Genomic DNA, 211,024 nt, shown 5'->3' on the forward strand with positions numbered 1-211,024 from the left:
AACTATTTTAACAAAGTATCATATGTAATTGCTTACTGAAGTGTTATGATTTATATAAAGTTGTCACAGGTTCTTAATAGCTTTCAGATGTGTAATATCCATCAAGTGTTCAAACTGATCCAACACAGTACATTTAACAACAATACGATAAGCATGGAGTATGGAGTGTTCAGTTTGGGGAGTGAAGAAGGTGAATCCTGTAAGGTGGCAGCGGATAGAAGATGCTGGAGGATCTTCCTCACAGGTTTCAGGCTGAGGCAGCTCTCCTCCAAGGTTTCTGCTAAATTGTGTAAATCAGCTTTCATCTTGTCCCTGAGTAAATGTAGGGTAGTAAAATGAGTCGAGGTGAAAATATTTTTATTCCCAACTTGTTTTGTCTTAAAAATCTTAAAAGGTTTTTGTCAGCTGTCCCGGAGAAGATGAAATCATCAAAAATTACAAATGTAATAACAGTGGAAGTGAGCCGATGCTCAAAAGTGAACTGTTTTTTTTTGTTTTTTGTTTTTTTTTAATAGAAAAAGGTTGAGCAAAGTTCTTTTAAGTATTTAAACTATTGTTTCATGGTGTCATTGCTCCCCACATGCAATATGATACATTTTATTACTGGACATGCAGCCACATAATGCAGAATTGGTGTGATAAATCTGAGACCATGTTCTTGGGAAAGCAGACTACTTTGTGCTCCAAATCGCCCATAATTAAAGTCTGAGGCCAAGTCTGCAGCTTTCCCTGTAGCCCTTACTGTCTGATTTCCTCTCACATCTCACTCTGGTTTGACGTTGAATGGCCACTAAGGTCATCAGACAAGATAAGAAGTCCCAGTGATTTATAAGTATGCAGAGGTCAATACTAACAGATCCATATAAAAGTAAAAGAAAAGAGCAACATAAAGTTGGAATCTAGGTCTGAGAGCAACTCAACATCAGCTGTGCAGTCAATAATGAATCACAAAGCTTAAAAGCTCCAAACACTTTTGCTTTATGATGACAGATAACCTCCAAACCACCATGCTGATCCATAATGTTCCCAGTTTAAGTTACTTGTTCTTCACATTTTACCTGGTATTCTTAGCTTTGTCATAAATGCTCTCACCCTAAGATTATCTTAACAAGTCATATCTTTGATTAATTTAACAGGCCCCATCCTGAAGAATATAACAATTAGAAGCTTTTTTTTTTTTTAATCCACAGCATTCGATTAAATAAAAGAAACAAAAGTCACTGTGATAGTGATTAAAGTTGAGTAACTTAGAGCTGTGGTTGTTGTTGCTTTGACCAGATTAGTGAAAGGGCATTGATCCTATTTAAAAGCATCTGGGGCCACCCAGATCATAATGAAAGGGTGAGCTGAGGCTCCTCTGCTTGGATCACAGAGACTCAGCATCAAGCTATCTCAACTCTGCTCCCTTCTTGTCTCATTCAGCCCTGAGTGTGAGGACAGTCCAAACAATAAATCGGCCTTGATGAGCCTAAGAGAACCATACCAGGTGTGCAAAGATCCACAGGAGCATGCTGGACCTTTGATTAGCTTGGTCATTATACAAACAACTGCCAAAGACCACGAGGAAACTGATCCTCAGTTTGACCAAGGCCAGTCTCTGCCATGTGGAGCAAGAGGCCCGGTGGATAGTTGGGCAGGGCCAGACTTTAGGTGTTTGGCTGGGGCAATAATGCCATGTCCAAGGTCATTGTAAAATATCTTGTAGAGCAGAGGTCTCAAACTCAATTTACCCAGGGGGCACTGGAGGTAGAGTCTGGGTGAGGCTGGGCCGCATCAAGTATAACCTAACCTACTCCTTCCTGCCAGAGACCTGGCAGTGCTTCTTCTCACACAGCTGAGGCACATTTGGCTTGAGGGAGGAAGCAATTGAGACCTTCAGTGCGGCAACTTTCTCTGTGCATGTAAGACACGTCGGGATGCCCCTGTGCTCAACAAAAACATATTCCATCTCCCACTTTTCCTGAAATAGTCTGTGCTCATTGCCAACCTTTCTCTTCATGGCAGGTTTAAAGAAAGACATGATTTGGGTTCAGTGACAAAAAAACCCTGCATTTAATAATAATAGAAAAAAGATCTGTAAAATAACTACATACATGCTTTGGCTTTTGCCTACCATACACTTTTACAGCGCTTTGGTCAGCCTTAAGGAGGGCTTTCTATTGTGATATATTTACATGTTTTTATCTCCTGAGTAATTGTGATTTTATTTTTATTTATTTTAGTATGCCCTTTCTATATATTCTATGAGGGATTTGACATTTTTATCATTGTTCACAGCTTTTTTGAGTATTTTTTTTATCATATGATTTATCAAAAAAGCTGTCTTTATTAGGTTAATTATTACTCTTGTTGAGTCCGTCCACTTCCTAAGTACTCTGTACCTTGCACTGGGTGACAGGATGTATTTTCCTTCCACTTGGTGTCACTCAGGTGTAGTGTCGAAAAAAGACTGCTTACTAAAAAACGACTGCCCCGACGGGAACGCGCATCACTTCAGAGGAAGGGAGGGTCTACTTGTAGATATAATCATAGACATATATACGTATATGTCTATGGATATAATACTGTGCAATTTAAATGTTCTGTAGCTCAAGCGAAGAGGCTACGGAAAAAGAACAGCGCAGATTAAAAAAAAATAAATAAATAAAAAAAGTAACCTGATGTTTCCATGTCACTACACCGGCATCGCGTTTCAATCGTTGCTAACGTTGCTGATTTGCGTTGGCTAACTTGTCAACAAACACCACTGGAAGCTGTCATGAGCCTGATCTATGGCAGTGATAAAAAATATATATAAAACGCCCTGAGCGACGACTCGCGCAAACAAGTCTGTGTGTGGGCCTCACTAACATTAAACTTCGATGTAAAGTAGGGGGCCACAAGATATCGTCCCGTGGGCCGCGATTTTGAGACCCCATGTTGCAGAGGATGCCCTTCTTGTTTGTAGAAGCATTCACTACAATAAGCTTATCCTTATAATTCAGGAACTTTATTATCATGGTTCTTGGCGGAGCTTCAATATCACTTCTCAGTCCAATGCAGTGTGCTCTTTCCATCGCAATCTGCCTTCCATTCTACTTTTAGAAACTCTAGGAACTTGTAAGTTGACCTGCAGTCTGAGAGTGTTCTGTTTGGAAAATATTGAGATCTTTAAGGTATGATGCTCAGCAGTGGGAGCAGATCACAGGGCCACACAGACACAACCCTCACACTTACAGGGGAAATGAATTAATAAATAGATATAATGGATGGAACAAGCTGTACAACAAATATTAAGTCCTGTTAATTTGCAAAATGTGCAAAATTATCACAAAGTTCTGTGAAGTAGGTGAAAAAAAGTTTCTAATGTCGACTCATGTCTTCTGGATAATTGACTAGAATTATTTTTTTATTGGTTGCAGTATAGACCTGTTTCTGTGCAACATCAACATACACTATATTGCCAAAAGTATTCACTCATCTGCCTTTACACGCATATGAACTTAATCCATAGGATTTAATATGACGTCGGCCCACACTTTGCAGCTATAATAACTTCAACTCTTCTGGGCAAGCTTTCCACAAGGTTTAGGAGTGTGTTTGTTGGATTTTTTTACGATTCTTCCAGAAGTGTATTTGTGAGGTCAGACACTGATGTTGGACCTGAAGGCCTGGCTCGCAGTCTCCGTTCTAATTCATCCCGAAGGTGTTCTATCGGGTTGAGATCAGGATTGTGTGCAGGCCAGTCAAGTTCTTCCACACCAAACTCACTCATCCATGTCTTTATGGACCTTGCTTTGTGTACTGGTGTGCAGACATGTTGGAACTGGAAGGGGCCATCCCCAAACTATTTCCACAAAGTTGGGAGCATGAAATTGTCCAAAATCTCTTGGTATGCTGAAACATTTAGAGTTCCTTTCACTGGAACTAAGGTGCCAGCCCAGCTCCTGAAAAACAACCCCACACCATAATCCCCCCTCCACCAAACTTTAGACTTGGCACAATTCAGACAAGTACCGTTCTCCTGGTAACCGCCAAACTCAGACTCCTCCATCAGATGGCCAGATGGAGAAGCGTGATTCGTCACTCCAGAGAACGCATCTCCACTGCTCTAGAGTCCAGTGGCGGCGTGATTTACACCGCTGCATCCGACGCTTTGCATTGCAGTTGGTGATGCATGGCTTAGATGCAGTTACTCGGCCATGGAAACCCATTCCATGAAGCTTTCTACACACTGTTATTTACCTAATCTGAAGGCCACATGAAGTTTGGAGGTCTGTAGCGATTGACTCTGCAGAAAGTTGGCAACCTCTGCACACAATGCGCATCAGCAGCCGCTGACCCCTGGAATTGCTGGAATTCACTGAGCTCCTGAGAGCGACCCATTCTTCCACAAATGTTTGTAGAATCAGTCTGCATGCCGAGGTGCTTAAATTTATACACCTGTGGCCACGGAAGTGTTTGGAACACCTTAATTTAATTATTTGGATGTCTGAGTGAATACTTTTGGCAATATAGTGTAGATGTGCAAGGGCAACCAGGGGCAGGAAAGCAGTGATAAACGTGGTTTGTTCTTCAGAGTTAAGCTTCTGCTGTAAACAAAGATGACAAGGTATTTATTTTTACTAATCTCCAAAAAGGAACGATGGAAATAGTTGAAAACTCCACTTTGTTAACAACCCTTTGCAGAGAGCAGAATAAGGAACACAGGCACAGGGAGAAGAGATAAATGCCACCCAGCACCTAGTTTTAACCGGCTAGCTATGAGGCTGCATTTTTAACCACTATATGCCAATATGCTAAACCATAGCACGGAATTATCTCTTTAACTGTTCTTCAGTTAATTTTTATGACGTTTGTTTTTTATTTGCTCAGAAAGGTCATTTTCCCTGGTGCAGTTGTGAATTATCTTTTTTTTGGGGGGGGGACTTAAGACTGCATTTTCTGTTGGATTTGCAATCTGTTCATAAAATAGACTTCTGATCAGTTTTCAGTTGCATACTGACTTTTCTGACTGTGTTTATCTTTGGAAACAACTCCCTCTGGTGATCAAAGAGAATTTTTTATTTTTTTTAAAGAAACCCCAAATCAAATATCTAAACTAATTTTTTTCTCCTTCTCATGTTGCTGACATGAGTACTGTCTAGCACGTCAGCAGTGCTCTTTCTGCTGCTCTGTAAACTGAGACAGCAAGAACCAGCTCCCGGCACCCCAGTCAGTGTTAATGTCCATGCTCTCTGTCTGCTGACTCAATATGGCTCAGCATGTCTGCCCACGTTCATTGAAAGCGTTGAGCATGACTGCATTTGTGTGTCTGTGTGAGACAGTTTGTGCTACACTCCTCAGCTACATTCCCCCAGAGATCAAGCCCAAGTATTACTTTTACTTGCCAGAAAATAAAGCCTGTGTGCCCATTGTTTATTGTCTCTGACACCTGAGTTAGCTGAGGTATTATGCTGAGGTATTATAATTTTTTTGTTTTTCTGTTTCCCAAGGGAAGATTTCCTCTATTCATGATAGATTTCTTGAGAATATGACATATTAGCCTTTCTTTCCTCTTACCAAAAATTTATGTTTGATAACATATTTCAGATTTATTCAGTTTTAGCAATTCAACATTAAGAACCCACAATAAACACAAAGTAACATGTTTTGCAGACTTACAGAATTGATGGAGAACAGGCAATTTCACAATGGACCACAATGTTAAGGCTTTACCAGAAGAACATAAATAAATGTAGGAACGTGATAAAGGAATAGGAGAACACTTGTAATACACCTGTATTCATTAAGTTTCCTGTTTTCAAATATTACAGGGACAAACCAAAAGTTAAAATGGGCTTTTACAGTCATAACTTTCAAGCCGGTACTGATGCACCTTTTGTTAGTGTACAAAGTACAAAGGTGGCATCTGAGATCAAAATGGATTAGCTGCTGGAACACATCTGAGCCAACAAGGAGGGTAGTAAGGCCAGTTCATTGTGTGAAAGTACACACATATGCAGAGCAGAGCCATCTCTGTTTGGCAAATGTCAAGGCTGTACTGCCATACAAGAGCTAGTGTTGCCTGGGTAGTTTACCTTTGTTAGATCACAGCTGCTCCAGTGGACAAAGGTCATAGAAAGTCGGGCCATACTGGCAAGCAGGCTACAAGCTTGAGTGTAAACTTTTGGAATTACCTTGTTTACATTCTATGGGTTTCCAGAGACGACAGTTATCAGAGCGAAATCGCAGTGGATGGTTAGGTGTACAAATCTTTTGATTATCTAATACAGGAGATTGGAGTTTGCATTTTAGTCTATTAAATAGAATGCATAGTGTAGGTAAACAATACATCACCTGAGGGAATTGAGCCCAATGATTAAACAGTGTAGTCCATAACAATGAATAGTTTTCTCACTCTAATCATATATTTTTGAGCATCTAAACCAAACCTTGTTAATTAATTCAAACCTAACCACATGCTTCTAACCGTCACCATTGTTAGGTGGGAGTGAAGTAGAAAAGTAGGTAATAGAAATAGAACAGAAAAATACGTTATTCAACCCCCAGTGGGGGAAATTCAAATTAGTCAAGTAATTCAATTTTTTGCTAAATATTTTCAATGATTGTATAGTAGAACAACAACAATAATAATAATAAATGACTAAATAAATAAATTTGAGAAAAACATGTCAGCAGTCACTGTTAAAAAGCCTTATGGCTGTGGGGACAAAGGACCTCACGAACCTCTCAGTCCTGCAGCGCAGTGAGATGAGCCTCTCGCTGCAGCTGCTCCTCGGTCCTGCCAGGGTGCTGTGGAGAGGACGTTTATTATTCTCCAAAACAGAATATAATTTCATCCTCATCCGTTGCTCCACCACAGCACTGAGAGGGTCCAGCCTTCTGTCTACAACAGAACTGGCCTTTTTCACCAGTTTGTCGAGGCGCCTACAGTTTTTGTCTGTAGTGCAACTCCCCCAGCAGACAACAGTATAGAACAGAGCACTCTCAATGATAGTGTGATAAAACATGCACATCATGTAACTGCAGACATTGAAGGATCTGAGCTGTCTCAGGAAGAAGAGACAGCCCGTCCTCTACACTGCTTCTATGTTGGCAGACCACTCCAGTTTATTATCCAGCACCACCCCCAGGTATTTGTAGGTCTGAACAGTCTCTAGCTTCCCTCCATCAATGCAGACTGACTGGCATGGAGTTTTTAGATCTTCTGAAGTCCACCACCAGCTCTTTGGTTTTGGTAGTGTTCAGGAGCAAACTGTACTCCTTCTCCTGTCCACCGCACACACATGTCAAAACAGCTTCTTTATGTGGCAGGACTCTGAGTTGTACCTCAAAAGAAAAAGGAGCCAAAACAGTACCCTGCGGAACCCCAATACTGCATCCCAGTGTTCAAAAAACAAATCTCCCCATCCTAACATACTGTGGTCTGGCAGTCAGATAGTCTATAATCGACGATGTCAGGGAGGGGCCCACACCCACACAGAGAAGCTTGTCTTTCAGTATGGGAGGCCGTATGGTGTTGAAGTCACTGGAGAAGTCAAAGAACATGATTCTCACATATGAACCAGGCACATCCAGATAAGATAATAACTGAAATACAGTGTTAACATACAATTGAAAGAACTGTAAGAAAGACTGTGTTGACAAGATTCATAATAGCAATCCCACGCTTGAAGGGTAAGGGGTTTTACACGACCCACCAACCCTTTCATGGAATTTTTGAACCACTCAAGCTAACATAAACAGTTGGCAGTCTTGACTATGTATAATCATGTCGTGAGCATCAACATTGTCCGATGGTGACAGGAATGGAAATATCATCACTTGCTCAACAGGACAACAATTTCCTACAAACACTCTTACATTATTCATAAATTGTTGGTTCAGACAAGAATTGAGCCTCGTCCCCCAAGGGCACATTTGTTTTTTCCATTTCCACTACTCACTTCAGATATTTGCAAAGCTAAAAGTGGATACATATTATGACAATAGATTTTCAAAATGTGATACTTTTACCATGAGGTGACATCTCAAACATTAAAAAAAAAAAAAGATACTTATTACAACTGACCCAAATAAATGAAAACACCCAATAAACATTTTTGTATTTTCTTTTTCCCCAATGTAGACAGTAAAGGGTTACGTGTAAATTGAAGCAGTTTGAACTGCTTATAAGACCCCAGACATCAGTTCACTGGCAACATTCTTATAGCTGTGTCATGACACCTGTCTCCTTTTATACCACTGCTGAAATTTAAGGAATAAGTATGAACTTAAGCGTCTGTGTTGTGATTTGGACTGAAGCCAACGTAGTACCGAGAAAAAACATATCACACTGAAACTTCAGTCTGATGATCGCTCCAACTTTGAGTTCTATGAACGTTTCTTTCTCCTCCACCAGTTCAGCAATCAAATCTGATTCTTTTTACTTGTTATCCAGCTCTTGAGACTTCTCTTGCATCATGTTCCTCAGTGCAGTGCCGAAATAGTAATTAACCAATTAAAAGAGCTGCTTGACACGGAACCTGTCATGCTGTTGGGTAAACATCCAACCCCTTCCTCTCAGCAACAAGACGACAGCTGCAGTTGGAGACAAATCAATAAGTGTAGGTCAATTTCTGTGGGAAAATTCCCCTTGCAAGACAAAAGCTGTCAAGCAGAGCAGACAAATAGAGGTACAGAGACCTCCTGAAACTCTCAATCGCCTCAATTGTAATAGAACTTATTCTGCCTTTTTGCCAAAGCCTTCAGTACATTATCCCCTTTCCTGTTCTCAATTGGCAAGAACCTTTCTATGACCTCTCATGAAAATGAGGTGTTTCTCAGAGAAATTACATGTGTGAGGGCATTTGTAGGTCAGAGAAAGAGAGTGAGTGCAGGGGTGGGCACACCAAGAGACAAATATCTAGAATTGTTTGTGTATCATAGAGGGGGAGGCTTGGAAGGGGGTGAGGCAGATGGAGGGCCTGGCAGTGTAATCAGTGGAGTAGCAGTGGTGGTTAACAGTTGATTATTCACCCCAGTGCACTTTCTACACAGCTGATGGACTGGGCTGTAAATATGATGGCATACGCACACATTGTAGTCTTTAAAAATTCTGTTTGATTTATGTTTTATGAACATCATATACTTTACTTGTTTATGAAATCGGTCATTGGCAAGGAAAGAGAGATCAGACCTGCAGGAACTCCCGATATCAAAGTCTTTTGACAACAGTAATACACACTGAATACAGAGGGCTTTTACATAATATTTTCTGACCATATACAGTTGGAACCATTCACAGAGTGATGCTAAATTAGGCTGATCCTAACCTGTGCAGGGCTGATAATGGTAGAAGTTTGTGCGGGAGTGAACTGAGCAGAAATCACCACAGCTAAATTATATAAGAGTATAACAACATGAGTGTTGTGGGTGCTTACTAACTCAGTTGCTCATGGATAAATAAAGCAAACGCACAAGGAAGTCATACTGACAAATGACCAAACCTGCAAATGTATTAGTTGGCCAACAAACATAAAAAAATGGGCAGTTTGAAACGAGAAATGTAATTTCTAACACCTACTTAAACACAAATAAGTTTGCATTTGGAGTCTTGTCCATATCTGGATCAACATGCAGCATGCAGGTTTTCTAAAGCATGAACTACATGAAAATTCAACTATCGCTCCTGCCTAGCAGATGACAGCCTGCAGTCCTATGTATTGAAGTCACGTCTTATAGCCCCAATAAATAGAGGCTCTCCAGTTAAGTTCAGTGACAAAAATCACATTAAACAGATGAGAATACGTTTATTCAGTCAGCTATTGTTTTTTAAAAACACATTTTAGACCCTAAGCTGAAATGATTGTATTTTAAATTCAGACAGACAGTAAGGTCAAATCACAGCAATGGCAACTAGTAATAACACTTCCAGTGGCAGCCTGAGCTTTGCAGAGGTAGCAGCCACAGTGTGCCACAGGCTTCCACAGTGTCTCACAGGCTTCCACAGTGTGCCACAGGCTTCCACAGTGTGCCACAGGCTTCCACAGGCTTCCACAGGGTGCCACAGGCTTCCACAGTGTGCCACAGGCTTCCACAGGCTTCCACAGGGTGCCACAGGGTGCCACAGGCTGCCACAGGGTGCCACAGGCTGCCACAGGCTTCCACAGTGTGCCACAGGCTTCCACAGGGTGCCACAGGCTGCCACAGGGTGCCACAGGCTGCCACAGGGTGCCACAGGCTGCCACAGGGTGCCACGGCTGCTACCGCCGTTTGTGGAAGCCATTAGTATTATAATTATTAGCTATAACCTGTTACTTATTCAATACAGTCATTACTTTCAGATGATGATATAGTTATACCTTTTCTTTGTTTTTAGTAAACATTTTTAGGGCCATGATACAAACTCATAGCATTTCCTTAAGATGGAAATCATGTATTAAATGTCATTGTGCCCCCGCCCAAACTTTTTTTCTTTTTTTTTTTTCAGCCACTGTTGTATGCCTATTGTCTTTGTATGTGTATTTTGTGTCTGTATTGGTGCTTCAGGAGTTCACCTGCTGTGGATTAATAAATCACATTCTCTCTTTCGTTTACTCTCACTCTGATGGGAAAATGCTTTAGTTATGGCTCACGATTTCTTTTATTTCCTTAATCAAATAATTTATACACATTTATCAGCCCAGGCAGCAACTTATATGCAAAGGCTGTTACTGCTGTATGTGGCCCCTTCCACAGCTTAACTCAGGCACCCTGTGGAAGCCAGGGGCTGCCACAATCTGCCACATGGTGCCAGACGCTGCCACATGGTGCCAGGGGCTGCTACAGGGTGCCAGAGGCTACCAGAGTGTGCCACAGGATACCAGAGGCTCAAGGAGGCTGCCATGGGCAGCCAAAGTCTGCCACAAGGTGCCAGGGGCTGCCACAAGGTGCCAGAGCCCTGTAAGGGTATGGCAGACAGTGGTAAGCCATGGAAGCAGCCAAATACAGCAGCAACAGCATTGGCATATAAATTGCTGCATGGGCTGACAAATATAAGAGATTGAAAATACTGGAGATTAGAAATTTTCATCCGATTAAAAGAACTACAAGTAGACATAGTCTTATCACAAGACTACAAGACACTCCTCATGTTTACTCAGTCTGTTACAACTCCAGACAAAGAGGTGCCATTCTAATTAATAGGAAAACACTTTACTGAAAACACAACAACTATATCCCCTGCAGGTAGATTTATAATAGTTCATTTAGCTATTCGAGATATGAAGTTTTGCTTTGCTAATATACATATGGTTCAAATGTTAACAACCCCTCTTTTTTTTTCACTCCTTTTTCACTTCACTCTCTGATAACTCAGATAACTTTCTTAGATGCATCAGCCTTCTAAATTTACACCACGACTAGGCTATGGCTATTCACCTTTCTCAATAGGAAAACTCCATGAAGCCCTCCAACATATACCTTGTAATAAAGCTCCAGGTCCAGATGATTTTCCAATAGAATTGTACAAAGAACTACATTGGCTCCAACATGTCGTACAATTATATTGCAAATTAAGGAGAATGTCTTACCTCCAAACATGAACTCTGTGAACATCAGCCTACTTTTGAAGTCAGACAAAGACCCCACACTCCCATTCAGCTTCCACCCAATATCCTAACTAAACATAGGCCTAAAATGATCAGTACAGCCCTTGCTAGAAGAATAGAAAAGATAACCATTATTCAATTCAATTCAGTTTTATTTCTATAGCGCCAAATTACAACAATTGTCATCTCAAGGCACTTAAATAATATAGTCAAATTCAAGCCAATTGGAATTCAATTAATTGTAATCATAATACAATGAAATCCAATTAATTCATTTCAAAATTATCCAATTCATTTATATAGAGCCAATTCAAAATATCCTAGCTAAAGAAACCAACTGATTGCACCGAAACTTGTCTTGAGTCCAATCTCCTGTCCTGAGCGTGCCTGTGGCGACTGTGGAAAGGAACGACTCCCTTTTAACAGGAAGAAACCTCTGGCAGAACCAGACTCAGGAAGGGTGGCCATCCGCCTCGACCAGCTGGGGTTTGAGAAGACAGAAAAGAGGGGGGAAAAACACCACATAACACCATTCAATGGAACAGGGAAACACAAGTTAATAACCACAATAATGTCACATGTACATAATATCATTTGAGAAATTAAATGGGGAAAAAGAGAGCAAAGTGAGGAAAGGTGTGACAGATGAGGTCCCCCAGCAGTCTAAGCCTATAGCAGTTTAACAATGGGATGTTTCAGGATTACCTGACCCATCCCTAACTATAAGCTTTATCAAAAAGGAAAGTTTTAAGCCTAATCTTAAAAATGGAAAGGGTGTCTGCTTCCCGGACATTTACTGGCAGCTTATTCCACAAGAGAGGGGCCTGATAACTGAAGGTTCTACCTACTATTCTACTTTGAGAAACTCTGGGAACAACAAGTAAACCTGTAGTTTGGGAGCGAAGTGCTCTGTTAGGAAAATACCTTACAATGAGACCTTTAAGATATGATGGAGCTCAGTCATTAAGAGCTTTATATGTGAGGAGAAGGATCTTAAATTCTATTCTGAATTTAATAGGAAGCCAATGAAGAGAAGCTAAAACTAGAGAAACACAATCTCTCCTGTTAGTTCTCATCAGAACTCTGGCTGCAGCATTTTGGATCAGCTGGAGGCTTTTCAGAGAATATGTGGGACAGCCCAATAATAAGGAATTACAGTAGTCCAGTCTTGAAGTAACAAATGCATGGACTAGTTTCCCTGCATCACCCTGAGACAGGATGTTCCTGATTTTAGCAATATTACGAAGGTGAAAGAAGGCAGTCTTAGAAACCAGTTTTATATGTGCGTCAAATGATCAATTCTGGTCAAAAATAACTCCAAGGTTCCTCACTGTAGAACTAGAAGCCAAGGAAATACCATATAACAAGACAATGTCTCCCTGAAGCGCTCAGGTCCAAAGAGAACAACTTCAGTTTTGTCTGAATTTAGAAGCAGACAGTTCTGAGTCATCCAGGTCTTTATGTCTTTAAGACATGCTTGTAGTCTGACCAACCTATTGGTTTCATCTGGTTTCATAAATAAGTACAGCTGAGTATCATCAGCATAACATTGGAAATTTATGCAGTCTAATAATGTTACCTAATGGAAGCATTATAAAGTAAAAAGAATTGGTCCAAGCACAGAACCCTGAGGAACTCCATGACTTACTCCGATGTGTGAGGAATATTCTTCATTTAAAAGAACAAACTGGAATCTATCAGATATGACTTAAACCAGCCTAATGCAGTTCCTTTAATCCCAATAACATGTTCAAGTCTCTGTAACAGAATGCTGTGATCGATCGTATCAAATGCAGCACTGAGATCCAACAGGACAAGCACAGAAACAAGTCTGCTATCAGAGGCTAAGAGGAGATCATTAGTAACTTTCACCAGTGCTGTTACTGTGCTATGATGCACTCTGAATGACTATTTTTTCAAGAACTTTAGACAAAAAAGGGAGATTGGATATAGGTTGATAATTAGCCAACACTTCTGAATCAAGAATAGGTTTTTTTAAGTAAAGGTTTAATTACAGCAACCTTAGAAGTCTGAGGTACATATCCTGTCATCGAAGACAGATTGATCAAATCCAGTATGGAAGTGTCAATTAAGGGGAAAACCTCCTTGAACAGTCTGGTTGGGATTGGCTCCACAATACAAGTTGATGGTTTAGAAGAGACTATTGCTGTTGTTAGCTCAGAGAGATCAACAGGGCAGAAGCCATCTAAATACAAATCAGGTTCTAAAGATACTTCTAAAGCTGCTCTACTTGATGATACATCAGTGATAATAGTGGGAAGGATTCCATTAATCTTCTCTCTGATAGAAACAATTTTATTGATAAAGAATCTCATGAAATCATCACTGCTGAGAGTTAAAGGAATACATGGCTCAACAGAGCTCGGACTCTTTGTCAGCCTGGCAACAGTGCTGAAAAGAAACCTGGGATCATTCTTATTCTCTTCTATCAATGATGAATAATAAGCAGTTCTAGCTTTACGAAGGGCTTTCTTATATGTTATTAAACTATCTTTCCAGACTAATTGAGACTCTTCTAAATTAGAGGAACACCACTGTCTCTCCAGCTTTCTTGCAGTCTGCTTTAACGCACACAGCTGTGAATTATACCAAGGAGGCAACCTCTTCTGACTGATTACCTTCCTTTTCAGAGGGGCAACATTGTCCAGTGTTGTACACATTGTGCTGTCAACAAGAGAGTCAAGTTCTACTGGAGTAAAATTTAGGTAGCCGTCCTCTGTCATATCTGCACATGGCAGTGAAGAAAAGGATGATGAAATCAACTCTTTAAATCTGGTTACAGCATTCTCTGATAGACACCTTCTATATGTAAAATTCTTCTCAGAAGCCGTATAGTCAAGTAATGTAAATTCAAAAGTTATTAAAAAATGGTCAGACAAGACAGGGTTATGAGGGAATACTGTTAACTGTTCACTCTCAATGCCATAAGACAGCACAAGGTCAAGGGTATGATTAAAGCAGTGAGTAGGTCTGTGAACACTTTGAGAAAATCCAATAGAGTCTAATATAGAATTAAAGTTAATATTTAGGCTGTCATTTTCAACATCTACATGAATATTAAAGTCAACCACTACAATGACTTTATCTGTACTCAGCACTAACTATGATAAAAACTCTGAGAATTCAGACAGAATCTCTCGCCAGGTGGACAATACACAACAACAAACACAAGAGGTTTTTGTGATTTCCACTTTGAGTGGGAAAAACGAATCAGAGATTTTTTTTCAGGCAACTATGCACAAATTTGGATTCGGATCATCTTTCATTAACTGGATAAAGATGCTATACACCTCTCCCAAGGCTTGTGTCAGGATAAATTATCAAACTTCTCAAAGCTTCCACTTGCCCAGATAGCAAAAAGACAAATTCTCTCAAAATTAGGCTCAGTCGCTGGACACAATTAACACAAAACATTTATTCTTGCAAGAAGGAGACTGGCCCAGAGTTAAAAAAATGATACTTATTATTATTATTTGCTAGCCATACAATGTTATGGGAAAACGAGTTCAGACAGTAATGTTTTGAGACATTGAGTTCAGACAGTCAAAAAACAATCTCACAAGCTACACAATGTTATGAGAACCAAATGAGAATCAATGGGAAGCCTCCCCCATCACATAGTACAGCTTTTCTCATAGAATAACTTCATGATTTTTCTAACAACTGCATTCACAACAGATCCGGAAAAAGGGTCCGCCTCGGAGTCCACTTACACGTCACATCGGATCCTATCCAGACCCGCACACAAGCATCTCCCAATGGAAAGTTGAAAAAGATTTGAAGACTGAAGTTTTCCAGACTGGTCTACAGTCCACAGTTCTGTCAATTAACTGTGATTTCCAGAGTATACCCACTACCACATTAACAAAATAGTCAAAGAAAAAGTTTTTTTAGCCATTAAGATTTAAAGGAAACTCATCTACGAAATTTTCCATTATTACCTACAAAAGAAAATATCAACAATGTCTATGGGTAGAATATAAATAGAACATAACAAGGGTTTTATATAAAAATAAAAAAACATTTATTTGTTCATATCAAAATTATGCATGTTATTGTTGCAGCAATTACAGCTTTTAGTCTTTTTTTAACATCTCTCTAAGCTTTGGTAACAAGGATTTGTCCTTGAGTTTCCTTCGTTATTTACAGTTCTAACTGTCCAAAGATTATTGATAATTTATTAATGAAAAAAACAAACAAAAAAAACAGGCCATCATCGGAACTTAAGAGATTAATGACTATGATGATGATAATACATTTTTCAAGTAACTTTTAAATGTATTTTTTGTAGAGGGGAGCAATGGGTTCCCCAGGGAACAGGCAGGCGAGTGGCTCAAGGTAAGGGGGTTATTTATGGTAACATACGCAAACAGGTTCCCCAATTAATATAGTTTATTTCCACCAGTTGTGGGTGCAACAATACAGAAATATAGAATTCAAAATATGACAAATTAAAATTCAACTGAGCATTAATATGAAATTAGTACTGTACTGGTACTGTAACAAAGGAGCTCTTTGTTACTGAATGTTTGTAGTGGTTTTGGCACTTTAATTGAGAATTTTAAATACTTTGCTCTTTAAATGATGCATAGATTTACATAGACAAAGGAAATCATTTGCACACTTTTAGGATCAAGTATTTATTGCAATGTAGGGTGGTGGTTTGCATGTGGTTTTGCAGCTGATGGCTGACAGCTACCTGGAAAGACAAGCAGTGACGAGAGAAGCTTTATACCTTCATGTGGTGACCCTTCAGGCAATCAAATGGCAGCATAATTAACCTTGTTGCCATGCAGGATTATACTGAACGTTGCGACAAGACGGCACATTGGAAAAATAGTTCTTTACAAATGCTTAATACTACGAATGAGTTTGTGAAAAATATTATATTTAATGCATTATGTATGTTATATTAGAATATTATCAAAAATATTGGAAGAGACAACTCTGTCTTTGTCAGGGATGATGGTGAAGGTAGGACCCAGATGCAGCTCTTTCAATTCAAAAAGGTTTATTTAAAAAAACAACAACACAAAAACAGGGAGCAAGGCAAAACAGAGGGCGCGGCAGAGCCAGATTCAAAAATGCTTAAACTATGAATTAATAAGAAAAACAAGACTATGAAAACAAAACAAGACTATGGAATAAATAACTAAGACCGGCTGGAAGAAGGCCGGCTTGAACGAGGTGAAGCCTGGCGGAAAGGCCAACTCGGACTAGGCGAAGACCAGCTGGAAGAAGGCCGGCGGAGTCTTGGCGGAGTTTCTTTCTCAAACTTTGGTTGTGACTTGTCCCTATGGTCCCTGTGCAAACCTACACCCTTGGCCAAAAGTATATAGAAGTAAGTACAGAATTGAAAGGAAACATATGAGGAACAGTCAGGGAACCCTACTGCTTGAAAATAATCAGAAAGTTTGGGTCAGGTATTAAGAAACCAATGGTTATGGTTAAAAAAGCATTTTTGGCCCACATTAAACCAGACACTGTAACCTAATGATTTGTTGCATCCAAATAATGTTTTACTAGATTACTATCTTCAGTCCTAGTCTTGTAGCTAAGCACATGAAATATGCTTTACACACATACTACGGTACACATCCTGCAGAAAAATTATGGAAAGTCATGCTGAGTGATACAAAAAAAAAACACAGATTTTGTCAACTTCAGTACGAATACATATTTGTTAAGCGTGCAGTACCTACGTCTGCAAGCTCTGACATATCTGATCTGACTAATAATATTTTATGAGGTGTTTGGTTGAAAAATCTCTACAAGAAGTCTTTCACAAACAGCCCCTTCAAAACATTACGGTACAATTTCAGGGTTTTTAGCTCATGCATGAAAATTAAAGACACTTTCTGACTTTAAATTATGTAAAGATTCGTACAGACACAAACTGCAGCAAAACAACATCAAAGACGCATGGGTATGAATACAGCAGATCACAGGCTTCAACACAAAAAATTACCAGCAGCAGGGGGCAGCTGGAACAAAGCCAACAAGTTGAATCTGTTTTTCAACAGGTTCAGCACTGGACCCCCTGCTGGACCATCACTGATTGCCCCAGGGTGCTAAAGTCAGTCCAGTTGTCTGGCATCCTAAAACATATCTTCAACCTGAGCCTGTTGTAAGAAAGAGTACCGCTGGTTTCCCATACGATAAAATATCTATCTATCTATCTATCTATCTATCTATCTATCTATCTATCTATCTATCTATCTATCTATCTATCTATCTATCTATCTATCTATCTATCTATCTATCTATCTATCTATCTATCTATCTATCTATCTATCTATCTATCTATCTATCTATCTGAATCTATCTATCCTGTAGATTCATGGAATTCATCTGCAACTTTAATTTTTCTAATTCCAATTCAAGTGTGGAAAAGGGGTCTGATTCATTTCTTGAGTGACTATAGATTCAGATAGTAGGTCGGTAATCCTACTTAACTTACAGTTCATATAAGACTAAAAAATATCATAAATTGATACAAACATACACAACCAAGGTACTGCAGGTGGAACTGTGACATCTGTCCTCTGTGGAGTGAACTATTATATACGACCAGACTTAATAAGAACACCAGATGAACAAACCACCTGTTTGTGAGTGTGTTACCACATGTGTGTCACTGTGTGTGCATCGTGCATCTCCTGTGTCTGTATATGTGACAGTGTGATTTGTTATTGAAATGAATGCAGCACTATTTCCATATTAAGTGATTTGTCAGAGAAGCATGGCTGGGTGATAGAGTAGGTATTAGACTCGAGTTGGCTCTCGTATTCATTGAAATTGTGTTTTCTCTTCTTCACTTTGTTGTCATTCCTCTCTCTCTGCTGCAACATGTTCATTTCTAAAGCTCCACTTATAATTATTCTCTCTCTATTCCCTAATAGTTTTTTTTATCACAAGCTTTTTTTCCCCAGCTGTCTCTACCCTTCTGTCATTTCTCAGCTCCACTCTTTAACCACTTTTCTCTTTTTCTTTTGAATAAGTCATCACTAAATCACCATTGTTAATGTATAAAAATGCCTAATTTTATAAGCACATTATAATGAAACTTGCAGAGCAGATGAATAAGCACTGGATGTTTGTAAGAAAAATAAACCAACCAATAAATGAATGGCTCAATATACAGACTAAAGCTTAGTTAAATTATTTTAATTCAGTTTATTTATATAGCACCAAATCACAACAAATATCATCTCGAGGTACTTTAATTATACAGTCCAATTCAAGCCAATTAGAATCCAATTAATTGTAATCATAATCCAATCAATCCAATTAATTAAATTCAAAATTAGTCCAATTCATCCATACAAAGCAAATTCAAAAACAATTTCCTAGGTAAGGAAACCAACAGATGGCACCAAAACCAAGATGGCTCCAATCCTGTGCATGCATGTGGCGACTGTGGAGAGAAACGATTCCCTTTTAACAGGAAGAAACCTCTGGCAGAACCAGACTCAAGAAGGATGGCCATCCGCCCTGACCAGCTGGGGTTTGAGAAGACAGAAAAGAGGGGACAACAAACACCATAACACCATTTAAAGGATTCCAGTTGAGTTAATGTTAATGACAACTATTCTGTCAAATGTACATAATGTCATATGAGGAAATAAAAGGGGCAAAAAAGAGAACAAAATGGGGACTGGCATGCCATAGGAGAGGGGCCTGATAACTGAAGGCTCTGCCTCCCATTCCAGAAACTCTTGGAACCATGAGTAATCCTGCAGTTTGTGTGAAGTGCTCTGTGTCATGATCTGTCAAATCAGTCTGGTTAGCGCCTACTCTCACACCTGTTCCTCGTCTGCCCTCATCAAAGCTTTTTCTTAAGGACCTGCAGGAGCAACCAATCTTCGCCAGATTGTCATACTGTGGTAATTTGGCCGAGTCATGTGCTTCCTTTGTGTTACTTGTATTACTCTGTCTCCTGCCATTTTCTCCATTGTTTTTCTTGTTCTGGTTTCTGAGACTTTGTTTCAGCATTCCTTGTGGACGCCACCAGCTATCCACCAGCCACACCTAGTTGCCGTATCTACGTGCCTGCTCACCCCATTGCGGACTCAGGACCTCTGTACCACAGAGAGCCATACCCCCATCTGCAGGGAGACCCATCTGGAATCTGTAAGAACAAACTCGATCATTATCTGGATAAAGTCTCACACTAGAACTCTCACTAATCTAACTCTCCTGTTCACCTGGACCATCCCTCTGGCTCCCCACATCGCCTCTTATTTAATAAACATTGTCTTAACTCAACCTCTGTTCTGCTTTTGGGTAATTTTTGTGAGTCGGCTAGGCACTAGCCATAAGAAATGTCTAACAATGAGATCTTTAAGATATGATGGACCTGTTTCAACTACTGGGGGGTCACACTTCTGTCCAAATGTAATGTGTTGATTCAGTTAAATATATGTTTAGGTAAATCTTAACAAGTGTTTTGTTTGGAAATCTGAATCTGCTTCTCATGATTACATTGAAGCAACTATCCTACAAGGACCAATGAAACAAGGACAATAACAAAAGAGGGTAAAAAGAGATTGTTTTCTTTTCTGTCTACTTAAAACAAAACTCTCTCAGACCTTTTCTAAATGAAAAAGCAATAAAAGACACTTGACGTTAAAAGCTATGAATTCTTTGAATTACTCTTATCATTTTTTTTTTTCATGACTACAATGGGATTCCTAGTCCCTTTCTGAGACAGTCTGACACATGGCACATTCATCCTGCAAATGTTCTCCCAGAACAATTTGCATTCTCTGCATTTACAGACATGTCCCAGTCATTGAATATCTCAGCCAGGGGTGGAATATATAACCACTGAAGTGTTACTTCCAGTACCGGTCAAATGTTTGAACACTGCTTTTCAGTAAATGTTTTTTACTCATGCACTGAAGTCCTTAAATCTTTTACAGATGTCTGGAGAGGTGGCATACCAGAGTGCAACTATCCGCGACATTGATTCTGAGCTTCTGAACAAATATCACACCTCCAAGCTTTCTAATACCTTTTTTCCAGTAATGATAATAATAAAAATGATAATCCTATTAGACATGTAACACAGGCTACAAGCAACACATTTGCTGCAGCCAAGAGAGGGAGGGATCTTTATTCATCCTACAAGGATAAATTCTAAAATGCTAAAGCACCAAAAGAGTGAATGCATGTTTTGATAGGATACGTCTATCAGATTCACAGAGCATCAGTAAATCTACAGGTGTGTACTAAATTATGTATAAGTAACATCATAGAATAATATATTCTCATACAACATATTATTTATACATATCAAAAACTATAATATTACTAAATAATGTGTTGCATTTAAATTCTTATGTTATCTAAGACAGAGTTACTGTGATGACTCGGGAGGTGTTAAGATGGTGCTGTGTGAGAAGGTCCTGAACCTGTTAAAAACATATTCTGCTCCTTGGCTCTGTTTATGGTGCCCCCCCTTTTGCTGGCTGACTTTGTTGTTGCAGCCTGTTGCTTAGGTCATGCCTGTCTGCACAACTTTGTTGTTATGCTGGATTTTGTTCTCCAGCTTTTGACTGTACCTCTCAGCCCACATTCAGTTCACTCTGTAGCCTTTTCAACTCAATCTTATTATCACATGTATAGATAATTTCACCTAGCTTATTTGGCAAAGGTTTCATAGGCAAAGGTCTCATAGCTGGGGCAGTGTTTAAGTGCTGCTAGCTAAATTATGTAAGACAACACAAAAAAATTACCAATAGTTTAAATGGTCAAATTTGTGTACACTGAGTCAGAAACCCTGATAACTGCCTTTTCTGTTTGAGTCTTTTGAAAGTACTGTATAATGTTACAATCTGAAAGTGGATTAGTTAATTAAGTTCAACATTCCATCAATACCTGCCGAGCGCTACTAGAGCAGGGGCGTCCCTGTCTATCTTCAAGAAACTCTTGAAGACCCAGCTCTTCATCTCCTATCCTAGCACTTACCCTGTATTTCCCTACCCCCTCTACTGCACTTTACAGAGTCTGACTAGTGGTTTCCTTCTATGTAGCTTATTTTTAGCTTTGATATTAGCTGTAATGTTATATCCTCATTTGTAAGTTGCTTTGGATAAAAGCGTCTGCTAAATGCATAAACATAACAATACAATATGGTATCCTTGCATTTTTGGGAGTACATCAACATGAGTTGTTAGTATAGTGTTAATTTATATACCACTCCACTCATTCAAAATGAACTAAATGATGAGAATAACCATAGCATGACCATATAATAGGGCATTAAGAATAATTTGCAAATTTGGCATCTCCCTGAGGGTCTGGGAATAGCTTGAAGTATTGATATCTTTAAATATTGACATAAAACAAAAATTTTTTTAGCTCATCTTCCTTTTCTTTTGGCTGCTTCTGCATTTGAACTTCCAATTTTTCCTCTTGCCATTATTTTTATTTTCTATTTATTTAACCTTTACTTAACCAGGTAAAAGTCCCGTTGAGATTGAGATCTCATTTTCAAGGGCGACCTGGCCAAGACATCGTCAACAAACAACCATAAGACACAAACACACCACATGAATGGAACCACTAACCACAATTTAAGTTAAAACAAAGTACAAAGAGCAAGGGGGTCGTGGTGACAAAAATGATCAAAAGCAGAGGCACCGTTCAATTGATTTTTGTTGTCGGTCCATTTGGAAATGACAGAAAACATTAAAAGATACGAGTTCAGGCAATTTCAGTTCAGCCTGGAGATTGTTCCATGTTAATGGGGTGGCAAAACTGAACACTTTTTTCCCCAATTCAGTCTGCACTTGTGGAATATACAAGCAGTAAATATCACTGGACCTTAAAGCATAACTGTTTTCTTGTCCACGGAGGAGTGAACATAGATAAGACAGATGAAGGAGAGCCTTATAGATCATGAAGAACCAGTGAGTTTCTCTGAGTGCTCAGAGATGGCCTCTCAGACTTCATATAGAGCTGACAGTGATGTGTGACGCGACCACAGTCATTGAAAAACCTCAGTGCACTGTGATATACATTGTCCAAAGCTGCCAGGCTTTTGGACGAAGCACACGTGAAAAGCACACGTGAGTTCTTCTGCTCAAACTCTGCCCCCCTCTTTTCATCAGTGCTACACTCTCCAACCTGTAATGACATAGCAGGTCTCACTGTCTTGCAAATGTTTCACTCGCTCGTGTAGCCTTTAAGTAAATATATAAAGTCATAAAGAACTTCTTCCCCAGCTTTTCCACCTCTTTAATAGCCTTTTTAACTTGTGGCGGAAACCTTTTCTCAGGATCACATCTTTGTATTTCTATTGTAATCTACAATTTTTTTTTGGAGTATCTTTGTGGTTGGTTTGTGGTCAGTTTAGAGTAATTAATTGTGCTTAATTTGAGAACTTCCTGCTAGTCATTTTTGACTTGCTGCAAGATTTTATAAAAAATGTCGGAGTGCTCTAAGTGTCAAAATTCGATACCAGGGTTAAAAATGACTAATCCATGGGCCCAGCAGTGTATAATTAATTTAGCACAAATGTTTTAGTACCAACTAAATGTTATGCATTATCAGTAAAATGAGACACAAGCGCTAAAGCTTTACATAAGGGAAACAGAGTGTAAGGCAGAACACAGTCTATGGCTAACGGTGAAAGATAGCAGGAAGGACTAATAAAAGGAAGAAGTTCCCAAAGATGGATAGCAGCACACGCATGTACTATAAAAGAAAAACAACTTCACAAAAACAAAAATCTAAGTTTTACTGATTAGGTGCAACAATTTAAGTCAGTCTTGCAACCCAAGGTAGTTATATGCTTCAACACCATTTAGTGAGTAGTCAGTACTTAAATCTCTAAGTTGTAGGTCATTACAACCTACCAAGTACTGCTAACGTCTGTGCTTTCGTTGTGAAACGTGGGAAAGCTAACTTTTGGAGTTAGCTTTGGAGTCTGAGTCTAGTTGTGTCAAGGAGCCTGTGCAGGTAAGTTTTACCTTTTATCTAATTAGATTAAAATTATATTGGAATCTATGATGAATATGTCTCCTTGTATATCAGGGTAAACATACTATGAACAACATTTAAACATTGATAGGTTAACTTCATTGAACAAAAGCTGCTGACGGTTGAGATGCATGTTTGTGCAAGTAGCCTGTACTCCAAAAATGTGGACATTTTTTCCCCTAATACAGTTTTAATTACGGTTTGAAATGATGTCATAACAGTTATATGAGTACCTGGAGTAATATTTCATATTCCTAAAATTTAACAATGGCATTGGAGTGGCAACACCCATTCCGAAATCCCGCTATTCTGACATCCCACCATTCCGACATCCCGCTATTCCGAAATCCCACCATTCCGACATCCCGCTATTCTGACATCCCAACAGGTTTCTTTCTGTTCATGCAATTTATATGTTTAACACATGTTTACAGATAAGCGTTATTAAACACACAAAGTCTCGGCAACTGGAGGAGGAGAAGCAGACCGTGGTGGTTTTCAATCACACTCTCCAATGCCACTTGTTTCAACTTCCAAAAATTTAATCCAGGAAAAAAAGGCTTACAAACATGGACCGAAACGGCTCCATAATACGCACAAGAATCCAAAAGAAACGAAAGTTAACAAAAAGAAAGCAAATAAATAAACAAATAAATTATGAAATAGTTTATTACACAAAAAGGAGCGACAAACTTAGACAAACACTGTTCACCAATTTAAAACTAATAAACAACTAAGTTGGGGGTAGCCTAATATATGAAACTGGTTTTATTTGCAGCAACGGGACATCCGACACAGGTGAGCTGTCGTTAATGTCTCATTATAACCGAACCGTTTTAGAGGAGGACAGGGGAGAAGTTCGCTCCGTGGTAATGATAGTAATGTTGTAATCAGACACTAGTTCACGGTTTAGTTGTTCTGACCTGTAGTCCCCAGATATTGGCCACGTTTCCCAGATTCGTTATAAGCTATAATGCGCGGACATCTAATTTATTCTCAGTCTCTGCATGTTAATGATGCTCACCTCTGTATCAGGTGACATGTTCTCACTGTAGGCAGTGATTTCAGGTATGTAACTGGAGCTTTGTTATTGATATCTGCAATTGCAATTATTACTTTTGCATATGATGCCAGCGTGCAAAAGACGCATGCTCTGTGGAGAGCTCCGCTCCAGCTGGCTGCTGTGACAGGTCACTGACACTGTATTTCTGCTTAATCTGTGTCAGTCTCGCCAGAGTTACATTAATATCTGTATTTTGATATTTGAAATTTCAGGGGATTTTAACAATAGATTATTTAAGTTTGTTTGTGAGGCTGTGGGCCTAAAGTTTGTGCGCCAAACGTTAGGGCGTATTTGCGCCCGCATATCATTAGTGCAAAATGTTTTGGGTAAAAAAAGGCTTTAAAAGTTACTGTCGGAATGGCGGTACGTAAAAAAAAAAAAAGTTAAAATATGCCTTAGAGTCGCAGTACCTGAACATAACTGGTTATACCCAGAGTTTTAGGTTCTGGGGAGTTGGCAATACATCATATGTTGCTGCTATCAAATATGTAATACTCCTTTCCTCTATACTCCACAGCTCTTTCCAACTAAGGTTTTTATTCTCTACACTTTCCCAGTTCAACCACTTTACCAGTCCCCCTCTTAGCCACTGCCTTTGTACCCCTTAACATTTTCTCCAGTCAACGAACCTGCTCAACAACTAGCTTTCTCTTCTGCTTGGGACCTGCTCTACTCCACACCGGTTTGCCTGGGCCAAGCCCTAAGCCTCTCCGGCCTATTTGAACATTACCCACAATCTCTGTATGTCTAAGAGTTGCTTCTGCCTCCTGAACTGCCATCCTTGGATTCCATTTCCTCCCCTTGGTTGGGTTTGAAACCACCTTACTAACTACTGCATCTTTACTCCAGAAGCTCTGTCCTAACTTTAGTACATTTAGACTCCTCTACTGGACCAGATACTGGGAGCTGGAGTGTGCCGTTCCCATACAGTGCCACTGTCACGTTTTATGTTTTGATTATCTTGTTTTCAGGTTCTTTGTTATGTTTTCAGGTTCCAGGTTACTTTCTTGTCATGTTTTAGTCACTTAGTTTCACTCAAGTCACCTGTTTCTGTTCCACAGATGCACCTCGTCACCAATCACCTCCCCACAGTATTTAGTTTCCAGGTTGTTTATTTATTCCATGCCATAGTCTTGTTTTGTTTCGTCTTTTCATAGTTAAGTATTTTTGATAACCAGCTCAGCCGCATCCTCTGTTTTTATCTTGTGCCTTTTTTAATAAACCTCAGTTACTTTTTGAAGTCTGCATCTGGGTCCTCCTTTCCCCTCGCACCAACGTTCTTAAAAGCCACAGTACTTATGTACTCTCGGAACCCCTAGCCACTTCCTAATGTAAAAGATAACTAATCTTTCCAGTTTTTACTTTTTTAATGTGATTTTAAATTGGAAGATTATGGTGATTTTGTAACATTAAAATGAAATGTGTTTAATTTTTGTCGACACCCGCACATAATTGTGAGAATGCTTTAAGGCATTCTCACTATTGTTTTCCTGTTTCCCTTTATTGTGAGAATGCTTTGAGGCATTCAAACTTTAAAATGTTCACAAGACATTCAGCTATTACCAAATGATTCAGCTTTTTAAAATATTAAGCCAATTTTGAAATATGACAGTTTAAAAAACATGAAAATTTTTGCTCCTTCTTGATTTTTATGAATGAGAAGATTAGAGAGGTACACTGATCATTTTAACTTTTTCTGATATTCAAACAAATTCCTCTAACTTTCATACTGTTTAACTCAGACAAACAAATTATACCTTAAAATGTAGGTACACTTGTCCTCTTTCAGCTGATGTAACTACTAAAGAGCTCACATTTACAGAATTTCAGCTATGAGCCTTGAAGCGAGAGAAACCTTTCAATTTCTCTCACTAACTCCAATGGAAATTTGGTGGAACGCCAGAGACAGGTTCAACTGTGTTCAACTCGCTGCCGTTTAAAATTTTTTCACTCCATTGAAATAAAAACTGCATTGCTGCGTTCCTCCAAGCGTTCTGCTTCTTACGGTCTTCAAATTATTTTCCTCGGTCTTCCAGTTTTTTCACAGGAGGTCATAGTATCCAAAAAAGCCATTTCTGCAGGTTATACAGGGAGAGAGCTCGTTAAGCTGCAGCTGTTGACAAACATTGCTATCACTGATGACATCACTCTTCCACTCCCTGCTGTATATTACACTGAAGCCATTTTAACTATTACTCACTTGATTTCTGATAAATTTCCACTAGATTCAGCTTTTTGAGCATGTTCAACTAATCCATTCAACTTAAAAAGCATTCTCACAGCTGTTTCGCAGGAACAGCTTTTTTTCTAGTTTATTTAGCTTTTCAACCCCTGGTAAGCCAAGCATTTTTCAGAGTTCAAAAAGTTTTTGTTGCAAAAAGAAATGAAGTTTTGTTTTCTCTGTAGCAGCTCATTGATTTCATAAATGCAACACACTATAGTTATTTTTCTATACATAGCATAAAAGTAAAAAACGATATATGCAGTACTGTCTTCATTTTAGATGTCAAATTGGTTTTGTGACTCCCAGTGTCTTCTTTTCTGTGGGAAATAGGTACAAATGGCTTTTTGAGTGTTTAAGGTTGCCGACCCCTGGTATAGGAGATTTATTCAATAATAAATTCAGAGAAAAAATAAGAACTTGTTTTTTTTAAAGTTAATTCTCTTTGTTGATGATTCCCATACAGACATTTATTTTTGTTTGTGAGCAGCAGAAACAACCCATTTTAGTGGATTTACTTTTATAGTAAACCGCTCTCCTCAAGATAGACATTGCAACCGAGTCTTTCTTTTTCTGACTGCAGTTCTTCAACTGTTATTTTCAGTCACTTCTACACAAAACATAATAAATCCCTGGGTAAAAGGTCATGAGGTGACCCTTATAAAGGAAATAATCTTAGATTAAAATTAACAGGCAATTTCTGGATACAGAAATTGAATAGCCTTCCTTTGTATCTTTGTTATAGTCATAAGAAGCTCTTCAGGAACTGCTTTGTGAGTGATTTTAAAAAACTAAATATTTGTCATGTATTGACTCTTTTATTTCCTTGCATTTTTATCTAAGATAGAGTATTATTTCACTTTACTGTTTTCTGTGTTCTCTTTATCTTTCCCAATTCCCAGAGCCTGAGGTTGTATTGTACTTGATGTAATTTATGTTATATATTGCATATAAAACCATCATCTTACAGAATTTCCCCAACCTGCCAACAGCTTTTGCCTACCTCCTTGAGCTGATCTACGCTTTAAACCTGCAGCTAACCCTAGGACCCCTGCCTTCCCCACATTTGATCATTACATCTAAGCCAAAGCCACAAGCTCCCCTGTTAAGCCTCATCGGACAGGTCTTTAGTGGACTTTTTGAGCTTGTGCCCCATCACACCTATGCTCCAAAGAGCTGAGTGGATGCTTCCACAAATCCTCTGCAGCTGACTTCCACTGACTAGCTGACAGCTGACCACCCTGCTTCTCTACACTCTGCTGCCAGATCCAGGTACTTCTCTCTCCCTCTTGAAAGCTGCCTCCACCATAGCACAAGATCTGGTTGCAAGCTGGTGGTGCTGATCTCAGTTTGGAACTTCAGCTGATGATCAAGATCTGCTCTGAGGTTCCACTCACACCCTGATGTTAGGGCAGATCTCACCATCTGGTTGGTGTTCTGTGCAACACCCCCTTCCCCAACAAAGTGAATCAGCCGCTTTGGTGTTGATGGGTGACTTCTCGCATCCACTAACCTGCGTGTTTCCAGGGTCTCCACCAGCTTCCTTAGAACACAATCATGGCGCTACCTGTATTGACCTTGTGCTAGTTCTGTTTTGCAACCAAACAATATGTGCTGCAGGTTTGAATTAGGGGTGTTGCAGAGTAAGCAGCTTTCTTCTAAGCCGTAGCATAGACTCAGGTTGCTGAGACTTGGCACGGTGTCATAAACGAACCTTATGAGGAAGCTTGACCTGGCTTGGGACATTTTCCACATATCAGCTCACGTTATAGCCTTGTTGATCACTTCTTCCCAGGTTGTCCATTGTCCTTGCAGCCGGTGGCTGGGAACTTTGATTTTGTACTGTTCCTCCTTTGCCCTTTGCCACCAGTTCTTTCCTCTCATTTTTGTGGCTTTTGACCACATCTTTGGAGAGGTTACCCACCCTAACCCAGTTCTCCCAGACTGTGTCCTGCTGATGATTTCCTGGTATTTCAGGCCTCTGATAGCCTGGTCGACCGCCTGCTCTGCCCTCCTCTTGCAATCTGTTCAGACCAGGGCCTTGGTATTCCTTACTGCTGGATCTGTTGAGTCCCTCAGCTTCAGCACAAGCCTTGACTTCTCCTGCCTGTAGCCCAGATGGATTGACTTCAGTGGCAGCTGTAGTGCATTCCTCCCAAACAGGCCTTTGCTTGAGGGGCTCCGGAGTAAAACCAGCCATTTACAGATGTACCTGTTGACTTTTGAGACCATCTTCTGCACTGTGGATGTGGTGATCTCACACATCTTAAGCACTGAGAGCACCAGGTCTTGAATCTGCTGGGGAGATGGGTTTTGTCAATCCTTTCTGGGCGTTTGGAGAGTTGAGTCATGTGGGTGTTGGCCATATGTTTACCCAGGATCACGTCATTCCTGGCTTCTTTCCATATGGAGAGACTGTGGAAATTTTGATGATTTAATCTTCATCCTAGCCCATGCAAGGAGTTCCTCAAGCCTTTTGAGGAGCCAGGTGGTGCAGGCTGATGTTTGGAGGAGGGTTGTTACATCATCCATATAACTCCTTAGGACTGGCAGCTGCTGACCTGACTGTCATCTTACACCTTACACAATTTGTGTCCCCCCAATGAGCATTATTTCAAAAGCTGCTGTGAATGAGAGGGATTGAGCAGCCCATTGCGATGCCTTTTTCCAGTTGGTGCCAGTCTGTCGAAGCCTTCTGTGTTGCGTAGAAGACCTTGAAGCTGCTGAAGTAATTGGATACCAGGTTTTGGATAAAGGTTGGTTTATGGAAGAACTCCAGGGCAAAGGTGATAATCTGGTGTTGAACTGAGTCATAGGCATTTTCCAGATCCAGCCAGACTACTTGGAGGTCTCACTTTTCAGGCTTTGCAATACTTTAATGTAAACCATAGAAAGTATATCCTTCTTTAAACTTAAAATAATGACATCAAGTTCAGTACTGGGGCGGCTGTAGCTCAGGAGGAAGAGCAGTCGCCCACCAATCGGAAGGTCGGTGGTTCGACTCTGGCTTCCCTAGGATACATGTCGAAGCGTCCTTGGGCAAGACACTGAACCCCACATTGCTCCCCCAGTGTATCATTGGGGGTATGAATGTGTGTGAATGCTTAGAAAGCACGTAGTTATATCCTAAGACGTGCTGTATGAATGTGTGTGAGTGGGGTGAATGCGGCATGTAGTGAAGCGCTTTGAGTGGTCAGCTAGACTAGAAAAGCGCTATACAAGTACAAGTCCATTTACCATTTATTGTCACCTCTTTAAATGGCTTACACCAGGTAATGGTATAATCTTGATTTTGTGATTTTTGATAATCTTGAGGATGTCCAGTTGCTATCTGACTTCAACCAAGGACAACCACTGGCCCAGAACTTCCAAGTTCATCATGTTTTCTTGAAGCTACTGGAATCCCAGGATGTTCGAGGGGTGCCTCGTGATTTTATTTCGAAATCTTCTTGAATGGCTCGGTTGAAGCCAAAGCTAACTAAATGCGAGGCTAATTTAGCTTGTTGCTACTGTTACTGCTAGTTAGGAGCTAGGTTATTATTAGCTTTGTTGTTTATGCTAATAATTGCTGTCTTACTGTTAATCTTTATTAGTGTAAGACAGTTTTGTGGATTGTGATCATAGTTTGGGGGCTCCACGATGGTGTGGTGGTTAGCACCATTGCCTCACAGCAAGAGGGTTCCAGGTTCAACCCTCAGCCAGAGCCTTTCTGTGTGTAGTTTGCATGTTCTCCCCATGTATGTGTGGGTTCTCTCTCTGGATACTTGGGCTTCCTCCCACCATCCAAAAACATGCAAGAGATGTCTCTAAAATTGTCCTTAGGAGTGAGGTTGTGTGGCCCTGTGATGGACTGGCAACCTGTCCAGTGTGTACCCTGCCTCTTGCCCAATGACTGTTGGGATACGCTCCAGCCCCCTGTGACAGATTAAGGGGGTATAAGATGGATGGAGGGGATCATTTGGTCTTAATACAACAAATGTATTGTTGGTCTAAAAAGTACTAGTACACTTTTTTTTTTTTTCAAACACAACACTGTGGAAGTTCTTATTCTTAGACATGCATTGTTCTATTTTTTATGTAATCAGTGTAACTTACAGTATGTATTAAGACTCATAAAATGACAGATTTTAAGCTGCTGTGGAAAAGATTCAGGCTTGACAGGAGCAATTGTCCACCTGCTGACTTTGGAGCTAAAACTGTATAATATCTGTTGGCTTCTTACTGGATTCTCATTCACCCACTGTGGAATAACAATATCAGAGTTAAGATTATAGTGATGAAGAAATTATGTAGCCTGGTCTATAATAACGTGATTGAGATTACCAAGTTATTCACAGAACTGGATTCATGAATGTCAGAGCATGTTTTTAATCTCCTTGAATGAGTGACAGACTTTTAAGAATGTAGTGAAGTAATTAAACTAAAACCACATTGGTTTCATTTTCATGTATAATTAGGTTTACCTCATTTAAAAGGAAAAAAATGTATCCTTAAACCTAATGTGTCATTAACTTTGCTGACTTTGACAATATTCTTAACAAAGGAATAAAAAAAGAAAGTCTTCTTTATGGAGGTATTCAGCTGGTATTCAGTTAGCCAGACGGCAACAAAACTACTCTGGAGTCTACTATGGGGCGTCAGCAGGGGTCTTCAGGATACCATTGGCAGTTTGCAGGATGAGGGAAGTGTGTGAGGGAACAGATCTCACAAACTGAACTTTGTACAATTTAAAAAATACTGTACTCTGTGGTGCCATTACTGAGAGTATTGGCAGTCTGTTGCTATTGTGTGAAACTAATTAACATAGTTATTCAAATAAAATCCAGGATTAAATTTATAATGGCAGGCCAGTCCCTGTTAAAGGTCAGGCAGGATGGGGGCAAGAAAGATACATCACTGTCATTGTAGTGTGCACACTAAAGATGAAATTACATTGAACATTTTTAGGTGGTTTATTATCTTATAAACCCAACTCAAACCAGTTTTAGCCAATTAGAATCCAATTCATTGTAATACAATCATAATCCAATCAAATAAAAATCATTTAATTCCAAATTGGTACATTTCATACAAAATTGGCTAGCTCACAGATTGCACTGAAACTTCTCTTTGACCCAGTCTCCCATCCCGATCGTTGCCTTCTGCACGCAAAATGCTGCCATCTGATTCTCTTTGCGTCAATCTCCACTCTGTCTTTGTATATGGTACACACACACACACGCACACACACACACCTTTCACAATACAAGCCCTGCTGAGAACAAAACAGTTCCCATTGAACTCAGCAAGGATTTTAATTTAATAAATTGCAGGGAGAGCAACGTGCGCAGTAACAGCCTGTCAAAACAGTTGTGTGTTGACCTGTTGGCTACTTTTTTTTAATTCAACTTTTTGGTACACAGCCCAGTCTCTGCAATAGACTTTTTCAACAAACTTGAGGAAAATCTAAGAGGGGAAAAATGGCAGAATTTCAACTCAACCACCAGATTGCAGAGATTGCCATAGGAATAAATGGACTTCCAGCTGACCTGCAAAAATTTATGTACACAGTTCCAGATTGCTTTATGAGGCAATAAAATAAAGCATTGTAGAAAAATATGAAAAGTCATACCAATGACAACGATAATTAGAACAAAATCCTTATCCTATTACAGACCTGGGGCCTCATGTACATAAGTGGCATACGCTTTTTTTCATGTCAAAGATCAGATGTATCAAGGGCGAAATGACCGTGGAAATGTGCGGTGCCAACTTCAGGGCTGGCGTACGCACTTTTCTACAGCTATTGATTCTTTGGCGACACTTAGAGGTGATGTTGGGAAACTGTTACAATAAATAAATGTGAACACAATTTGTCCTCAGAATGAGTGATGTGCACATTTGAGACTCATGAACAATTAACACTGATAAACAATTAACACACCCATGTGTCTGCAATTACACGAGTGGATATCAAAGCATGCGCAAAGTGTTGCACTGCATACCTGCGGCCGGCGCTGGAGCGCAACACAGCGAGGAGTCATGCGCTGCTTGTGCCCACAGGTGATGGGCACACTGGGGTTTAAGCAACCGGAGCATTCCAGAGGGAGCTGGCCATCCCATTGGGACTGTGCCAGTTGACCCTGAGCCGAGCCATGCCAGCCGAGTGGGACGGAATTATCTGCATCTCAGCAGGTATATCAAATTCCCACAAGGCAGTTGTACAGGCCAACATTGAAGTGCAATTTGAAAGCGAGAGCTGATTTTCCTATTGTAATCGGAGCTATCGACTGCACACACAGTGCTATAAAAGCGCCATCACATGATGAATTTGTATATCAACAGGAAACATTTTAATTCCATCAATGTACAGATCGCATGCGATGCGCAAATGCTTTGTGGAGGTGGCCTGTCCAACGCACGATTCATACATTCAGTAACATAATTGTTGGGGACAGACTACAAGCTGGCACTGTGCGCGATGGATGGCTTCTTGGTGAGTAACTTTGTGTAGTTGTCCTAATATTACTCCCCGTAACGTGCATTGAGCATGTGCCCCCAATTTCTATCCCGTCTTCACAGCATCATAGTTGGTGGTTAAAGTTAGTAACTTTCTGTTTTTTGCTGGTTAAACTACAGCTTAAGATCTTTCTAACAAGCCCCTGATCGCCTCTGTGTGCAAATGTTAATAACCCTGTGCGTAAAGTGTGAAATGTCTTAATCAGCCTCACCTTTTCCCGGCACACTTCTGCACTAGGTTACTGTATGAACACGTTTGTTGTGAGTTACACAAATATAGGCATTTACTTTGAGGGTAATCAGAGTCTCCCACACCCACCACCCCTGAGAGAGCAGTGTCACCCATAGCTGTGCCGACTCTCTGTTCAAACAGTCGGGGGGGACTGTTTTAACCATACTTCGGCAGTGGGCAGCCAGTCTTCGCTTCACATCCACCTTAGTATCGGACCACTTCTTTTTCACCTCTTCTTGTGTGCACTTCTCAGACCCCACAGCATTAAAGGCCTTGCTCACACTCTCCCACCCACTCCTCTTACATTTGCTGCTTATATCGTAGGACAGCGTGCCAAAGAGCACATTTTTGCAGGCCTCCACTTCAGAAAGTAGCACCTCCATCTCGCTTTCTATTAAGTTATTCTTTTTCCAGTCTTACTCATTCTTTTTTTTAATTTTCTGATTGTGCAGAGAGAGGAATCTCAGGTGCAGGGCTCATTTAAATATGATGTGGACAGGGAGGAGTCGGATACTCTGACATGTGCGCTCAATTCCACGTTGACTGGGATGTACAAAAGAAATGTGCTTGGATTCATGCGTGCGCACACATTGATACATCCGGATATTTTCATACGTTTGAGGGCATTTTGGTTTGAGCATACGCCATGTTTCAGTAGGAAATCCATGCAAGTTTTTGTACATGAGGCCCCTGGGTCCTCTAAGCAGTTGATGTAAATAATGGTGGAAATAGAATATTCAAGAAATTCTCTCATTTTAACTGAAAAAGATCAGACAGATTGAACACACAGCACTATCTGTCATGATTTATTTAATGTGTTATATTCACAACAGTGAAACATGACATATAATTTAATGTTTAGATGAAGTGACCATGACATGTGGGCAAAGAATAAAAGAAAATCTGTGAGCTAAAGGTGAAATGATACATCATTTGAATTAGTAATTCAAACTAACTTTTAAACTGTATGGTATATCTTAACATCCATGACAAGGTTAGCTTAAAGGAATGCACCACTGAAAAACTCCTCCGGAGTGTCACACACTGACTCCCTCCCAACCCCTCTTGCTGTTAATCCAAACCACAGAGATACAAGGTACTTTTTCAGCCTACAGAGAGCAACTAACCTGACACTCAAAAGAGAAACTTTCACTGGGCTGTTGCCTTTAAGGTTGCCTGATTAAAGTAGCTGGTTATGGAGCCTGAGTGGTTCCTAAGCCCACAGCATTTGCATAAGCTGAAAGCAAACTGACAACCTGCCTGGTCTCCAGAGTGAGTCTGGCTTCAGTCAGCCAGCCTTCTGCCACTCTTCTGGCCTCTCCTCTCAACTGGTTGACCAGTTTAGCTGCCAACTCCAGATCCCCATGCTCTAAACAGTAGCTAGCATATGAGAGAAGTTTGAACGGGTCTAAATCCTCACTGCTCAGCTGGTTAGGCGGGGCTTCCTGTTGATTCTCAAACAGCAGTGCAGCTTGAAGGTAGGATAAGAAATATTGGTACAAAGAATTATGGGATTCATCTATGAGAGCAACCCTGCGGGCCAGCAATCGCAGGGAGTTGAAGCGTGCACGGAGAGAGGCCTCGCTGTACACACCACGCTGCAGGGATTCTTCAGGGAGAGCTGATGCCAGGGCCAATGCAAAGTCATTACTACTGCAGCTATCTCGGACAGCCTGAGCAGCACTCTCTAGAGGCAGGGTGGGCAAATCAGCGCTGGCAGTCTTTAAGGTGTAACTGAGAGCTTCCACAGAAAGCCACAGCTGATGAGCCTTACGAGCCTCCTCCTCTGCCACCAAATGGCCTGCAGTCAAAGAAAGGGAAACATTTGTATGACAAAATCGCTTGAGGTTCCAATCACACCTTTGCTCTGCTTCATTTCAGCTTTGCAACAGTGTCTCAACCAATTTTTGATTTTCTAAATTTCATTCCTTTATCTATCTAGAATTTTTTTCCTTATTTATCCAGCAATGATATAATTTCCCTTCAATGATAAATAAAATATCATTCAGTTCAGTTCAATTCAACTCAATGTAATTTTACATAAACCCTTTGCCACTTTAACACTACATGGCCCCAGTCCATCCTAATCTTTATATTGTCATTTCATTTATCATGTTTATGTGCTTCTTACTATCAATGGCCTCCTCCATCCCTTTAAGTCTTGCGTAAGCCGTGTTCATATCCAGAGTGAAGTTGTCCAGCTGCTCCTGAGTCAGCTGACGATAGCGCGTCTCCTGTTCCAGCAGCTTACTGCTCAAGACCTGAAAAATATTAATATTTACAAGCAGGAAAGGTGTAAATACAATGTGTACATATTCAATGGGAATACATAAAAAAAATGCTATCAACCACAAATACATGGTACCATGAAAAGTGCTCAAATTGCATTACTGTTTGTCTTGTACGAAACGATAAATGGACTGTACTCGTATAGAATTTTCTAGTCTAATTGACCACTCAAAGCACTTTCACGCACACATCTTACAGTGTTACAGGCTACACTGTGCTTTTTCTCCATCACAGACATTGACACAGCGATGCTCCCATCTGTGTATGATGAATGCATCAGTGTATGACTGCATCCACCATAGATGCATCGTGGGGTTTAGTGTCTTGCCCAAGGACACTTCGACATGTGGTCTAAGGAAGCTGGGAGTCAAACCACCGACCTACCAATTTGCAGATGATTTGCTCCTTCTGAGCAACAGCCACCTCCTATACTACAATGCATCCAATCAGTTATCGATCTATTCTACATTATGAATGTATTCGATAATGTGCTGCACCATAGTGGCAGCAGTTGAGATTGAGTTTTTTTTTTTTTTAGATTTTTCTCAACTCTCTTGAAAGTTGTGCTGCTTGTGTGGCGTCTCCCTGTACTTATAACATCTGTTATAATGAGTTACCATGCCAAGAGAAAAGTTGTTTCCAAGTGGGAGTGGCTTAGTAAACTTTCCAAAACCCAACCAATTCCTAGAATAAGAATCCCAGATGAGGGGGAAGTGAAAGTTGTCTCTTCTTTTAATCTTCACAGGATATATGAGACAGCTAAAAAAATTAAACCATCCCGACTTGTTCCAAGAGCTAAAATAAATCTCCTCCACCTGCCCTCAGTAACTACAGATAGGTTGCCTTAACATCCCACATCATGGAACTCCTGGACAGTGAGTTATTGGCTCATCTAAGTGGGAACAGGAACAGCTACGACTACAGTTTGTTTATCGTCTTGAGGTTGGTGTTGAAGATGTCATCATCTACCTGCTTCAACAAGCCCACTTTCATCTGGACAAAGCAGGCAGGATCATAGTGAGGATCATAGTCTCTGATTTATCTAGTGCTTTCAATACAATTCAGCCTGCATGGTTATGTAAGAAGCTGCAGAAGATATGGGTGGATGCCTGTAATCTCCAAATTTGATCACAATACAATGAAATCATTCCATCATTCAATCTATAAACTAGTTACAAAGCTGAGTTGCCAACGCTCCCTATGAAACCTGTTGAGTTTATGGCACTAAAGAAGCTTTGCTGTTATGGTAAAAGAAACATGAATCCAAATGGGCCGTTCACTCTGTAGATATGGTTCTTTTTTAAATTATTTTTCCCCATTTTCTGAAGTGTGGTTTATACAGCTGATATTGGACCTAACATAGATTTGAAAATGAGAAAAATCTAACAGCTGTTTCATCAATAAAATTAGTTTCACTTTGATTTGGTCTGAGTTGAACTTAGATGCTTCTCATGATTGGCTATTATGAGACTGTTTGCACTTCCTCAGCTTTAAGTTTAAAGTTTCAGAGCTTTGTCCAGCTCGATACAAACAGCAGGCAGATATTAACTAACTACTTTGTACAAGCGACAACTTCTGATCGCAGTCCTCTCTTGTCTGAAAAACCTTGATTAATTCTATCATTTTCCACATTTCTCAATTTAAACAACCTGCTGTTCCTATGAACAAAGTGTCAACTGATTGGTGAATTTTGTGCTGAAGAAGTGTGGAACGATGCATAATTTTTTTTCAAGTGAGCATGCACAACCTGAAGAGAAAAGTTTTACAAAGACAGATCAGAACCGCCGTCACAGTATCTGTCATCTCTCAAAGATGGTTCATACTGTGTGGTTAGCAGTGTTGCTTCTCAGTTCACCCCTCTGGACTGAGCCCTTCTCTGATGTAGGATGACAGACAACTGCTGTCATCCTAAACACTGCAGAGTTCACAGCACCACAAAGCTGCTGCAGCATAAAAGTAACGTAACATTGTAAGAGCCTCTACAATCTCCCAATTTTGTGATGCATCCTAAAACTGCATAGGTCAACATCCCCAGGCTGGACAATCACTTCCCATTCACTTCTGTTCAATAAACAGCTGACTGATGCTCTGATCTCACTCAACCCTTTGAACTATATATATATTTCCTGGATATTGATGAAGGCAACAAGTGGAATTAGCAGCAAAGATCTCTTTTTGACATGAAACATTCAGGCAGTTTAAAAGGTAGACATGACAAAGAAATGAAGGTTACATCCACCAAATTAGTTATAATGCAGATCAACACATTCATATTTATTTCATATCAGCATCATTACTGATAAATGTTTAGGGAATGAACAAGTAAGATTTATATAAAGAATTAATTTATCCATTTGGCCTCTATATTTAAACAGTTTGGTATGCTTTTCCTTGTTTTCTGTCTTATCTGCAGTGATTTAATGATGCATCACTTTAAATGTCGGCCAAAGCTATAAGAAAAAAAAAAAAAAAGGGTATACATGTTTTAATATTTAATGCTGAAGGACCACCTTTTATTCAGTAGTCTCAGACTCTCTGCGTGAAAGGCAGGATTTCCTCTTAGGCAGTTGTTCTCCCATGGGAGCGAGGGCGTACACATTATCCACCGTGAGCATTTAAGTGTAAGTTAAGCTACTACTTCTCAGAGTACGGTTCTTTGCTTCAGAGATGTCTTAAAGTAAAAAATATTTTTCGTTGTGAAGGCAAGTTGACCCTTTTCGGCTTCCCCAAAGACCCAGCAATATCAGATCAGAGGATGCAGTTTGTTTTTCCTGCCACATTCAGGAAAAGGTTTGGATTTATTCACTACAGTCACAGCTTTATGAACAGGAACCACTGGCTTTGCAGAGAAACTGAGGCTGAAAGTCGAGGTTGTTCCAACACTAGAAGGACACAAGTCTGAACCTCAAACGAAAACCGTTTCAAATCTCTGTGTTGTTTTGGCATTAGACGTACAAAAGCACATTAGTACAAATATCATGGTTACACTGAGTGAAAAGGCAGCTACGGTGGTGAACAGTACTTTGAGTTAATATTTTTATACACAAGGCAACTGAATGTATCCATTTGTTGCTTCTACAACCAATCGCGGCAGCTGTAGTCGCCTGCCAATCAAAATGTTGGTGGTTCAACTCCTGACCCCAGGCCACATGTCATGAAACATCCTTGGGCAAGACACTGAACCCCATGTTGCATTCCGACAAGTCCATGTGTGTGTATGATTTTGTATGAATGTGTTGAAGGAAGCCTGTATATGGACTAAGACGTGCTGTATAAGTGTGTGAGTGAATGGGTGATATGGCATGTAGTGTAAAAGTACTAGGATTCGACAGCTAGACTAGAAAAGTGCTATTTAAGTACAGTTCATTTACTCAGAAACACAGAGTTACCAAACTGATGTTCTGTTGAAATCTTTCTTGACACAGTTCGTTGTGCTGCTGACTTTGATGTTCGGATCAGATTTGAGCCGCAACATTTCGTGCTGTCATGCTTGAAAATGTAGCATGTTTCTCAAAGTGTTTTCTTTATGTGTTGTCATAGTTTCTGAGCTGGCAACTGAATTGTGCGCGTTTCTGAGTCACAGTCATCCCCTTCCCCGCCTCCTCAAACCTTGAGGAATTCGACCAATCAGAAAACACTTCAGCCAAACCCTCTCATTCACAGGAGGAAGATTCCTCCCGAGAGAAAGCTCTCCCTCTTTGTGATTACAAAAAGTGTGCAAAGTTTATCTAGAAGTAGGTACCCAAGATTAAGAATTGAATGACTGAACTTTAATGATTTATTTATTGTTATGCAATACATAGACACTGTCCCCTTAAAATGTACTTTTGTAAATTGCCTTTTTATAACCAAATCATTCATTTATCAGTAATACAGTCGAGCAAAGAAATATGAATCGTTGCTTGAAGTAGATTAAAGGGGTGATGTTTTTTAGTTTTATTTTCATGTTTACAGCTTTATAAAGTTAATCTGGAGCCCTGGTTAAAAATATGTATACCTCTTCATTGGCCTTTTATCCCTCCGTGGTAACAAGAATGGTAGTGAGCATTGAGTGTTTTTTCCTTGGAATTGTTATAGACTTTCAAATTCTAGCATTGTGACAATGCTACATTAGCATCCCCTGCAAATACAAGAGAAATCTGCATGCTTTCGGATTTGATTGGTTTGTGTGCGATTGTGAGGACCTGCTCAGATTCAGCTCTCAACTCCTGCTCCTGAACTTTAAGGACATCTTGGACATGGTCTGTGTGAGCAGCTGCTTGACGCCGGAGCTGAGTCCTCATCTCTGCCTCCATTACTTCCCTCAACTCAGCCATCTACAAACGCACAGAAACATTTATTACAGGCACAGCTTGGATAAGAACAGGCGCTAAAAAACCTGAACCCAGACCCCCACAGTGAGGTTAGTTTGGCGGGATGTCTTGAGGGTTCCAATTAATGGAAATCAGTTCACTTCAATATTTGTGCAAATATACTTTATGTTTTTCCTTAAATTTCTCACCTGTCATAGTTGACACGCATTCATCTAAATTGTTACTTAGCCTCTGCAGCTACTACACTGGATCTACACAACAATGCATTCTATATGAAGTTTAAAAACAGAAGTTTTGTACCTTTCTTTCCTGCTCCAGCCGGGCCTCCTCTTTGACATGCTGCAGTTCAGTGTTAACAGCATTTTCAAGGGCTTTCTGGTCCTCCAGTTTCTGCTGATCAAGAGCTGCATCTATGTGGATCTGCTCTCTAACTCTCTGCTCAGCCAGCTCTCTATTCAACTGGTCAATACGACGGTGTGCATGGGCAATCAAAGCATTCAGGTCATCCGTTGATAGTTTACCAGCTCACATACAAAGACACAAAAGTACTTTTAGTTTAGTTTGCAAGTATATTTCATGAGAGACATTATACACATCTAGTAGCTTAATTCCAAACACATCAATTTATAAAATCTCATTCTGACAGAATGACAGAAGGTGTAGAAGACAGCGTTTCAGTAAAAAGCAGGAACTCTGGAATGAAACGAGGCTAACAAAAGAATGAGTGATGCTGCACTTTATAATATCCCATTTTACCTCCAGGTCACCGGAGCACCCACTCAACAAGTTTCTTGTAGGTAAAAGTAATGACATTTCCCATGGAAACCCATTCATACCCAAGGCTTTGTTTAAAGAAGACTTTTTTTTTTATCTGTCAGGACAAAAGTTAAGTGGCTCAGTGAATTCTGGCAAACTAAAAACTTTACTCTAGAATCATCCTCTTCCTCAAACTGTGCTATTGCTTCTAACATTTGAATTTCAATACAGCCCAAATGTCAGCTGGTAAATCTAATTTCACTCTCACTGGAGAACATTTTTATTCTTAAGGTCCTTGATGGGGGGGTTGGGTAAGGTTAAGTTCAGGCATCAATTGGTTGTGGTTAAAATTGGGTACAAGTTAGGCTGGTCACAATGTCTAGAACTCAAGAAGATATTAGAATTAGGTGTGATAGTTAGGTTAGAGTGGAGACCAAGAAATTGAATTATGTCAGTGAGTGATCCCCATGGGAATAAAAAAAACGTGCGTTTTTTATACCTCATTAGGACCTTTCCTTGTATAATCACTGACCTTGTCAGGACCAATAGTCCTTAAGGGGCTCCTAATCAAGCAAAGCGTAATTTCTGTGGTTCTGGTTAGGGTTACGACATGAACTGAGGTTAGGTTAAGGGTTGACGGTTAGGCATTTACTGGTAATGAGTTTAGGGTTTAGTGTTCAGTTGTCCACAATAAATGGAAGTCAATGTTCTAATAAGGATGGCAACACAACTGTGTGCGCACGCAAGTGTGTGTGTGTGTGTGTGTGTGTATACTCACTGAGACCTTTCCAGTTGGCCTGGATCTCTGGAGTAAGACTGCTTACTTCCCTCTGAAACTGCTGCTTTGCTTCGTTAACCAGCTCACTGTACTGGGAGACGATCCTTGCTTCAGACTCTGCCGACTGAACCTACAAGGACACACAGTAACAGGTGCAAAGAGGTAAACAACACCTTAAAATAACCCGGAAAAATCCATCGTAGGTCATAAAAATCATATTTTTATTTTTCCATGAAACAAATGTGTCTAAACAACTTTTCTCCTACTTTCATCTAAGTGCACAGATTGACATCATATAGAAACAGTGCAAAAGCGAAATGAAAATCCAAAAAAGTGTAGAACAATATGGGCTCGTCAGGAGTGTCTGAACAGATGTGTAATAATATTCATAAGAATGATGTAAATAATATAAATTTACATCAACAAAAATCACATCAATGACAGTAATAACAGTGATGATAATAATAATAATAATAATAATAATAATAATAATAATAATAATAAGATGATGATAATGCTGAAAACAACCATTAGAATGATAAGAATATAAATAATAACAACAATCAGGGCCAAAAGAATTCCCAGAGCAAACTGAGCGACTGGGACAGAGAGATGGAAGCACGCTGCCATCCAGTGGTTCCAGCTGAGGAGCATTTGAGCACAAATCAGTGACAACGTTTCTGTTCAGCTTCCACCGGGGTGTTTATAGCTGAACACGGCCGTTCTTCGCTCTCTTGCTTTCCGTCTCTCTTCTGTGTCTCACCTGAGAGAGTAGGTTACTCTCTCTCATCTCACACCATTTCCGACACAATGTGTCGAACATCAAGCAGTGCTCGTTTCAGCCAAACTTCACAGGAAGGCGTTATTGCCTCCACAGACCTTCGATTTATAAAGTTAAATGTGTGACATCATACTTTGTTACCTCAAAAGTTAATCTTCTTAGTGACACCACGCCCATTCTCTTTCTCTTAATGTCATTGGTGCTTTTCTGTGTTTTGACACGTTCATCATCTTCTGTCTTCAATAATCTGAAGACTTTCATTAATAAAATTCTCCTTCTAAATTCATCAGTGTTTAATTAATTAACTTTTCATAACGGCTGCATGAACAATCATGCTTTCATCAGTCTGACAACGAATATCAAGAAGAACCAAAGAGCTCAAACTTTGACTCTTCTGTCAAAGACTGTTCCAGTCATCCGAAGTCTGATCTCGATAGTCCCACTTCAGTCTCTTCTTCTGGTTATGGCACATTAAAACTGTTTTTCATCTCTGCCTAACTGGGACTACTATGGTCCTCCAGTTCACTACAGCTGTTCCCGGAGGGCAAAAGTCTTCACTCTTTCCGACTTATCTGTGAGCATTAATTTAATTTCAGTTCAGTGGGAATCTCTACTGATGTTCATCTACTTTCCCTCTTCTGTTACACGTCAAAAACACATCACTGGCTCTCTCTTGGACCCTGGCAACAATTTTCTTCTAGGTGATTCAGCTTAACGACTTATAATCAGCTTCAATCTGTGAGAGAGATTATTCTCAATGGCTGTTCAGCATAGAGAAAGAACTCTACAGCAACAATGTGACGCTAACCAAATACAGTATGTACTTGTAAGTACAAATGTACTTACAAGTACATTTGTACTTAAATGTACAAAACAATCCACATTAAGCGTTAGTTTAAACTGAAATGCATGTTTCTGATACTCCTGAATATGTTACAATAGAGAGACAAACTGCTTAAATTAATATCCTATAATGTGAAAGGGATCCTTAACCCAGTAAAGATTCGGGGGAAGCTGAAAAATAATAGAGCAGGGATACATTTTTGCAGGAAACTCACCTAACATTATTAGAGGATGCTAAAGTGGGTAAGCAGGGGGTCAAGTTGGTTTCCTCAACATCATATAAATCAGGGAGAAGGATGGGGTAGCGACCTTGATTTCAAACAGTTGTTTCTGAAAAACTTATATAACGATAAGGAAGGGAGATTTCGTATGGTTACTGGTGGAGTGGAAGGAGTGGATATCACCCTGTTAAATGTAAATGCAGCTCTACGAGTCAAATGGAGCTTCTATAAAAACTGATAACCAAGGCTCGTGGTCTTGTGATATGTGGCGGTGACTTCGATCTCAGACGAAATCTTTACTGGGATGCATCAGGTGCTCAAACTCATCAAAACAATGCTTTTAAAAATTGAGGTTATTGTTGAGGGAAAAGTGAATCTGTGGCGTATGGCGGGAACTCAGTCCGAGAATAAAAGATAACTAATTTCCCTCAGCGCGAGAGATTACGTTTCATGTTTGATAAAGACATCGGAAGAATTAGAGCATGTAAAAAGGGGCTCACGTATCTCTCCGACCACCGTCCAATAGGTCTAGATATTCAAAGTGACCAAAACAATTATTTTTCATGGAGTTTGAATTTGAATGGACTGAAGGGCAATTAAAGACTGAACTAGAGGCAGATATTCAGAAATACTTGGATCAAAATGATAATGGGGAAGAATCCCCGTTAATGGTCTGGGATGCCTGTAAGGCAGCAGTGAGGGAAAGATTATTGCTAAGAGACCAGAAAAATTAAACACACTGGAATCAAAACGAAAGAAATGAGAAAGCGAGAACCAAAACAGAATTCACTGTAGAAATGTTCAGATGAATGACTTCGACCTCATGGAAACTCGGAAAAAAAACTAACATTCTTAAATCAAAGCTATGAAAATGACAACAAATCAGTAAGACTTTTAACGTATAAATTAAGCTTCAGATGCTCTTTTAAATACACTACCTCAAATGTCAGATCATCAAAATAAAACACTATTGGCAGACATACAACCAAAGGAACTAGAAATATCAATCATGAAACTCAAAGCTAATGAATCTCCAGGGACAGATGGATATACTGCTGAGTGGTTACGTTAAAGCGAAGCTCATCTCCTCTTCTCCTGAGAACAGGAGAAGACATGGCGAGAAAATGTACTGCTCCATATTATTCATTTGGACTGAACAGGTTTCATACAACAAAGACAGACAAGCGATAATATTAGACTCATTCTACATGTAATTCACCATATAAAAAAATAAATAAAAAAAAAAAAAAACGTCGAGAAGCGGTCATACTGGGATTAGATGCGGAAAAGGCTTTTTTTTACTCAGGAGACTGGTCCTTTTCTTTATCCAGTCTTAAATAGTTTTAACTTTCATTCGAACAGTTGGGGCGCTGTACGGAAGTCACTAAAATAAGGATCAATGGTAAATTAACATCTCCCTTTCAACTAGAGAGAGGACGCAGACAGGGATGCCCTTTATCCCCTTTGCTATTTGCAATATTTATAGAACCCTTAAGTCTTGAACTGGAGTGGAGAGAACACAAATGAGCACTTTTTGCGGACAACATCTTAATATATTTAGCATGCCCTGGGGTCTCTTTCTCAGAACTGGTCAGAGGATTTAATCATTTAATCATAACTCAAACCAATGTGTACTGTACACACTGAAGGTTAACTGGGACTCTGAGTTTATGATGTACCTGGGGGCTCAAATCCTAAACTCAACAAAATTGTATCTCTAAATTATGATCCCCTAATTGCAACAATAAAATCAGACCCATCAAGGGGGGATAAGCTACCCTTTCTAAGTATAGGTCAAAGAGTGGAAGCTGTTAAAATGAGTATTCTCCTACGTCTTGCTATATCTTTTCCAGACAATCCCAGCTGAGCCTCCCAAAGACTTATTTCAGGATCTGGACAGATGGATTTCACGATTCATCTGTCAGGGCAGGAGACCTATGATTAGATACAAGACTCTACAGCTGGCTAAAGACAAAGGTGTTTTTTCCCTGTTAGAGCTCAAAGATTTTTTAAGATTAAAATATAAGTAGATATTTGCACAATGGAGGGAAATATAATGCTAAGTATTAAGTGATATTCCTCTACAGGCTATTATGGGATGTAATACCATGAAGGAAGCTAATCCATGGATAGAGACCCCTGTAAAAATGCGCTTTAACTTGATTAGGGAAAACCAAACTGGGTGGAAGAATTTGGTGAGATTCTTCAGAACAAATTTCCACAGAAATGTGCAACAGATCCTGTGGCAAACAAATTGCAAATCATTATCATGTATTTTGGTTTTGCCTGTCAATTCCGCAGTATTGGGCTGGAGTATGGACAATAATGAGAAAAATGCTGAAGGTCGCCATTCCCAGCCTGACATTATACTTGGGCTTGGGGCCACAGACAGTGAAAGGGATTGCCGATACATAGTTGTTCAATGTTATGTCTGATAGCCAGTAAGAGAACACTTACAAGGTAATGGATGACAACGGATTCTCCTACAAATGAAGACTGGATTAATGTGATGCGTGATGTTCATGAGGTGGAAAAATTGACATTCGCTATGGGGTGGGATGTGGAAAAGCTGAAACATTACTGGGATCCTCAGATTACATGTGTGTGATTCGATTTCACATCAAGCAGTTAGTCGAACTGTGAGGAAGCTTTAGGAGCTGCCCACCACCATTTTCCTTTATGGCCCTTTACTGTGAATTCACAGATTATTTTAAGAGAAGAGATGCTACGTTTCCATTTGTGATTACAGAAATTAAATAAAATGAAAAGAAAGACATTTTAATCCCAAAGGGAAATTGATCTGAAGTGATAAGTTTTATCAGCATTTGATGAAAACCTATTGATTCCGGTCAGGAAGTGAATGCAGTCTGAACATCCATGCTGACTCAGCTGAACACTGACCCTGGCTCTCGTCGCTCTGTTTCTGGGTTCATCGTTGTACATGCAGTGACTGACTCAACAGCTCTGTTGCACCCAATCCTATCCCACCACCTATACCAACTCTGAAGAGTTTATTTCTCCCCTCTATAAGGTTATTTTAAAGCTACAAAAGAAAAAGATTAGTATTCTTTGTCCATCCTTTACGGCAGATAGACCTGTCAGCAAAGCTGAGGTTGTGATAAATGGTCCACACAGAGAACAGATTTTTGTCATCAGCTTACTGGAAAGCAGCGCAGGTCTGAGACTAAGATATGACTCTCTCTTGTGGTTTGTGCCTGTTCCATCTTGCTGTCGTCACTTCATCCTCTCTGAGCCTGGCTCTTTCTGAGACTTCCTTGTGAGTGTTCCATAGTAACGAAAGTGGAAGATGTGGATGCAGGCCCTCATCTGACAGCATTTACTGCGAGTGAAAGTTCTGCTGAGTTCTGTTGATATTGTGGAGCCATTCAGATTCGTGTGGTGATCACGATATCAACACAAAGCGAGGAGCCTCATCCTCCACTCCCCTTCAAACACCATCTAAAATCTTTTTATTCAGTTGAATGTACTGTCACGCCATTTTAGCTTTTTATCGATTCTTGTTTCTTCATTTTGAACATGTTCATTAAATGTATCTGTGTAATATGTTACCTACTGTTTATACTGCCAGTTTAACTTTGAATGCTATTTCATGTTACCTGCATTATACTCACAAGTCCTTACTTTCTACTTTTGCCTGTCACTTTAAATAACATTGGATTTGTTTGAAAGGTGATGAATAAAGAAAGTCGGACAGACTCAGTGCGGTTACATGCGGGCCATCGGATCACATTAATGGCTAAATTACAATAAGATTGAGTTATTCAGCTCATGTAGACAGCTTAATCTGACAAGAAATCGGATCGAGTTACTTGCGATCGTATTAAGACCCCGAGATAACTCGATCCTGAATGTGCATGTAGACGACAGTGGGTCGGATCGAGCGTTCTGCGCATACTTGAGATTTTTTCCCCACAATCGTCAACCGGAAGTCGAAGGAGACGTTATTACTGTTGTTGTCGCCGCAGTCAGAAAGAAATAAACAACGCGATGGAGAATGCGCCGTTGTGCACCGCGTTTGAGCCATAACCAGCTCATCACAAATGTAGAGGGACGCAGCTTCATCTTGCTCTTTGTTCACCATCTTTCTCAAATGCCTTAGTTTTGGTGTTGTTGGTGGTGAAGACGTGAACCAGAAGTGGCTCTATTAGTGATAGTTGAAATGGGTACAGCGCTACTTATCTACTGGGGTATGACATGCTTTGTATCAGTGATTCGATTCATTCACCGCCATTTAACAAAGGATAATTACCCTTCCTCAGATAAGGAGCATAACCTAACTATAGCTATAATCGAGTTAATCTCATCATGTAGACCCACTGAGTGATTCTCCACATACTGTAAAGAAAACTCCCCCAGTGCACTCTTTGCCTTAAGTCCTACCTCCGAGTGTCGTGGAAAAGTACTTTGAGTGGTCAACTTGACTAGAAAAGCTCTATACAGGTACGGTGCATTTACTATTTCAAATAAAATGATTTATTATAGTCTTTTTAATTCTTTTAATCACAGAGCTTTTTTTCTCTTTGATAAACCCCTTCTTAGACAAGCACAGCCGCAGTTTCTGACTGTTTCTTTAGGATAACCACCCAGCCACGGCACAGAGTGGCGTCAGTCCAAACATCCAGTTCTCATTCAGAACGCAATAAAGAAACAAATAAGCGAAAATCCAAACCCTTCATCTGTTTCTAGATCATATTCCAAAACAATGGCCTTACCTTAGTAACCACTTTGTCCAAGTCCACAACCATTTTATGGAGATTCTCCTCTGCTGCTAAAATCAGTGGGCGTGCTGCAGGAATCTTCAGCCCTTTGGAGTTGTCAATCAATGACTTGAGACTGTCCAAAGCTTCCCTGCATTGAGAAACAGATGGAAGAAGAAGAAGACGTTTTGAAAGGCGTAGTAATGTGGATGTATCAGTCGTTTTTCTGTATGCATGCTGTACATGATGTGACTGAGTACTACAGGATAATCTAATATAGAAGGTCAAGTTGTTTTATTTGCAGACAGATGCACTGAAAAGCCTGGGGTGAGGGCTGGGAGAGTACAGTACAAACATCACAGTCCAATACACATAACACAATAGCACCCACTGGTAACATATGTACTTAAATATATAGAAGAAGCATAAAAAATTATATTAAAATAAGAATAAAAACACAGGAACAGACAGAGGATATGTACAATGTAGTATGTAGAAGTACAATAGGATAAGGTATGTAAAGTAAGTATTTCTTAAAGTGCACATGCTGGAGCAGATAAGTGTTGCAGTAGACTGCAGCTTTAGTGTGTTTGTTCCACATCTGTATGGCCTGCAGGCAGGCGTTTGTTCTGGCCATGATGCTGCAGTAGCACCTGCCGGACAGCAGCCTGGTGAACACTTTGAGTGCCGGGTGCTCGCGGTCTTTAAGGATTGCGGTTGCTTTCGTCAGAGCATCAATCGCTGCGATATACAGTTTAGCTTAATATTTAGTTATTAGATGTACCAATGATGATCAGATTGCAGAAATCCTGGTGATTACAATGTGTTCACAAACTTTTCTTGGCAACTGTCTTAAGGGGAAAATGAACATTGGTACATCTAATAACTATATTAATAACATAAGCTGTGTAAAGATCCAGCTGATTGAACTCAATCAAATATAAAATCACAACTGTGTGTGTGTGTGTGTGTGTGTGTGTGTGTGTGTGTGTGTGCATTACTTGGCTTTTAACAGAGCAGCTGTGGCGTCATTCACAGCACAGGTTCTACCCGTGAGAGCAGCTTCTAGATCCTTCCACTGGGCTGACTTCTCCTCAGATGGAGCCTGGATTTGATAAATAATGGAATCATTCAACAACAAAACTATTTTTCTCTACATTAAAAATGTTGCCATGAAACAGTACTGGCCTAAATATTTAGTTGGTTCTACAAACACATGGCAAAAAGTTTCACGGGGCATCTGCTCAACCTGCTGAGCTACTCAGCACCCTGACATGCATTCTGAAACAAAGCTCAGTGATTCACTCATTTTTAAGGACTACAAGTGGAATGACGATTGTTTACTTTACAGTTTGATAGCGGGGCAGCGTTACAAAAAGATGTGCTCGACTAGAATCTCTCATGGCATCAACATAGAACAGGCCAGCGTCAATAAACAATGAATCAGTGCCGACAGTTTGATAAGGTAGGTCACCACAGCTTTTAATCGTTTAAATTAACTAGCATGTTTATTGTATAGACACCAGGTTTTTACCACCCTGCTTTCTAACAAGCAAAGAAGATTAATGACTTCACTGAAGTTTCAAATCAGGGGAAATCTTCTCTATCAAGCTGGAACAGTTTATGCTGCTCACACAGAACCAAATCTTTTACCTTTCATGGTGTAAATCAAAGAAGAAGCAAACCTAAAAATGTTGCTATGTTGTCATTTCAGGTAAGCATTTGTAACAAAATAAATGCATGGATAGATTCTGTGTCAGACCGCAGCTACAGCACCTTTACAAGAAAAAAGACGGCGTCTCATTTGTAGCAGAATGTCATTTTTAAGAAAAATAAAGTTTTTATAAACAGGTAGAGTCACCTGCTCAGTGACCCTAACTCCATGTATGACGCAGCACATCATACATGCACAAATGTTTTGCATGTAAATGACCTGTAATCATTTTCTTTCTTTTTTAAAATAATTTTTTGAAAGTTTGGAGATCAGTTAAAGACGAGCATGTGGCTCGATAAGCTTAATGTCCAGGCCTGCACATTTCAGATGGACTGAGAGAAGGAAGCTGAATTTTGGCTTTGCGGAACTCCTTAAACACATCTTTTATATTCACTTTAATGCTTGAATGATAATAAAAACTGAACTGAGCTTTCCAGCACTATAACACACCAATTCATGTAACATTTTTAATCATCAGTTAATCATCATCTCACCGTTTTATGCACACTACAAATTTGTTGTCACTGAATTGTGTACCTCTGCTTCCATAGCCTCCTTCAGTTTGTGTGTGTGCTGGATGATTGCCTGTAGGGCTGCCTCCTGAGCTCCAATAGCCTGTAATGTAGCCTTAGCTGAGCTCGCCAGTGAGTCCTCAATGCTAGTTGATACAGCTGCAAAACAAAAGGATGCACACACAGGAAGCATGAAAGAGCTGGACGGACACAGGAGAGAAGTTCACCTGCCAGCTCCCTGCTCTGGTCCACTGCATTCCGATGAGGTCGCAAAGGAGTACACACCAGACAATAGTGAATTAAGGATCCACTTAATCCACGACACACCACACATAGTTCCCGAGACACCAGAACTCGGTTCGGACCAGAACTCTGTTGGAGACCTTTTGCACGGAGATTAAGTGCACAGTGAGGTTAACAAATATTCCACTGTGCGAGTGAAAATTATGAAAAAAGGCAAAAGGTATTTAACGAAGGCTGAGGTCAGCTTCCACATTATGTTCTCTCTGACTCTAAGTACTTGTTGGGGTGCGTTCATGACTTGGAGATTTATGTGGTAGTGCAGTAATGCAAAGTTGTCCAAGGGCAGGGGTGGTGGACAAACCAGCCAGGCCTTCCACTGGTTCTTGGAAAACACCCTGCAGAAGACTTCCCCTCCCCGACTACACTGAGTAGGTGAAGAAAACTGATGGCGACGGGATACATCTGGACACAGCACATACATGTGTTTCATTAGAAGAGAGAGTCTGTATGACAGACTGTTCTGAAAACAGGTCACCCAATGGTTGGTGCGTAAAAGCCGTTTTTGGTTTGCCAGTCAGCTCACTTCAGCTCAGAGGCTGGTCACACGTGCTATGAAGAAACACTGTACCACAGGGATGTCAAACTCCAGTCCTCGAGGGCCGCTGTCCTGCAGGTTTTAGATGCTTCCCTGCTTCAACACACCTGATTCAGATGAAATTGATCTCTTCGAAAGATTGTTAAGTTCTGCAGCAGCCTGCTAATGATGCATTGATCTGATTCAGCTGTGTTGAAGCAGGGAAACATCAATAACCTGCAGGACAGCGGCCCTCGAGGACCGGAGTTTGACAACCCTGCTGTACCAGATCAAGGCCTGATTCAGTTGGCTGGCATCCTGGCGAAATGTTAGCTGGTCAATTCACCAGCTGTTCGAAAAGCCTCCGTGGCCCCTCCCATTACTAGAGGTGCTGTTTAAGTGCACTGGAATGGATTTACTTCACCCATTTCACTGGAGCACATGGTGAGATAGCTTGCATTAGTTCTAGTAGATTACGCACAATGATACCCCGAAAGAAGCACCTCTGCGCAGCATTTCCGCTCAGGCACTGTTTCAGGTTATCTTCTGAGTGCGAATCCTCAAGGGCACATTGTTTACGTCTCACACACTCAAACAAATTCAATTTTTAGGGATCAAATCTATTGAGACGAGCATCTACTATCTGCAGACAGGTGGAGTGGCTGAATAAGACTCTGAAGTCTAAGGTTCGTAAATTAACTCACAAAGAAGAACCAATTGGTATGAATGACTGGACCCTCCACCTCCCTGCTGCGACGCACAGTCCCACAGTGCTTGCTGTAGCCCCATTGTTCCAGAAATTGACACATCATTTCCCTTTAGGATAAATAAAAAAATATTTCCATTTAATTTCTTGTTAACAAGAAGGATGGAGAAACACGGTTCTGTTTGGACTATGGGAATCTAACACCCCGGGTCAATAAGCTGCAGGACTGGATAGGTACTGCTCACTTTTTCATGACACACACAGTAACCAGGGGTTACAAGCAGACTTTGTCTCCAGAATACAGGGAAAACAGTCTTCTCCATTCTGTATGGTCTGTACCAATTTGTGACCTTTCTGTTTGGAGTCCCAGTCATCTTCCTCATGATTACCAACACAGACACCTAGGCAGAGCATGAGCAGTGGGTGTCTGCAGTGATGGAGTCACTGAGGCACAAGGTCAGTGGTTTCATCCCCAGCTTCACCAGACCAAGATACTGAAACCTACTTTCCCTCCACATAAAGCTACATGAATACCAGTGTATGAAAGAGGAAAAAAGCCTGCAAGACTGTAGCAACTAAGAAGGACTGTGAGTGTGTGGGTTAATGAGGGAACTTTGCTTGTAGTGCAAAAGCATGTTGAGCTGTCAAAATTACTTAAACACGATATAAATGCGTCAAGTGGAGGGGAAAATCCAGGAGCTGAAAGAGACAGTTAATCATCTGTGTAGGTAGACAACAATAGTATGTGGAAGTTGAAGGCACTGAGCAGCAATAGTGTGACATATATTGGATTGATTTGGAAATGTCTTAATAATTCAACTTAAATTGAAATTGTTTGCTTTCAATGTGAAGTGCACTGAGATGATATCTGTTGTGAAGTGGGACTGTAGAAATGAAAAATGAGTTGAACTGAATGTAAAGTCAGCAACGCAGAACCGCAGCGGGAATAAATTGTGTTGCTGTTTTAACTTAAACAAGTGACAGCCTGTGAAGGTATCGTCTGCTTCTTCATTGTGTGTAAGTATGTGCGCGCTGCTGCAAACTTACATGTGAGAGTGTCCTGTTCGTTCTGGTCTTGCAGAGCAAGTCGAGCTGACACTTCTTCAACTGGACGCTCTTTCAGTGGTTCTGTTGTCGCAGGGGACTCTGTGTCATGAACCTTTGCCGTCTCTGGGTTTACATCATGGCACTCCTTGCATTCCTCTGAAGAAAACATGCATACACAGACACATGATGCACCCTTACTTTAAAAAAAAAAAAACTAAGCAAACTTTTGGTGCACATTGACACGTTGGAATCCTGAAATCCTGCCTGTGGCCATCAAACTGTACAACTCCTTCCTCTAAAACACATTCAGCAGACTGACACCTGGACATAAACTACAAGTACAATGCAAAGTTCAATAATCATTCAGTACATACTACAGAGCAGCTATTATATTGTAATTTACAGTTTCCATTGTCTATTTTCCATTTATTGCTGTATCTATAATATACATCCATCTGTTTTTTTCTCTTTTTATCATTAATATTCCTATAAGTACAATTGTATATCTAATGGAGCGCTGTAAAAAAGCAATTTCTCCCCTGGACTTAATAACATATCAGAAAGTGTATCCTGTCCTCTCCACAGAGGTGTCTGTATCAGTACCACAGTGTTACCAACACGAGGCTGCAGTGGCCAATACAGGATGAAAAGTTTCCCCCTGCAGGGAAGTTTTATCCAAAACTTCCAGAGAAGAGGTTCATAGTGAGCCCAGTCAATATGGAACGGTGACATGAAAAGAGAAACTCCTCAGATTCCAGATTCAGCCACATAGACTCATTTCCATCTGTGGTCCCTGGCAGGTGGAGATAATCTAGATATTCAAATCAAATAGCATGATGATAAAAACATACTACCAGAGCATGTGACATTTTCTGTTACAGCTACTGAAAACTAACCGTCCTGTCTGCACAAGTGTAATTCAAATATAATGACACGTTTATCCAATCATACCCATACAACCATGAAGTTATAGTCCAATAACTGAGACCCTTACATTGCTGTGTTACTATTTTACCAACAATATTTCTCAAAAATGTTTCCTGTTGCTTGACTTCAGAGGTCTGGTGTAGTCTCGGCACATCTCACCTGTCATTCCTCAGGCCATCAGGCCCTGTGAGAGGTACCCTGAGCGTTTAACAACTCGTACCCTCCTGATAATCGAATGCGGTTGGTATTTTTAACTATTTCAACTCTGAAATGGGTGAAATAAAACGGCTCTACGGCGCCACCCAAAACACAGCCCCTCTGACTACTTTTCCCGACATGCATGAAAACCGGCGGCATATATATATAGAACATTCCTGAATGGACAAAAAAACCTTGTGGAGGTATAACCTCAACCTAACGGGAACCTGACACCATGTCACAGCTTTAAAGGATTTTCTATGGGACAGGACAGACTCGGCTTTGAGCAGGATTCACCTTCAGAGAAAATGGTGATTAACCTGTTTGCCTCACAGAAAAGACACTGGTGTGAACCTCTCTGCTAATAAAACAGGCCCGAGCTTGTGCACTTATCAAAGACCATCACACACATTCTCTTGACCTTTACTATTTGACCTGTCCGTCTCTGTAAGCATCAGCTGTTCTCGTGGTTTTGATAAGGTCATACAGTGCGTTTCCCACAACAAAGCAGTCGTGATGACAAATCATTTGTGGCTTTTACAGTTGGAACAAGTTCTAAGGTGCAACCCTGTTGAATCTTATCTGAAATATTATAATTTCAGACCACTGCTCCATATTCCCACAGAGGGGTATAATTAATTAAATTAATTAATTAAAGAGCATAAATAGTTAGTTTAGTACTTTCATCTGGAATGGAAAAAAAACAGTTTGGCTTGTATGGCCCGACTTTGAAACCTCACGGGTGAATCAGTGCGTACGTGGTCGCTTAAAGCTTTCTCTGGTGATAGTATGATTATTAACACAACTATCACAGCCTGGCAGAATATAAGAAGACTGGAAGGACGAGAGGGACGTTGTCTCTCCTCACATCGATGTGGAGCAATATGGATTTTCTTCCTGGTACCATGGACAGAGGCTTTGGTCTGTGGGACAGTAAAGGGAGCGCTACTATCGATCATTGATACGAAAAGAAAATACTACTGACAGACAAAAGAAAATATAGCAGACAGACTACGTGTTATTCTTGACATTAAATTGAGAGAGAAGCCTGTGTATCTTCTGTTTGGATTGCCAGACAATCGACTTAAAAATGCACCTTCTAAAAGACTTCTACGTACCCTTACTACCCTTACTACTAGCAGAAATATACTGATGAAATGGATAGACTGTAAACTTCCAACATTAGCTGACATATGATTATTTTTTACATAATACAGATTGAATATTTGACATCCAGGTCTAAGTGTAAGATTAAGGTTTTCTATAAGATTTGGTCACCATTTTTTCATTATTCAGGTACTAGATTGGCAGCCATTGTGCTAAAGCCTGGTGGATCACAGCACACAATGTACGACAACGTGACTGATCTGCCAAACAGTTGCCTGAATTACAATGTAAAGATATAAGGTTAGTGATTCTGTACTGTACTGAATTGCAAGACGGTGCTGTTGTCTTTAAAGTGAGTAGTTTAATTTCCTGCAGAGTGTAAATACACACATCGCCACAACAACCCACTCTGTGTGTTGTCCTGAAAACTTGTCACTGTGCTTCCATCAAATAACTGTAGATAGAAAGTGCAGTCCCCATTCAAACCTCCTTTTACCATCACAGAGTCCAAGTATGACAAGGATTCAGCTCCTGTGCAAGTTCAAAGGACGACCATGGAGAGGGTTTACCTTTGGCTGCAGTTGCTTCTGTGTCACAGGGAGCAGGAACTGATGGGACTTCACTGATGGCAGAGATAATCTGAGTTGCCTCAGCTGAAGCCTCTGGTTAAGACAAAAACAGAGGCCAAAGGTGGTTTGTGTCACTGTATGTGCAGCATGGCAGAAAATGGGATAACACATACATACAAAGACTTCACATGAACAACATACTTAATGATAAAGCCCAGCTGCCAAGGGTGAGGAGATCTTCATAAAGTGTGAAACAGGAACGTTTAACAGTTTGATTGTTTAAAGACGATAAAGAAAAGAAAAACACCAATTCCAAAATGAAAGAAATAAAGACAAAAAAAGAGTTAATTGTTGTTGATTGAGATTGTAAGAAACTTTTGTCTTACATCTACATCGTCTTTGTCTGTAACCGCTTGTTAAATCAATAAAGAAATATCTAAATTCTAACATCATTTCATTCATTACTGAGTGTTAATAAGGGCTTTTGGAAACTATTTCTTGGTTTTTGATGTTGATTATGCGTTTCTGCTCCTCATATTTGACAATATCAGTCAATCAGTAAATATCGAGTAAACATTCACAAGACAAATGATACTTAACAATCTGCCACTTGTACCAGAACTTTCACATACTGTAAACCTACAGTAACAGACGAGTGTGACAGCAGCTCAGTCAGGGACAGAGGCTGGAACACATTACACGGTTAGGTTGGGCCATGCAGGTTATATCAATTAAAGAGAAATTACTAGATCCTCACGAAAATTTTGAAAACAGCTGGCTAGACAAATGAGTAAGTTAAGGCCTGATATACATGTGTCACGGAGAGGTAAGTAAAATGACAGAGGTGAAAATAGATAAAATGTTGGTGCATACTTGAAATTAAAGTGTTACTGCAACCAAAGCCATTTATACTATGTATAACTGGATGAGAATCGTTAAGAGAACCGAATCGATAAGCGATATCGATAATGGAACCGGAATTGCTAAATTCTTAACAATTCCCATCCCTACATGTGGATGATTTTACGGTCATGTGAGGTTAAGGAATAAATAAATAATCTGACGTCCATATTTTGGGATTTAATGGAGGTGCAACAAACTACACAGCATATTTCATGCTCACCCAATTTATGGCAGAGGGGGGTGCACCGATTGTAAAGGTTGCTCTTCAAGTCTATACTGATTAGATCTAGGATATGTTTTGGTAAACAGTCAAAAAGAACCTCCAAAGAAACGGGACACATGAAGTCAAAAACATTCAAGAGGCTGACTTTTAGAAACTGGATTCATAGTCATTTAAGCCCCAATGCAACAGATGCATGTTTTGTTTCTGTCAAGCTATTAGTTATTAGTGAAAATCTACTATTTTCTGAAAGAATAATGCAAAAATAAAAAATAAGAGTCCATGGCCACAAGAGCAATGTACAAATATGCATTAATTTCCCTTAAAAATCGATTCTTCTCACTCTCTGTTTTCTTCACCCTGTGTTCAGGAGAACACATCTGCACCACGAAATGTATTGGAATAAAAACACAAAAACTGTTTCTAGGGTAGCAGTCAGATTCATGCAGATGAGAGGTACTGATCAGGTTATCTCCTCTGAGGGTAGATGTTAGGGTTTTGACTCCCGGTGTGACTCCAGGACAGAGACATGCACTTACATCAAGAAAATAAATTACTGGAACAAGAAAATAATGATTTAATCAGCTATCTGAGATTCTATCACCATACTAGAAATTATGTTGATGGTATTAAAATGAAAATTGCTCTCTGATGTATCCAGTGGGACAATAAAGTGAATTCCCATCACGTCAGCAGTTGTTAATAAGTCAAAAAGGTGCCAGTTGTGATTGCAAACAGTTGAAAGACTTACCCTCTATGCTCTGTGCAGGCTGTGGTGGAACAGGTCTGGACTCTTCTTTGGCCTTTTTTTTCTTCTCTGACTCAACTTTCATTTGTTTTTCCATCATGGAAGGTGGCTGCACCAACTCCATCTGAACAGATAAGAGTGTTAAATATATCAAATGTAGCCTCACAAAAGTGTTTAAGATTAAGATCAAAACACACCAGGTGTTCACCCTTTTGCTGTTTTTTCATCCGTTTCCACACAATATGAAAATGGATGGAAGGGGATTTTTTTGTGGGTTTGCATGGCTTGATCCAAACAACATTGATGGTGTGACTAAGCTGTGTTTTCCAGCTGCTGCATAGGCTACAGCCATACTTCTGCAGTTGTTTGTTGGAGGTAATTTGGGAGAAACATAAGAAAGGTGCAGGGTCAGTTTGTGGTCTGTATGACAGATTGCCCCCAAATCTTTGTGCAGTAAGCTCCATGCTAGTTAGCCCGTACAACGGTAGTGGATTATGTTTTTGTCGAATGTACAAGTTCTACTCATGTAAACTGATCATTTCATGAAACTGTGTGTTGATCATGTGACAAACTGTGTGGATATTTCTCAAAACTCTGATGTCTGTACCCAGTGGACTAAGTCATGGTGTTGAATAGTAACATTTTAAATCGATCACCAACTTGATATTTTATTTGAAAGACTGGAAATTGTAGATTTGAATAATGAATTTATATTTAACATCCCGGAATATGCATTAAAACTGGTAAATTTCTTTAATGAAAGGTATATTGAGTTGAAGTTGAAATTCTCAGCAGTGATGATTTCATGAGATTCTTTATCAATACAATTGTTTCTATCAGAGAGAATATTAATGGAATCCTTCCCACTATTATTATTAATTTATCATGAAGTACAACAGCTTTATAAGTATCTTTAGAACCTGATTTGTATTTAGACAGCTTCTGCCCAGTTGATCTTTCTGAGCTAACAACAGCAATAGTCTCTTCTAAACCATCAACTTGTATTTTAGACCCAATCCCAACCAGACTGTTCAAGGAGGTTTTCCCCTTAATTGACACTTCCATACTGGATTTGATCAATCTGTCTTTGTTGACAGGATATGTACCTCAGACTTTTAAGGTTGCCGTAATTAAACCTTTACTTAAAAAACTACTCTTGATTCAGAAGTGTTGGCTAATTTTTTACCTATATCCAATCTCCCTTTTTTGTTCTTGAAAAAATAGTTGCTGCTCAACTTTGTGATCATTTACACAGAAATGGTACGTTTGAAGAGTTTCAGTCAGGATTCAGAGTGCATCATAGCAAAGAAACAGCACTGGTGAAAGTTACCAATGATCTCCTCTTAGCCTCTGATAGCAGACTTGTTTCTGTGCTTGTCCTGTTGGATCTCAGTGCTGCATTTGATACGATCGATCACAGCATTCTGTTACAGAGACTTGAACATGTTATTGGGATTAAAGAAACTGCATTAGGCTGGTTTGTATTTATCTGATAGATTCCAGTTCTTGTAAATGAAGAATCTTCCTCACACATCAGAGTAAGTCATGGAGTTCCTCAGGGTACTGTGCTTGGACCGATTCTTTATACATTTACATTTACTTCCATTAGGTAACATTATTAGACAGCATGGCATAAATTTCCATTGTTATGCTGATGATACTCAGCTGTACTCATCTATGAAACCAATAGGTTGGTCAGACTACAAGCATACCTTAAAGACATAAAGACCTGGATGACTGTCTGCTTCAAAATTCAGAGGGGCACCTGGGGGGACCTCCCATGATGCACCTCTTCTCACTCTGGTCTCTTTACTCTCCATGTACATATGACATTATAGTTGTCATTATCTTGTGTTTCTCTCTCTCGCTCAGCAGATATCCCTGGCCTGGTGTTATGGTGCTTGTTGTCCCCTCTTTTCTGTCTTCTCAACCCCTAGCTGGTCAAGGCAAATGGCCACCCTTCCTGGTTGTGATCTGTCTTTTCTCTCCACAGTCGCCTCATGCACGCTCAGGACGAAGGATTGGTACAATTTGTTGATTTCCTTAACTAGGGTACATTTTTATACATACTGTATTTTAATACGTAATAAAACGTAATACATACACTTCGTGTGCTGGCAGCAATAAACCAATCAGAGAACATTAGGTAATACATACGCTTTATAATCAGGTGAGCCTTATAGTGTGCAAAATACGGTATATATATTTTTTAACTAATTTAACTAATTTGATTGCATTATGATCATATTACAATGAATTGGATTGTAATTGGCTTGAATTGCACTGAATTAAAATTGTGGATATTCACTCTATGAGTCTTTGTAAAATGTCAAAAGGTCAAAGTAGCGCTCTGGTAACTAAAAGATAGTTACCTCCAGCAAATCTTTTAAAACAGCTCCTTGGGGCCTACATCTAGGCAACTTACGCTAATCCCTGGGAACCAACTAGTGCACAGATCAGTAAGAGGAGAGCTGCTGTTAACTGGTAATAACACCCAACTCAGTGGGGTCACTTGGTTGGGTGTGCTGCTTAAAGAAGTGGGGTAGAGATCTAGATGAAGGCAGTTTGAAGTCGGGCTTAAACTGGTCTTAGGTTGCACTTGACAGGGTAATACTCTAGAAGATTCAGACCCTTGTAAACAAAGAGCTGGTCCAGGTGATCTGTACAGTGGTATCTGGGATTTAGCAAAGGGCTATATTGCCCCATCACTTCGCCTTTCTCTCTATCCCAAAGAACTGGAGCAGTCAGCCCATGGAGCGAACATGCAAAATAGAGGAATACAGCTTGGTGGTATGGGACAAACGCTGAATTGAGACTGGGGCATGGGTCTCTGTCTCTCTCATATTTTTGATATGTAGCACCTGTCTGCATCGTTATATTCCATCAACCTCTGTTTTCAGCCAGTTAAACATGTAGAATCACTGTTGTGTCCATCTGTTGATGAAAGAACTCACTGCGTCGCCGTTCAGCACTCCTGAGTGCAGGAGAAGGGAGGCAGCAGTGCGACAGAAACCAAATGACCAACATCACGTGTCAAACAAGCTCCTTTCATCAGCTGCAAATCATGCAACGACATGTGGAGTAAAGCAACTGAATCAGTAGGACTCAAAGAGACTGTTTGACATTCCCAAAAACACAAAGCAAATACTGCTATGTTTTTAAAGAAATGTTTTACTTTTCTTCACTGACGTGGTCTCCCAGTTTGTTATTGTATAATGAATCTACTGCCACAACCTTCTGCACGGCACAAACACAGACAGGACGTCCTGCCGGCAGCTAAGGGGCGCCTTTGTGTTGCGTTCATGTGCCAATTGTTTTCTCAGATGCTGGTGATGTGAGAGGTTACATTTTTATTTATCAATTTCCTTAATTTAGTTTATTTTTGCCTTTTTAATTAAATTTCTGCACTTTGGGAAACTTCAGCTGGGTTGATTACATTAAACTGCTAAACATTTCCATTTAAATTACTGGTTGCACCAAAATATGAAAAACACAAAGGGGCAGAATACTTCTTGAAGCTGAAGGTGATATAAGCCATACAGTATCACATCAACTCTGTGCAAATCGTTTCCATTTAAGGTGCTGATGAGTCATTTCTTACTGAAAATTAAATGCAGGGATATCCCAAACAAGTTATGACATGCGGAAAGTGAGGGTTCCATCTGACCCTTTGACGTGCTGTTTGGGTACACCATCGAGCTTTGATCGGCCATCTTTGATTGAAATGAGAGTCTTCGAGGAAACAGCACTCAGTAAACAAAGCACTGGATTTAAACTACAACATTTTAGCTGATGCCAGTAAAAAAAATACTGCCACTTTCACAACCTCACATCCTAACCTGTTTCTTGAAGGGGGGGGCAGCATCCTGAGGAGCAGGTCCCAGAGCCAGATCCAACAGCAACTGTGAATATGGAATATTATTTTCCACTGCTCCTCTGAACTTGGGGTCCCATTTGGCATAGATTATAGTGCCTCCAATGCCACCGCTTACTGTCAACAAGCCAGCAGCCACAACTTTAGCAGCACCACCACTGTAACGGAAGAAGACAAGATAGACAGCAGTCTGCCTCGTGAAAATAATTTAAGACTGTAAAATGCCCTGCATTTATGAAAAGTCATCTCTGTACTGTGTGTCAGTGAGTGGGTTACCTGCTCTCTCCTGAGGTGTAGTGCCTGTAGTGTTGCAGGTTAGGTAGAGGAGTTCTTCCACAGCTCTTCTGAAGAAAAGGCAGCCAGAAAAAAAAAAAAGGGGTGGGGGGGGGGGGTAAAGTTAGTCATTCGGTTTAGTTACTGAACCACAACAGCAAGTCAGGACCTCCAAAACTTTAACTGAATGAGTTGGCAAAAATGTACACACTGATTCTGTGTCGTCACTCAGAGAAACGCTTTGGCTTAGACCCAAAATCAGCCTCCAAAGGGTGGCTTTTTGTTCTCCACCTGAACACCATGTGCCTTCCAAAATCCTTGAACTTTTTGGCAACTAAACCACAATCCAAAAGCTTATAGAACCACAGTTAGGGACAATAACTTGAAGTAATGGTTTCAGTCTCTCATGTCAGTGAGTTTAGTATATTCTGATACCTAAAAGCTTGGGATTTAAAGAGGATGTCATCTGTTTTTCTGCATGGCTGCATAGGGTGACGTGGTGGCTGGAGGCTCTGGGAACTGTGGCTGCTTCTGGGTCACATCGTATCATAACCCCTCAGAGCTCTTCTTTTTTTTTTTTAAATGAGCCAGCATTTTAAGTGAGTGCTGATTTCTAGGCTTGTCCTTGATACCTGGCCACAGTTAACAGACACAGAGGAAGTAAAGTGAGCGCACAACAGAGAAGAATCTGCGGCCAACATGATCTTACGGAGCTGGACGGAGAGGCAGCCCACCGGAAGCCATGAAGCAGCGGAGCCGCAGACATATCTGACGTGACCTCTCCGTTAAAACATGTCTCCACTAACCGGACACTCTGCGCTGCTGTCATTGGCGCTGACAAAACGCCTTTTCCATGAGTGCTTCGATTAGGTTCAAACTACAGCGATCTTTTTGAATGTTGCCACCTAATTCGCTCCAAACAGTCCTCTGTGGCACCTTGAGCCGAGCTGCGGGTCACTGAATGACAGCAAGCTAACAGCAACACAGTAGCTGTCGCTGAAAGAAGGGAGCTCTTACCCGGGCTGTGGCCTTGGCTCCTCTCAGACAAACCCGAAGCATGATCCTCACTTACGGCTTCTCAATCCAGAACCAGCTCAACATGCACTGTTGCAGTTAGATTTCTTCCCTCCTGCTTCTTGTAGCTCCGACCAAGCCGACCCAAAGCAACATCGGCCAGTTTCCTTCTTACTGTTTTTTTTGGCTGTAATTGCGGTTGGTAAACCAGCTCGGAGGGGCTTTACCGCCACCCACTGGACTGGCGACAAGAGCAGACCCGTAACGATATTTGGACTGAGGTAAAGCCAATTTAAGCAGTAAGACACATGAGATAATCCTTCAGTTACATCTGTGTATAGGAAGCAGCGACATTCAAGTGACAGATATTCAATAGGAAATCTGGATATGGATGATACATTTATGTATACATTTAAAATTTGTTTTAAACTCAAAACGCTAAACAAGTTTCAAATCAGAAGCTGTGTAATATCCATATTAAATGAGACTGCAGAGAACTGTATCTTCTACAACCTCATTAAGCCACAGGAACAGCCTCACAATCTTATTGACCGGGACATAATAATAGTTTGTTGTGAATCTCAGGTAAAATTGTCATGGCAGAGAACCTTGACTACATACTTTGCTCAAGTCTGTTGGGAATATGTTAATTTAAGATGATACACAAACACTCCCACAATCCAGAGAAAGAAACAAATAAGGCTGTTTATGTTGGAGGTGTAAAACTGGGATGGGAACCTCCTGGTATCTGTGAATGTGTGTTAGTGAAACCATTCTGTTTTAAAGTTGCTGCCGTGCTTCAGTAGGTCCACTGACTGCTGTTCTGTGTCCTTTAGGGGACAGATCCCAAAGAAGTGAAGGATCAAAAGGGTGACTTTCTGTTATCATGGCTGAGCTGATCACAGCTGTCGGGATTAGTCTCAGACAAAGCATCTCCTGATTTGAGACTTTGAGACTGCTTTGAAATCATGAATCTTATGAAAGTACATTTGATGTGCCTCACCAAAATGTCACCATACAGAGAACTTTTCCCATCTGCCCACAAGCCTTTATTCCTAACACCCCTGAAAAGTGGTATGAGATTGATGGTGTCCGTTTTTTTATGTTTTACTAAGGAATTGAAGTCATCACTTGATCTGAATGCACAACCATTTCTCTTAGGAGGGATTTAGACTGTTAATCAATGTGCATGAGCATAAAAATTAATATTGTAACAATGTGGATTTTGGTAACAGGCTAGCCATGTATTTTGTAATATGTAGGTATTACCCTAATATTACCCAAGCCATGTACTTACCCTCAGAATTCACAGGTGAGAGTGCAGTAGAAAATGAAGGACTTCTGAGTCAGAAGGAAGAAGAAAAGAACATTCTCAGCGATGTAAGAGTAACTGGAGAGCTGGGTATACTCTTCATTCCTGCCTGTTTTTTGTTTTTAAGGGCCCATCCTGCAAAGGATAAGCGTTCTGTTATAAACAATGACATGTAGTGAATACAGGCCAGTAGTATGAGCGTATTGCATATATCTTTTGTTGCTTGGCAACAGGGAGTCAGCTTAAGTGCAAAAGTAGTGCCCTCATGCACAAACCTGATCAACCCATTCAATGAAAGAAACTATCGCTAACCAGTGAAAGGCAGAGACAGGCAGGTGAGGTGTTGCCCTGCACTGCACCGCTGCATCTTTGTTGGTAACAGAGTAATGAAAAGGTAGCATTTGGACAATTTTTCAGCCTTTACTGTGAAACTGCCAGACTGTGCACAGTGGATCCATGTAGGTATCACATGCGCCATCATGCAATCGAGTTGATCATTTTATTAAGGTACGGTAAAACTTCATGTCCCCAAAGGGGCAATTTGGTCTACAAACCAACTCAAGAATAAATATGCATTAAGAAATACAAAATACAGTCCACTTAGCACAGTTTGTCAGTCTTGCTATTAGTATTACAGGAAAAAACGGGTTGAAACTTTCTTATAAAAACAGTTCTAATCTAGGAAAACCCAAGAAAGCAAAGGACACGACTATTGTAGAAGATTAAAAACAAATGATCAATATGGTCCTGTATGCTTATGGTATTTTTTTGTAGAGCTCTCCTTTCCAGGTCTCTGTTTGTGAAACCTGGCTGCAGCAGGAGGATCATATTAGCATCAATGAACTCCCTCTATTTAAATGTTCACATTCCTCGCACCACAGGCAGAGGAGGAGGCGTAGTAAAATTCTTCGATAACTTTTGAGTTCGTTACTTGACTACACAGCTTCTTAGAAGAAACTTTATTTACACAAGGTGTCAGAGAATGCTGTAACCAGATTTAAAGAATTAATTCCTTCATCCTTTTCTTCACTTCCATGCGCAAATATTACAGAGAACAGCCACCTAAGCTTTACCAAGAACATTTCCAGGCTTCTTTTCAGCACTGTAGCCAGACTGACGAAGAGTCCGGGCTCCCTTGAGTCATGTATTCCTTTTAAAAGAGTGCGAGGAGGTCAGAACAGAACGTGAAGCTGGTGGATGACCCAGTATTTGGACCCCAAAAGGGAAGAGCCATAAGATGAAGTTCACTGTACTGTTTGCCGCTGTGATGGAGCAATTTCCCCCATAGGATCAATTAAGTATCCAACTATAACCTCAGGTCAGCTAACATGCCCTGTGGAGGCATTTTCATCATTGGCACAAATATCAATAAAACAAAGTTCAATAAGTACGACAACGTTGGTATTTACAGGATTAATCATCATGACGCCAATGCAGCAGCACATATGGAACATTTCCACCGCAAAGCCCGGATTACTGACACTCACACAGGGAGGTCCAATCCAGTCATAAAACAAATTAAAACAAGACATTCAAGTTGTCTTTTTTTTTTTTACATTTTATTTCAAACTTTTCTACATCAAAGAAACATCAATATGAAACATTTAAAAGAAAAAAAAAATCCCAGTTTAATGCAACTGAAGTAAAACTCTTCGGTGGTTCAAACTTGTACATGAGAGCCTATAAAGGTTCATTGAAAGGAAACGTCCTCCCCTTCACAACAAAATTAACCTTTAACTTCAGCCACTTTCTTTTTAAAATATGAAAGATGTCACTTCACATTTAGAGGACATCAACAAATCAGAAGTTCTGTTCCTAAAGGCCACTGATCAGTGCAATAAAGGTTCTTCTGAGCACCAAATCCCAAAGCTTGATTAAAACTGTAAAATGTTGCCATAAACAAGACTCCCTGAGAAAATGATTTTATGGAAAGTCTCAACCTACAGACTAAGAACAAGTGAACAATGAAAAACAAATCCCTGTAATGGCAGACTGAGCAACAGTCACAGAGCACCGTCTCTGGTTGCCGCCATGTTTGACTGTGACATGCCGAGTCAGCATTGGGGCAAAAAGATGAACAATTCAACACAAGTTTTCTTCAACAACACCAGCTACGCCATGTCAGGCTCCACTGTGGTTTCTGTCTTTTGAACTTTTACTGGAGTACCCTCAAAGTCTTGATCCTGGGTAACAGAGCAGAGTAAACCAAGTTAAATGACAAAGACGGTCAAAACTATACAGGTTTGGGTTTGAGCTTCACAGCTCAGAATTCTGTTCAACTCACCTCTACTGAGAGGCCATGCATGGGGAGAGAAGGCGGCGCATTCAGCGAGTCCGTTAAGGTTGGGAAGTCCAACTCAATATCCATGACATCCCCCAGATCCAGCTCCTCACTGCAGGAACAAGACAAACATCTACTCAATGACGCTTCACACCTCTGCGCACATCTGGATCTTGCAGGAGGCCACATATTTTCTTACATGTTATCATTGAGGGACTTTTCATGGCAGTCACCAGCAGGGGGGTCCCAGGCGTGAAGCCTGACCCTCCACAGTTTGATCTGCTGGTCCCAGGAGCGCCGGCTGTACTTTCTGAACTTGTTCGGAGTCTTGGGGTGAACGCCCGGCTGACGCATGTGCCTGACCACAAAATGGAAGCAACACGTTTTACTTGTGTACCAAACAAAGATGCACACAGAGCTTCATTTTTTGTCTTCACGCCGCATTAAGTTTCCTGACTGTGTTATGCACGAAGCGTTGAATTTTTGAGTCCACCTACTTTGGAACTTCTTTGATGTAGCGGTCGTAGGCCAGCGTGTTCTTGCCGTAGTTGATCTGCTTCTGTCGGCGCAGCAGCACAGCTTCATCGGTCTCCATGTTTTCTCCTTCTCTGGAGTCACAGCTACAGCAGAGAAACAGGTTTACTACCCAGTTCACACGTTCAAACTGTCCATCCAAAGGTAGAGCGGTCTGCAGCTGCAGGACTCCAGCCGTCACACTCTCAGGACAGTTCCATGCACAGCTGAGCTGAGCTAGTTACTGTTCAATGTGGCCAGTTAATTAGACTACTCCCCTTGTCCGGGTGCACCTGCACAGCAGCAGAATCCAGTTACTGACTGAACTCAGGAGAGTCGCTATGCAACTACAGCTCTCTTCACCACTCTCTAACCCAAAGAACATCCACGTTGCACCGTTAACACACTGTATGACCGGGAGCTGAGCTCTACATGAGCAACGTGGATGTTTGGTTGAGAACAAGCTGTGTGAAGGGTCAGAGTGGACAGCGATGTTTACGAGCTTTGAGTTGTTATAGACTCTCAGTTGCCAGCTTAGATCCTCATCAGAGCTCCTCACTCATTCTCCAACTGCCATCTGCTGACAGTAAGTACTGTAACCCCACTAACAACACGTAACTTGAACTACCGTCTTTCTGATCAGGTTTATGCTATCGGCACATCGTGATAATACACGTACAACGTTTTGACTCTATAACAGTTTTAATGACTGACCTCACAGTGACCATATATATACACAGCACATCTATGGTGTATGCTCATCAAAAACTGAATCTTATTTTAGAAAAGGTTAAAAGAATGACAGGTACCTCCCAGAGGAGCCAGAAGAGGTCTTTCTCTCCCTCTGGGTGACATCCGCAGCCAGTATCCTCCTCCTGTAACTGAACACAGCGCTCACACAGTCAGTACTCACCATAATGATGAAAACGAATGCAGCAGAGGTAGAATAAGCGAAATACTGTGTTACCGTTGCATATCTCTGTGTACGTCCCTCCTCATATCATCTTCCTCCATCTGGCTGCCCCAGTCTGACCGGCCACAGCGGGACACTGGACCTGAGCTCTCCGGAGTTGTGAAACTATGGATCAAACACAAGAGCTGCATAAGTACCTGCATGAACACACGAGGGGAGCGTTGCTCTTTGTTGCCACTGCTGACTAGGGCTGCACAGTTATCGTGATCACGATTTTGTTGGCCACAATTAAATTAACCTGATCGTCAACGATATTTACATTCAAAATGCAGCTCTGCTGCCTGCATCTAACCACACGTTCTCAACCAGCAGTCCACCAACCACCAGGGGGCGAAAGCATGGTTAAGGCTTCATTAAGCTGCCTAAATAACAAGCTCACAGTGTAAGACAGTCTGCAGCAGCAGCTAGTTAGACAGTCTATGAGTTAGACTGATGAGAGCAAGTCATGTCGAAAGCCGAGAAGAATACAGCAGCATCTGGGGACGGCGAGGAGCTTGTGCCTCGAAACGGGGCGACATCCATTATCTGGACTCGTTTCCAATTCAGAGCCAGTGACGTTAAACAAGAACAAGTTATTTGCAAAGATTGTAACAAAGTAGTGTCTGTCCCACAGAGTAACACCACTAATATGTTCTACCACCTGAAAAAAACATCACAAATCTAAATATGAGGAATGCATGAAGGCCAAAGCTAATGTTAATTCACAAAATCCCCGTCGGTGTCCAGCGCCGACCGAGACAACCATTACAGCAGCCTGCACCGGGCAGAATCCGAGCAATCTACCTCCCAAAGACAGAAATAACAGCGATATCTTTTTATCTGGCTAAAGACATGCGTCTGATCAATACAGTTAGTACTTTAAATTTTTTAATTATCTGGTTTTTGTTTTTATTTTGCATTATTTATCATTTATTCCAATTTAAAGTTACATGTTTTTTTGCAGACATGATGAATGATCGTGAGTAATAATCGTGATTACGATATTGATCAAAGTAATCGTGATTTTGGTCATAATGGTGCAGCCCTGCTGTTGACAGATGCTGTGATAACTCATGACCAAATGTTGTCACTGGCCAAAAATTCAGTTTGAGATTTCCGGCTCCACTCCTGCTGACTGCTGGACGTTATAGTCTCAGGTTTGTTTAATGTGTAGCAGGTGGTTAGTGAAGATGGGCGGATGACAGAAACTAAATCTGGTTCAGCTCCTGTGAAGTGGATACCTCGCTTCACCAGTGAAGAGGCTTTTATTTTTAAACCTTCTTTCAGCTTCAAAAGTCACTGGAGCTCCACACGGCACTTAAGAGGTCAAGTTTCTCCAGGTTGGCTTTAAAAGTGTTTAACAACCAAGTTAGTGTAAAACCAAGAGCTTACAGCGACGTGTGTCACCCAAAGTGAGCTAAAAAAGCAAAGCTCACACACACACAGTCTTACAGCACCTCCAAGACTGCTATAGACTCTTTGCATTATCAGACCAACTGAACTATCATCAGTGCAATAATTCTCACATTCTTAACCATTCCAGTGCAATAAAAACAATCTGTACATACATTTCTGCATTTATACTTTTTTTAAGCCTTTTCATTTTTCTCACCGATAGCACCACTGCAATTTTGTTATGTTCCAGAAACATAATGACAGTTACAAATATTGAAACTCTTTTGTCAGTAGCGTCAGCCCCCACTGAGCTCTGGGCCTAACTGCAGGGGAAAAGCATTTCTCACATGTTAGTTCTAACTTATAGCTCAGAGGTTTTTTCCATGAAGACCTTGTGACCACAAGCAGCACAGAATGAACAGAAAGCCACATGCAGAGGCTTTAACTGCAGCACTACAACTTCCAGTCTTCAGTGTGATGACATGAAGCTTTTTTTTTTTTTCATACACAACCAAAATAAATGTATAAAGACTGACCTGTATGTATAAGCAGGATTTAAGGAATGATGCGCCACCTTCCTTACCTGGAATGTCTGCTGTCTGCTCCTCGCTCCTCTGCTTCGCCGTTAGTTCTCAGGCTGCCATCGTTCCCCCTCTTCCTGCAGTGGGACCACCGAGAAGGGCCACTGCTCCTGCAGTGGAAGTCACAATCAGATGAGGACTCAAACATTTGAGTGCAGGTTTTGTATTTGATAAATTGTGTGCGAGATGTGAGCGTGGCCCCAAAACAGCTGTGTCAAACCGGCTAATAAAGACCAAGCTGTAGCAACATATTGTACATGTATGTGACAGAGAACTAAGGCTGAATGCGTCCAGTCCGCAGCTCTGTGAGGAACAGGAGGACGGACATGTTCTCACCCACTAAGAGACGGTTGGAAGAGCCTTTGTGGACATGTTCTCACCCACTAAGAGACGGTTGGAAGAGCCTTTGTGGACCTTACAAATTGAAAAGCAGTTTTTAAAACTTCGCAGTTAATAAATTATGAAGCGTCGGTGGTTTGGTCCAAATGAACGATAGTAAATAAGCTACAGGGGAAGTGATATATAACGATAGGATCAGCCTAATGCAGCCCTGAGCTGTCAGCCGGCTCCATTTCGAACTTCTCCCGCCATCTGCCTCCTACTTCCGATCGTCCCAGTCTGTCCATCCAACCATTATTCCTTTGGAGGCCTCTCGCCCTTTAAGTTCACTCGGACTTCAACCATGATGTTACAACCCTTCACCTACCAGCACACACAAAGAGCAGGGCTGAAACATGGGCTAGCACACGCTAACAACCCAACAGGAAACGACACATTAACGCGTCCCGGCCACCGACAACCGTGGGTGAAGTTAACCGTACGAGCTGGCGCAGAAGCGAGATGTAGATATAGTTCCTTCTTCATTTATTTAGATTAAAAACAACTTGTTATGAAGCCTTAACAAAACTGCGCCTCAAAATTCAAGACAAAATTTCAGTTCATCCAACTCAGTGGATTCTACATGGTGAATAAAGATAGAAAACTCGTAGCAAAGCGCCGATAAAACAAACAAAAAAATCAACTAACGTCCAAACAAACCTGCTGTCCTGCCCACTGTGCTGGATATCACTCCGCCTGCCTTTGGTCCTGTCACACATTTTCTCCACTAAAGCCGACTTTATGCGCGCTGCTGGGACTCTGCTCGGTTACAGCCTTCACAAACACATAAAACCGCCAACACAGAAAGACGCGCGGCCACAAACAATCTAACCGATCACGTGAACGGAAAAGGCGGCTTACCCATTTTTTTTCTTTCAGCTTTGTTGGCGGTTGTCAAACCAGCTTAATGGTGCATTATCGCCACCAATTGGACTGGAGTTTAAAACAGGAAAAATGGCAGCAACATGAAAACAGAACATGATTAACAGAACAGAAACAGAACATGATTAACAGTTTCTCTTGAATTACAGTGAGAAGTTTCTCCAGTCGGATGTTTGTATATCTCACATCTTGTATGAATAATACTGATATGATCTATCCTTAGATGAGTTTTGATATTGCCTTCCATTCTTCTTCAGTCCACTTTCCTCACATCTCCAGTATGTTTTTCATACAATTGTCTTTAGACCTGTCCAGTGTGTACCCCACATATCACTGAATTGGATTAAGTAGGTACAGAAAATGGATGGAAGGATGGACAGTTATCTTGAAGGTCCCTTAAGGATTCCAGTGCTCCTGCCTACATATTTTCTAGAATAAATGTTCTAGAATTATCTGCACCATAATGGCAGCAAGTTGCAGTAGCTCTGCATTTTCCACTAAACTTTTGTAGTGTTTTGTCATCATCTGCACTGGTTTGTTTTGCTGTTTGAAACACTAACATTCTGATTTCATGTTCGGTTGGGCAGGAATTTCTCCACCTCCTGGGTGGAGTCCAGAATAGCCAATAACCAGTGTGGTAATCAGGCCAGCTCTTGCTAGACTTGCCAGTTCCTTGTGCTGACACTAGTGATGGCCAAATGAAGCTTTTGTGAAGCATTGAATCACTTGAGCCAATTGTTTCGAAAATGGGTTTGTTACTTGAAGCTTCAGTTACAGTGACCTCTCCTGGCGAAGTGCCAGGCTGCAGTCAAATCAGGCAGGCTAGTTGGTGGACAGACTTTTAATTAAATAGCCTACATACATACGCACCCGCACGCATGCACACACACACACTGATTATTATGTTCTATTGACAAAGAAATATCAATGAGAGGACTGTGTTATTGAGGAGATTGCTGGGAAAATATGTGTTTAGGTGGTAAACTTATGACATAGGTGTGCTTGTGTAACTTATGGCAGAGGGTGATTATGTAGGATGGGAGACACTCAAAGATTACTATTCAGATACATTTTTTTCAACAGTTTTTGGATTGAGTCGGTTTCTTTTTTCTCACAATTTCTCCACATTTTGAAAACACGAGTGGGTGTTTTCAAAATGGGAGCCGATGAGGCAGGTGAAATTGTTTTGCCAGTTTAAAGAGGTGAGGGCAGACATTTTGATGGTTCTGCCAGTATTATTGTTGTATATGTAACTTTACTTTTCCTACGGTACTTAATACATTATTATACAGCTACCAGGAGTGATCAGACTGAAGTGTTCCCACATGTCAGAACGACCTCTCTTCCTGGCTGGCTCCATAATTATCCAAAACGCAATCCCGACAAATCAACAGCAACAACAACACTCCTACTACAACAACACACAAATAGTGCATTGTTTAGAGCAGTTATAAAGTGTTGAAGGCGCTCAAATTCCCAACTGTCTCAACCTGTCCCCTGTCAGAATCGAGAGAGGCAGTGCCAGTGAATCACCTGATTGGACAGCGAACCAGTCAGGTGAGTCATTGCTGCTTCGGACGTCATATATCACATATGTTTTTCGCACCAAAGCAAGCTTTGAAGCAATGCTTCTATGGAATTGTAGTTCATGGTTTGAAGCTTCAGTGTCGCGCTGCCATCACGAGCCTGACACATGTTTTCTTGTCTCAGGTATCCCTCTCCTGTTGCTGAAGAATGGAATACTTACCTGTGTCACTGGTCCACTCCTGGAAAACCTCTCTAAAACACCCCTTTGCCAATTTACCTGCTTGCTCACTCTCCAACGATTTCTATATATACAAAGGAGCAAAACAGTGACTCCACCCTCAGGAAAGTACCTCCAGCTCCTCAACAAGTAAGCCAAGGATTCTTTATCGTTCCGCTCCTCATGGAAAAATCACTATTCACCGCTCATACAGGAAATATTCAGTCTAACTCCTCTCTCCCTCAGAAAATCTCCCTGTGGTCTGACCCGCTCCCTCGAATCACCCTTGTGCCTACAGAAATGCTTCAAGAATAAATGCTTTTAGACCAATATTGTCTGCCTGGCTCTGCATTTGAATCCACAATTCTGAATTTGGCCCCTGACATGTTTTTGGGAGACTGGTCTATGTTGGTTTAGAATAAGCTGACCAGATTTCTGAAATGTAAATCAGGGACATTTTCATTGCAGTGGTGAAAAATCATCAAATATCATCATTATGAAATAAAAAACAGGGACAAGTACTTTTTCATGTATCTTAACCAGCTTTTATTACACAAAAGGTGGCAAAAAAATTAGTGACATTACAGTTTTCTCCTCATTCATCCACCTCCACCTCAGGAGTCTGGGTAGAATAAGAGTAGAGGAGAACCTGAGAAAAACATGTCATCACCTGGTAATCTCATGCTAATGTTAAGGTTACAGCTTCACTAATGACAGATATGAAAACAGTGTCATAATGTTAACGTTCACTGACTTTTATAACGTTATGTTAGGTCTTCAATTCAGAAAAACAATCACACTTACTTTAATGTTACATCACTTCACACACAAACACACACTCACAGCCAAGTTTACTGCCAGTTCACACAAAATAAATAAGTTATTACACAACATACCATTTATCGCGACCGCTGGTCTCCTTTCCTTTCCTTTTTGCCGCCTCCAGATTGTTGTTGTTGACACTGCTGCGTCTGTACGTCATATGACGTCGTCTCTGGCGATGCCTTAAATGGCTCCCGTAATAACTGGTGTTACTTTGAGTCTGCGCGCATTTTCCCCTATTCAGTGTCAAAATCGGGGACATTTTCGGGGACAGCTTTGATCAGGGACAGGTCATCCAAAACGGGGACTGTCCCCGGAAATCGGGGACGTCTGGTCACCTTACTCTGGACATGTTGCCAGTCCATCATAGGGCCACGCAGAGACAAACAACCACACGCGCTTACACTCACTGCCAGGGTCAAATTTAGGCAGTGCAGATTTTTGAGGTTGCCAGCATACTTCTATGATACTAATACTTCCCGTTTAAGTTAGCGACAACGACAGGTAGGATAAGTTTATTTAGCTGGGCGCCCGGGATGGGGGATGCAATTCCCAGTAGGCATGCATTTCTCGGCATTTCACGTAGTTACGAAGGATCCAAAGTGAAATTAAAAATTCCAACGGATCCGAGGTCTGTTGGACAGACACGAGGAGGCGGTCACGCAAATATAAGGCCGAATAGCACAGAAGAAGAAGAGCAGTACGAAGAGGAGGAGCGGGGGGCTCTTATTGGCTGCCGCTCCATCCAGCGGAAGCTGTGTTAAACCCTGTTTTCCTCCTGAGCCCTGGATTAAAGAGCCGATAAGTTGATACGAAAATGGCGGCTACCTTCAGTGACTGTACGTGCTAACAAGAGCATATTTACAAAAAAGTAGTTTGACAACAGTTTGTCAAAGAGCACGGTTACTGTTTCTGATAAGAGCAGCTGTACTCAGCATGTGAAGGATAAAAAGATGATGGTTTAACTCCTGTTCCTCAGTCCGACATGCACCGGTGGTGGACGAAGGGACTCGGTCTCCCATGCTGAGCAGGACTCTCATGTCAGGTAACCCTTGGAATTAATTTCCGAAACGGTGAAACATATTTCTTCTGTGCGCCGCAGAGCGTTCAGCTCTGTTACAGATCAGCTGGGTTCCGCGCGCGGAAGCGTCGCGGTTGCTAATAGCAACGACACCTGTTGGAAAAGCAATAACAATAATGCAAGTAATAAGTTATGTCTATTTTCTCAAAAGGCGGTATTGTGTTTGCTTATTTAATTTGCAGTATTCATGAATGAAAGAGCACACACACGCGGACACACGCACGGTGACCTGATGCAATCTGTTGGTATTCTTAAAACTCAACGTTTATTGATTTTTTTCATGAACTGGCATTTCATAAGTAGTTAGCTGAACCGGACTGTCTACAACTGACTGTGCTTCCACTGATCCACTCATCTTCATTCTGGTTTCAGGGTAAAATGGGACATTTTCACATAAGAGAACTTCATTTTTGTACCATCCAGCACGACTCTCACAGTGCTGCGTTTCAGTAGGATGTCTGGTTCCTGTGTACAGCGCACTGAGCTGTGGGATGAAGATACTGTACTTTGATGTGATGGGTTACTACAGTTTTTGATGTTCTCCTCACCTTAATCACGTTGCTTTTTGTACCCCACTGCAACGAGGTGGTTTCTAATGCAAAAATGATATTTAATTGTAAAGTGATCGAAAACTCTAGTTGTTTGCAAGCTCTGCCCTTCCACATGGTGGTCGAGTGCATAACATTATCTTCCAAGTGTGGAACTTTTCATCTATTCAACACGAGGCCAAGATCAGTATGTGCTCCTCTGCAGAGTTATTTCTGTGTTCAGTAGCATGATAAGAAACAGAAGGTGACTACTTCACATTTGGCTCTGTGACTAGATTGTTCAGTTAATTTAATTAATTCAGTGTTATTTATAAAGTGCCAGATCTAGTCCAATTCAAGCCATTTACAAATCCAATTTATTGTAATCCAATCAAAGCAAATTCATCCAATTCATACACAGCCAATTAAAAGAAAGAAACCTCCATCAGACGGAAAGACAGAAAAGAGGAGACAACAAACAGTATAACACCAGGCCAGGGATACCTGCTGAGGAAGAGAAACACAAGTTAATGGCAACTGTAATGTCATATGTACATGGAGAGTAAAGAGAGCAGAATGAGGAGAGGTGCATCATGGGAGGTCCACCAGCAGTCTAAGCCTATAGCAGCTTAACTTTGGGATGTTTCTGGCAGCTGGTTCCACAGAGAGGGGTCTGATAACTGAAGGCTCTGTCTCCCATTCTACTTTTAGAAACTCTGGGAACAACAAGTAAACCTGCAGTTTGGGAGCGAAGTGCTCTGTTAGGAAAATACCTTACAATGAGATCTTTAAGATATGATGGAGCTTGGTTATGTTTATGCATTTGGCAGACGCTTACACTGGTAGGCGTGTAGTGTAACCGCTACACTATCCAGTCATTAAGAGCTTTATCTGTGAGGAGTAGACGTTTAAATTCTATTCTAAATTCAACGGCATGCCAATGAAGAGAAGCTAAAACGGGAGAAATATGGTCTCTCCTGCTTGTTCTCATCAGAACTCTGGCTGCAGCATTTTGGATCAGCTGGAGGCTTTTCAGAGAATATGTGGGACAGCCCAACACTAATATGTGTTACTTTCTCTGGAAAGTCCCTTGAGAAGAGTTATTGTTAATTGGCACTGAACTAAATTGAATGACATTAGAAACAACACCACCAGTTACAGAGGTTGTTAGACCTATACTATCAGAATATCAAATGTTTTTGCATGTGAAAGCCACTGGATAGACCCTGTAATTAAAGGGAAACAGGAGGTGGAGTTCTACCTCCGGGTCAGAGATGTGTCTCTGCCTCAGGTGGAGGAGTTTAAGTATCTCGGGATCTTGTTCTCAGTGATGGCAGGTTAGAGTAAGAGATGGACAGACGGAGTGGGGCTTCGTCACAGAAATGAGGGCTGCTGCGGTCCGTTGTGTCAAAGACGGGGGCTGAGCCGGAAGGTGAAACTTTACCGGTCCAGCTTTGTTCCAGCCCTCACCTCTGGTCACAGATCTGGGTAGAGACCAAAAGAACGAGATCACGAATACAAGCAGCTGAAATGGGTTCTCTTCAGAGGGCGGCTGGGCTCAGCCTTAGAGACAGGGGGAGGAGCTCCACCATCCAAAGGGAGCTCAGAGGAGTGTCGCTGCTCCTCCACATAGAAAGGAGTAGGCTGAGGTGGTTCATCTGGCTAGGATGCCTCCTTTTCAGGCACGTCCAAATTCAAGGACGCCCCGGGGCAGACCCAGAACTCACTAGGGGCCTAGCTGTGGCTCCCATCTGGCCTAAGAACGCCTCAGGATCCTCTGGGAGGAGCTGGAGAGTGTCGCTTGGGAGAGGGATGACCTGTTGGCTCTGTGATGGATGGGTGGACTTTGAACAAAGATTCTCTTGTTTCATGATACAGCGGTCGCAAGTTAATCTGCCTGCCTTCACAGCTGTTTTGTCCAATGTCATCCAGTAATGGAGTCAGAAAAGAAGCTGAATGAGTAGAATTTTAGGGCTGAGCAATGAAGTTCTCTGGAACCTTCTACAGTTTGCTCTTTAATCTGCAAAATATTTCATAAGAATCAGGATATGTTTCAAACTGAAATGAGCTTCTGTCAAGTAACTACAGATGTCAGATGGCTGTAGTGAAGAAAGAAGGATAAATTCTGGGAGCTATATTACACATAGTACCTCAAAACCACGATGCAGTACACCTGTGGATATTAGACACTGGAGCTGTCCTAAAGCTGAAGCAAGAAATATAAGAGCACATCCTGTCTGGATCAGGCTTTTGCAAAGCCATTTAATCAGCGCTGAAGCAGACATTAGAGGACGCCATCACACCATTTCTGATGGAGGGTGACCATCATCAGAGTTAGAGCCATGCTGATGTTGAGAAGCTGCCTTACACACCGAAGAGAAGCCTTGACATGGAAATCTGAGCTTGACGGCATGTTAATTCTTCTCCTGAAAACAGAGACGTTTTAATGTTCTCACCTCCACACAGCTGACAAAGTGACAGCCATGGACAGATGGTCAGGAGGTTGTTAGACTTTAGAAAGGCAGTGGGGATCTGTGAGCATACTGTGACTCTTCTTTGTGTGTGCTGCCTGTTCACAGTTCAGTTACTTTTTCTGGGATGGATCACAACAACCCAGTGACTCCCAAAGATCCTGGTGGAGAGCCTGATCTGATAGCAGGTGATGTACACGGACACACGCTCACACAGTAAGACAGTATGGAACACCCAGTTTCACTCTAACCGAACCACACTCTTAATGTGCCGCTGGGGGTTCTACTATATTCCACTTGTAAGCACATCTTTTACACATTCACTGCTCTACTGTGAAGCCTTTTGGGAAACTGTGGAAATCTCTGAATCCAGAGTTCAGTTTGAGGTCACAGGATCAAAGGAGCATATTTTCTGGGATTTTTACTGAACTTTGGCTCATGAGTATGGTTCTCATTACTACTGTTGTGGTGGGTGTGGTCTGTATTATGGAACTGGGACATTAAATTCAGTTCAGTTTTACTTCTAAAACATCAGTTGACAACAAAAAGCTGTTTCACTTTTCCAACTGTTTCAGCAAACCCTCTCTGACAGAGCCTGACTCTAATGGGTGGGACACGGGAGGACGGAAAGAGAGACGACGACAAACAAACACTGGATAGTGATTACTGATCCTGCAACCACAGATCAGAAACATTTAGGTCTGAAGCCACAGATATCTGCCTGGCTTACAAGCAGTACAGTGGTGACATCATTAAAGAAAAGATACCTTCAGTTAATTCATTTTTCCAGCCATCCACTGATTGGATTTCCATAACTCTGTGGTTGTTGAGGAACATGGAGAGTAACAAAGAAGTCTCTTTTGAAGGGTACTAGTTTGCAGTGTAAAATGAGCTTTGAGCAGACACAAGAGCACATAAAACATAATGCCGGAGGAAAAATACCCATAAACAAGCTCTCATCCTTTTGAGCTGTTCTTTAATTTTGTTGTGGATGTGTTGCTAATTCTGGGTTTTGTGTCTCTTTCAGATTTGGAGAATTGTGAGTCTTTCCATCTAGAAAAGGAGCAGGTTAGTAGCATGTGGCCTGACGAGCAGAGATGTGTGTCAGCTGCCAGGGAAAAGGCTGCTCTCCCTATGAGCTCCTGACGTTCATAACGTTTCTCCAGCATTTTCAAACACAGAGTCTTGGAAACAAATGAAAATCAGAAAGGACTACATTTCTACATCACTTTCCCAGTCTTTTGACCACTCAAAACACAAGCCATGTTCATTTATTCACACACATACACCACTCCTTCGTCCATACACCAACTCCACCTTCCAGTAAAGGCCACATTGTGCCCTAAACACCTCCCTTGAATTAAGGTAGGATGGAAATGGGACTGGGACACCCTGCTGTTGCTACTCATGTGAATCTAACATTAACTATGGAAAAGTTGTACTCACTACAGTGTGGTAGTGACTGGTGAACATACACACACACGCACGCACACACACGCACACACACGCACACACACACACACACACACGCACACGATTAACATTTGAACTGTTTTGAGCTGCTTACAGCTGTGGCTCACAGAGACAGAACTAAGTGTTATAGAGGAGCAGTGTTGCTATCTTTCATTTAATCATTTTTTCTTGTCTTACAGAGGAAATCCTCCTGCATGGTGACAGATGATCTGAGTACAAATGGTATGACTGTAGTCCTGAGCAGCACACTCAAAAATTCACAGCATTTATCTGCATGTAAACTGGTTTGACTTGGCCTTTCGTAGTTTCAGCACACTGTAAACACAATACTGCACTGCGCACGGAAGCAGAGGATTAAACCAGGCAGATTTAGGATTTCTTCCATCAAACTTATTCATTTTAATCGGCTATTAAGAGTGAGACGCTCTGACTTTAGAAGAAATCCATCAAAATGACTGAGGATATAACGACAGCAAAAGATTAAAAAAAGAAACACACAATCAGGGTATTTATCAGTTTGAAGAAAGCCGTCGATACAATGGATCATAACATTTTGGTTCCTAAATTACTTTTGTGGGGTTGTTTTCAGTTGTTTAAAGAGCTGCTTAGGTTATAGACGACAATATGCACAACGTGACAGTATTCACATGTTAGAGGATTGACTGTGATGTCCCACAAGACCATTCAGGCAAAAATCCTTTCATCCGTATGTTAAAAAGTGTCAAAGAAGTGGCATCGTGTGTCGTTTGCAGATCATGCACATTTCTTTAGTTCTGGCTGTGATCTTTCATTTGCAGAACCTGCAAATATAAGAATGATTCAACTTAAAGGATTATCACGAACAAGTTGTGGTTAAATATGAACAAAACTAAATTTATGTTTTAAATGTCTCTTTGTCCATGGATAGAGTTGATAATGAACATGTAACTGAATTTAGATTTTTTTGGAAAGATAGTATATGATAATTGACTTGGAAATCAGAGAACGCATGGAAAGACAAGATGTCGAAGAACATTTTGTATCGAACAAAATATATCTAATAATATATAAAATATATGTATAATTCTGTTGTTTTCCATATTTTCCATATTATGTGGAGTTGTAGGGTAACAAATACACAAGTAGTGTACAATCACTGTCAGAGTCATGCCGCCTCCTTATGGGGACTCCACAGAGAACACAGTCTCTGAGTGAAGACAGAAAGCAAACGTTGCTATGTTCAAACAACTTTAAAGCAGATGTTGGTGTTAAAGTTCTGCCAGATGATTTGGGAGGCAGTTTAAGAAAATGTACAGAAAAGAAAGCTTTAACGATATGGTGTTGATAGCTGGTGCTGTCCTGTGCTTATTTTTAAACAGGGAAATTCCACTGAGATTAAGAACCCCTTTTTCAAGGTAGTCCTGTCCAAGATAAGCAGTGTGATGGTACTACATCTGAAGCCTGATCGATATTTCGATAAGATGGCATTGGAATATAAAAACTCCTTTACTTGCTCACTCACAAAACCTTCAAGAATTTTGGCCAGCACTGATAGATTAGGTATTGGTCTATAATCAGTTAGAATCACTGGCTCACATCCTTTTAATAAAGAGAAAACAAAATCTGATTTCCATACAGAGGGAATTTAATTCAGGGCTTTAAGGGCTTGGTTCATAGGGAGGTCTAAGCGGGGTTTCCCAGAAACCGCTCAGAAGACATGAAAAACGAACACTATCATAGAAAGGAACAGAATCCTTTCAGACACAGTAGGTAAAGCTTGAGAGATTTTTTTCTCACGGAAAGAGAATTAATAACTTTCCAAAATATCTGTGGATTATTTAGGTTCCCAGTGCTGACATACAAATGATAATCTGATTTAGCTTTCTTAATGAGAGAGGAGCATTTGTTTCTTAATTGTCTGAAAATAGACCAATCAGTGGTGGAGCCTGTTTTGCAGTCTTTTTTCTTACAAACAATATTAGAAAAACCTCGATGATAGGCTTGTTCATTGAAGTGTTTAACATTCCTTTTATAAATAATACGAGGTTTAGATTTGGACACGTTCATGTTTCTAATAACAGCAACAACACAGTGGTCACTTAAGTAATTGCAAAAGACCCTCACAGATTAGTCAAATCAAATCAATCAAGGTGGGCTTCTTAGGGCTTTTAAGATTTGGCCAAGTGGGTAAATTGACCAACTGGGTAAGATGGAGGGAATCACAGAGCGATTTAAAATCATCTGAAGCTGTTTTAAGCCTGTCCCAATTTAAATCACCAGCTAAAACAAGTTTGCTACAATTCAGGACAGGGCAGGACAAAAGATGCTTTAAACACGATAATGTTTAATTTGAGGCAGATGGAGGCCTGTAGCACCCAACCACAGTTAAAGCAAGGCCCTTACATTCCATTTGTTTATAAATAGATTTAGACAGAACTATAGAGGCATCAAATCTTGATTTAACAGAAATAGCAACATCACCGTCCTGGGCCTGTTAGTACGATAAACATTGTATCCAGTTATGTTAATATCTTCATCAGTAATGGATTTGGTCAGCTATGTTTCAGAAATTACAACAATATCTGCATCAGTTGAATTAACCCAAATCCTGACCATGTCCATCTTGGATAACAAGCTAAACAATTTTAAGACCAGACAAGGATTTAAATGGCTTAGATGGGTCTGCATTGCCGACTTGCTGTGTATCTTGCTGCCGCGAGAAGCACTGCAGCTGATCCCTGGGGCTAAAAAAAATAAGAAAATAACAGGGTCACTGGTCCACAGTCCCAAAACCTTACAAAATACTTAAAGTAAATGAACAAACATTAATTAAAATTAATCAAGATTGAGCAAGGCACTACAATCCATTAAAATAGTTAAACAGACAGACACTGAGCTGACAAAAGGACAAGCTGCCATCTTGGAATGCCGTGTTACACTCACGGATGAAAACTCTAAAATCTGAATTTCTTTTTCTGTAACAGTAACTTGTTGTAGGCTAACTGCATGGACGGCACATCTGTTTTTATAATGGTGCCAGTTACATAAGATTTTTCTTCTTCCTGCTTCTATTTTCCTTGATGGAAGGGGTATTTACTGTCAGTTCCATGGACTGTATGCATGAATGAATAGATTAATAAAACTTCATATTGGTACAGGTGTGATAATTTAGGCCTTCTTTGGGTCTCTGCCCTTCAAGTAATGCCACACTGGCTCCATGATACTGCGATCAGGGTTCTGTTGGGGCCAGACCATCTGTTCTTTGTTGTTCTTGTGTCTGAAGGTGGTACTTTTGGCTTGTTGAGGCTTCTGTTGTGGCAGAATAACTTTGGGATGAACTGATGTCTCCCTGATGTTCTGTGTCAAATCTTTGCTCCATCACCAAGCATTTATCAATAACACCTGTGCACATTGCTCGTTTAAATAATGATCTAATAGACAATCATGTGATAGTTGTATAGTACATAAAATCCTGCAGGAACATGTCAGGAGTGCACATGAATGTTCTCATCAGTCACTGGAACTGGGAAGAAAATGTGTCATCAGTGACAGCGAGCATGACATGATTGAAGGCTGCAAACTGTCATTTCTAACGATGGTAAGTGTGTGACACAGCATCGTTGTGCGTTCCGTTTATGTTTGCACATCTCAGTAAAATGTTGGATGGTTTTTTTTACCCATTTTCCTGGCAATATATAAAGAAATGAGAGCTGTCTCAAGACTTTTGCACAGTACTGTACAGTTTTATTTTACACTTCATTCATTTGGATATTGACATATTGAGGGCCTTCACGACCTGATTTCCACCCCTGCAGGTAACTGGTCCCAGAGGTCCATCTCCCGTTCCTTGCTGAGAGCTGAGAGTTTATTCAGAAGCACCTTTAACCCCAGTCTGAAGTGGCTGTTCCATGATCACAGTCAAGATGAGGAAGAGAACAACTTTGTTGTTGCTCACAACCTGGTGTCCCGGTCCTCGGCACGTCTCCAGCGTCTGCAACAGTCTCTCCTGGATGTGGCCTGCCAGTGGCAGCTGGTGGGCGGGGCACAGATGGGTTCTCCCCAGGTGAGTTCCAGGAGGTACCTATGAGGTGTGTGACCACCTCGTTAGATTAACTTTAGCCTTTAGTTCAGTAATTCTGTTGCTTGTTCCAGCAGCTTCTCAGTTTTTTTTTTCTTCCTGTCTTGGGTGCATTTGATATTAAATCTCAGCAGCGCAGTTTTTTTTCTACATACAGCTGTAAAAAGTTTTTTGTTTTTGTCCACAGTGTAAAGGTGATATGCTGGAACAAAAATACAAAGTGAATTGGCTTTTTTCATCATTTATTCAACAAAAATGATCAACAAATGGATTTTCCTGCAGCACACACTCAGCCTCAGCCGTTTACATTAAACAACTTCATGTGTGAGTGTGTTTTGCATAATGTCCTCAAGTTTCTGACATCAGCTGTAGACTGACATCATCACCCACAGTGGTAAGCCTTTCCTTGGTGGATTTGCTATAGATAGATAGACAGATAGATGGACAGATAGATGGATGGTGGATCGTATCAGGATAATAAAAATCATTAGGTCCATTCCAGGTCTTGAAATTCAGTCTTTTTGTTCAATACATAATGACTCAGTGTAATGTCATGTGCTGTTGTTCATCTGAGAATGGATTTATTGGATTTAAAGCACCAGTAGAGAATTATTTAGCTTTTCTTTGCTCTGTGGCTCCCCCTACAGTTGGAATGTCATACTGCTGCTGTAAAAACAAAGCTCTGCAGCAGCAGTGAAGCTGACTGCACCTGTCTGTCATCCTGTTTTTTCTCTGAGCTCCCTGCCACAGTAAAATCCAGTCTGATGGCTATTCTTGTCCCATGTCTCCCTCGTACAGACCATGGTTATCTTTTCTGCTTCCTGCTTCTCTAAGAGTACAGACGTGTCTCTGCTTCCTCATGCTGCTTATTGCTTTATTCGCTTTTAAATCATTTTACTTCTTTCCACAAGTCTTGGATAAAAGTTTATTATTTTTTCTTTTAAGAGAATTTAAAAAAATCTTTTTTCATTCTTTTTGCAACTTATCTGACGAGCCAGCGACTACAATCCTTTCAACGCCCTGTGAAAGCTGTCGGATATGTCAACAAGAAGTTTATGCGCTACAAGAAAGGATTTTTGCCTCAGAAACTGAAATGGGACTTCATGAAACGCTCCTAATGGAATCCAGTGGTCAGAAGTCCACATTTACTTCCAAAGGAAAGGGTGAAAAAACTGCTACTTACAACCTAAAGCTAAATGATACTGTCGCCTTTCCAAGACTCTGCAAAGACACTTATAGTGGACTTGGTGCTAAGCTGAAGAAATGTCAAACTGTTGGTATCAATGGAGGATATGCAACATCTCTAGGAATAACGTTAACAAACAGATTTTTACCACTGTCAGAGCCAAATGTGACTGAGTGTTACGGACAGAGAGACAGTACAAAGCAGCAGATGGACAGAAAAACTGTCAAAGGTCAAAGATACGCTTGTACTTGGAGATGGAGCCATATCTAACATAAACATAATCAGAGTAGTTCCATGCAGCTATCTGACATCACAAAACTACTACCTGAGGTACTGGCAAAAAACCAAGGTGTGAAACAGCTGATTGTACTTGTTGGTGCAGTGGACATCAGAAAGAATCAGTCTGAAATCTTAAAAAAAGACTTTGAGAAACTATTTGAGAGTCTTGATAAAGTGGCGATACCAACGTTCATTAATGGACCTCAAACATCGACAGGAGGATAAACAAATTCAGCCGGCTGCTTCAGTTGAACACATGGCTGTCCAAAGTCTGTGAGTCCAGAGGACTGCATTTCATTGAGAACTGGAATCTTTTCTTGGAAAGAGATGATCTGTTTAAAGGAAAAGGCCACACCTGAACAGAGGTGGAGTGAGACAGCTGACAGATAATCTCCTCCACGCTCTGAGGCATCAGAATGGGTCAGGGCCAGGACCGGGTCCTGTGCTGCCGCCGAGAGAGAAGAGGAGCTAGAGAAGAGCTCCTGCCTCGCCACCTAAGGACCCAGCAAAGGATTCAACCACTGCAGCCACAGCAGCACCTCCAGCACCCCGAACACAGGATTCAGACTCAGCAGCTCCTCTATCGCCTTCACAGCGGCCCTCACCACAGACCTGGGACCCACGTGCTGCATCTACTGCCTCCAGAGATGTTTTATTATTGATGTTTGATCTATAATCATTGATTATAGATGTTTATTATTGTTGAATCTAAAAAACATTGCCAGAATCAAAGGAATAGTATCTAAACCAGACTTGGAAAGACTAATCCATGTGTGTGTTTCCAGCAGGTTAGACTACTGTAACGGCCTGCTCACTGGGCTCTAAACGGGCTGTAAGACAGCTGCAGGACATCCAGAACACTGCTGCTCGAGTCCTGACTAGAACCAGGAAATATGACCATATTAGTCCAGTGCTCAGGTCTCTGCTCTGGCTTCCTGTCGCTCAGAGAATAGACTTTAAAACAGCTCTGCTCGTGTACAAGTCTCTTCATGGTCTAGCGCCAAAGTAGATCTCATGTTAGAGCCATATGAACCAACACAGACTCTGAGAACCTCAGGGAGGGGTCTCCTGCTGGTGCCCAGAGTCAGGACTGAACAAGGTGAGGCTGCATTTCAGTTTTACGCTCCTAAAATCTGGAACAGTCCAGAAGATGTGAGACAAGGCCTCAACTCTGACAATGTTTAAATCCAAGCTGAAAACAGTTATTTTTGGCTGTGCTTATGACAACTGAACGTATTTTATCTGCACTCTTTGTTTTTAATTGAATTAATTAAGTTATTTTTATGTTTTAATGATTTTATTTGCCCTCTTGTGATTCTATGTAGCTGTAAAGCACTTTGAATTGCCTTGAGTACGAATTGTGCTCTAGAAATAAACTTGCCTTGCCTTCTTCCTCACTTCCTCTCATATTGTTGTTTCGGATCTCGTTCCTGCATCTGCTACAGAGTTGTTGTTTTATTTGAACTTTTCTTTTTAAACATAATTTATTAAAATCTGAAAAATGTCTGAAAATGTCTCAGATAGAAAAAATAGTCTGATTTAACGATAGAAACTTCTCATTGGTTGCTTTCAGACCTGGTAAGGACCAGATGATTTTTCATCAACTTCCTGATAGGCAAAACCTTTGAACTGAAAGAATCCACTTTCCTTTACACATGACTATAGATACCGGGACAGATGGATAGGATTAGGGGATTTTTTTTTTACCCTGCCAAGTAAATAAGTAATAAGTAATCCAAAAAATGGAAACTTTTAGTGCAATGATGCAGAAAAAGTATCATAGAATTAAAATGTTTTTTAAAAAACTAGAGATGATGAAGATGGTCATGTATTTCCATATTTAAAGTCTGGAGAGTATACAGAGCTGAGTTGTTATCGTGAATGATATTCATTTATTTGAAACTCCAAGGAAACAGGGAAAACTTTCTTTCCTTGGGAGCGTGCTGTTCTCCTAAAGAACTTTATCGCTGAACTTCTCATCTCACCATTAAGAGTCAGAATGACCAGATAAGAAGTAAATCAACCAAATACAAGTAAACCCAAGTGACTTAGAAATCAACTCACCAGCTTAGGCAAAGAATTACTTTGAGACTTTTTGGGACACGTTGCTCTGGACTGCGAAGAAAGACTTGTATTTCATCAAAGGAGTCCCAGAAGTTCTTCAAAGATTCTGAATACCATAGAATTTCCATTTATCCACATATGGGATTGGACCAGTAGTTTAATTGATTATGCATAATGATTCTATTGAGTTTACATTTCCTCAGAGCCATGCTAATGTTACCACTTTTTATTATCATTGGAATTGAATGATTGTTAAAATAATCAGGTCTTTTACTTCCCATTACCAAACTAGTAGGCATCCACCACCTTTTTCTGAATACCTTATAGAGCTCTTTAAATGTTGGCATGATGAGGTTACACACTTAAACAATGATAACAGTTAACCTTACATATAGAGGTTTCAAGGGGCTCCATCAGACACTCCAACATGAGGTTCTGGTAATATGGATCCCCTGATTCACATCCTGTTGCTTTGTAGTTGTGTTAAACATAGAAGTATATCTTCCATCTGACTGATCTGTCTGCAGTGCTTTGTTAACCACAGAAAATATTTCATGCATATTTCAAAAATGAGTATGAACAACAGTTAGGCCAGAATATTACACGGGTCAGTGTTGTGGTAGGCAGCTGCTCTGATAATGAGAGTTAAGAGAATTCAGACCTCTCATGAGTGGCAGTCAGAAAACCTGCGAAAACCTGTGTGTCAAGTTTTACAAAAACAAAGTAGAAATAAAAAAAATAAAAAAACACATCAACATCCCAGATATAAAACTGACTAAAAGTGTGTTTGCATTTTTCTGGCTACTCCATCAGGTCTGTGTTAAGGGCCTTCCAGTTGAAGGTGGTGTTGTCCTGCACTCCTCCTCCATCCAAGGAGAGTACAGAGTTCTGAGGAGGCTCCTGGAGCAGCGATCTTTGCTGCTGTTCTTACATGAGTACACCAGGAGGGTCCGCCTGACAGCAGCTCACACGAGCAGAGTGAACAACCTGCTGGAGCAGCAACTGAACAGATCAGCGTCTAAAGAGAACGAGGTTCGGATTAACTGGATGGGGGGGGTCAACTTCAACTTTTCTGTCAGCAGTCTTTGTGAAATGAACACAAACTGTAGTTAAGTCCCTCTGTGTTGTAGCCCACTCAGAATCAGTTTCCAGGTGTGCAGCTCGTTGGCAGCTTTCAGGTCTGTTCAGCTCAGTCCCTAACTGTGTGTACGGGGCAGGAGGCTTTCAGTGGGCTTTTATCAGAAAAATGATTGCTGCACCTGGATATTAATGAGAATGACACTTCATCATGAAAACTCATTTTAGTTGTCACCCTCTTAAAGTATGATAAGCAGAGGGTCAACTTTAATCCTCTGCCACAGGAGTAGATAAATGGTAGTGTATATAAATGGAATGCCTCATTTATCCTCGAAGAGAACTTGTAGTGTTGTTATTTTTATATAGGCTTGTGTGTATCCACATTCATTCCTACATATATTCAATTTTTTTCATTCTCATTGTGAGATACTGAAAAAAAGATGATAAGTGTCACTACTGAAACCTGTGCTTCTTTACAAACACAAGCATTCTCCTGTCCCTCGCAGACCCCTTCCAGCTGGTCTTCATTCAGAGTTGGCCTTGGTTCATTGAGTCAGGAGCTCCGAGTCCATCTCAGCCACTGGTGTTGTTTGTTCTCTAAAGTCCACTCCGATCACTATCTGAGACAAGCGCTTGCTCATCAGAGCAGGCTGTTGGAGAAAATGAAACGGATTCTGGACTTACTTGGTCTGCAGCTTCTGGTTCTGATGGAACAATATGTGTTTGCCATTCTGTCGGCTGTTGGCAAGACTCAATCAGACTCTGTGCCAAGAGATGTTCTGGAGGATATTTTGGAAGGTACAGACCTGTATAACCAGGCAGTGGAGGAGCACAGAGGGCAGCACAGTGCCTCCCAACTGAGGATAGCAGTATTACAGCAGGCACATTATTCCCCATTCTTTACTCGTCCTCCAAAGATCATAAGGTATTACCCCTCTGTTTTCTCAGTCAGTGAGCTAATGACCATTTTGGCTATGCGTCATGCAGAAAAGGCAGCCAGGCAGCTGCACCACTGGACTTGTGAGCAGAGCTGTAAACCATGTTGTTGGATATCCACACTGAGATCTGAGTGTACCTGGGAGCAGCTGCAACGTACCTACCTAATTTCACCTCCTCACCTCTTCAATAATCAAGCCACTCAGCAGTTATCCTCTCTCCACACCCCCCCTCCCGTTTACATCTCTGACCATCATTCAGACAGTATTAGCTTGGAGAATCATCAACCTGTTTTGGCCGTGCCCACCTTTGTCCAACAGAGAGAAGAGACCTCTAAAAACGACCAAATCAGCCAGTGCCAAACACGCATATCCCAGTCTCATTTATCTCAGATCAATGTGGAAACTTCAGACTTGATCCAACCAAATGTAGAAAGAAAAATAAGTTTTGAAAACAATGAACTACTGCAGTCCATTTCACCCCCTTCAGCCACCTCCCAACATCTCTCAGCCCTGCCTCTGTCACAGGTTTGCCAATTGAACCATTCCTCAGTAGAGCTACTTTTTCAGGTGCTTGTTTCCTCCAATGAGCTGCTGACTCCACTGATATCTCATGGATTTACAACAGGAGAACCAACTGAAAAACTGCTGCTGACTACAATACCTGACATGTTTGATTTGAAGGCTGACTCAGCAAGTTTATGTGCTTCAGGCATAAATACAGCTCATCCAGCAGTTTTGAACAAAGGGAGTACAAAACTAAGCAAGTGCCAAAATGTGGAAAGAACTTTGCAGGACTGGGCTGAACTGGATTCAAAAACACGGTCAGATATCCCTAACAGGTAAGGAGGCTTGCTGTTGTCATTGTTGATCCATTGCTGTTACAAATACACCGCAGCCTTAAAAAGCTCGGGACATGTTGTGTGTTGATCAGCTAATATCCATTTTCTGATGAGTACCTCAGACCAACAGATATGAAGATGTGTATTTAGTTTTGAAGTTTAGAAAGATGTAAATGACGCCTCATTTCAAGTAGTTTGTTCCGATATCATGGGAATTAGTTTTTTTTATGCTTTGGCAAGAGTTTAGATAGAAAGACTTTTTTTAAATCTTCTTTTGTAACTGTTTTTATTTAAAGTTTGGTATTTCATATGAAAGAAAGGTGTTATATCAGCCTTACTTTAAAACTTTATCTTTTAAGCTCTCCAGCTATGCTGAAAATCCAGTTTTAACCTTGTTAACATGTCCAAAAGTTTTTAAAATGTTACAAGACACATCATGAACAAAATCAGCCATAGATAACACATTTACATGACACCAGAAAAAAAATCTAATTATTGCTTCAGTCTGACCAAAACTAGACCTTTAAATGTAAACATGTTAGTCCGACTAAATTCATATGAAATCGAGCTTCTCCAGACCGACTTGCACACCGAGAAATGGCGATCAAATCATTCCTGCATGTTTAAACTCAAATAAACTCAGATGGTCCTCTATCTTCTGTTCATGCTCCAAAGGTCCATCTTTCCGCATCTTTTAGTAAAAACAGTGTGATCGGATATTAATCCAGCTGAATTCCCATTAAAGCTGCACTCATTCACATATTTTCTGTTTTTATTTTGTCAGAAAGCGGGGCTGAAAATCAGCTGACTTACTTTTCACCTTAAAATGAACTGCTGCTTACAAAAGTTCCCATACTTTGCCACTCAGGTGTGTAAAATTGGATCATTTTACAATGTGGGATCTTGTGGCCGATTTGTTCCCCCTTGCCATTCTGACATCTCACCAGCAGTTGTAGTATCACATTTGTACTAGGACAGGATAAGACATGAGGCTGTGGACTGTTTTTACTTTAATTATGTCATAGAGAGGTGTTTTTAGGCATATTTTACCCAGTTGCGGTAAATTTTTACAGAACTACAAAAAAACTTTAAAGAGTGTACAAAATTCTGACAGGTGTTGTGGTGAAAAAATGAGAAGAGTAAGCTATTTAAAATCTGTTACATGTTGATAGAATTTATTTTACATAAACTTTTGTTTTTTGACATACTGAAAAAGACAGATTTATACTTATATACCAACATGTATCTATGCACAGTGGAGAAAAGGAGAAATTTTTTTTTACATTAACACAATACACAGTGAATTAGGTAAATAAAATGATAAAAAAAAAACGGGGAGGGTTTTTTGGAGGGATGTATAGGATGTGTGTTGAGTGAGATGAAAGATCGGAGACTGAGCTCAACAGATATATTTATAAAATTCTGCACGTATAGCTTTAAATATGCATATCTGGAGCCAAGAGAATAGAGAGACATGGACCATTTTACACTGCCACAGAGTTCTGTCTCAATATTCTGGAAAAGTTGGGAATCTCATGAATAAAATGCATTATAGTTTTACACAACTGTAGTTCCTCATGATAAAGGTCAGATAGATGGGACACAGCCCCCTCCATGGAGATAACTTCTAAGAACATCTTCAGCCACTGTCCATTTTTCAGTTGATCTGCATCCTTCCAGTTCTTTGCTATCAGTCTTTTAGCTGCCATACATCCAGTTGTTAGAATCTGTTTGTGAACTTTGGACAAAGCTCCTTCAACATTACAGTTCAAAAGACTTAAAACCGGATCAAATTTAGAAAATTTGGATAAAATTCAAAGTTATTTAGGATCTTAAAGAGAAATGACCAATCCGTATGGTCTAATGCTTTTTATGCATCCAACAACACTGCAGTTGTTGGATCTGCTGCTAAATGTTACAAAAAACAATTTGATCAATATGAACATGTTTGGACAGAATTTCATCTAGTCTCTTTGCAATCATTTTAGCACATACTTTCCTTTCTGAATTCAGAAGTGAAATGGCATAGAATGTTCCACAATGCAAGGGAATCTTTGTTTGGTTCTGGGTTCAAATCCCCTACATGAAAGGTACCCCCTCCAGTAGGGGTCCTTAGGCAAGACCTCCTTACTCTATCTGCCTACCTGTAAGTCACTTTGGATAAAAGCGTCTGCCAAATGCATAAACATAAACATCTGAAGCGGTTATTCAATTGGAATTCCAACAAAGAGGCAACACAGAGTTGTGAATTATTTTACTATTGGGGAGGAAAGAGAATGCAAGAGGAGGTCTCCACCTCCACTCTGAGGATTAAGGTTTAGCTTGTTCTCTGTCCTTCTAAAATCCAAAATCATTACTTCTGTTTTGTTTGTGTTCAAGATGAGGTGATTGCTCCCACACCATGCCAGAAAGTGGCCGACTAGTTCCCTGTACTCAGCCTCTTGTCCATCACTAATGCACCCAACAACTACAGAGTCATCAGAGTTTTTCTGGAGATGACAGGACAGTTGTAGTGGAAGTCTGAGGTGTACAGAATGAAAAGAGACTGTGACAAAGGGAAACTGTAGTCGCTGAGGGCGGATGATATGTATGTATGTATGATATTTTCTAGGTAGCATCTCGTACAGAACACCACAAGGGACTTGGTCGTAGGCCATCTCTTTAAGATGAACATATCTAAACACATGAAGACTGGTTGGGCAGACTCCCATGCACTCTCTAATATCCTTGTGACTGTAAAGAGCTGGTCCAGTGTTCCACAACCAAAATGAAAATCACATTGCTCCATATGAGCAACCCATGATTTGTGAGTCCCCTCCAAGCCTCTTCTTCTGGTGTGGAAGGCATATCAGTTGGGTTGAGAATATACTCAAATGATTCTTTCCACAGTCAAAATATATCCAGTCGTTGTCAGCAGCACTCCGTGGACACCCCTACGCTCGAACATAGTGACAAACCAATACTAGCATAGAAGTCCAACAACAATACACTACTAAGGTAGTGCTGCAACAGTCTCCAATGAAAGAAGCTGTGTTTAAGTCTGTTAGTGCGGGCTCGCATGACTCTGAGTCTGCCAGAGGGAATGCTGGTAAAAATGGCATGTATTCAAAAGTGTTGTATTAAGTTATGGGTATCAGTTGGTTGTATTTCCATTTGTTGGAGCCAGGATGTAAAGAGACAGGTGTTTGGCATATGCAGTAATGAAGTCTGCTATGTTTACTGCCAATTGGCAATTCCACAACCCCACAGACAAGGGAGTGTCACAGAGCGAAGTGTGTTTTAGAGAGCGGAGGTTATTAAGGTTGCGGTGGCGTTCGGTTGTGTGAAACCTTCTACACGAGCCGGAGACAACAGGAATGTGATTGAGGCACTTTTTAAAAATGGTGCTGAGGCCGGAACAACATATGGCAAGTAGGACAGGTTTGCTATGTTCAGTGGCTTTGCTCGGTGGACATGCGCAGGTAGACATGCAAGTCTTTACCCAAGAATGTCTTGTTGAGACTGCCCACTAAGAGTTAACCAAGAAGGAGCCATTCGCAGCCCCTGATTACTCTGACTGATTTCCGATGGCTCAACCAAGGTTACTAGACAACGGGTTTTACCCACGAACGGGCCATTTGCTTATTATCAGATTGTCAATCAACTATTTGTTTGAAATATTTTTTCCACTATGAGACGATGCTCTCTCTTATAAATGGATGAGCTTGTGGCAACTCATAATGAGAGCCGAAGTGCTGGGAGAGGAATCCTGTTTGGCACAATCCGTTTCAGACTGGCTTCCTTTTGTAGTTTTGATGATTTCTATCAGAAATGTCTACAGCTACAGAAATGTTAGATATTGTGCAACTGTGGTGGAAATTTTAGAAAGGCACAGAGTCAGTTATTTTCTGAGGAGATAAGATGCTTTTAATAATAATATCTAGCAAGAGAGAACAACACAGTACAAAGTACAGAGTTGCTCTGACCACAAAGGCAAAGACACTCAGTTATATTGCCCACTTGTCACGTCATCACTCCTTGGATATAGTTGATTGTTCTTCTAACTTTCCTCCCCAACCACAGTTGAAGTTACCCAGACACAGTCGTAAATTTCAGCCTCGCCCCTGCCCCCCTTAAAGTGCAGCTATCTCATTATAACAAGCCCACCATTGCGAAGAGGAATTTAAGAAAACAGGACAGGGTGGTATCTTGCAGCTCGGTCATTTGCAGGTTATACACAGTAACACTCAATACAATGCATATAAGAATTTTCCATTACAGCGACTCAAATAGGAAGTCCCCTCATCTGGTACAGAAACACATGGACAGTATACACATAATCAAATCCAATTAATTAAATTCAAAATTAGTCCAATTAATGCATATAAAGCCAATTCAAAAAACTATTTCCTAGCTAAGGAAACCAACAGATTGCACCAAAAATTCTGTTCGGGCCAATCCCCCGTCCTGAGCATGCGTGAGGCGACTGTAGAGAGGTGTGAAATGTTGTTACAGCAGCTGACAAGGAATGAAGAAGTGATTCGATAAACGTTGTCTTTCTCCCTGAGTTGTATCAAATGTCGGCAGAGGCAAAGAGCAGTCATAAGAGTATTTTACCATCTGTTTCTGTGTGTCATATTTCCTCTGCTCCATACACACAAGATAATGAAGGGAGTATTTTTTGTTTTTCAGCACTGGTTTTCAGAGGGATGGGGACTCAGAGAAAGAGGACCAAGTTGGAACAAGAGCAACAATGGTGGAGCCAGATGATGTTTACTGGCCACACTCCGTACAGTGGTTTGACCTTGGTCGGTCACTGCTCCTTTCTGATCTGCTTGGACAGTATCGCAATCTGCTATGGATTCACTGCAACAAAGCCTTTTGGCTAAAACTGCATGTATCACAAGCAGGAAATACCATCAACCTTCAAAACAACCATGGAGTCTTCAAAATCCTCCACAGGATTTCACAGGCTTTCGAAACAGGTAATGTACACTTGCTTATTTAACTAGTTAGCAAGGCAGTGCTTAAAACCCTGCAAATGCTTAAACTGTCATCCCAGTGTGAGAAATGTTTACTTGGCACACCCTTGGTCTCTTGTTGTGTATTGCTGTAAAGTAAAATGTGGATCGTGAGAAGAGGAGTTGGCTGCATAATTTAGTTAATTTAAATTTATTTTATTTATAGAACATTACAATTCAGTAATTTCAACCTCAGATGACCAACAACGCATGACATATTACACTGTGTCATTATTTATTGAACAAATACTGAGACAAAACACAGAAGCAGTGTGTGAAAAACTGAGTCCACTCAGTCCATTATCCAGCAGCTTGTAGAACCACCTTCAGCAGCAATAACTCAAAGAAGTGGTTTTCTATCAGTCTCACACATGGTTGTGGAGGAATTTTGTCCCCCTCTTCTTTCCAGAGTTGCCTCAGTTCATTGAGGTTTGCAGCATTGGTTTTTGCACAGCTATCATAAGGTCCCAGCACAGCATTTCAATCAGGTCAAGGTCTGGACTTTGACGGGACCATTGCAACACCTTCATTCTTATGAGAGGCTGTTTAGGAAATAATTCATATTTGCTCTCACATTTACTATCATATTCTCTCACAAATACTACTATAGTCACACACACTTACTATCATATTCTCTCACACACTACTATACTCTCACACGTACATTACCATACTCTTGCACATACACCACCAAACTCTCTCATATACCCAATTATACTATAGTTGTGTGTGTGAGAGACTATAGTAATGTGTGTGTGTATAAGTATAGTAGTGTGTGTGAGAGACTATAGTAATGTGTGTGTGTATAAGTATAGTAGTGTGTGTGTGAGAGACTATAGTAATGTGTGTGTGTATAAGTATAGTGGTGTGTGTGTGTGAGACTATAGTAATGTGTGTGTGTATAAGTATAGTAGTGTGTGTGAGAGACTATAGTAATGTGTGTGTGTATAAGTATAGTAGTGTGTGTGTGAGAGACTATAGTAATGTGTGTGTGTATAAGTATAGTAATGTGTGTGAGAGACTATAGTCAAAGTTTCTCTGAGCATTGCACGGTCTGACTTTGGAGAGATATGATATACATTATATGTCATGCATTGTTATGCTGCTAAAGTTTTATTTATTTAATTTTAACACCTGGTAAGGACCAGATGATGTTTCGATAACTTCCTGATACTGTGGTGGAGAAAAAATACAAAGTAATCAGACTAATCTTGGCAGCTTCTTGGAATTTACTAACAGAAACAGCTAAGATACATGTCACACAGCAGCATACATGGAAGGCTTGCTGGAGCAGGTAGGTGATGGCCTACATGGGGGAGTGTGTGTGTGTGTGTGGATGCTGCAGATTTAGAAAATGGCATGTGTTTTACAGTCCTCCTTTGACAGGCAGAACTGATATCTCTTCCTCTAACTTGCCCCAGCTGGGCCACTAGCTCTGATTGATACCCAGATTTTCTTTTCTGTCATTTTCTACATGTTGTCGCCTCTCTTGTATCAAGTATTAGCGTGACTGTCCTGAAACATCAAACCTTCCATTTTTCAAAATGATTTGTCCTTTCACTGTTACCGTCACTGTTAAGTTTGTATTTTCTTACACTAAGTAAAGCTTTAAATGAACACTTACCTTTCGGCAATGCAGTTTTCTGTGACATTAAGTGCTGAGGTGGCGAAGTACTTCTCAAAGAAATTAGCTATTTCCAGCTCAGATTCCAACTGCTGAGTCATGAAAAATAGAGTGCCCCCAGAAGTCACCCCCCCTTCACACAGAAATGTTACATGACAGTCTTCTTCAACTTTCCTGCTGCAATACAAAGAGAAATCCATTGTTTTCCACTGTTGTTTTTTTTTGTTTTTTTTTTTGGATTTAACTTTTTTGATTTAAGAACCTGATCTATCTGTGAAGATGGTGAAGGTGCATCTTTTGTTGCATCTGTCCAGAGTGGATTGCATTCTTCATTAGATCCATTCTGTTGGAATTGTCCCAAGTTGCACAAAGGGACACAAGATACTGAAAGAAAAGCTTTAGATGTTCTTGCTGTTCATGATTACATAATACTGGATAATTTTCATCAATAAATAAATGACCAACGTTTGACTTACTTATTCAAATGGGATCTCTTGGAGTACGTTTTAGACCTGTATGAAATTCTGATGCTGCATGACGTTATATTTAAACAGAAATGATAAACATAATGGGTTCACAATCTTTCAAACAAGACTGCAGATTTTACCATTACTGTACATGAAGAGTTTAGAATGTGTTTGCATAGTGAGTTCCTCAAGCTTATGACAAGGTTAGAAATGAGTTGTTTCTCACTAGTAGGAAAAAAAAAAAGATTATGTCAGTAATAATCAGTATTACTTTCTTAACGCTTCTTGGTTCTTCTGTTTGTTGTAGGTCAGTTTCCAAAGGAGTGCAAAACCATGCTGGAGAATTTCAGTCTCTATCTGTTCGTCCTTTCAGCACATGCTCACTGGGACTATGGTGAGTACTCATACAGAACTCATGACAGCTGTTCTGGGGTCTGTCAGAAAGCATGTTGAACACATTGACAGTGCAACCCTGAACAGATGAATCATGGCATGGAGTTTGCAGTTTCAGAACAAGTAGTTCAGTCAACTCTGAGCTTGTTCACCCAAGTTATTCATTCAGCCGTGAGAGGATGGGGCAAAATGCAGGTAACAGTAGCTGAAAATAGAATTATGGATCAGACATAGTTTATTGACGACTGAATGTTCATTGATCAACATGTCTAAAGTGGGACTGGTGACACACCTGACAGCTGTGTTACAACGTAGAAATTGTCTTCTGAGCTGAGGATAAATCTGTGTCCTTACATTGACAGACTCATCTCTCATAAAGTTATGGGTGAATTAGTGTTTGGTTAACAAATGAATATTCAATTAAATTCAATTCAGTTTTATTTATATAGCGCCAAATTACAACAATTGTCATCTCAAGGCACTTAAATAATATAGTCCAATTCAAGCCAATTGGAATTCAATTCATTGTAATCATAATCCAATGAAATCCAATGAATTAATTTAAAAATAATCCAATTCATTCATATAGAGCCAATTAAAAAAATAATAGCCTAGCTAAGGAAACCAACAAAGACCGATTGATCAAATCCAATATGGAAGTGTCAATTAAGGGGAAAACCTCCTTGAACAGTCTGGTTGGGATTGGGTCTAAAATACAAGTTGATGGTTTAGAAGAAACTATTGCTGTTGTTAGCTGAGAGAGCTCAACTGGGCAGAAGCCGTCTGAATACAAATCAGGTTCTAAAGATACTTCTAAAGCTGCTGTACTTGATGATACATCAGTGATAATAGTGGGAAGGATTCCATTAATCTTCTCTCTGATAGAAACAATTTTATTGATAAAGAATCTCATGAAATCATCACTGCTGAGAGTTAAAGGAATACATGGCTCATCAGAGCTCGGACTCTTTGTCAGCCTGGCAACAGTGCTGAAAAGAAACCTGGGATCATTCTTATTCTCTTCTATCAATGATGAATAATAAGCAGTTCTAGCTTTACGAAGGGCTTTCTTATACGTTATTAAACTAACTTTCCAGAATAATTGAGACTCTTCTAAATTAGAGGAACGCCACTGTCTCTCCAGCTTTCTTGCAGTCTGCTTTAACGCACGCAGCTGTGAATTATACCAAGGAGCCAACCTCTTCTGACTGATTACCTTCCTTTTCAGGGGGGCAACATTGTCCAGTGTTGTACGGAATGAAACTATAGTGCTGTCAACAAGAGAGTCAAGTTCTACTGGAGTAAAATTTAGGTTGTCGTCCTGTGCCATATCTGCACATGGCAGTGAAGAAAAGGATGATGAAATCAACTCTTTGAATCTGGTTACAGCATTCTCTGACAGACACCTTAAGCCATAAGTCAGCACAAGGTCAAGGGTATGATTAAGGCAGTGAGTAGGTCTGTGAACACTTTGAGAAAATCCAATAGAGTCTAATATAGAATTAAAGTTCATATTTAGGCTGTCATTTTCAACATCTACATGAATATTAAAGTCACCCACTACAATGACTTTATCTGTACTCAGCACTAACTGGGATAAAAACTCTGAGAATTCAGACAGAAACTCAGAATAAGGGCCAGGTGGACGATACACAACAACAAACACAGGTTATTGTGATTTACACTTTGGGGAAAAACTGAGAATCAGAGATTCAAAAGAGCTAAAACTAATCTTGGGTCTAGGACTGATTAGTAACCCTGATCTGAAGATAGCTGCCACTCCTCCTCCTCTGCCTGTGGTTCGAGGAACGTGAACATTTAAGTAGTCAGAAGGAGTTTATTCATTAATGCTGACATGATCCTCCTGCTGCAGCCAGGTTTCTGTAAGACAAAATATATCAATATGATGATCACCAATCAAATCATTCACTAACAGAGACTTCGAAAGGAGAGATCTAATATTCAGCAAACCACATTTAATAGTTTGATGTTTTTGTTCAGTTAAAGTTTTTGTTTAAATTTTTTTTGCACAAGAGGATTTGCTCCTTTTGTGTTTTTTGATTGAGGGGGGGGCAGCATCAGGTGGGAAGCCGCAGAGAAGTGTGTGAGACTACTACTCTGCATCCTGGTCTCAACCCTGGGTTGTCATGTTTTTGGATGACTAATAAATTCATCCATATTTCTAGAAATGAGAGCCACTCCTTCCAAAGTGGGATGGATGCCGTCTCTCCTCATCAGACCAGGTTTTCTCCAAAAAGATTGCCAATTATCTATGTAGCCCACGTTGTTTGCTGGACACCATCTGGACAACCAGCGATTGAATTGGGACATACGGCTAAACATGTCATCACTGGTCAGATTTGGCAGAGGTCCAGAGAAAACTACAGTGTCCGACATTGTTTTGGCAAAATTACACACCGATGCAACATTAATTTTAGTCATCTCCAATTGGTGTAACCGGGTGTCATTACCGCAGATGTGAATAACTATTTTACTGTATTTACGCTTATCCTTAGCCAGCAGTTTTAAATAGGATTCTGTGTCGCCCGCTCTGGCCCCTGGAATGCATTTGACTGTGGTCGCTGGTGTCGCTAATGCCACGTTTCTGACTATAGAGCTGCCAATTACCAGGGTTTTGTCCTCAGCGGGTGTGTCGCTGAGTGGGGAAAATCTATTTGAAACAGAATGATGGTAAACCACGGGTTTGACTTTAGGACTATGACTCCTCTTCCTGACAGTCACCCAGCCACTCTTAAGTCCCGGCTGCTCGGGATCTGCTAGGGGACGACTAACAGAGCTAACAGGGCTAGTTAGTCTAATAACTAACTATATAACTATATAATGTTAACTTCAACTAATGAGTGTCAGGGTCTGTATCATGAGTCAGTTTCCTGTTTTATTTTGATAGTCTTGTCTCTGTGTTCACTCGCTGTTCCCCGTTGATTACCCGTCCTCGCCCTTATGTGTTTCATGTGTCTCCTCGAGCAGCTTTCCAGCAATTGTTAGTGAATTCTCCGTGTCTGATCATTTTGTTCCCAATTTTATGAGTCCAGCCTTCTGATTTTGTACCTCTGCCTGTTCTGATTGACTTCTTGGATCGAGTAAATACTGTAACCCTGAGAACCCGGTGTCCTACATTTAGACTGAGGGTTCCCCATCCAGCTTTGCATGTGACACCTGCTAACGTCTGTCTTTTGAGTGCAGTGGGAAAGGGTGTTACCGTCATTCTGTCCCGCATCAGACGACGCTGCAGCCGTATTAATTATTAATCAGTTCATCTAGGTGCACACTCTCTCACTGAGGATGCTGCACTCACAGCAGCAAGAGTGGGCAAAGCTCACTTTATGTTAACAGAAACAAATACTCATAGAGGATCTGAAACTGAAAAGCAAAAAGAAATTGATTGGCTTTACCATTGATAAGGCAACTGATCGCTCACTCTTACTCCTTCTGTGCATGGCTGACATCCACGGTTCAGTCAGAAATCATAAACTATGTAAAAACTAGTCCTTTATTGAAACTGTCCAACACAGCCAGCAGAATACAATGTTACATTATGCCTTTATGTTGTCATAGTGATAGGCTTGTCTTATGGTTGGTAGTTTCATATCAGACCAGTCCTGAACACACTGTAGCTCTCTGAGCACTGATGGTAAGGATGTTGGTATTGGCAATGGTAAATTTATTTGGCTAGTTTTAGCTTTAGAAAAAGAAAAACGCAGTTCAAACTTGCTGCTTTTGGTAAAAAACATGGTATTATACAATAAGCTATGCAGATACTTGACATTGTATTGTACTACTGCATCATATTTGTCTTGCTGTATTTTTCATCTTTCTATAGTGGCCTGCAGAAGTTTAGGCTCAGCTCTGAGAGACAAGTGTCTTAGAAATGAAGGCAACTATTTTGCGAAGCCATCATCAAAGCAAGAAAGAAGTGTAATCATGTCACACACCATGGAAAATTTCCTGCTGCTGTCTCCACCTCTCCTGTCATCTCTGTGCTGCCATCACTCAAACTGCCAAGCCTCAGGTAAAGAAGAAAAATGTTTCTTTTTTCAGCTGATTGGTCAGCCTGGGCTAGTATACCGCTTAGAACTTACCGCTCCTTCATTTGCTGTGGTAAGGTTACAAATGAATTGTGAAGTCTTTGGTCATCAGTCAAAAATGTCAGAACCGATCAAGCTCAGCAGGCAATGGTGGAGAGGAAGGAAGACTTCCTTTTAACAGGAAGAAACCACCAGCAGAACCAGAGCCTTTTTTTTCTTAAAGAATCCCTTTTTATTTGAATTTCACTTCACCAATTTTGACTTTTTTGTGTTGGTATATTACATAAAATCCGCAAGCGTATCTATTTCAATGTGCTAGTTAGAATGCTTCATTCTAACTAGCACATTGCTCTTTTTTTAAAATGTGAGCCACCCCAGTTTTTACATGGACACGAAGGCTGACTCCCCCTCTTACTCTTTGTTTTCCTCTCTCCCCAGGTTCTTTTAGCTTCCTCCCGTCCAGGTCTGCACTACAGAGACAGACGATTATGTTGGTGTTAGCTGCAGTGCAGTTGTCTTCTCTCTGGGTTATGACCAAGGCATACCAGTTCCTCTCATCATGGAGTCTCAATAAATTCCTTCTCATCACACAGGGAGACCTCGAAGTACGTAGGTTTTACATATCAGGAAGTAGTACAAGTACAGTCTGGTCCTTATCAGGTCTTAAAATTAGGTAAATACAACCTCAGAAGAATAACAATGCATGACATATAATGGAAATCATATCTCTCCAAAGTCAAACCATGCAATGCTCAGAGAAACTTTGAAAAACCCAAGAGCTACACGTCAGACTCTACAGGCCTCAGTTAGCATGTTAAATGATAAAAGTTCATGACAGCACAATTAGAAAAAGACAAATATGGCTTGTTTGGAAGGGTTGCAGGAGAAAGCATCTTCTTTTTGGCTTAGGTTTGCAAAGCTGCATCTGAACAAAGCACAAGACTTCTGGAACAATGTCCTTTGGACAGACCAGACCAAAGATGAGATGTTTGGTCATAATGCACAGCAGTGCTTTTGGAGAAAACCAAACACAGCATATCAGCACAAACACCTCATAACTCAAAGAACTGAAGCAACGTTGGAAAGAAGAGTGGGCCAAAATTCCTATGCAACCATGCGAGAGACCGATAACTTCAAACCATTACGTCGTCTTATTGCTGCTAAAAACAGTTCTACAAGATGGGGGTTCACTTAGTTTTTCATACACAGCTTCTTTGTTTTCTCTCAGTTTTTATTCAATAAATATCAATATGACACAGTGTAACATGTCATGTGTTGTTCATCGGAGGTTGTATTTTCTCAATTTTAATACCTGGTAAGGACGTGATCATTTTTATTATATCCTGATCCATAAAACACCATGACTATGAGGGTGGACTCTCTTATTAACATCACTGTATGTCAAATGGATTATTTTTGATGGAATTGTTGCGTGATCAGAGAATTGCATTGAGTGTGTTTATTCAGATACATATTTGAACAGTCAGCAACAGTCAGTATGTTGCCTAATCACAACATTTTCCCCACACAGTCACGTTTAAATTTCTCTCACTGACTTTCTGAACAAAACCTACACTGAATTAATCTTCCCAAATACAATCAATTTATCGATGAAATGATACTTGATGGGTGGCTAATAACTTGCACCATCTGTGGGTGAACTTGCTGTTCTGTGTCCTGTGAGATAAGTCTGTTCTACTGCAGTTTCTCATAAACACATATGCTCATTCTGAATTTAACATTATGTAAGCATCCCATGTGATCTATCAAGCCCGCATGAGCAAATCGCTTCGCTCATGTAGAGTGTTGGTCTATAGATCATTGGATCATTGGGTGAGGAGGGCCAGCGTAAATGAAGCAGGGTCTGTGCTGAACACAGAAAAATAAGGAACATTCTCTCAGCATCCCTCAAGCTAAACCTCTTGTGAGGGATGAAGCAGTCCAAAATGTTGTCAGTATTGAATGGTGATGTGTGACAATGTTCTCAAATTGTAAGGCTGAATTGATCTATCCTATCGTCATCTTAAAAGTACGTCCGTGTACTACTTTGTGTTGGTTATTTAATCAATAAATGACTCAAAATCAGCCCCCTTTGACCGTGTTGAATTAGCGCCTGGTGGTAAGCTGTAAGTGATGTAGCCTGTGTTATACCACCAAAGAAGTTTTACAGTTTCCCATAGACACATGTGTGGAAGTAGAGAGGGGGAAGATGGTGGAACAAAAACATCTACTGCTGATCCACTTCTAAGCCAGCAAAGTTGGCAGTCACAGATGGCTTTTCCACTAAAGTGATGCCAGTGCTGGTTTGGACCCAGAGCCTAACTTAAAATATGTTTTTTCTTTTGACCACTAAAGCTCTGGCTCCTGCACTGAAAAGCTGGTGCTACACTAGCACCAGCTATTTCCGGGGCCACAACAAAGAACCATTTATGTTGGGGGCTTAAAAAGAGCCAGTGTCATGTTTAGGGACTAAAATTCTAGCAAAAGCTATGTGGATGTTAAGTTGAAGCAGCAGAATGGATGCATGAGCTCTAATTTCTTACTGTTTGTTGTTTTAATAGTGCCAGTCACGTCTGTGAATGCTGCCCAATGCCTCCATAGAGCAGCGTTTAAAATGATCACAAGCAGCTGAATTTTTAAACAGTATTTGGAGCTACGTTTATTAACATAGAGATTTTCAATAAAGCCAGCTGTCTCAAAATGGCACGTGTAGATCCTGTTTGTATCACTGTTCATAAAAACAGGTTGGTGATTGGAAACGCTGATAGGAAGTGTTCACAGCCACCAACACAGTTAATAACATAAACAGTGATATCAAAACATCAGCTTTTGGGAAAACGAGACAAGCTCTGTAATCAGTTGCTGCTTTTGTGAAGATAAACTGTCTCCCTGCACCGTGTCCCTCGACAGAAACTCAATGTACAAGGGGTGGGATCAAACATGTATTGAAGAGATACATAAAATGACACAATGATGTATCTCTGTGGTAGGTCTCCACCTGTGAAAAACTAAACAAATTCTTAGCCAGAACCAACTTAGAACTGTTTCCAGTAGCACGCCTCACCCAGCACTGGATCCACTGTGGTCAAAAAGAGGTAACAGAAGTGAAAGGGTCAGGATTTTTTTTTAAGTGTGACTGGAGGCAAAAGAGAAAAAAATGGCCTTCAATAGCAGTGGAGTATTTATTACACAACTGGTTAAAACTCTCTGGCTGACATTCAAGTAAAAAACACTGACCAGCATTTACTGTTTTTCGTTCCCAACATTTGTGATATCTGTATGTTTGACCATGGGCCAAAGATGAAAGGCTTATATTTGTGAAAGGAGGCTCAGGTGTAAGCCAATCTGTAGGCAGGTCTGTCATATTCTGTTCCTGTAATCTCCCACATAGCTTGCAGTAGGTAACCACCCTGTGGTTAACAGGGGACTTTTTCAGCCAATTATCCAGTAACCAGCTGCTTGAAATGCTCCTTCTGTTATGTGGCGTCCTTGCTGATGTGAGTATGGGATAATCAGAGGATGTCTTTTGAGTCTTATTAGATCTGCAGGTGAACCATCAACAACAACCATCAACTTGCAGCAAAGCAGTCATTTTTCAAAGGATTGATCTTATAAACAAGCTTTGCCTGTGAAATGTACTTCCCTTTTCAAGACATTTATGTTCCTCTTTGAAAACATCATGTTGGACAGAGCAAATGATCAGTCTTTCCTTGCAGCAGCTCCTTTGCGTTGGGTATTTCAATTAGACATTTCCATCCTTTACAGTTTGCAGGTTTGATGATATTCTGATGGCCATTGTTTTGACTTCAGATTGGATGTCAGCGTCAGTTTCAGATTCCACAAGGTTGAAGACATTAGTCTTATAAGTCTTTTCTGTACTGTGTGTCAGGAAACATGGGGCTTGACAACCGACAGCTTTGTTGCAGATATGCAGGTGACATAAACCTGTCTGTGTGATCTGTAGGGTTCTGAATTGTAGGTACATAGAACTACTGGCCAAAGTGAAACGATTATCTGATTCTAGTCACTCAGTTGGACACAAAATTTTATTGTGGAATTATGGATGAGCACTATTCTGCTGTCTGTAAAGAACCTGACAGCATCCACATGAATATCAGTCTTGTCTCTGATCAACAGCTGCCATACAGCTGTACAGGTAATACAGCTGCACAGAGTGAAATGTCATGGGCGGGCCTTGGCGCCAACTTGGATTGCCCTTAATTAAATCAATATGCTACTTCCTGTTACTGCCAGCTGCTCTTAAATAGGCAACAGCTCCTACTGTCATGGTGGATGCATCTGAGAAAATGCACAACTCTTTCTTTTGCACTGAAGAGGGAATGTAACACCTCTAAGTGCAGGTCTTCAAGAGCCTTCTTTTCATGTGTTCCATTCTGCTTCTTTTTCTGGAAGTAGTATATCCCACTCAGTCTGTTCAGATGGGACTTTCCATTATAGTGCCTTTCCCTGCGTTATGAACCCCATAGGATCATAGAGAGTATTCATAGTGGACAGGACACCTCAACATGGATATGCCTTCTCCTTACATGACACTTGAAACGTGAAAATATCTGCTTCCAAATTCCAAGAGAGTCCCAGACTCTGTTGGAGAGGTAGAGAATCCTTCACATCCTTTAAAAGTCTTCCAGAGGTAAGGCTTTCATCACTCTTTCTTTGTTTGATGCCACTTTGTGTAGCCTCAGATGACATTCTGCCAGCATCTGGTGTGTTCTTATGAGGAGGTCTGTAGCTTCCTCAGCGGTGAGATGAAACCGTTGTCAACATAGAAATGCCTCTTCACAAATTGTCTTACATCAGAGCCATATTCCTTTTCACTCCTTTCACAAGGGTCATTATCCTCATACTAAAAAAAACAATAAAACATTGACTGTACATCCTCTCTGACAGCTACAGGCTCTCTATGAAACCTCAGAAAAAGTCCAAACAGAGTATTGTTCAAATCTGGGCCCCTGAGAAGTACATCATTTAAAAAATGGTAGAGTCTAAGACAACTCTTATTTGCTGTCTTTTTTGGGTGATAGACACCAAATACTTGAGAGGAACCAGTGTTCTTTACCTCCTTCTAGAAGTGGTGCATGTTCAGCTTGATCATTGCCCTGCATTCTCTGGATGAACATTTCTGTCTTTTTCCCCAGTGTTTTCCTGGGGTGACAGATGTGCTTCATTTTTGTTTAGAATGCAGCCTCTTGGAGAACTAAATGGTAAAAGTCTGACCCAGGTGTGATCCTCATTGTGGTTAACCTATTTGTCCATGATGACCAAGAATGCTTTGTTATCCATAGGTACTACTGGTTTGTTATCGAAATATGATCTTTCCTGTTAGATCTCATCAGAACTCTGGTGAGATCATAAAAGATTATAACTGTGAGGTGCCATAATCTTTTTTTTATTTGGATACCATTTGGACAAGGACAAAAAAGAATGTACCAGCAAGAAAAGGGAAGGAAAACTTGTAGTTTGCATGAAATTGTCATCTCTTCTACCAGAGGTCTCTGTTCTTCCTGAGTAGATTACATGTGTATGTAGCTGGACTGACCTTGACTTCAAACAGTCAAAGACCTCTGTGATCAATTTGGTACTTTGCACGTCAAGCACATCCTCTTGGATCCCTTGGCTCTGGGTGTGATGTGTTTTCCACTGTTACACTCAAAGCACTTGATAGTCATCTTGAGAATGTTCCTGTTCTTGAGAGAATGGAACATTTTGACATGTAAAAAGAGGAAGCTAGGATGGTTTTTCACTTTAGCCTAACTTCAGACAAACTGTGAAAATATAGAGAAAGGAGAAATTTCCACTCCGTAATACTCATTGTACTTAGATGCTTGGGTTATCCACTTCTCTTGGAGGCCATGAAGTATATTCTCCACTACAGGGTTAACACCACAGGCTGTATCAAAATAGACGAGGCCCAGTAGATATCCTTCCACTTGTGCATATTCCTGTCCAGTTTGACATCATGGTCTTTAGGAAGTTTAGGAAACTCTTTCCAGCCAGCCCCCATGTTAGAATTTTCAGAAAATCAGCAGATGAGACAATGTGTGTGTCATTTACTGAACTCCTTCTGTCAGGGCAGTGAATAGCAAGGGTATCAACAGACATGGGAGAATGAGGAGTTTCAAGTCTCAGCTAAAACTTCAATTAAATGTTCTCTGATGGAATGTTCTTTGGTAGATTTGGTATATTATCTTGTGTCTAAAAATGTAAAATTTTTGCCTTTTGGCCTGAAATCAAATCAGTGTTTTTTTTTAAGCTCAGTATAATTGTAATGTATTTTTCTTTTGTCTCTGTAGATGTTAATGGAGTCATTAGACACGATGATGCAGCAAACTAAGTCTGTGATGATGCATGTAGACGCTGACCATCATTCCACTCTCCATAGCCACAACCAGCAACTTCTGAGGCAGCAACTTGAAGCACTTGGTTGTGCTGTATCCAAGCTGCAGGTGACTTTTCCCATTTATTCTACAGCCATATTAAAAAGTAGACAGCTTTTAATTTCTTTCTTGGAACGTATTGAAAGCTTAATTGTCTTTTTTTTTTGTGTGGAAAAAAAAAAACTTTTTTGCAACATTACAGATAATTAGAGCCAGAGAATGTGGACAATCCAAAGTAAATGCAACAATCAGTTGTGAGATTTTTCCCACAGTAGCATTCGTATCATAGTTGGGAGGCAAATACTTTTGTTGAACAGTTTGTGCCCCCCGGATTTATAGTTCTGAATAGCTTTTTTCATTACAAAGCTACAACACTGTTATCAAATTGCTACCCAGTTATATACCTAATGATATACCGGTGATGCTACTATTAATGCTTATGCATAAACTAGTGTGACATAACCACAATGTTCACATTTTCCCAGTCATCCAGACCTTTGTTTTATTACCTCCCATCCTTCCAGCTCTTTTACTTTCTGTATATCTCCAGACATTACCCAATGAAGTAAAAAACTGCAAAAATATACAGCACCACTCAAAAATTTGGGCAAACACACTAATGTAATATTAATGGGTAGTTGAGTCTATACTTTCACTTTCATTAATGTAATGAATTCAGCTGAACCAACAAAGAGCTAAATTGTTGTTATTTTACCTTGTTTAGAAAAAAAAAATGCAATGCACCTTTGTAATCTGACTGCATACACCTATAAAGTGGGGCTTTCCAAAAACTGGTTGCCGATTGCCTCCATCCTTCCTGTATGACTGTTAATAAAGTACCACTAAATTCAATGACATGCAAGCCAAATAATTCAGATCTGAAACTGATATCAGTGCTGCTTATCACTGTCCATCAGACCTTCTCCTCTTTGGTGCTGACCACCTTCTCTACTGACTGCAAGCGGATGTCAGGGGAGATCTTTGAGCGTACTATGCCCTCTGCAGTACACTGGAGACCCAGCAACAGGACAGGTACTGCTATCTGACTGTTAAAAATAGACATCTCATCAGACATTGATGGTATGTGAAAGGTATTTTGGACGACTTTTTGGATTGGCTCCAAGTGACTGAACTGGTAAGAGCTCAATATAAATGGTTGGTTCCCCAAAAATAAATAGGGTTAACTAAATTAAATTAGAAGACTGCTTTCTATCATTTTCCACAACCAATTTTGATGTGTGTTTGGGGTCATTACACAGTTTAAAAGCAATTGTGGCCACATTCCAACCACCTATCTGATGGTTTAAGGTTCTGCTGAAGAATTCTGAGGGACTCTCCCCCCAATATGCCAGTCATTTTGTGTAATCCATCAGTTACACTGGCATCAAAACTATCCCCAAGCTTAATGCTACAAACAAATAACAGTGCTAAATGGTAAAATATCCACACTTATATAGTGCCTGTTAACCTTGTCTTAGCTCTAGAATGTGCTGTACAATATGTTTCTTATTCGCCCATTCACACAAACACTAGTACAGAGCTTCTTACTATCTGTCCATCCATCCATTGTCTTCCGCTTATCTGAAGTCAGCTCGCAGAGGCAACAGGTTCAGTTGTGAAATCCAGACATCCCTCTCCCGAGCGATACTCTCCAGCTTCTCCTGGGTTATCTGAGGTGTATCCAAGGCCAGATGGGATATATCTTTCCAGCGTGTTCTGGGAGAGCATTCTACCTTTTTCCGGTTGAAAACAATCCTTTGATTTGGAAGAGCTGACTTTCATCCCAGTCGTTTCACATTCAGCTGCAAACTGATCCAGTGTGCGCTGAAGGTCTTGAAGAAGCTAAAAGAACCACATCATCTGCAAAAAGCAGAGATGTGACCTTGAGGTTCCCAAAACAGACTCCCTCCCCTCCACAACTGTCCTGTCCATTAAAATCACAAAAAGGATCGGTGACAAGGGCCAGCCCTGGCGGAGTCCGAGATGCACTGTAAACGAGTTTGACTTAGTGCCAAGAATGCAGGGAGGATGAGTAGTGTGATCCCCTTGTAGTTGGAACAAGTCCCCTCTCTTAAAAATGGGAACCACCCCGGTCTGCCGCTCCAGTGGTGTTGTCCCAGACTTCCATGCGACATTGAGGAGGCGTGTCAGCCAAGACAGTCCATGTCCAGAGCCTTTAGCATCTCAGGGCGAATCTCGTCCAACCTTGGTGCTTCACTAGTGGGAAGCTTTTTAAAAAAATGTTTAATATCCACTATAAGTTTGTGGTGGAGAGTGCAATCTGCTTTACAGCCATCTGTTGGGGCAGCAGCATTAGGGCTAGAGACTCGAAACTGAGCAAACTGATAAAGAAGGCTAGCTCTGTGCTGGGGACCACTCTGGAGTCCCTGTGGCTGATTGTAAAAAAAAAAAAAATGCATTTAGAACATTTTGTTAAGCCAGTCATCGCCACAGGTGAGTTGAACGAACAATAAGGCACTGTGTCCACCAGGAAACAGCACCAAGAAAAAACAGGAAACAACTAAATAAGAGCATAAATCAAAAACAGCTGATCCTGACACATTTATGTTCTCCAACTTGTGTAGCATTTTGGTTATTTATTTGTATTTATAATAACACTGACCACTCTCCACATAACAATGTGTTGAAACAACAGAGAGTGATCAGTGTGAGGCTTCAGCTCCGTTGTAACACAGAAAGATACAGGAGGTCCTTCCTCCCAGCAGCAATAATATCATATTGAAAGCTTATGATGATTCTTTATAAAAATATATACTGCAACACTATCATTTCCTTTTGTGATAGATTTTTTCATTTCATTTAACAGCAGAAAGCAGCAGTGCTCAATAACCTCATGCTCAAACCTTAAAACTTAAATATTTTATTATGAATTAGTAACTGTACATGTCTCCATGTTGCTATACAGGTTTCTCCAACTGTCCCAGCATATATGCATCTCAGGCAGCTCAGACTGTGATTGGTCAAGTTTTAGATGGCGTGGCACCTTTGTCTGATGATGCCAGAGTACAAGCACTGAGTATTACAATGACAGCTTTCATGGAGGCATGGATGGAACACATCTTGAAACAAAAGATAAAATTCAGGTAGGTTTTTGTCCCGTTTTTGACACAGCAGAAATAGGTTTCATCCTAAACATGCTTGCTACTGAATTTTACTGCTTGAAAGTTACTCGTTTTTCTTCCTACCAGAAACTGTTGATGTAGGATATAATACATTTGTGTATGCACGCATTTATATACATCATTTACATAATTAAATACTAATCCATCCATTACTAATTACGTAATTAACCTAATACTGAGATTGTCTGAGCATCTATCAGTTATGCAATGAGGTAGTTATCAAAAAGCTTCTGCATTAAGAAACCATACGTTTGTGAATGTGCTTGTCATGGATTTCACAAATGGTAACTGTGTATTAACAAGGTTTCACAGATAAAATGGCAAATAAATGATCTAAGTCACTTTCCATTCTTGCTTCTCAAACAGTTAAAACGTATGGGAGGAATCATAAGTAATATCATTTATTTTAAAGTGATAAATTTGCTTTTTGCTTATTACTCATTGTTTTAAGGATAGAAGCCTGAGTAAAATGCTTTTTATTTCTCTTGGTGATAAGGCATTTGTATGAGCTTTGATCATCTGACAAATTGGTTGCATAATAGCAATATAACATATGTTAAGTAGTAGATTTTAAACTCGTCTATTAGTTCTTGTTAAATAAGGTCTAAGAACTGAGAAACATGAGTTTAGAGAAATGTGGAATTTTTAAATGGAAAATGTGTAGGGATATGCGTGTGCTAGCGTGTGGTTTTCCTGTCCAGTAAGTGCACTCAATAAAACCTCATTTGTCCTCAGTGTGCAGGGAGCCCTGCAGCTGAAGCAGGACTTTGATTCTATCAGAGAGATGATCCAGTCAGACAAATATGGTTTGTCCGCTGAACTTCATCAACGACTCCTCAGCCTTGGGTATCAGTCTGTCTTCCTATCTACCTTCATAATGACTTTCCTTACTAAACATCCTTGCAATATAAATCACTTTCTTGACAACAGGCTTCTGTAGCAATTACATAGGTGCTACTCGACGTCTTAACATGAACTGCCAACCTTAAAGGGAAATTGGACAAACCACTGTGGGTCATAATAAGGAAGATTCAAAACTATCCAACATTTTAGTGAAAGTGTCAAAGTCAACAACTCACTAATATAGTGGCATTAGTGAAAATTGACTATTTAAGCTTACATTGTAAGCTTAGATGGTCCTCAAACAGTTGCTGAAGTGCAACATTAAACAGAAAATGCAGTACTTGCATACAAGATGAGTTGCCATTGTTAAATTTGTTTTAACTGACTGTTGACCTGCTTAAAATGTTTAAATGTGCTGGCATGCTTGCTCCTAATAAGTCAGTTCCATGATGGAGAGATTCAGCAGCTGTTGAGATCATTTTCCTCAAACTTTCAGTGAGCAAGTTGAGTAGTTTTTACTTTTTCTTTTTTTTTTTTTAAATCTCTGCAGAGTTTTTCAGCAGGTGGACTCAGCAGTTATGTGTCTGCTACAGCAGCCACAGGCTAAACCATACCTGCAGTGCACAGCCTGGGAGCCTTTCACACGCTGCTGTGAGTATCATGACAAGTCAGTTACTATGTGTACATCTGCCACAGATTTTCTGGTCATTGACCTTGGTCTAAGAAAAACAATATTCTGTTCATGACCTTTATATGAGTTGCAGATTGGATATCCTATTGATATTCTCATTTACAGTATACATAGCATACTCTTATTAATCATTCATGTGCACAATGTGGCACCCTATACAATTGCAACAGTTACACCCATCCAAAGTTTTAAATAAATCCATATTGCTCTGGTGACACCCGAAACGAAAACATACACTATATTGCCAAAAGTATTCGCTCATCTGCCTTTACACGCATATGAACTTAAGTGACATCCCATTCTTAATCCATAGGGTTTAATATGATGTCGGCCCACCCTTTGCAGCTATAATAGCTTCAACTCTTCTGGGCAAGCTTTCCACAAGGTTTAGGAGTGTGTTTGTGAGAATTTTTGACCATTCTTCCAGAAACACATTTGTGAGGTCAGATACTGATGTTGGATGAGAAGGCCTCCACTCTAATTCATCCCAAAGGTGTTCTATCGGGTACTGAGGGCAGGACTCTGTGCAGGCCAGTCAAGTTCTTCCACACCAAACTCGCTCATCCATGTCTTTATGGACCTTTCATTCTGCTAATCTGAAGGCTACATGAAGGTTGGAGGTCTGTAGCGATTGACTCTGCAGAAAGTTGGCGACCTCTACACACTATGTTCCTCAGCATCCGCTGACCCTGCTCTGTCATTTTACGTGGCCTACCACTTTGTGGCTGAGTTGCTGTCGTTCCTAATCGCTTCCACTTTGTTATAATACCACTGACAGTTGATTGTGGAATATGTAGTAACAAGGATAATTCACAACAGGACTTGTTGAACAGGTGGCATCCTATCACGGTACCACGCTCAAATTCACTGAGCTCCTGAGAGCGACCCCTTCTTTCAAAAATGTTTGTAGAAGCAGTCTGCATGCCTGGGTGCTTGAATTTATACACCTGTGGCCACGGAAGTGACTGGATCACCTGAATTTAATTATTTGGATGGGTGAGTGAATACTTTTACTTTATCTATATAATCTGGTGTACTCTACAAAGGTCTAGGTTTCGAGAGATGACGGCATCGAGAGTCTGATTTATTTATAAAGCACATTTAAAAATAACCTCCACAAGAAGTGCCTGCAACTCCCCCAGCTGTGATATCAAAATGATTCATTAGCGATTAGCCTATTTTGTTTATTTATTTCTTTGAATATGACTATTTGGATTAGGATTAAAAAAATGTTAACATAGCAGTGTTTTATTCAGAGTAAGGTTCTAAGTGGGTTAATATTAGAACATTTCTGTGCATGTAAGACACTATCAATAAATTTCTTCTCAGATGCTGTGTAGTCAAGTGATGTAAACTCAAACATTTTCAAAAAATAGTCAGATAAGACAGGGTTATACTGTTAACTGTTCACTCTCAGTGCCATAAGTCAGCACAAGATCAAGGGAATGATTTAGAGATTGAGTAGGTCTGTGAACACTTTGAGAAAATCCAACTGAATCTAATATAGAATTAAAGTTAGAATTGATATACAACATCTACAAGATATCCACTACAATGACTTTATTTGTATTCAGCACTAACTGGGATGAAAACTGAAACTCAGAATAAGGGCCAGGTTGATGATACACAACAACAAATAGAAGAGATCCTTGTGATTCAGAGATTCAAAAGAGCTCAAACTAATCTTGGGTCTAGGATTGATTAGTTACCTGATTTGAAGATAGTTGCGACTCTTTCGTATTGTGAAACACCGGACAAGCTCTTCACCTTTGCAAGGATTCTGAAGGTTGCACAGAAGTTTATCCAACCAATCTCAATGTGTTTATGGAACTTGGAGAAGGTTTATGATTGTGTACCTCATGGCGTCCTTTGGTGAATCTTCGGCAGTACGGGGTATTGGGACCCTTACGACGGGTTGTTCTGTTCCAATATAACAGGACAGGAGTAAGAGCTTGGACTGCATTGCTTACAGTAAGTCTCACTCATTTCAGGAGCACATTCGACTCCACCAGGACTGCTGTTTGTCACCAATTCTCATCATAATCTTTTTGAAGGATTTTTGAGGTTTTCCAGTTCAGTAGGCTAAGAGTTTCATCTTGCATTTTACAGACTATGTAGTTCTGTTAGTGCAGGGGTCGGCAACCCGTGGCTCCGGAGCAGCATGTGGCTCTTTCATCCTTCTGCTGCGGCTCTGCGTGGCTTGGGAAATAAATGAAAAAGTATCCAATTGAAGTGTATTTTATTTGTGTTAGTTATTTTTTTTATTGTAGTTCTAAATTGGAATATTATTGTGATCTTGAAATATTAAAATAAATTTATATTTTATTATTTTCATTATTTTTCATCTCTCAAAATATGCGTCATACTCGCCGAAAGCCGATATAATCCTGCCAAAACGCCAAAACCTGCCAAGTATGGAGAAATATAAGAAAAGAAAAATATCTGAAGAAAATAGAACATTTAATGATGCCTGGTCAGATTCATTTGCATTTACCTCTGACGAGAGTGGCTTACCGTACCCCGCCTTTCGCCCGATGACTGCTGGGATAGGCTCCAGCCCACCCGCTACCCGACCGATGGATTGACGTTATAGAAAATGGATGGATGGAGAGTGGCTTTACCAGTATGCCTAATTTGAATGTTTCAGTATGCCTGAGTTCAAAGTGTGTTCATTACATAAATAAAATGTCATTGTATCTGTAGCACTTCATAGATTTAGTAAGGAACACACTATAGTTGTTTATACAAAGCGTAAAAAAGTAAAAAAATCAATATCTTCATTTTAGATGTCAAAAAGTATTTGCTGCAACCGTTGTTTTCTTTTCCGTGGAAACCGTGTCCAAATGGCTCTTTGAGTGTTAAAGGTTGCCGACTCCTGTGTTAGTGTCATCCAGTGAAGACCCTCCAGCTGTCACTAGGGTATTTTGCACTGGGTGTGAAGCAAGGAAAATAAGAAGTACCACCTCTAAGTCTGAGGTCATTGTCCTCAGTTGCAAAAGGCTTGACTACTCACTCCAAGTTGGGAATGAGAAGCTCCATCAAGTGGTGGAGTTTAGGTATCTTGGGGTCTTGTTCTCAAGAGGGAGTAGAATGGAGTGGGATATTTTTTGGTGGCAGCAGCTGCAGTTATGTGGATGCTGCACTGGTCTGTTGTGGGTTATATAGATCTAAGTTAATTGACCAGCCAGTGAGTACTGACTGAGAGAATAATATTACAAAAATAAGTGGCTGAAATGAGCATCCTCTGAAGGGTGGCTGGGCTCAGCTGGAGGAGCTCGGAGTAGAGTCGCTGCTTCTCTGTAACAGGAGCCAGTTGTGGGGGTTTGGGCATCTGATTAAAATGCATTATGGATATCTCCCAGGGAAGGTGTTCCAGATATGTTAGACTGGGAGGGTGGTTCAGGGCAGACCCAGAACTTGACAATGCCTCAGTGAACCCCCGGAAGAACTGCAAGTGGCTAGGGAAGGAGGGACAAGGGTCCTCTGCTCAGACTGCTGCATCGCTTGACAAAGTCCTGGATAAGAGGCAGAAGATGGATGGATGGATGGATGGATGGATGGATGGATGGATGGATGGATGGATGGATGGATGGATGGATGGTTCTAATGTTTTAGCTTATTGGTATATGAAGGGATTATAGAGTGAATGTACAGGTTTCCAGAATTTAATAGTCTGAATCATCTATCAAAACAGAGGAGTACTTATGGTTTGAGGAATAGGATGTGTATATGGCATTATAATTTTTAATTTGAGCTCAAAAGCCTGGTAATTGTATGTACTGTAAGCAATTAAGAAAAAGAGTAAATATTGAATTATTCCTTTTAATCAAGCACCTGGTATTTAGTAAGACACGTAGAGAATATAAAACATTTTGATGAGGGGTAGCTTTAATTAACACATTCATCAAATTACCGTATTTTCCGCACTATAAGGCTCTCCTGATTATAAGGTGCACCCTCAATTATGGGGTCCATTTCTGTACTTAACCCATACATAAGGCACACCTGATTATAAACTAACTTATAAACTGCACATCGGTCTGCATCACCCATCTCAGACTGGAGAACAGGCACTCACTGGTACATGGGCAAAAGCTTTAATGATGACACGATTCAATCGCTAAGTACGAGCACTATACAATCTTCGCCCCATTCAGAGTGAATAGCTGGGATCTGCCTGACCCTGGATTCACACAGCAAGCAACGGAAGTGGCCAGTTGCCATTAATTTCGAATGTACGAGAGTGAAGAGGCGCGGCAAAAGTGAACGTGGCAGTGAGCGGCGTGAAGGGTGAGCGGTGAGTGATGCGGAGGGGGCTTCATGCCCCAATGAATGCCCCAATGAATGCCCCAATGAGCGCTCCCCGCAGTAAATTCAAAATGGCGATATCCATGACAGATTTTGAAAATTTAAGGCTTTTAGGTGCGCCTTACGGTGCGGAAAATATGGTACATTCCAATCAATAGCTGATTGCAATGTGCAGAGAGAACAGTGGCTGAAACTTATTTGTGTAACCCCTCAGGTCCAGCCAACAGGAGCAGGGACAGCATTGATACTCCAGTGGCAAGTAATATAACCAACCTGGGCTGTATGGAGGGTAAAGAACTGACTCAATCTGATCCTTCAGTTGTGACCAGTGACCTTCATCTAGTGGACCCTTCCACCTCTGCGGAGCCCTATCTTGTTCCAAGGTACTTTTCTGCATCTTTTCACACAGCAATTCTTTGGTGAAGCACCTTTTGGTTCTATATTACCAGTGATTTTTGGAGTGGACACATTTTCAGGGTGCTGTATTACAAAGCAGTGTCTCACTGAGGTAACAGTGAGGTGTATCTCTGGTTCATAGTAACATAAAGCTGGTTCAGTTTTTACTGGGTGTGTCATCAGAGTAACTTAAGCTGAAGGCCGAAGTTATCAGAAGCAGGTTAGGTTTTCAGATGAAAGATCAACACATGTAAAAGCACCAACCTCCAAAACAATCCGTTCTCTTGAATGAAAGAATGAAAGAAATACATACGTGGGTTTAACTTTAACAAAGAGGCATCTTCTTTAGAGATATCACCTGAAGGAAATGTATATGTTTATGTGTATGGGATTTTGCCACAACAATGTTCAACCACTGGCTGTCTCAGTGGTGTCCAGCAAACGATTCAATTCAGTTCAGTTTTATTTATATTGTACCAAATTACAACAAATGTGATTACACTATAAAGATACAATCCAATTCAAGCCAATTAGAATCCAATTCAGTGTAATACAGTCATAATCTGATCAAATCCAATTAATTAAATTCAAAATTAGTCCAATTTATACATACAAAGCCAATTACAAAAAACAAACAAAAAAAAAACAAAACAAAGTAACATGGGCTACATAGATAATTGGCAATCCATCCATCCATCCAACCATCATCTGCCGCTTATCCGGGGGCCGGGTCACGGGGGCAGCAGCTTGAGCAAAGAAACCCAGACGTCCCAGTCCCCGGCCACTTCCTCCAGCTCTTCCGGGGGGACCCTGAGGTGTTCCCAGGCCAGCCGAGAGACATAGTCTCTCCAACGTGTCCTGGGTCTTCCCCGGGGTCTCCTCCCAGTGGGACGTGCCCGGAACACCTCCCCAGGGAGGCGTCCAGGGGGCATCCTAACCAGATGCCCGAGCCACCTCATCTGACTCCTCTCAATGCGGAGGAGCAGCGGTTCTACTCCGAGCCCCTCCCGGATGACTGAGCTTCTCACCCTATCTCTAAGGGAGAGCCCAGACACCCTGCGGAGGAAACCCATTTCGGCCGCTTGTATTCGCGATCTTGTTCTTTCGGTCACTACCCACAACTCGTGATCATAGGTGAGGATGGGAATGTAGATTGACCAGTAAATAGAGAGCTTCGCCTTCTGGCTCAGCTCCTTCTTCACAACGACGGGTCGGTGCAGAGCCCGCATCACTACAGACGCCGCACCGATCCGCCTGTCAATCTCACGCTCCATTCGTCCCTCACTCGTGAACAAGACCCCGAGATACTTGAACTCCTCCACTTGGGGAAGGATCTCATTCCCGACCCGGAGAGAGCATTCCACCCTTTTCCGGCTGAGAACCATAGTGTCGGATTTGGAGGCGCTGATTCTCATCCCAGCCGCTTCACACTCGGCTGCAAATCGCTCCAGTGAGAGCTGAAGGTCACGGCCTGACGACGCTAACAGAACCACATCATCCGCAAAAAGCAGAGACCCGATTCTGAGGTCGCCAAATCGGACACCCTCAACGCCCTGGCTCCGCCTAGAAATTCTGTCCATAAAAGTTAGGAACAGAATCTGTGACAAAGGGCAGCCCTGACGGAGTCCAACTCTCACCGGAAAAGTATCCGACTTACTGCCGGCAATGCGGACCAAACTCTGGCACCGGTCATACAGAGACTGAACGGCCCCTATCAAGGGGTCCGGCACTCCATATTCCCGGAGCACCCCCCACAGGACTCCACGAGGGACACGGTCGAACGCTTTCTCCAAGTCCACAAAACACATGTAGACTGGTTGGGCGAACTCCCATGCACCCTCCAGGATCCTGCTGAGGGTATAGAGCTGGTCCACTGTTCCACGGCCAGGACGAAAGCCACACTGCACCTCCTGAATCCAAGGCTCGATTATCCGACGGATCCTCCTCTCCAGTACCCCCGAATAGACCTTACCAGTTGGAACACACCCTCCGGTCCTCCTTTTTAAAGAGGGGGACCAACACCCCGATCTGCCAGTCCAGAGGCACTGTCCCCGATGTCCACGCGATGCTGCAGAGGCGTGTCAGCCAAGACAGCCCTACAACATCCAGAGCCTTGAGAAACTCAGGACGGACCTCATCCACCCCCGGGGCCTTGCCACCGAGGAGCTTTTTGACCACCTCGGCAACCCCAGCTCCAGAAATGGGAGGCCCTGTCTCCGAGCTCTCCGACTCTGCCTCTTCCGAGCACGTGTTGGTAGGATTGAGGAGTTCCTCGAAGTATTCCCCCCACCGACTCACAACATCCCTAGTTGACGTCAGCAAAGCCCCGTCCCCACTGTACACAGTGTTGACTGTGGGCCGCTTCCCCCCCCTGAGACGCCGGATGGTGGACCAGAATCTCTTCGAGGCCGTCCGGAAATCGTTCTCCATGGTCTCACCGAACTCCTCCCAGGCCCGAGTTTTTGCCTCAGCAACCGCCGAAGCCGCAGCCCGTCTGGCCTGCCGGTACCTATCAGCTGCTTCCAGGGTCCCACTGGCCAAAAAGGCCCGATAGGACTTCTTCTTCAGCTTGACGGCTTCCCTCACCACTGGTGTCCACCAGCAGGTTCGAGGGTTGCCGCCACGACAGGCACGACCACCTTACGGCCACAACTCCGATCAGCCGCCTCGACAATGGAGTCACGGAACATGGCCCATTCGGACTCAATGTCCCCCACCTCCCCCGGGATATGGTTGAAGCTCTGCCGGAGGTGGGAGTTAAAGCTCCTTCTGACGGGGGATTCTGACAAACGCTCCCAGCAGACCCTCACAATACGTTTGGGCCTGCCAGGTCTGATCGGCATCCTCCCCCACCAGCGGAGCCAACTCACCACCAAGCCATGCGTCGAGGTGAGTCCGACTATATCTAGCCGGAACCGCTCAGCCTCGCGCACCAGCTCCGGCTCCTTCCCCAACAGAGAGGTGACATTCCACGTCCCAAGAGCTAGCTTCAGTAGCCGAGGATCAGACCGCCAAGGCCTCCGCCTTCGGCTGCTACCCAGCTCACATGGCACCCGACCCCGTTCGCCCCTCCCACGGGTGGTGAGCCCGTCGGAAGGGGGACTACGCTAATTGGCAATCCTTCTGGGGAAAACCTGGTCTGATTAGAATAAGCGGCATCCATTTCACCTTGGAAGGAGCAGCTCTCATATCTAGAAATATGACCAAATTTATTATTCATCCAAAAACGTGACAAACCAGGGTTGACACCAGAATGCAGGATTGTAGTCTTACACACTTATCTGCAGCTTCCCACCTGCTCCTTTAAAAGCTGAACATTACTTCGCTTTGTTAGTTCTGATAATCTGTGGGAAATGTTTATGCCTAAATATCTAATATTTCCTGACTGTAAAGTGGCAATGGGTATATTTTGTAAGTTACAGTTAATGGGCAGAATTGTTGTCTTAGACCAGTTGATGAAGTAGTGATGTGTACTTATTTATGAGTCTGACTGTGTGAGAAAGAGATGTCTGTGAGTTTTGCAGGAAAATTAATACATAATTTTGGACAGGATGCCTTTAATATCTTTATTTTGTCTGTTAACATCTACTAGAGGTTCAATAAAAATAGCAAAAAGTGAAGTCGTAAGTGGGCAACCCTGTCTGGTGCCCCTCTGCATAATGAAACTTGGAGAAGTTTGTCCTGACCCATGCATTTGGGTAGCTATATAATGTTCTTATCAAGTTAATGAAGGATGACCCAAACCTGAATTTGTTTTAAAGGAGAACAATTATACCCCTTTTCCACCAGTTCACACAGGTCCCAGGCACCTTAATGACAATTATTTGGTCAAATTCACCATACTCCCAACCGTTTTTCTTCGCTGTGATGAATGAAATATGGGCGCCTCACCTGAGCTTTACTCTTTTATAACCTGTAGGGCGTGGTAGGTGGAGACTGGGTGTTGGCCGATGCTGGAGTTGAGATTCCATTCAGTGTGGAATCTCAACTAGTCGCCCAGACTAGAGGGACAAGAGAGTGAGTGGCCGCAACATGGACGCAGTTGTTGTTTTTAACACTGTATATATGTGTGTACAAGAGCTGGAAAAGTGATTTTTGCATAATATGTCCCCTTTAAGTTGAAAATAAAGAATTTTAGTCAAACCGATCAAATGCTTTTTCTGCATCTGGAGAGACAATTGTTGTTTCCAAGTTGGTGGTAGAGAATGTACAAGAATTGCTAAAATTAGGTCTTAATTTTTGTCACTATTTACGGTTTAAAGGCTAACAAGTTTTAAGTAATTTAGCGTTTTTAACAGTGAATTCTCTAGACACCAACTTACCGTCTGAGAAGGAGAAGAAGATGGCAGACCTTACTTTGGTTGGCACTTAGCCCAGTTAGTCAGCTGTGAACACACCAGGTAGATGGCCAACAGTATCCAAGTGGGTCCCTCTTGGTCCGCTGTCTCTGGGCCTTTCTTGGTAGTTAGCTGTTTATGGCTGAATTTCCGTGGACTGCCAAGGTGCCTGGAAAGTTGTGGGTCTCTCTTCTCCACTGGGGGCTTCTCGTTGCCAAGGAGACAGAGGTTTGAGATCGAGACGTCACCATCAAAAACAACACAAATTTAGTTGCGTTTACCTGAGTGTTGGAGTTTGGTCAAATAACCACATTACTCTGTGTCGTAACTTATGCAGTAATGGAGGTTAAAATGTGTGATGAAAAACAAAAGACATGGAGACAAAATAAAACAGAGAAATGAAAAAAAAAGTATATCTTTCTATCATTTCATTCTGGTTTCTTCTTAATTTTCTCTTATTCTTTCTTCTTCTAATTTCTTCTGACAGTTTTCCGAGTTTGATTAGCGGAGGCAGGGCATGACGCAGGCTTAGGCTCAACTTTCAGCCAATAATATGCCTGAAAACATTACGACGTTCGCCTCGGCGTGTAAAGTAGAAGTTTTAATTCTAATTCGACTTTGATAAAACAAAGAAAACTCAATTTCTCCGTTATTTTGTCTTAACACACATTTGTTCAGAGGGTTCTGAAAACACCACACCTTGTTAAGATATAAAAATAAAGACATGAAATAAAAAGGCATTAAATGACAACATACTCTGAACTAAAATAACATGAATACAGGTGTGGATCTTGAATACCTCCCAAATTCAGATGAATATCTGTAAATTTCCGAGATATGAATAAACAACCAAAGAATGTAATATTCCTGAGTTTAACAGGGAACACTGGTTAACAGTTGACTTACTTTATTGTAATATTTAACTATTCAGTGCTACAGGTCACTAGGTGGCAATGTGGCTCCATAGAAAACTTAGTAATTTTCATAAATAATGAATTCTTCCTGGGCTGCACGATGGTGTGGTGGTTAACACCGTCGCCTCACAGGTTTGATCCCCACCTGGGGCCTTTCTGTGTGGAGTTTGCATGTTCTCCCCGTGTATGAGTGGGTTCTCTCTGGGTACTCCAGCTTCCTCCCACTGTCCAAAAACCTTAATGTTAGGTTAATTGGTGACTCTAAAATTGTCCTTAGGAGTGAGTGTGAGCGTGTGTGTGGTTGTTTGTCTCTGTGTGGCCCTGCGATGGACTGGCGACCTGTTCAGGGTGTGCCCTGCCTCTCACCCGGTGAACGCTGGGATAGGCTCCAGCCCCCCCGCGACCCGACCAACGGATTAAGCGGGAATAGAAAATGGATGGATGGATGAATTCTTCCTTATTATACCAAGTGCAATCATTAAAAGGTATCAAAATGTAGCTTGGGATATCACTGAAAACCTTAAAGAATCTATACAAAGGTAAAGTGTGGCTCCATCTATTTCTTGCTGAGCGCACTAAACTATAAATCCCGAGCATGTAGTTGGCGCGTTTCAATTAAGACTCCACAGTCCATGTTTTTCTTCAACAGTTTACTGAAAAGCCTTTCTTTCTGTTACAAAAAGCTAAACTGTGCAATACTACAACAAAATAAAGTTCACGTGCAAGCATGGTCAAAAACTAGTGTGCTCTTTCGGTTCCATAGCTTCAAAATACACATACTACATCACGTTATCTGTTATACTCAAAAATACATTTAGGTCAAATATTACAAAATCTAAATTATTAATTATCTTGTTCATATGTACAAATGGTTCTAACATAACCTGCCCCAATTGATTAGGGTGACTGCATATCAATTACAAAACACAACACATAGCCATTGTCTTCTCTACAATAAACTATTGTAAATAAGCTTTATCAACTTTTGTACACATTGTATGGTACAAGACAGAAAACTGTTTCTAACTTATTCAGTCTTTTGTGACCTTCATGATGCCTCCTCCAAGAGACATATCTTGGTAATAGGTCTCTCTAACGTGCTTGTCTTCGTCTGAACACAGACGCTGCGGACTGTCCCCTGTGAGTCTGGCATTATCTTGACAATTTTTCCTATCAGCCAGGAATTCCTTGGCGCTGAGGAGACAGCAATGAATACAACATCTCCCACATTAAAATTCCTTCTCGTTGTGCTCCATTTTTGTCTTTCCTGTAAGAGAGGTAGGTACTCTTGTGTTCACCTGTGCCAAAATAGATGCGCCATATGTTGGATTTGTCTCCAGTGGCGACGCACATAGAGATCATCCTTTGAGAAGACCCCTGGTGGAGCATTTGGCTGTGTTCTCATCACCAGCAGATGATTCGGGGTCAAGGCCTCCAGATCATTGGGGTCATTTGAGGTTGTTGTTATGGGTCTGTCGTTGATGATACTTTCTACTTTGCATAAGAGAGTCAATAGTCCCTCGTCATCCAATATTTGCTGCTTTAGCAGGAAACTCAGAACTTTCCTGACCATTCTTATTTGTCGTACCCAGGCACCTCCGTGGTGCAGAAGGAGTGTTAAATATCAATTTAACTCCTCTTCTCAACATAGGTTCTTGGACCTTTGACTTGTCCATTTCTTTTAAAGCCTCCTTCAACTCTCTCTCTGCACCGACAAAATTGGTGCCATTGTCTGACCGGAGAACAGAAACTTGTCCTCTTCTGCTTAGAAAGCGGCGTAGTGCATTTATACATGAGCTGGTGTCGAGGGAGTGTGCTACCTCTATGTGAACTGCTCTACTGGTTAAGCATGTGAAAAGCACACGTACCTTCACTTTGCTACAACCTCTACTGACTTCAAACGGGCCGAAGAAATCCACGCCGGTGTTTGTGAAGGGTGGCTTATCTGGCAATAACCGATCTTCTGGCAAATTTGCCATTTTTTGTTCACCTGCCTTGGCATGTAGTCTTCTGCATGTGCTACACCCTGAGATTGTTCTTTGTATTGCTGAGAAGCCCTTTGGTATCCAAAACTTCTGTCTCAGTCTTGCAAGAATGTAATTTCTACCTGAGTGTCCAGTCTCTTTATGTATGTGACGGAGGATGAGCTTGGCAATCCAATCATCCTTGTGCAAGATAGCTGGGTGTCTGGCATCCAACGGCATCGCAGATTGGCTTAGCCGTCCTCCTACCCTCTGCACTCCATCTTTCAAATATGGATCCAACTTAAAGATACAACTATCTTTCTTCACATGATCCTTTCCATCTCACAGGGCTTTAAGCTCCTCTGCGTAATTTTCTTTCTGACACAGACAAATTAACTCCATCTCTGCCTTGGCAAGATCTTAAGTGGTGAGCACTTGTTTTTCAACACTTTGTTTACACTTGAGCATCCTTTGCTGGAGCAAGGACTCTGCTCTAGATGAGTTGTTTTCACTACTGTAGATTGTTTCTTGAAGCTGATTGAAGTAGATTGTTTCTGTCTCATATTTAGCAGAATCTCTTTTAGACGCATCAGCCAAGCTGTCGCTTTCTTGAGTTTGTACCAGCATGAGAAGTGATGTACAAACTGAGTCAATGCAGCCAGTTTTTTTATCTGCTTGTATAAGGGACACTTGAGCTGATCTTTTGACCTTTGCATCTTCTTCTTTTTCTAAGTGAATGGGCTGGTCTGGGCATTCAGGCCATTCACCCTCTGGTCCCTGTATCCAGTTTTTGCTCTGCAGCAGACTCTCAGCTCTTAACCCTCTTGAGGCCTGATCTGCAGGGTTGTCTGCTGTGCTCACATACTTCCACTGAGATAGCTTTGTAGCTTCTTTAATGAATGAGACTCTGTTAGCTACAAACCTTTTGTACCGTGCAGCATCGTTATCAGTATACTTAAGTACCGTCACACTGTCCATCCAAAATCGTGATTCATCCTGCTCTAGCTGTAGCTCATATTGAAGCATCTTATCCATTTTCACGGGTATCACAGCCACCGTCAATTCCACACATTCTGTAATCTGCTGGCTCCAAACTCAGGTCGCCATCCGGCCACCATAAGAACCGCAGCAAGTCCGAATCCTCTTCTGTTACTTTTACCTGATAAAACATAGAGTCGATGTCTGCCATCATACCTATTGTATCCTTCCTGAACCTTGTCAGAACTCCAACAAGAGTATTCGTAAGTTCGGGGCCTTTAAGGAGTTGATTGTTCAGTGATACTCCCTGATATGATGCAGTGCAGACGAAAACAACTCTTAATTTCCTCTTCTTGGGATGGTATACCCCATGGTGAGGAATAAACCACACTCTCCCATCAGCACAACCTATTTCCTCTTCTGGGACCTTAGTGGTGTATCCCTTGTTTAGCAACTCTCTTATGAACCTATACTACTCCTATCGTACTCCTTGTGGAAGTCAGCATTCCTGTGAAACTTCCTCTTGAGGTTTGTAAGGCGCTGCTTGGCTAGAGATCTTTTGTCTGGCATCTTTATCTCTTTGTCTTTCAATGGTAATCTGATACAGTAGTCTCCGTCGACTAGCTGTGTCGACTAGCTCAGATTTGTCATCATATCTTCTCTCTGGGAAGTCTGCGTTGTACAGCTGAGTCAGTAGTTTTTCCACATTGGACATAGAAATGTGATTGACTGAATGACTCACGATGTCTTGATTAGCAGCAGCAGTGTCTCTGAGTGGTCCGTTGATAACCCATGTCCTAACGGTGTAGGGCCCATCACCTATGCTGGTTCTTATCTGCCGAGGCTCCATGGCTTTGTGGACATCAGTGCCAATAAGCAGGTAAACTTCTGCTTCAATGTGCAGAAGGCGAACTTCCTGCAGGTAAGGCATCTGATCCACATCTCTCTGCTGTCTCTTGTTGTCTCTTTTTACTAGTATACTTAGTTGAGTGAACACCTGTGGAAGGTCTATGTAGTTCTCCTCTTCCAAGCCACACACTTCCATTTCTGACAGGACATGAGTGTTCACCTTCTTCTCAGATCCTCTAGTAGTGAGTATGAGCTCCACTTTCCTTCCTCGCAAGTTAAGCTGGGGCATAGCCTCGTTGGTGCAGAAGGTTGTTGTACTTCCTTGGTCTAAAAATGCATATACCTGCATTACTTTGTTACTTCTTTTGGACTTTATAATCACTGGTGCTAAGCGGAGAAAGTTTCTCCATTACCTGCCCCAGTATCTCCTCTGCTTTTATGCTCTGCCTCTACAAAGGCACTAGTCACCTCACTAGTCATTTCTGAGTTCCTACCTTCATCCCTCTGTGGTGCAGCTGGAACAATCTTTGGGACATGCAAAATATTTGGGTGTTTTGCTGAACACTCCCTGCATTGCATCCTTTTGCGACAATCCTTACTCAGATGACCTCGTGTGAGACAGCCAAAGAAGAGTCCTTTTGTAACTAGGAATCTGATTATTTCTTTAGGAGTCTGTTCCTTTATCTTCTCACAGACATCTAATGCATCACTCTTTTTACAGTACACGCAGGGGCTTTGCAAAGCATCATCTGGTTTGACTGAGTCATGCTGCTTCTGTTGCAATTGTTGAGCACCACTTTGCCCTCAAGCTGGCGAGACAGTTGTAGCAAAGCTACTCTTGGGGTTACTTCTCTCGATGTTTATCTTGGGCTTCCCCTTTCCTTCTACACTGGTGTCTAAGATATCGCCGAACAGTGGTTCACTGATAACCTTTGCTTGCCAGTTGATAAATTCCACTATATCAGAAAACCTGGCTCTTCTTCCTGTTCTTGTTTGGATCTCATATGCGGGATTTCTCCACCACTCTTTCAGTTTAAAGAGTAGTTTTGATATGACAGTCCTCATATTACTAGGATTGTCCATCTCGTCCACGTCATTCATTGTGATTCTGCATCCTATTAGGAATAAAGCATACGCATGTAAGGCTTTCCTGTCTTCTGCTTTTATCTGGGGCCATTGAAGAGCTTTATTCATAAAGGCTGTGGCTATTCTCAGCTCATCCCCATAGTGCTGTTGGAGGAGTCCCTTTGCTTCTCTGTAACTTTCATCCGGCCTCATGTGTTCACAGCTACAGACAAGGTCGTGAGGTTCTCCGCTTGTGAACTGCTGCAGGTATAACAACCTGTCCTGTTGACTAGCAGTTTTACTCTCAATGGTTTTTTCAAATGCTCGTATGAACGAATGGCAACTTAACGGGTAGAATGTTGGAACATCACTCCTTGGGAGTTGTGACACATGCTGTTGCTTGACTAGCATCTCCCTTATCTCGTTTTGACGCTGCATTATTTTACAAATGCCATCAGATGTCGCTGCTTGCTGTGAATGGCCTGTAGGTGCTGCTGAACTGGCTGTTCCATAATTTGAAGCCCTGACACGAACATTAGCTGTCTGAGCTTGTTGCTGCGAGCCCATAGATGCATGAGTGGAAGCCCTGATATGAACATTATTAGGCTGATATGCTTGTTGTACATTCACAGGTGCAGTGTGACTCACTCGTGGTGTTTCCTCATCTTCGTCTTTACCTTGCCAAGTGTCCTCTAAGCCTGCACTGTGCGTGTACTTTGACTTGCAATATTCATTCATTCCATCTTGAACATCTTCAAAGTCTGCATAAACCTTTATCTTGGCATCTGATGCAGTTGGTCTCTAGCTCCAACTGTTCTTTGCGTGCCTTTAAGTGTGCCTCTTCCATCTCAATATCTTGTTTTTTGTTTAAGGAGGCAGCTTGTGCTAACAGTTCTTTACACTCTGCCTCCAACTTTAGGCGAGCAGAGCTTGTTTTGGACACTGAGCCTGTTTTTCTTCCTTTGGATGTGTGACTGATAGCCTCTGAAATGCTGTCACTTGGTTGTACATCATCACAGCCCCCATGATCATCATCATTCTCTTCTTCAGGATATTTTGTTACCCTATCAATCCACTCCTCTATTTCTTGAACGGTTCTCAATTTCCACACATCTGAGCATGAACCAGTTCTCCTGATCCTCTTTTCTATCTCCATCCTCGAGAAGAGGCAGCAATTCTTCATTCATTTCTTTAAATTGTTCATAGAACTTGCTAAAAATAAACAGTACTTCTTCTTTAATTACTTCTACATTAGCTCTGTCTTTACTTAGGATATTTTATGAGTAAGCTGAGATAACTTCCCTTTTCTCTCACGCTTAAGTCTGTTCAGTTTTTCTTCCACGGCCTTTACCGTGGGCTTTGGCGTCCTTTTCAGGCCGTCCGTAGCAGCTTCCATACTTTACAGTTGCACTCTTGCTAAACTTTAATGCATACAAACCGTCCTCTTTACTTCTCAACGACAGCTTTTCACTCTTCTATTTTTCCACAGACTCTTTTAAGAGCTTTAACTTCATATGCATTCTTAGAGATGACCACCGCAGCTTAGTTGTGTAATGGCTTCAAGCTCACCTGGACGCGCTCCCGTTGGTGATGGAAATGGAAATCCTCGTTACTCACTTTGTGGCTTATCCACATCCAGAAGGTACACCAGGCTTGTTTTATTCTTGGTAAGTGAAGACTTTCTTTTAAAATCCCCTCTCCTTCTGCTGAGGCATCCATCCGTACACGTCATACTCTCCGCAAGCTTAGTTTTTTTACTATATAAGTGTGGCTCCATCTATTTCCTGCTGAGTGCACTAAACTATAGATCCCGAGCATGTAGTTGATGCGTGCTTCAATTAAGACTCCACAGTCCATGTTTTTCTTCAAAGGTTTACTGAAAAACCTTTTAAATGTCCTCCAGAAAAGTTATGGGACAGGTCTGGTGGGGGAGAGTCCTTCAAATCATCTCCAAAGGACTAAAGTTATTGGAAATAAGGGAAAGTGTCTGTCTTATTAGGGCGGAAATCCCCCATCTGTGTCTTTGGATCAACATTACCACACAAGAATGTTGATGGGGCCTCCCAAAGATTAGGTTTCTCGCAATAAATCCACACTTGAGTTTGCTACACCTGCGTCCCAGAGAACATATGCTGACATTCTTGGCAGGTCATTATTTTCTGAATATGTAGACCATTCCCTTTTGAAATAATTAAATGGGTGGTCTTTAAGTAATGATGCATTAAATCTCGATATTTTTTTGTAAAGAAAAAGAGGAAGAAGAATTCTTTCTTGTCATTATGCATACACATAATGACATTTTCAGTTGGTATCATAAAGGCACAGTATGCATCAAAAATATCAAAAGGTACATTTTAAAACCACCAGCAATAAACAAACTATAAATATGTACAAATAATAAAGTGACATGTGCAATAGTGTAGTAGCAGGGTAAACCAGGTCAGACCAGCTGTGATGTGGAGACCCAGGAATTTGATGTTGTCCACACGCTCCACTGCCTCACAGTGTATGAAGAGGGGGAGCATGTTCTGTCTTCCTGGACCTCCTATAATCCACAATGACCTCCTTAGTCTTGCTGGTGTTCAGAATAAATTGGCTGAACACCATTGTGTCAGGTGCTGGATCTCCTCTGTCGTGGGTCTCATCATTGTCTGATGGGAGACCCACTATTATGGGGGTGTCATCCACAAACTTCACAACCATGTTTATGGAGTGGATGGCAGAACAGTCATGTGTGAACAGAGTGAAGAGGGCACAATGATGGAGGACTGGAGGCAGACAAGGACCATAGCAAGCTGCAGGGACAGGTTGAAAATGTCCAGAAAAACTAGTTGGTCAGCAAATGATTTCAGAGTCTGGCATGACACTGTCTAGTCCTGCAGCTCTGCTGGTGTGACTCCCCCTCAGGGTGGAACTCACCTGGTGAAGCTACAGGACGAAAGTCTGATGCTGCTCCTCCAGCTGGGGATGATAAACAGTCTCACTGCTGCTCGTGTCAAAGCTTCCGAAAAAGCTGTTCAAGGCTGAGTCATGGCTGACCTGCTGAACGCTGTGCTTGTAGTCCGTTATAGTCCTGATGACCATTGCCAAAGTGCTCCTCAATGCGCTGTTTGTACCTGAAATTTAGTTAATTGAATTAAAATCATCACTGAACTATAAAACATACACTTATCGTTTTCAATGAGTGTACAGTGATTTTTTTCCACATATGAAGTTCAAACTACTTTGAAATAAACATTCTTCGAATGTATATGAATGTGAGCCATGCCCATGAACGCACTGTCTGTAATGACAGCTACAACAGTTACACAGGAGTTATTACACTCATCTATTGTGCAGCTGTGTAGCCATCAGTATATTGTGTCTGCAGCTCTATCATAAGCTCCTGAAATTCCTCTCCTTTAAATAACACATATGCATATCTTTGTTTATAAATCTTGCTGTCTTGTTAGTGATGGCTCTTTTATAAATCTCTAGCAAAGGACCTACTTTGGGTGACTCACTATTCTTTGGTGCTTCTGCTGCCTGATTCATGTGCGTGACAAGTTAGTGAGTCCACAAATTTGTTGATGTACAGTCAAACAGCTACTTTGTAAACAGTCTTCATTACTATGTCATTGTGTTTGGTGTTATGATTTTCCTATCAAAACCGCTTTGCTTGCTAGTGTCCTCCTTTTTCCTTGCGGTGAGAATGAATAACATTCGTAACATTAGCTTTTACTTAGAGATTACCAGGGTATGCTTTAGGCCATGCTGATAATAGACTGCCCTCTGCTGGATCTAATGGCACACTACGTCTAATGGTCTGAAGCATCTTCAAACCATTCGAAGTAATGCTGCCATTTGAAAACTTCAAAAGAAAAGTGACTGCCCTAAAACTCACCAAACTACATCAAATGGTGATTTTGTGTTCATATTCATATCTACATCCACATCCATCTTGTAAAATGTTTTAATTCATATCACCGACTATTAAAACCATTTTTATTCAACATTTTAGCAGCTGGATGACATGATCTTAGACATTTCAAATTAGACTGGTTTGAATGTTTTTTCTGTTTAACAGCCAATGATGCCAGTGACAGAATAAGACTGGAACAAAAATATACCTGCTGCACATTCATATAATAAAATGCTAAAATCTAAATGGTCTTTCATAACGTGGAAGTGATATTGATATTTGATTAACTTGTGCTTTTAATAAACTGAACGCTAGCAGAACATAACTGATTTTTTACATCATTATTTTAGACTGTGACACAAGGGATTGTGAAAAAATGTTAAATGTAGAGGTTTGTGTGGGTTTGTTAGGCTGTTTTTAATGTATTTATTTTACGGTTGCTTTTTATTTCTGTTTATTATTTATGTTTTTGCACTGAATTAGGACTGTGCTTAATTTTTTTTGTTGCACGTTAAAAATCTCCATTGTAAGTGATTTAAATCAGGTAACAAGTAGATACATTTGATGAGTTGAACCTTCTGTGTTATTAAAGCCTAGATCAACTATATGTGTGAGATGAAGTGTAATGTGTGTGTTTTTTGTTTTTTTGGGTCCTAGTCTAGCATTGGGTCCTGTCCAGCAGGAGTGGTTGGACCTGAGGATCCAGAGTGGCACTCGTCGCTGGAGGCTGCCATCATTACAGTGTCTCTCCAAGGCTGAACCTTGAACAGATTTGACAGACACTCACTCTGGCTTTGTCAACAAACAGTCTATTTTTACAAATGGAGATGTTATACCCGAGTTGTAACAGTTACTACGTTTCTATAAAAAATATAAATATAAAACATGTTTTATCGCATGTAAATATTTTTTTCTTAATTAAATTTATGCAGGTTTAATCAACATGACTTTGTGATTACTTGGCTTCATGACTGGATTGAACTAGAATTTGTCTGAGAATGGTTAATATGAAATGCACTATGATAACAGTTTTGTGGATTCTTAGCTCATTCCAGTGAATTTAGAGGAGATTTGAGTCAGGGCTCTTATGATTGAACTGTCTTTGTCTGCATACTGAATGGTACACATTCACACAAGTTTGATAAGACAATAAGGATTTTAAGGACTGCCAAAGGGCTTTGTAATAAAAGGATAAGGAAGAAGGAACAGCAGATTACAGTGGCGTGTAAATGCAACACCCCTCCTGTAGCTCAAGGAAGAGCAGATGCCTACCTATCAGATTGTCGGTGAGTCGACCCCTTGGCCACATGTCAAAGCGTCCTTGGGCAAGATTGCAGACCAACGTGTCCACTGGGGAATTAATGTGTAAGAGTGCAGAAATAGGAACGTACTGACTAAGACTTGCTTTATAAGTGTGTCTGTGAGTTAATGGGTGAATATGGCATGTAGTGTTAAAGCATTTTGAGTGGTCAGCTAGACTAGAAAAGCGCAATACAAGTACACACCCTAATATTTTGTTGGAACACCTTTAGGTTTGTTTACACATATATTCACAACATTATTTTCATCTAAAGTAGCATCACTTTTTTAACCTATATTTTTTAATTTCACCTTTTTATTCAGGGCGGGCCAATTGAGAGGAAGCTCTCATTTTCAATGGTGCCCTGATAACAACACATTACAATACATATCCATCATAATATACACTCATCAGAAGCACATAATGAAATTCAATAAGCACATGTACATGCATAAATCATGAGATCAACAAGCATGTATTTCAAATTATTAAAAGCAATCAGTGTATCCAACTGATGCTGAGACAGTAGATCATTTAAAAGGAGCAAAATAAACAGAAGCAAATTTCCCAATCTCCGTTTTAACAGCTGAGATATTAAGAGCCAGTGGGTTATATGCAATAGTAGAATAGTTAAGAGTTCTGAAGCTTAGTAGGCTTGATAAGTAGAGTGGAAGTTTTTTTAATAGTGCCTTATAAATACACAATATACAGTGTTGCTCCCCTCTTAGAGCCAGGGAAGTCCAACCTACATTCTGATAGAGATGGCAATGATGGGTGGTGAACCCATCGCCAGTAATAAATCTAATAGCAGAATGATAAATTGTATTGAGTGGTTTAAGAACAGAGGGGGAAGCATGCATATAAATAATGTCCCAATAATCTAAAACGGATAGAAATGTAGCATGCACTCTCTGCCTTTGTGGTGGAAGGTTTTGCATTTCCTTCTTAATACCTCTGATGAGAAATGAAATATTAGACCGTTATTTTTCTGCCGGCTGGCCAAGTTTTTATTTTCGTTACAAGGAAAACATCAATCCTATTTCTATGGTATAGAAATACATAGACAAATGGAAGTCAGAGCATTTATACCTGAGGAGGCCCTGTTCTTTGGATGTGTATTGTTTGACTGTCACCTTACCAAGAACAACAAGAAACAAAACAAGAAAAAAAGAAAACATAATCTACAAAATGTCATCATCAGAGTCAGAGTCTGAGCTGGGGTAATGATAGGGGTCAGGAATGTGAAGAGAAGTTGAATTTTGATCAGTCTTATTGACGTTCACATGAACATATGTGGAGGAATGAGTCATCTTTTTCATGAGCACGTTAGACAGGCATTTCAACACACACGGAATTAAGGTGCAGAGCAAAAAGAAAATCACTACATATGGGATTATCATTGTTAAAAACCTTGCTGGCCATCTTTGGCCCAAAGATTTCAGCCAAGAGAACCATGAGTCATTTTCTACAGGAGGGGGTTGAATGGCATCTTGCATATGTTTGATGATGTTGGTAATGTTTTCGTACTCATCGGGTACAACAAGAGACGTTAAGTGTCCTCCTTTCTCAGCTAAAATGATATCAAGAGCAAGTCTGTGTTGGATAATTGCTGTTCTAATTGCAAACATTTCAGTGCTCATCAAAGTGAGAGCGGCTTCAGTTGTATTTGCTAAGGAAAGGACAGACCAGACAAGTCCATTAATTTTGTTCAGGGCCGCAGCTGTCCCACCCCCTAGAAATAGGGACCAACCCACATTAGCGTTGGGGGTAGTCCAGGGATCAGCTAGTACATAACCATTATATTTGAAAGGAATAACAGTAATTTCTCTGCAAGCTTGAAAACATGTAGTGGATTGAATGTTGGTGAGAGGAGCCTTCTGATGGAAGACTTTTGTATCAGTTGTAAAACTATTGATGGATGACAACAACCTGAAAATAGAGGTGGCAAATCATGATAGGCCTTTCTACCACAAGACCACATTATTCCTGGTTGGGAACACAGCTGTCTAAAGCAGGGGTCGGGAACCTATGGCTCGCGAGCCAGGTGTGGCTCTTTTGATGATTGCATCTGGCTCGCAGATAAAACAAAATATTCTCACTTGTTTTAATCCATCCATCGATTTTTCACTGCTCATGTCCTGTTCAGGGCTGCAGGAGCAATTGTCCATTATTTTAATTGGATGATACTGGACTACGTTGGCCGTTGCAGCGTAAAACAGGTAAACGCCCCCTTTTGAATCAGTCTGCTCGGTCATTAGCTCAAAGCTAACCCTTCGACGAAGAAGATGGCGAAAAGAAAAAAAGATGATGAGTATCGTACATTTCAGGCTGAATGGACTGAAGAATTCGCCTTTGTGGAGAGAGCAAATTCTGCGGTGTGTCTAATTTGCAATGACAAAATTACATCGATGAAACGGTCAAATGTAAAGCGGCACTTCGACACGCGCCATGCTACCTTTGCATCAAAATACCCGGCAGGAGACAGCAGAAAGAAAGCGTGAATTCACTTTTAAAATATATTATATGGCTCTCATTGAAATAAATTTCCAAATCTTTTGCTTTCATGGCTCTCTTAGTCAAAAAGGTTCCCGACCCCTGGTCTAAAGGGACATGCAAATCTTGTTAAACGTTTAAACTCTTTCGCATGAAATGGGAATTGTCTGCATCAATTTCTTATTTCGTCTCTCTGCTTACATTATTTAAACTAAGGGGTCCCCCTGTTGGGAATCCAAAGTCATTTGTCCATACATTTAAATGTTTTAAACTCTTATCCCTGAATTTTATTTTTCATGATTTCCACAATGGGCCCCTCCGGAGGCTCAACCACCTCAACGGAAAACCTACTCGCCATTGCGAATGGGGAGGCCATACAACTATTCCAACCAGACGTCTCTGCGACTGGGTGCTTTTTTCAAATGCAAAGTTACAAAAGCTAACGTCTTTAGGCCACAAGCAAGTTCAAAGGATGCAAGTAATAACAGGAATTATTTTGTGTTCCAGCTGTGTTCACTATGCGTTGCAGTGTTTTCCTGCTGTATTCAGTGCAGCTACCACCCCGCACAGCAATGTAGCTGGACAGGACGCTTTCAATGGTGCCCCGGTATAATTTGTTCAGTATGGGTATGGGAGCATTCACTCTCTTGAGCTTGTGGAGGAAATAAAGGCGCTACTGGGCTTTCTTCACCAGTGATGCAGAGTTGGTGATCCAGGAGAGGTCCTCACTGATGTGCACCCCCAGGAATTTGGTGCTGCTCACTCGCGCCACAGCAGCACCATCGATGGTCAGTGGCGGTGGTTCAATGTGGCTTTTCCTGAAGTTAACCACAATCTCCTTTGTTTTGATGACATTCAGCAGGATATTGTCGTCTCTGCACGACTTAGTCAAAAGGTTGGACACATCGTTCTTGGTGATGAGACCCACCAGAATGGTATCGTCCGCAAACTTCACCATGTGATTGGTGCTGCAGGTTGGTGTGCAGTCGTGAGTCAGCAGGGTGAAGAGCAAGGGACTGAGCACACAGCCTTGTGGGGCCCCTGTGCTGAGCGTGATGCTGCTCGAGGTGTTGTTGCCGACTCTTACTGCTTGTGGTCACTGAGGAAGTCCAGTATCCAATTGCAAAGGGAAGTGTTAAGCCCCAGTTTACAAATGAGTTGTTGTAGGATTATGGTATTAATCCTAAAGCTGAACTAAAGTCTATGAAAAGCCTTCTCACATATGAGTCTGCCTTTTCCAGGTGGTTGAGGGCTGGGTGGAAAGATCAGAGCAGATTGCGTCTTCTGTGGAACGTTTGGCTCTGTATGCAAAGGGGCCAGGGTGAGGGGTATGATGGACTTGGTGTGAGACATGACTACTAGTTCAAAGCACTTCATAATGATGGGGGTCAGTGCCACAGGGCAATAGTCATTGAAGCAGGATGGAGCCGGTTTCTTTGGTACAGGTATGATGATGGAGGTCCTGAAGAGCCTCATGATCTCCTATTTCTGTTCATTTACTACCAGCACCTACAGCATCTAGACTCCGGGGGTCCTGTCCTCTCCCCCTTCTTTGTCAATGTCCAGGGGCATAGCACCAAATTCTGGGCCCTATGCACAAGCAGTTTCCTTTTTTAAAAACTTGATTTTGCTTTCTTGGGCGTAATTTTCAACGTGTTGCACACTAATGCTTCAGCAGAGTGAACGCTAAGTTAAATGTGCGCACTTAAAAAAAGAAAAGAAAAAGGCCCCTAGAAAAACTAAACCATTTCGTGCTAGGAGTGAGTGTGTCTGTACTCAGATACTATATGTAGGCTAGGACACAAAATTCAATCCATCAATCAACCGATTTATTTACCCAAAACATTAAATTAACATTAGTTAGCAACATTTACTATGCTCTTTAAATCATATTAATATTGAAAGGAAATATAATTCCAGACTCCTCAAGGGCCCCCCCACCACTTTGGGCCCTGGTAACTCAGTCCCACTTTTCACCCCACTATGCTCATGTCAATGCTCCACTGAGATGACACATCAGTCTAATCACCAATCAATATTTGTTTAAAAAATTTCACATCTTTTCAATTGATCTCACCATATTAAGCTAGAAACTCTATTCAAACATCTGTGGCAGAACTTAATAACTGTGCTTAATTTACAATACAAGAAAACTTTTAGCCCAGTAGAAGATGGTAACACAGAATACTGTTTCCAAAATATTGGCAAATTTATTCAATTACTTTTTACAACAAAAAAAAAATAGTTATACAGGGTTGGTTTTACAAACCTAACACAAAGATATTAATGGTTCAATTGGATTATATGTCGATCAGAAAAGGACCTCAATTACAGCTATTATCCACTACACAAAACAAATTCACAAGATTTTGAGAGATAAAATATAGGAGAAAAAAGGGAAAATGACTGGAAATATTAGGCTTAATAATACCTCAAACATGTACACATATGCACAAAATTGTTGGTATCCCTCTGTTAACCCACAATGGTCACTGAAATAACTTGAAACTGACAAACGTAATAATAAATAAAAATGTACTGAAAATGAAACAATGAAAATCAAACATTGCTTTTGAATTGTGGTTCAACAGAATCATTTTAAAAAACAAATGAATGAAACAGGCCTAGACAAAAATTATGATACCCCTAAAAAAGATTGAAAATAATTTGACCACAGTGACATGTTAAGCTAAGGTGTGTCCTCTAATTAGCATAACAGGTGTCTTCAAACTTGTAATCAGTCAGTCTGCCTATTTAAAGGCTGACAAGTAGTCACTGTGCTGTTTGGTGTCTACCACACTGAACATGGAGCACAGGAAGCGAAGGAGAGAGTTGTCTCAGGAGATTAGAAAGAAAATTATAGACAAGCATGTTAAAGGTAAAGGTTATAAGATCATCTCCAAGCAGCTTGATGTGCCTGTGACTACACTTGCACATATTATTCAGAAGTTTAAGGTCCACGGCACTGTAGCCAACTTCCTTGGATGTGGCTGCAGGAGGATAATACGAATGGTAACCAAAGAGCCCAGAACAACCTCACATGTTACAGGTGAACTCCAAGGTCAAGGTACATCAGTGTCAGATTGCACCATCCGTCATTTTTTTGAGCCAAAGTGGACTTCATGGGAGACGATCAAAGAGGACACCACAGTTGAAAGCAAATCATGAAAAAGCGAGACTGGAATTTGCCACAATGCATATTGACAAGCCACAAAGCTTCTGGGAGAATGTCCTTTGGATAGATTAGACAAAGCTGGAGATTTTTTGCAAGAAAGATCTGCTCCATGAACGCAAAAATTATGCATACCAAGAAAAGAACCCTGTCCCTACTGTGAAACATGGAGGAGACTCAGTTATGTTCTGGGGCTGCTTTGCTGCATCTGGCACAGGGTGTCTTGAATCTGTGCAGGGTACAATGAAATCTCAAGACTATCCTATCAAGGCATTCTGGAAAGAAATGTGCTGCCTAGTGTCAGAAAGCTTGGTCTCAGGTCACGGGTCTTCAAAAAGGATAATGACCCAAAACACACAGCTAAAAACACCCAAGAATTGCTAAGAGCAAAACACTGGACTATTCTGAAGTGGCCTTCTATGAGCCTGATCTAAATCCTATTGAACATGTGTCAGACGGAGCTGAAACATGCTGTCTGGAGAAGGCACCCATCAAACCTGAGACGACTGGAGCAGTTTGCTCACGAGGAGTGGGCCAAAATACCTGTTGACAGGTGCAGAACGCTCATTGACAGTTACAGAAATCTTTGATTGCAGGGATTGCCTCAAAAGGGCTGTGCAACAAAATTTTAAGTTAAGGGTACCATCATTTTTGTCCGGGCCTGTTTCATTAGTTTGTTTTTCAAAATGATTATGTTGAACCACAATTCAAAAGCAATGTCTGATTTTCATTCATTTTAAGTACATTTTTATTCATTATTACTTTTGTCAGTTTAAAGTTATTACAGTGACCATTGTGGGTTTTTATTTCATTAACAGAGGGGTACCAACAATTTTGTGCACGTGTGTATTTGTGCTTTACTACCCATGTAATTTCCCTAAAACCCCTTCTAGGAATTGCCAGTTTCAGAAGAGGGTAACCTCTGCAATCTGTATTGAATGTCCAAAAATATAAAACTGCCCTTCTGAAATTTCCAATCCGATTCTTATCATGGTTTTCCTCATAAGATCTTGGAACAAAAATCGAAAGAAAGAGGGGGAGAGAAAACATTTAAATTCAACAATTTTATGGTTGCAAATAACCCTAAAGTTAAATCTCTTGATAATTTACTTTTACTATTACAAACATTGCTACTATGACATATTTCAGAAGAGAACATGAACAAGTCAAAACTGAAGATGTTTTAGTAAATATAGAATTAATGACTTATCAGATCTCAGTTGGACAGGATCCAGAGCATAAGCACTTTGTAAGATGCTATTTGCATAGAAAAGTAATTTTTCATTGTCAATTTCAGAAACTGGGTTTAGGCTGTGGCAAAATCTCTCGGCTCATGTTCTGTCACTATTTCAGGATGACACTTTCCAGTCTGGCTCATCTTTTTTCGCTTTGCTGTATTATGTTATATTAAGCTCCATATTGTTTACTGTTCTGTTTTTTGCACATTGTATCTACCTATCAGATGCTTAACCCTCAACTGTTAAATGTTTTAATCACATATTATCAACAGTAATCCTAAAAAACAAATACAGCAGGTCCAGCAGGTCACTGGCTGGAATGGACCATCAGAACCATTTAGCAGGTACTCTACCCGAGACCAGGACCCGTTGTTGGGTAAAGGCTCCACTCCTAGTGTCCGGCACATCAGGTTATAGACATCCACTGATCGAATTGGAGCTGCGCGAACATTCTGCTTGAAGTCTGGATAGAATCAAAGAATCATCAGATGTGAGCTTTATGTCATCCTATTCCAATTCCAATTTAGTTATGCAAATATTTGAAAAAACAGCAAGACGTGACATTTATTGTGGGGAAAAAAACAAAACAAAACCCAACCCAAACTACTCTAGCATCTTCTCCTAGTGCAGTACTAGATGAAGTGGACCATAGGAGACGGGTGTGGGATTAAAGGATAGGCATGTAATATCGTGATGCTCATGTGCAAAATATGAAAAGAAAAAATATATAAAATATTTCCACAAATAGACTTTAATTTCAAGGAAAAGTAAGGACATCAGATCTCGCATGTGACTGAACAGAACCCCATTCTGATGTGATGGGTTTGTGTAATTTCCTGTTTTGGACCTGTAGTACTCTGAATACTCCGTTATGCTGAGAGCACAGTTTAACTTGAGATGTTTTCTTAACCTCCACCAACTTACTATGGAGAGTGCAGTATTTACTACATAAGATTATTACAGTACGCACTAAATATGCTGTTAGTATGCAATAAAAGTAATTACATTTCTAGTGTGATATGGTATTCATAGTTGTTTTCTGATTGTAGAAAGCTCAAGTAAACACATCAAAAGGCTTTTTGTCGATTAGGCCCACAAAGAGTTGTTCTTACTGCATGTTATTGGAGAGAGGACAACTGTTTTTGTTTATGTACTCTTACCCCGGAAATTAATAGATTGGTGCAATATGGGAAGACACCACATGTGTCCATGGCCATAAATGGCTGGACAGACTGGAAACAATTGAACCAATCAGCATTATATGTCAAAGACGTCACTGACTGGAGATCTGATGAGCAGAAAGGCTGGCAGTTCAGCCCTTCAACACACTGTTAAACCAGTTGTGACCAGAGTCAACTCATTTCTCTGTGATAGAGTTGAGTAATGCTTTCTTTTCTATCCCAATTCATCCAGACTCTCAGTATTGGTTTACTTTTGAAGGGAAAAGATACACTTTTACAAGGCTGCCCCAGGGGTATGCAGAAAGTCCTACTATCTTTGCAGAGGCTATAGCAAATTGTTAAGCCGAATTTGTTCCTCTCCAAGGTAGCTAGATACTGTTTTATGTGGATGACAACCTAGTGGCAGGAAAGTCACAACAGAAATGCAAACAAGACACCATAGGGCTGCTACATTATGTAGCAGACACAGGAAATAAAGTGAGCAAAAGTAAGCCGATAGCTTATTTCTCTAAAAGACTGGATCCGGTGGCCACACCCCACTGCGTACAAGCAGAAGCAGAGGCTACCAAAGCTCCACTTGAAAGCCAGTAACTCCTACAGAACTGCTGCAAGATTTGCTGGACACAATATAACTACCAAAAGCTATTGTGGTTTGCAAATGTGCAGCACACACACAAAAGGAACAGACTTTATAAGTAAAGGAAATGATTTTGTAGATAAAGCTGCAAAAGAAGCTGCAATGTCACACATTTTAACGATGACTATGGAAAATTATGTTTTAAAAGACATGCAACAACAAGCACCAGACAGCAAAAGAACTATGTGGTGCAATAAAGGAGCAATTTTGAAAGATGACATCTACACTTGACCGTTGGTGGAAAACCAATCTTGCTAAAATCCATGTATAAATGGGCAGCAATTGTGGCACATGGGCCTTGCCATGTGTTAACAGGAGGCATGAACAGTATAATAGAACAATATTATACTCATAATGGTTTTACTACTTATTCAAAAAACTTTTGTGCACAATGTCAGATTTGCATGAAACATAATCCACAGGGAAACATAAGACCACGAAGAGGTTGATTCCCTAAACCAGAGTATCCTTTCCAAGAAATACACATGGATTTTATCGAGCTAAACAAATGTAAAAACCAGAAGTATTGCTTGGTAATAATGGGTAGAGATATTTCCATGTTATTCAACAGATGCCCTGACAGTAGCAAAAGCCTTATGCAAAAGAATAATACCTACTTTTGGGATTCCACAAAGGATCAGGAGTGATAATGGAAGTTATTTTGTGAATACGGTGATACAAAAGTTAGGGGATCACTTCTGCATGAATTTAAAAACCCATTGTGGTTATCAGGGATAGTGGAAAGAACTAATGGAACAATTAAGCTGAAACTGAGGAAAGCAATGGAAGAAACAGGGAGAAACTGGACTGATTGCATAGACTTAGTTCAGCTAAGCATGCGGATAACTCCCACACAAGGTCAATCTTTAACTCGAAATAATGTATGGAAGACCATATTATATCCCAGACCTTGCTAAATAGCATGCCACCAGTAGGAGGATGACGACACTGTAATGGAAAATGAATTCTTATATGCATTGTATTGAGTGTTACTGTGCATGAACTGCAAATGACCGAGCTGCAAGGTACCACCCTGCCCTGTTTTTCTTAAAGTCCTCTTTACAATGGTGGGCTGGTTATAATGACATAGCTGCACTTTGGGGGGGACAGGGTTAGGCTGGTATTTACGACTGTGTCTGGGTAACCTCAACTGATGGTTGGGGAGGGAAGATAGAAGAACAATCAACTATACCCAAAGAGAGACGACGTGATAAGAGGGCAATATAACTGTGTTTTTGCCTTTTGCAATCAGAGCAACTCTGTATTTTGTACTGTGTTGTTCGCTTTTGCAAGATATTATTATAAAAGCCTCTTATCTCCTCAGAAGAGAATAACTGACTCTGTGCATTACTAAATTTCCCCAACAACACTCTAGCAAGTTATCTAAAAAGGATGTTCGAAACGGAAGATATAAGTCAATATAATAATGTTCCGAATGAGACTTTGCCATTACAGGTTGGAGCAGAGCTTAACATCGGAGACTGGGTCTTCACGAAGGTGATAAAGAGGAAGGTGTGGAACAAACCGAACTGGGAAGGCCCATTCCAGATCCAAACACTTCAACCGCTGTCAAGGTCGAGAGACGTGATACTTGGATACACAAGAGGTACTCTTTGCCTTCCCCTGACTGCTAGAGAGGGAAGTCCAGCTACAAAGTGGACCAGGTGTATAGATCCTGGTAAACTCAACGCTGGTGAAGCAGGGACATCTCTCTAGCACTTAGCAGGGCAAGAGGCAGAGAGCACCAGAGAAGAGAGGAAAAGAAGAAAAAAAGAAAGGTTAAAAGTGATTGTTGGTAACAGGACTGGTCATAAGTCTCTTTGCGGTTCTACCTATTTTAGGTTGGGAGACTTATGGGAAATGGGAAAAACAAAACAGGTCCATCAGGGCACTGTTAAGCAGCAAAGGATATTGCTGAAGCAGGGAAGGTGCATATCTTTGGAACTAAATGGAATGTGTGTCACCAGGAGAATCATCAGGAGAATCTTTCAATTTTTCAACTGTCTGTGTCCTTCTTTCCTGGCTGAAAAAGGAGGAGCGTGTTCTAACGTCTGATACCTAAGAACACAGTACCAGGTGGATCTTTAAGAAAAGCGTCCTATCTGAAGAATTGAAGGAGCATTCAGGAGTTGGCACTTCTATATGGTCTAACATGATGAATATGTTTGGAAGATATCGTGCCATGATTCTATACTGCAGCAGTAGTGTGCGGTTGTTGTTGTGTGCCTTGTCTCCGTTCTCTATGTACCAGGTTGGTGGTCCACACCATAGAGGGACACCCTTCTGAGTTCAGAACGTTGCTTCTCAGGAGGACGAAGAAGATGAAGGTATGAATGAATATCATCCGGACCTACATCCAATGTCGCACATTGTCCAAGAAGCTGACAATAATTGTGTTTAGATGAAATAAAATGAAGAACCTTTTGAGTGTAAATTGATAAGGTTGTAATACAAATGAAGTTCTTACAGAAAGCTAAAAGGACTTGTAAGATACTGATGTGAAGGTTGACATTTATTAATGATAAACAGGAGGGAAATGTCAGAAAAGTTTGCTTATTATCATTAAATAAAAGTCACAGCCAAAGAGGCCATTTCATATCAAAACTTCACAAGGAGAAGTTGGGAGACAAAGAGAACTGTGTTTTAAGAAGGAATGTTGTCTCCCCACTGATTGTTATCTTTATAGCTCCCCAAATAAGGAGATGCCTCCAAACTAAGGAGATATGCCAGACCTGGGCACATAGGGGATTGTATGTATGTGTGTCCTGTTTAATTTATCAAGTGACTTTATATGACTTTATAAGTGGAACATTTTCCTCACAATCAAACTTCTTTGGTCATACTTTGAACATTCCTCCTTGGCAATAGATTTATAATTTCATATAAAACCTCAGACGTAATCTCAGGTTTGTAATAATTTTACTCATAAAGTCAGTATCCAAAGATAACCTAAATTAGACAAACCTCAACTTTGTCCAAGCAAGCTTTACATGTTAGCTCAGGTTAAGAACTTTGAGGCTCTTCAGCTAAAAGAGGTGCAATATATACTGTCAGATAAATCCAGCGATCCACATCATGACGAATCTGTTTATTAGAAATCAATTTATTGCAGTATTTGAATTTAAATACTCACTGATCTCAACTCTGTGGTTTGGGGATCCAAAAAGAGACAATAACTGAGTCACTGTGGTGCAGTAATAACCAGTAACAACCATGTTGGAAAAACCCGGAGGATGGCATTGGCTGGAAAGTCCCACCTCCTACTGAGCAGCGTAAGAGGCAATTAATACTCAACTACAACACTGTTCATCGGGTCACACCCGGCAAGGATACCAGGCCTTGCCATCTACCAGAGAGTTGTTCATCTTCCTAATACAGAGAAGCTGAGGGAGACAGATGAGGGCTTTGTTTGTCAGGCAGGTTTGCTCATGTGGTGTCTTTAAAGTGGCAGACAGCAGAAATTGAACTCACATATGAATCATACCACCTTTAAACAGGACTTTACCCGGTATCAGCAGACACACATACACTATATTCGCTCATCTGCCTTTACAAGCATATGAACTTAAGGGACATCCCATTCTTAATCCATAGATTTTAATATGACGTCAGTCCAGTATTTTCAGCTTTAACAGCTTCAACTCTTCTGGGCAAGCTTTCCACAAGGTTTAGGAGTGTGTTTATGGGAATTTTTGACCATTCTTCCAGAAGCGCATTTGTGATGTCAGACACTGATGTTGGAGGAGAAGGCCTGGCTCGCAGTCTCCACTCTAATTCATCCCAAAGGTGTTTTATCAGGTTGAGTTCAGGTTGTGCAGGCCAGTCAAGTTCTTCCACATGAAACTGCTCATCCATGTCTTTATGGACCTTGACTTGTGCACTGGTGCACAGTCATGTTGTAACAGGAAGGGGCCATCCCCAAACTATTTCCACAAAGTTGAACACGAAATTGTCCAAAATCTCTTGGTATGCTGAAGCATTCAGAGTTCCTTTCACTGGAACTAAGGGGCCAGTTCCTGAAAAACAAACCCACACCAAAACCCCCGTGGCGATGTACTTTACACCACTGCATCTTACACTCCATTGTACTTGGTGATGTAAGGCTTGGATGCAGCTGGTGGTACTTTTCATCCAAGGTAAACTGTTGTACCATGTTTTGTTATTTTCAGAGATCCATTGATTTTTTTAATCTTGTATAATGAATAAGCTTCAAACATAACAAGCATAGTGTATCAGGTGACACAAGAATTATAATAAGAGCTAGATCTATTTCTTAAAGTCCTGATTGTTTTTAATGTTTTAGAATGGTCATGGCCATCAGTTTAATGATCTCATACAGGGAGCATGTAAAAAAACCTTTTTCCTTTTGAAGATGGCGCCGGTGTGTGTGACCTGTCGTCTGCCTCTATCATCTCTGTTGGTGATTGCCGATTGTCATGGACAATGTTAACTCTCTGCAAGAGTATGAACGCCGAAAACTCTTAGATTTACTTTTGATAATCTAAGAAGATCTGAACACCAAGAGAAAAAAACAATGTGTCCCTGTTCCTGTCTGGATTCACTGGTCACCTGCTCTGTGCTGCGGTTCCACCTGTCAGGAGGCTATGTCACAGACGCCAAGGCAAATGCGGTGGCCGGCGGGTCAAGCTTAAAGCCCGTCTGCTCTCTCGAAGGTCCCTTTTCACTAACTATTCATCGTTTGATCACTTTAGATTTTATACTCTTTTAATCTGGTGCAGTCTGTAACTGGTTCCACGCATGAACACGCACACACACTAGACCTTGTTTTTTCGCGGGGCTTATCTGTGAATATTAGGACACTTGTGATGCTGTGTTCTCTAACCACATGCCTGTTCTATTTGACATTTATTGTCCCTGCCTGGATAAGCCGAGCACTCCTACTCGGCTCTGTCGTGTCTCTAACCCCTTCACTGCTGCTAATTTCTCAGCTGCTTTTAACGGTAACATGGACATTAACCCAGGATCGTCCCTAAACTGCAGAGTTGACCACGCGGTTCCACTCTTCCAGTGTACTAACTTTGGGCAAGGTGGCCCCTTTTACAACCAGCTGTCCCAAATCTACACCTCAGCCCTGGCTAAATGATGTCACTCGCACCGTCAGACGTGAGTGCAGGAGAGCTGAGCGCAGGTGGAAGAACAAGCTACAAGTGTTCTTTGACATGTTGGAGAACAGCTGGCAGTGTTACCAGAATTCTGTAAAAGCTCAGAAAAATAAATATAAAAACCTGGTCTTGACCCTTGTGTTTCCTCTAACTTTAGGCCAATCTCCCAGCTCCTGTTCTTTTAAAAAATATTGGAGAAAGTTGACTTTATGCAACTACAATTCCTTTTTGACAGAAATGGTATTCCTGGGGTGTTCCAGTCAGGGTTTAAAAACCTCCACAGTACAGAATTTACATATTTTTAGCTACCGATTCTGGCAACTGTGTTGTCCTTGTGCTTTTAGACCTAACTGCTGCTTTTAATACAGTGGACCATATACTTTAACTTGTTCTACTCTTACACAGACAACGGTCAAATTTACATTCCCCTCAAACAGAATGATTGTCATTTGGTCCAAGCACTGTTAAAATGTCTCAATGACATCAATGCATGGATGGCGTTAAACCCCCAGAGCTTTAATGACAAGAAAACTGAGGTCATACTGTTCTGTTCAAGTGGCTCCCATGGCACACCCCTGATCCACTGTGATCAATTTGGGGGTGAAAATTGACTCAAATTTGAAAATCACAACTGAGAAAAATAGCCAAATTAATGTCCGTTTTGTCAAGGCAGGACTTGGAAAAAGTGATCCAATGCTTTTATTTCAACTCGTCTGGACTATTGTAATGCTATGTATGTGGGGGTCAGCCGGGCTTCCCTCTATAGTCTTCAGCTCATCCAGAATGCTGCTGCTCACCTTTTGATACAAACACATAAGAGAGAGCACATCACTCCCATTCTGGCCTCCCTCCATTGGCTCCCAGTGTGTTACAGATTTTATTTCAAAGTTCTTTTATTTACATCTAAATGTCTTCATGACCTCACTCCAGCCTACCTCTCTGACTTATTTCAGTCGTACATTCTGTCGCACTCTCTGAGATCAGCTGATCACCTGCTCTTTGTCATTCCGGGGACGAGGCTGAGGCTCAGGGGTGATCGGGCTTTCTCGGTTGTGGCAACAAAACTGTGGAATGGTTTACCAATCCATATCAGGCAGGATTCCTCCCTACCTGTTTTTAAATCTCTCTTTAAGACATCTGTTTTCCCTGGTATTCACAGCATGAGTTATGCTTGCATTTTCCACATGTGAGGTTGTGTTTGCTACATGTGTTTTATGTCTTCTGTGTCTTTTATTCTATTCATTTATTAATTATCTTTCGTGTACAGCACTTTGGTCAACTATTGTTGCTTCAAATGTGCTTTATACATAAATTGGATTGGATTGAAAATATGAGCACATCTTGAATTTGAGGGTAATATATCGGGACAAGAGCAACTAAAGGCTGGAATACTAAAGTGGTACTGAAAAGAATCAGCTGAAAGAACATGCTGCAGTAATTAGGTCAACTGGCAACAGGTCACTAACATGACTGGGTATAAAAATAGCACATTAAAGTGGCAGAGTCTCTCAGAAGTAAAGAATGTTAGAGGTTCTGAAATCTGCAAAATAATGTGTATAAAAATTGTGGATCGATTTCATATTAATGCTCCTTATTGTAAAATGATGAAGACTTTAAATATTTTATCATTTACAGTACATTATATCATCAAAAGATTCAAAGAACCTTGAGACATCTCTGTGTGCAAGGAGCACAGATGAAAATCAATATTGGATGTCTGTGATCTTCAGGCCTTCAAGCACCATTGCATTAAAAACAGACACAATTCTGTCCTAGAAATCAGTGCATGGGCTCTGGTACACTTCCAGAAATCATTGTCTGTGAACACAGCTCACCGTGCCATCCACAAATGCAGGCTAAAGCTCTATCATGCAGGGAATAAACCATATGTGAACATGATCCAGAAACACTGCTGTCTTATCTGAACCAAAGCTCATTTAAAATGGACTGAGGCAAAGTGGAAAACTGTTCTGTGGTCAGATGAACCTTCAATTATTTTTGGAAATCATGGACACTGCATCCTCTATAATAAAGAGGAGAGGAACCATCCAGCTTGCTATCAGTTCTCAGTTCAAAGCCTGCATCTCTGATACTATGTGGCACGATGTGTGGTAGGTAATGATGTAAAGGACCCAGATGTAGACACAGATGAAACCAGAGGTAGAAGAAACAAAGACTGATTTATTAAAACAAAACAGCAAAGGTGGCCAAGATGGACTACCATGAAAAATTAAACTGTGCAAAACAAAACCTAAGAACAGACATAAACGACTGGGATCAAGAACAAAAACAAACTGGGAGGAAAAAAAACATTGATTAGTAATGGCAACAGCAAGGATTTGACAAGGACTGAGAAAAACAGCTGACGGTGGTGCTGATCAGACCGGAGAGACACTGAGAAAACTATGGGTGAGTATGAAACTAGAAACAAAAACAGGACTAAGGCAAGACAACACCTAAACCAAAACTAATAAAAACAAAACATGAAAGGAGCTGAAAAAGCAAACTAAAGACAGCTCTCCCTTTATTTCTTTGGGAATGCCCATAATTTCACTTTTTGTGACTTTGATTCTTATGGTTTTGTTAGATGTCTGTATCTGTAGTGAGTTGTAACCGTTCATTTGCTGGTGTCTTGGCCAGGATGCTCTTGCAAAAGAGATCTTTGATCCAAGTGAGACTTTTAAAGGTTAAATAAAGGTTACAATAATAAAATGTATAATAATACAGTAACAATCTCAACAGTAGTGCAAAACTCTGCCTTCCACTTCTTTCTTCTGAGAAATATGACCTTTTGCAGTTGCTGACTTTGCCAGGAAACTACTTGCTTGACTGTCCAACTGATCACAACATTTGCAAATGATTCAAGAAAAAACTTTACAATCAGATTTATCTGGCAAGTGGTTGCAAAGTGGCTCATGTGTATTAAACATCTTTCATAAAACCAGCTCTCATCTGCAGAACAGCCTCATTTGAAATTCAATCTAATTCTAACATTGAACACTAGGAGGCATATCATCCAGGAGTTTCCATGTATGTGGAAACAAGGTGTTCAAGGGACAAAATTAACTGTTACTATACATTTAATACAATGAGCGTTATATCAAATGACAAGATCCCTTCTAAATTGAATGGATAGAAACCATCCAACCATCCATCCATCTATTTTCTATACCCGCTAAATCCAATTCAGGGTCACAGGTGGGCTGGAGCCTATATGGGTAGGAATCCCCTTGTTATTTGTAAGAATGCTATCGTGAAGTTGTGGATGCAGACCAGAGGCAGCAGTAGTAGTCATCATGGTAGTTATGGTAACAGTAGTAGAGACTAAGCCGAAGTGGTTCAGAATCAATTAATCAATCTGCACCTTTGTAACGTGTTGATGCCACTCTGACAAAAGCTTAAAGTGATAAGTTAAAAGTACTTTAAATGTGGATTGGGGCCAGTCTTTAATTATTTGAGTCGCCCACACAATCAGTCATCTTCTAATTTAATCCTGATTTTTATTTGAGGAAATTCTGGCTACCAGCAGGAAGGCCCCAGTGCTTTACTTTGACCGTAACACAAAAAATATACTCATACGTATATTCAAACAAAAATGTTTAAATATATTACATAAATTTTTGTTCAGTCCAGTCACAAGCAAGGCCTGTTGTCCTTAGTTACAAAATTGAATTTCTTATTGTGTTGTGAAATTTTGTTTCAATTTGCCTTTTGTTGCTATGTTTTCGGCAATGATGTTGCATCTTTTCTTTTTTTGCTTTTGTTTAAATTTTCTCCAAATGTTGTGGGTTTTTTTTCATTTGCTGCTGTGCTCTGTGAAATATTGTTGCCATTTCTCTTTTGTTTCTATTTTCTGTCCTATACTATAGAAAAGTAGTGATCCTTGTTTAAAAGTGTAAAAGTAGATCCCGGTTATATCATTAAAATTTGTTTCTTACCAGGTCCTCTTGCCAAGAAAAATCCTCTCATGTCAAGAAACTCATTGTCATAACCATGCCAGCCATTCTGCCATGCTGAGGGTCCCGCAGTGTCATTTTTCCAAAAGGGCAGTCTTGTCTTATTCTGCAGAGAGCACACACACGCACAGCCACGCACACACACACACGCAGCCTTAAGACTTAACAATAAAAAAATCTTAGTTTCAAGTACAGTTTAATGACGTTAATGGACTCAATAACAACATTTGGTGCTGTTAAATGCTGTTTCCCACTGAGATCACTGTGTGTGCACTAGATAAAAACAATTCCAACACGACAAATGCATGGAAGTTCCCGAGGTCCTCAAACATCATCTATGTAAGAGCAAGGAAACTAAACAAACACAACTTGATGATGAGAGCTATCGAGGTCCTAAAACAACATGTTTTTCTTTCAAAATTAAACGTTTTCAGCTTGTGCAGCCTGACTCCATATTTGACATCCTTTGCCAATCCATCAAGTGAAAAAAGGAGCAGCAGGTAAAGAAAAGTGGATGTTGTACAGGTGAACATGCTGTTGTAATACTGTGTGTTACCTCAACGATAAACCAGCCTGGCTCAGCCACCAGAGTCAGGGGGGAAACAAACCTCCCCTTTTTGTAATGGAACCGTTCAGGGATCTCCTGTTTGGCATAGACACGCATGTTAGGGACCTGGGACACTGCAGCATACACCTAGAATCGCACAAACACACACATGGAATCAGCATTATTTAAAGGGATTTTAATATGGAACTTGATTCCTAAAACATCTATTAATTCAAAGGAAGTATAACAAGATGATGATGATCTAAATCCAAATTTCTACAGAGTTGCCAATTAAAATTTCCAATTTACCAGATCAAATGCTTTTTCTGCATCTAGAGAGATGATTGTGGTTTTCAAATTGTTAATGGTAGAATAATCTATAATATCAATTAGTCTGCATGTGTTAGTGGAAGACTGTCTACCCTTTATAAAACCTGTTTGATCAGGATGTATAATGAAAGAGCTTACTTTTTCTAATCTTTTTTCTAATCACCGTGCAGCGGTTTAGGAGTGTGTCTATGGGAATTTTTGACCATTCTTCCAGAATTAGAAGTAAAATCACATGTAGCTGGAAGTAATTTTAAGCCTTTTTGCAGGTTCTTCCTTCCTACACACCTTCCTCACAGTCCCCTCATTCTTATTCCTCATTCCTCTCCTCAGGTCTGGAGCAGGATCTTCCATCCTTTCTGGCTTATGATGGCCCTCAAGCCTTACTGCAGCTCTGTTCTCCTCTGGCATTCTCCTTCAATACTTATTTCCTGTCTTCTGCTCTTTGACTGACCAAGTCTTATTACAAGCATATTATTTTATTTTCAATTTTCTTATCATTTTCACTCCTTTCAGTCTCTTTCTGTGACCTCCTTTTACAATACATGTTAACTCCCTCGCCTTTTAGATTACCATAAGAGTTTGTTTAATGTTTATTAATTTAATTATTAGTTTGAGTGTCTGTCATTCAGTCATCATATTACTGCTAATGTTTCTCGTTATGTGCAGCACTTAAGAAATTTCTCAGTGGCTCAGTGTTTGAGTATGTAACAATACTTCGCTCAGCATGACGTATCATAGGAGTTTAATAATTTTCCAATAATGTACGTCAATACATTTAGTTACTCCCTTCCAGTTGATCTGTTGTAATTGAAATCTAATCAGCTAATGTATAATGATTACAGTCTTTATAATTTCTTCCAGGTTAAAAAAAAATTGTGGAATTTAAAAAGAAATAAGGTTAAGTAGTTAAGCAAACACTATACACACTGTGAGCTTGACAAAGCAGCCACTTTAAAGCAGTAACAAGAACTGGAGCATTCCAAATGCAGCTTTCCTCTAAGTCTTGTGCCATTTGATAAAAATATCTAAACTTTACTACAATCATGTAGCATCCTATCTGTTAGATTAGCTGATGCATCCCATGTATTTAGATGAATGTCTCCTTGATCTGAACCTAAATGTCAGTAATTTTTATTTTGTGGCACCAGATGAATATGAATGAAATAGTCTTAACTGTTTTGCCTGACTATCTTCAATACAAATAGCACAGTGGGAGGACAAAAAACAGTGATGCTGATTTCACCTCTTGGTATTTGTTGTCTTTGGGCCACAGACTGACCACTGGTCCTCTGTCCATCATCTTCACAATGTCTGTCATGTGGATATGCTTGTCCAGCTCTATGACCTTCTCCATCCACTGGATCTTTGTCATACCATGGTCTGAAAATAGCAGCACATTCAGCTGGTTCACCATGTTTAGTTCCTGCAAGAATATTACAAGCAACACAAATGCATGAAAATATCCCAAAAGAAAAGGTGTACAAATAAAAAAATGTTGTAGTAATTATGGTGTTATTACTTTGATTTTGCTGTTGAGTGTCTGCATGGCCAAATCCAGGTGATACACTGCTGTTCTGACCTCATGAGAGTCTGGACCAAAGTGGTGTCCCTCTACATCTATTTTCTCATAATACACTGCTGCCATGTCAGCTTGACCTGACCTGAACAAACACACAAACACACACACATGCATCTACTTGCATTACAATAGGAAGAACTCAGATGATGCAGTAAGATGTGCAAATATGACACAAAGATAATAAAATCTGTTTTTGGGAATAACCTTTCCCAGGTTATAAAGCACTGCTTTTCTGAATCACTTGTGAGTGTTTTCACTACTTAAGTATAGAGTATGTGAAAAATGTAAAAATATTCAACATCATATAATGCAATAATATAGAAAGTATTTCATTTTTGTATATGATGAAAGTAGAACCCAACTATCACAAATCTGATTACAGCTAAAGATTATTTTCATTATTATTTTTCATTATTGAGGAGGCCTTAGCTCAGGGGGAAGAGCAGTCATTTACGAATCGCAAGGTTAGATTCTGGCTTCCTGCATACAAAGAGTCCTTTGGCAAGACACTGAACAACATGTTGCCTCTGATGCATCCATCAGTGTGTGTGATAGAAAAAAAAGCTCTCTGTAGCCTGTAGAATTGTATAGACTAAGACGTGCTGCATGAGTGCAAGTAAATGAATGAATGTGGCTTGTAGGGCAAGGCAAGTTTATTTGTAGAGCACAATTCGTACACAAGGCAATTCAAAGTGCTTTACAGCTCACAAGAAGGCAAATAAAATCATTAAAACATAAAAATAACTCTAACATGAGATGTACTTTGACGCTACACCATGAAGAGACTTGTACACGAGCAGAGCTGTTTTAAAGTCTATTCTCTGAGTGACAGGAAGCCAGTGCAGAGACCTGAGCGCTGGACTAATATGGTCATATTTACTGGTTCTAGTCAAGGCTCGAGAAGCAGCATTCTGGATGTACTGCAGCTATCTTACACCCCATTTAGAGAGCCCAGTGAGCAGGCCGTTAAAGTAGTCTTACCTGCTGGAGACAAACGCATGGATTAGTCTTTCTATGTCTGGTTTAGACACTATTCCTTTGATTCTCGTAATGTTTTCTAGATGGTAAAAAGCTGCTGATGATATTGATTTAATGTGGCTGATCCTTATGATGAACAAAAAATTTGGACCTCGTGATCCCTTGCCCGGATATGGGACACCGGGGCCTCCCGCCGGAGCCAGGCCCGGGGGTGGGGCCCGACAGCGGGCGCCTGGTGGCCGGGCCTGTGCCCATGGGGCTCGGTCGGGCATAGCCCGAAATGATGACGTGGGTCCCCCTTCCGGCGGATTCACCACCCGTGGGAGGGGCCAAGGGGGTCAGGTGCGATGTGAGCTGGGTAGCAGCCGAAGGCAGAGGCCTTGGCGGTCTGATCCTCGGCTACTGAAGCTAGCTCTTGGGACGTGGAATGTCACCTCTCTGTTGGGGAAGGAGCCGGAGCTGGTGCGCGAGGCTGAGCGGTTCCGGCTAGATATAGTCGGACTCACCTCGACGCACGGCTTGGGCTCTGGAACCAGTCCTCTTGAGAGGGGTTGGACTCTCTTCCACTCTGGAGTTGAGGTGAGAGGCGCAGAGCAGGTGTGGGCATACTTATTGCCCCCCGGCTGTGTGCCAGTACATTGGGGTTTACCCCAGTGAACGAGAGGTTAGCCTCCCTCCGCCTTCGGGTGGGGGGACGAGTCCTGACTGTTGTTTGTGCCTATGCGCCAAACAGCAGTTCAGAGTACCCACCCTTTTTGGAGTCTCTGGGGGAGGCACTGGAGAATGCTCCTACCGGAGACTCCCTCGTTCTGCTGGGGGACTTCAATGCTCACGTGGGCAATGACAGTGAGACCTGGAGGGGTGTGATTGGGAGGAACGGCCCCCCCGATCTGAACCAGAGTGGTGTTATGGTGTTGGACTTCTGTGCTGGTCATGGACTGTCCATAACGAACACCATGTTCAGACATAAGGGTGTCCATATGTGCACTTGGCACCAGGACACCCTTGGCCGCAGTTCGATGATCGACTTTGTGGTTGTATCATCGGACTTGCGGCCGTATGTCCTGGACACTCGGGTGAAGAGAGGGGCGGAGCTGTCAACTGATCACCACCTGGTGGTGAGTTGGCTCCGCTGGTGGGGGAGGATGCCGATCAGACCTGGCAGGCCCAAACGTATTGTGAGGGTCTGCTGGGAGTGTTTGTCAGAATCCCCCGTCAGAAGGAGCTTTAACTCCCACCTCCGGCAGAGCTTCAACCATATCCCGGGGGAGGTGGGGGACATTGAGTCCGAATGGGCCATGTTCCGTGACTCCATTGCCGAGGCAGCTGATCGGAGTTGTGGCCGTAAGGTGGTCGGTGCCTGTCGTGGCGGCAACCCTCGAACCTGCTGGTGGACACCAGTGGTGAGGGAAGCCGTCAAGCTGAAGAAGGAGTCCTATCGGGCCTTTTTGGCCAGTGGGACCCTGGAAGCAGCTGATAGGTACCGACAGGCCAGACGGGCCGCGGCTTCGGCGGTTGCTGAGGCAAAAACTCGGGCCTGGGAGGAGTTCGGTGAGACCATGGAGAACGATTTCCGGACGGCCTCGAAGAGATTCTGGTCCACCATCCGGCGTCTCAGGGGGGGGAAGCGGCTCACAGTCAACACTGTTTACAGTGGGGACGGGGCTTTGCTGACCTCAACTAGGGATGTTGTGAGTCGGTGGGGGGAGTACTTCGAGGAACTCCTCAATCCTACCAACACGTGCTCGGAAGAGGCAGAGTCGGAGAGCTCGGAGACGGGGCCTCCCATTTCTGGGGCTGAGGTTGCCGAGGTGGTCAAAAAGCTCCTCGGTGGCAAGGCCCCGGGGGTGGATGAGGTCCGTCCTGAGTTTCTCAAGGCTCTGGATGTTGTAGGGCTGTCTTGGCTGACACGCCTCTGAAGCATTGCGTGGACATCGGGGACAGTGCCTCTGGACTGGCAGATTGGGGTGGTGGTCCCCCTCTTTAAAAAGGGAGACCGGAGGGTGTGTTCCAACTATAGGGGTATCACACTCCTCAGCCTCCCTGGTAAGGTCTATTCGGGGGTATTGGAGAGGAGGATCTGTCGGATAATCGAGCCTCGGATTCAGGAGATGCAGTGTGGCTTTCGTCCTGGCCGTGGAACAGTGGACCAGCTCTATACCCTCGGCAGGATCCTGGAGGGTGCATGGGAGTTCGCCCAACCAGTCTACATGTGTTTTGTGGACTTGGAGAAAGCGTTCGACCGTGTCCCTCGTGGAGTCCTGTGGGGGGTGCTCCGGGAATATGGAGTGCCGGACCCCTTGATAGGGGCCGTTCGGTCTCTGTATGACCGGTGCCAGAGTTTGGTCCGCATTGCTGGCAGTAAGTCGGATACGTTTCCGGTGAGAGTTGGACTCCGTCAGGGCTGCCCTTTGTCACCGATTCTGTTCCTGAATAGGCGCAGCCAGGGCGTTGAGGGTGTCCGATTTGGCGACCTCAGAATCGGGTCTCTGCTTTTTGCAGATGATGTGGTTCTGTTAGCGTCGTCAGGCCGTGACCTTCAGCTCTCACTGGAGCGATTCGCAGCCGAGTGTGAAGCGGCTGGGATGAGAATCAGCACCTCCAAATCCGAGACTATGGTTCTCAGCCGGAAAAGGGTGGAATACTCTCTCCGGGTCGGGAATGAGATCCTTCCCCAAGTGGAGGAGTTCAAGTATCTCGGGGTCTTGTTCACGAGTGAGGGACGAATGGAGCGTGAGATTGACGGGCGGATCGGTGCGGCGTCTGCAGTGTTGCGGGCTCTGCACCGACCCGTCGTTGTGAAGAGGGAGCTGAGCCAGAAGGCGAAGCTCTCTACTTACTGGTCAATCTACGTTCCCATCCTCACCTATGGTCACGAGTTGTGGGTAGTGACCGAAAGAACAAGATCGCGAATACAAGCGGCCGAAATGGGTTTCCTCCGCAGGGTGTCTGGGCTCTCCCTTAGAGATAGGGTGAGAAGCTCAGTCATCCGGGAGGGGCTCGGAGTAGAACCGCTGCTCCTCCGCATTGAGAGGAATCAGATGAGGTGGCTCGGGCATCTGGTTAGGATGCCCCCTGGACGCCTCCCTGGGGAGGTGTTCCGGGCACGTCCCACTGGGAGGAGACCCCGGGGAAGACCCAGGACACGCTGGAGAGACTATGTCTCTCGGCTGGCCTGGGAACGCCTCGGGGTCCCCCCGGAAGAGCTGGAGGAAGTGGCCGGTGACAGAGACGTCTGGGTTTCTCTACTCAAGCTGCTGCCCCCGCGACCCGACCCCCGGATAAGCGGCAGATGATGGATGGATGGATGGATGTTAAAGTTCAATATTACCCCTAGATTTCTAACTTGATTATTAGGTTTTAGAGAGAGAGTCTCAAGGTGACTGATAACACTTTCTCTTTGTTTCTGTGGGCCACAGACAATGATTTCAGTTTTGTCTGAGTTTAGCTGGAGAACATTGTTTTGCATCCACACGCTGATCTATCCGATGCAGTGACACAATGCATCCACAGGCCCCTGTTCTCCTGTAAATAGATCTGAGTGTCATCTGCATAGTGGTGGTAGGATACATTATCGCTGTGTATTAGCTGGCCTTATGGAAGCCTGTACATATTGAACAATAGGGGTCCCAGGATTGACCCCTGGGGAACTCCACAGGCCAATTGGTCTGAGACACAGTTACCAATTTCAACAAAATACTTCCTGTTCTCGAGATAGGAATTTAAACAGTATAAAGCACTACCAGAGATTCCCATCCAGTCTTCTAACCTCTGTAATAAAATTGCATGGTCAGCTATGACAAAGGCAGAACTCAGGTCCAGCAGAACTAAGACTGAAACTTTGCCTGCGTCTGTGTTCAGGCGATATTGATTGTCATCTTGATCAGAGCTGTCTCAGTGCTGTGGTGGGGCCTAAAGCCTGATTGGAAAGCATGTTAGACAGGAGAAAGTCAGTGAGATGTTGGTATACAATTTTTTCTAAGGCAGGTAGTTGTTCAGTACTGTTGCATCAAGATTGCTCTTCTTTAGAAGAGGCTTAATGACAGCAGTTTGTAAGGCCTTTAGAAATGTTCCAGTCTGTAGACTGTTACTGACAAAACAGTCGAAGAGATCATCTGCAGTGTGAAATGTGTCAGCTCTAGGTATCTAGCTGGCTGCAGAGTAGTTATTTGTGTTGTGGAAATTAATGCATTTTCAATGCCATGAACTTTGTCATTAAAGAATATTGCAAACTCATTACACTTAGATGTAGAAATGAGTTCTAAAGGCAGTGAAACTGGAGGGTTTGTTAATCTGTTTACTGGAGCAAACAGGACACGAGAGTTGTAACTGCAGCTTTTGATGATTTCAAAATTTCCCTCGTTCTACGCAAAGTCTGGGTGAACACATAGCTTTTCCTTGTATATCTCATAATGAACCTGGAGCTTTGACTTGCGCCATTTCCGTTCGGCTCTCCGGCATTCCCTTTTCTGTCCCCGGACCAACTCTTCTTCTCTTTTGCCTACTTTTAACCATTCTAACCTAGTGTAAAAGTGCTTTGAACAGTGAACAAGACTAGAAAAGTGCTGTTAAAGTACAGCCCATTTATTCTACTAAATTAATTGATTAACTGAATGTGAAATACACAAAGTACACTTTGGAATTCTTTAAACCCATAAAATTACTTAAAAGGAAAAAAGGTAACTTTTTTAACAACAGTTAGTTAATAATAATTTTTTTTTCAAGAGGTGGAGAAAGTTAATAAGACAATAAGGAGGCAAAGCAGCTTAGAAGATGCTTGTGATTGGGAGATGCAGGTAGATTTAGGAGGAACGCTTGTTGTTCCCCAAGAAATAGCGTCTACAAATCTAAGGCCTGATATAGTCTTGTGGTCTAGGAGTAGAATGAGAGTCTATTTCATAGAGCTGACTGTTCCTTGGGAGGAATTAGTGGTAGAAGCACATGAAAGGAAAAAGCTTAGGTATGTGGAGTTGGGGGCAGAAGCAGGGCAGCGAGGATCGAAAGTTAGGATATGTCCAGGGGAAGCAGGATGTAGAGGATTTGTTGCAAAGTCGGTTGTCTCATTGTTGAGGGAGTTGGGTGTAAGTGGACAGAGTGTGAGGAAAATAGTGAAGGAAATGTCAGATGAGACAGTAAAGTCCAGTCAGTGGATTTGGATTAGAAGAAGCAATAGTACCTCTGGGGCCAGCAGGGGGAGCACTTAGGGTAAACCGACTCTTGGAAGAAGCAAGGAAGAAATCCAGGATATATTTAAATGGAGGGTGTGGCCCATGTGAGCCTTTTGAAACCAGGCGGCCATTTTAGGTGAGTTGGCCTTTATAGCATTGTTTTTGCTGGCATTTTGAGTGATTGTAGGACTATTTAGGTGAGTTTGTCTGCTGAATCTGCTAGTGTGTCTAGCAGTGTGTCTGCTGAATCTGCCTCCAACCTCTATACTTTCATTACCCCCTACCCGAACCAGGGTTTGTATCCCCACCCCGCTGTGTGCAGTTGTGGCAGAAAATGTGTTTTTGTGGTTTGAGGAGCAGTGATGGCTGGCATTAGGGGAGTGACTCTGGAACGCCAGTGATCACTATCTAGCCTCCTGGAGGTATTGTGGGCCCAACTAGATGAAATACTGATGAAAGGAGGTTCCCACCTAATGACCCCAATGACATGTTGGACAGCACTGCCAACTGGTCTATAAAGGGAATTATTCACCAAGTCTGGTCCATTTTTTTTAGCACAGGTTTCTTGTGTTTACTTTGAATAATTAGTGTTTGGAGCAGGTATTTGAGTAAATTCAGACCATACGCAAATGTTTACCTGCCACTCTCTCCACTGAGAATGCTCCCCCCAGTACGCCTCAAATAACTTCTCCTCCTATTGATCTAATGAATGAATTAATGGTTTTATTTCGAACATGAGAAAAACAAACAAAAACAACAAATCAAAATAGTCAAAACGACAAAAAATGAATTAATAAATGTTGATCTTAATCTTAACTGACAGTCGGTGTTCATCTTTCTAGATGCTATATCTTCTTCACCTGAACTTTTCTCTGACGAGCTAGGTAGTTGTGGTGGTTTCCAACTCTAGTGTTCTCTAGTCCTGACTCACTCCCCTTATTCCTTTCCTAATGATTCCTCTAAATTATTGTAGCTGGTGACTTTACTGAAAGGCAAAGATCTGGCCTTGGCTCAAGCATTTTTTCAGACTAACTGCATTGAATCTCACCCATTCACAGCCTTTTTTGGATGGGTTTATGAGGACCTTTGATCACTGTACTGCAATGAAAAGACTTAAATCTTATATATACACACACATATATATATATATATATATATATATATATATTCAATTAAATTCATCCACATACCCGCTTAATCCAACTGTTGTCATGTCTCTGTCATGTTTTGTATTTTTTGTCATGTTCTGTGTTTCTGTCTTGTCTTTAGTTCTGCCATGTTCTCACCAGTTTCCTCAGTCCTCTCTGGTCTGGTCATCAGTTCTACTCCCTTCACTTGTGTTCATTGTCATCAGCTGCACTCATTCACCAATCACCCTCCATCGTATTTAGTCTCCCGGTTGTCATTCACTCATTGTCAGATTCTCACTATCACTCATGTTAAAGTCAAGTTGTCAAAGTCAGGTTTGTTACTGTCACCTATCTTCTCAGTCAGGGTTTTGTCTATTCTTTAGGTTTTTGTTTTGTCAGTTTTTTTTAATTCTGGCATTAATGCCTCACTTTTTGTTACAGTTCTTTGGAATAAACCAAGTTTTCATTTATAAATTTGCACACGGGTCCTCTCTCCTCATCTTCATGCCTACATTCTTGACAACTGTAGGGTCGCTGGGGGGGCTGGAGCCAATCCCAGCTGTCATTGGGCGAAAGGCAGGGTACACCCTGGACAGGTCTAATTTAAAGTAATTTGATTTAATTTAATTTAATCAAATCCTCATTATTTAACAGCCTTATTATTGATCATAAAATAGAAATGTTTTGTCTAACAGAAATCTGGTTGCATTTAGATTTAGAATTGCAAGTATGCTGGCCATAACAATGGGGCAGTTACAAGACACTACCTGGGATGAGACCAGGATAGTCTCTGCAGCTTCCCACCTGCTGGAACCCCCCCCCCCCCCAAAAAAAAAAATCAACACAAACACAAAAGGAGCAAATCCTCTTGTGCAAAAAAAATTTAAAAATTAACACAAAAACTTTAACTGAACAAAAACATCAAACTATTAAATGTGGTTTGCTGAATATTAGATCTCTCCTTTCGAAGTCTCTGTTAGTGAATGATTTGATCTGTGATCGTCATATTGATATATTTTGTCTGACAGAAACATGGCTGCAGCAGGAGGATCATGTTAGCATTAATGAATCAACTCCCTCTGACTATTTAAATGTTCACGTTCCTCGAACCACAGGCAGAGGAGTAAGAGTGGCAGCTATCTTCAGATCAGGGTTACTAATCAGTCCTAGACCCAAGATTAGTTTTAGCTCTTTTGAATCTCTGATTCTCAGTTTTTCCCAAAGTGGAAATCACAAAAACCTCGTGTTTGTTGTTGTGTATCATCCACCTGGCCCTTATTCTGAGTTTCTGTCTGAATTCACAGATGTTTTATCACAGTTAGTGATGAGTATAGATAAAGGCATTGTAGTGGGTGACTTTAATATTCATGTAGATGTTGAAAATGACAGCCTAAATATTAACTTTAATTCTATATTAGACTTTATTGGATTTTCTCAAAGTGTTCACAGACCTACTCACTGCCTTAATCATACCCTTGACCTTGTGCTGACTTATGGCATTGAGAGTGAACAGTTAACAGTGTTCCCTGTCTTGTCTGACCATTTGTTGATAACTTTTTAATTTACATTACTTGACTATACGGCTTCTGAGACAATTTTTACACATAGGTGTCTATCAGAGAATGCTGTAACCAGATTTAAAGAGTTAATTTCATCATCATTTTCTTCACTGCCATGTGCAGATATGACAGAAGATGGCTACCTACATTTTACTCCAGTAAAACGTGACTCTCTTGTTGACAGCACAATGCGTACAACACTGGACAATGTTGCCCATCTGAAAATGAAGGTAATCAGTTAGAAGAGGTAGTTTAATAATGTATAAGAAAGCCCTTTGTAAAGCTAGAACTGCTTATTATTCATCATTGATAGAAGAGAATAAGAATAATCCCAGGTTTCTTTTCAGCACTGTAGCCAGGCTGACAAAGAGTCGGAGCCCTGATGAGCCATGTATTCCTTTAACTCTCAGCAGTGATGATTTCATGAGATTCTATATCAATAAAATTGTTTCTATCAGAGAGAAGATTGATGGAAGTAGAGCAGCTTTAGAAGTATCTTAAGAACCTGATTTGTATTTCGATAGCTTCTGTCCAGTTGATCTATCTGAGCTAACAACAGCAATAGTCTCATCTAACCATCAATTTGTATTTTAGACCCAAGCCCAACCAGACTGTTCAAGGAGGATTTCCCCCAAAACCTACACCTTATTTCTGGCAAGAAATACGTTGATCTACTCACCGAGAACAGTTCGGCGAAAGTCGGCATCCTTCGGAAGCTATTTAGATAACTCGCGATCGGCATATATCCATATAACGGAGTGAACGGGGCAATGACGATGCAGCCTCTAAATAAGGCATTATCTGTCTTTATTTCACCAATACTTTAAGACGAATGAATGAACAAACGTGTACTATAGCTCTGTTAGCTCATAGATGCTGTTATGTGGCTACTTGCGGCTATAGTAGAGCTAACGGAGGGATTTCTACACAGGCACTCTACTGGGACCACTTCATCCTAATTGCTATGCTGATGATACTCAGCTGTACTTATCTATGAAACCAGATGAAACCAATAGGTTGGTCAAACTACAAGCATGTCTTAAAGACGTAAAGACCTGGATGACTCAGAACTGTCTGCTTCTAAATTCAGACAAAACTGAAGTTGTTATCTTTGGACCTGAGTGCTTCAGGGATAAATTGTCTAGTTATATAGTTACTCTAGATGTTTTTTCCTTGGCTTCTAGTTCTACTGTGAGGAACCTTGGAGTTATTTTTGACCAGAATTGATCATTTGACGCACATATAAAACTGGTTTCTAGGACTGCCTTCTTTCACCTTCGTAATATTGCTAAAATCGGGAATATCCTGTCTCAGGGTGATGCAGAGAAACTAGTCCATGCATTTGTTATTGGGCTGTCCCACATATTCTCTGAAAAAGCCAGCTGATCCAAAATGCTGCAGCCAGAGTTCTGATGAGAACTAACAGGAGAGATCATGTATCTTCAGTTTTAGCTTCTCTTCATTGGCTCCCTGTTAAATTCAGAATAGAATTTAAGATTCTTCTCCTCACATGTAAAGCTCTTAATGACCAAACGCCATTGTATCTTAAAGATCTCATTGTAAGATATTTTCTTGACCGAGTACTTTGCTCCCAAATTGCAGGTTTATTTGTTGTTCCCAGAGTTTCTAAAAGTAGAATGGAAGCCTTCAGTTATCAGGCCCCTCTCTTGTGGAATAAGATGCCAGTAAATGTCCTGGAAGCAGACACCCTTTCCACTTTTAAGATTAGGCTTAAACTTTCCTTTTTGATCAAGTTTATAGTTAGGGATGGCTCAGGTAATCCTGAAACATCCCATAGTTAAGCTGCTATAGGCTTAGACTGCTGGTGGGCCTCATCTGTCACACCTTTCCTCTCTTTTTCCCCCTGTTTAATTTGTGTGATGTTAATAACTTGTGTTTCCCTGTTCCAACAGGTATCCTTTGAATGGTGTTATGGTGTTTTTCCCCCACTTTTCTGTCTTTTCAAACCCCAGCAGGTCGAGGCCACTCTCACACAGCAATAAATCCTGAGTACAAAGAGAATAACTTCCTGAGGTTTTTATGAAAAATGAAGGTCTCTAAATAAGGAGGAAACAAAACTAGGAATAGCCTTGCAGATTAGAATCAATGACTAAGACAATGCATAGACAAAGCAGACCAACAAATTTATGCATACATAATGAGTAACAGAGTCAATAGCAGAGCCCTGAAAAGTGATAATAAATGGAATATTTGATTACTTAGATTTTCCATTCGTCAACATAATGTATTTAGTTTTTTTGTATTCAGAATTAGTTTTAAAGCAAATAAATTGCATTGAACTGTAGCGAATGCAAGTTGCAGCTGACTGAGAGACTGATAAAATGAGGGTGCATATCATGTTATCATTGGCATTAAAGTGAAAATTTGCATCAAAAACATTTTGATCAAAACCACTGACATTTAGAATGAGGAGGAGCGGTCCAAGGATAGTCACACCTGCAGTCACACCAGCAGACCTGAATTGAAACCATTTGCCTGTACACATTGAGATCTGCCTGACGGGTAGTTTTCAAACCAGCAGACAGTATGATGTGAGAGTCCCAGACTAAGAAGTATTTGCCTTAGTAGCACATGATCCACAGCATCAAACACTTTAGATAGGTCAATAAAAAGAGTAGCACAGTGCAGCTTGTGGTCTTGAGATACAGTAAAAATTCATTAAGGCTGCTGAAATTGTACTATGCATTTTTTTAAAACCAGATTGATAGTCAGATAAAAATGTTTTTAGCAGATAAAACTTCACTTCACTAACAAAGAACCAAACAAGAACTGGAGGAAATGAAAGGCTTTTTAAAACTATTTTAATCACATCAGTAATTTTTATTTTTATTTTTTTATTTATTTCTTTTATTTCTTTTTTGAGAATCCACAAGAATGCATGGATGAAGTTCAATGATATTTAATTTCCATCTATTAATTCAATGTTTTCCAAAATTTCTCTAGAACTTTTTGATCACTTAAAGTTTACATGAGAAAATAGTTAATTAATAATTTTACTAAATATTGGCCTTTGGACTCTTATTCATATTTGCCAATAACTAAGCAGGCTCCTGCTTAATCCCCAACATAGTCTACCATCCAAAGAACAAAACCACATATTGACCAAATCCAACCTGTTAGGGGTTCAAGGTGATGGAAAGAGGAGAACCCATATGAGCGAATGGAATCAGCCAGACCGGAAGCTAATGGAAACTTAACGCAAGGTTTATTTGAAAACACTGCAACCAAAGGTGGAGCAGAGGTGGAAATACACAAATTAAACTACGTGAAAAAAAAAAAAAAAAAAAAAACCTAGATTACTGACAAACCAGATGGCAAAAAAATCAGACAAGCAATGAAACAAACTATTGAGAATAACCATGAAGAAGGCAACTGCAAGGATCTGATCCTGACTAGGACAAACCAAGGAGCATAAATACTGTGGGGGAACTGATGAGTGAGTGACTGAAACTGAGACTGACTGACAACATGTGAGTGTGAAGCAGAAGACTAAACAGAGGAACTGAGGATAACTACTGGTGAGCATGTGGAACCGAGTGAACTAGAAACCAAACAGAACTGAGGCAAGACAAGACCAAAGCCATGATAACAACAAATGACAAACCATGAGAGTAGCTACACACGTGGACAAAATTGTTGGTACCCCTCAGTTAAAGAAGGAAAAACCCACAATTCTCACTGAAAGCACTTGAAACCTACAAAAGTAACAATAAATAAAAATTCATTGAAAATTAAATAATCAAAATCGACTTTGTGGTTGTATCATCGGACTTGCGGCCGTATGTCCTGGACACTCGGGTGAAGAGAGGGGCGGAGCTGTCAACTGATCACCACCTGGTGGTGAGTTGGCTCCGCTGGTGGGGGAGGATGCCGATCAGACCTGGCAGGCCCAAACGTATTGTGAGGGTCTGCTGGGAGCGTTTGTCAGAATCCCCCGTCAGAAGGAGCTTTAACTCCCACCTCCGGCAGAGCTTCAACCATATCCCGGGGGAGGTGGGGGACATTGAGTCCGAATGGGCCATGTTCCGTGACTCCATTGCCGAGGCAGCTGATCGGAGTTGTGGCCGTAAGGTGGTCGGTGCCTGTCGTGGCGGCAACCCTCGAACCTGCTGGTGGACACCAGTGGTGAGGGAAGCCGTCAAGCTGAAGAAGGAGTCCTATCGGGCCTTTTTGGCCAGTGGGACCCTGGAAGCAGCTGATAGGTACCGACAGGCCAGACGGGCTGCGGCTTCGGCGGTTGCTGAGGCAAAAACTCGGGCCTGGGAGGAGTTCGGTGAGACCATGGAGAACGATTTCCGGACGGCTTCGAAGAGATTCTGGTCCACCATCCGGCGTCTCAGGGGGGGGAAGCGGCTCACAGTCAACACTGTTTACAGTGGGGACGGGGCTTTGCTGACCTCAACTAGGGATGTTGTGAGTCGGTGGGGGGAGTACTTCGAGGAACTCCTCAATCCTACCAACACGTGCTCGGAAGAGGCAGAGTCGGAGAGCTCGGAGACGGGGCCTCCCATTTCTGGGGCTGAGGTTGCCGAGGTGGTCAAAAAGCTCCTCGGTGGCAAGGCCCCGGGGGTGGATGAGGTCCGTCCTGAGTTTCTCAAGGCTCTGGATGTTGTAGGGCTGTCTTGGCTGACACGCCTCTGCAGCATTGCGTGGACATCGGGGACAGTGCCTCTGGACTGGCAGATTGGGGTGGTGGTCCCCCTCTTTAAAAAGGGGGACCGGAGGGTGTGTTCCAACTATAGGGGTATCACACTCCTCAGCCTCCCTGGTAAGGTCTATTCGGGGGTATTGGAGAGGAGGATCCATCGGATAATCGAGCCTCGGATTCAGGAGATGCAGTGTGGCTTTCGTCCTGGCCGTGGAACAGTGGACCAGCTCTATACCCTCGGCAGGATCCTGGAGGGTGCATGGGAGTTCGCCCAACCAGTATACATGTGTTTTGTGGACTTGGAGAAAGCGTTCGACCGTGTCCCTCGTGGAGTCCTGTGGGGGGTGCTCCGGGAATATGGAGTGCCGGACCCCTTGATAGGGGCCGTTCGGTCTCTGTATGACCGGTGCCAGAGTTTGGTCCGCATTGCCGGCAGTAAGTCGGATACGTTTCCGGTGAGAGTTGGACTCCGTCAGGGCTGCCCTTTGTCACCGATTCTGTTCCTAACTTTTATGGACAGAATTTCTAGGCGCAGCCAGGGTGTTGAGGGTGTCCGATTTGGCGACCTCAGAATCGGGTCTCTGCTTTTTGCAGATGATGTGGTTCTGTTAGCGTCGTCAGGCCGTGACCTTCAACTCTCACTGGAGCGATTCGCAGCCGAGTGTGAAGCGGCTGGGATGAGAATCAGCACCTCCAAATCCGAGACTATGGTTCTCAGCCGGAAAAGGGTGGAATGCTCTCTCCGGGTCGGGAATGAGATCCTTCCCCAAGTGGAGGAGTTCAAGTATCTCGGGGTCTTGTTCACGAGTGAGGGACGAATGGAGCGGGAGATTGACGGGCGGATCGGTGCGGCGTCTGCAGTGTTGCGGGCTCTGCACCGACCCGTCGTTGTGAAGAGGGAGCTGAGCCAGAAGGCGAAGCTCTCTACTTACTGGTCAATCTACGTTCCCATCCTCACCTATGGTCACGAGTTGTGGGTAGTGACCGAAAGAACAAGATCGCGAATACAAGCGGCCGAAATGGGTTTCCTCCGCAGGGTGTCTGGGCTCTCCCTTAGAGATAGGGTGAGAAGCTCAGTCATCCGGGAGGGGCTCGGAGTAGAACCGCTGCTCCTCCGCATTGAGAGGAGTCAGATGAGGTGGCTCGGGCATCTGGTTAGGATGCCCCCTGGGCGCCTCCCTGGGGAGGTGTTCCGGGCACGTCCCACTGGGAGGAGACCCCGGGGAAGACCCAGGACACACTGGAGAGACTATGTCTCTCGGCTGGCCTGGGAACGCCTCGGGGTCCCCCCGGAAGAGCTGGAAGAAGTGGCCGGGGACAGAGACGTCTGGGTTTCTCTGCTCAAGCTGCTGCCCCCGCGACCCGACCCCCGGATAAGCGGCAGATGATGGATGGATGGATGGATGGATGGATAATCAAAATCAGCCATTGCTTTTGAAATGTTGATTAACATAATTATTAAAAAAATGACAAAAATGATGGTACCTCTATAAAAGATTGAAAACTATTTGACCAGTGACATGATTAACTCAGGTGTGTCCTTTAATTGACATCACAGGTGTTTCCAAACTCATAATCAGTCTGCCTATTTAAAGGCAGACAAGTAGTCACTCTGCTGTTTGGTGAAAAGGTGTGTACCACACTGAACATGGACAACAGAAAGCGGAGGAGAGAATTGTCCCAGGACATCCAAAAAAAAATTATAGACAAACATCTTAAAGGTGCAGGCTATAAGACCATCTCTAAACAGCTTGAAGTTCCTGTGACAACAGTGGCTCATATTATTCAGAAGTTCAAGACCCACGGGACAGTAGCCAACCTCCCTGGATGTGGCCGCAAGAGGAAAATTGATGACAGATTGAAGAGACAGATCGTTCGAATTGTATCCAAAGAGCCCAGAACAACCTCCAAAGACATTAAAGGTGAACTCCAAGGCCAAGGTACATCAGTGTCAGATCGCACCATTCGTCGTTGTTTGAGCCAAAGTGGACTTCATGGCAGACGACCAAGGAGGACACCACTGCTGGAAAAAAATCAGTAAAAAGCGAGACTTTGCAAAAATGCATGTTGACAAGCCACAAAGCTTCTGGGAGAATGTCCTTTGGACAGATGAGACCAAACGGGAGCTTTTTGGTAAGGCACATCAACTCTATGTTCATAGACTCAAAAACCAAGCATACGAAGAAAAGAACACTGTCCCCATGGTGAAACATGGAGGAGGCTCAGCAATGTTTTGGGGCTGCTTTGCTGCATCTGGCACAGGGTGTCTTGAATGTGTGCAAAATGAAATCTGACGACTATCGAGGCATTCTGGAGAGAAATGTGCTGCCTAGTGTCAGAAATCTTGGTCTCAGTCGCAGGTCATGGGTCTTCCAACAGGACAACGATCCAAAACACACAGCCAAAAACACCCAAGAATGGCTGAGAGAAAAGCGTTGGACTATTCTAAAGTGGCCTTCCATGAGCCCAGATCTGAATCCCATTGAACATCTGTGGAAGGAGCTGAAACATGCCATTTGGAGAAGACACCCATCAAAACTGGAGCAGTTTGCTCATGAGGAGTAGGCCAAAATACCTGTTGACAGCTGCAGAACGCTCATTGACAAATGCAGAAATCGTTTAATTGCAATGATTGCCTCAAAAGGTTGTGAAACAAAATATTAAGTTATGGGTACCATAATTTTTGTCCAGCCCTATTTCATTAGTTTTTTTTTTTAAATAATTATGTTAATCAACAATTCAAAAGTAATGGCTGATTTTGATTATTTAATTTTCAATAAATTTTTATTTATTGTTACTTTTGTAGGTTTCAAGTGCTTTCAGTGAGAATTGTGGGTTTTTCCTTCTTTAACTGAGGGGTACCAACAATTTTGTCCACGTGTGTATAAACAAAAAGGCACATCAGGAATAGATTAATACAGAGAATGAATCCTAACACAAACCAATAACTCAAAATGCTAAGAACACAAACAAGGACACAAAATAAAAATAGAACAGCCAAGACAAACAAACCTAAAGTAAGAACATTCACAAACCCTAACAAGACCACGACTATGCCAAGTCCCACTGTGCACATATTACATGGCTCCACAGCAAAACAGTGCAGCTGCTAAACTGGCCTGCCTGCGGTACTAACCTGCTGCCCACAGAAAACATAAAAAAACTAAAAATTTAAACACTTGAAACACACTTATGTCAAGCAAGGCTGGAAAAACATTTAGCTTTCTAAACTACATCAGTTAGTCTTTTCAGTTCCCAAACGCCTTGAATATTGTTCCAAGAAGGTGATCAAGGGTCAACACTGAGGTTGATGTGCCTCTGTTCAAACATTTAAGAAATTCTTTTGTGTTGTAAAGATGAGGCAATTTCTTTGTGTTTAGGAGGCTCCATCAGTGGTGACTGGTGGGGCACTGAAGGCATTGAGGGCTCAATAATCTATGCAGACATCCTGTTTTCACACTATTTGGATTTAAATGCATATACATTTTACACAGTGTTCCAATTGTGGCACAGAGTCAAAAGTTGAAATCTCTTTTTCATATAATAGTTTAATGTAAGCATGGCAAACATGGCAGGTGCAGGTCACTGTCTTCTTACCTCAGGACACTAAGAGCATTCGTTATCGACTCGGTGAGGTTTTTCTCTGATGGGTTGTATACATATTCCTCACAGAATGTTGGACGAACACCCAGAATTTCCACCTCACAGCCTAAAAGCATACATATAAAAATTACTACATGATTTAAAGATAGATCATATCATCCAATGTGATGTATGTACAGGATGCCACAATGCTTCCCATTATGCAATGTAGAATTAATACATTTCTGGCTCATTTCCCTAAGAGAGACGCAGCTTACATCTCACTGCCATGTCTGTCCCTACATCCATGCAGGCGTCAGTACCCCGACCCAACCCACATTTCCTACAATCCTTTCACTTTTCCACCCCCACTTCGCTCTCACTCATTAGGTGACAATAATACATTTTTCGGGCTATAACATTACACTTTGTTATGGGTTACATATTTCATCATTCAAGGGCCACTGTTCCCATCATGTCAATTAGATTAAGATTAAGATCAGATTTATTGTCATGCACACACTGTATGAAATACACAAAATTTCTCCTCTGCTTTTAACCCATCCAGGTTGGCACCTGTTGAATGCACATGCACAGAGTCACACACTCATAGAGACAGATGCTATACACTGGAGCGGTGGGCAGCGAGTCAAAGCGCCCGGGGAGCATGGGGGCATTGCCTTGCTCAAGGGCACCTCGGCCGTGGCAAGGAGATGGACTGACATCCCTGCAGCTGTCAGTTTCTCCAATCTTTTGAATGGCAAGAGAAGGAATCGAACCACTAACAACAGACTAAACAACACACTAGAGATGCATTGTTATCTCACATTTTTTACATTTTGTAGACGTGGACAAACACAAAACTGGGCTGCATTATGTGTGGTCCATATGCTCGGTAAAAACTGCTGATCAGCATAGTAGCCATCAAATTTGATTGTAAATTGTGTCATCTGAAATAAAAAAAACAAACAAAAAGGTAACTGAAAACAGCAACCTTTTAAATTCTGTTTAATTCAGTCTGATTTAAATCCCTCTAATTTCTACTCTCAATAATAACTAACACATAAAACTTTATTTTGTATTTACTTCCCTGTTAGGAGAGGATCAGAGGATAGACTGCAAAATGGTAAATGGACTGCATCTACATTGCACTTGTCTTGCCTTGTTGACCACTTCAAATACTTTTATTCTACGAACCACATTCAACCATTCACACACACTCATACAGCAGGTCTTAGTCTATACAGTGTCACAGGCTAGAGTGCTTTTTACTACTATCAAACATATTCATACACTGATGGACATATCGGAGACCAGGTCCAAAGACACTTCAACATGTGGTCCGGGGAAGTTGGGAATTGATTGGTAGATGACTGTTCTTTCTCCTGAGCTACAGCGACACCCTGACAGTGAGAGCCAGTGGTTGAAACAACCCATATACATATGAGCCTATGAACATACACTATACTGCCAAAAGTATTCACTCACCCAACCAAATAATTAAATTTAGGTGTTCCAATCACTTCCATGGCCACCGGCGTATAAATTCAAGCACCTAGGCATGCAGACGGCTTCTACAAGCATTTGTGAAAGAATTCCAACATGGTATCGTGATAGGATGCCACCTGTGCCACCTGTGCAACAAGCAACGATTGGGAACGACAGCAACTCAGCCACAAAGTGGTAGGCCATGTAAAATGATAGAGCAGGGTCAGCGGATGCTGAGGCGCATACTGTGCAGAGGTCGCCAACTTTCTGCAGAGTCAATGGTTACAAACCTCCAAACTTAATGTGGCCTTCAGATTAGCTCAAGAACAGTGCGTAGAGAGCTTCATGGAATGGGTTTCCATGGCTGAGCAGCTGCATCCAAGCCATACATCACCAAGTGCAATGCAAAGCGTCAGATGCAGTGATGTAAAGGACGCTGCCACTGGACTCTAGAGCAGTGGAGATGTGTTCTCTGGAGTGACAAATCAGGCTTCTCCATCTGACAATCTGATGGAAGAGTTTGGGTTTGGCTGTTACCAGGAGAAGGGTACTTGTCCAACTGCATTGTGCCAAGTGTAAAATTTGGTGGACGGGGGATTTGTCATGTCACGTTTTGAGTTCTGTTATGTTTTGTCTTGTTTTCAGGCTTTAGGTTAATTTCTTGTCATGTTTTTTTAGCCTGTCACGTTAGTTTCACTCAAGTCACCTGTTTTTGTTCACAGCTGCACTCCATCACCAATCACCTCTCCACAGTATTTAGTTTCCAGGTTTCCCTCTGTTCAATGCACAATCCTTTCCTCACCTTACCTCGCCTTTCTTCTCATTATCTATTGATGAGATTAATGAGATCATTATATAACTCATTATTTCTTTTCACTGTCCATAGTCTTGTCTTGTTTATTTGTTTCACAGTTTAGAATTTTTGATATCTGGCTCAGTCACGCTTTTTGTTTTGTGTTTTGTTAATAAATCTTGTTTTGCTTGAGTTCTGCATCTTGGTCCTCCTTCAACACCACCGTTCCTGACAGGATTATGGTGTGGGGTTGTGCAATAACCATGCTCATCACAAACAAAATGTAGAGGGACTTGCTCTTCTTTCGCCATCTTTCTCGAATGCCTGCGTTTGTTGTTGGTGGTGGTGGTGAAGAGGTCAACCGGAAGTGGCTCTATTACCACTAGTTAAAATGGGTAAAGCGCCACCTATCGTATCGGGGTATGACATGCTTTGTGCCAGTGATTCCATTTATTCACCGCCATATACACTTGGATAATTGCCCTTGCCCAAATAAGGAGCATAGTCCACCTATAGCTATCATCAAATTAATCTCATCATGTAGACCCACTGACTAAGTGCAATGTAGGGCTAATAATAGAAGTGGATAGGTTTGAATGGGTTTAAATTCATAGCCACTGGGATGACACTGAAACAAAAGCAAGGTGCAGTGAAGAAATCTTCAAAAGCTTTACAGTTTTAGCCAATTATTTACAACTACATACCTTTTAATCATCTTTTAAATAAGTTTTCAACAGAATCTTGCCCAGTGGATTAAACAGAAAGCAGGAAATGGAAGAGATGTTCCAGCAGACAGACATAAAACATATAAGTGGAAAATATCTAGAAAGGAGCTTTGCAGAATGCCATTCTAACATGCAGACAGTTTTTGAGTTTTCGGGTGAACAGTGTATGTACTCACCAGGCCAATAGTACATGAAAACATCCTTTCCCAGCTTCTGCAGGGTGACCCACAGCGGCTCTGATCCATTCCACCAAAGAGGTAACTGGCTGTCAAGATTGGTCCCAATAAGAAACTCCTTTTTGGAGACTTCATCCCACATGTAGTTTCCAGTCATGTGATGGGTGTCGCAGTGACGACCTGAAAAGGTAATAACCATTGGTCAGTCTTCAATCTCACAGGCTTTCCACAAAATATTGAACCACTTCAGTGAACCACAATGGGCACCTAGTCCCTTTTTTGTGATATCATTCTTTTGTGCGTGATTTACAGTCTTCTTGAGAAATGTACAAATACTGTAAAGGCATGTTAGCTGTCAATACTGGTACTTTTTCAATTTTTTTTTACAGGTTTCAGCAAATAGATTTATGCTGTGTACTGATGAGAGGTGAAGTCTGCACAGGGACCATAGGGACAAGTCACAACCAAAGCTTGAGAAAGAGTTGTCCCTACCAATATCTTTGCTAATATAACATTTTTTTTTACATAATGCATTAAATGCAATATTTTTCACAAACTCATTCGTATTATGCATTTGTAGAGAACTATTTTTCCGACGTGCCTTCTCGTCGCAACGTTCAGTGTAACCTGCAATGCAACAAGCTATATATGCTGTCATTTGATTGGCTGAAGGTCAGCCCTTCTCGTAATCGCTACCGACGAAGAGACGCGCTGTGTGGCAGAGTTGCTGTAAGATGCTAAAGTAAATCCTCACGTTAATATTTCGTTTGGTCTCAACATTTTTGCCCGTGTTTCTGCTTTATAAATAGAAAATGTCACCGAAAAAGAAAAGAGACAGTTATTTCACCACCCAGACAGTAAATTGTAGCTAACTACCCACACTATGCTAGCCTTCTAGGCTAATGTAAACACTCATTCTACTATGGAAAAGTGTTATTAAGGTGTTATGGTGTGAATGTAATGTAAGCTAGAAGGCTAGTTCTATTTTACATTAGCATTTTTTTATCAGATGTTTTTTTCTCTATTTTTTAATTATAAACAAAGTTGGTTCCATAAAGCCTAAATCTTTGCTATTCCTGTAATATTCAAAAGTTTTTCTAATAAGTTTGAAAAGTGTAATGCATATAGTCATCACATAAGGTCTACATTTTATTCATTGATGCATTATTTTTTTAAATACATTCAGGAAACTCAGAGATGCAGTACAGATGTAGTGCAGGTTGTGGAAGCAGCAACTTGACCATTAGGGCTTGAATTGATCAAGTATTTTTTTGTTCAGCATAATTCAGTGGCTACTTTTTTTTTCTGCGTTTGTGGGGGTGGGGGGAGGGGGTTTGGTTGTTTCGGTTTGTAGGGAAGTGTCCCTACAAAAGCTAAGACCAAACTTACTCCCTTGTTTTGATCCATTGCAAACTTGGTAAATTTAGGCTTCAGCAAATGTAAGTCTGTGTTTTAATATGTGTGCCTCCACTCAGTGATTCTTTCCACAGGAGAATGTGCTCTATCAAAATACACAGATCAGCACATAATTGGGGGGGATGGGATCTAAAGCTCACATTCTATTGGTCAGGATAGACTGTTGTTCTTCGGGCTGGAGGCTGATGCATACAGATATACATCACACACATCACTGTTAATCTCTAAACTGTTAACGTTATGTATGTTGTGTTAAAAGCCTGTTCTTAAAGTTTGTTTTGGTACATCCCATTTATGCATTGACAATTACTTAAATCATTATTTAAAGTATACACATGCATCTTTTTTGGCTTTATGCTATAAAAGATAATATAAGATGATATCTTGAATCTTTTTAGATTAGCTGAAAATTTGATTTCTTCATGACCAATGCCACAACACCACAGGAGCCCATTCTAACTGCAGTAATTAGACCAACACATTGTTTGCATGTGTTTTAATCATAATTGGAGAGAACATGCAAACTCTGCCCACCTGGATCTTTTTATAACCTTCAGTCACTGTAAAACTATACACACATAAACAGGATTTTTATTGGAACTTACAGCCCTGAATGGATGCAGACACTCCCTTACTTGGACATTTGCTTTTTAAAACATTGTTTGCAACACAACTAAATAGATACGATGACAAAAGCAACAGTAAATACTGAATAGAAAACTGAGGAACTCATCAGTGAAGGAGAGAAAAAGAAATGTTTAATTTCACACACCATGAATCAAACACTGAAAAAATACCGGATGGAAAAAATAAAAGCAGTGTTAACTCTGTAACTTGTGAACAAAGGAGCCTAGGATTACAAAACGAGGGGCTGAAAAGCACATTGACTCACACAGGATCAGCATCTGAGCCATGGAGGAGGTCCAGGCCTCTGCTTTATCTGCAGCAGATGAGCACACAGCTTGTATACTGGGTCATAGAGCCTTGTGTTGAACTGATAAGCACTGATAGTAATTGTTAGGTAGGTACTGTTAGATAAACCTTGCTATGTTGGCTGCTTTTGAAGCCTAAGGAGGCACATGTCAACCATCCTCCAGCGGCAGAAAATCAGAATAATCTCTAAATATCCAATCTCCTCTTAAAGTTGCAATAAGGCTTTCAACAGAGTCAAAGCAGCCACCCTTAGGTATGATTGTTCTGTAGATCTGCTCTTACTTATAGCTTCTATTGAGTAAATTACAAAAAAATCTATTACAAAATGTAGAAAAAAATATATTGTTAAAAATGTATCTTTCTAGTGCAGCTGCCTGTTTTTTGTCTGTTGATATTTTTTTCCCCACTTCTACTTCACCCAGAGGACTTAATTTATTACTAACTGTCATGCACATTAGAAGATATGGATAAAAACAGTGTTTTGCACAGGATAGTTACACAACAAAGTATGAAAAATATTTATACAATTTAACGAATGATATGGAGTATTATGTACAGTGAGGAGTTGTGCATCATATACAAAAAAAAAGTGTGAAGTGATCTCACATGATTGTTTCAGCGGTCTCACTACTTATTTTGCTTTTAGGGTTTCCATGTTTTAAGGTGTTATCTTTTTATGTTGTTCACTAGTGTGTTAGCCTTCTTGTTGTTAAATGTGAATACATGTCTGTTTAAAATTTAGTTTCTGCTGGCTATACAACATATTACTCCACTGGGAATAATAAAAATACCTTGACCTTGAACTTGGAATGGCTACATCTATCACTACTGCCTTCTTCTGTAGTTTGTCGATCACCACAATATCTGGTTGTTTCCCAGTTTCAGTCTGGGTCTGGGTCTGGAGCTCCCACAGGATCTTAGCTCTGTCATTCTCTACCATCTTCTGAGGTATCTCCCACTTTGACTTTAGGACTTGTATTCTCATCTATGAATGACTTTGGTACATCCAACCAGGTTATAAAGAAACAGCTGCTATCCACTACATACATAAGCCTCTTATTTATTATTCATTGACTAAAGTGGAGTATAAGTGAATATCTGACTGATCTGAATAATGCATCAGTATATTCAGGTTATAACTTGGTTTTATGGTTAGGGTTAGATTAAGTAATTGTTAGATTTGAGGACATTTAACTCCCCCGCCGCTCAACGGCTGCCCTGGAGTTTGGAATGGAGATCAAGGGAAAGCACGCTTACTCAAGATCAGATCAACTGCAGGTATCAGGTAGTCATTGTATGTAGTGCAGAGATGGTTTTGGATGTGCTGGTATGATGCGTGCAATGGGAATGCACTGTCAATGAAGAATCCCCATGGGCATATAAAAGCAAATGTGTGTTTGTGTGGGTGGTGAGTTAATGCAACCCCATCTACTCATCACAACAAGCTAGGAGGGAACAATTAAAACCGCAAGGTCATCATTTCCCTGTCAGTTCAGTAAACAGCTGACTGATGCTCTGACCTCACTCGACCCTTTGAACTGTCAGTTTGTTTCAAAGCAAAACCTGTGATATGACAGTCCTGGATATTAATGATGAAGATAACAAGTGGAATCAGCAGCAAAAATCTCCTTTTGACATGAAACATTCAGTTAGTTAAAGTGATATCTGACTCTCAGAAACACCATGTGTGCAGTTCACTGGAAGTGGCTGATATGTCAACCAAATTAATTATAATGCAGAGCAACACATTCATATCTCATTCATATCAATATAATTACTGATAAATGTTTTGGGAATGAACAGGCAGTTTAGTCTAAAGAAATACCAAACTGATGGTTTATTTTAAATTACAGGATTAAGGATTTCCTTATATGGCTTTTCAAAAAAATCAAGTTTGCATGGTGATGAAGAAGTTAACATTACATGTTTATCTGTCACAGTGTTTTACAACAGATTATAGTGTTAAGCCAATGAAAACTGAACTTTTAAAAATCTGAGCAAAGTGACCAAAACTAAAAAAATCAAGCTTCCCCAAACTGGGCTAACACACTCAACTAAGACGTTTTCACACATCAACACCAGAGATGTTCAGGAGAATGTGTGCACAGTTGTACCTGGCCTTTTCCCACGGTTGCTGTTTACACAAACTCATCACACTTTCTGCGTATAAATAACACAAAGAGTGCAGCAGCTCAATTTTCTTAATTTACACATCTATTTAAGTGAATTATTATAGTGTGTGCAGTAACCCCTTGGACTCCACTCTGTCCCACTCCTCCTCTTTTCAAATCTGTAGTACTTAATAACCCTTGGAGCACTTTGTTACAGTCGGACAGCATACAGTAAATAACTGGAGAGCTCAGACCACACACCAAATAAAAAAATATCTGACTGGCAGTTTTATTCTCAAACACTTTAATTTCCCTGATCTACAGTTGGGCCATGGACAGCTAGTAGCTGTTGATCCCTCTTGCTGGTTGGTTAATAAGCTCACTGAGAACTCATGTCATAATTCCTCCGTCACATATCGGCTCCGTAAGCTCTGGACTTCACTGTTGTTCCATTCCTCTATGTTAAAAACTGTTTCTTATATGGACATTATTTTACCAATGCTAGTTTTTGTAAAGGCTGATACTGCTGTACCGATGGTGCATTCAATAACAACTGGGAAATCAGAATTTCTAACTGCTGACTGGTTAAAAAAATAAAAACTAGAGCAACACGAGAGAAATTTGTGAACCTTAAAGTTATATGCCTCTGACATGTTTTGAAGTACCTTGAATTGCAGCAACCTTTCCTCTGCACATTCCTTGGCCTGAAACCCTGGAGTTCCTGGAGGCTGAGTTCTGGAGTTCAAAACTTTGGTTTCTGCATGACACTGTTTTGCTTTAGATTCCACAAAATTGCAAAAGCAAAACACACTTTTGCCATAATAAATCAATTAACACTCTTAATTTCACTTAGCGAGTGCGTGGCCGAATTCACAAAAAAGGACATACACTCGATCAGGTGCTGTTCTATGGTCTGGACATTTGTATCACTGAAATCAAAGACCGGGTCATGTTTAATATTGTTGTGTGTACTCTGGGGTTGATCATGATAAACCCCTTAACCGCTGGTCCTTTTTCCTCTGCTTTCAGTAGCCCTGCCCTTAGTGATGCCAACCTTTGCACAAAACTACACATTGAAGAGCTCGTTGATCTTTTCAACTCAATACTCTGGCATCCTTGATTCTGTTGCTTCACTGAAGCCCACCAAATCCTCACATCAGCCCTGGCCGAATTAAATCATCTGCTCTCTCAGACACAAATGTCAACGTTGCTGAGGGAAAGTTGAAGAAGGACAAACTCTAGGTGTCTTCAAGGATCTTGTTTGACTGTTTATCAGAATATCAGAAGATTGTTAAAACTGCAAAATCTGCTTTTATGTCACCAGCTCCGAGTTCTTTTTTTAAACATTTTTAACTCTATCGTTAAAGGGAAACTCCGGTATTTTTCTGGCATGTAATACATTTATCTACTCACCGAGAACAGTTTGGCGAAAGTCGGCATCCTTCGGAAGCTATTTAGATAACTCGCGATCAGCATATATCCATATAACAGAGTGAACGGGGCAATGACGATGCAGCCTCTAAATAAGGCATTATCTGTCTTTATTTCACCAATACCTTATGACGAATGAATGAATAGACGTGTACTGTAGCTCTGTTAGCTCATAGGTGCTGTTATGTGGCTACTTGCGGTTATAGGAGAGCTAACGGAGGGATTTCTACACAGGCACTCGACTGGGACCACTTCATCCACACGCCCCCCTGGAGCACAGTTTATTTACTCCTTGCTCTGTGACAGTCGGCTAACTTCACACAGAGTTTGCTACTGCTAGTTTTGTGCAGCATGGCAGGATATTTATCAAATTTTGACAACGTGAATGACGACTTTGAGTAAGATGGACGTTCTTACCGGAGTGAATGAGCTGTGCTGCAGCCATGCGTGTCGATGAAGTGGTCCCAGTAGTGGTGTGTTACCTGTCACCCTGGCATCCAACGCACCCTTTCCTTCCTGCGAAGGTATTTCTGGTGGCCGTCCATGGATACTGACATTCGAGGATACGTTTCTGCCTATTCCGTTTGTACACGCAATAAAAGTGGCAACCGACCCCCCCGCTGGCTTGCTCCAACTTTTAGCCATTCCTATTAGACCCTGGTTTCACATCACCCTAGATTTTGTGACAGGATTAACACCATCTCAAGGTGTTAAGAACTGCTGTTCTATCCATTGTTGATAGTTTTTCTCAAGCAGCCCATTTCATCCCACTGAAAAAACTTCTCTCTGCGTTGGAAACAGCTGACCTTTTAGTTAATCAAATCTTCAGACTCAATGGAATTCCCACTGAAGTGGTCTCTGATCGCGGTCCTCAATTTATTCCTGCATCAGGAAGACGTTCTGTTCTACCCTTGGTGCTAAGGTCTCTCTAAGTTCGGGTTAGCATCCACAGACCAATGGGCAAACAGAGCACCCACAATCAGGAACTAGAGGCAGCCATCAGGTGCGTTACCACCAAAGACCCTTCTACATGGAGCCAACAGTTACCCTGGATCGAATACGCACACAATTCCCTAACTTCTGCAGTTAGGTCTTTCTCCATTTGAGAATTCTCTGGGCTACCAACACCCTCTGCTCCTTGAGCTGGAGAGAGATTTAGACGTTCCTTCTGTCCAACACCACTTGCAACATGCACAGCAGACTTGGGTTACTGTCCGGGAAGCCCTGCTATGTACCGCTGACCAGAATCGCTGCCAGGCAGACCGTCACAGATAACCAGCCCCACAATACATTCCTGGTCAGATGGTTTGGCTTAATACGAAAGACGTCCTTGAGAGCTTCCACCAGAAAACTCTCACCTCGCTTCATCGGTCCGTTCAAGATCCAGTCTGTGATCAGTCCCACTGCCGTGAGACTGAACCTACCTGCCTCCCTCTGGATCCATCCGACCTTCCACGTCTTCCAAATTAAGCCTGTTTCCACCAGCCCTCTGTGCCCTCCGGCTCAACATTCTCCTAGTTGGATTCACAAATTAACCTACCTCTCATTACCCAGTCATGCCTGCCTCTCAGACTCCTGCGCTGCTCTGAGTTCTCACCATTCACCTGGCTCCTGATCCAACGTTCCCTGTTCATTCCACTTGGTTACTTAAAATAAAATCTTTATTTTTTCTTCAACTGAATCCTGCTTTTGAGTCCTATCTCTGGTTTGGCAGACACTCCGTGACAAAATAGTTGTGATGAAAATTCTGAATCCTTCTAAATGAGCTAAGGTTTTCACAGCCCAAATAAAGTATCACAAGTATTCATATATCTCTATTTTGCCAATTGAGTGACAGGGGTCAAGGCATGCCCCCATTTCATTTGCTGCTCTGTTGCTAAATTTGTCCAGCCCAAAGATATTGGCCAATGACAGGGGACGTAAAGGGAGATACTATTCATGCTAGTATGTGTGGAGCAAGACACATTGCAATGGCAGGTGTTAGCTTAAATAAGGTAGACTATTTTTTTTCTCATCCCTTTTCTCCAATGTCTTTGGAGGGAAAATGTGAAATGAAGAGAATTCACATTGTTTGATCGATTATATAAACTATAAAGCCACTCCTAAACATATACTACTCGACAAAAGTTTGGACACAGCCACTCATTCAAAATGTAAGGAAAAGTGTTTTGACTGGCATTGCACGTTTCAAACTTTGACTAGCAGTTCCTTCACCTTTTTAATTACTAAGTTTGCATGTTATAATCACCATGAAACAGAAATTTGATTTTACTCAGAAGTACACTATCCTACACAATTCATATTTTCCATGATTACTAACAGTGCCGACCTGAACATGTTTGCATGTCAGTATTGACTTGTGTCGAGCCCGACAACCACAATGGGGTGATCAGTGAGGCCCTCGGATGCGTCACTAGTCAAAGCGCCACCAAGGTGCAAGGGCCTTTATCGCTGCTCGCAACTTTACTTTTAAAGTTTTAAATAGTACGGCACCCAGCTACTTAACCAAGCTGCTCCACTTATATAACACCAAAAAGCACTTAAGTCATTGAGCCAGACACTCTCAGTGCAGCCGAGGTCTTGGTTAAAGCATAGAGAGGACTGGGCCATCACAGTGGCAGACCCTAGACTTTGGAATAACCTGCCACTTAATATTCGCTCTGCATAGTCTATACAGTCTGACAATTCCCATCTAAGTAAACACACTTTTTTACCTTGGCTTTTAATTCAAGTTCAGTTTGAGTCCCAGCAGGTCTTTTATTTTGTGATGTCTCTTTATTCTAGTTTGTTTTTAGTCCATTTTATTGTATTTGTTTGGTTCTATGTTTCATTTAATTGTATTTATTTCATTGATTGGTGGCTTTCTGTTTTTAAATTAACTTGTAAAACACTTTGGTCAACCTTATTGTTTTTAAATGTACAACCAACAGTGACATTGACAACTGACAAATTCATGTGTATATCTGTACGGGACAATGGTTCAGATGGAGGTTTGTTTTTATGACAGTGGCATTACATCCCACAACTGTAATGGGAGCCAAGGAGCAAAACATTGCCATATTATTTAGTGAAAATACAAAAAACACCAATAAGAAGTAAGATTTCCTTCTCAGGATATAAAACATTAACAAGTACTTGTAGAGCATTATTAGCTCATTTATTCAATCTGTTAAGTGTACTATTTGACTAATGTTAAGACTTTATGTCAATATCATAGAAAAAAGCAAGTGTTTCAACCTCCCACTTCTGAGGTACAGTGAATGCAGCATTATCTGAAGTTGAAGTTAGGTTGAGATAAAGAGGGAGGAAGCTCGATGACTTTTGTAGGTTATGAGGTTATGACTCAAATCAGACATGGATTAAGGGAGTTCTCCTGTTGCGCCAGCCTGTGCATGCCCAGGATGGGGGACTGGATCAAACTGGAGATTTAATGCGCTCCATTGGTTTCCAAAGACAGGCTACTTTTTATGAATTGCCATTATATGAATACATCCATCCATCCATCATCTGCCACTTATCCGAGGGTCGGGTCGCGGGGGCAGCAGCTTTAACAGAGAAACCCAGACGTCCCTGTCCCCGGCCACTTCCTCCAGCTCTTCCGGGGGGACCCCGAGGCGTTCCCAGGCCAGCCGGGAGACATAGTCTCTCCAACGTGTCCTGGGTCTTCCCCGGGGTCTCCTCCCAGTGGGACGTGCCCCTCACCAGGGAGGCGTCCAGAGGGCATCCTAACCAGATGCCCGAGCCACCTCATCTGACTCCTCTCAATGTGGAGGAGCAGCGGTTCTACTCCAAGCCCCTCCCGAATGACTGAGCTTCTCACCCTATCTCTAAGGGAGAGCCCACACACCCTGCGGAGGAAACCCATTTTGGCCACTTGTATTCGCGATCTCTTTCTGTCGGTCACTACCCACAACTCGTGACCATAGGTGAGGATGGGAACGTAGATTGACCAGTAAATAGAGATTCGCCTTCTGGCTCAGCTCCTTCTTCACAACGACGGGTCGGTGCAGAGCCCGCATCACTACAGACGCCGCACCGATCCGCCTGTCAATCTCACGCTCCATTCGTCCCTCACTCGTGAACAAGACCCCGAGATACTTGAACTACTCCACTTGGGGAAGGATCTCATTCCCGACGTGGAGAGAGCATTCCACCCTCTTCCGGCTGAGAACCATAGTCTCGGATTTGGAGGCGCTGATTATCATCCCAGCCGCTTCACACTCGGCTGCGAATCGCTTTAGTGAGAGCTGAAGGTCACGGCCTGACAACGCTAACAGAACCACATCATCCACAAAAAGCAGAGACCCGATTCTGAGGTCGCCAAATCGGACACCCTCAACGCCCTGGCTCCGCCTAGAAATTCTGTCCATAAAAGTTAGGAACAGAATCGGTGACAAAGGGCAGCCCTGACGGAGTCCAACCCTCACCGGAAACGTATCCGACTAACTACCGGCAATGCGGACCAAACTCTGACATCTGTCATACAGAGCCCGAACGGCCCCTATCAAGGGGTCCGGCACTCCATATTCCCGGAGCACCCCCCCACAGGACTCCACGAAGGACACGGTCAAACGCTTTCTCCAAGTCCTGTATATGAATACAGTTATAATGAATTAGACTGAATTGGAGTGTACCTAATTAAATTTATATTGAAATAGTTTATTTTCTCCTTAAAGTGGCCTAATATGATATTTGTTGTGAATTACATGGTATAAATTAACTGAACTGAATAAAAATTGTTTTATTATTTGCGTTTTTCAGGACTTTGTTTTTAAGGTCCTCAGGCCTCAGGCTTTGAATCCTACATGCTGACCTCACTTTGTTACTCACATGTGATCCCCAGCTGAACTGAAAGAACTTTAGTTCAGCATTTGCATACTACATATTCAATGCTATCCAGTCAAGCTGTTGGTAGGGATTTTTATGTGGTCTTGAGTGTCTTAGCTACAATAATGATCTACACAGCAACTGTAACAGCTGGTGCACAAAACCTGATCCTCTCTCTACTAAAACACAGCATACCAACTCTGTGAAACAGAGATTCTATCTGATAATCCCCCCAAGCATTTGAGCCTGAGAAAGTGACAAACTTCCACCAGCCCTGTTGTTATGACCAGGGTGCAATTTATACAATGGAAATCGGGGATGGGGGTGTCCGGTGCAGTGCAACAGTAAACAGAACCTCACAGCAGTAACAGCAACTTTCTCATTTAAACTAACACAATTCACAAGCAAATACAAAAAACACAGACAGAACAGTAAGCAGCACAGAGAACAAAAGGACATGTGGGTTAAAAAAAAATCAAAAATCAAATGTCCAATTTGAATATTTTCCTGACTCATGACTTATGTTGAACAACTGAGCAACTACAGACTCTAAATTGTAGAAGCAAGGTGAGGTATCTTATCCCTGCACTGATGCATTGAAGCACTGAAACACACCGGAGTAACCATCTGGGAACCCAACTGTCCCAAACATTATGGTGCCCTAAAATAGGGCAGACTATGTGTAAAAAGTGTTGTAATGTAAAAAAATTTACCTTAAATTAAAATCTAGAATATGCACTTTAATCACATCTTAACTGTTTAATTAGAATTTGACCCTGATTAGCAGAGGGGGAACTCAAAGAAAGATGGGACAGATGTCCCAAAACATTATGGAGGGCTCTGTGCATTCAGTGAACATCAAACACCACAAAGAAATACTAACCCAAAAATAATCAGGTAGAAGCACGTCTGGCAAAGTGTACAATAAGTTACAGAACAGTACACATGCACAGGAATTTATTATTAACCACTAGGCTTAAACTCTTGATGTGTCAACCTCGCTTGTGTTAAACTGTAACTAATTCTAACCAGTGTAACACATCTACAGGGGTGCTGTTAATATGAAAACAAAGTCAAGTCCTGTAAACAGTACTCTCTCTAGCATTAAGCACCTGTCAGGCAGTGTCAGTATCAGCTGCTGAAATGAAACACAGAAAATCAAAAACCTTCAATGCATGCCAAGAATGACACACGTGTAGATCCAGTATGTATAGTCCTCGATCCAATAATGCCTGGGACACACTGCGAGTCAGCTTACCGGTCATTAATGAGTAGTAATTGGGGTATGACAAACTCGGAAAGTCCGGCGTCAAATAGTCCACCTTCACCCCATTTTCCACGAGCTCCCGAAATCCGGGCAGTACCTGCAGATCATCCATGTAATCATAACGGAACCCATCGATAAGGAACACGAGCAACGGACGAGCAGCGAGACTTTGCTGCTGTGCTCCGGTCAGCAAAAACAGCAGGAAGAACAGGCGCGAGGTGCACGCGGGTGTTTGTCCTGATGACATGATGTTTCCTTGCGTTGTACACTCACACAGTTCCCCGAGCATATGAAAGTATTTCTGACTGTGACCCACGGTTGGTTCGTCCAACCCTGTCTATACCTAATTCGATTGGTTAGGGATATTATTAGGGGCGTGACTTTTAAAGTAAGGCATTAGAACACTTGGATGTAGTCGGAATTGGAGAGACCGGAAACTCAAACCGTGGCAGTGGCAACTAGCAAATGGCTCCTCCGGTGAGCTGCCACAGGGTGCCAGAGCAGCTGTCAGCCTGGAAGCTGCTGCCACAGCCTCTCCACGACCACTGCTGCTGTTTGTGGAAGCCAACGCTGATCATCCGCTAATGGGTTGTCATCATCCAAAAGTTATTCGCTATAGCCTGTTACAACCTGTTACTCATTCAGTCATTACTTTCAAATGATATCATCATCAAAGTTTTACCTTTTCTTTTTTTATAATATTTTTAGACCCATGATACAAACATAACATATTCGTAAGATGGAAATCATGTCTTAAATGGCATTGTGCCCCCTGCCGGCACTTTTTTCTTTCTTTTTTTTGTCACTGTTGTATGCTTATTGTAATTGTATTTTGTGTCTGTATTGGTGGTCTAGGAATTTGTTTGCTGTGGATTAACAAAGCTCTCTCTTTGTTTTTCACTCACTCCGATGGGAAAATCCAATCCAATCCATTTTATTTATAAAGCACAGTTTAAATAAACACAGAGGTTTCCAAAGTACTGTATAATCAAATAAACACAATAAAACATAATAAATAGACGGTCCACCCCAGATAAAATATCTGTGCACATAAAATGAACAACCTACATAGTGTTAAAAGACAAAGAAAAGAGGTGCGTTTTAAGAAGAGTTTTAAAATTAGACAGTGAGGAGGCAGCCTAATGTGCAGCGGTAGTTCACTCAATCATAATTTTGGAGCTACAACTGAAAATGCTCGGTCCCCTCTGAGCTTCAGCCTCGTTTTGGGAACCCTTAGGAGCAGCTGATCAGCTGACCTGATGGATTGGCTGGGTGTGTAGGGGTGCAGCAATTCCGAGAGGTACGATAGAGCAAGACCATTTAGAGATGTAAAAGCAAACAAAATCATTTTGAAATAAATTCTAAAATGCACAGGTAGCCAGTGGAGTAAAGCTAAAATCATTGAAATGTGCTCAAACTTCCTTGTGCCAGTTAAAAGACGTGCAGCTGTCACGCTGTCTCCAGAGAAAAGGTTTTATTTTTGTCAGCTGCCTTAGCTGGAAGAAGCTTGCTTTCACCACAGCTTTGATCTGGCTGTCAAACTTAAGATGCACGTTGACTTTTACCCCAGATCATTAATGATAGGTTTGGCATACAGTGCCAAGGAACCCAGGTCGACTGAGGGGGTCACAGAGGTGCCACCAATGACCGTCGCTTCAGTCTTTTTTTCATTGAAATTTAAAAGGTTTACAGCCATCCAGGTCTTGACATCCGATAAACAGTTTAACAGTGGCTTAAGGGAGTATGAATCAGCCTTTTTAGAGGTACATAGATCTGGCTGTCATCAGCATAACAATGGAATCAAATGACATGCTTCCTGAGAATGGAACCAAGTGTGAGAAGATACAAAGAAAATAAAAGTGGGCCTAGCACTGAACCCTGTGGGACCCCACATGGGAGAGGAGCACTGGAGGACAGAGTCACCAAGGCTGATTCAGAATGTCCAATGAGACCGATAGGACCTGAACAATTCCAGAGGTTACCACGGGGTGCCAGAGGTTGCCACATGGTGCCAGGGGGGCTGCCAAAGTCTGCCAGGGGCTGCCACAGGCTGCCAGAGCCCTGCAAGGCTATGGCAGACAGTGGTAAGCCGTGGAAGCGGCCACATACAGCAGCAACACCTTAGGTTGCTGTATGGGCTGACAAATACTTAATGTGTTCTATAAATTAATTTTTTTTTATTTAGGACATAGTACAAATGGTGAACTATAGCTGAAGGTACCAGAACCTCTTTTACAAGCCCTGTATAACCAAAGCAAGAGCTGTGTCCGAATTCTTGGCAAACTTGAATGCGTTTAACGTCTGTTTTGGACCCTTCTCACCGATCGTATTTGTGATTTTCATGGACAGGATCTCAAGTTGTAATCATGGAGAGAAGGGTGTCTCATTTGGGAAGGGTTGCATCTCTGCTTTTCACATATGTGGTTCTGCTGAATTATTTAAGCTAAGACCTTCAGCATGCACTGGAGCAGTTTGTAGCTAAATGTAAACACAAAATGAGCAAATCCCCTTGTGCAAAAAAAATTTAAAACAAAAACCTCAACTGAACAGAAACATCAAACTATTAAATGTGGTTTGCTGATTATTAGATCTCTCCTTTCGAAGTCTCTGTTAGTGAATGATTTGATCTGTGATCGTCATATTGATATATTTTGTCTTACAGAAACCTGGCTGCAGCAGGAGGATCATGTTAGCATTAATGAATAAACTCCCTCTGACTATTTAAATGTTCTCGTTCCTCGAACCACAGGCAGAGGAGGAGTGGCAGCTATCTTCAGATCAGGGTTACTAATCAGTCCTAGACCCAAGATTAGTTTTAGCTCTTTTGAATATCTGATTCTCAGTTTTTCCCACCCAAAGTGGAAATCACAAAAACCTGTGTTTGTTGTTGTGTATCATCCACCTGGCCCTTATTCTGAGTTTCTGTCTGAATTGTCAGAGTTTTTATCCCAGTTAGTGCTGAGTACAGATAAAGTCATTGTAGTGGGTGACTTTAATATTTATGTGGCTGTTGAAAATGACAGTCTACTAATCAACTTTAATTCTATATTAGACTCTATTGGATTTTCTCAAAGTGTTCACAGACCTACTCACTGCCCTAATCATATTCACTATATGGCTTCTGAGAAGAATTTTACAAATAGAAGTTGTCTAAACTATAGTTTCAATGCGTACAACACTGGACAATGTTGCCCCTCTGAAAAGGAAGGTAATCAGTCATAAGAGGTTGGCTCTTTGGTATAATTCACAGCTGCGTGCTTTAAAGCAGACTGCAAGAAAGCTGGAGAGACAGTGGTATTCCTCTAATTTAGAAGAGTCTCAATTAGTCTGGAAAGATAGTTTAATAATGTATAAGAAAGCCCTTCGTAAAGCCAGAACTGCTTATTATTAATCATTGATAGAAGAGAATAAGAACAATCACAGGTTTCTTTTCAGCACTGTTGCCAGGCTGACAAAGAGTCCGAGCTTTGTTGAGCCACGTATTCCTTTAACTCTTAGTAGTAATGATTTCTTGAGCTTCTTTACCAATAAAACAATTCCTGGAATCCTTCCAACTATTATCACTAATGTATTGTCAAGTACAGCAGCTTTAGAAGTATCTTTAGAACCTGATTCGTATTTAGATGGCTTCTGTCCAGTCAATCTCTCTGAGCTAACAACAGCAATAGTCTCTTCTAAACCATCAATGTCTATTTTCGACTCAATCCCAACCAGACTGTTCAAGGAGGTTTTCCCCTTATTCAACACTTCCATAATGGATTTGATCAATCGGTCTTTGTTGACAGGATATGTTTTACAGTTTTACAGGTACAGGAGTAGGCCTACAATCAGGGAAAACATGAAACAATTAAAAGGGAGCTTGTTAACCGTTTGAAGGAGGCACATAGTCACAGTGGACTAAAAGTACACCCCCTTCAAGTCTATAGTCATATACATCAGGACATAATAGACAATAAATTGGATAATTTTAAGAATCACCTGGTACTTTTCACGTCTTAAAATTAAACAAATCCAGCTTCAGATGAACAACACATGATATATTACACCATTATTATTTATTGAACAAATACTGAAACAAAGTGCAGATGTGTGAAAACACAAACTATTTGGAAATTATTCAGAAGTGGAAAACATTCAAGGCAGCTTTTAATCTTCCCAGGAATGGACATCCCAGCAAGTTCACCCCAAGGTCAGACTGTGCAATGATCAGAGAAACTTTGAAAAACCCAAGAGCTAGATCTCAGAATTTACAGGTCTCAGTTAGCATGTTAAATGATAAAGTTCATGACAGTACAATTAGAAAACGACTGAACAAGTGTGGCTTGTTTTGAAGAGTTGTAGGAGAAAGCCTCTTCTCTCTAAAGAGAACATGGCAGCACAGCTTAGGTTTGTAAAGCTGCGTCTGAACAAACCACAAGACTTCTGGAACAATGTCCTCTAGACAGACCAGACCTAAGTGGAGATGTTTGGTCATAACACACAGCAGTAATTTTGGCAAAAACATGGTAACCGTAATATGTGTCGTGTTGTTGTTCATCTGAGGTTGGATTTACTGAATTTTAACATTGTGTGTTTTAAATTATACATAAAATCTTAGAAGTGAAAGAGGGTGGCTATTTTTCACGCCTATCAACTTTTGCTATCATGCAATATCTCTCCAGTGAGCAACTAAATCAATAGGATCCTTTGAGTTTATTTAACAAATGGAAATCAAGCAAACAGGAAGCAACTCTGCTATGTAATACAAAGATATACTGTAGCTGTAAATGGTAAATGTTCAACTCTTCAACATCTTTCAGAGTTGGCTAAGTTTTACAAGGTACTTTACAATGTGTTTATCATTTACCCACACACCGATACAGAATTTCTGATTCTGTTTCTCTATCATTCTCACAATGATGAGAATATATGAGGGCTCTGTGGGTTTCGGTGTGTTATCCTAGGACACCTCAGCCATTTAAATCACAGCCACCATAAATATAAATATAATCTACAGAACAGAGAAGGGTGTGGTATTCACAGGTAGTATTCTAGCACTTTCTATTGTATCGACATGATCCAGAAACGTATAAGTAAAAATCCAAATTATATCATATCAAGTCCTCACAGCAGACCCTTTCATCACCGTGCAGTGCACTCATATGAGCAGGACAGTGAGAAAACTGTGAGATGATGTTTTGGCAAGCAGTTGTTTTGTGGAAGATAGCATAGTACCACATAATAGGAACTATGACTCTGAGTATTAGTCTGTAGTCTGTGACGATATAAAGTTTTCAAATCCTAACTGTGTATTTTTGAACATATACCCCTAACCGTTGGCAGGTGGGAGCAAAGTAGAAAAGTGTCGGGTCTGTGGAAAAGATGGTGTGGGGTTATCACTGCCATCTCACAGCAAGTAGGTTTCTGGTTTGAATCTCTGCTGGGTTTTCCCAGTACATGTGAGGTTTCTCTCCAGGTACACCAACTTTCCCCCAAAACATGCATGTTTGGGTTATTGATGACAGTAATTCTACCTTTGGAGAGAGTGTCTCTGTGATGCACTGGTGACCTGTCCAGACAGTACCTAGCCTCTCACTTGAAGGCAGCTGGAGATTATAGCCCTGTTTCAATGCTGGAGCAGAGAATATAACACCACCTGCCACGGGTAGGAGGTGATGAGGAAGGAGTACCCAGGTGCAGAAACAGATTGAAAACCAGGTAGTAGAAATGTAAACTAAACAGACAACGAGGCTGAACTGGAACTGGAAAACTAGACCGAAAATTGCTGCATGAAAATTTTAAATACGATGCCAAACACTGCAGTAAAGCTACACTGCCATCGAGGGACACCACTGGCAATCAGGGAATACTGTGCCATGGTGTCAGAAAAATTCTCTGAAAATTAGGCTCAGAGTCGCTGGATACGATTAACACAAAATATTTATTTCTTGCAAGAAAGAGACTGTTGAATTAAAAACCAGAGGATTCAGGACGCAGATGCAGGGTCGTGTGGTTACAAGAGGGTTTTATTTAATTAAACAAACACAGCAGATCACGGCACTGCAGGGCGCTCTCCCGGCAGCGCAAAAGAAACGGGCTATAAAAATCCTAAGCGCTCTCCTCCGCATCTAAGGTGGAGAAGGAGCGCAGCTATGAAATTTACCAAACATAAAATCTCTCCAAACTGGGAGGAAAACAGAAATGCTATGAACACTTTAACAAAACTAAGTCACGCTCTCAAAATGAGGCGGAATAAAACAAAGGCGCACTCTTAACAAAACAGAGGCTCTATGAAACTTTAGCGATAACTAAAAGCTCTCCTTTAACAGAGGCGACTAGGAATGGTTACAACGAAAATCGCTCCTTGAAAATGGAGGAAAAACAAAGCTTTGAAACGTACCGTTACCATAAATAAACTAAGGCTATGGAACAAGAATAAATTACAAAGCAAGACAGCACTGCAGGAGAGTCGCTCGCTGCAGGCTCGAGGAATCTGTGGGTTCAAGGCAAGACAAGGCAAGTGGCTGGTAATGAAGCTCAAAATGAGACAACATACTGGCGACGAGACAAGGGAAACGCAGACTATTTAAACACATGAGGGACCAAGGGGAACAGGTGGAAACACTTGGAATCAGGGAAGACAATCAGACGCTTGACATTGGAGGAAGAGCAAGATACCTGAAACGAGAGGAGAAGGTCAGTGATTTTTCAAAATAAAACAGGAAATGACGAGACAAGACATGGAACGGAAAATAAATGACAGAGACAAGTCCGCACAACATGTCAGGAAGCTGGCTCAGAGTTGTCTGACTAATAAAATGGTACTATTATTATTTATATTGTTTATGTTTGCTGTCCACACAATGTTATGGGAAAGGGACATTCAATGTTATGGGAAAAGGCATTACTAGCCATTTAATGTTATGGGAAGACGAGTTCAGACAGTCAAAACACTTTTGCTTGCTACATAGTATTATGAGAACCAAAAGACAGGAAGAGGCCTCCCCCCATCACAGAAACTCTTATTCATGCAGCTTTTCTCATAGTATAACTATATAATTTTCTAACATTCCCTCCTGTTTATGCTATGAGGAAAAAGGGATTAAACACCATAAAAACTCTGCATCTTGTACAATTAACATTGAATCATTTTAAATCTTTAACATTGAGCATTTTCCACTGTTCGCAGTGCATAGGAGCGAAAAACCCATTTGCTGTATTTACGGGAAAATTCTCCTATGGCCCCATTCTCCCCCTGGCGACCAACCGCTTAATCACTCACTCAGTATCAAAGGTCGCACTTAGTTGATTCTAATGAATGGCGATGGACATATGTGTGATTAGCAAACACAAAATGAATACACATACAAAAAATTAATTAAATGAAAATAGAATAATGAATAATAAATGAAAATATGATTAAATGCTATTAATGATTAATATGAAATGGATATTAAATGGAAAAAATTTATAAAATGAAAAATAATAATAAATAAAAATCAGGAATAGTCAAACAATAATAATAATAATAATAATGCAATGCAGTTTATTCAGTCTAGTTCCGTCACCAACACTGCAATCGTCTGCTTCTGGCCGAACATCAGTCCGGCTGGGTCTGGAACTGCTAAGCTATCTTGGAAGGAGAGGTTACTAGCACTTCACTTCCAGGAAGAGGTCTTTACCACCTCTTATTCCCTAACTAATCCTCTTTTAGGAAATTTCAGGATATAATTCAGCCATACAGTAGTTGGAGGCTGTAGATTGTTAAACGTTACTTGGTGGAATTAACTATTCAAATCAGCTTTTCATTCAGTTGGGGTGGAACACTTAGGTTCGCCGTCCACCCTTTTGTACACATGTGGATAAAAATTTGCGATTGTTCCACCATCATCTTGGCATGATGGGCACCCCTTCCAGAATTCCAGAAACCTGGTCAGTTACCTGACTTTGAGTCCTGTAGTGGTTCTGCTGCTGATGCAGTTCATTTAACCTGTGGATGAATATTAGCAGGAAAAAGCAACATATCATCTTTACAATGCTCTACATTCAGGAATTGCCTTTTAATAGGTCCAATTCCCGTGTTCATTGGTCTTTCATATGAACGCAAAAAATGATCATTAAACAAATCTTTGAGAATTCACTTGGGGTCATTCAGAGTACTTTGAACTTTAAATGTTATCTGTATCATCGTCTCCATCATCCACGTGTAGCTTGTTGTCATCATCATTCTCAACCTGTTGATACATTATGCGGGTAAGGGTGGTTTCAATCAGTCTTTGGGACAGTCCTCTCAAGCATGTGATACAACATCAAGCACAGGTGACTACTATGGCTCTTACAATAGACAGAGACCAAACTATTCTCCATCATGTCAGTGAAGGGGTCGTTGATCCCTGAGTTTTCTATCAGCTCTGCAGAGAGTGATGCGAGTCCCTCTTGGTGATGCTGCCATCTGGGGAAGTATTGTTAGGAATAAAGGAACAGGAAAAAGTTCCAAACATTTCAATTGTTCAGCAATGCCTTGTAGATGTAATTTATCCAATAAACATTTTTATTTATTGTTGCCCACCAGAAAAGAAAAGATTCAAAGTCTGAAGTTACTTGATGTCTAGCTTTAAATTCATCTGGGACTCAGAACTCCTATGCTATCCAGGTACACTGTTGTCAAATGAACCTCCAGACAGTTGAATGCTTGAGACGTTGCAGCTTCTCACCCAAGGCCTTAAAGTCCCACACAGGTAACAGACGGAAAGGCATCTTTTGGCTATTGCGCATCTACCCTCTAGTTAGGCGGAAAGACAGGCCTCAGTTTCATATCCCCACACAGCCACCAGAGGTCTGCTCTCATGGAAGTCTGGTTCCGAAACCAAGATGCTGAGTAGTTACCTGCGTCCTGAGTGATATTGATGGATTCTTGACAATTATCTGACATGAGTGTACCCACATTCTTACCTGTGGGTGAAACGTATATAATTACCCTTATAAGCCAACGCTGAGGGCGGTACATATCTTTTCTTAACTGCTGGGAACAACAGAGAGAGAGTTCCTCTGTAGGGGTACAAAAGATTCATTATACAATTGTAATGCACATTGGAAACCAGTTGGGTCAGAGTGATTGCTTAATTTCTAGATTTATGTTCTGGCTTTAGCACATTCAATACAATTAGATTGGTTATTTTGTCATGCTGTATACATTCCAGCCATTTATTCCGATCACTATCACCTGTTATGGACTACTATTCTACTAACAAAATTCCAACTGATACACCGGCGATTCTTCAGAAATCTTGTATTAACATACATTTCACATATGTACTTTTCAGAATACACATGGGCTTTTTGGTTGTCTTTACATAAAATAACTGAGCATAAGTCAATGTCAGCCACCCCATCTATTTCTGCAACAAAAAATAGGTTGACAAGTTGTCTGTTGGACCTGAGGGACCTCCTATCTCTGTGGTCAGTCTGTGTCAAGAGTCTGAGGGTGATTCATTGTAATGCAATATCTTTTAATTTTTTATTAATCTGTGCTTAACCCCATAGAATTAGCAAAACGATAATAAGAATAATGATTAACAATACACAGCTGGTTCCTTTTAACCTACAAAATCCTGGTAATTTAAATGGATGCCACGGCTGCTGTCTGTCTTATTTTAGCCACACCCTATGTTCCCATTTTAGCCGTTGTTTTCTTCACTGAGGCTGAGACGAACCCCCTCCTGTTGAGAGAATTCCCCTTTGTAGTCAGACTCATGCCTCAGAGAACGGTGGTGGGTAACTCATTTTTCCCTACTTCTGCAGGTCGTGGCCTTACTGGTTTACAGTGTGATAAGTGAATCCAGGATCTATTATTTCAGCTGCTGTGGGTGCTGTAAGCAGTACCTGCTATGGACCTTTCCACCTTGGCTGGACCAGTTCTATTTCTTTATCACTTTGATGAGGATCCAGTCTCCGGGTATTAGAGATTCCTCCACAGGGTCACCTTGAACAGACTAGACAGAAGAGATCTCTCTAATTGTTAACATTTTAACCGTGTATCCTGCTAAGGTTTCTTCTCTTTCTTCATCATGTCCGGTGAATAGTTCTGTGGTAGTAAAAATGGTCATACATTATACATTATCTCAAATGGAGTTAATCCTGTGCTAGTTAGTAATATGCATGTTTAGGACTACTAGTGGTAAACAGTAAACCCAATTCTTCCCAGTTTCTTCAGTCTTGACCTAATTATTCCACTGTGTCTCACCAGCAAACCTGCTAATTGTGGATGATATGCACAGTGGTTCCTGAGATCTTCTTTTTTTTTTTTTTTTTTTTTTTAAGTTATTTGCCATCAGGAAGATAATATTGTTTACAAAGTGCGTCACATTATCACTGTAGATTTTTTTCAGGAATTCCAAATCTAGGTAATATTTAATTCACCAGTGTTGAGAGTGCATCTGCCGGTGCTCATGGTAATACTTCAACTCATTTGGTAAAACATCAATTATCACCAGGGAGACACCTTTATTTAATTCAATGAAATCCATACAAACGTGTTGAAAAGGGTCCTCCGGCCTCGGGACCTGTCCTCGCCCTGGTCCTAGGCCATATGTATGGATCATATTTTGCACATATTTGACATGTTAGACAAAAATTCTTTATTATCATATATCATATATGATATTATTGTTTATTATTAATAAAACCATATGCTGTAAAAACCTCATTATTGCTACCATCCGTCCCGTAGAGACATGACATGCTCCATGGCTCATACTGCAGCATGTTTAAACAAACTCTTTGGCAGTATAAGTTCTACAGTTCATAGCAAATGGCACCTTTATTCTTCCAGATCTGTTCTTGTAAGTGTACATTTGGTTTTGCATGCATGGTCCAATTTAATGGACTAGTATATGCATCCAGTTTCTCAGAATACTCTATTCCTGGCTCCACCTACTCCCAATCTGAGGCTTCCTCACATGCAGTCACAAACACACCTAAACGCCTCCAGTGGTCATCTGTGGGTCTGGAGAGTGACACATGAGGTGCATTACATGAACTTTCTCATGCTGTGGGAGAGTGAACAGCTAGCTGCACAACAACCCTCTTTATTCCAGTATAAGTGTTCTAACTTTAACATGGTCTGTTTTTCTCTGAAAAAACGTTTCTCATATGTTTGTGTCAGGCTCTTGAGTGTATTTGTAATACATAGTGCAGTGTAATTCATGTGGTGACCTGAGGGTGAGCTCTCCTGAGACTTGTTCTTTTGCCTTCTTAAGGAGAAGAAGCGTGATAGAGCTGGGGCCTGTAGACACAAGATCCAAACTATACCAGTATGAAGGTGGTCTCGCGTCATGTTGAATCATTGTTTGAGCCGACTTCATTTGAACTACAGTTAACCCTTTTTCATCTGGAACTATTCCGAGCTTCAATAAATGGAGTAAATATCTTCCTAGTAACTTACAGGGACACAGAGTGGACAAGACAACTTGACAATCAGCACTCACTCCAGTCCGTGTATCAGCTACTGTCAAGAGTTTTGATAAATGCTCAGGATGGCTCTTACCATTAGCTGATTTGACCCAAATAATTTCTTTGGATTGTTCAACTCCCGGAATGGGATTACAGTTCGTGTTGCAACTGTGTCGCATAGAAAAGTTACCTCCGTCCCGGAAACATTAAAAATGTAAACTCAGGTTTGATTCAAGTTCAATTCCCTCTAAGTTTAACACTTTTTCTGGCTTTTCTGCTTCTATCCTGGTTACAGCTCCTGTTTTTTCTTATCTAGTCATAACTGACTCCCAAACTCTTCCTCCCTGTTGCTCCTGCAGTCCCTCGCCTAAAGCCCCTTGCTTCCACACAGCCGACATGTATTTCCTCCTGCTCTCTCTCTCCTTCTACCTCCTCTGTCACTGCTTCTGTTTTGATCTGTGTTTTTGCTTTCCCTCATCACATATATAGTTTCTTCTCTCCCTTCCAACAAAAAGTTTAGTCCTTTCTTGCTTTTCTTTTTGTTGTTAGAGTGCTCCTCTGCATGCCCTCTTTATTCCATTGCTGTGCAAACACATTAAGATGACTGTTTATTGTCATGTTACAAATGTTACAAGTCACACAAAATTACTCTCCACATTTGATCCATCCAGTTTGGCACCTGTTGAACACACATGCACAACCTTTCAGTTTAATTTAATTAATATTTATCTGCAGGCTTAGAAACTGCTAATAGTATTAATATATTACTCCACTTGTTTAACTCTCTAGTCACTGTGGCTGGTTTAAAATGCACCATAAAAACAAACTTTGACTTGTTATGACTGATTCACTGCAGCTGTCTTTAAATTTCTCTTTAAGAAAACTATTGTTTGATATCTGACTCATGTAGCATATTTTATTGCTGTGTTTTTGTGAATATCCTAATACTCACTTTAACCCACTCTGTAAAGCACTTTGCTGCTGATAAGATATGAGATAAATGCTTTTATCTCTGATGAATATGATATCAGTTCCTAAGTTCCTAAGTTTTAGGGAAGTTAGTCAATCAGAAGTAATGAAGCCTTTAATATGTTAAATTCTCCATTTCCGACTTATGTTTCTGTTTCTGATACACTTATGATATTGTTGCAGAAGAGCTAATCTCAAATTTAGAAAATGTTTCAGTTTGGCTTGAATACCATCTGCTCCTGAAAGGTTTGACTGGAAATTATTTAATCTTTAATGCCTTGAACTTTGTCATTAAAGAATATTCCAACTTCATTACCCTTATATGTAGAAATGAGTTCTAAAGACTTGCACCATTTTCGTTCAGCTCTCTGGCACTTCCTTTTCTGTGTCCCGACCAACTCTTCTTTTCTCCATGGCGCCCTTTGCCTACTTTTTAACCATTCTAACCTTGACAGGAGCAACGGTATCCAAAACATTCAAAAGACTTGATGTGTAAGAGCTCAACAGATCATCATCAGAACACAGAGTATTTTCAAAGCTGATCATTTGCATAAACTGTGTCCCAGTTCTGTCATTTATCAGTGAAGATCAAACTGCTGGTTTGGATGTAACAAACAGGTCGAAGAAACCACAAAAATGATCTACTAAATGTTTTATCTTGTGAGTGGGTATATTGGCCCTGAATATGGCACAAAGACCCTCGCCACTCTCAGTCTTGTTGTTTCATCCCTCAGTTAAACACATAAAATCAGGATTGTGAGAGGAAAGTATCAAAAGCATTGTTAGACAGGAAAAAGTCAGAAAGTTGTTGGTAGACAACTTTTTCTAGGACTTTGCCTAATGGCAGGTTTGATATGGAAATTATAAAAATCTCAGGTTGTAAAACATCTTTTTCCTGCAAAATGAGTAAAGATTTGAAATGCTCTGTTTGTTTATCTGAGATCTTCAAGTTACCTGCTGAGAAACACAAGTTAATGACAACAGTAATGTCATATGTATATGGAGAGTAAAGAGAGCAGAATGAGGAGAGGTGCATTATGGGAGGTCACCAGCCATCTAGGCCTATAGCAGCAAGTCTTATCAAAAAGGAAAATGTAAGCCTAATTTTAAAGGTTTTAAAGAGGGTGTCTGCATCCCAGACGTATACTGGTAATGGGTTTCACAAGAGAAGAACCTTATAATTGAAGGCTCTGCCTCCCATTCTACTTTTAGGAATACTAAGAACCACAAGTAAACATGCAGTCTGAGAGCAAAGTACTCTCAGACTAAATATATCTAAATATCTAACTACTAGATATTTTAGATATGATGGAGCTTGGTCATTAAGAGCTTTATATATGAGGAGAAGAAAGTTAAATTCTATGCTATAGAATACTGTGCTCAGGTGGGTAGATGTTATCAATATCCACATGAATGCCACAACCCAATGCTTCCTGTCAGAACATTCCATGGTAACGGGATCTGTTACTTACTCTATCTTTGACAGGTTTATATGTTGTGACATGGTATTTTTTGAGTTTCCCATGTTCTTTCTTGCTGTCACTGATGTTGCTGTCACTTGGAATTGCTACATCTACCACTGCTGCTTTCTTCTGCAGTTTGTCGACTACCACAATGTCTGGTTGGTTGGTTACCACCTGTTTATTGTAACAGTAGTAAATGTGAAATGACCTTTTAAGGCTATCTTGGTTGTCCGCTAAAGTGATGTCATCAAATGGCACCCAACAGATTAGGATGTGCCCTAATGGACGTTGGTAGGATGTTTCCAGAGCTGGCTCTGTTCATGCATTCCTAATACACTTATAACGTGCGTTTTGTGTAGCTTCTGTTTTGTTCATGTATGACAAGACAGTAGCCATCCAACTGGGCTTTGTCAGGTTGATTAATATTTGTATAATAAAAGACAAGCACCGTGGAAGCCACAGTACCAGTGTAGCTGTGACTTTTTCATGTGATTACATTAACATTGCGTGCCTTCTGAGCTATATCATCCTTTAGACATGGCCTGTATTTGTCACAGTATCAGCCTAGATCTGGAAGTCCCATCTTAGCTCTGTTATACTCCACTACATTTGGAGCTATATCTTACTTTGACTTAGGAAATTCCAACCCATACTTGACACAGATGTTACTGTACACTATTCTTGTTACTTATTTATGGTTTTCCATGTTTGCTGTACCTGCCTGCATCTTACACCCCACAACTATGTGCTGGACTGCCTCAGAAGCCTCTTTGCACAGCCTGCACAGGGGATCATTTCCGATGTGGTAGACCCCAGCCTCTACTGCTCTTGTGCTCAGCACCTGTTATTGAGCTGCCATGGTCAGTGCCTCTGTACTGTCTTTCAGACTAGCTTTTTCTACCAACTGAAAGAACTTCTTGATATCAGTCACTTCTTAAATCTGTTGGTGGTACATCCTGTGCAGAGGCTTATCCTTCCATGGTGGTTATGTCAAGTAACGTGGTGTAGAGGGAGGACCCAGATGCAGAATTTAAAAAGAAAACTTGATTTATTTACAAAGGCAAGAACAAAAAGCCCGGCTGAGCTGATATCAATCATTCTAAACTGTTAACAAAACAAAACAAGACAAGACTATGACTGTGGATAAAGAAACAAGACTATGACTATGGAAACTAAGAGGCAAAACCTGACCTGACAAAACGTGAACTTGAATCATGACAGGTGAGGTAAGGATTCTGCATAGACCTGAGGGAAACCTGGAAACTAAATACTGTGGGGAGGTGATTGGCGATGGGGTGCAACTGTGAAACAAAAACAGTTGACTAGAGTGAACCTAATGTGACAAAACATGACAAGAAATTAACCTAAAACCTGAAAACAAGACAAAAACAAAAATCAAAGCATGACATGACAGGTAATTCCTGTTCCTCCTCCCATCTCCTGGGTTTCAGTTGCCTGAGATACTCACTTAGCAGTTCATCACTGGTGGCCATCTTCCTGATGCATTGCTGGATATTTGTTGTTTCATGCGTCCCCCCTGACCTGTCATTCTGGCTCCCCCTTGCGGTAGCATCTTTGTTGTACATAATCGATCTGTAGTTGTCATCAGAACAGTTTAGATGTTGGGTTTCAAACTTCCACATCTTCTACATATATCCCATATATATTTTTATATATATAAACAGATTCTGGAAAACTGCAACAATTAGTATCTTCAGTTCCAAAATCATTAAATGTGTCATTAAAAGATTATGGAACACAATGGGAAACATGACTCTAGAACAACTTTTACTGTGTTAGCGTTTTGCTGCATCAGATTCTACATTTGTTTCTATTTTCTAAATACAGTGAAGCTGGTCAGTAGATATAATGAAAATATTTTATCTTTTTTTAAGTTTAATTTTTAAGTGTTTTCCAACTTAAATGGGGTTTTGCATCTCTCAGTTAGACCCTTGGAGGGAATGTATAAGGGTTTATATTCTTGTAAAACACAAATTTTATTCCAATTTTCAGGAGACTAGATTGATTAATAGGCAATGTTTTTACAGTAAACAATATCTTATTTTGAACAGGAATAAGATAATGGTGCATAAAAGTTATGGAATATGTTACCATGTGTAAGAAGTGAACCATCTTCCTGACACTAAAAGCCAAGGTTCAATCTGAACTTATTTAACTAAACCATAAATCTAGCTTTGTAGCAGATCCAAGCTCACATACACATTAAAAACATTTTGCACACTGTGAAAAGTAACATCCGACAATGAATATCCTGAATTTTAAACTACAGAAAAGAATCGGAAAGCAACTATGATGCAATACTGTGGAAAATGAGTTTATAATTGGAATGAAATTCAAAATTATCATGTATTTTCTATCATGTAAGTTCTCTAGTTAAACATTTGAAATGTTGTCTTTGTGTTATTTACAGATAATACACAGTATAAATGATCTGGATAATGTTTGTCCTCCTCCAGACAGGCAGGAGTTTGAGGGTTCTGCACAGTATTTTAAGGGCAGTACACACAGTGTGATTCTGGGCCATCCCAGATGAAAGATGGACAACGTGGAGGAGTCGTGGGGATATCTTTGATGGTGGCAACAAATGCTTGTCCTACATCGAACAGTAAGAGAAGTTCGGAGACGGCAATTGCCATAACCTTAAAAAGCAAAGATAACTAGTGACACATTTCTGTTGATGTCAGAAACTGAGGAGGATCTTCCTGCTGTGTGACTGCTGCTATGACCTACTTCTAACCAACCAATAGGAATGTAGCATGAAGTTGAGTGGTAATAAAAGTTATGTTTGCTCCGTTAGAAAAAAACCACAAAGGATTTTCTATTTTATTTGAACATGCAACAATACATGAACAATGACATACTCAAACATAAACATAATTATCTTACACTTCAAAGTAAAATCACACCTCCTTTGAAACATTGTATAACACATATCAAAAACAAACAACAGATGTAAGATGAAGGAAAATGAAAGGAGAATTAAATAAATAATAAGAAAGAAAAAGTAAATACATAAAGAAAAAGTAAATACATAAAGAAAAAGTAAATCCATATTAATTAAATACAAGGGGTTTAGGATAGGTTAAAATTTTATTTAAATGTGTACAGTTTATTTGCATGGGGATTATTTATTTGTTTCAGACATTTTTGTAACAAGGACAGTTAATTCTTAAGGGCAGACCATGAAGGGGAGGATTTGGCATACCGACACTTGTGTATGTAATATTTTGTAATAATAATGAGCTTATTCACCAAAAACTCAGTTTTCTTAAATTTGAGGATTACTCCCATTTAAATGTTTTGAAAGGACCAGGAGTCTATGTTTCTGGAGCTGGATGATATCAAGTCGTGGAGAGATTTCCACACATTTTGGACAGTCTCACATTCATGAAACAGGTGTTCTGTCGTTTCCAAATTTGTTTTACAGATATAACAGTTTTCTACATCAAATTTAAATCTTCTTTTTATAAATTAATTTGTGGGATAAATGTTGTTTATAGTTTTAAAATGAACTTTTTTACACTTTGAGAGAATTGGGAATTTTAACTATCTTGTTCGAGTCGTTGATATATCAGAATTGTTTTAATCTTTCAGAGTGAGTGAGTTTTTTGTTATACCTGGATGTAAAGTGTTTACTAAGTACTGCCTTAAAAACTTGTTACATTTTTTATTTACTAGGTCCAGATGTTTTTTTTTACCTTTACTTTGTGTAAATTTGAGTAGGTATGTTCAAAATATTATTCTTTATCAGTTGGATAAAGACTCTTGGGATATTCTGTGTGACTTTCCTATAGATGTCACTGGAGCAACTCATGTTATATTCAGCATTACATTTTTTCCATTTCCACCCATTATATGTATAACAGACCAATTTGTTTTTTCATCCAGTCTTCCATAAACATAGACCTCTTCTGACTCAATATCACCCTATTATTCTCCAGTGACACATTATGGGGGCTGAAATTATGCTTTAGCATAATTTTCCAATTTAACAGAATCTGTTGGTGAAATTTAGAAAGTTTTATGGGCAGTTTGGATATTTCAAAATCACATACTAATAGAAACTCAATACCTCCAACTTTGTTGAAAACAAGAGAAGGTAACGAGAACCATAGCTCATCATCATTCCTTAAGAAGGATCGGAGCCATTTGACCATTAACATTCCATTCATAATTTCAAAGTCAATTGCTTTTATGCCACCATCCTCATAGTCCTTTATTAAGTCTCGATTTCCGATGTAGTAATGTTTATTTTTCCATATGAAATTAGTATTTGTTCTATTAATTTCTTTTACAGTTCTTGGATCTGGATAATCTGGATAATGATTCAACCTTAGTCAACATTGTTCTACCATACAGTTCTAAATCCCTTTGCAGCCAATTATTTAAAGTTTTTTTGCATTCATCAATAGTACTTTGAATATTCTTTTTTTCACTAACGTCTGCACATTTAGTTATCCAAATTCCTAGATATTTGATCTCAGTTTTGACAGGAATATCACACAGTGAAGAATCGGAACAACTATGGATACTCGTGAGTTCACATTTTTCCAGATTCAGGTGCAAACCAGAGGCTTGAGAGAAAAACTTTATTGTTTCTAAGGCCAGAGGACCTTCTTCTTTACTCTTTAGAAAGATTGTTGTGTCATTAGCAAGCTGACTCAAATTTAATTTGTGGTTATTTATGTCTAATCCTTTAATATCTGAATTTATAACAGTTATGGCTAGTAATTCTGTGGGTACAATGAATAAAAGAGGTGAAATACTGCAGCCCTGCCTGATGCATCTATCTACCCTGAATCTGGAACATGTACCTTCTGAGAGGGAATGACAACTATTAATATATATATGATATTTATATCAGTGTATAACATAGCAATCATATCAAGAAATGCGTTATCAAACCCAAAGTGTTTAACTGTGTTAATAATTAAAACATGTGCGATTGAGTCGAACGCTTTGTGAAAGTCCAGGAACAACATAAAACCATCGTCCTTAATTAGGTGATTATAATCAATGAGATCTAGAACCAAATGGATATTATTATGGATCAACCCTAAGAAATCCTGATTGTCTAATTATCTTTGAGATTCCTGTTTTTAATCTTGTTGCCAAGACTTTTGTAAAAAAAATCTTGTAGTCTGTATTTAAAAGTGTTATAGGTCTTAGGTTGCTTAAAATGTTCTTATCTTTTTTGGAATCAATTCTTATTACCCCTTGTTTTATTGTTTCCATGCGTTATTTTTGATTTATACACTAAATTAAAGCTTGGAATAATAGGAGTTTAATATCTTCCCAAAAATGTTTATAGAAATTTGTTGTTATTCCATCTGACCCTGGTGAGTGGTCAGATGCCATGTTTTTAATTGCACAATCAAATTCATCCATAATTGAGTCTTTGTCACAGATTTCTTTAAAGTTGTCATCAATTACCAGAATCATATGATTAATTTTGTCAAAGGATGTTACATTTCGTTACATGCGGTTGTCAACACCTTTTCCAAGAGTGTCGATAGCTTTCAGTATGGTGTCAGTAGATGTGTCGGAGTCATTCTCCTCAGTCATACGTTTCATTTTCTTTTCCATGTGTGATTTTATCTGCAGGGGTTGTCGAAACTCTGTCCCGTTTGTTGCTGCTAGCGCAGGGGTCGGCAACCCGTGGCTCCGGAGCAGCATGTGGCTCTTTCATCCTTCTGCTGCGGCTCTGCGTGGCTTGGGAAATAAATGAAAAAGTATCAAATTGAAGTGTATTTTATTTGTGTTAGTTTTTTTTTATTGTAGTTCTAAATTGGAATATTATTGTGATCTTGAAATATTAAAATAAAATTATGTTTTATTATTTTCATTGTTTTTCAAGCGTCATACTCGCCGAAAGCCGATATAATCCTGCCAAAACGCTGTGCAATTATCGAGACTTTCAACCCCAGGTAGGCCCAAGTATGGAGAAATGTAAGAAAAGAAAAATATCTGAAGAAAATAGAACATTTAATGATGCCTGGTCAGATTAATTTGCATTTACCTCTGACGAGAGTGGTTTACCAGTATATCTAATTTGTAGTGAGAAAGAGACATGTTTTTTTAATTTAATGATTTTTTTTAAGAGTTCAAAATGTGTTCATTACATAAATAAAATGTCATTTTATCTGTAGCACTTCATAGATACACTGTAGTTGTTTATACAAAGCGTAAAAAAGTAAAAAATCAATATCTTCATTTTAGATGTCAAAAAGTATTTGCGGCTCCCATTGTTTTCTTTTCCGTGGAAACCGGGTCCAAATGGCTCTTTGAGTGTTAAAGGTTGCCGACTCCTGTGCTGGCGTTAGCTGTCTCCATCGGCGATGAATAGTCATGTTCACTATTCATACGGGTTGTAAACGGGAGGTTTTTAGACGCCGAAGGTTTTGTGCTGTTGTTTTTTTCATGTTCGGTCTGAATTTTTCTTTTTAACTGTTCAGGAAAGTGGATTATATGACTACAAAAACTAATACATTAGGGCTAAAAACAAAACAAAGAATGTAGAATCAGCTGAATGGAATTCAAACATAGAGCAACTCAGGTTGAGCTGCAGCAGCTAAAGTCTTGTCTGTATTATGTGTTCTTTAGCTCAGACCATGACCACAGCATGGAAAGAAGTAACGGAGGAATCATAACATCAGCAAATAAACAGAATTAATAATATCATAATAAAGAGTGATGTTATTTTTCAGTCTATCAGCTACTAAAACCTACTTAGGGTTACCATTTCAACAGGTACCATCATAACTGTACAGTCTACATACATCAATTCAAAGTAAACACAAGAAACTTCTGCTACAAAAGAAAATGGACCAGACTCAGTGAATAATCCCTATGATCCCTATATAGACCAGTGAGCAGTACTGACCAACATGTCATTGGGGTCACCAGGTGGGAACCTCCTTTCATCAGTGTTTCGTCTAGTCGGGCCCATGACACCTCCAGGAGGCAAGACAGTGATCACTGGCATCCCAGAGTCACTCCCCTAATGCCAGCCATCACTGCTCCTCATACCACAACAACCATCTTTTTTTTCCACAACCACAAGCTAGGGGGGGGGGGTTCGGGTAGGGGGTAATGAATGTATAGAGGGTGCCAGAGGTAGAGGCCGGACAAGAAACACACTAGCAGATTCAGCAGACAAACACATCTAAATAATCCTACAATCACTAAAAATGCCAGCAAAAACAAGACCATACAGGCCAACTCACCTAAAATGGCTGCCTGGTTTCAAAAGGCTCACATGGGCCACACCCTCCACTTAAGTACATCCTGGATTTCTTCCTTGCTTCTTCTAAGAGTCGGTTTACCCGAAGTTCTCCCCCTGCTGAGCCCCCAGATACTATTCCTTCTTCTAATCCAAATCCAGTGACTGGACTTTACTGCCTCATCTGACACTTCCTTCACTATTTTCCTCACACTCTGTCCACTTACATACAACTCCCTCAGCAATGAAACAACAGATCCTCAACATCCTGCTTCCACTGGACATATCATAACTTTCAATCCTCACTGCTCTGCTTCTGCCCCCCAACTCCACATACTTTTTCCTTTCATATGCTTCTGCCACCAATTCCTCCCAAGGAACAGTCAGCTATATGAAATACACCCTCATTCTACTCCTAGACCACAAGACTATATCAGGCCTCAGATTTGTAGAGGCTATTTCCTGGGGAACAACAAGCATTCCTCCTAAATCTACCTGCATCTCCCAATCACAAGCATCCTCTAAGCTGCCTTGCCTCCTTATTGTCTTATTAACTTTCTCCCCCTGGACCATTGAATTGCCACTTTCTTCACCTTAGACCCTCCTAAATTCACCTGCCATCGTTTATCTTCAATACCTGCAGCTAAGCTTCTTAATACTTGGTTATGTCGCCACATATACCTGCCTTGTGACAGACTAACCTTACCTGACAAATTGTGTCTTGGGTTTGCAGTACCTGAACATAATGAACATAACAGGTATCGAATTTAGGTTCTAGTTTTAGGTTCTGGGGAGTTGGCAATACAACATATGTTGCCCCTATCAAAAATCTGATACTCCTTTCCTCCATACTCCACAGCTTTTTCTTCTCTACACCTTCCCAATTCAACCACTGTCCCTGCTTAGCCTGAGCCACTGCCTTTGTACCCCTTAACACTTCCTACTATCTACGAACCTGCTCAACAACTAGCTTTCTCTTCTCCTTTGGACCTGCTCAACTCCTCAACGGTTTGACTGGGCCAAGCCCCAAGCCTCCCCGGCCTATTTGAACATTACCCACAATCTCTGTATGTCTAAGTGTTGCTTCTGCCTCCTGAACTGCCATCCTTGGATTCCATTTCCTCCCCTTGGTTGGGTTTGGAACCACCTTACTAACTACCACATCTTTACTCCCAGCTAACAGGAGCTCTGTCCTAACTTTAGTATATTTAAACTCCTCTATGGAACTAGATACTGGGAGCTGGAGTATGCCTTTCCCATACAGTGCCACAATACTTAAGCATCTAGGAACACCTAGCCACTTCCTAATGTAAAAGCTAACTAACCTTTCCATTTTTTCTGCAACAGATAATGGGATTTCATACACAGACAGTGGACACATCAACTGAGGAAACAATCCAAACTGCAGACACTACAGCTTCAACTTTCATGGAAGCCCTGATTTATCTATTCTCTCCAGTCCCTCAGCAACATCTTTCCAAAACGGCACTGCCTGCTCTCCATCATTTAAGTCTGCCTGGTACCACCTACCTAAACTCTTTACTGCCTTTTCCCTAATTATTGGAATTTTTTCTTAATTTATTACGAAGTTTCTATCACTTAATTTCCCTCTACTTATTGAGATACTTCTAGACTTAGTAGGTTTGATTTTCATACCAGCCCACTTTAGATTTTTATTAAGTCTCTCAAGTATTCTCCTCATACATGGCACTGTTGTAGTCACCAACGTCATATCATCCATGTAGGCCCTAATTGGTGTAAGGCGCATGCCATTCTGACGTCTCTCTCTACCTACAACCCACTTGGAAGCTCTAATAATTATCTCCATCACCATTGTAAATGCTAATGGAGAAATCGTACACCCTGCCATAATGCCAATTTCTAGCCTCTGCCAACTTGATGTGAAACCGGCTGTACTTAGGCACAGTCTAATATCCTGGAAATATGCTCTTACTAAGTTAACAACTACTACAGGCACTCTAAAATAATCAAAAGCTTTCCAAATAAGGCTATGTGGCACTGAACCAAATGCGTTTGCTAAATCCAGAAATATAACATATTAAAGGACATTTTGTGTGTCAAAGACAGTCATAGGCTTCTGGTTAATGACAATGATATAGTGGAAATGATGGGCATTTCTTTTTTTGTTTTTTTTTGCCACTGTGGTGCCATAAACTCAAATTAGAAAAAGTTGGGATAGTATGGAGAGTGTAAATAAAAAAAGAAACATAATAAAGTCTCTCCTCTCACTTTTGATAAGACGTGCTGAAATATTGCGGTAAGACGTATTACAACACTTCTTGTTAACTCGTTTGTGTTCTGTGGGATTTTTCATTCTTCTTGAATTATGAAATATCACTGAATTTCTTCTGACATGTTTAGCTGCATTGTCATCCTTCAACCGCTGGTTGTCTAGATGGTGTTCAGCAAACAATGTGGGCTACATAGATAATTTGGCAATCTTTCTGGGGAATGCCTGATCTGATTAGGAGAGAAGGCATCTATCCCACTTTGGAAGGAGCAGCTCTTATGTCTAGAGATATGGCCGAATTTATCAGTCATCCAAAAACATGACAACCCAGGGTTGGAGTATTACACATTTCTCCGCAGCTTCTCACCTGCTGCTAGAGGTGCTAGTTTTAACTCTTTTGAATCTCTGACTCTCAGTTTTTTCCCACCCAAAATGGAAATCATAAAAACCTCTTCTATTTGTTCTTGTGTATCGTCCACCTGGCCCTTATACTGAATTTTTATCCCAGTTAGTGCTGAGTACAGATAAAGTCATTGTAGTGGGTGACTTTAATATTCATGTAGATGTTGAAAATGACAGCCTAAATATTAACTTTAATTCCATATTAGATTCTATTGGATTTTTTCAAAGTGTTCACAGACTTACTCACTGCCTTAATCATGGCATTGAGAGTGAAGACTTAACAGTATTTCCTCATAACCCTGTCTTATCTCAGTTTTGAATTTACATTACTTGACTATACAGCTTCTGAGAAGAAATTTATTTCATAGTAGGTGTCTATCAGAGAATGCTGTAACCAGATTTAAAGAATTGATTCCATTATCATTTTCTTCACTGCCATGTGCAACAACAGAGGACAGCTACCTAAACTTTACTCTCTTGCTGACAGCACTACAATTTCAATGCATATAACACTGAATAATGATGCCCCCCTGAAAAGGAACGTAATCAATCAGAAGAGGCTGGCTTCTTGGTACAATTCACAGCTGTGTGCTTTGAAGCGTCCCATAGTTAATTCTTTTCTGCAGAGTAAAGTTTGAAGTGGCATTTGTGTAAATTGTAGTGCTTAAAAAGATTTCCCACAGTAATCCCTTGTCCATGTGGTTCTGTTTGCTATTGATGAATGACGGTTCTTGATGCAATTCTGTCTGAGGGATCAGAGATAACAGGTGTCCAGCTTAAGTTTGCTCTCTTGTCCTTTACACATTGAAATTCCTACAGATTTCTTGAATTGTTTAATAATATTCAAGGTAGAATGTGAAGGTAGAAAGAGAAATATGCAAATCCCTTTCAATCTTTCTTTGAGGAACATTGTTTTTAAACACTTCAATTATTTTCACACACATTTGTGGAAAAACTGGAGATCCTCTGCCCAATTTTACTTCTCATAAACCTCTTTCAGATAAACCTTTTCAAGCTGGGGCTGATGCGTCTTCATTGCTTATCATGTCACGTGTGGAAAGTACAGGGGTGACATCGGGGCTTGAAGTCTATCCATCATTGATACGCCTCTCAACCAGAAAGGGAGGTAGCAACAGAGGTAAAAAGATACCCCCCCATGTGTTTATGTTTATGTATTTAGCAGACGCTTTTATCCAAAGTGACTTACAAATGAAGATATAACAAGCTATATAAAAAGCTAACAATAAACTACAACCCACGAGTCTAACTCTGTCAGAGGTGACAGAGTAGAGACAGGGTACAGGCATAGAGGGAAGTGCAGAAATATAAAGTGCAAAGATAGAGGGGGTAGGTAAGTACAAGGTAAGTATGTGTGCTTACATACATCAAGCCAACATCGTGGAACTCTCCATTCTAAAAAAGGTTAATATCAACTCAGCTGATTCAGCGTTCCCAGCTTGATGTGTGTAATGGCACAGTGATGTGGGGCTGACCTTTCTCACTTTGGCATGTGTGACTTAGAAGGACGAGCAGCGACAGGTTAACAAGGACGTCTTTTTTTGCACTTTTTTTGGCCCACAATGTGTGAGAAGCAAAAGTCTCAGCCTTTTATTGATCCTGCTCTTGTACCAAATCATGATTACAGTCACCTATTGATATCACCTGGTTGAGATAACATTGTTATTACTTTTTAACCTCACTACTAGTCCCTAATTGTCCCAGTCCCATTTTTTAATCATGTTTTCAAATCTAAAACTGGATGCATGTTACCAAAAAGTTTGACAAAACATTCCTTATCTTTGGTTCATACTTTCTGTGATTACAGTCAAACTAAATGTATGAAAAACTGCATTTTTCTTTTTTATTGGCATTTTCCATATTGTCCAAACTTATTCTCATTCAGGGTTGTAGACTGAGAGAACAGATTGGCGACAGCATGTGAGAGAAGGGACATTTTTTTAGATAAATTAAATAAAAATTTAGACCAGCCATTTTAAATGAAGATTTTATTACATATCTCTGTGTGGCAGTTAGTGGTTGCTCCAGCAGGTCGCTCAGATCTTCAATCACAATATAATGAAAAAATAAAGTAACATCCCTGCCTGTTGTGTATAACACTACTATGGAGGTTTTTTTTTCTTCTTCCAGATTTCATTTTCTCTGTTGGATGCTTAGGCACCTCATGTGTACCTATAGTTGCCTCTAATAAATATGTAATATACGGTTTGAACATGTAGCAGAAAATCACTTATAGAATGACAGGTTTAAGTCCAAAAGCACCGCCCATACATTTTACTATTGAAATTAAGATCTATTGAGACAGTAATCGGTCATGTTCACTGAAAGCAGTCAGAACAAGCCTGGCTTGTTTTAGTTTTTAACAAAAGT

General features: G+C 40.9%; 4 protein-coding genes across 6 annotated transcripts; 1 reads left to right on the forward strand and 3 right to left on the reverse strand.

Annotated features, from left to right (window-relative positions):
* Positions 1-34,687: 34,687 nt before the first annotated feature.
* Positions 34,688-63,084, reverse strand: immt (inner membrane protein, mitochondrial (mitofilin)). 2 transcript variants are annotated; one of them, XM_072396257.1, is made up of 14 exons: positions 62,907-63,084; positions 61,893-61,957; positions 61,582-61,774; positions 57,746-57,866; positions 55,872-55,964; positions 53,071-53,226; positions 50,526-50,659; positions 49,276-49,379; positions 48,290-48,425; positions 41,712-41,841; positions 40,478-40,701; positions 40,049-40,180; positions 35,707-35,836; positions 34,688-35,376 (listed from the first exon to the last, which is right to left on the reverse strand). In XM_072396257.1, exons 1-14 carry the CDS (start codon positions 62,946-62,948, stop codon positions 34,769-34,771), a joined length of 2,268 nt encoding a protein of 755 aa, XP_072252358.1. In that variant the 5' UTR covers positions 62,949-63,084; the 3' UTR covers positions 34,688-34,768. The 2 variants fall into 2 exon arrangements, with proteins under 2 accessions (XP_072252358.1, XP_072252357.1); XM_072396256.1 differs by having other exon boundaries at positions 61,893-61,960.
* A 2,689-nt stretch (positions 63,085-65,773) lies between these two features.
* Positions 65,774-71,157, reverse strand: slbp (stem-loop histone mRNA binding protein). Of its 2 annotated transcripts, none has more exons than XM_072396267.1 (8): positions 70,976-71,157; positions 69,940-70,047; positions 67,977-68,087; positions 67,819-67,884; positions 66,994-67,116; positions 66,696-66,854; positions 66,500-66,608; positions 65,774-66,398 (listed from the first exon to the last, which is right to left on the reverse strand). In XM_072396267.1, the coding sequence occupies exons 1-8, from the start codon at positions 71,032-71,034 to the stop codon at positions 66,327-66,329; spliced, it is 807 nt and encodes a 268-aa protein (XP_072252368.1). In that variant the 5' UTR covers positions 71,035-71,157; the 3' UTR covers positions 65,774-66,326. The 2 variants fall into 2 exon arrangements, with proteins under 2 accessions (XP_072252368.1, XP_072252367.1); XM_072396266.1 differs by having other exon boundaries at positions 66,277-66,398; positions 67,819-67,890; positions 70,976-71,060.
* A 2,846-nt stretch (positions 71,158-74,003) lies between these two features.
* ccdc142 (coiled-coil domain containing 142) lies at positions 74,004-131,997 on the forward strand. Its single transcript, XM_072396250.1, has 18 exons — positions 74,004-74,808; positions 77,951-78,030; positions 78,870-78,910; positions 79,495-79,537; positions 83,110-83,357; positions 87,715-87,933; positions 88,485-89,755; positions 94,427-94,719; positions 97,154-97,240; positions 101,081-101,269; positions 101,724-101,890; positions 107,597-107,749; positions 108,598-108,712; positions 110,607-110,784; positions 111,559-111,669; positions 112,217-112,317; positions 116,880-117,048; positions 131,727-131,997. Exons 2-18 carry the CDS (start codon positions 77,970-77,972, stop codon positions 131,833-131,835), a joined length of 3,555 nt encoding a protein of 1,184 aa, XP_072252351.1. The 5' UTR covers positions 74,004-74,808; positions 77,951-77,969; the 3' UTR covers positions 131,836-131,997.
* A 5,052-nt stretch (positions 131,998-137,049) lies between these two features.
* enpp6 (ectonucleotide pyrophosphatase/phosphodiesterase 6) lies at positions 137,050-185,210 on the reverse strand. The gene is made up of 8 exons (XM_072396258.1): positions 184,870-185,210; positions 172,894-173,073; positions 169,727-169,838; positions 152,566-152,707; positions 152,290-152,469; positions 150,726-150,863; positions 150,152-150,275; positions 137,050-139,735 (listed from the first exon to the last, which is right to left on the reverse strand). The coding sequence occupies exons 1-8, from the start codon at positions 185,165-185,167 to the stop codon at positions 139,524-139,526; spliced, it is 1,386 nt and encodes a 461-aa protein (XP_072252359.1). The 5' UTR covers positions 185,168-185,210; the 3' UTR covers positions 137,050-139,523.
* Positions 185,211-211,024: the final 25,814 nt, after the last annotated feature.

The sequence above is a fragment of the Leuresthes tenuis genome, unplaced genomic scaffold (assembly GCF_036924035.1).
Source record: "Leuresthes tenuis unplaced genomic scaffold, fLeuTen1.0.hap1 SCAF_11, whole genome shotgun sequence".
NCBI classification, from domain to species: domain Eukaryota; kingdom Metazoa; phylum Chordata; class Actinopteri; order Atheriniformes; family Atherinopsidae; genus Leuresthes; species Leuresthes tenuis.

Coding starts and splice junctions, on each gene's coding strand:
- immt (XM_072396256.1), bottom strand. CDS start 62,948: ATGCTTCGGGTTTGTCTGAGAGGAGCCAAGGCCACAGCCCGG. Junction 57,867..61,581: donor CCCCCCCCTTCAAGAAACAG/GTTAGGATGTGA, acceptor TTATCTGTTCAG/ATGGAGTTGGTGCAGCCACC. Junction 49,380..50,525: donor AGGAGGCTATGGAAGCAGAG/GTACACAATTCA, acceptor TATCAAATCCAG/GCTCCATCTGAGGAGAAGTC.
- slbp (XM_072396266.1), bottom strand. CDS start 71,034: ATGTGTGACAGGACCAAAGGCAGGCGGAGTGATATCCAGCACAGTGGG. Junction 68,088..69,939: donor GCAGACAGCAGACATTCCAG/GTAAGGAAGGTG, acceptor TTTGATCCATAG/TTTCACAACTCCGGAGAGCT. Junction 67,117..67,818: donor TCTTCTGGCTCCTCTGGGAG/GTACCTGTCATT, acceptor TCTCTGCTGTAG/CTGTGACTCCAGAGAAGGAG.
- ccdc142 (XM_072396250.1), top strand. CDS start 77,970: ATGGATCACAACAACCCAGTGACTCCCAAAGATCCTGGTGGAGAGCCT. Junction 101,270..101,723: donor CTCAAACTGCCAAGCCTCAG/GTAAAGAAGAAA, acceptor CTCTCTCCCCAG/GTTCTTTTAGCTTCCTCCCG. Junction 117,049..131,726: donor GAGCCCTATCTTGTTCCAAG/GTACTTTTCTGC, acceptor TTTGGGTCCTAG/TCTAGCATTGGGTCCTGTCC.
- enpp6 (XM_072396258.1), bottom strand. CDS start 185,167: ATGCTCGGGGAACTGTGTGAGTGTACAACGCAAGGAAACATCATGTCA. Junction 169,839..172,893: donor TTTCATGTACTATTGGCCTG/GTGAGTACATAC, acceptor GTATGCTTTTAG/GCTGTGAGGTGGAAATTCTG. Junction 150,276..150,725: donor CAGGCTGGTTTATCGTTGAG/GTAACACACAGT, acceptor TGCTCTCTGCAG/AATAAGACAAGACTGCCCTT.